The sequence below is a fragment of the Perna viridis genome, chromosome 6 (genome assembly GCF_037379345.1).
Source record: "Perna viridis isolate PV_CMFRI_1.1 ecotype Kerala chromosome 6, ASM3737934v1, whole genome shotgun sequence".
NCBI lineage: Eukaryota > Metazoa > Mollusca > Bivalvia > Mytilida > Mytilidae > Perna > Perna viridis.
The window spans coordinates 27,634,626-27,878,726 of NC_142450.1; the positions used below are offsets into that span (position 1 = coordinate 27,634,626).

The following is a 244,101-nucleotide window of genomic DNA, read 5'->3' on the forward strand; positions in this document are numbered from 1 at the left end:
AAAGTATTTTTATTCATTCAAAGAGTGTAAGGAAACGAATGAAACGATCACAAGCGGCTGATGTAATTGATGAATATTGGCTTTATCATTCGTACTGAAAATTGACCAAATCGACACCCTCATAACTGCCGCTTAGATGTGTAAATCCAGAAACATGACACATTCGTTATGGTCCAATTGTAACTTATTGAAACACTTAAATATCATGCTAAGAGCTGCCAGTTGAAATAATTAAGTAAGTATTTAGTGAGGTTCGAACTGCTCTCTTTTTTCTATGCGTAATTTTAATGTTGCTTTTTAGTGCTGTCAGATTTTACTTTATCTGATGTCTTGTAAGTTTTCAAGTGTTTTGTTGTTTTCTTGCAAGGATTTCTGCTTAATTGTTTTTATCTTCGATATTGCTTATTCTCCATGACAAATGTCCTGTTATGTTTTAATGTATTACTTATTTTAGGTTGATAAACCGGACACGCGTCCTTTTATGAACATTGTCGTACTTTGATGAACTAATATAGTCTTATCCAAAGAGGGCTTGTGTTTTTGAAGCACCAATGAACAAAAGCGAACAACAGTCGTCGACTGAACTTGGTAAGTTCTTTGTCTACTTTTGACACAAAAAATAGATTTGGATTAATTGTTATAATAACACAGTCTCAGAAATATAATTAAAAAAACAGTGATATATGAAAGATGTAGATATCAGGTAAATTAAATGTTTTGGTGTCAACATCGTTTTGTCTTGCAAAAATTAATCTGACCTCAATTTGCTGCCGTCGCCATTACAAGTCACTCCAGTTTCGTTGACGAAAATATCATAACCTTGACACATGTACTTTACAAGATAATCAAAGAAATCTGTCCAGCACTCACGTACTTCGGGTATAAATTCCTCCCCTATTGCATATTCCCAAACATCAATCAAAGATTTTGAATAAGCTTGGAAGTATTCAACCTTGAATCCTTCAAACGTAGCATGTTTGGCACCTAGCATCATAAGTGTTTGCTGAATTTGGGTTTTTGGCTGATCCATATTTTCGACAAGTTCATCTACGACGTTCATAAATTTAACAGCATGTTCCTTAAAAGACTCCGACCGCATAAGATCAACTTCCTCCATTTCTCTAAAATTATAAAAGAATATCAAAAAAATTTCCATCTGACATTGAAATAGCTAAAAAGTAACTGTTTTACAAATGTACTGAAACGTTATACACACGTCTACTAATTGACGCAAACGAATAAAACAATTTTCAAGCTTTAAAGCATCAAAAACTTAATTACAATAGCAAATAATACGGAAAGTTACACAAGCAAAACATAAATAATGTTAATATACATTAATACAAGTGACCGGTTGTACATTTTCTAGCGTTCAGGACCACTCAACCAACTAGCAATATGAAAATACAACGTTTTTTAACTTGGCTCGTAGGTTAATCTAATACATGGAAGTGCAAATTCTGATTGTTACAGATAATACAAGGGAATATTTAGCATAATACAGATACAGAAATACAAAATTGTGTACGTATTAGAATCAAACAATTCTTCCATTTGATTGCATACTTTGCATTTACAGGCAATTATGAATTTCAAATGGAAAAGTCGTATTAAATAATACAAAATACCATTCATATAAATATTGCAAATGATTGTTGTAAACCTGTTTATAGTTCATAATGTTTACGTAACACAAACCAAATTCTGTGATGTCATTGTATCGAATTTCTAATATTCAATAAATCTTATATATCTTTGAATACACCACGGTAAAACACCAAGGTTTTTTTCTTTGGTTTTTTTTCGGTGTCAACAAATACATAAACACAAGAAAGTATATTTGGGGGTTATTTCTAATCTGTATTGGTCTTTGTACAACTCAAATGAAGTCACGTAACAATCTATCTTGCCATGACAAAAAGCATAGTTATTTTGCAAATATTGAAATTTGTCCTAGAATAATCCTATTACCGATCGATTTAATCGCAAAACATGCTGTGGGCTTATGTATTTGTCAAAGGAACAGTTTTATTAATGATTTAAAAAAAAAAACCTGTCTCTTCCTCACGTTTTATAAAATAAAGTTCCCCTTTTAGCTTGATTTGTAATTTGTTGTTAGAGTAACCAAGGGAACCAAGGTTTTAGCGGTATTCAAAAGAATTTAATCCAGGCACAAAGACCAGACATGGAAAACAGACATACACAACAAAGAACATAAAGTAACTAAAATCTTACATACAAAGTAACAAAAGCAAATGAGCAACTCGGACTCCACTAAAAACTGGGAGCATGGACCAGGTACACGGGCAGGGTAAGCGTCCTTGTTAAAAATGTCAAACGAAATAAAATTATCAAACAGTGTTGTTTATATTGGTCTCTTCGTTGCATTAGTATCTATTCTCCCGTCTTTTTGGGTCATTTGTTTTCTACAAAAATGATTTTGTCGGAGGCTCATTGTGTTTTAAGTCACAATGGAATAACCCAATGCTTTATAAGTACAGCAATATTTTTGTATTCCTAACCCTTAACTTAAACATATTCCGAAAATGTTGTTTTAAGGCATATAGGTTTCAATTCGACCATCTTTTCTCGGTCCAATAGTTTGACACAAAGTTAATATTGGTTTTGTATACTTTCATACAAATAGAAAAGAATACAGGAAGTGTGTCCAACGATATTTATCCTACCAAGCAGTGAAAAAAAGCAAAACAATCTTTAGGCCTGTAAAAGAACGGCGCGAACTTTTCCACATCCGGAGTCTGCCGTCGACTGGTCCATGGAAAGGCAAATACATCGATTCAGGAAATTTGACATCACACATGACCATAATAATATAAAAATATAAAATAAAAACTATGTTAACAGAGGATATAGGTATGACTGTAGCAAAAACAAAAACAAACAAACAAACAAACAAACAAACACAAAAGAAGAGCGGCCAGAGTGAACTTTCAGTTGATGTGTAACACAATTGCCTTTTGTTTTTGCTATTACTTACTGTTATATCGATCGTTTGAAACATTACCTATTTGATTCCTCATTAAAAGAAATAATGTAATGTTACATCAATATGAACATAGCCTACATAAAAACGCATGCTACTTTATTTGATTCATATACTAAAAGATATAATAATGAGTAAAGTGGAATATCACAAAATATCAAGTCAAGATATCTAATTTCAAAATCAAAGAGCCGCGGCGATTTTGTTATAATTTTGAAATTATGAAACGCAACTCGATATTTTGAAATATTGGTATTTAACGATTTGTAAAACCTTTATGATGATTCCTCTAAAATATTTGGCTGTTTGACTTTTGGCATCTTTTGACATTTTAGAGATGTGCCGTCCTTAATGTCATCAGTTGTCATGAGCAACCAGAACAACGTCAGAAAAGTCACAACATCGCTTTCTATATGCACCAACCTAATTTTATCTCGACTATGCGTCACAGTCACACATTAATCAATAACAATGAGCTTAATTTGTAGACTATTTCTCTCTTAATTTTTCAAAAAGAGATCTTTGGCGTCATTCGACATCTGTGTCATAGCGGAATATTTAGCTACGGTCTATCTATGACGACAACTGGAGAACAACGTTAGAAAAGACACAACGTTGCTATCGATCGATCAGATTTTATCTCGATTATGCGTCACAATAACACAACAATCAACCACAACGGCGATTATCTTATGCTACTAGTCAATACATGTATATCATAGCCCCATTATATGATATTGCAAAATATCTAACCGTCCAAGAAAAAAAAACAGCAATCTAGGGAATCAAGATTCTAGCGGAAATCCATAGAATGTTATCCAAAAACAAAGACCAGACACGGAAAACAGACGCACACACCAAAGAACATAAATCAACCAAAGTAATACATACTAAGTAAAAAAAGTAAATGAGTAAACTTGGGACTCCACCAAAAACATGGAGCAGGTGCATCGGTAGGGTAAGTGTTCTCTGTTTTTCTAGAAACATCTGCCGCATTTCTAATAAAAAGTCAATTCCGGGGTAGACATCACACATGAAGAGGAAAGGAAAACTATGACACGTTGAACTAATTAGTTTTCATGGTGCAGATGGATACACCGTAATGATCCACGAGTTCAAGATTACAACCATAAAACTTCTGTAGTGATGACTTTAATCTTTAGCAACAAAACAATGTTCCAGAAGCCTAATTGTATGAAGTCTAGCGCGATACAAAAGGTCTGCGTAGTTACTGCAAGCTCTGGCATAAAGTATGATTTGTGATATGAAAACTCCATACTAGACCGCATAAGTTGCATTCTAATCCGTAGATAAAGTTTGTCGATTTGAAATTTAAGTCATCATGACTTCTTGTGTGAAAAGTTTATTAACTTTGATATGTACGTCAATTTAGAGCGCCCTGCTTGCCTAAATTACTTTGAATTTACAGGATGTCATAACACTTTTTATTGTGACGTAACAAACGTCGCGTTTTATTTCACAGTATGTGAAAGACGGAAATTTCTGATGTCCCTTTAGTGAGAAAATGATATCTCACATGGACACAAATAGGAATTTATTTGTGTCTTTAGTGAGTAAATTTTCTCACACCACTTAAGAAACGTGAAAATCGATTAAAATTAGAGAAATTAATATATACCATTTTATCTCGTTTTCAGGTTGATATGTTAGGTATGAATCAATATGTAAGAATAAGTCAGTCCGACGCAATGAAGTTCAATCAGAAATGTTTAAAAAACGATCCAAATGCATATGTTTATATATCCTGGAGTAAATAAGAGAAAATTGTGGATTTTTCTTTCTGTAGGCATGATTAAATTCATTTCCTTTTTTTTAAATCGCAATATTATCAGGCATTAATAATCCAGTTTTCTTCGAATGGAATTTAAATATTTTAAATCAAGGAGGTACTGAAGGAGGAAGGTTAAAGTTTTGTTTATATAAAAAAAACTGACACATACCCATAACGACCAAAGATAGTTTTAACTTTTGGTTCCTCGTAAAAAAGACGTAGAAACACCTTGACCCCTGTCGTTTCGATGTCGGCTGCTAACAGAGGCCACGTGCTCCGGATAGTGTCAGTTTCAAGTTCAGTAAAGTCAACGTCCGCTTCGTCACCGATTGGTTTAGTATCTATAACATCTGCTACTTTACTGCCATCACATCCCATTCCTAGTCATACTCGGCTGTATTAGGTCAGTCATAACTGAAATATAAAATATACCAAATCAATTAGAAATTAAATATCAACAAATGTGAACTGAAATGAGGCAGCTGTAACCATTTAGAGGACAAGTGAATACGTTTGTCGACAAATTTTGTTTTAAACTGACTAAATCAATGGATTGATGAGACAATGCGTCTAACTGCAACTCATCATTTCGACTATAATGACCAACAGTCACTACTGGCTGAAAAAAATGGCTGTAGTGATCATGCACAGTCATAATATAACAAATAATGGTTACTTAAACACTCATTTCGTTTTACGTAGCCATATTTTGACCATATCAACCCTTAATATGTTTATTTAAAACACAATTTGTCTAACACAACACACAAATACGTTGTCTTAAAACGTCAAAGTAAATTCAGTGTTAAGAAGAACACAAAATGTCAAACACAACGTTTTTGTGCATTTAGGTAGACACATTTTGTCAACCACAACGCAAAAGTGTTGACATAAACATTTTGTCGTCTAAACCAACCCAAAAAGCGTCGACATCGATATTTTGTGACAAACTCAACCAAAGAAGTGTTGACATAACCAAAAAATGTCCACATAAACATTTGTTGGTTAATATTGACAAAAAATGACTGAAAACATTTTTTTTTCGTTGTGGTAGACAAAATTTATTTCTAATAGACATATAATGCGTTGATTGAGACATTTTGAGTTTGTATCAGTCAACAAACTACTGGATGATCATATCAGTCATTATTTTGTATAGTAGTGAGTTATTTATGTAGGACAACATCAGTTTGGATATTTCTTTAAAGGAAAAAATTTTGCCCCCGCAAAATTGAAAAAAAAGCATAATGTTCTTTTGCATTACAATGTAATGAAGCTATCATTTAAATGCACAATGATAAATTCAAATTATTATGTTTATTAAATAAATTATTCATTTTCAGTTTAATAGTGCACGTAGAACATTTATGCCGACAAATTTGCTGACACTGTTCAACAAAATAGACTGTTATATAAATTTGAAACATGTTATGCTTAATGTTTAATTAAGTATTTTCCAAATACTCTCTGTTGTTATTAATAAAATTGAAGAATAAACGCACATTACGATTTATTGTACATATGATGGATACATGTAAACATTTTAACGTTTTTGTGGTAAAATTAAATAAAATAATTGATATTAACGTAACTGAACGCAACGTTCGGTCATATGACTACTTTTTACGTAGCAATCACATGAAAAACAATTCCGTTTTAATATGGTTCAAATGACTATTAAATAAATACATAAAAAAGAGAATCCGAATAGGTATGTCTTGGTGGATTGTAGAATCGTTTATCGTTCAACACACACACACACACACACACACACACACACACACACACACACACACACACACACACACACACACACACACACACACACACACACACACACACACACACACACACACACAGAGGTTTTCAACTTAATTAAAGAGTAAGTTTCAAATCAATGATCCATAAAACGTAGAATACTTACAATGAACTAGTCAATTAGTTCAGACTAGCGTTTTTTCTCAACTAACGTGTTTCAAAATCACTAGCATCGCTTTCTGTCTTGAATATCGGATAGAAAGGTACTAATTTAAACTTATTTTTTATGTCAGAAATGCTTTGTAGATCAGACATGACGTGTATAGGTAATATTTAAAAACATTTTGTCAGGTGTCATTTACAGTATTTTACGTTGCACTTTGCACGTCTTAAATACCGTCATCATGCACTTCTACAACTGTTTTGAAGTCTTTCTAGAGGTTTTATTTAAGTTTGTAATGCATTATGACATCGTTTCTCATTTAAAAGAAATATTGCCAGGCGTTTTTGTTTACTAATTTTCCTGGAAAGATATTATCTTTTATCTTAAACAAATTTATAAGCAAAGATAAGCATCATTTTGATTTTTTTCCTAAAGCAAGGTCGCAACCTTTTTTTCTTATCTATATCATTACAATTGATTTTTTCCCTAAAGATTGAAATTGTAAAATTAGTCCTCTTTATCAATCAAATAAAAAGGAGTTTCAATTCGTAAAACTTTTATCAGAATGTGAAGAACTTTCTTCAGCAACTGACACCACTGATGTCTTCACAAATGTCAGTTAAACACGCATCAGCAGAAAAGAAAAAAGAAGATGATATTATCTCGATTACCTAGATCAGTGTAGATCAAACTAGCTTCGACATTGCCGTAAAGATACAAGAAAGCCAACATTAAAGCAAGCTTATATTTAAGTAGCAATATTTCAACAACAACAAAAAAAAAAAAAAAACAAAAAAAAAAAAAAAAAAAAAAAAACAACAACAACAACAACAACAACAACAACAACAGACAGATGGTGATTTATGTATGTTAAAAACCCAACGAATTCAGTTTTACCCCTTGTTCAGAAACATTTATTGATCGCATAACCATTCTCAGTTTGTCATTTGGTTGTTGTGCCTTTGAGATAAAATATATAGATTTTACATGCAATTGATACTTTGAAAGAGTTGTCGTTCTTTTATTAATTTTGTTTCATTTGGTTGATTTTTAAGGGCGTATGTATGATTTTCCAAAAAGTACATATCTGAATGCAGAAATGAATGTTGTTTTGTGACGACAACAAAAAACATCGTTTTGTGGATTTTTCTACAACATATATCACTTTACCATTGGCATTCTCTGAATTTTATATGGACTGATACTTAAAACTTTTGTTTGGCGATGCGTAATATACGAAAATATAATACAAGGCCTGGTTAGTAAGCCATACTTTTAATGTGCGTGATTTTTTTTACGTAAGTAAATGTATATTATCTGATCAGTGGTTTTTGTTCCCATTTATTTCATCTTTTAACCATAAAGTCTGAAATAATTTTGTTTACGTTATTAGTTCTAGAAACATTAAGTTTAAAAGTGATCCGGGAGACAGAATCCTCCCACTCAAAAAGCAAAAAAAAAAACGTATTTATCAACAACTCAACAACTTTAACAATGAACAAGCATTGAGTTTTCATTGTTTTTTTTTATCGTGGTTGAAAACCTGAAGTTATTGTTTTTAACGTTTATTTATCGTTCATCTAATAACTCTCCTTACAATGACATAATGTACTTTCACTTAATGTTCATTTATATTACATATAAACGTGCAGAAGTGCAAGGCTAATACATTGTTATTGTCAAAAAAAATATAATATATATAAACAGCACAAAAAAGTTCTTCCATTTCGTATAGAGGTTTGTTATACTACGACCCGATGCCTCAAGAGCCTAGTCACAGAGGAGTGCGCTCCTTGTGGCAAAATGTATAAATATAGTGTAAAATAAATGCTGGTAATAGCAATTTCCTTTTGAAAAAAAGTTGTTTCAAAAAGAATTGCCGGAAGTACGGTTTCAGTTCTAGGGGGTAGTTAATACTTCTTGCGTATGCTTGAGCAATGCACTTAAGAATAACTCCTATCAAATATCCAACAGAACAAAAACGTTTGCATGGGGTTTGTGTACAAATCGGTAATAGATATAATACTTATAAAACCCTATCGTTATTTCATCGTGCTGTTAAATAAACAAAGCTTATAATGATTTTCACTTTATTTTGTTTGTTTTCTTACTTGAAAGGAGTTCAAGTGATCTGAATTTAACAACTGAAACACAGGTTTGAGCATAAATAAACATTTTGAATTTAATAATGCTTTATCTGAAGTGGCTGATTCAAACGTCATTGACGTCATTATTAAAGAGAAAAAACCCACGCGTGGATGAGGATTAGAAGACAGGGTTACAAATCACTAAGTAGAAAGTAGAAAGCAAAGACAATTTTCCGATAAGATTATAGGGTGTAGAAAAATTAAATTCTCTATTTTCTGTATTTCATTTCTTGAAAACGTAAATTTCCAAATTACACCAATGATAAGAAAATCATTTTTTATCGTTTGTAATCTGTCACGATACTACAGACTCATATTTGGAAGACTAACTTTCGGGTGTTAATACCACTTTTAACAGAGAACGTTTACCCTACCCGTATACCTGGTCCATAATTCCACTTTTTAGTGGAGTCTGAGTTGCTCATTTATTTTTGTTACTTTGCATGTATTATTTTGGTTATTTGATGTTCTTGGTCTGGTTTTTGTCGTTGTATTACATCCTTTTGATTTCCGCTAGAATCTTTATTACCTTGATTACTCTTTAAGTTATTTTGTTATTGTTTTGGTGTGTTTGTTTGCTTGCTCTTTGTTTTGTTATTGTTTTGGTGTGTTTGTTTGTTTGCTCTTTGTTTTGTTATTGTTTTGGTGTGTTTGTTTGCTTGCTCTTTGTTTTGTTATTGTTTTGGTGTGTTTGTTTGCTTGCTCTTTGTTTTGTTATTGTTTTGGTGTGTTTGTTTGCTTGCTCTTTGTTTTGTTATTGTTTTGGTGTGTTTGTTTGTTTGCTCTTTGTTTTGTTTTGTCCTTTGTTGTTTTACCTGTTGTTTTCGTTGTTCTTGAAAACAAAATTAAAACCGCAGTAAATAATCAATATTTTGGTAAATTGAATGAGGAATGTTTTTTTCTGCATATAAATTGAATATATGAATTCAAAGAATTGTATAAGTTTGAATAATATCTATTTCACAACATAAGTCACTTTCTTACTGCACCTAAAATTGAAAACAAAAATGATGCAACCGGCAAAATAAACCATGATTTGTGTAACAAATTAAAACATATTTACAGTGTTTGCCATATATAGTTGAAAAAAAGTAATTGATGAGTATGGTGAGAGCTTTCATAACCTTAATGCAACAATTACAAAGAACGCGTTTACAAGCAAACTATATTGAACAAATACCTTAGCAACTCGACATTTACTTATCGAGTGAATTAGCAGGGGTAGAGTTGAAGCGGAGTTTGTATACAAAAAAAATTTTAAGAAATGTCTAAATCTTAGATACAATAGATACAATAGAATAGATACAAATAAATCAAACATGGAAACAAAAATGAAACAAACGTTAATACATAACTAAAACGAACATGCAATTATCCTTCGTGATGGCCGCCATAACAAAAATATTAGATGTGTAGTCTTTTATCAGCAATGTTATCAAAGAAATTTGAAATAATAGAATGATTAATTACATAAATTAGAAACTTGATTTGTTGTTATGTAACATATATAGGGAATACGATATTAAGAAACAGTAGCATGTATTATTTCCCTTGGAACCTTAAATGACCATTGTTCCGTAAACAACGAAAGATAACATCTCATGTTGATTTCTGCCGTGTATGTCGTAAATATAGAAACAGCTTTATGTTATTTGAATGAACGTAATGCTTCCATATTACTAGTCTACATTCAATCAGAAAGAATACAGGTGGGTAACATAGTTGAATGTGGCGTCAATGCAATGTTATGCTCGAAAATCAAAGAAATGAATGTTGGCACCTGGTTACAGGACAGTAGATTGATGTGAACTAAAACTACTTTGTTTAAAAGCCGCCAGAGTACTTAGATATCGAACACGATAACCTATTTATATATATATAGCATATGACACGTATCGATAATCCTGTATGATGCTTGTTATAGTTTTTTTTTTAATGGGGGGGGGGGCATCATATACATATTTACAATATAAAGTACTTGAAATGAAAATACAAATATACTAAATCAATAGTTTCTTTTTTCAGTTTTAGCTATTCCAATTTAGTATTACATTTTAGTCATGAAGGAGACGTGACACAAAAAATTATTTTTTTTTATTTTTGGTTTATTCGATTTATTACACCTAATATATATAATAAAGACGTCTCTTGTGGCCACTTACGTCGTTTAATTGAAGATAAATTGATTCAAATCGACGACGACCCAAGTCATACAAATTTTAATTAGCCATGTGGTCACGTGACCGTGTTACGTCATTTTATTTGATAAACCAAAAGGGTTTCGTGCTGAAGCTTCCTCGTGTTCTAAATTGTTTTTGCTAAAATTAGATATTTTAAACACCTGTAAAAACATATTGTCCGTACCAGAAAAGCTCCCTTAAACTCACCTAAGGTCACTTAATACATACTCTATATTGTGTCAAAATGTAATTATTTTTTCAAAATCCGTAAGACAAAGAAATTCAATTATATTTCAATTATTTTCAAAGTCATTTTTTTCCAGCACGTGTATTACATATTCAATGTACCCAAATGGAAATTGAGAACCAATGACGTAGCGCTTCCATATACGGTAATTGAGCGTTACTTCCGGTTTTCATTTTTGCATGTTAAAGGGAAAGACCAATTTTGCATTAAGTGAGGCTCTTATGATAAATTATACCCTCGCCTCGTAAACAAACATAAATAACCTTTAATTCAAAATGCGCTTTTATAAAATGTTCAACGCTATGCCAAATTCGAAATCTTTTAAATATATGTAGGTAGCCAACTTGCAGAACTCTCCTATCTGAATGAAGATCATAAGCAGACTTTAGGTACGAGGACACAATTAATGTCGTAGTGCCTTTCAACAGACCCATCTTGACATATAAAAAAATTCCACCGCTTCAAACCCATTTAAACTTCACCAATATGGAAACATGTATAATAGCAGATTTCTATAAGAGTGCCAGAAAAATTCACCATCATTTTTTATTTTTAGCAACTTTGCTTCGGAGCCCCCGTAGAGGTACCAGTATCGTATTGCATATCCCTGAGCGGGTGTACGTCAAAACATGGATGCCATAAAAATATAGTGCATTTTCTTTTTGCCTCTCTACAAACTAATGTTTTGTCAAAAGACATGAACAATGACTTAAAAAATAGAGCAAACATCACACTGTAAGATGAAGAACTTTTTTAAAAGAAAATCTAACATAATATCATAAAAATGTTCCACTGAAAAGGTTGGTTTGGTGAGTGCAAAACGAAAGTGAAAGTAGGGAAAATGGCTATTTATAGTTCAAGACTACTTTTCTGTCCAATCTTCGTGGACTCACCCTATTTTCTTTGCGGGAAATTATTTTTTCACATGTCCTTAGAAATGCTACATAAGTGAAAGTTTTATTGAATCAATTTACATATTTTTTAAAAAATCCTAAAAATATGCACTTCACTATAGAAGTCTATGGGAAAATTAATACGATACTGAGACCTAGACATGAAAAGTGACCACTGCCAAATGTCCTAAATTTTGACCTTTTTTCATAGGACAAAATCACAACTTCTACATAAAATCCCTTGTAAATTTGATCCGTGCCCTACATTTCTGCAGTTAATACTAAGCAATAAAGTTGATGGCAGCAAAGAAAAAAAAATCAGGAAGAGACACACTAAAAAAGGGTAACTATATTCGTATACAACGAAAAGTCAAGGGGAATTAATTGTGATCTCGTACCTTTATTGATTTTTCCGATAGCTTCCGATCGGATCGTGACGTCACTAAGTCGGTTTGGTACTGATACAAGTACTGCAAATTATATATGTAAACCTTTTTATCCTACATTTTCATATCAACAACAATCACTCTACAGGTAATCTAAAATACCTATTGATTCCGGTAATATTGCAGGACAAATACAATGTGAAATGTATTAAATTTGACAATTACATCGCTTGAGGTCCGATTGTACCACTACATTTCGATTAAAATGATTTAACTTGGCTTTAGTTGAACTATGATCATGCGCAATTACAGATGACTAAAACCCGGGTCTTCATATCTTCGGTACTGTTTTGACCTTTGATTTGACCAGTTTTGAACGTTAGAAATTCTATGCTGTCCCTTTGTATTGTTATATACCGGAAATAATCAGTCAAGGGGAATTAATTGTGATCTCGTACCTTTATTGATTTTTCCGATAGCTTCCGATCGGATCGTGACGTCACTAAGTCGGTTTGGTACTGACACAAGTACTGCAAATTATATATGTAAACAAAGCATATTCCGTAAATATATCTACGACCCCTGGCAGGGGGGGGGGGTTGAAATTATGGGAGAAAAATCCCAAAATTGCGATTTCTTCAGACATCGTAATCAAATGCCTATGTACTTTTGCCTTACAAACCGACTTCGTGACGTCACAGCTCAATCAATCATGATGGCGCCCATAGGGGCGGAAAATTCAAATTCCCTAATTATAAATCGCGGTTAATCAGAAAAGAAAATTATTTTGTTTCAATTTAATTTTCATGAACATTTAAAAGACTAGTTCCGATAATTATGACTTGCACAATAACAAAGTCTTCTCCTTTAACACAAATAAATTATTTTAACTATAGTTAGCGCTAACCTGATGAGAAAACGTTTGTGACATTCGCATCTAAACATACTATAGTTTTTTCATAAATAGAAACGTTTATAAAACGATATTTTTTTGTGTCACGTCTCCTTTAAAAGTGTGTTGATTTTTTATTTGTTATTGCTATTAAGTGATCACTTTAGATGGGTCATGTTTGACATAACTTCCAGTAGACTTTAATACGAGAAAAAATGCATTGATAATTTATTCTATAGAGTTTTCTGTCTAGAAAGAGTTAGAAAAATACATCGTAAACTGCGTATATGAATCTTATAAAGTTTTATAATCTATCGAATGTCCCCAGTGTACTAAATTTTGATATTTTACATGTGATATAAATTAAATAATTTCACTTTCGATTTTTATTGTCCGCAAAAAAAACGTTAATATACTTTCCGATTAAGGTGTTGATATATACATAAAAAAATTTCTACATATTTTACATATATAATATATTAAAATATGTAGAAATGTTTTTTATGAATAGGATAATCACTTGGTTATCGATTTGATTTAATTCTAAATGACAGTGAAATCCGACTACACCGAACATTGTTGGATTTTTAAATGTGTTTGGTTTAGAAAGGTGTTAAATTTAAGTTTACCAAAGTTCAAATTACCTTTAAATGGACGAAAAAGGACTTTAAATAATGTCATTTTTGGATTTTTTTTTTTTTGGGTGGGGGGGGGTGTATTATCACTGTTTACTACACTATTCGGTATAGACAGTTTTCAATGTATAATTGTTCGTATCTAGAAAGCTTGCTGATGTAACTCATGCAAGTTATCCGCACTCGTAAAATCTTCTTTTATCAGCACTCGTGAACATATTTTTAGTCAGTCACTCTTTCCTATTGACTATTCTTTAATGTTATAAACCTTTTCTACGACCTTATAAAATGATTTGCCCTGTAGGGTTTTGAAGATTTTTAAATATTCGATTTGCAATGATTTTAGTAGCAGTCAATGTTAGGTTTCCAGCTTGATTATGTAAATTTTCTGTATCAGTTGGATCACCAAATTAACGCTTTATATCTGATCGATCTCGTCTAACTTTCTCTGTAGACAATATTCGTCAATAAACCTATGTATGTCATCAATACTTCAGTTCTGAGATAAAAAGTAATTTTTCATACGGCGATATATCCTTTATTTTAAGATTTAAAAGCTCCCATGCTGATTTTAATTTAATTTTGCTTTTAACGATATAAAAGAAAGACTTTTTATTCTGGAGTCTACATGATCGCGAACCAAAAGAAAAGACGACAATACTTTGTGCACCTACCTTTGCAAATGCGTGTATTTTTTTCATTCGCATAATAAAGTTCATATAATATCCAAAGGGTGTAAATAACGGGCGCTATTTCAATCTAAATATGCTAAGGGTAGTAGTGATGTATCTTGATAGAAAAATGTGTTTCAATTAAAGTACGAATCCAAATTCAGACACTGCCTATGGTAAGGTGATTCATGGTGTAGAAAACCCCACCGAACAAATAACGCTTTTACAGTCTACGTATGCTATATATTTACATTACAATATATATTTCTGTATTCAGATTTGCACTTTTGTAAAAATCTTACATTTCTCTTCAACTAAAATCAACCAAATCCAACAAAATCAAAAACGGTAACCCTTTTAAAGTTCCAATTTCATGTAAAATCTATATAACTTTATCTCAAAAGAACAACCACAAAAACTATGAAAACTATGACTGTACTCGGCGTCACATAAATAATATACTGTTAAAATTTGAATAAAAATATTTTCTACCACTTTATTGACACCTACCGTCGTTTAAATTGTCTTAAATGACTTTCTCATTCGTTTAGGCAAACGGCTTCTCCCTAAACAAGTCGCTTATTAGCCTAAATCATGCGTAACAAATCCTTACGGGAAAATCCCATACTAATATCCGCCATGTTGGTTTCTACGGGACGATTTGTTTACAAACGAAGTTCGTAAGTTCCCGTCGAACTCCGGTGACAATCGTCTGATTGATCAACTTCTCGGTATTGTACGTTGTTCGCGTAAAATAAATCCGAGATATCCGAAATAACGGCGAAATGCATTCTGGGTTCTTTGGTTTTTGGACAAACCATTTAAACGTTAACAACATCTCCTAGCAACCCGATCACTGTAAACATGGCCGACTTTTTACAATGTAAATATTGGCACCGAGAATTAAAATTTGACCGGAATTTAACGATTCAATGTTTAGGGGGAAGCCGTTTGGCTAAACGAATGAGCAAGTCATTTAAGACAATTTAAACGACGGTACGTGTCAATTAAGTCTTAGAAAATATTTTTATTCAAATTTTAACAGTATGTTATTTATGTGACGCCGAGTATAGTTATGTGACCAGGAACTCCTTCCGAACAAGAAATAAAAGTGAATTCGGCGAGTTTTTGACATGCATGAATCACCTCATGTCTGGTAATTTTAAAGATTGGTAATTAAATGCAAAATATAATGACCTTGTATGCCCAAAGACTAAAGTGGCAAAATACCGTATCACACCCAATTAGTTGAAGTAATATACTTTGAAGTACGTGTATGTAGTAGTTCTAACAGATTGTAATAATTTGTTATCATATCACTGCAAATTGCAATTATCATCGTTTCAACTGGTATAATCCTTCCAGGAAGCCATCTTGAGTTTATATGAGTAATTGTGTGATGCGATATTACACTCCCCTATATCATTTTAGTAAAATTATATTTCGGCGACATATGTACTACACGGCAAATGATGACATTTCTTTTATATTTTGTATCATTTATATAGACAGTCATATAGACTCCGGGAAAGCTTATTCAACCGAAGTCAATTTTTAAGACACAATACGACATATTCAAGAACATTATTCAGGATCAATGTCAGTATAGAGAATCTGCTTTTCATATATATCACATTATCTTATTAAACAATGTTACTTAACTTCATTTGACATGAAAATTACGAATGATATTCTACTGATCGAGAATACTTCCGACAAAGTCAAGACATTAAAGCATACTATATTGTTTAATATTCTACTGAAGGAAAAATGTCAGGCCATCCTTCAATTTAATTAATAGCCCTGTCATTGGATAAAATAACGTACCCCGTGGTAGATTTTGGAATATAGTAGACGTTCGACATGTTTATTCCTTTTATATCCAATAATCTTGAAAGTCAACAACATTTTGAATGAAATTATTTTTTTAATTACGTTACTGCAACAGAAAAAAACTAAGTTGAAGACACTTCAGTAAACCATAAATAATTTTCGGAATATTCAGAAGGAAAAAGGTCTCATATCTCCTGCATACCTTTCGTCTACGGCGTAGGGTTCATAGAATGCTCACAGTGAATATTGTCGCCTAATGAAAGGTGTGCGGTTACACATTTTGAAGACTTTTTGATGATCTCTGAAAGTATTAATATTTGGATTTATGCTTGTGTATTTTGGCTCTTTTCGCCATTTTCGTTCTTTTCCCTTATTTCACTACATTATGTTATTACGTTTTTTTAAAGCCAAAATATTTTTTCGTCAGGAAATACGTGTTTGAAATTAAATAGAAACGTGAGATAAAATCATTTGATAAGAAACTAAAACTGTGAAGCTTTTCATATAAATTGATACAGTATTGTTCAAGGCGTTAAATATATGGATATATACATGTCATAGTTTTCCTTTCCTCTACCCCAGACTTGACTTTTTATGAGCAACTCCGCGGGTGTTTCTAGAAAAGCAGAGGACGCTTACCCTACCGGTGCACCCGACCCATGTTCCCAGTTTTTAGTTGAGTCCGAGTTGCTAATTTGCTTTACATTGTATGTATGATTTTAGTTACTCTATGTTCTTTGTTGTGTATGTCTGTTTTCCATGTCTGTCCCTGGATTACATTCTTTTGATCACCGCTATAACCTTGGTTTCCTTGATTACTCTTTCATCCTCGATGTGCAAAATCACAAAAAAAAAAACATGCGTATTTGACTTTGATGACGTGTAAAATCCAAAACATTACTATTATATATAAAGAAAATCTCATTTAAAGATCTCTACTAAATATAATTGTTATTTCGGGATATTGAAAGGGCATGTGCGGTCAAAATCTCTGTCATCGTTTTTCATTCTATGTGCCTGTATCCCTGTGATGATCTCGAATAACATATAATATATCGTACCGAATTAGGTCAAATAATGGACAAACCATTATCTGGATTAAAACATCAGGAAAACAGTTGATATACACATGCATTGACTTACACATTTGAAAAACAAATTGTAGATTGTGATTGGATTATATCGATGTCCGAAGGAAACATTGACAGCAAGCACGGTTAAAGCTGTATGCAAAAATAAGGGTCAAGGATGATGCAATAACAACTTAGACAGGAAGCACAAATCATTCTAGACACTATAGAATCATGGAAAGAAATAACACTGAAAATTGGATGAACATGAACAAGTCGCGCTCCAGTCCAACCCTTAATCGGAACAATAAACTTTTTTTATTTATTTTGTTTTTGTCTTAGGTTAAATGTTTGTCTATATTTGGTTTTGTTTGTATTTAATTTATTTTGTTGAAATGCATGTAAATTAAAAGCAAAAGTTTAAAACCTTTTAATGTTAAGTTCAAGTCACAATCAACGGGTATTTGTTTACGTTCATTTGAAACAAATTGTTAATGTCATTTTGAAATGAACATATCTGATCAATTCCAAATCAAGTCTGTTTATAAGTGAACGACTGGTTTCCAATTGATTGTATTCAGTAATTTATCAACTGAATTACGTTATTTTGTAGGCTCTTCATATCAATTGATTGAAATGATAACTGACGAACAAAAGTTTAACAAGGTCAATGTGTGAATAAACTTAACGCACAAAAGTCTTCGGTTCATTAAAACTAAGCAGTTTATTCTTTCGGTGCAAGTAAACTTTGTTTTTGTTCACAATATAACATTAATCTCCTATAATGTCAATGGAATGAAATAAATACTGGATGATATAGTTTTTAGCCTAAACCATTTTTGTCAGACAAAATATACAATTTATTGTTCTTTTTTTGTCCATCTTAGATTGTAATGCCCAATTAGAAGCTATTGCTATTTAGCGATTTATATTAAAAGTTCGTCACATAATGTCATCTAAGTGTTTTGATTTGCTTCTTTTCCTATTTTTGATGATTGCATTTTATAATATGTTTTCTATACAACAAAATGTATATATGTGTTTATTTGTAATGCAATAATTTCCATAACCCGGAGACAGCACACAACAGATGGAAGTCAAGGGAAAACCCAAAGTTGTTCCTAGGATGCATCCCAATTGCGATTTCAAACTGTTCTTCATTTGAGAGCTTAGCATAAAGGTATACAGACAGTATCATAGTTGCTAAATAAGGTGTAGTGAGAAAAGTTTCTCATCGATCACCTATTTCAATTTTAAATACGAAAGCAGTATTAAGCAGAATTTTAGCACGTATCTGCTTTTTCTCCGTCGTTTAGTCTTTGAAGACAACAACTTCATGCTGACTCTCTTACAACATTCAAAAACAAATTATTTACAATAAGTTCTCAAAGCCAAACATGTCAAAATAGGAAGCAGTGATTGGTTTTACTAAAGTACATCAACGGAGCTACACAATTTCAACACATTTTTAATACAAGAAATGATGCCTTAGCGGTTATGGGTATTGGAAGAGGATGTTTGTGTTACGGCAAAACCAGATATAGCGTATGATACATAGTTTGGCTCTGTCAAGTCTGACTGCTTGGTCAGTGAAAACTCTGGGAACATCTGGTCCACTATCAGAGACAAATGACCTGTGGTTTCTTAATTCAAATATACAAGTCATATAAATATTGAACATTTCGGTATATTTATAGATCTGTTTTGTCCACGAGCATTCTTTTACTTATATCCTATTAACATGTAGCAGTAATGTATCTAATCATTAAGTTTTTTTTATATTAGCAATGGAAATTCAATAAAGAGAGGAATGTTTAATATTCTGGACGATGTATGATAGTATTTCCTTGTACAATGCATTCAGTACTCTTTAAAAGACAACTGAAGTCAAGTCGAAATAAGGAATATGACATGTTTCTCAACTAACAGGTCAATCATTAATATTTACGGTTGTTAAGTCGATAAGCAAAATGTTTATTACAAATGAAACTTTTTTCTAACGCAGTCGGTATAGTTTCGTTTTTTACACTTTGACGCAAGTCACCTGATCGCATTTGCTTCCGGATTGGCCAAATACTTGTTACCGCGTTGACTATCTGTTTTTAAAGATAGTACTTGTTTTAACTCTGTTAAAACAAGTTGTTTTGAATGGCAGGCCTAGCTATAGTAAGACAGCACACAGTAACATGACGGCAACTGATACATATTTGTCGAAGTTTCCCATATGAAACTTGTTCAATGAATTTGTAAAAATCTACACATTGTCTTCTTTGTGACATTGATATATTTATGTTAATTGAAATATAATGTTTTCTTAAATTATGTACTTCTTTTTGATGGGTGTAGTTTAAAAGTTTTAAAGAATAAATTAATTTGAGATAAATGCTGTAATTGTGATTGGTTAAAATAATTTTGTTATATATCAATGGATAAAAAATATTGACACGCCCCTATTCAGTTAAATTCAGGGCTACTTTTTTCATGTTTAAAAAATGAAAAAAAAAATGTTTAAAATTAATTTATAAGAATCGGCTAGGATAAAAATGTGGTCTATTGTAAAATAAAATAAATTTTCCATGTGCATATTTTGTTTATTTCACTTCGCGCAATATACAATATGCACATGGAAAAATATGTTATTTTTCAATAGACAAAGTTTTCATCATAGCCAATTCTTAAATTAATATCTGTTTACACTCTTAAAACATGTATATGATTATTATAAATGAGTATATTAATCATGTCGTGTATGCTACTTGTGGAGCATTTTTTGGCGATTTTTTTACGATGTTTTGGAATTTGAAAACCATTGCGCACATACACATATGAAGGTCTATTGTTGGGTAAAGTTTTATTTAATCATTTCAGCCGTTTCTGAGAATATGCAAAGACAAGACGGAGGTTAGAAGAAAGACGAACTTTAAAACAGAAGTAAAAACAATATGTTTCCCAACTTCGTGGGGGATATAATAACGCTTTCGGTCTGCTTAAAGACAGACTTATCATCAAAATAAATATACATACATTGCTTGCAAGAATAAATGTCCAATGGTTCTCAAATCAAATCCTTTTTGGTCAGCAATAGCAATTTCACGCCTTCGTTTTGGTTTTTAAAAGCAATTTAATGCTTTCGATTTCAATGTCATATTGATCGACAAGATCTGATACTTTTTTACGGCATAAATTGATAATTACTTTCGTGACTAGAATATTACTGTTCTACTGTAAACGCGATACTGTTTTAACATGCAATGTGTTTCCTAATACATGTATATATAAATATATATGTCCAATAGAAAAATGTTGATGTTAATTAGTTCAATTATTTTCTACAATTAAGACGTAATTCTGTGTTACCGTAATGTATTTATATACACACGTAGTTAAAATCAATTTCTATGATATGATCTTAAATAAGTTAAAGTATATTCATTTGCTTTTTGCTCAAGGGGGTATACATGATAGTAAGGTAAACAATAAGGCAAATAAGAAAATTAGGCTAAGTAAATCTTACAAATTATGATAATTGAAAACATGAATTGTTGAAAACTTTGTGAAAAATACAATCGATCATTTTAATTAAGGTTGTCGACTTATAAAGCATTCAAATCATTAAACAAATTTCCTCCATTAAAAGCTTTAAAAGACTTGTAGAAAGTTTAATCAAAACAATTATATAAAGTTATAGTAATACTAACTAAAGAAATTTCGTGACGGTGAATACAGTATTATTTGTAATAATCAGTGTATGATACTTATGATATTGAATATCATGATCCAGACAAAACAAAGAAAAACAAGTATGAAATAAATATGGAAGAAAAACACGAATCATTGACAGGTTAGTACATCAGTACAATAGTTGGAAATTGTTATTACATATGTAATGATCTAATTGATCTGATCTTGTCAATACAATATAGTATTGGAATGTTATAGATGTGGAATATATATCTATCTACATATACATACGTGTGTGCTTGTGTGTGTGTGTGTGTGTGTGTGTGTGTGTGTGTGTGTGTGTGTGTGTGTGTGTGTGTGTGTGCTTAAATGATCAATTTTTAATAAAGGGTCTACGCAATGCCTGAACAATTATTAAGAATAATGCGAACCATGGTATAAATTATGTTACAGTCAACATCTCTCCTTAGTAACTTTGTAATCCTTTATATAGCCATTGTATTCATGAATTGGATTTGATGTACATCGAAATGAACTAATAACAAGTGTTATTATCTGTTACCAAACATTCTCAACATCATTACTTGGAGTAGTCATGTCTCTATTGTAAGCACACTTTTGAGAGTTTTGACACTCAACTATTTATTTCTCATAAAATTCTTATATGTTTTGGCAACTGAGGGTATAATTGATTCGATGCATGGCAACATCTATATCTATATTGATCTATATTAAATATGGTAGAAGTTATCTAAAGTGCAGAAGACTGCAAGCCATTTATATTCTGTCAGCTTGCTTATTTTATCGATTTGCATTTGTCCACTTGTACATGTACGTATTTATTAATTTTTCACTTGACTTTTTAAAAGTTGTATCTTTTTTATCATGTGTCACGATCATTTAATATTGTCCAAAAACCTGTAACATGGCCAAATAGTCAATACAGGAAACATGGACATTCCTAATACATATTGTGGACAACAGAATGAAATATTAAAGTAATGGACTCGTAAAATGAATCCCTACAACAAAACCTGAGTGCTCCTGTCACATTAGAAGTGAGTAAAATCCACTTAGTGGCAAGTTTAATGCGTTACCAAGACGTACTATTGACTTACGTTCGAAAATTAGCCAAAATATGATAAAAATGGAATACAATACAAAAAAAAAAAAACAAAAGTGTGCAAAAACGGGATTTAGCCGTCAAATACAGTTTTAACCCATCCAATATGTCATATTGTCCTGGCCATTATGTACTGTCCTCGACTAGGAAGAGTAATCAAGGGAACCAAAGTTATAGTGGTAATCAAAAGAATGCAATTCAGGGACAAAGACCAGACATGGAAAACAGACATACACAACAAGAACATAAAGTAACGAGAATCATATATACAAAGTAACAAAGTAACAAAAGCAAATGAGCCATTCGGACTCCACTAAAAACTGGGTGGATGGACCAGGTGCACCGGTAGGGTAAGAATCCTCTGCTTTTCTAGGAACACCCGCCGAGTTGCTCATAAAAAGTCAAGTCTGGGGTAGACAAACGAGGAAAGGAAAACCATGACCCGTTGAATAAATCAGTTTTCATGGTTCAGATGGATACACCATAACGATCCACGAGTTCATGATGACGACAATAAAACTTCTATAGTGATGACTTGCCGAAACTACGCAGACTTTTTGTCGCACTAGAGCTCGATAAAAAAAATCTGCGTAGTTTCGGCAAGCTCTGGCATAACGTATGAGTTGTAATATGAACACTCCATACGCAGGTGCTGAAGAGATGTTGCCATATTGGACTGAGGCATGGCTTCAGATCAATAACAAAGCCAGTATGGATAACATTACCCAATAATACTATAATGTCTAACTAAAGATATATTCTTTCATCTTTGAGATAGAAATTTCTTATTGGTCATTTTATTTTCAATTTTTAACAAATTATCGTCTGGTCTTATTGTTTTGGTGGAATTATGAAAAATGGACAATAGAACGGAAGAAATAAGTACAGAGTTTTCCAGTTCAAGCCGGTAGCATTCTTGATGAAAGGGTGGTATTCCAGTAAAAATCATTTGTGTAAGCCATTGAAAAGAAAGTAAATGTAAAATTCTCAATGACGACATTATCTGATCAAATTTGAAATGTGTACTACATAGACTGGAGGTGTTGGTAAATTGCCACTTGGAAAGGAAATAATCATAAATTTGAAATCAAACCTCCTCCTGCATTATCTATGTATAGGGTAAAGTCTAGGTCGTAAACTAGAACTAGTTGTGTCAGTTTATTTTGACTATTGGTTTACAGCTTGATTTTTTTTAAATCAGAATTTAAGGCCTTACATATTTTCCTTACCCATTCCAGCCATAACGTATTAATTTGATAAAGCACGTCATACGATACCGTGTTAAGTGAGCGTTTTCTCAGGAGCTAAAGTTTCAGCAGATTCATCCGTTTACCAATATGCCAGGTTACATCAGCTCATTTATCAAGAATTTTGAATGAGTGTTAGATTTATCAATTCATTAGAACGACGTAAAACAAGAACATGTACTATATCTAAGGCGACGAATATCAACAATTTAGCTTGTATTAATTGCGTGTTTGATATCAGTCCAGCATGATAAGAATCGTTTGAATCGAGGGAGTCAACAATTATTATTATTATTATTATTATTATTATTATTATTAATATAGTAATTATTATTATTACTAACAAAGAAAAGAAATGAAAACAAAAATTAAAACTCAATCATTTGATAATAAATGTGTTTAACGTTGCTTACGCTGGCGGTTTGTAAAATTCAACAACAGTGCAAATGTTTGTTTTTTGAAATTTGAATCAGTCGTGCAAAACAATGCCTTAGTAACAAATGGTTTGCAAGAGTAATCAAGGGAACCAAGGTTATGGCGGTAATCAAAAGAATTTAATCCAGGGACAAAGACCAGACAAGGAAAATAGACATATACAACAAAGAACATAAAGTAACTAAAATCATACATACAAAAGCAAATGAGCAACTCGGACTCAACTAAAAACTGTGAGCATGGACCAGGTGCACCGGTAGGGTAAGAGTCCTCTGCTTTTCTAGAAACACCCGCCAAGTTGCTGATAAAAAGCCAAGTCCGGGGTAGACGGAAGAGGAAAGAAAAACTATGACACGTTGAACAAACCAGTTTTCATGGCACAGATGGATACACCGTAGCGACCTATGAGTTCATGATGACGACCATAAAACTTCTCTGGTGATAACTTTTATCTTGTAGCAACATAACCCTGTTCCAGAAGCCTATTTGTTAGAATTCTAACGTGATACAAAACGTCTGCGTAGTTACTGCAAGCTCTGGCTTAACGTATGAGTTGTGATATGAACAGTATGTTTTGTTTGATACTATTGATGCAGGACTACAAATGCATTCAAAAGTGTGTGGGGTAAATATACATAAGAGCAACGTAGGACAAGGGCGACAAAATCTACAATTGTATATTATATGTGAAAACAACGCAGAAGAAAAAAATAATTTTAGTTACACGTTCAAATCAAGCAAAACCAGGCAAAATGTAATTCATTTTACCTTTAGCGCAGAAATAGCTGTATAACTATTCATAATGCTAAATACACTATTTTTCAAATCAAAGGGGCAGTGAATGTTTTGAAAAAAAAAATATTGTATGGCTAAATTAGTGAAATTCTACAAATTACAAGAGATTTGTCGTCAAAATTGCATTCACCTGTAACGTTTTATAAAATTTATGATTCCTACGGAAATAGACATTTTAACAAAGATTTATAATAAAGGGTCTGTGAAAGGCTGAAGAAGTTTAATTATCGAACAGATGATGCATAACTCTCTGAACTATTTTGAGACAGAACCATGCTCAAACGAATATGCCATCGCACTCTATCAAATACAGCATGAATTGATATATGATCGAAATCATAAACTATGTTTTTTTAATACTTGAAGGGTTTCTTTTCCAATTTCGATAATTCACATTTCATTTACATCACAGCTGTTATAAAACAAGATTAAAAATAAAATTACAATAAGTCTAAAAACTAGTGATAAAACTTACATTGTGTTTGTAAAGTTGCTATAAATTCCACTAATCAATTCCAACGTAAAATCTCTATTTTAACCACCAGACTATATACTCAAATGAAAATCTATATCGATTTCATCTATCGTGAAATCTTCCATGGTTTCTATATTTGAACTGAAATATTTTTTTTTTACTAGTAAACAAATTAGTTTGGTTGGCATGAACATAACTTTTTTACGTTCAATTTTCTTGAGAAATCCAACAATTTCATATTGAGTAAAATTGTGACGATACAGATTGTGCCATTAATTCTGCAGAAGGGCAATTTACTAAATAATAAACATGATGCTAACTGAATTACCAGTCTTTCTTAACACCATGCAAGAGATAGTAGTATAAATTTTAACCTCAATTACTACAACTATTCGACTGGAAGGACTTTTAATTAAAACATGAGTATTCATTAGAATGAGCGATACTCGAAATGAAATAAACTCGCGCAATAATTATATACGAATCGCAATAACAGGCATAGTGTTTTAAAAGGTAAAAGGTTGGTAAAAACATTGAATTAAATTACAGGTACATGATTAAACCATAGTTAGTTATTTTTGGGTTTTAATGGTATGAAATGTTTCTAATAAAATGTTTTATTTGTTAATTAGGAATTAGGAATAATTAACCATTGCATAATATGAATGAAAAATATGATACGATGACAAAAATGTGACAAATACTTTTACTACATCTAACTGCATTATAAATCAAATGATATCTGATAAATGTAGCTTTCAAAATGAGTGAAAGTTGAATATCTTCAAATAATAACTCAATTGTATAAGTTTAAACGCCATACCAAAAATCCACAGCGAGTGTGTCATGATGTTGTTCCAATCAAATAAAGTGATATGATATTATGTTTTATTCACCAGTTACAAAACTTGTTTTTCCATAACCTTTTGTTATATTTGGCATCTTGACAGTGCAGAAATTCTAGCAATCGTCATTTTAGGATGTAAACAGTTGTTACAAGAAAATACGTAAGAAATGTCGCAACGTCGCTTTCAACCAATCATATTCGATAGAGAATAGGTCACAAACACCGAAAAATGCATTGCTTATGCGAATGTTTTATATTACTTGTACTGATATCGTAAAATATCTAGCCGTGGAAGTATACAAAACGACCAAACATAGAGAATGTAGATCAACATTTAAGTGATGGACATAATAGAAATATTTTCCATGTTTTATCAGTTGCATTTGTTTTGTTTTGTTTTTGTTTTTTGTTTGTTTTTTTTGGTTTTTTTTTTCACATTCGGCTATGAGCAGTATCTTCCTGATGAACAAATCTATATGATAATACTTATCAAGTCATTTTTATATCTAACGCTGCATCATTTGTTGATAATTTCGAATCTAATAACTCTATCGGCGGCATCATTCAACTCAGACAGGTGCTCAAACATCTTCATCAAACCAAACGAAATACAAGAGCTCACTTTTGAATAAAAACAATTATGGTACCAATTGACGTGGTAACTAAATCCATGTTGGTCTAGTGATTCCTTTATTATCAGCGGAACTAATTCATTGATTTTGTAGTAGTTGTATTGATGTTAAAAACCATTGGACAATAAAATATCCCAAAGCAAAAAAAAATTAAAAATCGTAAACATGTATTGTCTATACGTCTGAAGATACATACTAGAACGGCTAGTGAATAAACTCATCTTTTCTGTGATAGTTTATTCATATGTGTATTAATTAGATTTGTAGAAACTTAGTAAGACCACAGGATTTATTTATTGATTCGGTTTTATATAACAACCAATATGTTGGAAACGCTGTTTGTGGGACAAAGGTCAGCAAGGAAATCAGAAATCAATGATTTACTAGTATTGTTCTGTTTCCACTGAACGTTAGAATTTCATAGAATGTTAAACACTTTTCCTCAGTTAGAACTTGTTAAATGCTACATCCATTGCATAGAAACAGCTCTTTTTAGATATTCAAGACAAACAAAAAATTTAAATTTGATTTCTTCTCATTTCGGCCCACTTCAAATATGTTGAGAAGGAAAATCAAGGGAAACACAATTCGAACGGTAACAAAACAATGATATCCAAGGGTAACGACTAAACATGGAAATTACAACAAAGAACTTAAAACATCACGTACCAGGAAAAAAAAACAATAAGAGCACGTACAAACAAATCAAAGTATATAAAGCTACCCAAACCCCACTACCAACCGGAAACAATGACGACAAGTGCATTTTCCCATTTTCCATTTGGAATAACATTTCATTTTAAAATGGTTTGTCGCTATTGATTTCGTAGATAAAAATCTGTAAAATTTATTGTAAGATATCACAAGGTATTAAGAGATTATCAACTTTAATTAAAATAAGAATGTTGTAACGACTTGCTAGTTTTGAGTACCAGTTAAGAGGGAAAGATATAGAAAAAGAGCTAGTTCAGAGTATTGGTTAAGAGGGAATAATGTTGAGAGGAAGGATGCAGACAATTTCGACTTATTTAGAATAAATCAAGAAATATGCATTGTTTTTAGAAAGACTTTGGGTTTTTCGGGAATCAGAGATTTTCAGTTTTTCTGGGATCATGGCCATCAGCTTATTTCTAGTACTGGTGACTAGGATTTCAGTTCATAATCACACAAGCAAATAAACCAATCTTAAACGTGAAGCTTTTTGTGTACTGGTTAAGAGAGAAGGACACAGACGATGACTTTTTCAGAGTAAGTACCCTTTGAGAGGAAAATATACGGAAAAAGAGCATTTTCGGAGTACCGGATAAGAGGGACGGGTGCAAATGAATTCGACTTATTCAAAATAAATCAATTAACATGTATTTTTTCATGAACATTTTGGGTTTTTCGGGGAACATGGACACCAACCTGCCGCTTTTGTTTGTGATTAGGGTTTCAGTCCAAAATCAAATAAACAGACGAACCAATATTAAAGTTACAGCTTTTTCGGTTCGGGTCCTGATTAATAGGGAAGGATACAGACGATGACCTATATCGGGGTAAGTAACGTTCGAGAGGAAAAGATAGGGAAAAGGGCTTTTTCGGAGTACCGGTTAAGAGGGAAGGGTGCAGACAAATTCGACATTCAAAATAAATCAAGAAACAAGTATGTTTTAGAAACATTTTGGGTTCTGCTTGAAACATTGACACCAACCTACTGCTTTCGCTGATGACTAGATTTCACACCATATCGCAAGAGCAGACAAACCAATATCAAACTTATGTAAAGTCACATTACATACATTTTGTGACCCCACCCACTCTCTCTGTTAATTTATATTATTAATTACCCATAGGTTCTAACATATACCACTTGGCTATAATAATAATTGTAATCCACAGATTGTTTACCGATAATGATAGAGTACCCGACCTGATTAAAAACTGAGTACTTATAATGTGTTATTTTGAGGGTTTTAGGATTTATAAAGCTATTTTTTTTTCTTTTTTAAAAACTCGTGTTCATGCAGGATAATGTTTTGTTACTTTTAAATGCAATTCACAAAATTTGAAATCGTACACAAATCTTTGCACCGGTTTAGACTACAGGAAACTGTCTTTGTTTAATTGTGTGAACTCGGAACTGTTTACTGCTTCAATGATGTTTTTTTTTTAAATTTGTTTCTATGCTCCTCTTCATCATAAGTGGTTGAATATATTAAACTATTCTTGTATATCGTAAATGATAAAAACTTAATTTCTTGTTCCTTGTTATGTGAGTCTGTTTTCCCTGCCTTATCTTTTTCCGTAGAGTATATCCTTTCGATTCCCTTTCGAATCTTAAATTCCTTGATTACTCTTTCGAATTTCGATTATATCATGCCTTACTATCAAATAAGAAATGTGGCTGACAAAATCTCTCTGAAATAGACGGTTAACAATGGTTATAATGTATCATGACTCAAACCAGTAGCATAACATATAAACCACTACGAAGGATAAATAGACGGTTAAATGGAATTTTAAACTGTACCAAGATATATTGGGGCATATGCTATTGTACTTATACATTTTGCGTAAACCACCCGACTAAGTAACTAAAATTGATATGAGGTTTCGTTCTTAAAATAAAATTACTGGAATGAAAGTATCATAAATAAAACAGAAACATTTAGATATTGAACCTTACATGAAATAGAAACATATCAAAATGGTGCACCTTCTTCAGTCTATCCTCCCAAGTCAGGGTTTTTAGTCAACTCTCGCTCTCTCAAACCCCTGACACCACTCATTCATATTTAGCGGGTATCGTCCAGCCAATTCCGATTGGTTGCTTCTCCGGTTGAGAAACACCAATGAAAATCGATTTAACATAAAATATCTGAGGTAAGGTAAACAATAATACGAGGTAATGGACGATTCAATATAGTAACTGAAAGTTGCATGATGTCACAAATGATGCAATTTGAGCAAATATGATAACTGTAGATTCTGTGTAGAGTCTTTACTGGGGAAAAATGACGTCATGTGTAGCCACTTTGTAAGTTATATCGAAGAGTTTCTATTATGAGTGATTTGATTGGATTTTGGATCCGGGTTAATGAGTGATATAAAGGGTTTGAGGGAGCGAGAGTGGACTCAAAACCCTAACTTTGGAGGATGTCTTTAGTACTTTATTGTCATTTCTAATACTGTTTGAATCTTTGTAAATACTTTTCTTCACCAAAAAGCTTCAGTCTGAAACGGGTTAAACAAGTTGAAAATTGACTATTTTATGTAGCCATTTAAGCAGATCATATATTTCAACCTTGGATTAAGTTTTAAACAAACCGTCGATTGCTCACAACAAGAACGGTGATGAAATTCATAACACCACAACAAAATAATCTTTTTTTTTCAGTGTTAAAGGTGTCATATATTGTAAATTAGAGATTTACCGAATATATTTTAAGATTAAAATCAGAGTTTACAAGAAAACAATTTTTTTTGGCACAATGGAATGCTTTGATGTACTGGGAAAGATCTTGGAAAAGACCATTGACAATGGACGACTTTTATTATATAATTTAAAGCTTATTCGTTTTGTATACCTCTTGTTTAAACCAAATTCTGGTTATAAATAGCAACTCCAGAAATTCCAAGCTAATATTGAACATTTTATTGATGCTTCTCTGAACAGACGATAATAACCTTTTATTATATTTAAAATTTCCCCCACCTCTTTAAGTAGATAAAATGCAATTTTAACATCGAATTGACCAACTTCTCAATTTAGAAATGAAAAACAATTATAAAACCTTACAGACACAGATTGATTCTAACTAAAAGCTATTTATATTTTATAAAGGTAGTTTCAATAACGCTGCATAGTTCCAAAATTATGTGCTTTTTTAAGTTGGAATGATGTTTGTGAGCTATTGAATAGCAAATGTGTTAATAAAGAAGAATTCAATATATCAGTTACAACATTGTCAAAATATAAAAACCAACAATTAAATTCGACTTTTCGTTTCTTTGTGGCAATAAATATATTTAAAGCATAATTCTAACGATTGTCAAAACAAGTATCAATTACGTAAGTTTTACAACTGTGTCAGAATTAACATAATCCAAGGATAACAACTAGACAAAAAAGTAGACACACATACATCAAAAACAACCTGAAAATACCAAAATAACACACGTATAGAAGTAAAACTAAAACGTAGTTTCGACAATCTTTAGCATATAAAGTATGAGTTATGATAGGAAAACTCCATGCGTAGGTACTGAAGTGATGTTTCCACAGATGAAGGGAAAGTTGACGACACGGAACAGAAGTCGTCGCGTTTTCCGCTTGCAGATTGGTCATGAACATTTTTGTTCCTTTCCCATTGATCTCTAAGAGTAGGTCAAGAGACTTGATCTGTGGGGTAGAACAGCCATTCGTTATAATTTAATTTAAGTACCAAAATTCAATGGTCAATGAATAAATCATTAAAATAAGTTTGACGACGCCACAGTCATTACAAAATTTGGTCTATGAGATGACAAACGAAATTATTGATCCAATTTGAAACCGTGTAACTTTTGAAATTAAATAATTGATTGATATTCAGAAATAATAACCGCAATATGCTGCTAATTAGTTCGTTAGTTTTTATATCTTGCAAATTATAACAGAGCATTAAAACACTCTTAAAAGATTCAAAACAAGAAATTTCTATCTCAAAATATTAATATCACTTATATCTGTATAATAATGTCATTTTTTGTTAAAAAAAAAGAGTGATAAATGGTCGACTTTTAAAGTGGAGTCTTTTTTCTCAGCTGTTTTTTTAACACTTATAATTAAATGTTAGAAATACTTAATAATTATACGATAGATATATAATTAAACGTTAGAAATACGTTAAGTAATCATACGATAGATTTCGAAGTGTTTTAGCACAAGAAATAGTATGTCGCGATAAAATATGGCGCATCCTATTTCCGACGCTTTTTACCCTTTTACCATACGGAAGCTCTTCTATGGTGAGGCAAGTTACCTGATTGCAATTCTGTTTCCTGATTGGCCAAATCTGTATTGAAAAGTTGAAATTGAGTGCCATGGGTTATTTTTTGAAAGAAATGTAGAAACTTAGAAATTAAAAGAACGAAATTTTACTGCGTCGGCTATCTTTTTTTAAAAGACAGTACTTGTTATTATGTCTCGCCAATGCATGCGTCTTCATTGAATGTGGATATATTGTTTTTGCTTCGATGAACGTCACAAATTAAGTTTTGCATGTTCGTAGAAACTGTTCGGAGTTATTCTTTGAACATCAATCATACATCATTCGTTCCTTCAATAATGATATTAAGAGTATGTATTCCAATTCTCAAAGAATAACACAGCAGATGATAGTAATCAACCCCTGGATTGTATTAAGACTAAGTAAAGAAAAAGCTGCATAAATAAGTGCGAGTCGTAGGAAGCATTGTAGTAGAAAATCAATTACTTGCATTCTAGTAATATAGGTTTTTCTCATAAACAAAATCGGCATATTTTCTGGTCGTTGCATTGGAATTTCGACGTGATGTCTAATATAGTAGGCATCAAAGGAGAAAAGTGAATAAAAATCTGGGTTTTTCAAGATTTGAGTTGGGAAATAATGTCAGGACAATATCAATTTGAGATTGGTTATGAAACCTTCCACTGATACTCTACAGTTCAAACATCAGAATAACTTATTTCAATAACAAAAGCTGTCTTATAGTTCAACCAAAAAAAAAACACAAATAAAACAACAAACGTCATAGACAACTGCGGCAAAAGATAAGGGAACAAAGACGGTGATACCCGCTATTTAAAAGAGCATTTCATGCTTAGAATTGGATGCAAACCTCAGCATTGATAAGCATGATTTTCTAATAATTAGAAAAAAAAGCAATTCTGTTTCAAATTGAAGTTTTCTTTTTTTTTCTTACAAATTAAGTAAATATGAGGTAGTTGTGGATACGATAAAACCTCATATTGGCCAATCACATATATAACTGAAGATCATGTTAAATATGTGTACCAATTCCGATCCCTCTTGGCCCTTTACATTTCAATACCACCTAACATTAAATGAACGAGACCAGTTCACGATGTTGCATTATTGATATCTAGTGCCACTGGATGTCAATAATAAATGGAGTGGGAGGCTGTTTGACATAAAATCGTAACTATGCCACTTAGACATGACAAATGAGATAATTGAAATGATTAGATTATTATATCTTACATGGTGAAGTCGATAAATCCAATACATATCACAATATTAAATATTCTGACTCATGGAGACACATAAATAGAATTTTAATTAAACTATCAAATACCAGAATAATTAAGTTTGTTGTCTCTTTGTAAATACTTGATAAGCCTTTCCATATAAATATTACAATTTACCCTTCATGAAAGACTTAAAATTTATAATGATCGTCACTAATTTAAAATAATGAATAAAAAAATAAAGTTAAAACATTCTGATGTACAGTGAAATCGTTGAAAACCCCGATAACATGAATTTGACAAACGAACTACAATAATAAAAAAAAAACAGACCTATTTAAACTCTGGTTTTAATGTTCTTGATAGCCATGACAACAATTTAATTTGGATGAAACTAAGTGTATTTGCCAATATATTTTTTAATTGATCTAATGTTACAGTTCAGGAAAACAATAGACCGCCAATGTCTACTGACATTTAAATCTTCAATATCCAAGGTTATGCGACATATTGATTTACACTCATTAAGATTGTGGCTTGACGTATGTTACTAACTGACCGAAACAATGTATTGATTCTTATATGGTTTTATATACATTGTTCTGTAGTAAGTGGGTAAATTAATTTAATCTTCTTTGCTAGATTTAGTGCGACCACAATGGATAAAGGAAACGAATTCAAAGGCATTAAACGTAAAAAAAAGCAATATTCATACATAAGCTGATCTGTAATCACAACAGGGTTCGGCATATCTTGTCAGTCAATATGTTCATGATTCTACTCAAACAGATGACAATTCTGATGTAATCTGACCATTTTCACTTTGTGAGTTCTCAGGTGAAGGCTCCTTGAGATGGTACTGTCATGACAATAAAATGGTTCATTTTATGTGGTCACGAAAAAAAGGAGAATAAGTGAACTGAACTAGTAAAAGACGAGGGAATACTCTAACCGCGAAATGTTTGCGTCGACTTTTTTTCTCGATTACTGCAATCAACATACTTTTGAGCAGCTTTAAATTCGCGATCGTTCCCTTAATCGTTTTAGAATGTTCTTCAAAGGAAATATTCACTACAGTATAGTTTTCGCGTAAAAATAGCAAAAATTTCACGGTTAAAAGTATATAAATTATCAAGCTTTAACGTGTTCATTGACTTCCAATGTGTACATATATTTTTAACCATTGTTTATCTTTCATCAAAAATTCAAAATTTGTACATAGTTTCCAGCAGTCGGGCACAAATACCAGATTTTTATGTTGAAATGATTGATTTTGTGCCCTAGAAAATGCATTTAAATTTATTTATAGCATGCTTTATCCATAATTCATCCATAGGGATATCATTTGTTCCATGAATGTAATATAAAAGCATTTGGTTTATACCATTAGTATTCTTTTCAGTATAATCATAAAAAGAAATCTGTTTTTGGTTTCAAAATGAATAATTTTAATGGGGTTATAAGCAATTGTGCACCTTGTAACATTGTAAACATGTGGGATGTATAAGAACTTTACAAAAAAAAACTAATTGCTTATCATAGTCAAACTTTTTAAATATTCGAGGGCCAGTAATTCGAGGAAGGCATCAAACAAACAAACATCCGATTACCACAGTGCATGCAAATAATAATGATTAGATATAGTTTTTTCTTTAAGAATATAAACCGGCATTCTATAATGTATTGGTTTTAACAGAAACAACGTAAAAAAGCTCAACTTTACCAATCAAACTGTCTTTTCCAATTGAAATAGAAGAAAATCTCCAAAGTGGGTGTACGAATATTTTTTAGAGAAACATAAAAGTTTGGCTAATTTATTTTGATTACGCTGATATCAAAAATATCTAACGTAGAGATGTTGAAAAAAGATATAAGTAACTTGATGTGACTGTTACCAACTAATAAAATAATAAATTTTAAAGATACTTCGGTGTCGGATTTTCAATGTGGATATAGAACTTTGTTGATATAAGCATTTTCTTAATTTGATAATATTGACGGGCCAGAGAGGGGGAAACCTTGGCATTTGTTAACATAAGATTTGTAAGGCATATTAATTTATGTGAAGGCCAATTTAGATTTTACACTGCATATTTACTCATAGTCTGTAAGTTTTTATTTTTACAATGATTAATTATTAAAGAGTTTTCGAGTTATCAACATCTATTTAACAGAATCAAATTTTATGTTTATTTGGTTCTTGTTTGATAATGTTGATTTTGATATCTATTTTTATTTGTTTATTTTTTTGGATGCAAATATTACCTCGATACTTTCCGTCTCGAAATGAGATGGGCAATAGTATTTTCCGAACCCTATACCGATTTAAAAAAAGCTAAATGTAAAGAAGAATGTTATGCAGTTTGTACTGGATACATTGTACTGTGGAGTAATATAGTAGTTTTGGAATAAATTGTATTAGTCTCCCGTTTGTTTACCAATCTAGACGGCATTTTCATCAGTTTTGTGAAGTGAATCTTAGATGACCTGTATTCAAATTATCTTCTCATATTAGACTAGTTATATGTCCATAAACGTGGCCTAAGCAAAACAGTAGTGACACGAGGAAGCGCCGAGGCTATTACATTCTTCCAAGGACTAACTCCTTACAGATACAGAAATAGTTTTTTTGTAGCTTTGGCGTGATTACTTGTTCATGTATTAAATTTGGTTAATAAGCCATGCAAAGCAATTTAGCTATATAGTAAAGCTATTGAGAGGTAAAATCAAGATAAAATCGAGATTATTTGCACGTAACTTGGTTTTCCTTTCCTCGTTTGTCTACCCCGGACTTGACTTTTTATGAGCAACTCGGCGGGTGTTTCTAGAAAAGCAGAGGACGCTTACCCTACCGGTGCACCTGGTCCATGCTCCCAGTTTTTAGTGGAGTCCGAGTTGCTCATTTACTTTTGTTACTTTGTATTTATGATTTTAGTTACTTTACGTTCTTTGTTGTGTATGTCTGTTTTCCATGTCTGGTCTTTGTCCCTGGATTACATTCTTTTGATTACCGCTATAACCTTGGTTCCCTTGATTACTCTTGTTAACTTTTCACCTTCAATACAACAAGCACTATACTAGTAGACAAAACTTATAATGTAATGTAAATGGTGATAGATATGGAAACCAGTAACTTAAAAGGTTTGCGTAGAGTCATCTAATGTTTTTGCTACTTTGACAATGATTGTTTGAACGGTTTATTCTTCGGCTTATTTTAAACCAAAGTGACAATTGCTCGATACGACCCTTCCTAAGATAATTTCTACTTTTCAAAATAAAAACATGCAAATATTGTCAATATGCTGTTTATGTGTTCAAGAAGACACCTCTCAGCGTCATATAAGAATAAAATACATAGGAAGGTCTTGATCCAAATATTTATTGGTACACAAGAGGTACTCAATACTTAAAATATCGAAATGGGAAACCAAACGCCAGAATCAATGAGTTCTTTCATATGCAAAATAATGATTGCCGCCTCAGTGTCACAAGAAACAGAATTCAATTCAATCAAAAAGAGTAAAAAAGAAAATACATACTCTTACTCATGCAAAATATAATGAGAATATGAATGGTCTATGTATCAAAGAGACAACAACCCATTGGTCTTCAAGGAACGACGAGGAAACCCTCATACGACAAAAGATTTCTTTCGAAAAAATATAAGGTATAAAAGATTGAAAAAAACTTATTAATTGGCGAAAATCATAACATAACATAACAACGTGATTAAAGTTTGTTTGGTCGAAAAAGAGAATTTGTTAATAATTACTTAGATAAGGAAATTACTAGCTTTATATTGTAACAAAAGAGCATTTTTATCAAAACAAATATAATGGCACTTCTATAATGCGTTTTACGGTTGCAATTAATCATATCATTTGTAAGAATAAGAAAACAAATATAATATAATATAGTATAATTGATTAATCAATTTGTATTATGCTCTATGCAGAGAGAACTTATGGATTTTCATTGTTTAGTAATATAATGAATTGCTAGTGATTAAACAAGGAGATTCAGACCATGTTACTTCGTACTCATGAAATAATTAATAAATATCAGTTTGAAAAACAAATTCATTTTCGAATCAAATATTTGCCAAGGACGTTGTTTATTATTTTCATTAGTACACAATAAAATAACAATGAATCCAATATCCAAATGTTAAACTGCTTTCATCTTGAAAACGTGACATAAATCAAATTAGTATTATTATTTTATAATTAAATAAATTTTCCATTTGGCGACGTTTATCATTAGTTATTCCAGTAGTCCTGACTATACTTTCATTTTTGCTTTACCGATCGAAAGTCGTTACTTTCCGGAACTTGCTTGTTTTATCTTGAATTAATTTGAAAATACATTCAAAGCATAAACGTGTTAATTATTAAAGCAGGTGTGAGTTTATATACCACATGAAGCAGAAGGTAAACAACGGCAATTCCACATTTTTTTCGTTAAGTCTTTCCACTAATAAAACTGTTGACTCATTTCATGTCATTTCATTTTATCATCCTTTTCATGCTCATCGTCTGAATATAGCTGAAATATTGCTGTTCGGACGTTAAACCCTAACCACAAAACATTTTGTAAAGATTGTGAATGATGCATCATATACACACCAGAGTATGAAAATAAATCTTTAGGTACATAATTTTGACAATTTAATGTAACAGATTAGTTCCTTTCCCCTATTCTTAAAGCTACTCTAGTCAATGTGTAGATCAATACATAAACAAGTTTAATTATTTAATATCACGATGGTTTATATTAAAATGATATGAATGCAATTTTTATACGAAGAAACACTGGATTATTTCAAGATCTCGAGACTATATCAAATAAGAAGACATTTTGTAACACAACTACCTAATAATATATGTTTATTTCGGATTTCACAATTGATAAGGTGTGACATCAGATGTTAAGAAATAATTAACCTTTATTGGACGTCGACAGTTTATCTACATTCAATTTTTTCATCGTTTTGGTTTATTGTATGTTTTGTTTTTGTTTTTGTTTTTGTTTTTTGTTTTTTGTTTTTGTTTTATTTTTATTGTTAAGTCTTATTCGGTGTTTATTTTTTATTCTGTTTTAAATGAAGTTATTTGTTATTTAGATTTTGTTGATAAGTTATACTCTAATAAGTATAATTAATTGTTATAATTGATTTAGTATTGAACTGGTTCGTTTTTCAAAAGTTACACTTTTTAATTTCAATTATACTCGGTCAAAATCTAAATAAATACAGGAATCATATACCAAAACTAACAACATTTCAATACATTTTACTGTTGTACACCCGTCGATCAATATACTGAAAAATCAAATTACCTTTAAATACTAAACTCACATTTACAAAATCCATTATGAGAAAAAAGACTAATTTTACTATATCTGATGCAACAGGCTTGATATTGCCCGTTTTTAAATGGAACCAAATTACTCTGTAAATATCAAACCATCCCTCTCTATAGAAAGATATGCTCTTCTTTTAAACCGGGGCTATGAAGTTTTTAATACTTATCGTGATATTTCATTTCTTTGCGTCATTCTACATAAAGGAAGATGTATCACTTCCTCTCGTTCTATAGTATGCCAGTAAATGAGAGAATACATTTCAAATTAAATAGTTTAATAAATTCAAATGCACTTATATAGGATTATTAGCTACGGTAATTTCATGTCTGGGTTGAGGAGCTTATCAACCAACATAAATAAACTTGATAGAAACGATCGATCCAGGAAAAGTGCCAAGACACTTTAAAAGTAATCATTTCCTTGTAGGATGCTTGCCTTCAATGTTAATAAAAAAGGTTCACTTTGATATATTTAAACTCTTGTTACCATGGGGTCATTGCTTTCTAATAAAAACTTAAAAACGCATGAACCTAAAACTGGATATAAATCGCATTAATCATGTCTTTTAATTCCATTTTCTATTTTATTTTGTGCTCAGCCAAATTTTACAGTATGACGACCTTGTATAAAATCCTTGATCATTGACTGATCTTCATTATATAAACATACACAAAAAATAAAAATATTTACGGTTGAGTTACCGCTCAAAGTATGCGGAAATTCAAACAAAACAACTGAATAAAGTTCCACCTTAGAATCATACAGCAGTGAAAGAGTAATCAAGAGAACCAAGGTTATAGATTAATGGACGAAAAGAAATTTTGGATAATTTGCAAAGGATGCCTTTTATGTTTCTTGTTTCTTATTTCGCCAGAACATTTTTTTTTAATTTTACCTCAAGCATCGTTATGTAAAAAAATCATTTTTTATTCCATTACTTTAAATGCCCTCAGGTAACTAAATTACTAAAAATGTGGTAATTTAATTCCGAATGCTTCTAATTTGGACTGGCTCTAACTTATGCAATAAATGTCTCATTGAGTCAGGAGAATATACATTAGAGTATTCATTTCTAGAGGACATTTTATCCCGACTGCATATAACATAGATACTATCACAGAAGAAGGCGTTTTATATTACCCTTTTACCTAAAAAATATGCTGTGCAATGATAACACGACAATTTTCAGTTATGTCTAAGCAAACAAATCGCCTTAAAAAATCCGTGATATTTCAATTATATAAATACTGTTTTTTTTTCTATACTTAAAAGATCAATTAAAATAAAAGTAGCGAAGGAAAAGAAGAATCTGATTTCAATTTCGAATGTTTGTGAAACTCCTAGAAAGGGTTTTACAAAACTAGCAAATTGTTTCTTTAGAACAAGAACCAACGACGAGTTGTTTCACTCCATCGCTTGTGTTGTATCGTACAAGTACGTACAAAAACTACCCATCTTTATCATTTATTACAATGTAGTCTTTGCTTGCAATGTTCATGAATAATACAAATGGTATGCGTTTCTAACTAAAACAAAAACTAAATATGATCACATGGAAGCCTATACTTATATATGTATAAGATCAGATACTTGAAAAATTCTGCTATATAACTATATAGACGTTCCGCTTTGTTAAATAATTCATTTTTACATCCAAAGAACTCATATTTTATGAGTAAAAGATGATGTAGTTCGCTAATGTTTTCTTTCTAAATCGAAGTCTAAGTAATCCAAAACCCTTTCTAAATCAGACCATATTGGTCAGACCTTTATATCGGTGTAAATTATTTTGAGCCTACATGGGTAACAAAACACATGTCATAACCATACAGATTGCACAAGGTTTGGTTTAGACAGGTATCAGATATACAAACAAACAGCTATTTAACGTTGACTACTATTTATGAATAAAGAGCCTTCAAATATAATTATCATTCTGAATAACCTTGGGAATTCATCTATTATAATTATCTTACAAATGTGCTTACCTTTATACCGATAGAAATGTATCAAGACAACAAGCTTTCTTTAGTCTTAAATATCCATCATCACATTTTTCTTCTAAAATAAAAACAAATTCTGCTGTATCCTACTAAGCTTTCCAACCAAGAACAATTATATCAAAGGCAACTTTTGTAACATCAGCAACACGTTTAAAAAAATCCTTGGCATTTTTCGCCTGATTGAGAATAATCAATACCTTCGTCTCATGGATAGGTCAACTTTATGCGATTTTTCAATTACCGTTTCAATCAAAATAATAAAGATTAAATCTTTACTTTTCAAATATTTTTCACGATGGCTGTCGATGTAAATGATCGAGTAACTATTGGAAAAATGATGCAGTCGTCCCCTACAAGAAACTTATCTACTTAACATGGTTAATATAATATTGTAATTATAGCGATGAACGTAAAGAATTGCCTGCTGAAAATACTTCATAAATTGTTTAATTAGACCTTACGCACAAGTCCCTAGAGTTTGTAATGTGTTAATAATTTTACAGCTTCTTTACAATACATGTTGTTGCTTGAGTTCAACAACTTTGATTTAATCATTCCTTTTCGGGAATAAACTTGATAGATACAATTTAATATTAACATTGGCTTTCTCTTCGTGTTGTTTTTTTTTTATTCAATTATACGTAAAACATAGTTATAATCTATAAACAACAATTGTAAATTATAGTTTAATATTCCTTTATACTTGTGTTTGTATTGATTTTAGGCAGTGTACATTCGTTAATGTGATTCCTACTTTTAATTAATTAATGGCATAAATCAATACACAATTTTCAAAAGAATCTGAGTCCAATTATATCTTGGTATGAGATTTCTTTTTGTTTGTAATATATTTGTACATTTGTTTTAAACATTTATCTGCCTTTGTAATTAAAACTTTAAAAAGACATTTCTTAGATGTTTTAAATAAGGGAGATTCATTGGCAAAACGGAAAAACAACAGATGAGCGATATGCACAAAGAATTTTAAGCGCGAATTTTACTGAAGCACTGTTTGTAGCATGAAGGCCTTGTAAATACCATGTAAGCATCACAATTCATGAGACGATTCATAAAAGTTCAAAATGAATGTTCTTTAGAATTTATTTGAGAACATAATGTTTTTTTGTATTGTTAGATTTTACAGATTCTGTCTTACGGGCATCACTTTCGTGGTTATAGTAAATGATAAACCCTTTAAATTGTTAAAATGGATTTTGCGGGTATTTTTACGTGCTTATCTGTCCAACGAAAAAGTACATCGCAAAGGTTAATACAATTACAGTAATAAGGGGTAATGCTTGTAATGGGACAAATATACCTATAACACACACATGTTAATCGTATTACATGTACAGATGCGGTTGTTCTGAAACATATTAGATCATAGCTATGTTAAACCACATCAAGTATATTCAATAAAGATTGAAATGTCGAATTAAAATTAAAGTGTAAATTGTGTTTTTCAGTTGCTTTAAAGTTTTCGTATATGATATAACAATGCAAAAGGAAAAGAACATTGATTATCTTTAATACATATTTGGAACGCATATGGTATTCAAACAACTGAGTGGAAAATGTTGATGTTGAAAACTTACTTGAACTGACATTTCATTTTTTCGCACTGATTCACAGAGTTTTAAAATGCTGTATAGAAATGATCTTGGAAAGTGTTAAAAATAAAACTTTCTGACAATGAACATGGTATGTATATAGATTTGTGAAAATAGGAAAATAACCATTGTATGTAGCACTTTAATAATTAATTTAAAACGGTATTTAGTACCAAGCCATGTAAAATAGCAGATACTGCCAGAGGTAGAAGTAAGCAGGAAACACCGAATCGTTATGCTTATTATATCACATGTGTACGTTGCTAAAGTCATTTCTGCAAACAGATCTGTATTTTGAGAGAACCATACATTATGTTCCCACTTAATTCAACCAAATAAAAACGACAACCTTTCGAAAGTTGTCATTTCATGTCCAATCTATTTATTTTTCTTTCAATCAAATACCGAAATAAAAACTAGAATATTTTACGTTGTCCGAATCTGCTACTGATGAACAAAGACTGCTACTTAATCGGCCGTGCTCTTCTTCCACTTAAAATACTTCCTTTTGGTTTTTGGTATAATCGAAAATTTATGTTTTATTTTATGTTGATTCTTGGGATTTGTTTTGTGATCGAAGTATCAAATATCATTTAAATGACATAGATTTTCAAGCACACTTCATGGAATAATAAATGTCAGTGATTTTTTTATATGATAATGGATATTAAATGTAATACAATTCTAATCGCCATGAATGTTTTTGTGAGGCGCCTATACGTATGTTTGTATTGTTTTATTAATTTACTTAAAGTGTGTGTGTGTGTGTGTGTGTGTGTGTGTGTGTGTGTGTGTGTGCTAAATTTCGTTGAACATATTTTTTGGGGTTCTCACAAACATTTATTCAAGCCAAACAGAGAACGCTGTACAATCTGTAGATCAGAACCTGACTATTTATTTACTCTGGCGGGTGTATGTTTGACTTAACAAGAAATGTCCACAACCTCCGATAATTAATGTCACTATAATCAAGAGATATAACCTATTTATAATGAATGGCTGCTTCTAAAATGACCTAAAACTTGTATAGTATTGTATGTCGTGATTCCACTCTGTAATAAACATGGACTTAATTGTCTAACCATAAATGAAAAAATTAAATATGTACGTGACAATTTCAACATCCTTTGCTGATTAATTTTCGTGGACGATTGTCCGCTAATCCATTTTTCCGAGTGTATTATTCAAGAATCGATTACTCTTTGGCATTGTTATGATTTCTAATATTCTCTCTCTCTCTCTCTCTCTCTCTCTCTCTCTCTCTCTCTCTCTCTCTCTCCAGTTAAAGTAATGCTTGAATTAAGATATTCGCTATGACAAAACCTTGATTTACAAGATTTAACGTTAGCTGAGTGAAGTTAAATTTCAATTAACGGTCAAGACCAAATTATCCTTCCACATACAAATCATAACAAAGCCATTTATGATTGTAGAAAATGATCTGCAATCAGCACGAATATATTAGTCAACAAATCAAACGACACACAATTTTATCAAAAACAATATTTAATCACCTTGTAAAAAACAATATAAGTGATACAGTAACAGAAAAAAACCGACAAAAACAAAAAAAGTGTCTCAGAGAGTTCCTGAAACAAATACGGACAGTTCAAACAATTATACGGAATTTCAGCATGAGGAATTCAGGAGCGAGCTCTCGATATTAATGTTTAGAACTGGCCTGAAATTATGTAGTTATGACTATTTTGTTGTATAGCCATTACTACATAAACTGCATACATCATGCACCATTGAAGTAGAAATGATATGCTTTTCTAAAATGGCCAGTAATGATGTTATTTCCGATAAGGTTTTAATGCTGCCAATTTCATCCTTTTACACAGTTCTGAACTTACGTGTGTGTTGAATCGTTTTTAGCTATGAAGTCAATAGATGTTTCCGCATCTCATGATTCATCCTTCGATACATTGGTTTCTCAATGATCACAAAATATTTCTTAGAAGTGGGCTATTTCGTCAATTCAAAACATATGGAACGCAAGCTGAAAACTACAAAATATGTGCCAAAAGTTGTAATGAATTAGACGGCTTTTTTTGTATAAATATAAACGATTTGACTCATCAGCTATTTTTTACAATTTAAAATTCGAGTACAGATTCAATTTAAGATTTATTTTTTTTAAATAAATTGTGCGTATCGTTGCACTCTTTACATATGTTGCTTATGGTTTTTCAATTTACTTTAGAATTATAAAATGAAATTAAAAGTGCACTCTGTTTGCTGCTTGTGCCAACTTATAACAAATCTACAAATAAATTCGTCGGTTTGATTTTAGGGATACCTCGACGTACCGACTAGTTGTACGTTCTATACCCGTAGCAACAATTAAACATACTGCAAAAACAATGCTTTTGTCACATTTTTCCTTTTGGCTGGAAAGCCTTTTCATTTATTTGACGTTATTACTCATTTTCATTTATAGAACATGTCGTTAATTTTTAACATGTAACACTTGACGTCATAGAGTAGACTGATGATTGGAAAATGATACGACAGAATGATGTAGTTGCAGGATATTAAAACGACACTTCCTTGTTTAGCTTGTGTTTCCATAATGGGAAGATGGTAATAAAATGACGTAAGCTGTCCAACATTGATGTCCTTAAAATTGAGTACGGTAGAATAGTCCTGGTTTCATGACATTCCAAGGATATGGCTTTAAGATATATCAATACATTTTGATCTGTAAAATTGCAAAGGTTTTGAACGAGTATTTACACTTTTTTATTTGTTGTAGATTATCTGGTCCATATGTTTCCTCCAAAGACTTAATTACCGTAATCTGTACCACATTTCACAAATAAAAGAAGGAAGAACACTTATCACGAGATATGTCCGTCATATAACAAGTGATTATAATACGGTAATAATCCAGAAATAATAATTCATGTCTGCGACACGTGTCAAACACTATTTACACTATGGCGAAATCATTCATTGCAACTAAGTATCGTGATGTATACGTAGTGAATAACTTGGAAATTGTGGAAAAACATTCGCAACTAACGTAATTATAATGAAGTTATAATAAATCACAATACAGTATACACCATTGTCATTTTTGAACTTCTTGAACTTGATAAACACAAAGCAATAAATAATGCGACAGAAAATAACAACAAGCGTGGCCACCTACATAATTTCAAATGGTATGATAGGAAATGATTTACCTACCCTCGTTTTAGTTTGTGGAAATAAAAATTAATCAACCGTTGAAGGAGGAACTTTTTAACTTAGAATAATGACATTGCAATATCCAGAACGTTGGTCAGACTGACCAGTTTCTCCATAAAGGATTTGTAAACATCTTTATTGTTTTTGGAGACCAAATAAATACAGAACTCTCAAATACCAACATTTAAATTAACACAACCACGACATAGACGTTATTCAAATTCATCTACTTGAAGTACAGAACAGACAATCTCACAAGCAGGATCAACAGCAGAGGGTAATTTCAAACTTTCATGGATAAAGAAACCCCAATCTTGACTCTTCCAAATACTTATTGTCTTGGTCTTGATGATACTTTTTGGAAAAAGGAAAGATACCGAGAACTTCAGGCATAAATGCTATAGAACTTGTTACTAAAAATTCTACGAACAAACGATCTCATGAGAAACGTATTTTAAAATTGCAACAAACGAAAATTTCACCGTCAATCAGTTACTTGTAATGACCTTGATATATTTAAGAATAACGGGCTACATACTCTTGTACGTAACTTTTCTTCTACTTCAGTAATAAAATTTCATGCATTGTTTAATGAATGCAATTATTTTTCACATTCTAGTCTTCGATATGAAATAGCTCTTACTATCATTTCTAATTGTTACTATAAATTTTTTCCTAATATTGACAAACCTGAAAATGTTTAAAGAAGTTTTCTCAAACTGCCATTTATTAACAAAGGTATTGATTTACTACATTTGGCTAACATACTAAGGGACTCTAAGGTATCTGAAGCTACCTCCGACTCTGGTTATTTTGAAAATCTATAATCCTCCATTTTATCTTATACCTATAAGACACCTACTAGAAATATAATGTTTATCACACTTCTGTCTCAACTGGTACGTACATCAATACAAATCACCCATCATTTTGATGTTGTGCCAGTTCAAGATTTTGATATGAACCCTGTGGCCATATTATTTCTAGAGACCAAAACATCACTGAAGACCGAGAATTATTGAAGGTTTAGAAAAGTATGATTGAGAAGAATGTTGCAACACCATCAAAGATGCATAATATACTATATTGTTTTCGATAATGAGTTTTGTAGTATTGTTTTAACCATTGTTTACACTTTTTTTATTGCTATTAGAGTACAAGTATTAGATACCATTCTATCACTGCAGAAGTTTTATGGTTGTCATCCATAACTCAAGGGTCATTACAGTGTATCCATCTACACAATGAAAATCGATTTATTCAACGTGTAATAGTTTTTCTTCTCTCTTTCGTCTACCCCATACTTATGCAGCTTGGGGGATGTTTCCATAAAAGCAGAGGACGCTTGCCCTACAGGGGCACCTGGTCAATGATCCCAGTATTTAGCGAAGTCCGAGTTTGTTTCTCATTTAATTTTGCTGTCTTCTACGTATTCTTTTGGTTATCTTATGTTCTCTGTTGTGAGTGTTTGTTTTCCATATCTGGTCTTTGTCGCTGGATTTCATTTGTTCGATTTCCGCTAGAATATTGGTTCAGTTGATTACTCTACTACATCAACTGTACTTGGTCATTGTGTAGTTGAGAAAACAAAGAACAAGTATGTTTTATTACGTATAAAAACGGTTTTTTTACTGATCATTTCTTGCATTGAAATTTGGTAGCAGGTAGTAAAACGTATTCAACAAAGAACACAATTGTGTTTTAGCTTGTTTGCCATCGTCCATGTGCCTTCAATAAGCAAAAGGTTCACATTTAAATAAACACTCGCAGATATTGTTAAGTCTTCAAGCTGAAGTTTTAAGTAGCTATCTTTGTAAGAATCATGCAAAATCTGAAAAATGTTATACATCCCAAAAAAGGCTGCATATTTTTATTTTTGTAATAAAGTTGTTTTATGGGTCTATACTATGAAATGTGTAATTATTCATTCAAATCGCCCTGCTCTTAGGAGATAATCAACAATTAAAATCTAATAGATTCTATTGTATTTGAGTGTTTACAGAGTTACCTCCCTTAATTTTGAAATATACAATGCATTCTATATAATTTTTTATCTCCTAAGAACATGGGTTAGATGAAAAATTGAATGTTTATTTCTGTTTACTATGGCAATTCAAACAAAATATCAAAAATAAAAATATGTAGGCTTTTAATCCATGAATCACATTTTGCATGATTCTTAGCTGGAGTGCTACTTAAAATCTATACATGTAACGTTTCAGTTTTTTAACTGAAAATTATGACACTGTGAATTTAAGATTGGAATGTCACACTGCCAGACTAGCAGGATCAACTTATACATTATTTTGACAAATTACGTTTACAAAGTGAGCAATTTGGCGAAAAGTACATAAGAACTTCAATGTAGTCTGAGTTTTCTAACGAGTGGGCTTAAATCATCAAGTCATTATATTTTAAGATACAGGATATAGAACGTATAGGTCAAATGGTTTACTTAAATAGTTAAATCATTCTCATTAACATTCACCATTTTATAGGTATCTTCTTGTTCACTTTAATCTGATATGTATCTCTCCATGATAATAATGTGAAACAAACGCAAATTTGAACTAGTGAATCTTAATGTTTTTAACGTGTGTATGCAAACGTTGATTGTTAACTAATCAAAGTAATATTTGTACATTTACAATTGTCGGGGGGGGGGGGGGTTAGGATGGGGATAACTATTGTATTTGTTTAAAATATTTGGTCCACAAATCTGTGATTCATGCTTCGAAATTTTGAAATACATCATTGCTGTTTCCAAATTCAAGGGAGAGAAAACGAGAAAAGCGTAGATGAAAGAGTAATCAAAGGAACCAAGATTCTAGCGAAAATTAAAAGAATGTTACCCGGCGACGAAGACCAGACATGGAATACAGACAAACTCAAAAAAGAACATAAAGTAACTAAAATAATACATACAAAGGAACAAAAGGAAATGAGCAAATAGGACTCCACTACAAAATAGAAGCCGACAAAAATAAAACGACAAACATACAGAATCTCATTGAAAACGTTTAAAAAAAAATAGAATAGAATGAAAACAAAGACAACCCAGCAAAAACCCTTTGTGTAAGGCAGTTGCATCAGTTCTCTACACTACTTCTGCTATTGCACACATGAGTTCAATGAAAAATGAAGAAAAATATCGACAAATTGACAAATTATGAGAATCTTTCAAAACTAGGTATTCGTCTTCAAATATAGTTTTATTCTATGTCAATACAAAATGCTTACAACCATTAACGGTCCTAGTTAAATTAAAATAAAGATTACCTCTTTACTTGTGCGAAAAGGACACCCAGGTTAGAGGCCTTTATCATATCCATCAATCATTTACAAAGTTCATTAGCGAAAAGCTTTTTCATTTCCGTTGTTTACCTAGAACATGTAAATAATCATTAGTTCTACGTTTTTTTTTGTTTTGTTTTGTTTTGTTTTTTGTTTTGTTTTTTGTTTTGTTTTTTGTTTTTTGTATTTTTTCTTTATTTTCTTCATTTACATCTTGGAAACTATGTTGTTGAAAGAAAACGGATCAAATATGGTGAAACGCAACAGATCTTACAGAGATCACCAAAAGGTCTTCATAATTGTAAACACACCTTCAAATAAGCTCTGAAAGGCCCTGACGACACAATTTATGAAATTTACGGAAACAGATCAGATACTTTAGGTAGTCTCATAGTTGACCAGAGACATTAGCAATGAGATCATACCATACATCATTAACATAGTCGTTATTGAGTACAAATATATCCTTCCCTCTTGGGCAAAGGCTTACAATATATTGGAGTTATGTACATGTTTGCTCTAATGACTGTGTAATGTGCATAAGCATGTGTGTTGTGATGTCTCGCTTTCAGCCTAATCGATGAATAACAGCTGTAATAATAATTGCTGTGAAAAGGAAGCTGATTGCGTAAGTACTCCCCGACAACTACAACCTATTATACAGTAAGATCGAAGTGGTATCCTCCCCCGAGATGTTTTGTCGTATTGTTGTTTTTGCATGTTCCGTTGTATTTCAGTACTTTTGTTTGTTTTTATCTCTACGTATTTATTTGGCTTGTTTACTGAATCAGGTATTGTTCGTGATTGGGTTTGAAAGTAATATACTTGAAGTTTAGAGGAATTTTAGCGTAATGTCAAATAGATCTGTCCTTGTACTCAAATGTTCAAACTATCCACCGGCATTAAGTTACTGGTAGAAAAGTTCAACTGTAGATTCTTAATGCATATAAAAAACATTTTTTTTCTATTATATAAAATGTCATAGTTAATTTTTCGTAATGTTCATAGGAAAATCCTATGTAAATTTTCCAATAATTGTATTTAAATGTTAATATTAATCAATGTTATTAGAGGTAAAAGCAGTTATAATGAGTATAATGGTGGCATTTGTTTTATATATTTACCTTTGAATCCCTTTACAGCGGACAAACAATGACTTTTGTAAATGTAATTAGCTCAATATAAAAGTTTTTAGCAAATAGAACTTGTCTGAGATAATGTTTATGTTATTTCCCGTTTATTTAACGCTGATCACGCAATAATAGGTTACTTACCGCACTATCATAAGGACGGAGCGTGACCGACGTCCTATATAAATATATATATATATATATGCACTAGGGATCTGGAACATAAAACCCCGAACTTTTTCTGTCAAAAATTAATGAAAAAGGTTTTTTGCACTTATAACACAGGCTTACAGCGGGTGTTATAGGAAGTCTCATATATTCCTCTATAGGCCGCATTAATATCAATCAGAAACCAGAAACGATTTTGTTATTAGAAAGAAAGGGATTTTTGCGGCAAGAAAATATGAAATGGACACTCATCCAGATCAATAAACGAGAAAAAATAGCGTTCATTTTTATTATGAAAAGTAAACACACGTCTTCAGCATTTTTGCTTTATCAAACAATGTACTTACGTCAGTTTGGTGATCATTTTTTTCTAAATCATAGTAATGTGTAATATATTCCTACATCCGTGGAGAAGTGTTATTTTTTTTTTTTATTAAATTTTACAAGTTATGAATAAAACCAGCTAAAACTAAATAGCTCTCGCTGCTTTGTTAAGGCTAAAAATGAGAGTTTCAGACTTTTGAAGCTCATGGTGTTTGCATGTACAGGAAACGCCTGCAACATAAACTTAGTATATATTATACACATAATTTCACCAGGCTGAATAGTGGTCAGTTCTGATAAGTGCCTTTGTCTTGTAATCAAGAAAGAATCAAAACGGTATGCCACTTCAGATTTTAATTTTTACAATAATCTTTCGCACCTCCAAGTTTCTTATGTTAAATTATGGTGTAATTTTAGTTTCATTTTAATTACAAATTTAATAGATTTTTTCCTGGTACTTACAAGTTACAACTAGCAAGTCATTGTATAAAGATATGAATCTCAATCAAAATTATGTTATTTGTCACTAATACATATTAGCAAGTTTTAACTTTTCTTTACCCCGCGCTTCACGGGGAGTTTAAAGTGATGATGCTTTCCATCAGTTCGTTAATTTGTCCGTCCACTATTTTATCTCGTAACCACTGAATAAAAAATGATTAACTTTTCACAAATTCCCTGATACATGATGCGGTTGTGAACCTCTTTGTTTGTTTTTTTTTTCCTCTCGATGATTTAAGAAATGGCTTGGTGTAAAACATGGACTTATTTGCCATTGGTCGAACAAGACGATTGCATCTTCTTATCCCCTTCTTCAATAAAACCACATTTTTTCTTTTCACAATTATTAATCACATGATGCCATTGTGCAACTTTAATAACATAGACTTTGTCAGCGGGCAACCAAGTCGGAGCACAATATTCTTATCCGTAACTCTTCAAAAACTGCTGGATAAAATTTGATGAACCTCTCGCAATTCTTTTAGCACATGATGCAATTTTGCATCACCAAACCTGTTTTTCTATCCGAATTAGAGAGGTTGGTGTCACCAAGTGAGCATTGCTTTCAGTTTTTCATGTTTTCCTTACTATATCGTCGTTAAATGTTGTTGAGGTTATTAGAAACATTGACTCCAAATTTACACCGATGTTTCAAAGAAAGTCCTGTGTGATTCTCTTAATTTTATAGGATTTTAATCAAGGTTATTATAGAAAGTAATTATAAAGGTATAATGGTCACTTTGTTTTGAATCTCTTCGAAACGGACAACCATAATTTCATTGAAATGATTTCAACTGAATTGACTTATTCAACTAACGTTTGTAAACTTATTTCCTGTTGACTCGATACTGTTCCCGCAAGAATCAATTATTTACTTCCTCCTCAACTTTATAGAGTTAATTACAAGTTCATCATTTCATTGGATTGGTTAAATGATTTGACTTTTGAATATAATCCTTCAAACGGTCGCAGTTTTAGTATTTATCTCTAAACAGTTTATGTATAAACATCACATTACTGTAATTTTCATATTTTGAGATAGGTAAAGGTATATTCAAAAGCTGAAAATGAAAGTCAATGTCGCAGACGACCTTATTGGGACATTATGTTGAAGAATATTTGATCCATTTGCAATACATTAGCTTGGCTAAGAATATACACACATTTATTTTTTTCGATGATGAAATGAAATGAAATGAATATTGGACATGATCTACAATGTATTTTTTTATCACGACAAGGATTTTACGTCCTTTTGATCAAGTTTAAAGCACATTATATTGCAGACCCTATAAATTATATACTTGAATAATATGAAAGTTTTTAAAAAAAAAAAACGAATTGTCATCTTAACTCTTCGAGATTTGGCACTTTACAAGGAAGCTTTTTTCGTCCAAGTACAGATTGAAGAGTATTACTTGTGATGTGTTTTTGTTTCAATTTATCAAACTTGTCAGATCAAAGCATCTTTGTATCAACAACTGGAAATATCGAATTTCATTTGCATTTTATAAAAGATATTGATGCAACATCAGGAAAATAAGAAATGAAATAAGTACAGCCTTATACAAACAATCCATATGTTTGTTCCCTTTGTCTTCTATAGTTACAATAGTATGTAAAGCGCACTACTTCGAATGCTTATTTAGAGAACAAGAAATCAAGAAAAATTCCAGTATTTCTACATAAAACGCGGTATATATCCTATCTAATCCATGTCATTTTGGAGACTGCTTTGATCATTGTCATTGTTGACTTTTGCAAAAATCTTGGTATCATCTGCAAAAAAAAATTTGTTTACGTAAATCGTAAACAGAATAGGCCCTAAAACGCTTCCTTGGCGTATTCCACTGGTAAGAATAATCAATGTCGTGTTCTTTATTTGGGACTACCATTTGTTGCCTCTCATGAAAGAAGATTTAAATCCATTTTAGCAGATTGCCTATTATTCTATAGCCTTTGGGTTCTTCTGACCATTTTTCCATATCCTCTATTTATTGTGTCGGACATAATCACCCTTTCCTGAACCCATGTTGACGCAATCTTCATAATTTGCTTCTTGGTGATCCATAATCTTATCTTTGAATTATTTTTTTCTAGAACTTTACAAATCATTGATGTGAGGCTGATAGGCCGATAGTTTGATGCTTCATGGATAGTGATAATGTTGGCTATTTTACATACTTGTGGTAATTCTTTGTTTTCCATTGATTTGTTGAATAAATGGATTATTTATTGGTTAAAAAAAAACTAGTTGACTGTCTCTTAGTTCAGTTTTGAATGGGTTGTGTCTGAGCTCTGTGGTTTTGAATCTTTTTCCATATTCAGATATTTTTTGTTTTTTTTTTTGTTTTGTTTTTTTGTTTTATTTTTGTTTTTTTGTTTTATTTTTTTTTTGTTTTTTTTGTTTTGTTTTTTTTTCTTATTTTTCTTATTTTTCTTATTTTTGGTTTTTTGTTTTTACTGAACTCATTTTCAAGCTCTTGTTCATAGCGTTGGTTAAAGTTTGGAATTTCTTTGGTTCATTATGTGAATACACGTTGGACAAAATTGTTTAGTATTTCAGCTTTTATTCTATCTTCTGTATTGAGGTTACCGTCTTCGTCAATTTGACGTTGTATGCTATTTTGTATTACTTCGGTCTTGGACTGGACACATTTCCAAAAGACTTTGGCGTCTTTTGTGCTATTTTATCTTTCGTAGAGGGCCTAAGCTTCCCTTACTATTTCTCGAGGTAGCGTTTGCTTTGTTGTATTCTCTCCCGTTTTGTGGACTTCTACAGTATTTTTCCATTTTTTATTTGCACAACGATGCATTTTTTTGCAGGCATTTGATATTTCGTTGGTCATTGACACTTCTCGTTGGCAGTAGTTTCGCCCAATAATCAATAATTTCAAATAATAGATTTGCTTTTGCATGCATTGTAAAACTTGAACATACATTATAGAACGAAACAGAAAAGTAACAAATATAACGGCGTATCACAAATGAAATATATATATGACACAACCCATGTTTGACCTATACTGCAACTCTCTCTCCAAAGAAGAGATTGTGGAAAACCATAAATCTGTGTTATCCTCTTTTGGTCTCTCTACCAAGGACGATGATTGTGATTTACCGTCTATATACTGGATTCCTAAACTTCACAAGAATCCATACAAACAACGTTTCATAGCTGGATCTGTTAAATGTACCACCAAACCTCTCAAAACTTTTAACTTTTATACTCACAACTGTCAAAGAGGGTCTGCAGTCCTACCACAACACTTGTTACTCCCGTAGTGGTATTAATTCAATGTGGATCCTGAAAAATTCGAAAGATCTTTTGGAGACAATCAGTTCAAGACTATTATCTGAATATAATAGCATTAAAACCTATGATTTTTCAACACTGTATACTTCTATTCCCCATACTCAGTTAAAATTCCGACTTAAAAACATTGTACATCGTTGTTTTTCCCAAAAAGATGGTACACCTAGATACAAATGTATAGTTCTTGGTAGAGATTCCTCATACTTTGTAAGAAATTATGCCAAATCATCTTCTAAATATACAGAGGAAGATGTTTACAAAATGCTGGAATTTTTAATTGACAACATATTTGTCCAGTGTGGTGGACGTGTTTTTCATAAACGGTCGGCATTCCTATGGGAACAAATTGTGCTTCTTTACTTGCTGACCTATTCCTTCACTCTTATGAGGCTGACTTTATAGCTGATCTGATCAGAAAGAAAGAATATCGTTTGGCTAGATCCTTCAGTCTCGGTTTCCGCTATATAGATGACGTATTATCTTCAAACAATCCTAATTTCGGGGATTTGATACATCGCATCTACCCAAAAGAACTTGAGATAAAGGATACTACAGACACTGTGAAGTCAGCCTCATATTTTGACCTACACTTAGAAATCGATGGTAGAGGAAAACTATTGACAAAACATTACGACAAACGTGATGACTTTTCAATCAGAATTGTCAACTTTCCTTTCGTATGTGGCAACATCCCTTCGGCTCTGCGTATGGAGTGTTCATATCACAACTCATACGTTATGCCAGAGCTTGCCGAAACTACGCAAACTTTTTGTATCGCGCTAGAACTCTAACAAATAGGCTTCTGAAACAGGGTTATGTTGCTACAAGATTGAAGTCATCACTACAGAAGTTTTATGGTCGTCATCATGAACTCGTGGATTGTTATGGTGTATACATCAGCACCATGAAAACTGATTTATTCAACGGGTCATAGTTTTCCTTTCCTCGTTTGTCTACCCCGGACTTGATTTTTTATGAGCAACTCGGCGGGTGTTTCTAGACAAGCAGAGGACGCTTACCCTACCGGTGCACCTGGTCCTTGCTCCCAGTTTTTAGTGGAGTCCGAGTTGCTCATTTACTTTTGTTACTTTGTATGTATGATTTTAGTTATTTTATGTTTTATGTCTGTTTTCCATGTCTGGTCTTTGTCCCTAGATTACATTCTTTTGATTACCGCTATAACCTTGGTTCCCTTGATTACTCTTTCAAAACTTTACACAAAGAAATATATTTTGTTTTTAAAACCTCAATTACCTCTATATAAAGACCCCCTGCCTATAGTGACCTTTTGAGCAATGAACTTTATTGTCACTATAGGCAGGTTAAACTGTACTTTCTTGCCTCATTTAATATCCCTCAAATATGAGAATAATCTTATTTGCTTTGGGTTGGAAAACTACATAAAAATCCATACAAGCAAAGGAACAAGGCAGGATCATCTACTTGTTCAAAGATTTGAAACAGTTTATTCGCGTAGTGGTATCAGTCATATGTGAATTCTCAAAACCCTTAAAGGTCTCTTAGATAAAATCAATTTCGCTACTTTGCTGAAGTTAATTCAATAACATATTATGACTTTTCAACACTATATACTACCAACCCCACGAAAAATTGAAAACCAGTGTAAAAGAAATAATTCGCTAAACATTTAACTGCAAGAACGCCAATTCTTATAAATGTCTCTTTTTATGTTACACAACAGGACTTGTTTTGTACTGCACAAAAAATAAAAGCTGCTTTACCGAGCACAAAGTGATCAATGTGCTAGAATTTCTTCTGGACAACATTTGAAAGGACATTTCATGTGAAATTTATCAGCATTCCGATGGCTAATAATTGTGCCACTCTTCTAGCCAATCTGTTTCTTTGATCATATTCACAGAGTGAAAAGATAGATCTTTTAGTTTTTACATATCAATATATTGACGATGTTCTCTCCTTTTATAATTTATAATTTAAAGCATGGCTTACGTTAAATTTATTCAACATAACTTGAAATTAAAGACACAGATGCTTCTAAGTCAGTTCTAGGTCACCTTCGTCTCGAATTTAACGATGGTAACCATCACAGTACAAAAATATACGAAAAACAAGTTGATTTTGATTTGAAAATTTTAAGTTCGCTTTGCGTTTTTATACCAGTTGTCCCTGTAAATAGTGTTATTCACGTCTATGTTGCTATCGTAATCGTGAGCTAGTAGCCACTTTTCTGACTTCTATATGTACCCTCGTTGTCTGGGAGTCCTTTTGGGCCAAGATCATAACAAAAACGTCTCATACACTTCATAGAAAATACTTTGTTTCCGATATCTAGATCTTGTTGAGAGATATTTTGTTCCAAACGAAAAGATTGATCATGTAAGATTTTTACTGGTTTTCATCATTTTCATCTGGGACTTAAAGCGTCTTCCCCGCAAAGTTAAAGATAAGTATTTGAATTCACCTGTCTCTTTTGTCTGCGATGCCATTGGTGTCTTCCTCTCAACTAATGCTGGTTGCCCCTAGCCAAAACCGAAAATTTAGGCTTGACACTTTGTTTTTGTGTTGTTTTTTGTTATTCTGTTACATTTACTTGTGTTGAATCCCATTTTACGTTTTAAATGTTGCTATTTTAATTATTGGATACATATATTACCAACTTAGTCCGGTAGCAGATTTCATGCTGCCTGTATATACAGTAATATACCGGAAATGATTAACGTAATAAAAGCGCGATGTACAACCTGCTATAACCCACAATTTTCACTGGAAATGCAGTCTTTATCAACTCTCCGGTTTTATCCTGATTTTGCCATTTGTTGTATGAATTTCATTCCTTTTTATCTATTTCTTTTGACTTTTGCTTAGATTTTATCAGTTCATTTTGTGATCACCCTTCGTCGCATGAGTATGATACTTTTTAACACTTAATCCTGAAATAAAGAAACTGATTGACCATATAAAGGGTACAAACGACAGCAAATCCGTGCACAAATGAATTCCATGAACACTAAATTGTGTTGGAATGGTAGTTGTATAGGTTTCCGATTATCTAACATCAATTTCTTTTTTCTCTATAATTTTGCAGTTTTGATGCCCGTTTGTAAAAGTCTTTAATAATTTGTCCGCATAAAAATGCCGAATTTTTATCACCCTAAATGCGTATCAAATATGACGACATGACAAACAGTCGCTGGGGCTCTGAACATGCATTCCTACTGGTGATTAGATGTAGAAATGTTTTGTGCAACACTTTGGTAATATGATGCTACAATGAACTTGCATTCAATGTGATTGATGTCTGTGTGCAATCAATGATAAGATATAAATGATAAGTTGCGTCGATTCATTAATTACATTCGCGATTCGCACTCTCTTAGACATGTTTCCGTGAAGGAGGAGGGCGGCTTATTCGCGGGAGATTTGCGGTTAGTTATGCATGCAAAGACAAAATAAATCGCATGACCGAAAGTAATTGGTAAGGGTACCCTTAATTTGAATACGCGATGTCATTGAGTGTATCGTTATATTTAAGTTTATTATTTATTGTATTACATATCCTATTTTACCCCATACCTTTATTAGATCCTTTTGTGTTAACTTTGGAATGGTCGATAAGCCTGCATGTACGCTGTCTTGTTTAAAAATGATCATTTGCATGCACTCCTCAATCCCAGTGATATTGGTTCTTCAAAGCAGTCGGACATCTTGAAATATCTGGAAGAAGATACCTTAGAGTGTCTACATCTACGAGTATAGAGGAGTGCAAATTGAAATACATTGACAGCTATTTAAGGTTTTTTTTTTACTTTTCATTATCTTTTTTCTATTTAAATCTGGTATACTCTGATATTTCAAATGGGATGTTTTTGTTAACTTTTATAGTAAACGATTATCTATATTTCTTCATTTCTTAATAGACCCTTTCAGTGAAGGATAGACGATGAGCATGCGTAGAGCATGCTCCATAATTCACTTCCACGAGGATATGTATTTTGTTCTACACACGCCCTTCCTCGGGGAAGTGTATATCGAGTATGCTCATCAACTTAGCACAAAAGGGTTTTAATATATTTTTCTACTGTTATTCTCGCCATTCAAATAAGAATTTCTGTATCTGATTACTTGCTTATTTTACGAGTAGTACTTGTTAAAGTACGTTGTTCATTTCATAGATGTTTCATCCAATTCCAGATAGTTTTATTATCCAATAACAGCTATCTGCTAATTAAAAGTTATATATCAATATGTACAACTGTTTATTATTACTATTTGCTCGACCGAAAATACCCACAAGCAAATTAAACTGTCAATTTCCCCAATAACATCCTAAAAATATCTCAAACGAAATTACCTTCTAGTCCTTACTTACTAATCATATCGATTACCCTCCTTGGGAAGGTCAATTACAACGTTACGCAATTTGTCCAATTACTTGAAAGTTGTCAATTATTTACGATGGGAGATTGTTCTTTGAGATTAAAAATTATCTGCGTACTTTTGATGTTGCTTCCGATGAATAATTACTGTTTTCATTAATTACACACGCACTTTAGAAGGCTCGATCTGTTTTGCGAATTGATTTATAAAACACATTTAAACTGTTGAAGGTTAAACTAGTTTCCTGTGTTCCATCAAAAACAAGCCGAAAATTAGAAACTCCGAATCATAATTATATATAAGGTGATATTAAAAAAATGCACCAATACGGTACAATTGTAAGCGTCATCGTCCACTTAATATAACAATAGGTCGAGTTGCTCTCGACTTCCAAAAACACAAGGCATATCATTTAGTTTATAGATGACAACGTCCTCATAATGGCACTGATTTAAGACTGACAGGAAGCGATCAAAAGTGCTGACCTCTTACATGTTACATGTTACATTGGCGGTCTCGTATACATTTTATATATGGTGATAGCTGTCGGATCGTTAGGTCAATAAGCAGACACTTTGTTTGAAGCGATTTGTAGTGCTTATATAATATATATGTAGTTGAAATTATCAAATAAGGCGAGAAGCACCGTATATTCATACTAATTGATATAAGTTTGATGAACAAAACAAAAAACAGATTTAGACGTAATCATCCTTTAGAATGAGGAGGTAACTTTAAAATAGTATTATCAAATCATCGATTACTTGCTAAACTAGCGAGAAATGTATTATATCTGGGTTATTCGGCAAATGGTAACGCAGTAATTTTGATAATTTCAAGTTATAACATCAAAATTGAAACTAAGGTGAACTTAGAGTTAAGAAGGCCTTAAATTTCAAAGAGAATGGGTTGAGTTGTTAGAAAAGGTTAAATCAGCGTTGTATGCCATGTCGAGATACTAGTTATTACGAATATTGATAGAAGTAAATCAATCGCCATAATAGGGGGAAGGTGAAGGCTTATATATGTTATGTATAAATTGTAGTAAAATTTGTGTGAACTTTTGTACAAATTGCAATTTGTATTTTTAATTTGCACAAATTATAGTTTGTATTTTCAATTTGTACAAATTATTATTTATATTTTCAATTTGTTTTCAATTTGTACAAATTATTATTTGTATTTTCAATTTGTACAAATTTTAATTTGTATGAATACAAATTAAAATAATTTGTATAAAATCAGCCAAAAAATCACTAATAACTTTTACAACTTTCCGTCAATTTCTAATATTTTGAAATGAAAAAAAATCTGAATATGCCAATTTTATCAATAAGGAAGAAAAATGCATTCACACAATTTCACTAAAAATGTCTCAATTCTGTTTTTGAAAAGTATTTATTGCAAAAAGTTGTCAAAGAATAATGCATGACATTTTTGTTTTTGTACTTGCATTTGGAAGTTTTACAATCACCTTTACAGTTGCAAAACAAATAATCCTATCAACCAGTTTTTAAACATTTGCAAACAGTTCCAGGGAAAGACATTTGTATAGAAAAAAAAATCAAAATCGCACCGCTACCAGGGGCGGATTCAGGCGGGGGCGTGGCAGGCGTGCGCCCCTCCCCCCCCAAAAAAAAAAGTTGTCAGGGGTAGATTTAAGCGGTTTTAGGAAAATTTCTCGCTAATTTCACCACAAAAGATATCTACATTGCACCTACTCTAGAAGAATATTTCAAGAATTTAACCCAAAAAAAATTTTTTACCTCGTTCCGCTCGCTGAAATTTTAACTGTGCGCCCCCCCCCCCAACAATCTAACATCCTGGATCCGCTCCAGGCTACAACCTGAATTTAGTTCCTGCTATGATGTAAAATTCATTAATTTCGAGAAGAAGGTGCTTAAAAGTTTTACTTCTAGACAGCTTCAACACTTAATAAAACTCATCCTGTTAACAAACCATTCATACAGTTAAATCCTCAAAACAAAATCTAAATTATAGACTTTTTCTGAGCAACTCGGCAAGTGTTTCTAGAAAAGCCGAGGACACTTACCCTACCGGTACACCTGAGTTGTTGGTGGAGTGCGAGTTGATCATTTACTTTTGTTACTTTGTATGTATTATTTTGGTTATTTAAAGTTCTTTGTTGTGCCTATCTGTTTTCCATGTCTGGTCTTTGTCCCTGGATTACATTCTTTTGATTTCCACTAAAATCTTGGTTCCCTTGATATTTAGAGACACTTGTAAGATTATCAGAAATATCAACACAAAATAAAGTTGTCAAACTTTGCTTTTTATGAATAATATCCTTTAAAAGGAGTTACTATATAATTGACTTGCAGGTCAAAACAAAAAAAAATAAATTGAATAAACAACCAAAAAACAAAAAACAAAACATCAAAATAAGGACATTATTTCGGAACCTTTAGAAGGAATTATGATGGAACTTTGACCTAGTGTATCTTTTGGGCTTTGTCATAGGGATCAGTCCAACAATAATGGTTTCAATATGCTTTACCGTTTCAGTGTATTAAATTTTGAAGCTAAATTACAACGAAAAACATTATTTTGCTTTGGCCATCTAAGTTTAAGCATTAATCATACGGCTTCAAGTTGGTTAGTTCATGATCCTGTCTTTAGAACCATACTATTATGTTTCTTTCCTTTTATCTATTGCGGGTTTCAGGACGGAATCAAAACTAAACAGCAAAACTTGTCACCAACAAATACAGCTAATAAAAAGTAATCAAAAAACGTTGACCAACTGAAGTCTTAAGCAGGTCTCATCAAACTGACGATAGAAGTGTCACATAGATTTTCTTGCACATTTTAAAGTTTGGAGAGATTAAAATAGTTTGAAATCATATACATATATGTTCTAAAGGTTTGCAAGGTTTGGAGAAACATTCTCCAAAGATGTATCTGAATACAAAAATATCAATCATATCTGACCTATGTAGTTACGGGTACTACTAAACTCGTGGACCATTGATACGATACACTGCTTCAGTTTATGATGATAATAAGATTTATATAAATCAAAAAAGTGTATTGAAAATATGATTATTTTGTAATTTTTGAAGATGCAGGAAAAACAATTATCTTTTCAATGAGATTTTCTTGAAATCTTTGCAAAATGTACAGGTTATTTAATTCACAAATAAATATTTCAATTGCATCACAATATTTCACAAATGAATAAATTGCTTCATAATTCATTCACATGTCACAGAATTTAATCAGATGCTTGTCTGCATTCAAAATTAGTGATTTTTCTTGAGATCCCATTTTTGGTATAAAAAATGGTGGCTCTGTAAATCTCCAAATTCAAAGAAATCAGAATAGCGGCTACAGGTATACTCCAGAACAACTGAGGAATATATACTTTATCTGCTGTTGAAACTGGAATAGAAGTGCACATAAAAGGGAAATTTTAAAATCAAAATGCGACGTCTCGTCAATTTGACATATGTTTGTAGTGAGATGACTACTGTCGTGGCATTCGACATTCATATCGTCCGTAATTTATATACATGGAAGTTAGGGAAACAACAAAACTAATACATTTTGTATCACTTACATTGAATGTGATTGCAGTCCATTTATCTTTTTTTTCATGACCACACTTCAAATATCCCGTGCTAATTACTGATTATAGGCTAAAAACCACTAATTCCACTTCCCATAGGCTTCTATGCTAATTTCACAATATTCAATGGCTTCTCTGGACTTTACCTTAACTTTAACCTGCAGAGGACTATATATCAGCATGATTCTACATATGTCAGCTCACAATCCTCACAATGGCATGTGGGGTTAGCAGACTTGCAGTGCAGTACTGGTCACCGGAAGTGAATTGTCTATTAATAGCATGGGAAATCTCAGTGTTTTCACAAGATAGGGGTATATTTAGAAATCATTATGGAGATTAGGCTTCACATCACAAGAAGCAAAATGCACCTATAAAATGTACAGAAATGTTTTTCCTTTCAGAAACTGTTTAAATTTTTTAAATGAGATGAGAACTTTTTTCACAGCACCATGAGGAACAGGGGTAATTTCTGCATAGGACTATTTTTGCGTACGTTCCAAATGCGCATTGGTTGAATTGGTGGTCTGTAACCTGAATTATAAAGTTATCATACTTACAGAAGCGTAGAATTAATTGCGAATGTTAAAGCGATTTGATATCCTATATATAATTATAAAAAAAGCAGATTAAAGGAATAACAGACAACATACATAAAAAACACAAAACAAACAGCACAAACCTAACTTAGTATTTGGAAACATATCCTTTTATAAGCGTAAGACACTAAACACCGTATCGAGAAAATCGACGTAATGGTCTAAAAATTTTCCAAAGCGCAAGTTTAGTCAAATTATCATACGCTGGTACAGCAGAAACGCTTAAGGACAGTTATAAATGGGGGAAATTAAACAAGTTGTGTTTGAAAGAATTTGTCAAAAAATGTTCTCTTTTGTCAATTTCGAGACTAAGTTCAAGATGTGCCTTATTGGAAGAATATTAGGTACACTTCTTTAAACATTTACAATTCCCAATTTAGCATTCGTGAATCGTTTATCATGTGGTTGCTGAGTGTTTTGCATGCCCTTATTTCTGTAAACTCATTATATTATTTGCTTTTATTCAGCTCTTGTTTTTATATTTTTTCCATAAGTTTTGTATTATTTACATAAAAATGTATTGTTTATTCTTTTTTCATTAATTGTAAGTATCAACAATTTTTATCGTTTGTTTATGGTGTGTTTAAACACTTGATAGGAGTACATACTAGTGTTCCTTTATCGTGCGTGATATGAGCGTATTGCAGGTGTTAAGGTATCGTGCGTGCGAGAAACATAAACGTCTTAAGGAATATGTAACCAGTAAAAAGAAGGGGGTCAAAATCATTGTCATTTATGGAAACTTTAAAGCAAGATAAGACTGATTTGTGATAATCTGTAATGACTGTCCAAAAGCATTTTAGGTGTGTATACAGACAGTCTTGAGTAGTTCCACTTCCAAGTTCTTTTGTCATACCATAAATGACTCATACAGATAACAATCATTTTGCTGATTAATCTGCTAGGAAAAGAAAAAAAATATGCATACAGTTTTCTGGGTGTTATGCTTTATTGTTGTGTTGTTCACCAGATCTGTTTTTTTTTTTGTCCTGTTTATGAACATTCTATTATCCACAACTCATAATATATGTACATTGATGTGTGTAAGGTCAAAATGATGTGCAAGAATTAATTTTTCAAGCACCAATATTCTCTAGATTCCATGTTTCAGTCCAACCAAGAATCTGAAATTCAGCATAAAAAGTAAAATTTCCCCATTAAAAACTGAAATTATACTGCAAAACCTACTACAATGTAGTACACATAGAAAACACAAAAAAAATGGTACACACAATTTAAGAACTTTCACAAAATGCACACAAACTCCACAAAGTGCAGTCAAAGCATTACCAACAAAAATGTGTACACACCCCTCACAAGAAACACAGTTTGCCAGGATCTATTCAGGAGATATACAATATAATAAATTCAATAATGTGTACATAAAATAGTTTATTCCTTGAGTAAATTTTATATAAAAAAAAATACCAACCTATATCTATGTAAGTGTATCCAGTACAATCTTTGTGGTAAATTACAGTAGAGTAATAAATCAGTGATGCATGAAATATCTATAATATAATTAAGGTAACTATACAAATACAAACTTAAATATTTCTCTAGTTGAGACAACCAATGAATTTCAATATTTCATCAAAATTAAATCTTTGGGATGTAATTTCAGACTGTGACACACATTTGTTTCTTACAATGTACAATTCATTCCCAATAATGTTTACATGGTAGTTCAAAATCTGTATAAATTGACAGCTGCAAGTTTGAACTTCTATATTCACTCATAAAATATTTAGAGTAACATCTGTGTTCAGAATACATTCTGTATCTAGGCCATAACCATTCTTATACAATATGAACCCAGGACACTACTGCATTTTAGAGGAAGCAATTTACAGCGAGACAATTTGTTCTGACTAGCCACTAATGCTGCATATGTTTCTACAATCAGTGATCACTGTTTGCCATTCCCATTGACAGGCATATTCTTAAAATTGTCAGTTTGCCTCCTCTTCTGAACCCCTGGTCTAGCTTTCATCCTGTCTAAGTATGCCTTTAGGTTTGGGAAGCTGTCCAAACAACCAGGAGACAGTATGGTTTGGATATCAAGGAAATCATAAAGGTTGTAATCAGCCCAAGATATCTACAAAGACAGTCATTGTCAAAATATAAGTAAATAGAAAACAATTATATTGTACAGCATATCAAATAATGTTTTTTTGCTGCAGATAAAAGGAAAATCACTAAAATATGTAGTACTTGTGAAAATCATTTCCTGTACAATAAAACATGTCATATTTCTTAAAAAACATGTAAATATATTGTCAATCGACTCAAGGAAAATTCCCAAATGTAATATGTTATTATATACCTTGCGTGTATTTCTCAAAATTTTGATTAGCTGCAGAAAACAATAATGGCTGAAATTCAGAGAAGGTTAGAATGAGATCACTTTGATATAATTCTATGTTATAAGTATAACTGTAGTATACTTCTCTTACCTTTTCTCCTAGTATGTATCCACTAGATTTTATTAGTTTCTGTTAAAAGAAATTCCAAAAAATAATAATTTTCAGAATTAGTGTAAAACAAGGATCATAAACCAAGGTCAATTTTTTTGTCATTAGTAACTCCTTAAAATATTTCATGCGATGTTCTGAATCAAATTTCTAATTCGTGTTTGACCATGATTTAGTTTGACTTTACTTTAAAACTTGGTCTCATATTCTAAAAATATTGGTATAAACAAAAGTGATATTGCTTTAAATGAACTACCCTTCAATTTTAACATACTAGGAAGATAAAAAATAGAACATTTCTGTTTCAAAGGAGAAAATGTTTTCCACAGTAATGAAATTTACCTCGAAGGGTTCTAGCTTCTTTGGAAGCTCTTGAATGTATGGTTCTTTACCTGCCTCCTTTGAAAAAAAAATAATAGTCATACAATAAATCAGATTTGCCACTCCTGCAAACATTGATAAAAATATGGCATTAATGGAACATTACATGACACCTCTCCACATAATGGGAAATAAATGGATTGACAAAAGTTCAAAATGGCCTAACTCAAATACTACATTTCGGATATTGCTGAAAATTGAATTATACTTTCATAGTTCTGAACAACTGTTCAAAGTTTCAAAAGAATTCACAGTTCTGTTCTCAAGTTATCATTTGGAAACTGGAGTGGGGTGGACAGACTTACATAATTCTGGTAGATCATACGAGTGTATTGAATTCTCACATCTTCAACACCATCATTGATCATGTCCACCAGTGAAGCTTCCTGATTGTTGCTGCCATATAAATCTGAAAATGTGAATGTAAACCAATGACCATATAGATAATCTTTTTCAAATTCATATTATCCATGCTATTTGACTGCAAAAGGATATTAATTTCAAATATAACAGCAGGGTCTGACATTAAAGGTTGTCCTTGGGCAAGTAAAATTATCATTTGAGAGATAAGATGTTACGTTCAGTTGCCCAATTGACAACTTAATTTATGTATTTTCCAAAATGCAATAATCTAAAGAAAAACTAGTTTTCAATTTGGGCAAGTTGAACTTCCATCAACTTGTACAATAGGACAAGATTAAAAAATGTTAGTCAAACCCTGAACACTCACAATAAGAAATGTTATTTCCTACTCTCTTATACTTGTTTCAAGTAAGAACCACTTTTCATGATCATATTTGTTACTCCATGTTCTTTGTAATTATCTGCTTGTCTAATGATTGTATGTTTTAGCAATATTTTAACTTCGTATCAAAGAAAAAATGACCAATTGTCTCTTTGTCACATAAAGTAGAGACCATTCAAATTAAAATTCAAAATAGAACAAAAATTTTATTCCCACATAGCAACATTTTATCTATTTAAAAGAACCAGCTCGATAGTATTATAAAACAACTTCTCAGAAAAATGTGTGTGGTTAAAATCCAATGACTTTGTACTCTAGCAGAACAATGTTAACATTTCCAAATCTGCCCGAATTCTATTACCCAAGATGATTTGACTAAATCCCTAATTTACTGCTGCATTCTTTTGCAAAGCTCAAAACTTTTTTTTTCAAATTTTCATGATATTATGTATGATTTGAATATTTAGATAATTAATATTTGCCAGCACTATAAAAGACAAAAATGACAAAATAGCAATTGACTTTTTCATCAGGATTAAAAAAAATTCTCTTTTCATTCAGCACATGAACCTTAGTATAGCAAGAAAGACAACTCTGACTCAAAAGTAGAACAGCTTGAAGGTGTAATACCACTATTTCTGGTCTCCATTACATTCTATGTTAAATTCAGCTTTTAATAAGGCTCAAATTTTTTTTTACATCAGTACAAATGGTACTAGAAAGGTATCATTATGATGGTCACCCTTTAACTTAACTCTCATAAAAATATCAACATACCTTATGTGTCTTCTAAGAAAGAACGGTAAAGTGGAAGTAGACAGGTGCAGAAATCACTACTTTCGTTTTGAAATTTAGACATATCAAGGGCCTAGAATTTTTGTTCAGAATTGTTTTACCCTTCAATGAATAAAGAAAATGAAGTTTTTTAGAGTATTGCTGATTCATTCAGCTTTCAGATGACACCAAGTTTGTATACCTCTACTAAACAAGGAGAATGATAGGGTGCAATATTGGGACTACTTCATGTCATTACGAACTACTTTCTTGTATGTGCAGGCGACTGGTTAGTGGTATTACACCTGACTATACAGGTATCAGTCTTATATTGCATATTCCTGAGCGGGTGAACGTCAAAACATGGAGGCTGAAAACTTTAGTGTGCTTTCTTGACTGCCTTTTCCTGTTTTTGTTTTTCCACAAATGGTTACCATTTTTCATCAAAAGTACAGGGTAAATATCAAGCTATGACACAAAAAACTTGTTTTTGAAGAAAAACAGTAAAAGGGTCTATTTTATAAATTCATAATAAAAATGAAAGTAGAAGAAGTCTATTTTTAGTTCGACCTGTTCTGGTGCACCAAAGTTCGTGCCTTTTTTTCTGAAATGGACCTTAAAATTCTTTTGGACATTTCCTTAATGGAAAAACATGGTCAAAAGTTAGATTGAAACTCCCTGTATATTTTTTTAAAAATCATGAAAATTTAAGGTTTACTACAGAAGCCTATGAGGCAAAGAATACAAGACTGAGACCAACAGGAAGTGCCCTCTGATCTTTTTTTTTAACTATAACAGCTTTGGTTGATGCCTCATAAACATTTCTACATATCTTTGTTCAATTTTCTTTCTACATTTAAAATGTAGAGAGAAATCAAACAGTGGATGGATAAATAACAGGACGTAAACATTTATAAAATGATTAAAAATCTACATCAAATAAATCATAATTAATATTATTAATTGGAAGATGACCCATGGTTGATCAATACAAGTGATCCCAATAGGGTTTGTAAGTCTTCAGTTTTCCTTTCCGGGAAATCAAAACGCTGCGTCACAATGCAAAATCTTTTATTGTATGTTTTTCTTATCCTTTTTATCCTGTAGAACAAGACATTTATCATTTTTTATCAGAATTTTTACACAAAAAGATATTTTGCTTTTTATATCTAACTCAAAGCTATGTTAATGACGAATCTCCATGCATTTAAATGGAGGACGAGGACCCATTCTCATGAAACCACGTGACGTCACGTGACGAGACTTACATACCCTATTTTACAGGGTACATGACCTCATATTTCTAAACACTGTACTACTGTGAAAATATTTATGTCTTGGACAATGTTGACCAAAGCTTAGATGACATCAGAGTCAACTTGTACTTTTGTAATGCAACATCACAATGACACAGTTGTGGCAAGTGATCATGTATTTTTAGCTATATGATAAAGGTAGTTTGCCTGTAAAATGTGGCCTAAGATCTTCTTATTCAAAAGAATTACCATATTTTCTGCCAAGGTATCTCAAGATAGCATTGGATTGTACCAATTGGAATCCATCATCATCTGTGTAACTGGGACATTGTCCAAATTGCTAAAAGTATGAAATAATGTCATATTCAAAATAGGTTCAGCAGTTTCAGTCTGACAGACAATACCCATATGTCTATTTTATATTTGTGATGACACAATTGATGTACATGTATGTCACATATATAAACAATAAAAGTGCACTGACTTGACACAAAATTGATATACTGATGGAAGCTGTGCTGAGGATTTTCACCTGTTCAAGTCAAATTAGTTCATCAAAGATTTTATCAAGTCCTTGCACTGTTATCATCATTAAACTGCAACAAAATATTAAACAAAATATGATGTTTTAAGCAAGAAAAACAAAGTTTTTTATTAGAAGCAGACAATTACTGGCAACTTCAAAACATTGTAACATTTGTGACAACACAACAGAAAGTTATATTCAGTCTTAGTGACCATTCATCACTTGAAAATACAGTCAATGCATTTGGTCTGCTCAAATAGAACAGTTGCAGTATAAAAACTGGTATCAAAGTACATGTACTGACAATGTTTTGTTTACTTTTGTATAGAAACTACCAGAGCTTACTAATTAGTATATGGAACTCTATATACAGTTAAATAGCACAATTGTCATGTGTTTTAAATCAATCATTTGTCATAAGATTGTAATGTCTCAATTTCTCCAAATCTTTGTCTCACTTATATGCAAAATGTTTGCCATTAAAATGAGCATGGAACTAAATTATTATTATTTGTCAGCATTTGATACATAAAATTACTCTAAATATAATGACAAGTCTAGTTCTTTATTAGTTTTGAGTTTTGAAATATGTCATTTGGGGCACTGAAGGACTGAATATCAAATTTTGCCCAACTATTATCTGACTTAAGGGCTTGCTGGAAAGATTTTCAAGAGGTCCTTACATGAACCATTCCTTACATACAGCAAATTAAAGCATATAAAGAAATCAGGTTAATTTTTCATTATAAAAATCTAAATTTAAATTGGTACACCACTTCTTAAAATTCAAGTTAGTGTAATTTTAAGATGCAACCCATAATGTAAAAATTTGAACAAAGGATTATACAGGTACATGTATATATATATCATAATCAGTTTATGAATTAATTTTAAAATGGCACTGACAATAGTTGGCTCAATACTGTAATTTTTAAGGGCAACTTTCTAAAATACATAATAGCTTTGAAATACATTTTGTGTAAACCAAGCCTTTCTAATCATGAATATACCTTACTAGTTTTTACTGAAAGACTTTTTTTGTTTAGGCCAGTGTCATATGATATTTTGACCCCACAAAATACTGACCATTGGGTTCATAGCAAAATTTTTACCCCCACAGGATAATTTGTCCTCCTACTGAAAGTTGAATAAAACAAAGGGGTTTAAAATATCATATGACATAGGTATTCACCTTACACAAGTTCAAAGTTCAACTGAATTGAAACTATTATATTAATGGTCTCCAAAAGATTTCAAATTCTGTCAGGCTTCATTATACTAAGTTTTACCATTTTGGGTTTCCAGTTATTTTCCCAGTTCTCTCTTGGCAAAACATTGACCTCTTCAAATGCAATATCATTATCTATCAGCAGAGTTCTGATGGATTCACCACGGCCTACAAATAAAAAAAAATATTAGTATTTATTTGGCAAATACAGCACATATGATAAACCCAAGAGAATCCTTTTAAAAATAAATTAAAATCATGTATTTGAACAAAGTAAAATGTAAGCTAGAAATATTCCAATCAATTCTCTTTAAATCTTTGTGAACAAAAGAAATATTACCATGGATAAAAGGAAGCTATTCAAACTCTTCGCAATAAATCACACTTCAATTATTTGCACATTGGCAGTGCAAATCAGATACAAATATTACAAAAAGTAATGCCATTTAGAAAGTTGTTTAAATGTTTCTGACCTCACCTCTTACAGGAAAGTATGCAAGGGAAGGCATCTTTAACTTCTACTTATCTGAAGAATAAGAACATAGAATAATTAAACATTACATGTAGCTACTTGTGTTATTAATTACTCTTTGATGAAAAACAAATGATTTGAAGCAAGGCTAACCCACAATTTATTGCCACCTTTTAGACTGAATGTTAGAAATTGTAAGCAACTCCTTGTGAAAATTATAGCTATTAACATAATTTGCAAGGTGCGACCTGCATATCTGTAAACCTGAGCAGTGATAAGTGGGAGTTCTCCCACACTTTTTTTTATGTGGGAGACTTTGCTTTACAGACTTCCTCATGCTGAAACTATGAGATTAAAGAAAAAAAACAGTGAATTGTTTATTGTTCTTGCTATGCAGCATTTACATTAAACCACTTTGATAAGTAAAAAATGATTGGTTTGCTTATTGCAAAACACTGCAGTAAAACAGATTTACCTCATGTATATGTAATACTTTACATCCAAAATAATTTCATCCTGAAAGAGAAGCTTCTGTTTTTACCTTTCATAAATACATGTACAAGTATGTATAAAAACAAGAGGCTCCCAGGAACCTGAATTGCCAACCTAGTCAAAGTTTGCTTTCAAGGGCAATAAATTTAACAAGAACTTTCTATCTATTATAGTTTTCAAGATATTGGCTGAAAACTAAGAAAAAAAAAAGAAAAGTCATTTTTCATCTTAATAACAATAACAAGGAGTCGCCTGACAACTTTGATCCCTGAAGACTTTTGATGGCCCTATAATCAGGATCATTTCAGCAATCAAAAGAGTTTGGCTAAATCTAACGGTTTTGGAGATATTTGTGCAAAAATACTGTCTGACCCTATGTTTTATTTTTAGTAACGGCTGCCATGTTTTTCAACAGATAAAAAATCCCCACATCAGTTCTATGCAGGATATCCTAAGGAAAATTCATACTAAGTTTTGTTCCAATTGGTCATGTAGTGTCAGAGGAGAAGAATTTTGAAAAATTGTTAAACACAATGGACAACTTTCGTGCATCATTTATCATGCGATTACACATCATATTGCATTCGTTTAAACGCACGATAGAGGCTTTCATTTAAACCCATGAAAGAAGCTTTGTTTAAACGCATGCTGGGAGTGTTCATTTAAATGCATGATAGGAGCATTTGTTTAAACCCAAGATAGCTTTGTTTAGACGCATGATACGAGCGTTCATTTAAACGCACGATAGAAGCATTCATTTTTTTTTGCACTGTGATTATTTCCTTGATTAAACTGTTATTTTTATATTTTATACTATTATTAATATATATAATTCTATTAATTTTATTTTCTATTTTTTTCTGGCTTCATTATATGTCAATATTATTTTTTGTCGTTCATCTGTAGTGCATTTAAACGCATGAAGTGAGCATTTGTCTATCGTGCAATTAAATGCATGCTAAGTGTGTTCATTTATTGTGCATTTAAATGCACACTGGTAGCGTTCATTTATCATGCATTTAAACGCACGATGGAAGCATTCGTATATCATGTGTTTGATGAGTGTTTCGTGTGGGTTTGGGTATCGTGCGTGCAGGAAACCTAAGCGTCTCATGGAGTGTACCATATATGGAATATCTAGCTCATTTGAATATGTGAGTTACCACCCCTTGAGCTGACCTTGATGATATATTATCCACACGCACAGGCACTTGTTCTAGGTTAAACCAGTATATTTGCAGCTCAGGGAACCAAAAAAATGTTCACTTATGTTAAACATTTTAAATTGATGCACCTATGCCACTTGATAATGATATATTTTATTGCCAACCAAGATCAAACCAAAGGTGTGTAATGGCATCACGAAAAACTCTCCTACACCTAAGCCTGTATATAATTTATAATACACTCCTTGCCCACACAGAAACTGAAAGCTCGAAAGCTTATCAAGTATCCATTAATAGTAAATACTGTCATATATCTTCAGCATTACTGTCATTAATGACGATTTATGCTGTGTCTACAAATCAAACATAAAAAAATCACATTACAGAAGGTAACTTATCAATATAGTACTTTTTGCATCAACGTGTACCTACCAGTGTCAATTTGTTATCGGGAAATATCTACAGGGGATAGTAACGGAAGTATTTGTCATATTAATTCGATGGGGTGCCGAAAGGGTTTTGCCAACTGATCTCAACAGGTTAATTTTATTCGAATATTGAATTTAAACACCGTGGTATGGGGTCGAGAGTGAAACCACTCAATTGACAATATTTTGATACAACAAATACGCAAAGTCTGGATATTTTTGGGGAGACTGACCTTTTTTCAGAGGCCCATAATTAATTACAGGTCTATGCCTTTTCAAACCTGTGACTCTGGTCATTGCTATGGGTGAAGGTGGAGGGGAAGGTTATGATGAGGATGAAGCCCAGAGGGATATTCTTAATTTTTATCCATACGCAGGCTAGGTCAAAGAAACCACCACCACCCTTAAAATACAATATATGCAGTATACCACATTGGTCTATGATAACAACCCCTGATAAAACAAACAAACAAAAACACACTTTGAAAAACACCTTATCTCTCCCCCATACAAAACACAAGATTTAAAATAAACCAGATAATAACTCTTGATGATTTTCAGAGACCACCAACAAATCTATCAGATCCAAAACATATCAAAATATGAAGATATACCAAAACCCTCCCCGAGACATCCTTCCGTTCGACTGAATCCCCTTAATTCGGGGCTATCTATAACCATTTTAACCACCACTTAAACTTCCTGGTCGCAGGATATTAAATAATAAATATTACACTCCCTTAACTTATATTAGTCCTGGGTCTACTTTAATTTGTGTTATAGCTGGTAATGATATTACGCACATAACAGCATCCTCTCGTGTCAAGGTCGCTCCAGATAGAGCGAAGGTGGACTCGAACCCTGACTTTGGAGGATAATATAACAGGGACTGGCCAGTCTCCAAATTAAACAAAGTCTATATAATGTACATAATGATCTAACACCAATACATCAAACAATTTTAACTGCAGATCAATCGGAATGGAAATATTTTGAATCTTTTTATATAGTGCATAAAGAGCTTTCTGAGCTTGGTCCACCAATTTTTTCCGTGCTTGGACAAAATTTTTATTGTAATTAAATAAAAGACCCAAGTAAACGTAGGAGTCTTTTATTTCTATATTTTGATTGAACAATTTAAAAGAAACATGTTGTTGTGATTTCCTTTTAGAGAAGATAACAACCTTTGTTTTTGCTACATTTACACTCAATTTCCAATCAGTACAATATTTTTCAAAGACAGAAAGTGCCTTTTGTAACTCTGGTGCCGACTCCGCAAAAGTAACAGTATCGTCGGCGTATAAAAGAATAAACAACTTTATATACATATTAAGGTTGTCCATAACCTTTTCACTCAACATTTTTAAACCATCCACAGAGTTTTCAGACAAATATTCTTCCAAGTCATTATTCAAATATAATGAAATAAAAGCATGCATGACGAACATACTATCCTGAACAGAATAATCCTTTCGAAATCCATCCTGGGCATCAATAATAATCCCAATCTCATCTGACAATTTATTAAGTCTCGAATTAAGAATAGAGGTAAACACTTTCCCCAGATTTGACGTAAGACAAATTGCACGGTAATTATCTTAATTGCTTGGGTCTCCCTATGTAGCTGTATAGCCATTGCCATTCACCAGATTTTTATCTTTCATCAAAATTTAATATCATATTGAAAAATGCAATTACATGTGCTATTTTATTAATGTGTTAAAGATTGAGTTAGTCAAATTAGGGACTTGATACAACCTATTATTATTAACCATTTGTGTAAAATATAATTATAATTTTCCATTCAATACTGAATATCCAGAATCAATAACTGGACCAATATGGAAGTACAAACCCGATACGGAGAAACGGGCCAAATACGGAGAAACGGGTCCAATACGGAGAAACAGGCCCAATATGGATAAACGTCCAATACGGACAGGCTCAATATAGATATTCTACATTCGGTAGTCAACACAATAATGTAGTAGGCATCTGTTCTAATTTAGGAATACATGTAGTTATATATGTATAAATATTTAGATTTATTAATTTATTACGAAATACATAGCAAGAAATCCTTATTTAGAGTATATGAAAGAGCAGTAATGCATTTCTTATTTTGCACAACTGATTAATAAAGGTGTCATAGAATGTTTTCATGTATGATGTCCTCGGCGTTCCATGCGAGTCAGAGTTTGGAGTTCACCTTTCCCCTGCAAGCGAAGGTACGAGGCCTCAAAACCCTGACTTCGGAGGATGCCCCCACTCAACCCGTCAAACTGTCAAGCGAGAAAAAATATAACGTGATCAGAACGATAATGTATTTCAAGTATTGCAGCTTGATCGTGAATTGAGACTGTTGAGGATCGTGAATAAAAATGAATCGATGGGTCACATGTTATATACAAGTTATACTTCACATAATCATCCGAAACAGCAGTTTTCTCAAAAAAGCATGTGACATCCCTAGCTCCGTGTTCGCACAACAAATCACGTTTGTTTTAAAAAATGCAAACAAAGTATAAGTATCATATTGGTTATCAGCACATTACATTTTTTACCTTGTCAATTCAGAATGAAGTTTTTAAAACCAATTTTCATCAGTTAGACAAAATCATACTTTTATGATCGTGAAGGAGGAGGCGAAAGAAATTGTAGATCGTGATTATGATCGTTAACAAATTTCAAAACAGTTTTTGAATGTTTACTTTCGTACTTTTTAAACAATTGTTTCTGTTTTTTTCCCATAAAATGTTAATCTCAATCAAATACGAATTGTGTCCGACAGGTTCCCATTTACAAATTGCAAGGGGAGCTCCGTAATCTGCAATTCCTAACTTAATTTCTATATACGACTCCATGACTTGAACAACAATGGTAGTTGATTTTTTTTCAAATTTCCGACCGATGGCCATCTCGAGCTCGGAATAGCGACATTTAAAAAAACTTTAATATGGCCGATCAAAAGCAATTTTGCTGGCCCATATTTAAACCGAATGTAAAATACGAATTTTCCTAATTAGTTAGATAGATGTTTATTTTAAAAAGCAGCCATGATATCATACACAAATACAAATAGCCATACAGACAATAATACAGATATATTATACGCAGCAGTATTTAAAGGCTTATAAAGCATTGGCTAATTATACATACATGATGAACATGCTCAAGAAGATATATACACATATGAATTAATATACTATAAAATCTGTGGCTATTTTCGGTGAGGAAACGTTGTCTTTAAACGACATGGTACATTATCTAGGACGAGGAAGATTATGGTCTGTATAACAATATGTGTGCTACGGGGTGGGGTGCGGACCCTTGATATCAGGATAGTAAAATGTAACATGGCGTAAATATAAAAAAAATAAGAAGAATTTTAACAATTTTAAATCCTGTGTTAAAGAATGTTTAGCAGAAAGCCTTCGTGGTCGGCATCAGGTGCTTACCTATATCATTAAAACATAGCAGACCATTGATGTATGTTGGTCTGAAATTATTTTGAATAAAATTTCTGTACGTCAAAACTACATAATGTATTTAGTTCACACGAAGGAACCCCATTGGAAGCAAGCTTTTGAGTTTATGGGTTATTTCTGATCGACTATCTTGACCATTTCTAATTATTTTCAACACTCTTAAGATGTACGAACATCGAATGATTTCTATTTTGCGCTTATATATACATTCATCCTCCCAAGTCAGGATTTTGAGTCCACCCTCGCTCCCTCAAACCCCTGACATCACTCATTCATATTTAGCGGGTATCGACCAGCGCCATCTAGTGAGTTACCTAAATTTAACCCGGATCCAAAATCCAATCAAATCACTCATTATAGAAACTCTTCGATATAACTTACAAAATGGCTACATACAAATAACGTCATTTTTTCCCCTAAAGACACTAAACAGAATCTCCAGTTGTCATTTTTGGTCATATTGAATCATTTGTGACATCTTACAACTATCAGTTACTCGTAGCATTGTTTACCTTTCCACAGACATTTTATGTCAAATCAATTTTCATTGGTGCCTCGTACAAGGAGAAGCAACCAATCGGAATTGGCTGGACGATACCCGCTAAATATGATGTCAGGGGTTTGAGGGAGCGAGGTTGGACTCAAAACCCTTACTTGGGAGGATGCTCTCCCGTTGAGGGAGTGAAGGTGGACTTTTGTGAGCCTTTGGTAAAGGTACAATCACCCACAGCGTACGCGATTCAGCTTCTGAATCTGTTTTGATTTTGAACTTTGTGAGTTTTATGCTCGTTAAGTTTTGTGAGTTTTGTGCTCATATAGTTTTATGAGTTTTGCTTAGGAAGGATATCTGTTATCCGAAATATTCAATTCAAATTTTACTATCTTCTGGTGACGTTAAACATATTTAGATGTTTATTTTATTTATTGTTATGTTTCGCATCGTTTTTAACGATCCATCACCCCGTAAGAGTGATTGTTGACTATTATTTAGACGATTAATTATATATATATATAATATTGTATAATATTGATTTGTTGTGACATGCATCATTAATTTGATCCTCTACCCTACATAATAACACCTAGATGAACTGTCCCGTACTACCATACATCGTGTACTAAGTTACAGCCCTAGATTAATCCTACGAGGAGGAATGACCCGGCCAGCGAAAGCTATATTTTTATATAGCCTAGCTGGCCGAGTGGTCTAGGGCGCTAGACTTAGTGCAGACGGAGTTGCCATAGATGTCACAGCGGTACGAGTTCGAGTCCCACGGAGGGAACGACCAAAAATTTGCGCAAATTTGACAGTTCTAACATCGTTGGGAATTTTTCAGGCCCTTCTACAAGTTTACGCTATCTTCCCTGTATCAATTTGATCCGATGGAGCAGTGTAGCGAATAGAGTCGTCACATTCTGAGACGCTGTATATATATACATATATATATATATATATTATATATTTGTATAATAAAAAAGATCTGAAATTATACTGTTTATTTTGAAAAACTGACTGAAAATGGATGAATACTGTCGAGTTAAGGAGGTAGTCCTAAGGTAACTCTTAAAAATCATTCGAACGTTTGTATTCAGCATTTAACATCAATGTCAGGTAAACATCAAAGTAAATTAAATTGATTTCATTGTGTCAATTGAAAGCTTGATAGGCTTTGGTGAAATTGAATATATGATACAAACATATCACTGACTTCGTGAGTTATGTCCCTTACCCTGGTCTACCTCCTCAATTTCAAATAAAACTGATAACGTTACAATTTTACACTATTTCTTGGACAACCAAATTCGTGACACTTTTATTTTTTTTTCAGAACTTCACTCTTTGACATTTATGTAAACGATAGTGAAAAACCCGATCGAACTAAAAAGTTTGATATCAACTTTTTTTCTTTTTAGTAGTAAAATGATCATCAAAATCAGTTGAGAAATATTCTATTGACAATTTGTTTTTAAAAAGTTTGATTTTACAAAGAAAGTAATGCATGAGAAATTTACAAGTGACCAGAGACCTATAATTGAATTAATTACAGGTCTATGAAGTGACCGAATACATTTGGCACGGCAAAGAGCTGCAGTTAGCTGTATTTCGCAATTTTAGGGGCACGTTCACGTTTCCCTAAATCAGCTGTGAGAGGTCTCAGTGCATAGTAGAATGTTCACCTTTACCTCTATAATATTGATTTTATCATATTTGTTTGAATCTTTCGCGCCAAAAATGTTTGGCTCACATGATTTAAGTCACTTCTATTTAAAGAACAGGAAGTCACTTCATTTTCCCAAATTAAATAAAAATAAACATTGCAAACTAACAGGCTGACAGGTAAACATATCTAGATGAAAGCATTGAGTTGCATTTGATAAATATTTACATGAAATCATTTTAACTGCGATGATAGACGATGATAAATTTTACGCAGCATAAAAAGCTACAATTTACATTTGAGGTTAGATTCTCGAAACCGCATTTACATGTACTTTGTACTTGAGTATATTTGTAGAGGATGGAAACCCGGAAATCACGGAAAACATACCAAATGTAACTATTTTAACTTTGCAGACTTTAACAGATACTGAAAGTGCACACATCAAGTCCTGGGGGTGTGAAGTGCTGAAGGCTCAAATTGCTGATTATCCAGAATCATACACACTTGTCTATGCCAGAAGTGATCATCTAAAGCAGCAGGACTCAGCTGGGTATTTTAGTTATCAATTGTTATGATTCTGATGTACCTTCATGTATCTTTTTTAATTAATGGCCGATTTGCTATTTGGGCAATATTCTATTGTATTAGTGATTTGGAAAGGTAGAAGAGCCATAGTCCATATATCTATTCGCTACACTGCTCCATCGGATCAAATTGATACAAGGAAGATAACGTAAATTTGTAGAAGGGTCTGAAAAAATTCCCAACGATGTTAGAACTGTCAAATTTGCAAAGCAAATTTTTGGTCGTTCCCTCCGTGGGACTTGAACTCGTACTGCTGTGACATCTATTGCAACACCGCCTGCACTAAGTCCAGTGCCCTAGACCACTCGGCCAGCTATATAGCCTAGCTGGTCGAGTAGTCTAGCCTAGCTGGCCGAGTGGTCTAGGGCGCTGGACTTAGTGCAGGCGGTGTTGCCATAGATGTCACAGCAGTATGAGTTTGAGTCCCGCTGAGGGAACGACCAAAAATTTGCTTCACAAATTTGACAGTTTTAACATCGTTCGGAATTTTTCAGACCCTTCTATAATTTGACAGTTCTAACATCGTAGTTAGTAAAATATGACAAATTATTTTTATTCAACTTACATGTTACTTTGTTTCTTCATTTTATCATATTAGTCTCAAACTCCGCCTCCTCCCTTATGCAAAACTAAGTGTTTCAGGCCACTTTGAGGCTTTCCAGACAACGTGGACAACTATAAATAAGTTAATGCATACGACAAGTCCAATATAGTTATTGCTTCCCCCTAGGGAAGTACTTTAACATACAATGCATTTAATTCTAATCCTGAAAAGAAATTTTTTTGTTCAGATTTTCAGGTTATAACTTCGGTCAGGTCAAACAATGTTCTGTTTCAAAGATTGCCAGATTGTTCTTGATCTGACTACCAGTATTAATTTTAAAAAGAAAACAGAAATTAGGAAGAAGATAACAGAAAATGGTGGAGTTATATCATATATTGTTACGAAAAAGGTAATTAAAATTTTGGTAGCATGTACAAATGTATCTTTCAGCAAGGATTTATATATAACAAGGATTGGAATCTTGTGAATTTTACATAGTATGATAATAAATGTGTTGTGCGGGGCGATATACAGCAAAATTACCCATGATGCGTTTTGTTGATGCTGAGCATGCCCTGTTAATGGCGGACGATTTCCATGGCTTCAACATTTCATCACGATAAATGTAGGTATTCTGACCCATATGGTATGAAAAACAGATTAAGGTATCCCACCCTAAGTTGCCTCCAGATTTTTTCAATTTTTTGCTTTGGTCTCACTAACCACTTCTAACATTTCCATTACTTTACATGTTAAAAAAGTAATTTTCAAAGTCTCACTGTGAATTCCCAGGACAAATGACATCTTAAAGTTGCATATTGTTGCGAGGCTTGGAAAATATGGCTTCCAAAATCATTATGCTAATGGTACGATGATAGTAGAAATTCTTCACAAAATTTACTTGAATAAATAATACTGAAAATCCACATTTTTACCTGTTCTGCTAACTGACAGCATGGAGGCAAATTACTCACACATGTAAACAATATTCATGCACTTTTGTAGTTAATTACATATATGATTTTAAAGTACACATTCTCAGCTTCATTTTGACTACTTTTAATCATAATACACACAAATAATGCACTTACAATGCATATGTCTAGGTTCAGTGTGTTTTTGTTACTACATAGGGGGGGTGGCCATTTGACCCGGAAGTGGTTAGTGAGACCTTAAAAACATTTTATGAGTTTTTATGTTTTTCTTTTTTTACATTTTATGAAAGCTTATGGTATTGTGAGTCTAATAAGACCAAAACTATCATAATCAGACATAGGACTACAAAGAAATGGTCATTTTTATATCATGCCCCTCGGTGATATTTTCCCTAAATTACTAAAAAATTACAATTTTAACTAACTTGTCACACCAAAGTGATACCTATGATAATTCAAGAAGTTGTAATAGCAAATATCATTTATCATTATGAAAAAAGAACAGATTTCAACAATTTATATCATACCTATTTTATTACTGTGTGATTCTAAGTGTGTGCTGTGTGACTATTTCAGTACTTTGAATATCCCAAGAAGTGATGTTGTGTATTTCATGGATGACGTCAAGTTTTGAGTCACTGTTACTGATAAAAATCTTATTGCTATGTTGTTTTTTAAAATACCTTGCACAATGCACCTCTTAAAATATAGCCAGATTACCAATATCACTATACTGATTTTATGGGAAAATGGAAATAATGACCAGGAGAGGCAATTTTCCTCAAATTATGCATTTCTCTGAAATATGCCATAATTTAATTTATGGTCTCACTAACCACTTCTAAAGTTTCCATTACTTTACATGTTAAAAAAGTAATTTTCAAAGTCTCACTGTGAATTCGAAGGACAAATGACTTCTTAAAGTTGCATACCGTTGCGAGGCTTGGAAAATATGGCTTCCAAAATCATTATGCAAATGGTACGATGATAGTAGAAATTCTTCACAAAATTTACTTGAATAAATAATACTGAAAATCCACATTTTTACCTGTTCTGCTAACTGACAGCATGGAGGCAAATTACTCACACATGTAAACAATATTCATGCACTTTTGTAGTTAATTACATATATGATTTTAAAGTACACATTCTCAGCTTCATTTTGACTACTTTTAATCATAATACACACAAATAATGCACTTACAATGCATATGTCTAGGTTCAGTGTGTTTTTGTTACTACATAGGGGGGGTGGCCATTTGACCCGGAAGTGGTTAGTGAGACCTTAAAAACATTTTATGAGTTTTTATGTTTTTCTTTTTTTACATTTTATGAAAGCTTATGGTATTGTGAGTCTAATAAGACCAAAACTATCATAATCAGACATAGGACTACAAAGAAATGGTCATTTTTATATCATGCCCCTCGGTGATATTTTCCCTAAATTACTAAAAAATTACAATTTTAACTAACTTGTCACACCAAAGTGATACCTATGATAATTCAAGAAGTTGTAATAGCAAATATCATTTATCATTATGAAAAAAGAACAGATTTCAACAATTTATATCATACCTATTTTATTACTGTGTGATTCTAAGTGTGTGCTGTGTGACTATTTCAGTACTTTGAATATCCCAAGAAGTGATGTTGTGTATTTCATGGATGACGTCAAGTTTTGAGTCACTGTTACTGATAAAAATCTTATTGCTATGTTGTTTTTTAAAATACCTTGCACAATGCACCTCTTAAAATATAGCCAGATTACCAATATCACTATACTGATTTTATGGGAAAATGGAAATAATGACCAGGAGAGGCAATTTTCCTCAAATTATGCATTTCTCTGAAATATGCCATAATTTAATTTATGGTCTCACTAACCACTTCTAAAGTTTCCATTACTTTACATGTTAAAAAAGTAATTTTCAAAGTCTCACTGTGAATTCGAAGGACAAATGACTTCTTAAAGTTGCATACCGTTGCGAGGCTTGGAAAATATGGCTTCCAAAATCATTATGCAAATGGTACGATGATAGTAGAAATTCTTCACAAAATTTACTTGAATAAATAATACTGAAAATCCACATTTTTACCTGTTCTGCTAATTGACAGCATGGAGGCAAATTACTCACACATGTAAACAATATTCATGCACTTTTGTAGTTAATTACATATATGATTTTAAAGTACACATTCTCAGCTTCATTTTGACTACTTTTAATCATAATACACACAAATAATGCACTTACAATGCATATGTCTAGGTTCAGTGTGTTTTTGTTACTACATAGGGGGGGTGGCCATTTGACCCGGAAGTGGTTAGTGAGACCTTAAAAACATTTTATGAGTTTTTATGTTTTTCTTTTTTTACATTTTATGAAAGCTTGTGGTATTGTGAGTCTAATAAGACCAAAACTATCATAATCAGACATAGGACTACAAAGAAATGGTCATTTTTATATCATGCCCCTCGGTGATATTTTCCCTAAATTACTAAAAACTTACAATTTTAACTAACTTGTCACACCAAAGTGATACCTATGATAATTCAAGAAGTTGTAATAGCAAATATCATTTATCATTATGAAAAAAGAACAGATTTCAACAATTTATATCATACCTGTTTTATTACTGTGTGATTCTAAGTGTGTGCTGTGTGACTATTTCAGTACTTTGAATATCCCAAGAAGTGATGTTGTGTATTTCATGGATGACGTCAAGCTTTGAGTCACTGTTACTGATAAAAATCTTGTTGCTATGTTGTTTTTTAAAATACCTTGCACAATGCACCTCTTAAAATATAGCCAGATTACCAATATCACTATACTGATTTTATGGGAAAATGGAAATAATGACCAGGAGAGGCAATTTTCCTCAAATTATGCATTTCTCTGAAATATGCCATAATTTAATTTATGGTCTCACTAACCACTTCTAAAGTTTCCATTACTTTACATGTTAAAAAAGTAATTTTCAAAGTCTCACTGTGAATTCGAAGGACAAATGACTTCTTAAAGTTGCATACCGTTGCGAGGCTTGGAAAATATGGCTTCCAAAATCATTATGCTAATGGTACGATGATAGTAGAAATTCTTCACAAAATTTACTTGAATAAATAATACTGAAAATCCACATTTTTACCTGTTCTGCTAACTGACAGCATGGAGGCAAATTATTCACACATGTAAACAATATTCATACTTTTGTAGTTAATTACATATATGATTTTAAAGTACACATTCTCAGCTTCATTTTACTACTTTTAATCATAATACACACAAATAATGTACTTACAATGCATATGTCTAGGTTCAGTGTGTTTTTGTTACTACATAGGGGGGTGGCCATTTGACCCGGAAGTGGTTGGTGAGACCTTTGATCAATACCTCGATATTCGAGACCTTAATCCCTTATCAGATTTTCAACGTGGTCCCACCTTGGAAGGAAGTACACGCTCCTCATTAAAAATTCTAACTCCTTTTTCTAAACCCGATCAGTTGTCATAAAATTTAATAAAAATTGATCAGAAATAGTATGAGGGTATATACAAGGAGTTTTATAGTTGTAGCTTTCCCTGCATTTGTGATATCAACGTTTATACAAGCCTTTGTTTTGATACCTGACTTCATAGCCACGCCTTCGAGGACGGTTATCCTCCTCATTTAAAATTTAAACTCCTTCTTCAAAACCTGATCTGTCATCATGAAATTGATTTCAAATTGATCAGAAATGGTCTGAGGGTATATATAAGTAATTTTGTAGCTGTAGCCTTCCATTCTTGTGTATATTAACATTTTTATTTGACCAACAGTTGATGTAAAAAGAAACGGCAGCCGGGGCAATGCCTTCGAGAAAGACATTTACTCCTATATTAAAGTTCTAACTCCTCCTTCAAAACCCAATCGATCATCATAAAATTTGTTTTAAATTGACAACAATGGTCTGATGGTGTGTATTTAAGGATATTATAGCTGTAGCTTTCCCTGCTTTTGTGATATCATTGTTTTAAATGACTTAATTTTAACTGTATAGGTGGCAAGTAGCTGTGGCTAGTATACTGAAATCTCGCCATGTGAGATATTGCAATAATTTACGAGATGTGAATCCTTCTATATTTAAGTCCTTTCTTTCAGATGTAAAATAAATATGTGGTCAAATTGCAAAACTGATAAAATTATTCTTCAAGCATCTGGGCCTAATTAAGACATTAATGACAAGGAGAAGTTTTAGTAAATTCTGTTTGAAAAAAAAATATTTGTCTAAGTAATTTACATTTGTATTACAATATCTCCTTGTCAAAGAGAAATGGTGAAGGGAGCACAAACAATGAGAAGTTTTTTGCTCAGTCCTCCCTCTAGATGATAGGCCCTGAACATAAACAAATGAAAACTGACTGTCATGTTTATAAAAGTGTTGCAAAAGGTGAATATGGTGAAACATTTAGTCATTAAAATGTTATAGATATTATAGTTAAATCTTGTGTATTTTTTTTCCATTTCTTATTTAAGGGGTGTGGCTTTGGCACAAATACAATAATACAGAAGTGACATAATTAAGCTATAATATATTGTTATAAAAAATAAACACCAAATATCTCATTGTAGGCACAAATATAAAAAAAAACAGAAAGTAGTACCTACATAATGTACCAATATGATTAGTCTATATCAGTATATGTGTTACATATATACATAAGCATGAATTGTATGTATATTTTAAAGTTCATCGATACATAACATGTTTTAAGATTGAATTCAATGTCACATTTTTACTTTCAGAGCACGCATGTGGTATGCAATGATGCAGAGAAAGCTGACATCAGCTATAAATGTAAAATGGCAGCCAAGTATGGTCTGCCAGTGGTGTCACTAGATTTTATCCATGATTGTGCTGAACAGGGGAGATTACTCAATACCGATGCCTACATATTGGTTGGCAAAACTAAATCCCAGGAATTTAGCTCGGGGAAAATTGCAGGTCAGTGTCTTTAGAATTATCTTAATCAGGGTTTTTTTCCACGATTTTGAAAGCTTTAGTCATTTTCATGTAAGGAAATGAGGACCATTTTAATGTTTGCTTTTTTTTTAAACAGTATTTGCATCATCTGACATAAGATATTTCAGTATCATCTGTTATTAACAGCACTGTGTAAAGACATTAAATAAAACTTTGCACATGAATAAAGCATATTTTTCACTGTTCTGTATAAATCTTTTCCAGACAATCCTAATAGCAAATATACCTGAGTTTTAATTGTAAAAAAAAATCTCTCCAGCCTTTAAGAATCATCAAAAATAGAAATCCTTTAACACTCTAAAACCTAATCAGGGACTACATATGCTATATATCCCTGGCATAATTTTAAATTCTTTAATTTAATAATGATAAAGCGATGTTTTCTGCATGGCCACCCTTTGTAGAAAGACAAAAATACATCTAGCACAGTGTAGGTATAGATATGAACTGCCTTAACATGCACCAGTTATACATTCATTGGACAGATATAAATATTCTCAAATAGGTGTATCCCCTGTGTTGCCTCATGAAATTCAGAATCTATTTTTAGCACAATTTCTACTGTGATTTTAGGACTCAAGCCAAGTTAATCACAAATTTAAGTCATCATTTCACAGTTATATTTATATAGTTTTGGTCTCTGGGGAGTTCATTGATAGCATAAACAATATTTTCAAGATTGTTAATATTGCCGAAATGCAACAAGAAAATAGAGTGACACCTGTGTATTGACCAAATTACCCACATTGATAAATAACTTTTTATGTCATTTTGATGCAAAGTTAACAAGTAAAGTAATTTCCCCCGCAGAAATTTTGTACCGGCATTTGAACTTATTGGCTTTTACCGTGTGCATTAAAGTAACTCTTAAGTGGTCAAGTGTGTGATTAGTGTAATTGGCGAATTAGGTGATTGTTTACACAAAATTTTGACACCTGTTGGGAGTTAGGGGTAATAAAATTGTCACTTTCCCCACTTGATACAGTTCGTAAAGTATTTTGTACTTTCAAAGACTTCAGGTGACGAAATTAGACCAGATTATTTTTTGTCAATGACGAAAATGACGAGCGCTAGAAAAATCACTGCTAAATTATTGAGTAATTGTTCAAATGTGTGTAAAAGTATAAACGACCAGATCATGGTTTCATGAAATAAGCTTTCAGTCAGAATAATAAGGCTACTGCATAGAAATTAGAAATTTTGAAGGACAACATTATGCTAAATGTATTGTGACACTCTTAAAAAACAAAGGGACCAAATTGTGATGATGTCATGGCATTGAATAGGTCAATGTAGGTCAATGACCTTTCAGTTCAATCATAAATGGGTCAACTAGAAAATAATGTGAATAATATGACACATTTAGAAAAATTATGTGGATTTCGTTTAGAATTATATTAGTTTTGAACAGAATATCGCAATCACACCATATTTCAAAGTATCTACATATACAGATATTGCTGATGCCCAATCTCTATACATACTGAATATTACATGTCACATTCTTTGGCACATGCGGTATCCACCTAAGACTGCTATATCTTCTCAATGGCCAAGGGCCCTCAGGGTGAAATAGGTCGAGGGTTGAAACGACATGTGATACAGATTTTGACACGTCTTGTTCATTATATCGTTTTTAAAATTTTTTAAAAATTTTTTATGAGCAATTCGGCGGGTGTTTTTAGAAAACCCAGGACGCTTACCCTACCGGTGCACCTGGTCCATGCTCCCAGTTTTTAGTGGAGTCCGAGTTGCTCATTCACTTTTGTTACTTTGTATGTATGATTTTAGTTACTTTATATTCTTTGTTGTGTATGTCTGTTTTCCATGTCTGGTCTTTGTCCCTGGATTAAATTCTTTTGATTACCGCTATAACCTTGGTTCCCTTGATTACTCTATCGTATATTTTAACTATACATTTTTACTTTAAATATGGTCCATGATGGGTTGTGATATAGGGTATGTGATATACATTGTAGGTTAGGGATCTGATATATGGTAAACAATATAGGGTTTGTACAAACACTTGTAATGGATATACAAAAAAGGAATATTTTAATCTGAATATATGATATATGTGGATTTAGTAATGATAGGCTAAGGAGTCCATCATTTTGATTACAGCTACAAAGTACCAGTTGAAAGAAACAAAAAAGAAGAAAATGAAGATTGACCCCAAAAGTGTCAAAGTTTGGAAACTTGGTGATAAAAATGCTCCAGAATACAATGAAGAAAAGTATGAAGTTGCTAAATACTCAATATTACAGGTAATGACCAATTGTTAATGTAGGTGTATTTAATACATGTGAAATTCTTTAAACTTTTTATTTATTGATTACCTCACATGTTTATCAGTAATCTGTACTTTTTCCTTTGATCTTGTGGACAGACATTTGTTCTATCTCTGGTACATGACAAGATATTCAAATAATATTCGTAAAAAATATTGGTAGTAATTTTGCAATGAAGATGATGGCGTGCATCAACAGTGTGTATTTATACTATTGTGTGACGAAGTAGTGTAAAAACTACATGTACATTAAAACTACTAAAATGCCATAATTGGATTAATGATAAACAGAATAATAGTTAGATTTGATGTTGATACTGATAGTATTATATACAATATCTTAACCTAATGCTCACTAATTACGATATTTCACATGATATTGTCAGAAAATCAAAAGTAATATATGCACAACTCCATCTGAACTATTTTATATGAAGACTGGATATGATTCAGAGATATACAAGAAGCAAGATACATATAGCTTTTTTGTGCTTGCTAAGAGAAGATAACCTCAGAATGGTTTTACATGTTTTGGGTCAGAGCTTTAATGACCATGATAACAGTTGGAAATTTACTGCATTCCTTATAGTTTTAAAGGTTTTTTTTTAAGGGTGAATGTTGTTTGGATATTCACTTTCTTAGTTTAATCTTTGTCCATTGGCTTTTAACTTTCTGCTTTGGTTTTAACCACATTATCCCTTGATCTCACATGGAATTTGTTTTGTTTCAGAAATATGATAAGCTGCAAGAGACGACATTGTTTTACAATCTGGAGGTACATGTTTCTGAACCAGTAGACACAAACAGATCAAATTTCTGTAGATACAGGGTTTGTTGCCATCAGGGATGTTCTTCAGAAGTGGAGGTATAGATATTCTGTTTCATCTACACATAGTTTATGGCATTAGAATTTGGAGACAAATTTTAAAGATAATATCTCTGTTCATAGGCCCTGAAAGAAAAGCAAACACCCTCATTGTTTATCCCCTCTTTATACATCTGCTCTGTCAGTAAGTTGTACTAAGTAATCCTGATGTCTGTTCATCTGTTAGACTTTTGGTTCTCAGATAATAATTATGAAACTGTTCAACAACAAAAAATAGGACAATGCTTTAGACAGTAAAATACATTACAAGTGTGGTTTTGGTGTTCATTGCTTACTCGGTTATCATTCATGAGTTATGGCCCTTCATGAGCAAGGGCCTATGTGTGGTAACATATTAAATTTCTCCAGTTGTTCTGGCTTTGCAAAATGTACAATGCACTGCTATTCATTTTTTAAAGGCAAAGAAATACATTGTATTAAATTATTCCTTTATTCCCTATTGATTATCTAACAAATTACATTAATATTTAAATGGCCTTAATGCTTTCTAAATGTTCATGCAGGTTTATGAAATTTTGAGAAGTTTTAAGAGATAAGCAATTCAGAATTTCGGAAAACCTTTTGATGGTGTCTTTTGTTAAACAGAAGGAGCAAACCATTCTTTTAAAGTATATAAGACATTGAGGCAGTCACAGATCCAGGGGAGGGTTCTTTCTTCTTTATTGGAAAATTAGTCATTTTCATGTGTAATATTGACAAGAGATGGCAAATAATGTCTTTGCACCCCCTTTTTAGTTCACCTGGCCGAAGGCCATGTGAGCTGTTGCCATCACTTGGCGTCTGTCGTCGTCGTTAACAATTTTTCAAAACTTTTCTCCTCTGAAACTACTTGACCAATTGGAACCAAACTTGGTATGAATGTTCCTTGGGGTATCCTGCATAAAACTGACGTGGGGATTTATGATCTGTTGAAAAACATGGCCGCTGTTACATGTACTAAAAATAGAACATAAGGGTCAGACAATAGTTTTTCACATATATCTCCAAAACGGTTAGGGTTAGCTCATTCTGAAAGGGGTAAAAGTGTTCAGCATGATGAGGTCTGTCTGCGGGCAAATTTTCATTTAATCGATTAAGCCTTGTTGGAATTATTGCCCTTTTTCAAAGTTTTTTGCTATTTTTAATGTTATTTCTATCAAAAATATTCTCCTCTTACGCTATTTTACCAATTGAAACAAAACTCGGTATAAGTGTTTTTTGGGGTATCCTGCATAGAACTGACATGGGGTTTTTTGATCTGTTGAAAAACATGGCCACTGTTACTAAAAATAGAACACAGGGATCAGACAGTAGTTTTTCGCATGTATCTCCAAAATCATTAGGTTTAGCCAAATTCTTTCAATAGCTGAACTGATCCTTATGATAAGTCCTATCAAAGTTTTTTTGAGTCAAAATTGTTGGACAACTTCATGTTTAATTTATTGCCCTTGAAAGGCAAAATTCAACAAGGTGAGCGATTCAGGCTCCTGGGAGCCTCTTGTTCCGAGGAACTCCAGCTTGCACCTCTCCTTTTCAAAGTGTCTGGATCTGCCCCTGTTGAAGGTATTGAAAACACTGTTCAAATAGATAATGTATATATATTTTTCATTTTTATTTTCTAGAGGGGAGAAGTTGAATGTCGTTATCTGTCCACATCAGATGATGCTCTACACATTTACTCGTACTTATACCAAGAACATACCAGATCTCCATATAACATGGAAGTAGTGTACCAGCCCATCTCCAGGAAAATTGGATCAAGTAAATTCCAGAAGGTAAAGGTTATTTGAATTTTTTCAGAATTCTTATCTGAATTAGAAATGGGGATAAAATACACAAATTTTTTTTTGTGGTCCTAAATTTTGCCATTTTGAGAAAGTCAACATAAACAGGAAAAGCTCCCCAGCTTTAAATCAAGTATTCCTATGTATTACCTGTGTCACCAATGGTAAAGACAAGTTTAGTAGCCATAGTCAGTTTCTACATATTGGGTACCTACTTTGTGTAATATGTTACTCAAACAGGTATTAAACCAATTTTTTGTCCAGTTAGCCCATTCAAAATGCTTGGTTGTGACTGATTGAATAAAAATCATCCAGAAAATTATGTCAGTGAAGTCGACAAGTTTTCTGGATGATTCTCAGCATATTTTATTGGAACGTTCCTACATGGCTTTGTAAACATTGTAAACTGGTTCCGTAGCCGATACCCTTATCGGATTCTGGTAATGACTGAATCATGAACCAGTCCAGACTGGTTTTAAAAAACAGAAATTGTTATCTTGGTGGGTTAGTTGTAAAATGGAACCAGTTGACATTTTTCTCTTGTGTCAACGACCTTTCTGAAAGAAAAGTTATAAGAAACGAACATTTAAAATGAAAATATTAGAGAAAAAGGACAAACTTCAAGTGAAGGAGATCGATTTTCTGTCTTGTTTCTCCAGGTTTCTTGATTTGACAATTATAAATTGTGTAAATATAAAAAAAAATCAGTAGTTTGCATTTTTTTTCAGATAAATGCAAAATACTGTAAACCATACTCAGGTCATGTCAAAAATGGGTTAAAAAACCTGAAATCTCTGGATTTTCTGTGGCTTTGCCCCCTGGGCCTTCACCAGGACTGTGCACTTGGACCCTGCTTAGGGCTTAAGACGGCGCACAAACCCCAAAAGTCACTTTCATTTCTGCTCTAAAAACTGTAAATCATAGTTTCTTTGTATTTTCAGTTTAATTTCTATTGTGAAATCAGAAATCTGTTAGTTTGATATTTTTCTATTTTTAGGATTCACAAGTTTTAATGAATAAAATAGTATGTAATATATACATTTTTTTGTTATTTTAAGATGGTAGAAGAGTATGGACTAGATAACAGACCTTTGTCAGACAGTGTGATAGAACTAATAGAACACATTTGGAGAGAGGCCATTGGTGAAATAGAGGATGTCATTGCTAGTCCGTTACAGAGTATCAAACTAGACCAGGTTTGTGATATGTATTTGATTCTTGCAAATGAAGGTTTTGGGTGAGTAAAGGGTATTTAGTGATCTTCATGTCCATTTGACTTCTCTAAGTTTTGATTTATGGATGATATTTAAGGAACCAGTAACACTGTGTTATTGTCTGTTACTTACAGTTAAGTTTGATTATGAGTTCAAACATTCATGTATGTTACTGGTAATACATTGTATGTAAATGATAAAAGCTATGTAAATGTATTAATTTTTGCGGATTCTATCAAGTAAATATATTGGCAGGTATCAATTTTCGCGCTTTCACAAAATGATTAAAGTTATAAAGTGTTAATAAGTGATATCGTTGGTACTATTTTTCACGTTTTTATGTCCACAGCGAAAATATGAATATGTTTACAGTTTGTTTCATTCTGGTACACTGCATATCTTGGCAGTCTCTCATAATTCTTCCAAGAATGGCACATTTATTTTAAATATTGTATTGTGTGTCATTGAAATATTGTATTGTGTTTATACTGGAACTGCATGTAACAAGCTTTCTGAGTGGTTGCTTCTCTTTGAGCAAACCAGGTTATTTTGTAATGACCTGGCTAAGTACTATGGTGTCATTAGCATCAATTTGTCCCCACTCCCCAATTCAAATGATTTAGAACAAAATAGTGCCTCATTTATGATTCAATTGCGTATTTTGTATAACATTTTAAAAAAATAGAAACATTCCTTAACTATTTTAGTGGGATTTAAATAAGCTATTGAAACTGAATCTAAATCTGTATTTTTACTATTTAAATACAATTCTTATTGGTCAAGATAATCTTGAAAATTATATATGATGTAACAAACATTTACCATTGACACGTGCAATAAAAAATGATGTAACAAAATATGCATGTGAAAAACATGATGCTTGTGTTTAATTTGCAGTTTATTTAACTTTTAGATAGAGAAAGCTGAAGCCATTTTGTTGAAAATAAAAGATTGTATAAATCAAAAAGATAATGACACAAAGAGTGGACCATTGATTCAGGAGTTCTATGAAGCCTTACCCCACAAAGGAAATCCAGAAGTTACAGCATTGAGGTCATGGTTGTCAAGGGAACAAGACATTTGTCAGGTAATGCTAAATAATTCTAATCTTGAGATTCTTCTTTCTTATAGCTGTTTTTGATTGGTCAAGAACGTCGTTGTCAGAAAGTCCATACATACATGAACTTCGCCAGATCGTTCATACATGTATGAACACCAGTCCACTTGAAACCAATATTGCGGCTGTATAGTTAAAAAAAGTGTGGCAATAAACTGAACGGCATAATATAGCCGGAAGAATAGTTTATTACATGCACATTGATTTTACTGGTCAAGTTTGTTTATCGAGAGTAATTTTCAGCTCAGGGAAAGAAACTTATAACTGAGTCTGACTGAACCCTTAAAAAACACCTTGTTGTAATTTTCCTTCTTCCTTGTTGTAATTCCTTAATAATTATATTCCTGTTGAATTGTTTACATCTCGTATTTTTCAATGCCAACTATCACTTCATCCATGCCGCCTTCACTGTCATTGTGCAGCCGATTATGTGTAAATATTCGTCTGCTCTCCTATACGTGTGCAAAGGAATGTATGTGTATTGAAGTGTAAACACTAACACAGTATATCGATATAAATGACTGAGGCTGTCAGAGGGTAACTTTGACTGTCGGATAGAATTATAAGGATTGAACAGTTATTTTTGATCATTCATGCATGTATGAACAGATCTCTCCACTTCCAAATATTACATGAAAGGCCTTCGGCAGTTCATTGAGTTTGGGAGCTCCGAGATCCGTTCATACTTGCATGAACGACCGAAAATAGCTGTTAAAAAAAAAACAAAAAAAAAAACACTTCCGTAAAAGAAAAAAAATCTGCTTCAGCTGAGCACAATTTAATGATACCCAGCAGTATCTCTAAATCAATCAGATATAGAATCATTCAACATGTTCATGCACTATTGATAGGGTTATAAATATTATATATCAGAAAACATATTGCAAGCTTTTCACAGAAAGAAAGATAAAAAATATTTTAAATATTATTACATGCTGATTAAAAAACAGAAAACAAATCATTTTTGGACTAAAGAGCATAAAACAGCAGAGACTGTCAACCTCATTGTGGTTAGGCCATGAAATTATACAATCATACAGAATTATAAACATTAACAATTTACATGTGTCACAATAGTTCAGACATTATTTTTTTCTGCTTTTTAGCAGAATTCCACTATATCAAATCCGGATTTTGCCATTCCGATTCTGTTTTTACTGTATATTTCTTTCCAATTTTGCCAACTTCAGCTTTGTTTGTAGACCTCGTAAAATCATATCTGATAGTTGGTGGATATTATTGTGAGATTACTCCAACTGTTCTTTATTTCTTTTCATACTATTTTTCTCTATTATTTTGACTAACAGATGATTAAAGACTTAGTGTCTGTAAGTGAAGCCACGAACTGGTCAGTAAGGAGTAATACAGAGGCTAAGTACAAAGCATTACGATGTAGGGTTGAAGGCTTACAATCAACGGAGCAGGATTACAAAATGGTTAAGGAGCATCTTATCAACTCCATGAAACAGTAAGTTATGTGTGAAAAAGACAACATCCTATCAAACTGTGAGAAAAAAAAACAGCCAAATTAGTTGAAGGATTTTCTGTGAGTACTAAAAATTTCTTATACCCAGTCTCCCTTCGACGGGCCTCTCTAATGATAAATATATCAGTTCAGTGAAGTGAACATATCAGCTAAATTTATTAAACATCAACTAAAGATTTGTGTGTACCATACTATTCCTTGTTACTTAATAGCTTCTGTGGTCAATTATATCTGATTTACATACATGCCAGTCCTACTGGTTAAAGTGGTGCACCACTGATTTTGAAGGGAATTTGCTGCCTAATGAATTCAAAAACTCTTTTAACACATTTTTCACATATATCTTTTATACATATATTTCAATAATCCAACTGTATTTATGTCCAGTAATTAGGACAATACTTATTGTCAAACATCTATTGTATCTAGGGGTTATTGTAATGGGAGAAAGGAACTATCCATTGAGATTTTCTTCCATTTATTCGTAACTATTCAGCAATTTTCTAAATAATCTCTCCTAAATAGCTGAGTATTCACGAATGCTTTTAGTTCTTTAAGCGATAAATACTACTGACATTGATTATTATTGACCAAATATCTGCTAAGTAACAGAGCTATAGATTTTGAAAAATATTGAGAATGGGTCATTATTGTAATGGTTTAAGTTTTTTAATGGACGAATGATTAATATCTTTTGTAAAAATTATTACATATAATTTAAAGTGAGACTTTTTGGGGTAGACTGAGCATGCCCCTCTCTCTTATCCCAATCTCATCAGTATGAATAGATAACAAATATTTTCAAGTATGCCTTTCTATAATTGTATTGCAGTTCATGTTAAACTACATGTAATATTGTTTTTTTTTTTTTTGCAGTGATGAACTCATCAAAATAGAAAATATATTCTCTGTTCATCGACAAGTAGAAGCAGATAACTTTAGAAGAGATTTGTACCCATCCAAACTTCTCTTCCATGCATCTAAAGTTCAGAATTTTGTTGGCATACTGTCAAGGTAAACTGTTGTAATAGTAAGATTATTCAAAACAAGTGAGGAATACAAAAGAAAACAAGATCACAGATTACTTCCAGTCTAATTCTCACAATTTTAGGTCTTATTAAGATATTGTCTGTGGTGGAGAAAAATAGACGTAAAATCCAAGACAATCCTGATTTAATTTCGAAATCAACATATCATTAGTTGTTAAAAAGTCCACTGTCAAAAGAAGATAATAGTTCTTAAATTTCATGTATATAATTTTCCAATGATATATTTTCATTGAGTGACAAAAGAAATCATAATGCCGAAGTTTTATCAATAAAGTTAAAATATACATGTTTGATGATGTTTCCCCTTATATTGCAGAGGCCTGTTACTACCTAAAGTAGTAGTTGATGATCATGGAGGAACTAGAACAGATGCAGGAATGCTGGGTAATGGAATCTACTTTGCTAGTTCAGCAAGGTAAGTCAACATATCCTTCTGCTTAGGAGATTGAACTCCCATTTGAAAATATAAATTGTGAAAAAAATAAATTCTGGTGAATGGCATATGCTGAATGACCTTGTTAATGTTTGACATTACACAAGGCAACTATGTAAATTATCTTAATTCAGGCTCATTAATGAGTTTACGACTTGAGTATGATAAAGCAATAGACAGGTGATTGGTTATGATTTTCCCAAAGTGGCTTATTAGGTATAAGACCACACTTCATTTTCAAGTACATTTCATTATGCACATTTGAACATATTAAGAAAATTCCACCTGTACAAACTGTATAAAATTTCTCTGGCCCAAAGATTCCTACAGGTGGGATTTAATATTCGAAATTCTGTAATTTTTTTTAAATTCATTGTCATTTTTTATAGTAAATTTACATGACCCAGAGATGGGTAAACATGACAAAAAAAAACTGAGTCCCAAATTGTGACCTATTTTTCACTGGACCAAATTACAACTTGGTCAGAATTGAGTAATAAAAAAATCCCTTGTAATTTTGACATATTTTAACCAATTGGTTTCAAAACTTTAGTCAGTTTCCAGACGAATATAAAAAAATGAGAAAGGTGCCCAACATTGAAGGTGGAACTATATTTTCATATACATGGAAAAATTAAGGGGAATTAATAGTGGTCTTGTACCTTCTGGTTACAATGTGTGCCACTTATGATGTGGTTGATTAAATATACTGACAAGTTCTATGTCGCTTCCAAAATATAAGTCACAGTATTTTGACCTAACACAATGCATTAACAACTTACTTCAAGTAGTCCAGACACAGGAAAAGAGTGCAACTGAAAAAAAAAAAATCTTTAAAAAATCTCCAATATGAGTTGCAGGATTTATTACAAGCAGTAGTCAAAGTAGTTTTGTATTGAAAAAAAATATTGTCATATCATTGTTTTAGTAGCAGTTGCATTATATGACTGTACAAAAGTTCCCTTTCATATTATGAAATCGTTCTAGCATACTCATAGTTGTATTTATATGACTTGCATGTAAGTATCTTGATAAGCGATACCAGGAAAAAATGTCATGGTTTCTTTATTTCTAGCACCAGCATACAATACTCAGACCAAAGTAAACACAAGGGAACCAGGATGATGTTGGTCAGTAACATTGCCCTTGGTAACTGTAAAGATTATACAGAACACCATAAAGATCTTCAAGGGCCTCCAGAGGGGTTTGACAGTTGTCATGGTGTGGCATCAACAGATGAACAGCCATCAGAATTCAAGGTGAAATTATCTATTTAAAATTTGGTGCTTTGAAACTTTACAGATATTTTTAGAATATTTTTGCTTCAGAAGTTTCGTTTCATCCTTATAACCAGATGGTAATTCATAGTAAATCTTATTTAGTTCACTTCTTTTCCCTTTATACACCTGTGTTAAATTCCAATGTTGTCTTTGTTGTGAATTGTTGGAAGGATGTGGCCAATATTTGTGGTGGTCACTATCTGTATGGCCTTACATTTAGAATGTGAATCTAACTGTGAATGATAGCTAGGGCTTGAAGGCTGCGTTTATAGATTATTTTATAACTCCATGAGATTTGTTTTCACCTCATAAGTTAGCACAACTAAATCTGCACCTTCAGTCCAAGTAACAATGACCAATAATAAGATGGCATTGATAAAAACAGAATAACAGCAGTTAAAGTCGAGAAAGAAAATATCACAGTGTTCTGTTTAGTGAAATCACAGTGGATTTGACAAAACTTAATGGCAACAATAACAATGTAAAACAATAAAATTGATAATATGAATTGTTGTTCTTTACAGGATGATGAGTATGTAGTATACAACATCAATCAACAACAGACACAATACCTGGTAGAGTTCTCATTAAAGGGAGATACACATACATTGGTGGAGGTAGAGGTATTGTCGGAGGAGGAGGTTGAAGAGGATGACACTGATATGGAAGGGAAAAGTAAAGTCTTTATTTATTTAATGTTTCTTGGGTTTTATTTATATTTGTTTTGAAACTTTTCTTGACAAAAAATCCTTTAATAGACTGAAATGAAACTTTTGTCTTATTTGGAAATATACAACCACAAATTTACAATCATCTTTTACTTATAAAATTGAATATATACTATAATTTGTATGTAGTAAAGAGAATGAAAGAAATAGGTATGGCACAATATATCTTTTCAATGAAGACTGACATTGCTCCTTTTATTAGCATTCAATTTAAAGTAATCATAAACAGTTCATTGGCGGACTGCTTAACTTATCTATAAACATGTATTTATGGTAGATACATGTATTTTTCATTTCAGTTGATTTAAAAGATGTGTCTGGTGTAAAGAATCCTATGGACAAGATAGAACCAGGTCTTGTATCGACATCTGGGGAATCATGTGTTCTAGAATCAGTTCATATAAGGGCTCAGCTCATGGATTTAGCTTCACAGGTTTGTTAGATACTTGGCTTATCATACATGTACTTTGTGAAGTTCTTGACAGACCTTGAACTCTTAAGTTGACCCATGTCAATTATACTGGTTTCTGCATTGTGTTATGGATAGGAAATCTGCATAGCATCAACATTGTTGTGTACATATATAATGACTCTTGTTTCTGCAATCTATTTCACATCAACCTTAACTGGTGCACAATCATGTAGATTTTCAGTTTGCCTGATCACAGAATCTTTATGGTAAAACTTGATGTATGCGTAAATGACAATTTGAAGTAACTTTTAAAGGAATTATATTTTTCATATATTAGTCCTTTGATATTAATGTCTTACGAACAAAATATGTATGTTCTACCAGTGGTTAGCATATCTTCCTGTTTTAATGGCCTTGACCTTCATTGCACTGCACTGTGGGTGTCTTGCAAGAAGCAGAAACTGTTCACCCTGGATCACATGAGTTCACCATCCTACCGAAGTTATTTTGCTGGGTCTATGCTGTTTGGATTTCTTGTGTATTTTTTTAGTTAATGTTTTGCTCGATGTTCTTTTGCTGCTACTTTGACCCTTAATTACCCTCATTTGAACGGATAGTATTTTTACTTTTTCTTTCATTGTATTTATCAGGTTGTTGTTCTACAAGAATACCATAACTTTAGTAGTTCTACCATAGAGGCCAAGTATGTGTTCCCATTAGATGACATGGCTGCTGTTTGTGGCTTTGAAGCTTTTATCAATGGTAAACATATTGTTGGTGAAGTCAAGGAGAAGGAGACAGCACATAAAGAGTATAAAAAGGCCATCAGTGAAGGACATGGGGCATATCTTATGGATCAAGATGAAGAGACTCCTGTAAGTGTGTGATACACATGTATTATAATCATCATTCCCCCATTGTTTTGAAACTGTCCTTTTTTGTCAGGCTACTGCCATGACTTAAAAGATTTATAATCTTCAATCCAACATGCCATTAATTGAACCAAGATGTGACAGATAAATATAGAATATTATATATATAGTTAATTTTGATGTTTACAGTGAAAGTGAGTTCAGATATTCCACATGATATTGTCAGTAACCAAATCATAAGTAACTAATATTTTGTTTATCGATAAACCAACCGTTGCATTTTTAATCATTTTAATGTAAATTTTGATTTTGGACTACTTTTGTCACACAAGAAATCATGTAGTGGGACAACAAACTGTTGTTGCATGACATCAATCACTCCCAATGTTTTGATGAATAAATATAACCCAACTCCATGTTTTAAGTGATTTTGGTTGCTTTGTTGTATTAACTTCCTGCACACATGAGGGTATGCCTCTTGTAGAGAAATAATTGTAAACAAGATCAAAGGAAAAAAGTACAGGTTACCAATAAACAAGTTACAGTCATTTTTGACTGTCTCTCCCTTGTTGGTCAGTGCCACAGTTTTGTTTTTACTTAAATGAGATTTATTTGAAATAAGAGTTTTGACATAGATATAATACTGTTGAAATTATTTAACCATGGAAAACTATTATGTAGAGAGACATGGAAATAGGTAATGTGTCTAAAAGACAACAATTAGCACTATGAGACAGTGACAATAACAGCCAAATTTTGATCAACCTGCAATTAAATTTTAAGACTGTTGAAAAGAAGGCTACTCACTGAAAACTGAATAGGCTGAAATTTTATCAGTTCACTGAGAGACTTTTAAATTGGTACAGCACAGTTATGATTAGAATAGTCAACAATGTGTTCTGACTAATATATGGCTGATGTACATCTACTTTACAGGATGTATTCACTGTGAGTGTAGGTAACCTGCCCCCTGGGTGTATAGTACTGATCAAGATAACTTATGTGGCAGAGTTACAAGTTGAGGGTGAGCTCATCAATTTCTCAATTCCAGGTTCTGTGGCACCATGGAAACGAGAGGCTACAAATACTGAGGTAAGATACTGTAGACACAAATGGGATCAGATGTTGTTTCCATGGTAATACACTTGGCCACAGAGCGTTCAATATATTTTACAGATTCCCTTGTTTTATTTGTCAATTTTTACGCATATTTCAATAATTAAATAGATTTAAACATCAATTAATTACTTTTATTTTACATTAATCTTTAACAAAATGCAATGTGTGGATTAGTATCTTAAATTTAAAGTAAATTTAATATGGTAATTAAGTGGGTTCATTCTGTTAAATTCTTAAATTTACATAAACATATCATCCATCATTTTACACTTCAAAATTTGGGTCGGTTTGGTTACCTGTCATCAGTTATCAATCTGTCAGCGATCAATCAGTCAGCGGCCATTGATGTACCTAATATGTACCTAAGGAGAGCTGTCACTGCCATGAAAATTTAAGAAAACTTGAGAAATTATTAAAGCATTAAATGGCAGGAATTTTTTTTTTGAAAACTCATTGCAATGTCCAGTCCTCTTTAACTGAAAATATGAATGATCATCAATTCACAACCAATGCAACCTGTCTTAGTGGTTGACTGCTTTCTGCAATATCCTGTCTAAAACAAGTAGGATTAAAATATTCATGTATAGTGCCTTCTATTTAAAACATCCTATCTTATATGACTATGGAAGGTCACTTCAGGCAGATTTGACTACCTGACTACCTGTCTTATACTACCATGGTTTTGCTCTCTTAGACCTCTTCAGACAAATTTGACTACCTGATTACCTGTCATATATGACCATGGTTTGGTCATTTCAGATAGATTTGACTACCTGACTACCTGTCTTATATGACCATGGTTTTGCTCTCCCTTGGAAGCTCACTTCAGACAGATATGACTACCTGTCTTATATGACCATGTTTTTGCTCTCTCTTGGAAGATCACTTCAGACAGATATGACTACCTGACTACCTGTCTTATATGACCATGGTTTTGCTCTGCCTTGGAAGGTCACTTCAAACAGATTTGACTGAATTTTTTGTTTGAATAATGTTGAATGAATTGATTTACATGTACACTACAAACCATTTAAACATTGTTTGATATTTTCCCAGATAGTGGATGATTGCAGTATACAAGTCTCTATACAGATGCCTTTTGACATTAGATCAGTAGTTTGTCCAAGTCATAAAATCAAGAAAAAGGTATTTATACTCTCTCTAAGGTTACATCAATAATAGTTACATCAATGTGTTGTATGTATACTAAACTCCATTGAAACATCTGGAATATATACTATAATCCCATAATTGTTTTCACCAAAATAGTGATGCAATAAAATTGTGTGACATGTTTCTGTAATTGTGATTTTTGTTCAGATCCCTATACAATTTATAATTTACTTAAACTTACTGGTTCTAATTTCCATTTTCTTTTTCTAAAAAATGCATTCCTTTTGAATAAACAAATCGAGTGAAATATTTGAAAGCAAAGTATATTACATCATAATAAAGCTTGTGTTGGACCAATTAGGATTTATATGAACTTGTATATGTTCCTTCCGAAGTGTTTTATGTTTTATTTATCTCATATTACAGTAAATTCTTTTCTCCAGGTATATTTTGGAATTTTTTCTTTCTTAGTTGTTTCCAATGATTTAGTTGTTTTAAAAGTGGTCATTTCTTATTTCACAATTCACATGACTTTACTATGTTTATATCTATTTGTAAATAAGATGTTGAATTGAGAAATTCTTTGTCATTCTTAGAAAGAAGGATTTCTGTCTCTAGTTCCACAAATGTGAAGTAGAGTTGTTAATAAAGAACTTTTTATCACGCATTTTGACCTTCAAAATTTCACTGCATACAATATATAAATGTGTATTGTACACACTAAAATATGGTATGAGTAATGATAAAAAATATTTATATACTTTTTTTAGTCCACTGCTACGAGCTGTGTTGTTGAGATGGCTCCAGGACAAGCTATTAAAGATGGATTCCAGCTTCTGATAGGGTTAGCAGAAATACATGTCCCAAGAATGTGGGTTGAAGTGGACAATGAGGGGAAACAGACTGAAGTAGGTGTATACTGTATTACTGAAGTCTTTTTAAGTCTCTTAATGATTATTGTATATTGTTGCCTTCAGATATTCAATAACACCAAAGGATTTCAATAATTATACCCACTCATCAATATTATACCCCCTCATTAGAGTGGGGCTATACTGCAATCACCTTGCCCATCCGTCTTCTACACTTTTCATAACAGATTTCTTATCTTCTAATTGAGGTAATGCTAAGTAAATTGGTATTCTGCTTTTGCATGATGGCTTGTACCGTGTCTCCCTTTTTAGGTTCCTCACTTATCTAATTTGTGTTTACTGATTGACTTTGTAATTTTTTATTTTTGAAGTGGTGCACAATGGAAATATTTGAAGCAGATTTCTCAGCTTCTATTACAGTTTGTTTGTTTGTTGGGGTTTAACGTCTGAGCAGCAGTATTTCAGCTATATTTAGATGGACTTCTATTACAGGGAATGCTTAGATATTTGATTATTGATTTTGCATGATGACTTGTACTGTGTCTCCCCTTTCCAGATTTCTTGCTTATCTACTTCCTGTTTACTAATCAACTTAGGTTGTGTATTATGGAAATTTTCATAACAGATTTCTCAGCTTCTATTACAGGGAATTTTTAGGTATTTAGTGTATTGCTTTTACATGATGACTTGTACCATGTCTCCCTTCCCACTAAAATGGTTGAGTGGGTATGCATAGCACGGTGTAGCAAGTAACTTCTTGTATTTGGAAGACTGTCTTCATTAATGGAATCTCTGTATTGTTATTGCTTTATTGCCTTATTTCTACTGGGGTTTAAAGGTAAAAAAAGATGACTGCATTGCAATTGCTTATCAAGTGCTTAAATACAGTATTGGTGATAAACAAAAATCACTCTATCTGTCTCTCTGTCTGTCTGAATATCTCCTCATCCCCCTCACCCTCAATAGATTTTGATTAAACTTTGTAGAAAGATTAGGAATGAAATGTAGATGTGATTGATTGTTAAAAAAATTCTATTTTGTTAAAGAATATATGTTTGCATTTGCTTGTACTCTTAAATAAGTTAAACTTCACTGAAAGAATCTTTTGTTCGGTTCATGACCTTATCTTTTGAATGGTATGTTAGTTTTAAATTTTTTCAGGCAGCCATGTTGACATTTTATCCAGAGTTTGAAGCAGCAGAAGACAATGAAATGGAAGTTATACTTGTCCTTGATCTTTCAAATTCAATGAAGGGGAAAGCTTTAACAGAAGCCAAAAAAGTTTTGATGCTGACTTTAAAATATCTCCCAGACCACAGCTTATTTAATGTTGTAGTGTTTGGTACAAGTAAGTTTATACATGTATATTGTAAATTTAGAAATTAATGTTTAATGTACATGTGATTTGTCATTTGATTAAAAAATGTGGGTTCAGAAAAATCCCACATTAGTTATTTTAAAAACTCCATAATGTAAGTTTCAGTTCCATCACATTTTTTTGCTGAAATAAAAACATTGCAATAATTTCTGAATTGACAATCATATTTAGAAGAGGTATAAATGTTTATGGTTTGGCATTATTTTGTTGAATCATAGAGTTTTGAATACATGTATATGGATTTTAACACAGCTTTTTATGCTTAGTTTGTTGAAGACAGATTTGGTTGAAAGACTGGATCTGAGTTGAAGTGGCCATAAAGAGTGCCATAAATGTAGATTGATTTTAGAAAGTGTCTAAATACCTAACCTTGGTCCTTTCCAAAAGAAAAAAAAACTTTGATATGAGGTCATCCAACAAATAGTTATCGTAACAGTAACTACTTAATTTTTCATTGAGAAATTAAAAAAAACTAATAGAATATGTCATACATGATATCTGAGTACTAACCAACATTATTATTTGTTATGATATTCAGATTATAGAGAACTCTTCCCGACAAGTCAAGCCAAGTCAAAGTCAAGCCTAAAGACAGCAGAAAATTTTATGGAGGTAATGTGAAATAATAGTGGGTATAATCTTTTAAAGTCAGAAATAAAATTTCTTTAGATCAGGCTGAATTAATATTTGAAAATACATACATGTATGAAGGGCCTATCCAATATCAATGAAAAGTGGGGAAAAACACTTCTCAATTTTTGAATTAAAAAAAATGGTAAAGAAACTTACTTTAATATATCTTTGGTTGTCATTAAAAATTGATTGCCTGGGAACCCAAAATTTGACTTTAAATGGCTAAACAAATGCATTTTGAAGGTTTTGGTCAAAGGAATTGTTTTAAATTGCTATGCATTTTATATGCATGTATCAAGTTTGCTTCAGTCCTTCATTCTTTTGATTTTTTACTGTTGTACTTTTCCGACGCTGTTGGTTTTTGTTACCCTATTTACACTGACCTTAAAGATGCTTTTCTATGGAAACACAAGTCACCTGATTGTAATTCTGTTTCCCAAATACTGATAACTTGATGGGATTTGAAAAAAGTGTATTGAAAATTGGAATTGCATGCCATGTGTTATTTCCTGAATGAAATGGAGAAAATTATAAGTAAAAATAACAAAATTTTACAGTGTCAGCTATCTTTTTTTTCAAAGATATTACTTGTGTTCTGTTCAAATGACACTAACAGATGAATGCTTTAGTGACCAGAAAAAAAAACACTTATTAGTCTGATTTGAAGGTAATTGTTACTAAAAATAGATTTTTGCAATGTACATATGTAGTGCTCTGCCCTTCTTTAGTGATGATAAATTATTTTGTTTTCACCTACTGGTTTACATAGGATATCCAAGCCAACATGGGTAATACTGAAGTATACAGACCTCTGTGTAGCCTCTTCCTCCTCAAACTAGATAGTTCACTGAGAAATGTGTTCCTGGTATCAGATGGCCACATAAACAATGAGGAGACAACTCTGAAATTTGTCCATGAAAATTGTCAACATACCAGAATATTTACATTTGGTGTCAGGTAATAAGAAGGCAAATTAATATTAATTTCTAATTAAGGTTTTGATTTTAAACCCTCTAGATCAAGTATGACTGTATCTATCATACTTCTGCAAACAATTTTTTGTGGTATAAGGAATAACCCAGTCTGTCTGTCTCTCTGTACACATATCTAGTAAGCACAAGTTCTCCTAAACTGTTCTGTTGATTTTTATGAACTTGTTTAGAAGGTTAGACATTGTGTGTAGATGTGAATAGAGGCCTTTGTAAAGGGAGATAGTACAATTTAACAATTTTACATGTTCACTTCTGATATGCCCCGTGGAGGTCTGGGTGTCAAAAGAATAGGCCTGCAGTAGCGCTAAGCTTGTTGCAAAAGGTGACTAAATAGTTCTCAGAACCCTGGCCGGGGGCATGGGCACTCTGCCCACAGAGCAACTGGATTGTGTGCCCCAGATGGTGGAATGGGGTAACCCTGGCATGTTACATGCTGTGGTCGTCAGGCCATAATGCGGAAAACCTGACCGCAAAAAAATTCTACCTACCTACCCTAATTTTGAAAAGGGTGTTACCGGAAACACATATTTTTTTTTAGGCCTTATCTGAGAAAATTTGAGTACCAGTATCTGTAATCACAAGGTTTTATTGATCAAGGAGTGCTAAGGAAAACATATCATTAAATTTGTTGTTAAGATTCTTTAAATTTCACATGCTAGTTATGTGTTGTTTTCCTATTAAAACAAACCATTTTAAAAAAAACCTTAAAAAAAACCAATTTCAATGATGGTTTAATGCAAATCAGATAAAATGCAATTAAAACATAAAGGAAATCATTAAAAAAAAAGAAAAGTATAATATAAGGTGATAAAAGGATTTTAGCTAATGTTTTTGTGAAACAATTTCGCGGTTTTCAAATGTTTCTTAATTGCTCTGATTGCAGTTCTACACCCAACAAACATGTTCTGAAGGCTGTATCTAGACTTGGAGCAGGATCTTATGAATATTTTGATTCTCATGCAAAATCTAAATGGGAAGGCAAGGTAAGTAAATGCATTGAAATTTCACTATTGGTTTATAAAACATGTAATTATTGTTGCTAGACTATTACTGGATTATACTCACTTGCAAAATGACGGGTGTTGCTGGGGGAGCAGATCATGCTTACCCTTACAGAGCACCTGTTGTCTTTCATTTTTTTTATTGGAGTTCATATTGCAAGTGCTTTGGTTTTTTGTGTGAAATCTTCTTTTCCTTATCTTCAGTTTTTATTTGTAATCTATTTTATTCGCTTCATTGTGTATGTAAATCATCTTTGTTTCCTGTTTTCATGTTCAGGCCGTGTTATTAGATTTTGATCTTTTTGAATTCAGTATATTTTTGCTGATATTAAGATCTGATTTGTTATCAAAATGTTATTGTTTGACATCTGTTGTTTTACATTTGTGATCATATCAAGCTGCAGCCTGTAAAGCATTTTATTGTTATGAATCACAGCTATTCATGTAGACAGACTCTTGACCACTGGATGTGAGCTGATGCTAATAGACATTATGCATGATTCTGTTAATATTCAGAGTAATGTCTTCCTAGTTTGATTGTATAAAATGTCTGTTTTGCACATATGATGACATATTTTACAGGTGAAATCCCAAATCCAAAAGGCATCCCAGCCAGTTCTGACCTCTGTTTCTGTTGCTTGGCAACAGTATAGTGACCCTCCACCAATACAGGCACCTCAACAGATAACAGCTTTGTTTAATGGCTCCCGACTAGTGGTGTATGGATTTATCAATAATTGTAAAATGGTAAGAATATTGACATTTGTGATGCGTGTTGTATAATTAATTACTATATTTTACATATTTTAATGTGAATTTAGTATTCTGTTTAAAGTTTTGTTGTCATGCCAATTATTAGTGCCTCATGAACTGCTCAAGATAAAATTATTTTGGAAGATTTGGCATTATCTATAAATGAAGAAATATATTAAATGTCTCCAATGGGCAATTATCCAACTTAAAAGTTTCACATGTTAAAATGGTATCACCCTGTTGTCATCATTGTCATTGGTCATAAATCTGTCATCATCAGTCATTTATTTACGAGCACTTGAGTAAAACTTATCAAATCTTTTTGAAATTTTATTTATTGTTGTTCCGAACTTTAAGTATTTTTTATCACTGGAACCCCTTTTCAGGCCACATTAAAAGCAGAGATTGGAGGACAGGAAATTTCTACAGTAGTTTCTACATCAGACCTGAGTGTTACTGAAGGAAAGGTAAAACTTTATTAAGGGAATAAACTGTTGGTCTATAGTCTTTGGCATAAAACCACTACTGGTGTTATTCTTTGAAAATAATTGAAAGCAATATGTCTTACATGTTCATCTTTTTCCAATTTTCTTTCCATAGTTTTGTTTATGAGTGAAAATTTAGCCAAATTGGTGAAAAAAGTTATTTTTATAAGACAACAAATAGTTGTGGTTGTATTATGTTATGTAATGATGTTGTAGTCGTTTACGTTGTCAGTGTTCTTAATTTTTTCATTTCCTCGTTATAACTTGAGTTGTAGCGAATCAAATGTCATGAAATTTTTATATATTGTTACCTACTGCTCAAGGAAGCTTGCAATATGAAATGGGGTCAATAAACCTTACTGTTCTTTAAAAAAAGGGACCAAAAGGGGTAAAATAGGTGTTCATAAAAGCCTAAATATTATGACAAATCTTTGCAAACTATTTGATAGTCAAAAGCATGCAAACTACTACTTGGAATGAGGATCTAACACTAGACCTCTTAGTTTATAGTTAATTGTTTCAGAACTGTATTCAGGCCATATTTTGTGATCTGATTCCACAATGCACATAATGTTTGAACCTTTGATATGGAAATGGTACCATTCAGAAGATGAGTTGAAATTTCCATAAAATCTTAGATGTTGGTGAATCTACTCTTTTCCAAACTTATTGGTGTATTTACAGCATGTATTTACAAATATTGTCTAGACATTTTGGCATCTAGTATTCATTTAGTATCTTTCTGCCTGTTTTCTTTTAATGATTTTGTTTTTATAAATTCTGACATGGTAGTGTAAAAAAGGCTTTATAAAACTTTTATGGTAATTTTATTTAAAAGTGTAATAAAAATCGCGTAAAATTTGTGTTTTTTTCTCAATAGAACCTTCATAGGCTGGCTGCAAAAGCAATCATAAGAGACTGGGAAGATGGAGTTCTCTCCCCTGACAGTGTTCAGCACCAGGTAATATATAGTAACAGTATATAAAGTAGGATTACAATGTGTCTAATCTTACATTATTTATTGACAAAAGTGTACAACTTGACTATAAATATGATGTAGGCACAGCCACCATCCCAGCATCACACCTATTTCTTGCATTAAGTCATTGAAAATATTAGGACAATACCTGAAAGGGATGAGATAAAACTGGTGAATGATTGTTCATTTAAAAAAAATCAGCATACTAGACACTGTAAATAATTCTTGTTGATATTTGCCTTTGTTTTTAAACTGCATATTTTAGTTTTAATTTCAATTTAAAGGCTACTTTTAATTTTAATATTCAGTATCCTGATCCCTTTCTGTGTGTCTGTCTGATTAGATTTTCCAATTGTGTGTTGTCTTACCATTAGTCATGCATGCGATGCTTGGTAATACCGAGAATTCATACAATTATCATAGTGATTAAGCTTTATTTATCATTTGTAACAATGTTGATAATTGTATGATATTTGTGATATGTTCATTGATCCATCCATTCCTCTTTTTGTCATGGCAACTCCTCAGAAATTCTGAACAAAATTTCACTAACTTGGTTTATAGTATTAAAGGGGTCTAATTTAGTTGAGTGTATTGCCAAGAAATTTTGTTCCCTCATATTTGTGAGAGTAGTGCTCCTTTCTAAGGACTGCTTTTATTTAGATGGATTTTTAAAAATGCTTCATGCTCATCTTTTTGCATTTAAGCTGAAGAAAATGGACATGAAAAATTACATTATTGAGCTGAGCAAGAAATATTCCATCGTAACTCAGCTGACCAGTTTTATTGCTGTGGAGAAAAGAGACAAGGTGTGATATTATATTACTTAATATAATAATGTATTAATAATGATAATTAGTAATATTGTAGATTTAAAAACTTTGAAATTAAGGCAAAAAATCTTACTACTAATGCCACTTACGCATCTGATTAGCTGAATAACATCTGTGGTTGCAAAAGTACGAGAGAGGTTGTGGTATTTATTAGGTATTTAAAATCACTTGAAACTAATGGTATTTTAGTTATAACAATTTCAGTTAGAGTGATGCCAATTTCAATTCAAAACTAGCTTTCCTTCTAAGTGATTTAAATGGCTCTCTAAGTAGAAATCTTCCCTAAATTATACTAATGTGTTCTACTTTATTACTACAGAATATCTGTGTGATTTCTGGACATTGTCTTTCAAGATTGATAGCCATCAATTACATGGGCAATCATCATAATTGACAGCTATTTAGATTTGAAAGACAGTGGCCAAAAGATCTGATCAAAATATGTGATAAAAGTACCCATAATTGTTGGTGTGAATTTTGTGGTTTGTGTATATTTGAGAGGAGTATCTATGCTTTTCTCTTGTGGTTTAACTTTATTTGAAGTCACTGATGGTTTGGAGTCAATTTGCTGATCTAGTCTTCATGGTTAATTTTTTCATGCAGAAGCCATTCAGACTTCCAAAGTAACAAAACTCGGAAGTCCAAATGACTTTTCAGCAATCTGGAAAAAATTTCCGAAATCATCTGAATCTGTGTCTAGTATTAAGAATATCCTGTTATAATGAAAGTACATAACAACAAATGCATGCTCACTCCATTCAGGCTTTTCTTAGATATGTCTAAGAACCCCAAATTAAACAGAACACTACAACAAGTCTGTTGGGCTTCCTAAGAACTTAATTTTAGGGGCCTGAGGCAGATTTTAAGGGCCTTGGCCACCAGGCCCCTGGCTAAATTAGAAGACTGCTGATCGCAAAAAATTGAAATATATTTGCAAGGAAAAAACAAATAAGTTACTGATAAAATGCATGTAATGAAGTGGATACTCAATTGGTTATCACTTGTGCCGAAAACCCTTGGAGAATTGATATGTCCTAAGAATAAGATCTGCAAGTTCATAAATATTTTTGTTTTTTGGGTCATCATATTTTGGTTATTTTCAATCATTTATCCTCTCTTACATGTACCAGACTGATCTACTGTTTCATTTGTGAAAAAAAAATTGTTCATTTCAAAAGAAATAATATGGTGTGTTTGCATGCATGAAAACCACAAAACAATTTTTGTTCATTTTATCTACTGTGAAAGTACTATTTTTCATGGGGTACCACTTTGCGAGGGTAGGCCAAACCATGAAATTTGGTTCCCAATGAATAATGAATAGGAGATTCCCATTTATGTGTATACTGTAAACTTCAGAACCACAAATTCAAGAATCCACAAACTTTGTGTTTCTTCCCCGATCCATGAAAATTGGTATCCATGAATTAAATTACTTTCACAGTATATATCTTAGAAAATGGTGCTAGTTTTGCTGAGTCTTGCTTCTTGTCTTTTATTTCTGGAAACTAAAATTAGAGAACTTACTCTATCATTAGGAACAATCCAATAATCCATGGTAGGGTTTGACACTAACAGTTGTCCGGGTAGTCCTATGCCTACCTAATTTTAGAGAGACTACTTTGAAGTTTTACTTTGTAGTCTTTTGGGCTACTAAAATTTATTCTTAAAATTTTATTAGTCCTGTGGACAGGGCCACAAAATTATTTTGAGGACTGCCTAATAAGTCTATCAAATTGTCCTGTGGGCTACCTAGTTAGAGAAGATAGTATCAAACCCTACATGATGGGTTATAGTGTACATACTTTATTTTCCAGGATGAAGAAATTTCCATGTTCAGCCCTTCAATAATGGAGCTTGTTAACAAAGAGAAAGTTGATATACTGACTTACATGGGATGGGAGGGAGACCAGAAGGTGGAAGATGATGATTATTGTGTACCCTTTAATACTATAGAGGGAGGGGGAGGTGGATGGACAGAAGATGTTGTCTGCGAATATTGTTATGACCTGTCAGACGACGATGACGGCTGGGAAGAGGATGAATTTGATTTGGATGAAGGTAAGAAGAAGAATGCACAGTCTTTAAACTGTAAATTTATTAATTCTTGCTGTTACTAAGTATCACTGATTTGGTTGAGTGAATAAATTCGCCAATTTCAATTTTGATGATGTAAAGGCTTCAAAGCCTTAAACTTAAATTATCTGTCCTTTGGGAAAATGGCAAAAATGAGTACACACCAAAAACTAATCCATTAACAGTATTTGGATTGTGAATGTGAAGACTAACTTTTATTTGTTGAAAACTTGGATCTACTTGAAAAATGAAATAGATGGTGTAAAATATACTAGTATCCATTGCTTTTGTAAAAAAATTAATAATGAGATATTTTTAAGGATATATGGTCCCCATTTAGATTGTAATGGTATTTGGTATTGTTTGACTTCACACACTATATTTGGTGTATATAATCTTGATCTACAAAATTTAAAAAAAACCAAGACATCAATAATGGTAAACTCAAATTTATTAAAATGTAAGTATATGGCAAGCCGCCCGATTGTTACAACATGAAACAAAGACATGCTGCATACTTAACGTAGTGAACCAAATAAAATAAGATTACCTAGAAAAACTGTAGTAAAGACACAAAAAGTAAAGCAATAGCCATGAAAACTTCCACAAAAAAAAAAACAGGAAAGGACATCAGGTGCTCCAAAAGGTTAAGCATTGGCAACTTCATTGTCTGTAGAGGCTTTTGTTTGTTTCTGTAACTAAGTTATATAAAGGAGGATTTTGTTAAAATGCTTCTATGACGTTTCATTCGTTATTATTGGGGTAATGGCTTTAACTGTTCAGTAGTTTAAGATTAAACAAAGGCATAAACAATCATATTATATACCATTACTATAGAACTTTTAGTATAAGTGTTTGGATCTATATGGAAATGTATCAGATGGCTTAAGACTGGAATCAATTTTAGAAGGCTGTGAATATAACCCTCTAGTGAATAAGGACTTAAAGGGACAAAAAAGCAAAAAATCTAATAGAGGAATTTTTTTCGGAAGCAACAAAAAAATATCTGTTTTTTCCAGCATTTGCTCTCTAAAGTATGTATGAGAATAATCTTTTTAACACCTTTACAAGTGAAAAATGCTGAAATAATTTTGTTTGAAATGAGTATCATGGTAAATTTTTAAATTTTGCTTTTTGATAGAGATGATATAGTATTGTTGCATGCTACTCTCAGAACTTAGTAATTGACAATTTGATTACTTTCACAGGAGAAGAAAATGATTTGGTATATGATGCAACGCCTGCTAAACTTATAGACCAGATGAGGAGTGGAGATCCAGGACCAGCACTTGATATTGATCCACTTTCTTCAGTTGTATGTGATAGACTAGATGAAGAGTTCTTACCTGTAGTATTAGATGCTGGATCTTTTATGATGAAGGCAGGATTTGCTGGAGAAGATGCTCCAAAAAGTGTTTTCCCATCAGCTGTTGGAAGACCTCGACATCAGGGAGTGATGGTTGGAATGGGACAAAAGGATGCTTATGTGGGATTTGAAGCTGCTGGAGGAAGGCGTAAGTTTTGAATAGTTAGTAAAATGCAAATATACAGTAGATTAGAATGACAGAAAATATTATAATATGAGTGATAATATGAGTGTGCTATCAAACAGAAAAAATGCAGAAGTTGGAAGAAATTTTGCTTAATCTTGCTTTTTTGCTTTTGTGTGTAGTATTATATTTGGAAAAGAAAACTTGCCTTCTTGAAGTCATATGACCCTCAGCATGTTGATATAGCTAGTCCTTTTATGTCAAATATGTTTCCAATCACTAGATGTTTATTTCATGTGCCTAGCACATTGTAGCCCAAAATTAAAAACCTTCAAACAATGTTCTTTTTGGACCACCCCCTAAGTCTGAATCTGCCACTGACAGGATATCATGGAATAGTTAATTTTATTACAAGCAGTCAAATATTGCTAAATAATAACTACACCAAATAGGTTGTAAACTCCCAACTTAATTGGCTTAGATTGAATGTTTTATGCTATTTTATGCATGTTATCTTCAATGGATTAAGTGTAATATATCAAAAGTAATGTGCTACATTGTGGCAGGAAGCTGTTAGAAGGGATAGTACTTCAGAGATAATGCAATAAATTGTTACTGACAGATCTTGTGAATCATATTTGATAAGCTGTACTCATTGTAGAAACAGTTAGTTTTTCTTTGCTTTTTGAAATTAATCCAGAAATGATTTTAATGAATGAAAGAAGGAAACATTGTGTAACAGGGATATAAAAATTTCATATGGTTTACATTAAAACTGTCATTTTCACAGCTGATTTTCTAAGGTTGAAATATTTTAAACTTTATACTGTTTGTTTCCTCTAAAGTTCCATGCTGTCATAGACTATTATATTTTTAGAGAATTCAATGATGTATCCTTTTCTGCATTATAACTTGAACACTTTATTTAAGTGTGCATGGTTTATTATTTTGATTTTAATTATTTACATATTTTAGGTGAACAAACAGTCAGTTTGTGTAAAATGGTATGTCAGCTTTAATTTATCTTCTTCTTACTGTTTGCCTCTTTGTGTATACATTAGTGATGTTCAGGGGATAGAGCTGATCTTACCTAAATTAAATGATAACCTTCCTTAGGTATTTAATTAAACAACTGGCAAACAAATTTTAGCAACTTTCTATCATACACAGATTTAAATACCTGTAGAATGATAAAAAGTTTGAATATTCTTTTCAGACGTCCAATTAACTACCGAAGAAAGTTCATTAGATCATTTGTAGACCAGTCTATCCCCAAGTATCATCATGGTATGCATTACAACTTAGCAGTTTTTAATATTAATTTTTTCAATGAGTAATTCCTGGACTATATAAATAAAGATTAATGTACATTATTAAATGCATTCTGCATTTTTGTTGAACAAAAATTCAGATAAAGAAGTTTGACTATGTTGAGTATAGTGTCCATACTTAAAAATTTAACTATTATGGTCATACCAAGCTGTTCCACATGGAGCTTTTTTAAGTTCACACAACTAAGTAGAATTCTTTTTTATAAGATAATAAAGTTTGTACTTCATTCTTTTTTTTCTTTTAGGTGTCTAGAAGGACTGCTGAATTGCTATTGAAACAACAGAGTGATGATTTATTGGTATGATGACTTGTATGATACATATCTGAGCTTTTCCAGTGTTTTATGAATCTCATTTCTCATCACACAGGGCAAATAAATAAAATTTTAACAGGGGAAGTTATTATCAATTCAGATCGAAGATCAGAATTGATATAGCAGTCACCAGAGCCTATAGATTTGTAAGCCTGTTGGCATCTGCGACTACAATGTACCTTTTATGCAGGAAAATAGTGCCATTGACATACAGTACCTGAACCGATCCGTGCAACAAAAGTTGTGATTGGTCATCGATCACCAATGAGTTTCCGATCGGTCATCAATCCGTCAAACCGATTGGTTAAACCAGTGATCGCATCATGTGACCACAGAGCGGTCAGTATATTTTACAATTTCCATTTTTTTTATTTGTCAATTTTACACATATTTACATAATGCAATAGATTTAAATATAATTTTGTTCTTTTACTTTACATAAGTTTTATTTTTAACAGACTATTCGTCATTTTACATAAATTAACTGCGATCAAATCGGTCACTGGTCATCGGTTATCGATCTGTCTGAGATCAATCAGTCAGCGGTCATCGATCCGTCAAACCGTTGCACGGATCGGTTCAAGTACTGTACCTGGTTAAGGTTTAATGACATACCCGGTTATGGTTCAATGAAATACTCGGTTAAGGTTCAATGACATTCCCGGTTAAGGTTCAGTGATGTACTTGGTTAAGGTTCAATGACATTACCCGGTTAAGGTTCAATGACATTCTCGGTTAAGGTTCAATGAAATACTTGGTTAAGATTCAGTGACATTGCCGGTTAAGGTTTGATAACATACCTGTTAAAGGTTCAAATGCAAACACTAAGGTCTCTGTTGCCGTTATTTCTAAAATATCATGATCAATTTTATGTTAGTTATGCCAATAAACAAAGCCAATACAAAAATTTTACTCTGAAATAAATATGTTGATTATTTTGGTTTGAATTAAGCTATGATCCATTTAAAAATAGTTGACCTCTAACCTTTTACCAGTACAATGTACCTGTTCCTCATTTATGCATATACCCATTGTTAGACACATAACTGTTTGTTAATTAATATAAATGATGCATTATTGTTAAGCTGGGGAGGAAATCATCAATCCTAGAAAGGAAGATATAAAGGGGAATGCTGAGAACCTATGCAGTCCTCTGTCCAAATATTGACAAAAAAAGGATGGTATTTCCAATAATGGAAGGGGTTCCAGGCTATTATTTACTCATTTGCTGCCAAATTATAAACAAAATGATGCAATGATCCAATCCCCAAAACAGACATGATGTATCGGTCTCAGTAGCATTTTTAGATAAATTTAACCTTACTTTGTATAAGACCAATATATCGAAAGAGTATGTTATATGAAGACATTCCTATCTCGTATATATCCCTCTGAATGGAAAAACAAATAACAACATAAAAATATGCCAAATCATAGGAATTAAAGTTTGACTGCTAAGTTGAAAACTAATTGTGTACCAATTTGAATTTTAAAAGATTTTAGTAAAATTATTGACTTGATCGTGAATTCAAAAAGAGATGACAAATAGTATACTTTGCTTAGAAGCTGGCATCAAATAGACAATGCAGTTTTACCAGTAATGGTCTGTGGTCTATTATGATTAATATTTGTAATAATCTATATCTGTATCTAACAGTTTGAGCTATAAATTATCAGCTGTGATTTCACTGCAGCTAGAAGAGAGGTGTCAAGGGCAGGATTTATTTCAACAATTGTGGCTCCAGGTTGGTATGATTTGACAGACAGTTTCAAACCTGGAGTTTGCTAAATTAAATTTCGACTTGAAAATTTAGAAACTTAAGTAAGCAGACTAGTGGTTTGTAGTTCAATTAAACAGGATGTCAGGAAGGTTTATGTTCTTTTATGTGTACAGACAAAGAACTTGAATTTAACGTAACTGGCACAGTACTACAATGCCATGTGAGTTGGGTAAATGGGTTGTCATTCATAATCCAAATGTCAAATTTGGATTAGAGAGTTTAATTTTAACAACAGTCTTTTGTTGAGTTGCATTTTAAGGTGGACCCTGTTCTTTTCTTGTATCATATCCATGTTTCTTGTAATTTGACAATATTTGAGGCGTAAAAATTCAAACAATCAACATAAATTGATTCAGTACATCTGTACTTTGATTTTTTTCTGCTCCATTTACCTTTTTGTACATAGAAAACTTGAACTTCTTAGGGAGGGTCTATTAAATTCAGAGACGAGACAGTATTAACTATATGTCTTTGAAACATCAATGATAGTTCATTTCCCTGCAGTGTAATAGCTGATAATACTGTTCATAGATGTCGAAAGTGATATTTTAAATTTTCTAATTTAGACATTTTCAAAAATAGAACAATTGTTGAGAGTACAATTGGGAGACAGTTATATGATGTACTAAGTTATCTTTTTCCTTTGCTCATGGTAGTCATTTTAACCCATTGGTACTAAAGGTTGGAATCCAGTTGAAAGCTATCGTTCGTTTATAATATAAAGCAATATTGTTTATACTTTCTGAAATTATCACTATACAACTGGTCTGCCAAATCACTCTTCCTTACTAATATTATCAGTTTTATTTTTATAGGCCCATGAGATCTCTGATGCCATGTCTTATCAAACAGCAATGTCGGCTGAAATTGAAGAAGAAGAGTTAGAAGAGGAATTAAGTAAGAAAAGAAAATGATATTTGAATTTTTTTTTTTTTTTGTTGGGGGGAGGGTGGTTGATTTAATAATAAGGCAAAACTCAAGAGCAAGACTGTATAGACTTCTATTGTAAAAATGCAGGAGGAACATTTATTCTTTTGCCAAAAAATATACATTTTGAAAAGATATGTCAACAAAAGAGAAATCTTTAGAAGTTTGAATAAAAATAACCCTAATCATTAAAAAAAATTCATATTTGTTCCTTTGATAAAGTTAAACTACTGATACTTGTATTTGTTAGTCTATTATTAGATATCTCATTTTAAATAGGGATTTGATTCTGTCTATATGTCTGTCTGTCTACTGGTAATTTGTTAGTCTATTATTAGATATCTCATTTTAAATAGGGATTTGATTCTGTCTATCATCTGTCTGTCTACTGGTAATTGTATTTGTTAGTCTATTATTAGATATCTCATTTTAAATAGGGATTTGATCCTGTCTATCATCTGTCTGTCTACTGCTAATTGTATTTGTTAGTCTATTATTAGATATCTCATTTTAAATAGGGATTTGATTCTGTCTATCTGTCTGTCTGTCTACTGGTAATTGTATTTGTTAGTCTATTATTAGATATCTCATTTTAAATAGGGATTTGATCCTGTCTATCTGTCTGTCTGTCTACTGGTAATTGTCATTCATTTACCATTTAATTGTCCTGATGTTATGTTTGTGTTGATAGAATGAAATTCACATGTTGATTTTTTCTTTTTTTTTTTTTTTTGTTGGGGGGGGGTGTAGGATTTGGCCGTGTTATACTGATTACCTTACAATTTCTTTACACATTATTTAACCCCCTGCTCTTATGCTGCGGGTATACAGTTTCTGTCTCTCTAAAACCACAGAATGAAATATGATCAAACTTACAATTTCTTCATTACATGATCCCATTTTGCACCTCCTATTTTTTTTTCTGTCTGAATGATTTTTTGGGTTTCCTGATAGAAAACTTTTGAAATTCTTTACTATAAGATAGCGTTGCACACCTCTTATTTTGTTTTTTCATCTGAATGACTTGGGGTTTCATAAATGGCATCTAGGGAGGAAAGTTAGGGTATCAGTCGGTGAGCTTGCATCTATTACTATATATATGGAAAGATAAGGGGTTTACCTTGCAAGACATAGTGTGCAACTTCATATTTGTGTTGTCAGTAGAAACTTGTATTCCAGATTATAGTTTCAGCATTGAAAATAAGGATCTCCTAGAAATAGCACTACAATATATAGTGATTGATTATCAAAGAAATCAGGTTGTGAACAACTAACACATCCCAGATTTCAAACTGACAATAACTTAAAGTTAAGGAGGTAGACCTAGTGGTAAGGGACATAACTGATGAAATCAGTGATATGTTTGTATTATATTTATTTTCACCTAAGTTTATCAAGCTATCATTTAAAACAGAATGAACTCAGTCCAAATTACATTGATGCTTATATGAGATTGATGTAAAATGCTGAATACAAACATTCCAATGATATGTAAGAGTTGTGTCCCTTACCCGAGGTCTACCTCCTTAAATGTTAGATTTAATAACTATATGTATAGTGTGTCTGTATATGTATGTGTATGTACAACTGAAAAGGATGGAATTTGAAACTATGACTCTGACAGTTTAGCCATTTAGGGTCATTGAAAGGCACAACACACTTCTGTTGTTTTGTAATAACTGGAATGTTAGTGCATAGATCTTTATATAGTTTTATGAAATTGTCCAATACTATTACAGAAGACTTTGGAATGTTTGTGGGATTGATCATTTCCTTTTTTTTGAAACTATATTCATTGCTCCTGTCCAGTTTAAATGGAAATTGATTAATACTAATTTTATTTTTCAGTGCATTTGGTAGCCACGGATTTAGGAACAAAAAAGGAGGAAGAGAAGGTTTACTTTTTTGTGTATAGTACTTTCACCCCATGCATGAACTTTTTAATTTATGCCCATTTATGCTGTCCCTGTCATTGTCTACAGACAGTTCTTTGTTACCTGAACAGTAACTTTAGAAGAAGTGTATAATTATAGATCTTCATAAAATTATACTACATGGTGGAATACTACAAAAAAAGCCAGATTTAATTTTGGGGTTGTTACTTGGACTGATAAAGAATGAGGGGCTAAAAAGGGGTCATAAACAATCATGGATAATAATTTTATTATGTGTAGACGGTTCTCATATTAATTATAGCACAAATTGTAATCAGGGTTGATATTCTAAAAATAGTTATGCTTTAGTTAAATAATCTAATTAGTCAGCTGCAACTATTTCTATTTTTTTTAATAAATATATTTTACTATTAAACTTTGTTTTTTGAAAAATGATGGTTAAAATAAGCTTTAATTTCATAAACTAAATTTTTAATCTACAAATAGCAAAAATTAGATATTATACTGTGTATGTACTGTTGATTGGTAAATGGTGTATTTCAGCAGTTTGTCTGAAAATGCCAAATTAAATTCCACTAAATACTTACTCTGTGCTTTAGTACTTAATGCACCTCATAGCTACTACTAAAATTTGACAAAAATTCAAATTTGTGTACACTCTATTGTCTCAAAATAATACAATTTCATGCCTGCAATACAGTGCAACAATTTAAACATTTTAATTTTTAGGCTAAACCTGCAGATCTTTTTTCACCACAACCAGTACCATTAAATGTTCAGATGTGTAAATCCCCTCCAAGACCAAGAAATGAAGGGTGGTTATTAGGCTCTGATACTGGACCACCACCGCTGCCGCCACCTGGAGGTCAGGGATTTTCATTTGGTTCATCTACAAATTTACCACCATCAGCTATTGTAAGTACTGAATTTAATAAGGAAGTATTTCTTTCAAGAGGAGCACCACCCAGAACATTTGCTTCTATTGAATACTGTGAACCATTGATCAGCTTGGGTGGACCACCCCCACCACCCCAATCCAAGGGTCAGATTTTGTTTGGCTCTCCACCTCCACCACCACCACCACCACCACCACCGTCAAGAGGAGGACATGAATATTTTGCTGAGCCTCCACCTCTACCCCCAAGAGGAGCACCACCCAGAACATTTGCTTCTACTGAATACTGTGAACCATTGATCAGCTTGGGTGGACCACCCCCACCACCCCAATCCAAGGGTCAGATTTTGTTTGGCTCTCCACCTCCACCACCACCACCACCACCACCACCACCGTCAAGAGGAGGACATGAATATTTTACTGAGCCTCCACCTCTACCCCCAAGAGGCTCTTTTGCTAGGAAACCAAAGTCTTTAGTTCAAACACCACAAGGACCCACAAGAAGAAGATTTGGTTCTTGCTCAGCAGGAGATTCACTTCAAAGAGTATTTGGCTCTACTCCCTCAGCAGGAAAGCCATCTCAAGGCAGATTTGGATCTCCTGCTCCACCACCACCACCAGTACCCTCTAGAGGAGGATTTGGTTCTCCTCGCTCAGCAGCAGCAGCAGCACCAACAGATCGAAATATGTTGTTACAGTCCATTAGAGGAAATAATGTTCAGGTATGTTTAGTTTTTTTTATTCTATCAGGAGAGCCTCAGACATCATTATGTAAGCAATTGTCAGCCTATGGAACTAGGCCTTTTATAGTTGACCAAGCTCAAATGCCAGAGAACGACACAATAGATTAACAAAACAGGTTAAAACAATGATGAAAGTGATTGTGATGATCTTTACTCTAATATGAGAAATTCAAAATCTGCATTTAGGATGTCTTAATAAGAAATTGTTAAGGCTATTCCAAAGAAAAAATCAAAGGATGAACATGTATATGATTCTTGCATTAAATCTGCTCTCATTAAGGTAGGTACTGTGAAAGTACTTTTATTTGTGGGTAACATTTTTCATTGTTTTGGGGGAAAATGACCAGTTCATAGATTCTTGAATTCATGGATTATAGAACTAAATGATATAAACAAAGTTAAATTTCCATTTTGTTGGGATCCAAATTTCGTGGTTTACCAATCCCACGAAAACTACAGAAAGTTGTATTTCACAAACAATAATATTTTCACAGTATTTGAAAATTATCCAGAAAAGTACATTGTATGAGATTTTGGTACAAGCATGATTTTGGCATTAATGGTTTCATGGCCCCTTTCTTCTAAGATAACTATTGTTTTTGTCTGATTCATTGACCCTATTAAAAGCCCCCTCTAGTAGTTTTGAGGTCTTAATTGCATATTTCCAATATATAGTCTTAGAAATTGACAAACACATTATCTTTTTTAGAGATTAAAGAATCAAATAGACATATGTTTGTCAAGAAAAAAATTGGTCCATCAGAACACACCCATACTCATAGTGTCTATGTCTAGAATACTGGTAATTAGGACCCCACCATGAGAAGTGTGGGACGTCCCATAGAGATCAGTCTGTCTGTCTTTGTGTCTGTCCATATCAAATAGTGTCCAGCCTTATTTTTTGTTGTTGTCTTTTCCTTTAGGCTTTTGATATTTAGCATAATGGTAGATCAACTCGTCTCAAGAGCACCTGTCGTGTACCATGGTTGTTGACCTTTGATCTAGAATTTTTACTTCAAGGTCTAATTTGTGATTTTTGTATGCAAATTCATGTCCAGGTTGTAACTTTTTGTCCTTGGGTGTTTGCAATTTTATATTAGGCATGAGGGTAGATGATGTGTGGCATGCCACAGTTGGTTAACAAATAAACTTGTTGTAAATTGAACTACCATAGTTGGTAAGCTTTAACCTTTAATTTTGACCTTAAGGACAAATTAATGATTTTGCATACAAGTTCATGACCCCTTCCTTTTTTTGCATTTCTTGGCACTGAATCAGATTGCAACTTAACATATATTCATATGGAATCTGTAAAAGTTACTTTTATTTTAGGTCCTGCATTAATACTTTTTTAAACACATGACTTGTTTTATACACACATTGAAGTTGGGTCATTTAATGAATGGTATACAAATGACCATTCCTTTTAACATGTCACACGAATCCTTGTTCAATTAACTGCAAAATTTACACCAGTTGTTTGTTATGATTGTTTTACAGTTTGTATACTTTATGGAGAAATACCAGTTCTAGTTTTTGAGTTATGAGACTATTTACAAAAAAGAGCTTTGCATAGCACAGCATGATATAACCACAGCATGTTGAACACTTTGGAGATTGATTGATTGGTTGATTGGTTGTAGGTGTTTAATGCCCAGGTAGCAATATTTCAGCTATAACCAGTGGTAGAACGTGAAATGGATGATAATATGATGATGAAATGATGATAAAATGAAAAATGGGATAGGATACAAGTATTATAGGGTCAAAGAATTTTGATTGTCACTGGAAATAAGGAGAGTTCGGTAGGGTCCGCCAATTTGGCCTCCTGTGGCAGAGCTTAACAGTTCCTACTTCTAATGAATACCGCAGCAGAATCCTTTAATGTGAGAGGAATGTGGCATCTTTCCCAACTAATTGCACCACTGGTTTGCAGTCAGGTTTTCTGTATTATGGCCTGATGACCCCAGCATATAGCATGCCAGGGGTACCCCATTCCACCATGTGGGGCACACAACCCAGTTGCTCTGTGGGCAGAGCATCCAAGGCTCTGAGCACTATTTTTGTAGCCTTCTACAACAATAGTAGCACTGCTGCAGACCTATTCTTTAAACACTCGGACCCTTACAGGGCCACTTTGGGGAAGTGTGGAAAATACTGGTTTTTCTCAAACTTAAGCATGGGGTCTTACTGTTCATTATAGACACAACAACTGGTTTTGACACAATATAGCACAAAATTTGAAATTCAGTTTTGGAAATTGGACCTTCTCCCTTAAAGTTGATTTGAGAGGATTGGGCCTTTTGGTGCCTTGTGACTAAAAAAACCTTGAGAGATATCTAAAATCTGATTGAAGATGGCAAAACAGGGATTTTTATTAGGAATCCAATAAAAAAAATCAGGCCAAAAATAAGTAAGTCCATTTTTTGAGTGTGGCCCTTTTGACCCCTTTTAGAGATATCTAAAGTGTGATTGAAGAATATAGGTAGTAATTCATGAAAAAAATATTCAAAATCATACCATAATTTGAAAAAAAAGATTTTTTGAAGTGTGGCCCTTTGACCTATTTTACTTTGAAAACCATAAGAGATATCTGAAATCTGATTGAAAATTCACATTGAGTCCAACAAAAAAAAGTTTCAAAAATAGAACAAAGTTGACTATCTTTCCTATCAATTCTAACAATTACACCAATTTTCCACCTTTATGCCCAATATTTCTAAGAGGGGTAGGGCAACAACCTCAAAAAACTATAGGGCCCTCTGCAATGTCCCAAGAAACAATGTGTTTAAACTTCAAAAAGATTTACTGAAGTTATTATAAATAAAGTTATTGGACACAAACTTCAATGACAGGGTGATACCATTATATGACTAGAAAATTATTTGTATGTACAGTATTGATGCCCAGTAGGATTGTATGTACAGTATTGATGCCCAGTAGGATTGTATGTACAGTATTGAAGCCCAGTAGGATTGTATGTACAGTATTATGCCCATTTGGTACAGTATTGATGCCCAGTAGGATTGTATGTACAGTATTATGCCCATTTGGTACAGTATTGATGCCCAGTAGGATTGTATGTACAGTATTGAAGCCCAGTAGAATTGTATGTACAGTATGGAAGCCCAGTAGGATTGTATGTACAGTATTGAAGCCCAGTAGGATTGTATGTACAGTATTGATGCCCATTTGGTACAGTATTGATGCCCAGTAGGATTGTATGTACAGTATTGAAGCCCAGTAGAATTGAATGTACAGTATTGAAGCCCAGTAGGATTGTTTGTATAGTATTGATGCCCAGTAGGTACAGCATTGATGCCTAGTAGGATTGTTTGTACAGTATTGACGCTTAGTAGGATTGTTTGTACAATATTGAAGCCCTGTAGGATTGTTTATACATTATTGATGCCTAGTAGGATTGTATGTACAGTATTGAAGCCCAGTAGGATTGTTTATACAGTATTGATTCCCAATAGGATTGTTTGTACAGTATTGATGCCTAGTAGGATTGTTTGTACAGTATTGAAGTCCAGTAGGATTGTTTATACAGTATTGATGCCCAGTATGATTGTTTGTACAGTATTGATGCCCAGTAGGATTGTTTATACAGTATTGATTCCCAGTAGGATTGTTTGTACAGTATTGATGCCCAGTAGGATTGTTTATACAGTATTGAAGCCTGTTCACTAAGTTTGTTTCATTCCTATCTTCACTAAATTTTTCTGTTTATTAGCCATTGAAAGCAATTGATGTTAGTAAAGGCAGTGGAAAGGAGAGAGACATAGCAGAAAAAAAAAAATGGGTAAGCTACACTAATTTTAGTTATGAACCTGCAAATGCTATACATCTTTGTAACAGTGACAAAATTTAGAAATTGTGAAATCAGTGCCCCTGGTGCAAAAGCTTTCCTGTGAAGTCTCTGTTACGTTCATTAAAATCTGACACTTCTCACAAATACAAGCAAAATCGACCAGTTGTTAAATGTGAATACCATAGGAGGGTGCTTCGGTAATATCCCATCTAGAAATGGAAAATTTACTAAAGGAAAATCAAAATCGTTTCTTTTCTCTTTAATATTTTGAATGTAGGCTGTCATTTTCTAATGGAGAAATAGTGTATGAGTACTGTTTATGTCAAAATAAGTTTATTTTGGTTGATGTCTTGAACATAGTATTCTTAGAAAGGATTATTTGTGGCCAAATATATATCATCAAGACATTAAAGAGTATTTTTTTAATTCATGCAACATGTTTTGAAGGATTTTTAAAAGACTTAAGTCATGAACTGTAATTTGTAAAAAAAATAGAGGAACAGATCAGCTATGAAAGGAGCACAGTTAGTCCCCATGTGAATCTCGATACCTTACTATGTAGAGCATAACCAAAACAAATATAAATATTGTCAATTAAAGAGTTGAATTAAATTAAATCTAAATAAGTCCAATTTTGGTAAATAAATTCAAGGAAATTTATAATACCAGTTGAATAACTCAGCATTGAGGTTTTGTTTCTGGTATATATCAGTAATTGGAAAAAAAACTGGGGGAAAAAAAACTCCATACAAATATCCTGGTTGTGATACATGATCAATGATTATAGTTTCTCTTTGTCATATTTTATTTAGAGGCTATTTTTGTATTTGGATTACTAAATAAAATATCAAGCAACCCTGTAAGTAGGACTTTCGCAATTCATTCAGTGATAATGAGTATTTCCACGAACATGCTATGCAATGCTTTAGAAACATTGATCAGTTATGTTAAACAATGACCTAATACTTCAATTTGGTAGTCATTCTGTTTAAGATTAGCAGTTCTGATACACAAGAGCCTATTCTGAATCATACAATAAAATAAAACTATTTCCTTACCTACCTACTCGCATTGGACAAAATTAGAACAAGTAAACATTATTTTATGCAGCTGCAGAAATTAACTTTAGGTGCTCTTCTGACTATATGAATGTGAGGGAAACATCTGTGTTAGTGTCCAGAACAGTTAACTGTTCCCTGCCACGAAGCAATGGAGGGAAAAGGTTTTGTGGATGCAACTTGTCTAAAACGATCTGTTGAATTCTTTTTTATATTTGGTGTAATGTATTGTTAATGAGGGCTAATGTGCATACTTTCAACCATTGTTGAAGTTATGGGATTTAGGCAATCTCATCTGAAACCACTTGAAAGCTTATTTTAGTATTTGGTATGATATACTGTTATCATGATTATAAAGTGTGAAATATACATTTTACACTGGCATTTTGTATACATGAAAATGTTTTTGTAGTAATGGAACTTGGACTATTTATTATCAGCATGTTTCAACAGTACAAATCATTATGGACACAACTTAATCGATTTTTTATACGATGGCAAAAAAAAAATTTGTGATTGTATAATGTTATGGCACAGTCATCTTTGACTGTAGAAACTTTGTTTCTTTGTTAAAACTTTGATTAGGTTGACCAATTGGTATGAAATTTCAATATGATTTTACTAACCACTAATGAAAGGTTGTTATTTAATTTTGGAGTTTTTGGCCCTTACCACTAGAGAATAAGGGGCCAAAAGGTGTGCGAATAACCCTTGTAGAATGTTTGTTTTTTCTTTTTATTTAAATTATTTTTTTTCTCACCTGGCCATAGGCCAAGTGAGCTATTGCCATCATTTGGTGTCCGTCATTGTTGTAAAGGTCTTGAACAATTTTCAAACTTTTCCTCTGAAAATGTGAATGGATTTGATGGAATATTAGCATGATTGTTCCTTAGGGTTTCCTGCATAAAATTACATTTGAATTTTTGATATGCCGAAATTAACATGGCAGCTGTTACAAAATATAAATCTGGTGGTAAGACAGCAGTTTTTCTCAAATATCTCCAAAACCATTAGATTTTACAAAATCCTGACATGAAAAAAAAAGTGTCCAGCATGATGAGATCTATCTATGGTCAAATTTTGGTGAAAATCTGTTGACTCATGTTGGAGTAATTGCCCTTTTTTGACGTTGTTATTACTTTAAAAAATCTTCTCTTCAGAAACTACTGTACAGAATTCAATGAAAGTTGGAATGATTGTTTCTTAACAGATTCTGCACAAAATGAATATTTGGATTTTTTATCTGTAAAAAGACATGACTGCTGTTACAAAAAATGCTGCAAAGGGGTCAAAATGCAGCTTTTTTGCAAATAACTAAAAAAAAAAAACATTGAATTTAGCAATGGCTCCTAAAGCAGATTTTTTTGTCATTTTTTACATGTACTACCTAGAAAATTTTCTCTTGCAACAACATTTAATGAAAGTTTGCAAAATTGTTTATTAGAGTATCCTGCCTAAAACTTTTTATTTAAAATTTTTCATTGGTCAAAAAACAGGGCGGTCCTTATATGTACTACATTTAGGACATAGGGATCAAAATGCTTTGTTTTGGTATTTTTTTCCTCAACTATAGACAAATAAGGAAGATGAGAGCTATTTACAAGATAAAAATGATATTCTGAGTTGACTGGCAGTATTGAAATTTATTTTTTGGGCGGTCATTTTGAAAATGGCTGTCATTTTGCAACCATTTTCAGCAGTTGCTCGGAATTCCAATGATTTTTGGTTTATTCAAGAAACATAATGTTTTAAGTTGAATGGTTGTGATGGAATTTGGTTCGGGACAACCATTTTCCCACTAAATTTTATACTTTGATTTCAATGATATTTGTTTAATAAGTAAACATGGTCTCCTGAGTTGAATGGTGATGATGAAAATGTTGTATAGCCATTGTTAACTTCATTTTATGTTCTTTTTCAGCAAATGTATACTGGCATGTGCCCCCTTAGACCCAGTGGAATAACAGGGTATAAGGGGATCCCTGCCAAGATTTTTTCCAGAGGTTCTAAAATACTTTTAATTCATTTCCAACTTTTTACAGTGCCTTAGGTATGCAGTTTAACTTACAGCATTCATCTTTTATACCCTTTTTCAACAATTTTTTGGTCAAAAATGGGAACTTTTTTAATTTTTAGTTTGATTTAGAAAAAGAATTTTTTTGTTGGATTCCTCATAAAAATCCCTGCCTGCATTTTTCATCAATATAATTTCAGATGTCACTTACAGGTTTCAAGTAAAAAAAGGGTCAGAGGGGCCACACCCTTAAATATAGACTTTTTCATTTTTGGTCTTTTTCAGAATTTTTATTAATGGATTCCATAAGAAAATTCTTACCTGCATTTTTTCTATCAAATTTCAGATATCGGTATTGTTTTCAAGTTGTTAGGGGTCAAAGATAACACCCAAAAGAACTTAACTTTTTTTAGTTCACCTGGCCAAAGGCCTTGTGAGTTATTGCCATTGCTTGGTGTCCGTCGTTGTCATCGTCCACCGTCGTCCTGAAAGATGAAAAAATCCTTTTTTTTTTCACAGTTTTCAGCCAATATCTTGAGAACTATGATAGATAGAAAGAAACTTTCAATCACTGAAATGATCCTTAATATAATCCTACTTGTTGAGTCAAAATTGTTGGACAACTCCTTGTTAAATTTATTGCTCTTGAAAGACAAACTTGAGCGATTCAGGCTCCTGGGAGCCTCTAGTTTAATTTTTTGTCTATTTTTTGAAATTTTTAATGGAATTTCAAATTTGTGCAATATAGGGTCCAAACCATTTGTTTTGCCCAAAATGAATAGTAAGTCCCAATGCTTAAGTGTGTCAAAAAATAATGTTGTGTCCACATTTGCCCCAACTGCTTTTCGTTTGGCAACATGGGTTATATCATGCTGCACTCTGGGATGCTTTTATCATTATTTTGTTTGATGCATTGCTATGAAGTGTAGATGTGCATTTTACACCATTACCATTTTGCTATGGCAAGGTTTTTGGAAGTTATTCGATGATGATGTTGTGTTTGAAACTTTCCTGAAACTTACATAATCATTATAATTATGTCTTAATCATTCATCTATTACCGGTACTTCTAAATTTGAGTAATTTACTCTTTCCACTTTAACAACTTCTCTAATTATGTTTATTTCACTTTATCTGCCACAGTGGGGAACATATGGCTATGCATAGCCTCATTGTTTTAAATTTGACTTGGTAATTGTCATGTTATACAAGTTCTATAAACAGTAGATAGATGTGTAGATCTTAACACTCACATGCCACATGCATAGGAAATAGCTATTATATTGTCCGTTTTATGTGTTTGAAATATATGAACAATTTGTTATCTTTGTATTTTAGACTAAAAAGAAAGCTCAAATTAGGGAGGTCCAGGCAGTAATGTCCAAAAATATTGAAGACGTTTTGGAAAGGGGCAAGAAACTTGATATACTAGTGGATAAAGCGGAAGTGCTACAAGCTAGATCAAAGGTAACCCTCCTGCAAAATAGAGCTTGTAAGTTTTGTTTTTGATCAATTTATTTTTTATCTGGAATTTTTACTGTCGGAAGGACCTATTTGCATTCAGTTATTTCTGAGTACCACAGTACTATTGCATAGTCATAAGAAGTCATCAACAGATAGTCTCAAGGAGGATTGTGTGTTCAGTTTCCCTGAGTCATACCAAGGATTTTAAACTTGAGTCTGTGACTCTCTTCCTAGCATGCAATATATTGGTGATAAATTGACAACTGGTTTGCTGAGAGTGTAAATAATGTGTACTTACAAGCTTGCTGTTGGTTCACAGTAACAAACTAAGCTTTGCATGTCAGATTAGTGCAAAGGAGAAACTGTTTAATGAATCCATCATACCCATCCTGATCTACATCAATATCTGCCATTGGATGTGAAGACCACAATCAATCAATCAATCTATTATAAAGTTATAGAATTGGTTTTTTTTTTGCCACAAGAAAATATTTTCAGTCATGTCAATGAATCATGCTTTTGTTGTCACTGTCTGTGATTTCCTTAAAATTTTGATGTTTGTATATAATTTTGAATAACAATGTAGAGATCCTTACGAAATAATATACAACAAGGTTCCATACCTCAACAGGAAGACTGGAATTTATTTTCCAGGCTATGAGTTGAATTTTTTCAGAATTTGGGGCCTAAAAGGGAAATGATATACAAGAGACAAGCATTTTCTTTATGTCCAGATCATGACTTGACTGTACGAATTATTTATAGATTCTGGTAGATAGTAAAACATTCCTTTATCTGTTCCATTTCTATAGACGGGATAGAAAATGTGATTAATGTAATTCCTAAGTTTCATTATTTACGCACATATAAGTCACTTTAAAATGAGAGAAAATTATTTGTGAAACCAAAATTTTATATTTGACTGAATATTAACAAACTAAGTGAACTTTTTAACAATTATAATTTATCAGACTTGTCAAAAGTTAGCAAATTCATTTTAATTATTAGCTTACCTGGCCATAGGTCATGTAAGCTATTGTCATCACTTGGCGTCTGTCGTGGTCATTGTAGTCATGGTTGTTAATAATTTTTCCAAAATCTTCTCCTGTAAAACTGCTTAATGGAATTTGATGAAACTGGACTATTTGGATTTTTGATTAGTTGAAAAATATGGCCGATTACTAAAAATAGAACATAGGGGTCAGATAGTAGTTTTTAGCTCACCTTGCCAAAGGCCAGGTGAGCTAAATGGATGCCATCACTTGGCGTCCATCGTCATTATCATTAACAATTATACAAAACTCTTCTCCTCTGAAACTACTTGACCAATTGAAACCAAACATGGTATGAATGTTCCTAGGGGTATCCTGCATAGAACTGAATTGAGTATTTTTGATTCATCAAAAAACATGGCCACCGTTATTATGAAAATAGAACATAGGGGTCAGACAGTAGTTTTTCACATATATCTCCTAAATCGTCAGGTTAAGTTAATTTTGACATGGGTAAAAGTGTTCAGCATGATAAGATCTATCTCTGGTCAAATTTTGATTTTAATCTGTTAAGCCATGTTGGAGTTATTGCCCTTTTTCAACGATTTTTTGTCATTTTTAATGTTATTTTCTTCCAAAATCTTCTCCTCTGACACTACTTGACTAATTGAAATTAAACATGTTATGAATGTTCCTTGGGGTATCCTGCATAGAAATGATTTGGGGATTTTTGATTCGTTGAAAAACATGGCCGCCGTTACTAAAAATAGAAAATAGGGATCAAAAGTAGTTTTTCACATATATCTCCTAAACCTTTAGGTTTAGCTAAATTTTGACATGGGGAAATGTGATCGACGTGATGAGATCTACTCTGGGCAAATTTTGGTTTTAATCCTTTATGCCATGTTGGAGTTATTGCCTTTTTTTGAACGATTTTTGCTATTATTAATGTTATTTCTTTCAAAAATCTTCTCCTCTGAAACTACTGGATCAAATGAAACCAAACTTGGTATGAATTCCCCTTAAGGTATCCTACAGAGAACTGTCGTTGGGATTTTTGATCCGTCAAAAAACATGGCAGTCATTACTAAAAATAGAACATAGGGGTCAGACAGTAGTTTTTCGCATACATAGGTTTAGCAGAATTCTTTCAATAGCTGAAATGATCCATATTATTAGAACTACAAAAGTCTTCAAGGATAAAAGTTCTAAGATGACCCCTTGTAAGAGTTACTGCCCTTGAAAGGGGAAAAATGACTCATTTTTTAACAGTGTTCAGTCAGTATCTTGAAAACTATGATTGATTAAAAGAAACTTTCAATTGTTGAGAAGATCTTATGGTAAGTCCTACCAAGGAATTGTTGAGTCAAAATTTTCGGACAACTTCTTGTTAAATTTATTGACTTTGAAAGGCAAAATTCAACAAGGTGAGCGTTTCAGGCTCCTGAGAGCCTCTTGTTCTTATATGTCTGCAAAATCTTCATATTCAACCAAATTCTGGTAAGTTAAAAGTGTTCAGCATGAAAATCTGTTGACCCATGTTTGAGTTATTGCATTTTTTTAATGTTTTTTTGCTGTTTTTAGCTCACCTGGCTGAAGAACAACTTTTTGTTAAACTTATTGCCTTTGAAATGCAAAATTCAACCAGATGAGCGATTTAGGCTCCTGCGAGCCTCTTGTTTATGTTCTTATTTTCAAAAATCTTCATCTCAAAAACTACTGTACAGAATTCAATGAAAGTTTGTATGCTGTTTTCTTATGGTATTATGCACAAAGTGATGGTTTGGATTTTTGATCAGTGAAAATATATGGCTGATGTTAATAAAAATAGTACATAGGGGTCAAAATACTTTTTTAGCTCATCTTGCCATAGGCCATATTAGCTATTTTCATCACTTGGCATTCGTTGTCGTTGTCTGTCATCACTAACAATTTCTTCAAACATCATCTCCTCTGAAACTACTGAATGGATTTGGATAAAACTTAAGATGATTGCACCTTAGAGTATCCTGCACAAAATGAATGTTTGGATTTTTGATCTGTTCAAAAACATGGCTACTGTTACTAAAAATAGAAATGCTTATTCATCTGTCGAGTCATAACTAAAAATAGAACATAGGGGTCAAAATGCTTTTTTTTTTGCTATTTTTTCCTCAACTCAGGTGGAATGTGCTTTCTATCCTTTTGAGTTCTTCTCTCATATTAATTTTTGGTATTTCCCTCCCAAGAAAGGATAACCTCAGTTGCTCATATTTTTATGATTTTAAGTTTCTTTAGGAAACATTATGTTCTAAGTTGAATGGTAAATACTAGAGTTTGTTCAGGGTGGCCATTTTCCTGCTAATGTTTATACTTGCTTTGATTTCAATGATATTTGGTTTATTTAGTAAACATGGTCTCCTGAGTTGAAGAGTGGTGATGAAAATGTTGTTTGGCCATGCAGGGATCGCCCTGGGCTTCGCCTATGTCACAATTTGTGATTTTTTATTTGTTCCGGCGACAAAAATTACCAGTTGGCGATTTTCTTGGTGCCTTATGTTTCGTATATTTTAATGACGGGGAGTTTGTCAGCAACAGGTATTCTCTCCAATTAAACAATTGTATTTACACCTGGTCAGAGTTAATTGAGCATAACGAATTTACAACTGAAACCAATCAAATGTTATTATACCAGGTGACTGTGACTCACAATACCTGTCAATTAGATATAAAGACAATATTGAGCCAATCAAAACTCCTATCATCTGGTCAAAGGTCAACACAATCATGGCCATGTCACAGCATGTGCATGTGGCTACATACAAGCTTCACAGCCCTGTTAAACCATATGATTGATTCAAAAACAGATTTACCTTATAACAATAAATTGAATCTTTTTTTGGTGGGAAAAATCAGTAAACAAATAGAATGGCGATTCCCAAAATCTAATTATGTAATCACTGAAGGCATTAAATCAGAAAATTCAGATATTCAGCATGAGTATAAAGAGAACAAGAGGTACAAAATGTAATTAAAAAGGTCCACAATAAATGGTCCATGGTAGTTTACTAGTATTTTATTACATGAAAAAAGAATCAAATCCTGCCTTATACATGCATCAAGAGTGAATCTTGGGTACATGCATGTCATGAATGAAGGGGTTATTTTGATGAATTGACAACTCGTCAGTGGACGTAATACTGTATATTTAAAAAAAAAATTAGAACAATTTTTAGCTCACCTGGCCGAAGGTCATGTGAGCTATTGCAATTACTTGGCGTTCGCCATTGTCGTATGTCGTTGATAACAATTTTTCAAAACTCTTCTCATTTTAATCTGTTAAGCCATGTTGGAGTTATTTCCCTATTTCAATGTTTTTTTTTTGTTTGCTATTTTTAATGTTATTTCTTTCAAAAAGTCTTCTCCTCAGACAGTACTTGACTAATTGGAACTAAACTTGGTGTGAATGTTCCTTGGGGTATCCTGCATAGAACTGATGTGGGGATATTTGATCTGTCGAAAAACTTGGCTGCCATTACTAAAAATAGAACATAGGGGTCAGACAGAAGTTGTTTGCATATATCTCCAAGACGGTTAAGTTTAGCCAAATTCTGACATTGATAAAAGTGTTCAGCATGATAAGATCTGTCTGTGATCAAATTTTCATTTTAATCTGTGAAGCCATGTTGGAGTTGTTGCCCTTTTGTGATTTTTTTTTTTTGCTATTTTTAATATTATTTCTTTCAAAAATCTTCTCCTCAGATGCTGCTTGACCAATTGAAACCAAATGTAATATGAATGTTCCTTGGGGTATCTTGCATAGAATTGATGTTGGGATTTTTTATCTGTGGAAAAACATGTTCACTGTTGCTAAAAATAGAACATAGGGGTCAGACAGAAGTTTTTCGCATATATCTCGAGAATAGTTAAGTTTAACCAAATTTTGACAGGATAAAAGTGTTCAACATGATGAGATCTATCTGTGAATTAATTTTCATTTTAATCTGTCAAGCCATATTGGAGTTATTACCCTTTTTTGACATCTTTTTCTATTTTTAATGTTACCTCTTTAAAAATCTTCTCCTCAGACACTACTTGACCAACTGGAACCGAATGTGGTAATTATTTTCCTTGGGGTGGGGATTTTGATCTGTCGAAAAACATGGCCGCTGTCACTTAAATAGTACATAGGGGTCAGACAGAAGTTTTTTTGCGTATAACTCGAAAATTGTTAGGTTTTGCCAAAACCTGACATAGGTAAAAGTGTTCAGCATGATAAGATCTATCTGTGATCAAATTTTTACTTTAATCTGTGAAGCTATATTGGAGTTTTTATCCAACATTTTACTGCTATTTCTTTCAAAGATCTTCTCAGAAACTACTAGACCAACTCGACCCACACTTGGTATGAATGTTCCTTGGGGAATCCTGCATAATTTGATTTTGGGATTTTTGATCTGTTGAAAAACATGGCTGCTGTTTTTAAAAATAGAACATAGGGATCAGACAGTAGTTTTTTTGCATATATCGTTAGGCTGAGCCAAGTTCTTTTTATTACTGAAATGATCCTAATTATAAGGCCTACAAAAGTCTCCAGGGACCAAAGTTGTCAGACGACTTCTTGTTATAGTTATTGCCCTTGAAAGGTGGAAGATGATATTTTTTTCACAGTTTTCAGCCTGTGTCTTGGAAACAGTGATAGATAGAATGAAACGTGTAGTTGCTGACATGATCATTATGATACGAAATACCAATGTTTGTGGGAATCAAACTTGTTGGACCACTCCTTATTAGAGTTATTGCCCTTGAAAGGCAAAAAAAATATGTTTTTAGCAGTTTTCAGCCAATATCTTGAAAACTTATAATAGATAAAATCAAACTTTCAATTGATGAAAAAGTGGTTATTAAGTCAAAATTGTCGGAAAGCGCCTTTTTAGAGTTTTTGCTTTTGAAAGACAAAAAATAAACCAGGTGAGTGAGTCAAGCTCCTGGGAGCCTCTTGTTTTTTTGGCACCCATTTTGGCTCTAATTTGTGAAAATTGGCAAAAAAAATTGGTAGCTGGCAATTTTTCTGTTGACAGAATTTTGAAAGCCAGAGCAGCTCCTGAGCCATGGTTTAACTATATTTTATGTTCTTTTTCAACAATTGTATACTAGGCCAGTGCACCCTTAGACCCAGTTAAAAAAAACAAACCCAAATTTTTTCCAGAGGTTCTAAAATACTTTGAAGGCATTTCCAATATTTTACAGTGCATTAGGTACTCAGTTGAACAGCATTCATAAATATGTGCTCTTTTGTAATTTTTTTGTCATACTAACTGTACTTACTTAGTTAATAGAGCATCATTTGCCAAGTGAACGGTTCAGTCTCTTTGAGATCCTCATGAAAATAGAAAGATTTAATAAAATTTCCTAAGTAGGTATTTTCTGTGATTGAATAATTGTATAACTAGAGTTCATTAAATTCTGTGTTTTAAGTTGTACTCTTACATATACTGTATTATATGTCTCTATATCTCTATACCTGTTCTTTGTTTTGGAGGAATGAAGATATATAGATAAACTATAAATGAACAGATCTCGTTAAAATTTAAACACATGATGCAATGCCACACAAGGAAGGCTAGAATTGATTTTAGTGGTTGTGATTTGAACCATGAGGAAATAAAGGGTCATAATGGGTCAGAAATATAACTGTGAACACACTTCTGTTTTCATTTAAATTAGTAATCTTTATTGTCCCCATGTTGCGAGGGAACATGAAAATGCTTAGCATCGAACCATCCGCCTGTGTGTCCATCAGTCCAGGTTTTGCACACTTTTTTCTGTAACATCCATATTTCTAGAAAATGTTTTGAATATAGACTGTCTATTTACATGTGTTTATGGCAAGCCGTTGTGGATATTATTACATATTTGTTAACATGTTATTAAATCATTTATTGATAAATAGATGATTGTTAATGTGTTGATAAAGAGAGTGCCACTATAGATGGTTTAATCATGGTCAGAAAAGTGTTTGTAATTGCTTATTTTAAGTTAAGTCCTCAAGTCTTCTTGACACGAGTGATCATATTTTAGTTATTCATGATAACCAATTGATTATCCTATTTATTATATAGATTTTCTTCATAATTTATTGATTCTTTGAAAATGATTTTTAAATTCCATGATTGGCAGATTGATATCAAAGTTGTGACGTTGTGGACAGGAGAGAATCTGAGATTGAATTTTCCTAATTTATTTCATAGTGTGAATTATCAAAATTTATTACATTAGGAATACTTGTTAAAATATTGCTATCTATATAATTAATGGTTTTAAGTATAATTTTTTAAGGAATTTGCTGCTGTTTCCTGGAGGATGTGCCCACCACTAACAGGTCGCCCTGAAACAGCATTACAAGTTGCCAAATCTGAAGAGGACTCAGACTCTGCCACAGATGATGATTTTTGTAATGAATCTCTCTTGGAGGATACACCTAAACAAGGTAAAAGCTTCCATACTGCAATCATTTTATCTGAGCTATCAAGATTCACTGTCTGCTTATTTGAAAGTGATGATGTATGAATTTTTGTTGTGACATCACAAATGTTAGTCATTTTTAAGTTGTTAGGGGTTTGACCACTTCTAATCAAAAACGTTTTTTGTTGCAGTGACAGATATTTTTTACTTACAAATAAGGTTTGAAATGGTATTTTATAACCAATATTCTGAGGGTTTAAGCCTCTTTAGTATATTTGTTTTAGTCAGTGGACTATTATTGTCTGTATAGTCAATGAACTTGTTCTGACCTTTATGATTTAGTTATTTTCTTGGTTTGTACAGAATGTTTGTGTTACAATTATTGAGGGAGGAAGACGTTCTGGCCACCTTATGGAAATTCATAGATTCTTAGATGGATATTTATTATTAGTGTATAGATTGCAGTGATTTATCGAATTTTCCTGTTGTAAAAAAAAATCAATAGTTCACACTCTGAAATAAATTTAGCAGTTTCACTCCTTGGACTTTCTTCTGCTAAAACATCACATCTTGAATATCAATCCACTAATCAAAAAGGTAAAAAAATGATGTTGAAAATAGTTTTTAAATTGTGGCCAAAATCTAAACAATAAATAAGAAAATCAGTTGGCTCTCTTGAATGACTAAAATGTAATCACTTGTACCAAGAATGCATTAAGATTTAATTTTTGCATATACAAGTTCTGCACACTTGATAAATCTAGGCCATTTTTTAGCACTCACAATTATATTTAGTTTCCACTTTTTTTTCCAATTGATTATCCTATAACCCATGATAAAGTTTTATAGCACATTAACTGAAGATGTCCATTTCAATGAAATCATACCTCAATGCACCAACATGATATGAAAATACTGTACCTTTTTTCTGATGGTGAAAATAGTCAAATTAAAGTATCACAATGGTGTTTTTTTATACCATGTTTCACCCACTTCCTGATTCTTACAGATACTGATACTTAACTAAACCATTGATAAAGAGATGGAAATGTTCTATTGTCTGACAGCCAGATTAAACCTAAAAGCAGTTCTTCAAGTGCTTGTTATCTCATTAAATAAGGACCAAGCCTATGCCCTGAACATCCTCATTATATGTGCTATAAACTTGTAATATTTTTCTTAACACTTTGAAATAAATTTTATTTTTAGATGACTCATCACAGACTTTTCATGATCTAACTGAATTTGGAATTGGATCTGTAGTTACACCAATCAAAATGGGAGAAAGCAAGATAAATAAGTACAACTTGGATAAACTGTTTGATCTTCAGTTACAGGTACTGAAAATGCACAATACACTCAGAAATGATTTGCTTTTTGGTACTGAATGCAACACTCTGTAAATAACAAACCTACATGCATTTTAATGATAATTAGGATCCAATCTCATGAAACCACTGATTCACATGACAGGCATTACATTCCCTATACTGGTAGCTATTAGAAAGGCCAGACAGGCTTATCATGTGGTTTATTGCAGCTGTTTATTAACAATTAACAATCAGTTTCATTTTGTTGACAATACTAATTAAAGCATTCATAATTGTTTTGGTTTGGGAAAAATCGCTAATTTAAACAAAAGAACCCAACATGTCTATTGTTTATACGTATTTGCCAAAAAATAACATTTAAGTTCATGTTGAGGCACTTTTTTCATGGGTAGGGGTGGCATTTTCCCACCTAACATGGCATGAAAATGTTCAAATATTTATTGTGTAGGCTCATGTTGAAGCTTAGACATAATATTAATGTGCTGTATCACGTAGAAGCTTGTTTAAACTATTGAATTCTGGAAAAAAGACAATAACAGGTGATATAGAAGAAAATTCTGAAATTCTGAAATTTCCCATTTTTCTGATTTCATAGTAATTGTCACCCTAAAAGCAAAAACTAAGTGCCTGAATTGATCAGATATATTTTATACATCTATATCTTAATGAATGCTTAAAATATGAATTCTACACACTCTTGGTATGATGTGAATGAGAATTCTGTTTGATACTGTGACCAGTTTTCTAGGGGTAGGGGTAATATTTTTACCTTTTTTGAAAAATCTTTCTTGAAAATTAGTTTTTTGTGGTTTATTTATGTAGAAAATAAAATTATCTATCGAATGATACCAAATTTGGGACATTCCAGTTGAGCAATAACTTGAAGAGTAGAATTTATCTGACTTTTACAGAAAATTCGAAAATCCTATTTTTTGCATTTTTGGATAAATCCTGACTATGAAAATCGGCAAAATTCATTAAAAGAACCCTGGAATTATAAATTGTGAAAATACTAAACAGAAAATACCAAATAAATCATTTTTTACTGAAGCATAAATACTCTAGGGGTTTTGACATTGAAAAATATGCCAATTTAAGTGATTTTTTAGCAGGGTAGGGGTACATTATTTTCCGTTTACCCCTAAACTCTAATTGTTACTGCAACTGTTTTGGTATCATTAAAAAGCTGAGACATTTGGCTACATGATAATACCTAAATATGATTCGTTTGTTCACACATGCTATCCCAGGAAGACTTAGACAGTCAAACAATTGAGTCACAAAAATCTTGGCTTTTTGACCCAGTGGGGTACAAATATAGGTTGATACTGAAAAAGAATCCAAGAATATTCTTTGGCAACAAATTGATTTGATAATGGGAGGTATAAAGGTATCTAAAAATCACCATGAAGCTGATGAATTGGGGTTGCACGGTGGACCCTCCCAGCCCATGGACTGTATAACATTATGTTTGTAAATTTTTTTCTAGGATGGAAGTTGGAAAATGACATCAGAGTTGTGTACCTTATTGGGTCTGGACTATAATGTTTGTGTAGATACACTGAAGGAAGCTGGCATCAAATCCCTATGTAAGAATTTAATACAGATATCTTTGTTTCTCTATAGGAAATAAAAGTGAAAATTATGGATTTTTTTACATGCATGTATTACTTGATAAAAGCTGCTGCATAAGTCAACAAACCAATGTTGTAGTGTCAATTTATATTCTAGTATAAATAATCTGAAGCATATTCTATTATGATGGTTGATATTTGATATTACTATGAAGTTATTGATTACCGTTAGAAATCATTCTGTTTGAGGAAGGTATACCAGTCAAGATAGATACAGGAATTCAAAAAGTACTAGTGAAGACGAGCTGACTGACCAAAGAGAGGGTTGTCATACTTCAGTGATTTTATTCCATTTCAACAATTTTTTTCTTCTTCTTCAAAAAAAAAAAAAAACAAGCAGGCAAGGATTATGTTTGAAACTTTGTTATAAAAAACAATCTTGATATTTTTTTTTGCAATTTTTTATATGCTCCAACTTCAGATGGTGACATCCTCTTCCCACCATCATTTACTACTTACATATCACAATTGGTTTGATTTGCTTGTATTCGTAACAGTGTTTCATATTTTAATGGAAGAAATCTTTATAAAACCAAAAGGTTTTCGATATCACAAGCTTGTTAAATCATTTACAAAATATTTCAACTAATACAAGGAACTCATTTTCAAATACCTGTAAATAGTTAATATGTGCAGGTATCTCCCACCCTATATTTTATGGTGATATTCTTCACAAAGCATAGAAGGCTCAATACTCAACCAATAAGTGGACTTAACCATTAAAATTTGTAAGGGATAAAGTTATGATATTGTTGTCAAATCATTAAAGATTGCATTTTTTGGTATTAACATTGCTTCTACAGAGAAACATATCCAGCATGACACGACTAGGTAGTGTCTTTTTGTCTTTATTTTATGACTTATGATGTACCCTGGTTTTCAGTCCTTCATGGGAAGAATTAGGATTGATATTACATGCAATGAGGACATAAATTTTGTAGGTTTAAACTGGTCTGGAGCTTGTATGTCAGATAACTTCTAGTAGTCCTTTGTTCATTTGTTTAACATATAATCAGTTTCTTATTTTTTTTAACAAGGGACTCAAACCTTATTGAACTAATATTTAAGTGTGTTTAATTGTGTAATAACTTTTTCACAGTAGCCAGATTTAAATAGGGGAGGGTTGTGATCATGCGAAAGTTCTTTAAACCAGCCACATTTGTTGAACCTGTCCGAAGTGATATTTTTGGCCTCTGTATGTTTTTGTTACGTTTTCATTTACACTTTTATGTTGCTTTTTTACTATACCTGTGTATAATGTTTTGGAGCCAGCTTCAGCCTGTGTTGTAAGGGTTTCCTGGTTTGTTCACTGAAGTATCTTTGAGCTGACATTCTTCATCTTGGTGAGTTTGTTGTCTCTTTGACGTATTCACTACATCCATTTTCATTATATTGTTGTAGTATGTATAGACATAGCTACATGTAATGCATTGAGAAAAAAAACCAAAACATTTATTATTTTTTTTCAGCTGTAAAGGTCCAAGAGGAGATAATCACGCTATTGGCCACAGCATTGACGCTGTTCTTCATTATATCACAAGTATGTCATAGTTTTTCATATAGTCACATGATCAGAGAGAAACCATTGTCGGAAGCATCACAATGGGTGAAGAACTATATCTACCAACCACTATATCAGCATTTAGTCAATAGTGGTGCCATACAATTAGTGCCCAAGATGGAAAACATGGCTGAATTTGTGGGACTAAAGGATGAAGAATATACCTGGGCTTCAGATGTTCTGGAACTAGGAAAATCTTGGACTGATGTCGCTGCTAAAATGCTTAATGTGTACTGATAGTACTGAGAATTCACCAACAACTGTAACATACTCTAGGGTGCTGTCATACTATTGTACTTAGGTGATCGAAAAATTATTTTGGGGGATTTTGTACCAAAATATAGTTATAATTTTTGTTAGGCCTGCAAAAATGGCATTCATATCCTTTTTTATTGAACCTTTAGAGCTGTTAATGTGAACAAATATTAGAACAATCTTGACCTGATATATTTGAAAATTTCAAAGTTAACTGCATGGAAAAATTCAGTTTCAAGTAAGATCTCTAGAAAAATTTATATAGCCTAATTTTTAATTGCTTAAAGATGAAATATATTCTGAATGCAAAAGTTTTAAAGGATTTATTTACTTTTAGCAACTTATGACCATGAATTTTAGTGATTAAATCAACTTACTCATTTTTAAGGTTTCTTTTAAACTTTTAGGGATTTAAGTTATTTTCTTTTTAGTTTGATATCTGAATATTACAAAAATAAAATGTTTTGTGATTTACAGGGTTATTTCACTCGGGTGTTGTGTACCCCCTTAAGGACAGGTGAGCCCTATTTTATTTTTATGAAATTTTGACACACAAGTGATGAACAATGAAACTTTTATTACTCAGACATAAGTAGGTTTGAACTGTTGATCTTGAAAATCTTATGATATTATTATTTACTCATTAATTAATTCACATATATGTACAGAACCTACATTTTTTTATTCTACATGTAAGGCAAGAAATGTTATTAGCCTTTTACCTGCTATAATGTGCGTGTTGGTTTTGAGTGTATTGTGTTTTTTTGTCTTTACAGCTGTGATATTTTTCTATTGTTGCATTTAAAGTATACCAGTCAAGCTAAGAATCAGGCAGAGGTTAAGGGGTCAAAAGTTCACATGTAATTATTTTTAATTATTGTTCAGATTGCTGGAGAATACTAATATTCACAAAAGATTAGTTATTTTTTGTTCTTCTAAAAGCAAGTAAAAAATTTATGGAGTACATCAAAATTTTCTATTGAAGGGAGAGCATTCTTATTTTGCTATCAACTTAATGAATATCTTTAAAAAGAAGATTTCAAATGAAAATTATTTGATTATTCCATGAATAAATGTTAAAACTTACCCTCATTCAAAGAATAAAACTTGACTTTTTTCAATGAATTGCTTAATTATGATTATACACGATTCTTAGATGGACAGTTGCTTAATGAGTTATGAGAGTTGTTTTACTAACCTGCATGTACCATTGCTATTTTGAGTAAATCACATATACATGATATAGTTGTAGATAGTTTTCTACATTTATACATTTGTTAAATGTTTGATTGCATATGAAACCCATTTGTTGTCTTTGTTTAATCATTGTTTTGTAAGTGAAGACATTTTTTTTTTGGAAGTGTCCAGTTTATTTATATATATTGGTTAAAGTCAGTTATAACAGTTTGAAAATGGCTTGCTTATTATTTCAAGTAAAGTCTTTTTATACTCTTCCTCAGTTAATTGGAAACTTTTGAAAACATGATTTATTAAGTCACTTTATGTCAGTTAAAGTAGCAGTCTTTATCAAAATCAGGCAGGGGATGATTGGTGCATGTCAAAAACCCACCAAATTAATTTTTCTTATTCAGAAACACAGACCACAAAACTACTCATATTTTGCCATTCTGTTGTTGGTCTTTTGACATAAAAAATGTATAGATTGTGTGTAAAATTGTTACTTTGCAAGAGTTATTGTTCTTGATTTGGTTTGATTTTAATGGGAGATGAGCATATGGTTTTCTAAGAAATGCAGATCAAAATACAGAAAGGGCTATTACATAAAAAAATATTGGATATGTATACCGAAATCATCATTTGGACAGTGGGTTTTTCTACACCATGAATCACCTCTACTATTGGCAGTGCATGAATTTTATATGGACTGGTACAGGTTTCTCTACTGTATATCACAGCCACATTATTGATAACTCTGAGTATATTTTATTGTTGGCTATAGTTGCAGTCTGAGGTGACATTGACTCCCTGTTTGTCAACTTTGTTTAGATTTTGACCATTATGTTACTCAGTTGGGGGTGGGGGTATCATTTAGTGAGCTTTGCTCACAGTTTTAATATAGTTAATAACTTGATATACACATTGTTTGTTGAGCTTGTTAACGGAATGTTATAGGACCATACATATTTCTGTCATTCGAAAGTAATGTACTAACATTGTCTTTGAGATAGCTTCTGTAAGTATTTGACTTATAGCCAATAACTTGAGTACCTGTATATAATTATGCACTTAAATCATAAGGTTTCACACCCCAAGAGTGAAACTGGAATTAATTTGGGGGTTTAACATTTTCAGGTTTTATTTTTACAATAAGTGGAGCTAAATTGTATTGATCACCATAAAATTATTTGATTTTAGGGTTTGCTCTTAATACAAAAAAAAATTCATATATTTTTCAAAACTTTATTATTGAATTAAGTTGATCATTGCACTTATTATTAAGTAGCACTCCAGCTAAGAATCATGCAAAATGTGATGGGTAAAAAGCCTACATATTTTTTTTTGATACTTTGTTTGCATTACCATTGTAAACAGAAATTAACATTCAGTTTTTCATATAACACATCTACTTTGGCAATAAAAGTTAAATAGAGTGCACTATAGATTTCAAAATTAAGGGAGATAACTCTGTAAATGACACTCGATGCAATAGAATCTAGTGGATTTTCAATGTTGATTATCTCTTAAGAGCAGGCAGATTTGAATGAATAATTACACAGTTCATAGTATAGACCCATAAAATAACTTAATTACATAAATAAAAGTATGTACATAGCCTGTTTTGGGGTGTTTCACATTTTTCTGATTTTGCATGACTCTTACAAAGACAGCTGCTTAAAAGCACACAACATCCTCCAGTTAAACTTGGGAAGTATGTTTTTATCATATTTATTGACAGGTGCAGCTTAGACTGTAGTGCTTTTGATATTTATTGGATTAAAAAGTACTGATTACACACTTGTCTTTACTGACATGCTCTGAGAGTTGTTGGATGTCCACACAGTTTTACCCAAGTTGTTTATTTTTCAAATTTCTTTTTTTGAACTACCACAAAAATGCAGTTCTATAATGAAATGGTAGTGGTGGTGTCGTCCTCATTTATTGTCAAGTCACTGAGACAATGACCAGGAGTAATCATGTGAACCAAGATTGTAGCAGACTTCAAAAGAATGTAATCAAGGAACAAAGACCAGACATTGAAAACAGACACACACAACAAAGAACATAATATAACACGTACAATAATACATACAAAGCAACAAAAGTAAATGAGCAACTTCGACTCTACTAAAAACTGGGAGCATGGACCAGGTGCAATAACTGGATTAAAAGTTACAGCACAAAAGTAGGGCTGTGATTGACTTTGGGAATGTGATTTTAACTGATTAGGAATGAGCAGCCAAAAAGGGCCAAAAACAAAATTGGTCTGATTTTTTCGCAAGTGGATGGTTTGGTTGAATTCGGGATTGTGACTTGGAACCCTTTAGGCGTCATCTTGATTTTTGTCAAATTCTTATACTGTACATGTCAAGATCACAATACAAATTATGAGCTATGATATTAAAATATGATTTACAGCTACCTCATTCATATCTAAAAATGCAAAAAATTGATTTTTTATTTTCCCGTAAAATGTCGGGAAAGACAACTAGTAAGCTAAGATGCTACATAAAATATACAAAAGCTTGTTTGAAGTAGGGCACTTAAAATACACATTATAGGTGAAATGGAAGAAAATATGAAATTCCGAAAAAACTCCTCTTTTATGAAAGACTCATTACTGTCACATTGAAACTGAAAAAAATACGCATCTGAAATGAGCAGGCATGTTAAATACATCGGATGATTAGAACACTAGTACCCTATATGTCTTTTTACATCGATTATATGCTAAAAATTGGTTCATATTGAGGTTTTTTTTATGGGTAGGGGTGGCAACTTTTCACGTAATCTACGCTAGATCTTTGGTCCATATCAAGATGTGTTTCCCCTTCCGAAACTTTATTTTATTATTTGTTTACATTCTCAGCGGGAAATAAGGTAATATTTAGTGCTGCCAGGCACCGGATCCCATTTATGGGCCAAAGATCTAACGCTGAACAGTTAGTACGCGGACTGAAATAGCCCCCGTGCATCCTCAACTCATTAACCAAAATATGATTTTCAGCTACCCTTATACCTCCCATTTACCAATCCTTTTGTCGCCAAAACATTAACTGAAGCATTGTATTTTTTGGCATCTGTTTATACCTCAATGAGAAAAAAAAAATCCATTTTTCACGTTTTTTTTATCTTCGAACTTTTACTTTCTATAAAACGAGGTAAATTGACATAAATATATAGATTTCAACATGTAACCAGTGGCTCAGCTTACAATGGTATCACGATGTTGTGGTAACGCTTAGGATTCTGGAGTAAAATGAAAAAATGTACTCTTACCCCACCGGAAATTCGCTTAAATTGACATATTGTTAAAAGCATTTATGCTTCAGTAAAATTGGCCTATTTGGTATGTTCTCTTTAGTATTATCACAATTAATATTTCCGTGTTTCTTTTGATGACCTGTGACGATTTTGGTAGTATTTTCGATTTTCCCATAATCTTTGTATCTTACCTTTCAAATGAACCCAAGTAATAAACACCTGAACTTTTTCAAAAATAAATACCTGAACATGAACCAAAATGTTAATTTTTAGCATAAAAAAGAATGTACAATGGACATGTTTGGTACTGTCGTTTTAGATATCGATGCATCCAACATATCTTCTCATTTCAGGCGCATATTTTCCAGTTTCAATGTGACAATAATTAGTTCTTCATAAAAAGAGGAATTTTCGGATTTTTTATTTTCTTCCATTTCACCGTTAATTGGCATTTTTTTCAATTACCGCACTTCAAACAAGCGTTTTTATGTTCAAACACAATTAAATAGAGTAATAGCTTTCTAGTGAGCCCAAGTTATAAATACTTGAACTTCTCCAAGTCTAATTGGATGAAAAATCGCCACCTCTATCCAACTTTTGTATATTTTATGTAGCAGCTTAGCTTATTAGTTGTCTATCCCGACTTTTTACGTGAAAATAAAAAATCAGTTTTTTTTTGCATTTTTAGATATAAATTACGTAAATGGGAGTTAGGTAGCTGTAAATCATATTTCAGTATCATAGCTCATAATTTGTATTGTGATCTTGACACAGTATAAGAATTTGACAAGAATCAAAATGACGCCAAAATTCCAAGTCACAATCCCAAATTCAAACCAAACCTTCCACTTGCGAACAAATCAGACCAATTTTGTTTCTGGCCCTTTTTGGCTGCTCATTCCTAATCAGTTAAAATCACAGTCCCAAAGTCAATCACAGCCCTACTTTCATCGCGAAGTTGAAGTCGAAGTTGCTCATTTACTTTTGTTGCTTTGTACGTATTATTTTACGTGTTAGTTTATGTTCTTTGTTGTGTGTGTCTGTTTTCAATGTCTGGTCTGTGCCTGGATTACATTCGTTTGAAGTCTGCTACAATCTTGGTTCACATGATTATTCCTTCCAGTTATTGTCTCAGTGATTTGACATTAAATGAGGAAGATAACATCACTACATTTTCATTATAGAGCTGCATTTTTGTGGTATTTTAGAACGTAAATTTGAAAATAAACAACTTGCTAAAAATGGGCGGGAGTGAAAGAAAATGGCGCAAATGAAGGAATTATTGGCGGAAGTATAATGCTTAACCAGTCAAATTAAAAACGCAGGTCAAGGGCATTATTGGCGGGAAGCGTCCTTTTGCACCAGTTAGATATATTCGAGATATCATTTGCGCCCAAAACCTTTTCTGTTTTTTTTTAATGCACCCGAGTGGGGAAATCATTTTCGCCAGTCCACCTGTACAGGTATTTTCAGTTAGTATACATGTAAATATTACATGTATGTACCCTGAGTGTATGAAACATGTATGTTAAGTGGCGGTCATAAGAAATGTTCCCTCAAACTAAAGTAATTGTTATTCAATAAAGTTAAGTGCCATAGATATGTGTCCATGCATTCCATCTTGAAATATGCATATTAGATTAGAATCGAAGAAAACCGGTTATAGCAGTCGAGGAGCATTAGTAGTGTTTCATCGGCATTACGTCACATATATGACTAGATAGTGAAGCTCCAAACCGCAACCTAAATAAAGCTCAGACCTACAAATACCGCTGCTATCAGGAGCAAACATAATTCCGAGAAGTAGAACTTTTCAGTTGATTTTATTTTCACAAGAATGCCAACTCCGACAATTGTGTTAATGGTGAACTAACATCCTTTAATTTGAAATTTCAAATGCTTGTCTATGTTTTTAGCTTGTCTGCAAACAATTTATACTTATATTGTATATTGACTTAGAAACAAGTACTATCTTTCAAAAAAAGATGGCCGACACAGTAAAATTTGTTCTTTTTACTTAAATTTTTTTACATTTTATTCAGGAAATAACATATTTATGGCACGCAACTCCAATTTTCGATAAAAAAAATTTAAGTTGTCTGTATTTGGCCAATCAGGAAACCAATTTGCGATCAGTTGACTTGCATTTCCACGGAAGAGCGTCTTCAAGGTCAAAGGGTAAAAAGCGAAACTATACCGACGACGTCGGAAAAATATTACATATAAAACAAATCAATATGAATTCAACTCTGTTAGTTCAGAAACGTCCGGTTCCCAACCCGGGTAGAAACAGAAAAAAATAGAGAAATGCAGTAATTTTGTGAATGTGGACTCACTTTTACACTGAATAATCGTACGCTATGTAAAAAATGAAAACTAATTAAATAACCATCACTAAACCTCTCCCTCTACCAACAGCTAGGGAAATGGATCAGAAGCTACATTTTTATAATAGGCAAAATTTTATTTTTTGTTCTTATCAATGCTGATAAAAAATTATGGAAGTCTTAGCGGCTAAACATGCAATGGCGATGTGTAAGTCTAAAAAAGTTACTTTGTGTAGAACATATTTAAATGATTTAAGAAATGATACAAACTTATGTACGTTGAGACAAAAAGAAATAACCTTGAAATAGTGGATAATATTTCGAAAACCTGCTTACCTGGTTTCTGGGCAAAAGGGTGGAATATTTTGAAGTCATTCAAATACAAGAACAATTTTTCAAGGTTTTTCGATCTCATTCAGAGTGTTCCGGTCTGTGTCTAACTTGTATAACATATCTACTTCACGTGTTTTTGGGAAGTAAACATTGCCCGGAAACAAAAAGGTATATACTCACAGTATTCTATGCGTATAAATAATAAAAATAAAAATATTGATAATTTATGTTGTGAAGTTAAACGTAGATAGCCCCGTGCAGGTCCGGGTGTCAAAAGAATAGGCCCGCAGCAGCGCTAAGCTTGTCATAAAAGGCGACTAAATAGTGCTCAGAACCCTAGCCGGGGGCTAGGGCGTTCTGCCCACAGAGCAACTGGGTTGTATGCCCCAGGTGGTGGAATGGGGTACCCCTGGCGTGTTACATGCTGGGGTTGTCTGGCTATAATACGGAAAACCTGACACAAACCATAGCGGTGCACCGTGTTGGCAAAGGTGCCACGTTCCTCGCACATTAAAGAACCCTACTGTGGTATTCTCCCGGAGTAGGAACCATAGGGCTTCGCCACAGGAGGCTAAATTGCCCGACCCTACCCATCCCTCCCTTTTTCTTGTGGCAATCAAAATTTGTCGTGTATTATCCGTGTGTCCCATCCCATTTTTCATTTCATCATCACTTCATGTTCATTTTATCATCCATTTCATGTTCATCGTCTGAATATAGCTGAAACATTGCTACTCGGACGTTAAACCCCAACAAACAAAATAAACGTAGATAAGAATAATTAATAAGTAAACAACAGACACGTTCAAAAGGTAAAAAGGTTACCACATACAAATAAAACACAAACAGGTAAACGATGAAGCGAATATTGATGTAACGCTGATTCCGGAGTCGTGTCCGGTTTCGACAAGCCGTTATTATGTTTACGTCATTAACCTGTTACGTCATAATCAGCGTTCATGAAATGCATGCAATTCAATATTTTCAACCTGAATAACATGGAATGCTCAAAAGGAGAGAAGTGAGGAGAACGTGCAAGATCGACTAATCCCTCAACTTGAATCAGTGTACGACGGTTCAAGCTCGAGGTAAAAAAAGGGGCATTTTGTGGACTCTGCAGTTCAGTTTATACATCTCGGTAAGTTAACTGCTTCCCTCTCCAAATTGAGTTTATTTTGTTTATGATTTGAAGATCAGAAAAATAAATATTGTTTTCTTGTAGCCGCTTTGTATGAAATAATATTCATAGTTTAAATCATCTTCAACATTTGCATGAATGTTACTGTATAGGTAAACTATGTCAAGGGCAGTGCATAGGTTTTTTTTTCTATATTAAATGAGTACGTTAATTACGCAAACGAATTATCTACATATATGAGAAGCTGGCGTTACTCTTAAAAGCAACAATTGGAATTTCTATTATTGTGCATACATGTAGATCTATGTGGCATTTACGGATTCATTGTACTACTGAAATGTTACTTTTGGGCCCGCACCAGTCCCCCTTCCTGGAGGCACTATCTAGTAGGTCATTTTTTGTCAAAATCTGTCAAATAGAAAATTCTGGTCCCCCCTTAGGTAGACATTTGTATATGATAATTCAAGAAAGTACACGCATAAAATGTTTTGTTAAATGTCGGGGAGTTGGTCGCAAGAGGCGGTATGCCAAAGTAAAAAGTAAAATCAAGTAAACATTGATTAGATCAAGGAGCTAGGTATTGACAGACCTAGAGAATACAGTGACTGCAAAATCAGAAATTGAACTAATCCTGACACTTAAGGAAAATATATATAACCGATATCCCGTTACAAGGGTTTCCGATAAATGACATGTTCCTTAAGTTAACCAGTTTATATTTAGGAGAAAGAACATTACGAAAGGGGACAGAAATATTACGAATATCTTGCCATTGAATTACAATTATTTACAATCAGAAGCATCACATCTGGCTAAATGTTAAATCGACTACTTTAAGCGTTACGCCCACAAATTTTCAGAGGGGTCAGTTATGCGTAACGTTCGGAACAGTACAAAGCCATGTTGTACTTAGGTTAGAGCGAGAGTATGTAGCTCGAAATTATCACTTGAAACCTAAATGTCTGTTGTACTTCATTTGCACGTACTTAAAGTCAGTGAGTTACTCCTTTTATCCAGAGTCAAACAGTTATAAGGTATTGATTAATTTGTTGAGTTCTTACAAGGCTAGACAGTCTATTGTTGTTCTTGTATGGTCGACCTAGATAGTCTACTGTTGTTCTTGTACGGTCGACATAGATAGTCTACTGTTGTTCTTGTATGGTCGAATCCTCTTTAAGTCGATGTAAAGTTTGACATAAGATGTAAGAAGGTGAGAAACATTATTACTGTATGATGAGTGAAGAATATTATTAATGGTTTTGCATTTTTAATTGTACACACATTTTACGAGACTGTTTATGGAGGTTATCTAATATGTACATGTATGTATGTAAGAAGAGGTGCGTAATGTAATTTATTAAAATTGATATTACTCTAGGGTTTAGCATCTGCTGATTGAAACAGACTTATGGTATTCTTGGTTAAGTCTTCATTCAAATTACCATTATAAAGTTTCTTTTATGTATCTATATATTTTTTTAATTTTGGAGCACAACAGGAACTTGGAGCGAGATACTATCCAGAAGAAATGGTAATACTGCTACTGCACAAAACATGTAGTAGAGAAAACTCGAAAATACGAGTAAACTCAGTTGTTCATGAATATCAAACATTAAAGCAGTATGAAATATGGAAACAAGCTGCTTCGAACAATCAACCTAGATTTTAATTGTACACAAAAAATATACATATTTTGTAGCAGTAAAAAAACTCGAAAAACTCATTTGCTAATGAATATTAAAACGATCGTATGACAGTAGCCTACATACATGTAATATAAACAACAACAAAAAGAAGTTTTCTTCGCAAATGGGGTATCTCGCTCTCTTTTCCCGCGCTTTTGGGGATGGACACGTTTGGACGTGACCATTTTGGCGGAATCTGGCAAGATGAGAGGGGCCCCGTGCAGGTCCGGGTATCAAAAGAATATGCCTGCAGCAGCACTAAGCTTGTGAAAGTCGACTAAATAGTGCTCAGAAATCTAACCGAGGACTAGGCGCTCTGCCCACAGAGCATCTGGGATGTGTGCCCCAGGTGGTGGAATGGGGTACCAGTCGGAAATTCTCGTCCTCTGTTACCAGAGTGACTTAATTACATGTGGCCTAGCGTATTTGAGGATCGGACTTCCTGTTCACTCAGTAATGCACGGAGGAACTTCCGTTATCGCTGTTACCAGCGAAACGCCTACCTTAGCCAATTTACTTCTCGGCATTTTGTACCATCTTGACAGATCTCGTCTTTCCGCTTTCTGCAGCCGTTTTGCCAACATAACATTTCACATTTTATTGAATCTTTTATTGAAAGTCAAAAAGTATATAGAATATAAGGCCCAAATGTTCTTCCTTACACTTCGTTATGGGCACGAAGTATTTAAGACTGACAACTGCCGACCCAAGCTACAGAGAAAAATGATTTCAAAGGGCACCTTGTCTCCGTGCTCAGGGTCGGCAGTTTTCAGTCGTAAATACCACATTAGTTCGTAAATGCTTCGCATTACAAATTGTATTCGAAATTCTGCAACCCTGGATGAGCCACTGACCATCGACTCCAAAAAATGCTGACCTAATCTAAATTATTATAATCAAGCTAACCTGATAAGTCTGTAAATGTTCCGGATCATACACATTTCGTAGTACCACTCTCTCATCTGTAACATTTGTACTGACCGATTTAATAACAGCATTGAACACGTCATTGTAGTACATTCTGTCATCTGCATAATCTATAAAAAACAGTTTTTTTCATCTTAATCTTTTAAAACGAAAATATCTGTTTTGTTTGTGGTATCTTCAATACACTTCAAATAAGCTGGTTCTCGACTGACTATTACATAACACTATATATATTCATAATATATATATTTAATATTACATGTCAAAATCTCTAACACATGCTGTATCAACTCGAGACTCCTATATTACCCAAGACCACTGGCCCGCGGGGTGATATACAATGTAAGTCAAGGGTTGCTACAGCCAGTACACCCGGTTTGATACAGGAAACTTAAAAAATTGAAGGACTGGAGAGGATTATAGTTCTGTAGTATTCTCACCACAATACTTAATTCGCTTAGGTATAACACCTGTGATCAAGTTAAACATCCGTTTTCAATTTTGAATATTTCACCAACAAAACAGAACTGATGTATGTTGTGTTTTAACCAAAGGATATTCAACACTGCAAAAACACAGAAACTTAAAACGTCTATAGATGGGTTATGCATCTGTTATTCCTTACAGTAATAGTTGATACAATCAAATAGCTAAACTGTTCATGCTGTGAAAATATGAACAACCACAAATTTTGTTTCACGAATGTGTGGTTTTGTGGAATATCCGGTGAAGGAATGTTTTTTTTTTATAAGGGGTGAACAATTAAATTTTTATGGGGTGTAGGGTTTAAAAAAGGACAGGATATGTTTTTTTATAAACATTTTAATTAATGTTACAATTATTTGTCATATTTGTATATATCATGGACAAAAATCCAGGGCAGGCTGGAATCAAAAATAAAAAGTCAGTATAATCTTAAGACCAAAAATATAACCAAGACGAAAAATGTGATCCTACACACCCCACACCCCACACACACATACCCATAAAAATCAAATAGTTGCTCCCTCGTGCAAAAAGACACTTCTTCACCGGATATTCCACAAAACCACATCCCATGGACAAACAAATTAATAAGTAATTAAAACTCAAACTTATTTTTTTTCTAAAACCTTCGACGAGACATAACAATTGACAGCATGATAATGAATAACAGATTCAGCAATGCAAAATTTGGCTGGTTCCCGAATCGCAATATTCAGTATGTTACACATATATATGAGAGTGTATGGCTACTAGCCAGTACTTGAAACGTAGTCCCGGGAACCAGGATAAGTTTTTATGAGTTTAGTTTTAAGAGTTCGGTATTGGACAGCATACATTGCCATAAAGATGCCTCATTCACGTAAATTGATGTGTGTAAGCATAAACTATGGAGGATATCCTGATGTACAATTTTAAATAATTTAAGCTATTACATATTAAAGAAGGTGAATAGAGTAATCGATCAGACACAAAAGCTTAATTGAAAATTGAGAAATATGAATAACAAGAGACAAAATGGTCATTAAACTCATTTCTATTTCGTCTTCCTTACAAAATACATACCGATCGCCAAAAACATGTTGTATAAAAATGGTGAGTGGTATTGTAATCGGAATACAGTTGTTCGACCAGTCCCACCAATCTTATTCGTTCAATACCAGTTTTCGAAAAAAAAATAAATGAACCTGTAAAAAGAAATAGGTTTTGGAAATATATTAAATTTTCATAAACCATTAAACACGTTTTTTAACTTGTTGCCGCTTTAATTCTTCACGAAACATTTATTACGTTTAAAATAACAAATGTGCAGGTAATAAAAATGATAATGAAAATTTTCAATTTTTACTGAATATAGCTGAAATATTGCTGCTCGGACGTTAAACCCCAACAAACAAACAAACAAACTTAACCGTACAAGCATATACCATGATGGTATTTGTGGGTTTAAGAGAAAATAAATATATGTTCAGTAACCAATGATATTAATCATAGACTTTATGTAGTTGTATTCTTTTCTTGAATTTAAAACATTATCTTTAAAAAAAAAGATAGCCGACGCATTTTCACGCTTTGCCAGTCTATTTGTTAAAAATAAAATTTGATCGTGCAATATTTAATAATACTACTTTTACTTTGAATTAGTAGGTTTAGATTGTGGAAACATTAACTGTCACTGAAACCCCTATTTACGAGCCGCATTGACAGAACAGGCATAAAAAGATTCTTTATTTTAGCTTTTATTTGGTAAACTTTGCTTATTGCTCCATGTTTCGTATTTTAATGGAAAATTTCATTTAATAATTTATTGGTTCATTACAATTATTCAATGTTTGAAATTCAAAGATTGTTTTTGATTGAAACTTTTCCGTACAAAAAATACCTTAACAAAGCCTTGAATTTCACAGTTACCATGAAATGAGAGGTTATAAGTTGATAAGGTGTCACGTGATACCAAAGGGTACTTTATACCAACCGCTTCCGAACTAATACATTGGTTCAATAAATAACTTCTCCAAGGTTATTAAATATGCAAAAGCGTTTGTGATTATTCCGGACACTGATGCCCCTATGGAGCCTTGAATTTTACGGCAACCAATACTTTTGTCCAATGAAATGAGAGGTTGAAAGCTTCATCGGTTGCGTTGCCTTGGTTAAGTATCATCGGTGAAACATGATGTCAAAGTGAACTCAATACCGACTGCTTCGGAATAATACTCAATAGTAAATTACAGATCATCGAAACATATTCTCGACCTTCATCTTCATTACCTAAATTGTGAGCAAAGGGAAGCAACTTCCACACCCGAAAGATTTGTTTACAAACCCATAGACGCACTGAAGAGCAGTAGACATCAAATAAAACTAAATACATTGTATTGGTGTAGTGTTTCTCCATCTAAAAATCGGACAAAATGTGTATAAGGTATGGCACATAAAGGAAAAAAAAACACAGAGATTTTATTGCATGAACCAAGTATTCATACCTGATAGCCTTCAGAAATAACCACCAAAGTGTTTGTAAAATTTCCCTTTTTAAGATATTGATGGTCAAATTGATTTGAAAAGCACTATGAAAAAAATGGCGGGGAAATTTTCCCGCACTTTTTCGTTAAATAACCAGTCAAGAACTATATATATAAGTCACAGATGCTTTAGGATAAAGTCAAATAGATTTTCAGTTGTTTTCTAGATGTATTGAATAAAGTTGAGGCAAAATAGACCAAATTGAGAATTATGAATGGTACTTAAAGTTGCGTTTATACTTTATTACTATTGAATTACATGTACTTAATTGAAACCGTTTAACTTCTTACCGAAGTGAATAGTTTCAATTTCTAAATCAACAGCAAGAAAGTTATTTAAAACAAGATTGTCTCGTGTTGACGAGTTAGTCCACACCCGTAGTAAGGTGGTTGGGTCTTGGGGTTCTTAAGATTCCACCTGAAATCGAATAAGCATTATTTAAGTCAACGTTTTATTTGATTTGTGACTTTTGAAGTCGATAGCACCTCGTGGAGTCTAAAGAATCCCCCTCTGCATATGGGGCTGTAGTCCCTTTGGGGTAAATGCCCAAATGGCTTACATTCCAATAATACGGGAAAGGACTAAAAACTATCTTATTTACAGATTTTGCACCCTGTGCACCTTGTGATTACGCTAATGAATGGATGATAAATTGATTGCTTTATTTATTAAAGTCCTATTCGGATATTTCATTTATTTCAAGACAAGAACGATTAACCAATCTTACAGACCTACTTTTGTACTAGTCTGACAGGCTTGGTTGGATTTCATTTGTGCTTGCTCACAGAAGCAATTTCCGGCATGTCAACCCACTCGCAAACATTATGCTGACTCTGAGCCAACCAGTTGTCATTCTCAGACAGACGCAGTGACTACCATTTCCCAAGAGCTTCGTGTGACTGGGCTGGATATCGATCTCGCCCACTCGAAGCGAGCACGGAAACCAACGAAGTGGATAATTATGTTAATAAATATGTTCAAGTTTTTACAACATACTCACTTATTGAAGGGGTCAAGCACAATTTGTTTCAGTAGCACATTTCATAAATCCAGGACCATCAAAGTCTTTCTGTGTTTACTTCTCAGATCCATGACAAAAAGGGTATAATTTTTATTATAATCTACCCAGTAAATTTTATCATGGATCCAGTCTATGGCCCATTGCGTGAAAAACAAAGCATCTACAGCGTTCTTTAATACAACTTCTGCATTGTTTGGTTTGTCAAACTTGTCGAACTTTATTCTAAAATGCATTTTTTTATCAGCATTGTCATTCATGCGTGTTTACGGTTGAACAATTGATGATCGTTATAGGTGTATGAAAAAAGGGCTAATTTAAAACAAGAATCACCTTTTACAATTTGTCCAGATTCTTGTATCTATAAAACAACCATTTAGATATCCTATATGGTTTAGTTATCCTATATGGTTTAGTTATCCTTATATGGTTTAGATATCCTATATGGTTTAGTTATCCTATATGGTTTAGATATCCTATATGGTTTAGTTATCCTATATGGTTTAGATATCCTATATGGTTTAGTTATCCTATATGGTTTTAAGATTTGTTACATTAAAAATATTGTTTAACAGATGGTTGGCATTGGTGTGTGTATATAACTCCAAATCCTCCCGAAATTCACTTCGAACTTCTCACAGAACAGGTACATTGTATATATCAATATTAAAAAAAAATTACCTGTATATGTCATCACCCATTTCTGAGTAGTAAACATATTTTCGTTTCCAATCATAGTCAACAGCCATATAATAACCAGTACTATCTGGTGAAATAGTATGTTTTAACCATGTTCCACCATCTAAATAGTATTTTGAGTCATATTCCAACGCTAGCAAAGGAGGTTTGTCTAAAATGTATAATTTGAAAAGGTCGTTATATCGTTTACTTACACATTCGGTCAAAGTCGAACAGCTGTCGTGCCAGACAAGCTGGGGCCAGCTTATCTGGCACATCAGCCGTTGGACGTCAGAGCAATCTCGGAATAAATCCTTTATAGTGCCACATTCTAGGAAGTTTAATTTATAATAGTAACATGCATCATTTTATTCCCGAAAGTGTCACACTTTAAATTGTGAATGGTCGTCAGACCAGTTAATAGTCCATGCAGTTGTTTTATTATTATTATTATTATTATTATTATTATTATTATTAATGAAGTTCAAACATCATCATAAAAAATGGAACTTGTTATGTTTAAGTTCATTTATACTTGTCATTAGTTTCCCGTTTTTCTTTTTGTCTATTATTTATAATTTTTTGTTACATTCATTGCATCATTGAATGGGTAGGGTTTTAAGAGGTTTTGGCAAGGAAAAAGTTATATCGATTGAACATAGATTATGAAGTTTAAAAATGTGTATCAAAATATCAGATAATATGTTTAATTTGTATTTTACAATTTTGATATAATTAGTAGTTAAAATATTTGAAAATTTGCAACTTCAAACTCATTTTACAAAGCTCATGTTGCAGATCGAATCGAGAACATTGTGTTTATTTTATTTTAATCAGTAAAATGTTATTCAGTACAGAATATTTAGATATATATTGTATTCTACGGTGCCTCTTTATCTCTTAATCATTGAAAATGAACGTAAATGCAACCATTTTAGAGGCAATTTTGTTCTCTGAATAAATAGTCAACTTTTTTCGGAAAAGTATTTTTTTTTTACATTTTAGAAATTCTGTACATGTGATCAAAACTACATTGATTTATCTTTCCATTGACATATAATATAATAAAAGCCGTATACCCTCTAGGGCCATTAACCTCGAAAACTAAATCACGTTTTGACACCTGTCCACACGATATGTATAATTAGTAGAGCGCAAAAAAAAACATGAGTTTAAAAAATATATCGAGCTAAGCTTCGGTTGTGTACAAAACGCAAGAATTTGTTTATGATATAGCATAAGTTATTCAAATGATTAATAGAATTGCTAAATAGATATCAGTTAACAAATACATTACCTGTAACTATATGTAAAATGCCCCATTATATTCCAATGTACAGTCGGATCTCAATAGAACTAAATGTTTTTTGTCATTGATGATTTTCTTTGTTTAAAGTTTCGTATACCTGGATACTGCTCATATAAACAATTTCTTGTATATTTTTTTATTGAAAAAATTATGGATAGTGTAATCAAGGGAACCAAGATTCTAGCGGAAATCAAAAGAATGTAATTAAGGGACAAAGGCCAGACATGGAAAACAGACACACAACAAAAAACAAAATAACCAAAATAAAACGTACAAAGCATAACATCAACTCGGTCTCCACGAAAAAAAAAAAAAAAGTTAACTAAGACCAGGTGCACCGGTAGAGTTAGCGTCTTCTGCTTTTCCACAAACGCCTTTTTCCCCTGACGAAGGCCGTAAGGTCGAAAATTAAGGCCCATATTATTTTTGTTACTTTTTATTTGTATTTTGTTTGTATGTAGTTCTTTTCACCTTTTAAACGTAGCTATTTTTCACGTATTTATTATTCTTTTTTTCTAGAAACACCCACCCAGTTGCTCATAAATAGTCTACTCCGGTAGAGAGGAAAATATGAAACGCTGAGCAAATCGGTTCAAAGCGGAAAGCAAAAGAATGTAATCCAGGGACAAAGACCAGAGATGGAAAACAAACAAACACGACAAAGAATATAAAGTAACTAAAATAATATAAAGTAACAAAAGTAAATGAGCAACTCAGATTCCACTAAAAAACTGGGAGCATGGGCCAGGTGCACCGGTAGGGTAAGCATCTGCTGCTTTTCTAGAAACACGCCGAGTCGCTCATAAAAAGTCAAGTCCGGGGTAGAGGAACGAGGAAAGAAAAACCATGACTCGTTGAACAAATCTGTTTTCCTGGTGCATAAGTTATCAAGTGTACCAAACAAAGAAAAAAAAAACTTGAAAAATGAAAGACAGGGAAAGAGTAATCAAGGGAACCAAGATTATAGCGGAAATCAATAGAATGTAATCAAGGGACAAAGACTAAACACGGAATACAGACAAACACAACAAAGAACATAAAGCAACTTAAATAATACATACAAAGTAACAAAGGAAAAACATCACAATGTAGATTTTACAAATGTTTAGATGACTACAGACTTATTTATCGACTTTACCTTTACGTAAGTTTCACACTCTGGTAAATAAAAAAAACGTGCGTAAGTTAATTTTGTATCATTGGATCTACTGAGAAATTTAATAATAGAATTAAGAAAAAATATGTTTTTGACAGAGTATACTGCTCTTGAAATGTTTATTTTTAGTACATTTCAATGAAATTGTAACCCAATGCTCTAGCATGATATGGAAAATCTTGTCTGTTTTCCTTGATTCTGATGGTGGAATTAAACAGCCAAGTTACACTATTAAAATGATGGTTCGTTTCATACCATGTTTCACCCTCTGCCTGATTCATACAAAGACTGACACTTAATCTTTAAATAAATAGTCTTGAGTTACAAAATGCTGCAAAAAGAGTATGCATATACTAAATGACGAATTTGATAGTTTTGGTTGTTGGTTATGACGTCATGTGCATTACATTTTTTCCTCTCACTCTTTCCTGTTTAAGAGATTTGAATAAATAATTATCATTATTGATACATATACAAATTGTATTAATCCCAAAACAATCACTGTCATATTCACGGCAAACATGTGATACATATGTACATGTAAGATATTAATTGAAACGAATGAATGAGTGAGAAGCGTAATCCAATCACGGGTAAATCTGTACATTTAATTGTTTACAATGTTTCTAACATAATGAATGTATCCGCAATAAGACGCTCCACACGTCTTATGGAGGCCAACATTGGGGTACTTGTGGCGAAAGCTGTAATCACAAAGTCATTGTCGCAGATATTGATGAATATGAATGACCACGCTTTATATGTTCAATGTAAAAGAAAAAAAAATCAAAATCAAAATACAAAATTTTTTACTAATATCAATTTAATAAATAATAGTTAGTGAAATTCAGTTACTATTTTCTTTAGACTTGCATGTTTTAATCTCAATAACTTCTATATTTATATCATAACCTAATGAGTTATGGTCTGTGCTTATCTTACACTGTTTGTGTAAGAAAATTGAGTAAAGGTATCTCTTGGGCAAACGATAGCGACAAAAATCTTTACATTGTTGTGGTACCCGCTATTTCATTTTTGTTACATTTATTTGTTACAATTATTGTTCAGAGAAATCCAAACGTATGCCTTTTTGGCGACAAAATTCAAATTGAAGCATGATCATTTTGCAAACTTCTTCTAGTTTCTATCTGAATGAGATTTAGATTTATAAAAAAACTTTTACGCAGTACACGTTTTTGTTCATGCCTTTTTTTTTTGGTCAAGTGGAGAAATGCCGTGTGAGTTTTTGTCATCACCTGGCCATAAGACCATTTTCTGAAATTAAAACTATTTTCAACTGGCAGAAATATGTTATTTGTTAAGAAATTAGTGTCCTAACCACAAACACGATACTAATATTGCCATTTTTAATATTTTAAACAATAGTTTTATTATTATTGAAATTAAAACTGTTCCAGCCATATAATGTGCAGACATTTGTTCTTTATGAGAAATTGGGCTGAAATACATGTCTCAGCCACATATATGATGTTTATTTTGACACCTTGTACATTTAAAACTATCAGACCTTTAATGAAATGTAAAGTGTTCGAACTTATTCAATTCGCAAAAATATTTAATTTTGAAGAATTTGGTCTGAAATGTATGTGTCACAGCCATCCACATAATATTAATATTGACACTTTTAACATTTTACACAATATTTTCAGACTGATATGTATATCATTGCAAACACTTTGGCAAAAACATACCATTTTGAAGAATTTTGATTAAAACTTAAGTTTTGCAACCACAAACAGGATACTTACATTTCCATTTTCAATATTTTAAACAAAAAAATGGACCATTATTGAAATTAATACTATTCACACCCAAAGAATAATTTTTTTAGAAATTTGGACTGAAATGTATGTATCCCAGTCACACATATGATGCATATTTTGAAATTTTTTTCAAACAATAATATAATTCAACTGTGCCGAAAACTTCAGAGGCTTGTGTGCATAATAGACGTGTGCCATCATGATGAATGACGAATCATATTGAAAAACCATAATTCCTTGCTTGCTTATAGTATTCTTGCATGTGTGCCAATTTTGTTTATATTGAACAATTCTTGTGTGCTTTTCAAACTTATATTGAATGATTGACTTTAATTTAATTTTAATGAATTTCTTTTTCAACAGTAACATACAGCCGCGACCAAACAATGCCATGTAAATAAGTTAATAAATATAAAACAAATGTATTTTCTATGTAACGGGAGAGTATGATTTGACTCCCAAAATTATACGCCGCAACCGAGGATCGAACCCTAGACTGACAAACCGATTCGGCTAAAGAATTAATCCTTTAGCCAAGTCAATTAACTTGCTATTTAAGTCTCACTACCTACTACAACACAGGTAGGCTGTCCTGCCACATTTCCCCCACCTTAATCTTCGTACCACGAACGACTCTAACAATAGCCAGTAGCTAACCAAACCCCGTGGGGTTTTTTTTAGTTTGGCGCCAAATGTAACGGGAGAGCTTGATTTGACTCCCAACATTATACGCCGCCACCAAGGATCGAACCCTAGACCGCTCGGTGACAAGTCAGCGACAAGCCGTTTCGGCTAAAGAATTATTCCTTTAGCCAAGTCAATTAACTGGCTATTTTAATCTCACTACCTACTACAACGCAGGTAGGCTGTCCTGTCACATCTTTATGAAAAGTGCTGTGAATTGGGGATGATGCAGTCGTCGTCTTACACCATAATTATGCTAATTGCTAAATGAGTCGTTTTCTCCGAATACCATAAATACATTATTTAGAATCATTAAAAAGAAAATCGTTCATAATTAATACATTTATCTATAGATTAAAGAATACTTTGCATAATTATTTCTTGTGCAGCTTGGAGTGGTGATTATTCTCATTGCAAGTATCGCGTGATTTTGGTAATGCCCGAACCCGTCTGCGAGATTCTAAAATCGATATTGATTGCACAGAACTTCGCGCAACTCGTAATGCATCATATGTGTACGATATATCATTTAATGTACTTTTTCTTTTCAGAATGGACATTAGACAATGGGAAATAAAGCGATGCAATGAGGTATGGACAATGGGCAATGGGGAATAGGGGTTGGGGCATTGGGGTATGGGGCAAGTAGGAAGTTTATCCCGGATAGGGACTGTATTGATATATTAATCTCATTCTGTATACCACCGCTTGAAAAGCGGGCGGTATGTTTTGTTCATGCTGTCCGTCGGCCCGTTCGTCTCAGTCCTTCTACAGGGTAACTGCAACTACTATTAAATTGATGAATAGAATTTTTTCTCATTCGTTATTCTATGTGAACAATGGTAAGGTTTCTGGTTCCTAAAATGGCATTTTTCATTGGTTAATCAGGGCGAACCGTCTTCTAACAGTGATTTTAAATCTCATCTACAAGCCATTTTTTGAAAAATTTTTGAAACAGGATACTTACATTTCCATTTTCAATATTTTAAACAAAAAAAATGGACCATTATTGAAATTAATACTATTCACACCCAAAGAATCATTTTTTAGAAATTGGACTGAAATGTATGTATTCCAGCCACACATATGATGCATATTTTGAAATTTTTTTCAAACAATAATATAATTCAACTGTGTCGAAAACCTCAGAGGCTTGTGTGCATAATGAACTCGTGTGCCATCATGATGAATGACGACCCATATTGAAAAACAATGACTCCTTGCTTGCTTATAGTATTCTTCCATGTGTGCCAATTTTGTTTATATTGAACAATTCTTGTGTGCTTTTCAAACTTATATTGATAGATTGACTTTAATTTAATTTGAATGAATTTCTTTTTCAACAGTAACATACAGCCGCGACCAAACAATGCCATGTAAATAAGTTAATAAATATAAAACAAATGTATTTTCTATGTAACGGGAGAGTATGATTTGACTCCCAAAATTATACGCCGCCACCAAGGATCGAACCCTAGACTGACAAACCGATTCGGCTAAAGAATTAATCCTTTAGCCAAGTCAATTAACTTGCTATTTAAGTCTCACTACCTACTACAACATAGGTAGGCTGTCCTGCCACATTTCCCCCACCTTAATCTTCGTACCACGAACGACTCTAACAATAGCCAGTAGCTAACCAAACCCCGTGGGTTTTTTTAGTTTGGCGCCAAATGTAACGGGAGAGCTTGATTTGACTCCCAACATTATACGCCGCCACCAAGGATCGAACCCTAGACCGCTCGGTGACAAGTCAGCGACAAGCCGTTTCGGCTAAAGAATTATTCCTTTAGCCAAGTCAATTAACTGGCTATTTTAATCTCACTACCTACTACAACGCAGGTAGGCTGTCCTGTCACATCTTTATGAAAAGTGCTGTGAATTGGGGATGATGCAGTCGTCGTCTTACACCATAATTATGCTAATTGCTAAATGAGTCGTTTTCTCCGAATACCATAAATACATTATTTAGAATCATTAAAAAGAAAATCGTTCATAATTAATACATATATCTATAGATTAAAGAATACTTTGCATAATTACTTCTTGTGCAGCTTGGAGTGGTGATTATTCTCATTGCAAGTATCGCGTGATTTTGGTAATGCCCGAACCCGTCTGCGAGATTCTAAAATCGATATTGATTGTACAGAACTTCGCGCAACTCGTAATGCATCATATGTGTACGATATATCATTTAATGTACTTTTTCTTTTCAGAATGGACATTAGACAATGGGAAATAAAGCGATGCAATGAGGTATGGACAATGGGCAATGGGGAATAGGGGTTGGGGCATTGGGGTATGGGGCAAGTAGGAAGTTTATCCCGGATAAGGACTGTATTGATATATTAATCTCATTCTATATACCCCCGCTTGAAAAGCGGGCGGTATGTTGTGTTCATGTTGTCCGTCGGCCCGTTCGTCTCAGTCCTTCTACAGGGTAACTGCAACTACTATTAAATTGATGAACATATTTTTTCACATTCGTTATTCTATGTGAATAATGGTAAGGTTTCTGGTTCCTAAAATGGCCTTTTTCATTGGTTAATCAGTGCGAACCGTCTTCTAACAGTGATTTTAAATCTCACCAACAAGTCATTTTTTGAAAATTTACATATTTTATTTCGTTTGGTATTTTTCTTATTATTTTTGTTTTTTTGTTTTTGTTTTGTTTTTGTTTTTTTTGTTTTTTGTTTTTTGTTTATTTTGCATGTATGTCGAATAGGTAATATTTGTTATTCCTCGGCAATAAGTTTGATGTTAGCTTTGGTTGTTTTTGAAAGAAATAAAGGCAATTTATCAATCTTTTTGTAAGGATATTAACATCATCAAAGATAGGATATATATCTATATATCAATGGTCGACAGGTAGAAACGTGTACAAATATTTTTTGGATCAAATAATTAAACAGAAGCAAATTTCTTACCTTCAAAACTAAAGAAGGCAAATTTCTTACCTTCAAAACTAACAGAAGCAAGAAGAAGTTTTAAGATCAAATAAGCCGCCATTCTGGGTTTAGCATGACAGGACAGTAATATCTCCATACACACTTTGGTACAAGCTTTGACATTTTTGCCATGGTAGTTAAACGGTAATTGAATTTTAACGACTTTTTTTCAGAATTTAAACTATAATTGGTCCCCCTTTCGTGATGAACTGTCAATTTTTTTTTATTAATATAAATCATCTTTATTTACTTTACAATTTGTGTGTCTAAGCGCATACGTATAAAATAGGATAAATGGTATGATTGCCAATGAGTTGGTCATCCATCAAATGCCAACGAATAATTGACATTCCTTATGTCACCACCCGGTCTTCAAAGAAAACGGTCTTTCAAATCCAAACCATAAATCAAAATGTACGCCCCAAATTTAATGATATGAAAGTATTCATTAAAGAATCAAACTTGTCTTTAAAAAACGTAAAAAAGAATAATTATGAACATAAAAAGCAACAACAACCACTTGACTGTAGGTTCCTGGAATCTGTCGAATTCGGATTTAACTTTTAATATCGATACATAATACAAACACCTTGTTAAATAGGACAAAGAATAACATACTATACCTACCTCGAAGGAGTAATCGCTGTTTCTGTTAGGTAGTTCAAAATCCAAAAGAAACTGATAAGCACACACAATTTGAATCAGACCAACGTATCAATAAAGAACACGCCCAACAAGATTAAGTGAAAACATATCATAAAACGTCAACGAAAAACAAGATCTTCGTTCAAATGCCAAGATAAAAAAAAGGTAACTGATATTTAATTTATTGACAAAAGACTCAATATTAGAACTTATAAAAACATAATTCAGAGATTAAACAATGATACTATCAATAAGTACAATATTTAATGATAAAAGATAAAAAAAGATTTACATTAGGGACCAGTGAACGTTTCCATTGATGATTCCCCATATATATTTTTGTAATTGTAAAATTCGAATACGTGACAAAGAAATAAATATTATTTTTACAAATATTAAAATCAAACACAACAATAAACCTGAATCGAAGTTTAATTAAACATAAAATAATATTTTTGTAAGAATTATGCACATTTTGTTATCTGTGATACACGCCAAAAAAGGCTACAAATTTTTATTTTTGTTATTAAGTTGCCTTATAGGTCTATATGATGAAATGTATTATTATTACTTAAAATCTGCCTGCTCTTATGCAATAATCCACATTGAAAATCTAACAGGTTCTATTGTATTTCAGTGTCATTTACAGAGTTACTTCCCTTAATTTTAAATTATACAGTACATTCTATATAACTTTTATCTCCTAATAACAAGGGTTATGTGAAAAGCTACATGCTTATTTCTGTTTACTGTAACATTTTAAACAAGGAAATCACAAATAAAAATATGTAGGCTTTACAACCATAAATCATATTTTGCATGATTCTTACCCAGAGTGCTACTTAATATCTATTAGACACTTATCAAAATATCAAAGGATACAAACTATGTTTAAATAATTAAATCTCAGATGAAATACGCTTTCTGAGTGGATAAATCAACTTGTCCATCATCTCATTGATCAAATTTCGTCATATACCTGTTTTGCTGATTTACTCTTGAAATTTGATACTAAAATCAAATTTTAAGGGATGACTTTTATATTTTTTTTCGGTCTATTCGAAGTATCATCAATGTCCGCGGTGCAGACTTGAAAAAAATAACCTGCAACGAAGGTTATTTAGTGTGCCCCAAGTGATTGGAGACCGAAAAGAAATAAACAGTCATTTCTTAATGACTTTGATATCAGGTTTAAACAATACATTAAAGCTATAACCTGTCCAGGTACGCCAGTTGCTACAGCATTTAGCGTTGTTTGTATAGATTCTAGTAGAGTTTTTGGAATCCAGTACACAGATGATAGATCGCAATCATCGTCATCGGTAGAGAGACCAAACGCGGATAACACAGATTTATTGTTTTCGACTATATCTTCTCTTTGTAGAGTGTGGCAGCAGAATAGGTCTTATTACTGCTACGTCTACCTCTGAAAATAAACATTGGATGTCATACGTTTTGCAGACAAAACAAATGTTGTTTTGGGCTTTGCCTGATGGTACGACACCATATTTGTCATGTATAGTCGAAAATGTTTTTGCTACATCGGGGTTTTTGAAAACTGATGTAGCATTGGCACTCACTGACCTTATTAAACTTTCAAACGTTTCAAAATTAAAGACCTCACCGCCTTTACCCACTCTGGCAGAGAATCAAAGTCTTCTTCCTCCACGGCATCCATGAGAACTCTCGTAATTAGAGGCAAAAGAATATATCTGAAAAAGGACAAGCTGTCATTTTAAGTTGTCATTATCCAAAATGGAGAGCAAGAAGCTAGATTGTTCACCCTGTTTACTTTCAGTCTATATGGTGTGATTGGACATGAGGAAAGAAAAATACACCACGGAAAATTTGGGAAAGTGTCGGAATTTAGAATGCAAATATTTTTGATAAATATATTTTATTCAACTAACAGTTCCATTTGTATTATCAAAACAAATTGATATTATGTGTGATACGCACTTTCTACCTATAAGGCGATATTGACTATTACATAGTGAACAAGGAATACAAATTGCTTAAAGAGCACGACGGAATGCAGAATGTGAGAAGAAAATCCGAAAACCAAAAACAGACCCAATTTCTTATTAACATTTTATAAATTCAATGATTGCAAAAATTGAATACACAAAATAAAATCACTTATTTTTTTAAATAAAATAAAACCTGTAAGTAAAGTAGAATAGTTTATGTTCTTGTTAAGTTGTTCAATTACCGCCGTGACCATTGATTAATTTACTTTTATATATTCTTATCAAATGAATCAGTTTTCATTTTGTTTTCTATTAACAACACTTGTATGCAAAAGTTTCTAAATAATTTAGTTTAAATTATAAAAAAAAACAATGTACGTTAGAAAATACATAACGTCTTCAATACAAGCAAATTCTCTTCTACACCAAGGTTTACATCAGCCACAATACCTTTCAAACCAGAGGCCTTAGCTGAAACGATAGAACAAATAAGGAAGGAACTCACTGTTGAAAAGTAACATACAAGCTCCTATAAATGGTCTCTGATATCTAACAATGGATCGAAGACCTCCAGCAACTTACATAGGAACGAGAGGTTTTTGTGACACTGTGCTCTATCTTTGTAGTTTTTACTCTTCAAGACATAACTACATTTTTTTCTGGCATTGTCAGGCTTATAGACATGTCTACATAAATCTGGATTGATACCACCGAATTTAAAAAAAATGACATAGTAAAATTTGTGTTCTTGTAATTGTGACCTATTTTACATTGTCATAATGACAGTTATGGTGAACCTTTTTCAATTCTGTTTGAGGAATATATATTGTTTTATCATTCGTAACACAACAGCTCAATCAATGTGCCATTATACAAAATCATTAATATGAATTTATGCTCACACATAGAAATGCATATCAAGCATTACATGTAAAGTGATTCTTAAAATTAACAATACACAAAGAGAACTTTCACCAATGTTGTGTGACTATGTGATAGTTATGAACATTTTGTGAAGTACAGTTGTACCAAAGTAGAACCGTTTCAGTTGTAAATCTACGACATATTTGATAATGTCTGTTCCCAACGCCGGTCTTAATGATAAAGAATCAAGAAAATGATATAAAATATCACGTAATATAAGAGTCAACATATCAATATATGTTGAACAATAGTCTTACAAACTGAATCACCAATTATTTGTTCACCCCTCTAGTCCTTTAATGCTGAATTAGATACATCATTGCATTGAAATTACAAAGGAATACGAAAAGACAAAAGTTCTTTACTACTGTATGGGCTGGTCGTAGTGAGCCGGCCATTATTGAAGGAGGTTGTAGTTTTTCATGAAAATTTAAAAAAGTTCAAAACAATATCTTCACTTCTACTACTGTCTTTAAGCAAACGACATAAAAGAAATTGAATGGTATCTGTTTGGCTTGGAGTCAGAGTGCTGGGCTCCGTTCCGTGGCATATCCACTTTCGGTAGATACTTTACGAGCATGCACATTTAAATTGCAACTCTATGATTTAAGCAGTTGGTCTGTTTGAGATGTTTTCTTCTCACTAAAGAGACAAGGCTATTCCTATTCTTAGCAATGTGAGATTCCTATATCTCACCCTTGGATGAGATAAAAAAAACTTGACTTTGTGATGTCACAATAAAACGTTGTATGACGTTTTGTAAATTCAAAGAAATTTCTGCAGGCAGGGCGTTCTGAATTGGCGTACTTAGCAAATAATCAATTTAAAAAATGAAAAAAAAAAACAAACAAAAAACACCGATATAAAATGCATGACTATGAAATATCGGACATCCCGTGGTGTTATTTTCTTGATAGCTTAAAATGCACGATGTTTCTGAACGTTGAACTAAAAAACGATCAATCAAAAAATCAATTGTGTATATTTCTCTCCTGGTAATATCTTCAACGTTTGTCATAACTAAATTTTGGCATAGCTGTGGTAGCGTTTAAAAACAAAACAAATGAATATAAAAGTAATAAAACATATATCTTTCGGCCAAATGTAGTACACTAAAGGTTCATTTTTTTTTAAAATTCAAAGATGCTTATCAACTATTAAAATAAATTTCGACGGGATTTTGCATTGCCATAGCATGAAGTTAATGCTGAACTATTGCTGTATTGAAAAGCGCAATGAAATCAATGTGTCCACAAAGTTGTTTCATTTCGGTACTTAGACATGACTAAATACAACTTATATGCGCCCACCATTGGTATTATATTGCTAAACAAAATTAAAGACCATTTCCGCGAGTATACCATTGCAGACATTTGGCTAAGTGCGGGTATTTGTTTAAAAAAAACAAGGTGTGCCTATCAGTTGCTTTTAGATTCTTAACTAGTCAACAGAAAAAAGCAAATACTCTTTGTAGATACAGCTTGTTGTCTACAGTCTGTTGTCGCATTTGTTAGAGTGTATGTATTCTGTAGCGATCTCAAGAATTAAATATCATTTCAACCATTTTTATAGTTAGTTTTATTTATGTATTTTCCCACCACTGTTCATATGGAGTGTTGAGCGCCACCAAAATTTTAAACCCCGCCACATACTGTATGTGCCTGTCCCAAACCTGGAATCTATATTTCATTGTTGTTCGTTTTACGTTTTTATGTAGATTAGATCGATTTTATCTTTGTTGACAAGATTCGTTTCATTTGTTTTTGGGTGCTTTTACTGTTTTTTTTTAAATTTCTTTATGGTATGGGTTTTGCTCATCTTTGAAGACTGTGTGGTGATCTGTAGACGTTTAATCATTCGTTGCTTGACTAATGGTAGAAGACTGTTTTATCAATCATGCCACATCTCCTATAATAAATTTTTATCAATTTCCTTAGTGTTTCTGTCCCGAAGCACCGATATGGGAATTTTTTATTCAACGACAAACATTCCCGACATAGAATTCAATCTGCAGTTTTTTCAAATAATACCTCCAAACCCGTTAGTTCAGGCAAACTCTGATTGAAGAGAAGTTGAAATCTATCCAGGGCAAAATGTTAGTATACATTTCTTGACCCTATGTTTTATAGTTCCTGACACTTTGTTTGTTTTTCTATTTTATTTGGTGACTTTTTTTCGTGTAATATTTCTTACAATCTTCTCTTACATTAATTCACTAATCGCAACAAACTAAATGTGAAAGTTTCTAAGGACGTCCTATCTATATATGAAGTAGGGTTTTTTTATCAATCAAAAAACATAACCGATGTTACTAAAATAAACTGATGGGGTCAAACAGCAGTTTTTGGAAAGTATCCAAAAATTAATTAGGTTTACGCAAATCCTAATTCAAAGTTGAAAATGTTCTATATTCTGTGAAAACTGTTCACATGTTGGAGCAATTGCTCCTTTTGACTTTGTTTTAAAATCTTGAAAATACCTAACAAATGGAATCAATTTGAGTATATCTTGTGGGTATTAAGACTATATTTAAAAACATTTTTTGACGGTATCTTTGCTAATACTTAGCTAGTGGTAATCAAATTGACAGAATAATATACAGGATAACTCCTACACGTGTAAACTTTTGATTGTGCCGATTTTGTTATATAAAGGCTATCAATAATTTTGATTAGCCATTTTTCAAAGTTCATTTCCGCTGTGTTCGTGTATTGAAACTTAATAGGCAGGTGCTTACCTGAATAACTTTAGAAACATTTTCTTTTCTGTGGCTCAAGTGGTTGAACGGGTGTTAGCAATGACAAAAGTATATATATAGAAACTTCTTCAAATAATAATTCTAATAGAAAAAATTCTACAAAATCGTGGTGTCAATTTATTTTATGAGATAGATTCGTGTTTTTACTTAAGCAAGTTAGCTAGTTTACAAATTATTCACAATTCTATTCTTTCAAACCACTATATATTTTAAAATAGTGTTGCAAATCGTTGATAATCATCTGGTTTTGATATTTCACTTTATTAAGACTTAATTTATTTAAAAAATTATAGGATATTTTGTCATATGATTACAATTAAGTTGATTTTTCATATTTTTGACCGACTAATTTCAATATATCTTTCACTTATTGATGAATCAGGAGATATGTGGCCACTTTGGTAAAAAAAAAATATTATGCAATTAAACACACATGTACTTAACTACTAGTTTACATTTAAACAAATCTTGTCATAATTGAAAAAAAAATTCAATATTTTGTTTTTCTCACTATACAATGGCGCCGAGAAAAAAAAGATATTTTTTCCCAATTTTTACTAAAGTGGTATGGCACAGGTGAACTGTTTATTTTTGTTGAGGTCAGAACCACTTTTGCTAAGGAGTAATCAAGCTAACTAAGATTCAAGCAGAAATAAAAAAAAGCAATACACGGACAAAGACCATAAAGGAAAAACAACCAGATATACAACAAAGAACATACCATAACAAAAATAGCACATACAAAGAAACAAAAGTAAATGAGCAACTCGGGCTCAACTAAAAAACTGGGAGCTTGGACCAGGGGCACCGGTAGGGTATGCATCCATTGCTAAATCATATAAAACAGCGTAACTTATATTTTGCATATTAATGTATTGTCCCTAAACAACCAAGAAATATCTGTAAGTAACTAGCACCATGAAATATACTAGTTAAAATAGACACATGCACTGACATAGTGTTTATTGAATTAAATTGTGTCTTAAAATGCATCTATTTTAATTGTGAGCGGATCTATACTCATTTATTCGTTTAATATAGTTGTGTTTTAGGACTTTCTTAATTGACCGATTGACCGAATGTCATGGATGCTATCATTTTTCAATAACAGCTTGCTTTTCCTTATACCACCATTTTCCTTTACTTGTTAACTACACTTAACAATTCCTTTGCACTAAAAGGCGTTAGTATTGACTATTTCATCTAAACACTTACTTTTTCTATAACTTTCCCGATTGACCTGGAAGGGGTGCTTGCCCAAGCTCAAAAAAGAAAAAAATAGGTAGATAGGCCTATCTAAATCCCAGAAAATTTTCTAATCAAATGTCGTTCAAAAAAACTAATCATAACGTGAAAGCTTTCTTTTTTTCCAACAATGCAAGATAATAACACCAGACGCTGCTTTGAAGCATGATGTTTATAAATATAAAACTCCGCATGTTTTTTTATTAATTATTTAATTATTAAATCTAACAGTTTAGTGGCTTTGATCAATACCTATTGTCATCAACTACTACAAAGTCTGAATAATATGGCAAGAGCAATGGAATCAACGCTTACGGACTATTTACAGAATTTTCCAATATGAGTATTGTTAGTTCAATAGAAGCAAGCAATTGGTACGATATATACAATGTTGCAAATACTGATATGTTAGTTTTGTATTATTGCTGCTATGTCTATCTCTGCTTTTAGTAACTACTTGTTTTGAAAATTATCTCATTCCAGTATATACATTAACATAGTAGTAATAAGATTAACAACCTGTTCCTTATTATAAGTCTTTTGTTGGTTGTTTTGTGATCAAACATGGCACTATCCGTTTCTGATAGTGCACGTAAGTTAGTAAATCACATACAATAAAAATAGAGACATTTGTCCGCGCAATAACTTTGGTATAAGCGTATATCTACAAACCCTTGTGTAAAGAATATGCATTATCATCTATTTGATATTATTGGACTATTATATACGCATCTGAATGTTGTGTCAATAAAAAAATAACCCGGTATAAAGCAGAGATTGAATGATAAAAGTCTTCAGCAACAATGTTAAAAAATAACTGATTCCCCAAAATTTTACAAGGAAGAAGAAGCGATTATGTAGATTATTATAAAGAAGATCTGAGAGGTCTATGTCAATTAATATGTAAAATGTAAATTAGTCACATAATTTTGCCATTGAAAAAGGCATATATTATCCATTCCTCATGAAGAAAGAAAATACTGACAATGACACACACTTCATGTTTTATTATCCAAAATTGAAAGAACAAAGATCTATTTTTAATAAGAATAATAGCAAAATAAGCGAACACTAATCCGATCAATGATCAAGTATATTCCAAAATAAATCTAATAAAATAGATATAACATAACCGGAGATTGTCCTGACTTGGTACACGCATTTCAAAAGGAATTATGGGTTGACTCTATGTTTTCCAGCGTGCCAAACCTCCCTCTTCCATTGCGACATGAATATATATGACGGTGGTGATTAAATAACAATTGCATGATATAGTTTCATAATCGATATATCAGTGGTTATATTATTACAAAGAAAAAATTACGAAATATAATCACTACTCATATTGTTTTAGGAGATACTGAGTATTTTTCAACCAAGGACCGATATCTGAAAAAAAAAACTTAGTTAACAATCCTTTTGGAACGCTCTCCAAATATAGCTGATTCAGGAGTCTGTTACGCAGATATATGATATGGCGTACAAAGAAATCAGAGTAATTAGTACTTGCTCTAGTTTAGTGAATCAATTGTGAAATAAAAACACCGTATACTGGAGATGAAGGTATATAGCTGCACATATAAAGACATTTTTAGATTTAAAACTAAAGTCGCCCCTTTTATTATAAATCTTTGTACTGAGACGACCACTGTTTTCAAATTCTAAATGTAAGTCCAAAAAGGTGCTGAACAAGCTGCTTCTATTGCCTCCTTTACATATGAAGCTCTGGTGAATATATTTAAGGTTACTATTTACAAAAAGAAGGGATCTCAATATACAATATATCATCATTACCGTAGAGCAGGGGTTTAATTTTCGCTTATTTTCGCAGATCGGCAACAACCACAAAAATAAAACCCGTGAAATTTTATGCCGATGTAACGGTCATTTCTTAATACGATACTTCGGTACTTTACCCGGAAACTTTCCTTTTAATTTTGTGATGTTTTGACTCTAATATGTTTGAAACAATGGCAACAATTACCTCTTCAGACCGCGAAAAAAAACCACGAAAATATCTTCCAGACGTTTGGCCTTCATAACCCGCTATACGGTATATCTCGAATTTTCAATAAATCCACATATAAAAAATGCCACCACGAGATAGCTGGTCAAACAACTAGTTTGTTTCCATCTTTCACAGCAGACACTATCTTTGTAAAATACAGCTAAATACTTTTCTTTCGAGTCCTCACATTTTGTTGCGATGTTTAAAGAAGGCTTGAAGGACTCATTTTTATTTAGGATTTCATCTTTGTAAAAGCAACAACGTGAGTTATTGGAAGTCTTGCATTTTCCTGGTTGGTCGGGACAACAATGGTGTTTAACAATACGATGGTGCATTGTCAACGAAATCAAACGTTTTATCAAATAAATAGCTCCGTACTTCAAGACATAGAGAAATTATGGTAATGCATGATTTGGTGTAAAGACATTACTAAAGCTGTAGCATGCTCAAACATCATTTAATTTATTTTTTTTATTCATAATTCTATATGATCTAAAGACAACAATGTATGTTTCAGAAGTAATTTCAATATTCTGCTGTTGACAAAAAACACTATGATGACAGATATATTTCACTATGATCTTAAGGTTTAAATTCATACAATAATGAGATAAACAATGGCAGAAAAAATAGACGTAGATATAAGCCTTAAATTATCTCGCTTCTACTTTTATTAAACCAAAGCAACTAATTTTGAAATACTGAAGCTTCAATTTTTCAAATTTCCCTTGATTAATCCCGGCAATATTTGTTTTGTATATAGCAACTTCCGCACAGCCAACCATTGTTTCACAGGGATCAATACGAACATGGTTGTTTAGGATTTCATCTTTATCAAAGGTAGACGTATTTGGCACTACCTGGGGTGTTACTATCAGTACCCACTTATTAGATAAGTCAATTGAGGTAATGGGCTTTACAAACAAATAAAATGTTGAAAGACAAAATCTAACTGACTGGGCGATTCAGGCTGCCTGGAGCCTCTTGGTATTTAGTCAATAAGACTTAAGATGACAAAGATAAGTACACAAAATTGACTGTTTTTTAAGATAGTCAAGAAGATACATATATATATATATGTGTGTGTGTGTGTAAGTGTATATTTTAAATATTGTTGCACATACTATTTCAATGATTCTGTAATTGACTTTTTGCGGAAAATATTTTTCGGTGGACTTTTAAAATACTATAAATTATTTTAACAATGATGTTCTATTCCTCAGATCAAAACTTTACAATAGTAAATTGTTATTTTGTTTCTATGATTATATTTTGTTTCTATGATTATTTGTGTTTTGTGACAAAAACTCTTTTTCAAACAAATGGAAATTTCAGGAGATCCACATCACGATTTTTTCCTGCAATTAAATTTAACATTTAGCAACTCAATTAGAGATGACATGACCATTGAAAACATAGTGAACTATTGCATTTTGTATCAAACACATTAACCACCTGATTATGAAATTACACTTCATAACGAGGTTAAATAGTCATATCCTGTTTTAAAGTATTATAAAAGATAAAATAGATGGATTTTCCATTTTATCAAGTTAGTTTTCCTGTGTGAATTCTGCATACTAGACGGAAACATTCATTGACTTCACAGGTAAGTACTCTGTTGATTTTCATTTGACTCGAATGATTTATTTCCTCACAAAATTAATACTTATGACAGTGTATATTTTGTTCATTTGTTCGCCTCCATTATTAAACGAAAAAACAAGTAACTATGCAACCCGTATACATGTGGTGTCAGCTCAACTACTTGCGAATGGATTTTTATGAAATTGAACATAACAAAGGCTGTTATATATATAACTTGAAACACAAAGAAATTCAGCGCTAGATGGGCCAAAAGTAAACTGGAAGTTTTTTCTTGATTCAGAAGTATAAGTGTAATTGCACAGGGTCCCTTACCAAAAAAGAAGGCCGGTTTAGATTTTGGTGTTTGTTACTGAAAGGAACAAAAACAAATGTATTCGATTTCCCAAATAATAGATTATTTATGTGTCATAATGAATGTATATCACAATATTCTATACCATAAATATAAAATGCTATTAACTTTTGGTTAATGACTTTAACCGTTTAGTTATAAGCGGCTATAAAACAGGCAACAACCAACATTTTACTGGTGTCGGATCAAAATTTGAGAATAGGTGTACGAAGATATATAGATATTATTAATTGGACAACATAATTCCATATCACCGAAAAACATCATGATTTATTTCGAGAGACATTAAATTACCGATTGGAAATACATGGCAAAATGGGGCCAAAATAAGCAGAAATAGCTTTTCTCACATTTTTTACGCTCCGTACTGGTGCACCTGGTCCATGCTCCCAGTTTTAGTGGAGTCCGAGTTGCTTATTTACTTTCGTTACTTTGTATGTATTATTTTGGTTAATTTATTTGCTTTGTTGTGTTTATCTGTTTTCCATGTCTGCCCTTTGTCCCTGGATTACATTCTTTAGGTTCCCTTGATTAATCTTTAATTTCGGCCAGAACCTTGGTTCCCTTGATTACTCTTTAATCATACTTTGTTATAAACTTCTAAGAACACATCTTACTTTACCACTTTTATCAGTTATATTATTACAGTTCCATGCAAGTCAAAACCTTATCAAAAGATCACCATTGATAGTATAACCACGTTAGAATTGCTTACTTGTACAAACGTACAATAACCATGTTTCACTTTGATGACAATGTTAATGCAGATGTATCATTATTTTCAACAATGCATCCGTGTTATAATTCGGTGATACATCTTAGTGTAATTAAAGGATGCCAACATTTTGCATACGTTATAATGCATTGTAGTTATAAAGAATAATAAAATAATAGTTCATTGGTTCGGTTTTGTTTTGACTTATTTGATGAATTCAAAAACCCACTTGTTGGGTAACACGAATCAGGATGAACAAAACACAAAGCTCACAGTATGTTCTTTTTATGATTTTGGGGTGTTAAGAAAAACATCAAATCTTAAAAGTTAAATTAAGTGTTATTTAAAAGTAAGCAAATAATTTTTCATTAAAACTGGTGTCTTTCATGATTATCCAAACTTTCTTCCATGTAGAGTTATAATATCTATGGCCATGGTTTTTTCTTTAGCCCACAAAACTGTGCTTAATTTTATAATTACATTTTTTGACAGTAAGAAGTTGCTGCGAATTAAGAAATTTTCGGCGAAAGGAAGGAATAAAGACTTTCAATTTTGTATATTAAAATTGTCAAATTGTATATATATTTTTTATTTATTGTTATAGCCTTGCACACGGTTTCTTTATCAACAATTTTGTTATAAAACGATGTCTGCCATATGCGAAACTCATTTGTTTTCATGTTGTTATTGAAAACAAATCAATTCATTTTAGAAGTCTTTTTTTATGAAGAAAGGAAGTTATTTTCTCACTAAAATAATATACGATGTGCTCATCAAATTAAATTTCATTGTCATTTGTAGGAGGGAATGGAAAGAATCGTTTTTCTGTTTTTCTTTCTGAATTTTCGAACAACGAATTCTTTTAATGTTATCAACATACTGCCATACTCAGATGGTAGACAGGTAAGAATTTTATGTGTGATTTCGTGTGAATAAATTTCTTATAAAGTAAAGATTTTAAAAGGGACCAATTACTCTAGTGCTGCTGACAGGCATTAAAAATCGCTTTAGTTTTCGACTTTAATGGGCCTAGAATGTCAATGGAAAGGTTAATCAATTTGGTTTTTGAATATCGTACTGATTAAAGTGAAAAACGGTTACGTTTTCTGCTATTTTGCATTAACTAGAGGAGGGGTAAAAGATCAATCGAACCAAATACACTTTTGCAGGTAATTTAAATAAAATCGTTTATTGTAGCTAACGGAACACAAGTAATATGTAAAGATCACATGTATAGAATTTCCAAAATGTAAAAAAAAGACTTTTTCCGACAAAAGTTGACTATTTAATTGGAGAACAAAACTGCATCCAAAAATTGTTGCATTTTACAGTTGAAGTGCCGTGTTCGGTGCAGGTAGAAACGTATTGATTTTTTGTCCACCGGAAAGATCAGTCCATCACTGAATCGTGTTCATTTGTCATGAATTATGAGAATTTAGTAAGAGATAAACCGATTTGTATAAGAAAACATATTTTCCTAAATGACTGAGACATTGTCACTAACAAATATACAGCTTTCTTTAAATAAATAGTCCATAGAAATAAAGGACAACACATTCAGTTTGTATTCATTTTATTTTGCTAATATACTTTTTGGTGTTATTGCCGTTCGATTAAAAATGTTTTATCTACATGCACATGAATTAACATACTATTAAGAATTGGCTATGATAAAAATTTTGTCTATTGAAAAATAACATAAATTTTCCATGTGCATATTGTTTATTGCGCGAAGTGCAATAAACAAAATATGCACATGGAAAATTTATTTTATTTTTCAATACTATTAGACAAAATTTTTATCATTGCCAATTCTAATAAATCAATTTTAAAAACAGGTTTATCTATAAACACGAGAAAAGTAGCTCGGAATTTAATTGAATAAGGGCGTGTCAATATTTTTTTATCCATTGAGATATAACAAAATTATTCTAACCAATCTGATTACAGTATTTATCTCAAATTGATTTATTTTAAAATAAAAGCAGATAGGAGTATTTTTTCACATGGTGGCTATGTGTTCAGGCTATAATACGGAAAACCTGACCGCAAACCATAGTGGTGCACCGTGTTGGGAAAGATGTCACGTTCCTTGCACGGTAAAGAACCCTGCTAGGAGGCTAAATTGCCCGACCTTACCAACCCCTCCCCCTTTTTTTAGTGGCAATCACAATTTGTCGACAATATTTGTCCTTGTGTTGCATCCTTTTTTTCATTTCATCTTTATTTCATGTTCATTGTATCATCTATTTTATTATAGCTGAAATATTGCTGCCATGACGTAAAATATCACAATATTTTATTAAATCATCGGTTATTTTCATTAAACAACTAGTTACAATAGAAGATCAATATCAACAGAAGCAAGCTATCAGGAAAAACATGCCTGTCAAAAAGTTGGTGATGTTTTATTTGAAGATATTTTGGACAACACTTTTGCATTTGTAATCAGTTGTTAAAACGGTGAAATTACAAATGTATTGGAGTCCAAAGTATACAAATTCAATTACTTGCCATGATGAATTTCCTCGTTTGTACCATGAATATTCAAGAACAAAATAAAATAAAAAAGTAGGTTTAAGAAGATTATTAGCATCTTCAATTTTAAATACTATTCACATGGAATTATGGGTACTTGTGTTATTTTTAGAAAGCTTTGCGTCATTCCTATAATAAAATCACATTGTTGACCAATCAGAAAACAAGAAACGTAATTGTTTCAGGTAAATATATAGACCGGGGTCATTCCTTCCTTAAACAAATACTCACGCCCCCCCCCTTTAGAAACGATCGTCCCGACATACATTTCCACATTTAGGTAAAGGTTTTTGCTCTAAAATATATCTTAAGTCTTTGAAAAACATTTATTTCAAAATATTTTAGCGATTAATTCTATGAAAAAGGTATATTTTATGCTTTTTAGAAAGCGTGTTCACTCCCGATTTCTTTACAACAAAACGCGAAACGAAAATTACATTATCTCCCCTTTTCGACGTGACGTGATTGGCTGGCCGAATACTAAAATTATGACATTGTAAATATTGGACTATTATATACGCATCTGAATGTTGTGTCAATAAAAAAATAACCCGGTATAAAGCAGAGATTGAATGATAAAAGTCTTCAGCAACAATGTTAAAAAATAACTGATTCCCCAAAATTTTACAAGGAAGAAGAAGCGATTATGTAGATTATTATAAAGAAGATCTGAGAGGTCTATGTCAATTAATATGTAAAATGTAAATTAGTCACATAATTTTGCCATTGAAAAAGGCATATATTATCCATTCCTCATGAAGAAAGAAAATACTGACAATGACACACACTTCATGTTTTATTATCCAAAATTGAAAGAACAAAGATCTATTTTTAATAAGAATAATAGCAAAATAACCGAACACTAATCCGATCAATGATCAAGTATATTCCAAAATAAATCTAATAAAATAGATATAACATAACCGGAGATTGTCCTGACTTGGTACACGCATTTCAAAAGGAATTATGGGTTGACTCTATGTTTTCCAGCGTGCCAAACCTCCCTCTTCCATTGCGACATGAATATATATGACGGTGGTGATTAAATAACATTTGCATGATATAGTTTCATAATCGATATATCAGTGGTTATATTATTACAAAGAAAAAATTACGAAATATAATCACTACTCATATTGTTTTAGGAGATACTGAGTATTTTTCAACCAAGGACCGATATCTGAAAAAAAAACTTAGTTAACAATCCTTTTGGAACGCTCTCCAAATATAGCTGATTCAGGAGTCTGTTACGCAGATATATGATATGGCGTACAAAGAAATCAGAGTAATTAGTACTTGCTCTAGTTTAGTGAATCAATTGTGAAATAAAAACACCGTATACTGGAGATGAAGGTATATAGCTGCACATATAAAGACATTTTTAGATTTAAAACTAAAGTCGCCCCTTTTATTATAAATCTTTGTACTGAGACGACCACTGTTTTCAAATTCTAAATGTAAGTCCAAAAAGGTGCTGAACAAGCTGCTTCTATTGCCTCCTTTACATATGAAGCTCTGGTGAATATATTTAAGGTTACTATTTACAAAAAGAAGGGATCTCAATATACAATATATCATCATTACCGTAGAGCAGGGGTTTAATTTTCGCTTATTTTCGCAGATCGGCAACAACCACAAAAATAAAACCCGTGAAATTTTATGCCGATGTAACGGTCATTTCTTAATACGATACTTCGGTACTTTACCCGGAAACTTTCCTTTTAATTTTGTGATGTTTTGACTCTAATATTTTTGAAACAATGGCAACAATTACCTCTTCAGACCGCGAAAAAAAACCACGAAAATATCTTCCAGACGTTTGGCCTTCATAACCCGCTATACGGTATATCTCGAATTTTCAATAAATCCACATATAAAAAATGCCACCACGAGATAGCTGGTCAAACAACTAGTTTGTTTCCATCTTTCACAGCAGACACTATCTTTGTAAAATACAGCTAAATACTTTTCTTTCGAGTCCTCACATTTTGTTGCGATGTTTAAAGAAGGCTTGAAGGACTCATTTTTATTTAGGATTTCATCTTTGTAAAAGCAACAACGTGAGTTATTGGAAGTCTTGCATTTTCCTGGTTGGTCGGGACAACAATGGTGTTTAACAATACGATGGTGCATTGTCAACGAAATCAAACGTTTTATCAAATAAATAGCTCCGTACTTCAAGACATAGAGAAATTATGGTAATGCATGATTTGGTGTAAAGACATTACTAAAGCTGTAGCATGCTCAAACATCATTTAATTTACTTTTTTTATTCATAATTCTATATGATCTAAAGACAACAATGTATGTTTCAGAAGTAATTTCAATATTCTGCTGTTGACAAAAAACACTATGATGACAGATATATTTCACTATGATCTTACGGTTTAAATTCATACAATAATGAGATAAACAATGGCAGAAAAAGTAGACGTAGATATAAGCCTTAAATTATCTCGCTTCTACTTTTATTAAACCAAAGCAACTAATTTTGAAATACTGAAGCTTCAATTTTTCAAATTTCCCTTGATTAATCCCGGCAATATTTGTTTTGTATATAGCAACTTCCGCACAGCCAACCATTGTTTCACAGGGATCAATACGAACATGGTTGTTTAGGATTTCATCTTTATCAAAGGTAGACGTATTTGGCACTACCTGGGGTGTTACTATCAGTACCCACTTATTAGATAAGTCAATTGAGGTAATGGGCTTTACAAACAAATAAAATGTTGAAAGACAAAATCTAACTGACTGGGCGATTCAGGCTGCCTGGAGCCTCTTGGTATTTAGTCAATAAGACTTAAGATGACAAAGATAAGTACACAAAATTGACTGTTTTTTAAGATAGTCAAGAAGATACATATATATATATATGTGTGTGTGTGTGTAAGTGTATATTTTAAATATTGTTGCACATACTATTTCAATGATTCTGTAATTGACTTTTTGCGGAAAATATTTTTCGGTGGACTTTTAAAATACTATAAATTATTTTAACAATGATGTTCTATTCCTCAGATCAAAACTTTACAATAGTAAATTGTTATTTTGTTTCTATGATTATATTTTGTTTCTATGATTATTTGTGTTTTGTGACAAAAACTCTTTTTCAAACAAATGGAAATTTCAGGAGATCCACATCACGATTTTTTCCTGCAATTAAATTTAACATTTAGCAACTCAATTAGAGATGACATGACCATTGAAAACATAGTGAACTATTGCATTTTGTATCAAACACATTAACCACCTGATTATGAAATTACACTTCATAACGAGGTTAAATAGTCATATCCTGTTTTAAAGTATTATAAAAGATAAAATAGATGGATTTTCCATTTTATCAAGTTAGTTTTCCTGTGTGAATTCTGCATACTAGACGGAAACATTCATTGACTTCACAGGTAAGTACTCTGTTGATTTTCATTTGACTCGAATGATTTATTTCCTCACAAAATTAATACTTATGACAGTGTATATTTTGTTCATTTGTTCGCCTCCATTATTAAACGAAAAAACAAGTAACTATGCAACCCGTATACATGTGGTGTCAGCTCAACTACTTGCGAATGGATTTTTATGAAATTGAACATAACAAAGGCTGTTATATATATAACTTGAAACACAAAGAAATTCAGCGCTAGATGGGCCAAAAGTAAACTGGAAGTTTTTTCTTGATTCAGAAGTATAAGTGTAATTGCACAGGGTCCCTTACCAAAAAAGAAGGCCGGTTTAGATTTTGGTGTTTGTTACTGAAAGGAACAAAAACAAATGTATTCGATTTCCCAAATAATAGATTATTTATGTGTCATAATGAATGTATATCACAATATTCTATACCATAAATATAAAATGCTATTAACTTTTGGTTAATGACTTTAACCGTTTAGTTATAAGCGGCTATAAAACAGGCAACAACCAACATTTTACTGGTGTCGGATCAAAATTTGAGAATAGGTGTACGAAGATATATAGATATTATTAATTGAACAACAAAATTCCATATCACCGAAAAACATCATGATTTATTTGGAGAGACATTAAATTACCGATTGGAAATACATGGCAAAAATACAGGGCCAAAATAAGCAGAAATAGCTTTTCTCACATTTTTTACGCTCTCTACTGGTGCACCTGGTCCATGCTCCCAGTTTTAGTGGAGTCCGAGTTGCTTATTTACTTTCGTTACTTTGTATGTATTATTTTGGTTAATTTATTTGCTTTGTTGTGTTTATCTGTTTTCCATGTCTGCCCTTTGTCCCTGGATTACATTCTTTAGGTTCCCTTGATTAATCTTTAATTTCGGCCAGAACCTTGGTTCCCTTGATTACTCTTTAATCATACTTTGTTATAAACTTCTAAGAACACATCTTACTTTACCACTTTTATCAGTTATATTATTACAGTTCCATGCAAGTCAAAACCTTATCAAAAGATCACCATTGATAGTATAACCACGTTAGAATTGCTTACTTGTACAAACGTACAATAACCATGTTTCACTTTGATGACAATGTTAATGCAGATGTATCATTATTTTCAACAATGCATCCGTGTTATAATTCGGTGATACATCTTAGTGTAATTAAAGGATGCCAACATTTTGCATACGTTATAATGCATTGTAGTTATAAAGAATAATAAAATAATAGTTCATTGGTTCGGTTTTGTTTTGACTTATTTGATGAATTCAAAAACCCACTCGTTGGGTAACACGAATCAGGATGAACAAAACACAAAGCTCACAGTATGTTCTTTTTATGATTTTGGGGTGTTAAGAAAAACATCAAATCTTAAAAGTTAAATTAAGTGTTATTTAAAAGTAAGCAAATAATTTTTCATTAAAACTGGTGTCTTTCATGATTATCCAAACTTTCTTCCATGTAGAGTTATAATATCTATGGCCATGTTTTTTCTTTAGCCCACAAAACTGTGCCTAATTTTATAATTACATTTTTTGACAGTAAGAAGTTGCTGCGAATTAAGAAATTTTCGGCGAACGGAAGGAATAAAGACTTTCAATTTTGTGTATTAAAATTGTCAAATTGTATATATATTTTTTATTTATTGTTATAGCCTTGCACACGGTTTCTTTATCAACAATTTTCTTATAAAACGATGTCTGCCATATGCGAAACTCACTTGTTTTCATGTTGTTATTGAAAACAAATCAATTCATTTTAGAAGTCTTTTTTTATGAAGAAAGGAAGTTATTTTCTCACTAAAATAATATACGATGTGCTCATCAAATTAAATTTCATTGTCATTTGTAGGAGGGAATGGAAAGAATCGTTTTTCTGTTTTTCTTTCTGAATTTTCGAACAACGAATTCTTTTAATGTTATCAACATACTGCCATACTCAGATGGTAGACAGGTAAGAATTTTATGTGTGATTTCGTGTGAATAAATTTCTTATAAAGTAAAGATTTTAAAAGGGACCAATTACTCTAGTGCTGCTGACAGGCATTAAAAATCGCTTTAGTTTTCGACTTTAATGGGCCTAGAATGTCAATGGAAAGGTTAATCAATTTGGTTTTTGAATATCGTACTGATTAAAGTGAAAAACGGTTACGTTTTCTGCTATTTTGCATTAACTAGAGGAGGGGTAAAAGATCAATCGAACCAAATACACTTTTGCAGGTAATTTAAATAAAATCGTTTATTGTAGCTAACGGAACACAAGTAATATGTAAAGATCACATGTATAGAATTTCCAAAATGTAAAAAAAAGACTTTTTCCGACAAAAGTTGACTATTTAATTGGAGAACAAAACTGCATCCAAAAATTGTTGCATTTTACAGTTGAAGTGCCGTGTTCGGTGCAGGTAGAAAAGTATTGATTTTTTGTCCACTGGAAAGATCAGTCCATCACTGAATCGTGTTCATTTGTCATGAATTATGAGAATTTAGTAAGAGATAAACCGATTTGTATAAGAAAACATATTTTCCTAAATGACTGAGACATTGTCACTAACAAATATACAGCTTTCTTTAAATAAATAGTCCATAGAAATAAAGGACAACACATTCAGTTTGTATTCATTTTATTTTGCTAATATACTTTTTGGTGTTATTGCCGTTCGATTAAAAATGTTTTATCTACATGCACATGAATTAACATACTATTAAGAATTGGCTATGATAAAAATTTTGTCTATTGAAAAATAACATAAATTTTCCATGTGCATATTGTTTATTGCGCGAAGTGCAATAAACAAAATATGCACATGGAAAATTTATTTTATTTTTCAATACTATTAGACAAAATTTTTATCATTGCCAATTCTAATAAATCAATTTTAAAAACAGGTTTATCTATAAACACGAGAAAAGTAGCTCGGAATTTAATTGAATAAGGGCGTGTCAATATTTTTTTATCCATTGAGATATAACAAAATTATTCTAACCAATCTGATTACAGTATTTATCTCAAATTGATTTATTTTAAAATAAAAGCAGATAGGAGTATTTTTTCACATGGTGGCTATGTGTTCAGGCTATAATACGGAAAACCTGACCGCAAACCATAGTGGTGCACCGTGTTGGGAAAGATGTCACGTTCCTTGCACGGTAAAGAACCCTGCTAGGAGGCTAAATTGCCCGACCTTACCAACCCCTCCCCCTTTTTTAGTGGCAATCACAATTTGTCGACAATATTTGTCCTTGTGTTGCATCCTTTTTTTCATTTCATCTTTATTTCATGTTCATTGTATCATCTATTTTATTATAGCTGAAATATTGCTGCCATGACGTAAAATATCAGAATATTTTATTAAATCATCGGTTATTTTCATTAAATAACTAGTTACAATAGAAGATCAATATCAACAGAAGCAAGCTATCAGGAAAAACATACCTGTCAAAAAGTTGGTGATGTTTTATTTGAGGATATTTTGGACAACACTTTTGCATGTGTAATCAGTTGTTAAAACGGTGAAATTACAAATGTATTGGAGTCCAAAGTATACAAATTCAATTACTTGCCATGATGTATTTCCTCGTTTGTACCATGAATATTCAAGAACAAAATAAAATAAAAAAGTAGGTTTAAGAAGATTATTAGCATCTTCAATTTTAAATACTATTCACATGGAATTATGGGTACTTGTGTTATTTTTAGAAAGCTTTGCGTCATTCCTATAATAAAATCACATTGTTGACCAATCAGAAAACAAGAAACGTAATTGTTTCAGGTAAATATATAGACCGGGGTCATTCCTTCCTTAAACAAATACTCACGCCCCCCTTTAGAAACGATCGTCCCGACATACATTTCCACATTTAGGTAAAGTTTTTGCTCTAAAATATATCTTAAGTCTTTGAAAAGCATTTATTTCAAAATATTTTAGCGATTAATTCTATGAAAAGGGTATATTTTATGCTTTTTAGAAAGCGTGTTCACTCCCGATTTCTTTACAACAAAACGCGAAACGAAAATTACATTATCTCCCCTTTTCGACGTGACGTGATTGGCTGACCGAAAACTAAAATTATGACATTGTAAATGTTCAAAACAGCTTTTTTACCTTGCCAAAATATGACAACAGAAGTGACTATACTTTCTTAGATCAATCAATTCAATGCACAAACCGCTTACTACAACTGCTCTATACGTGTATGTTAACGCCGCAAAAAGTCAGTTTAAAACGACTTGTAAACAGTTAGTATAGGAAATAATAGATTGTATCCCCCGTTTATAAACGTCTCGATCAAAAGCCCATCATTTATCTCATTTTCTTGATCCGTCTCTGTCGTGGACTATGATGTTTTCTTTGAACTAATATTCTATGCTATAGTTGTGTCCTATTAATACGGCTACTTTGACGTCTTTTTGAGAGGTAAACATTTTTAGAGGTTTTATTGCGTCTGAACTTCCTTAACGATAGTTTTTTTTTTTTTTTTTTTTTTTGCTTTGGAATTTTTACAAGCAATCTGGGTTTTTTTCAACTCGTTTAATATAATCCGTTCAATGCAACGTCGGACCCAGAGGGGGAGGGGAACAGGGGGTTGGCACTCCCTTTTTATAGGAAAAGTCATTTTCATTTTTAAATTGACAAAAAATAATAAATAATGTCCTAGCACACACTCCTCTTTTCTGAGGAACCCCGGCTGGCACCCCTCCTTTTCAAATTGTGGAACCGCCCCTGCAGAGGATATGGCATTACAACCATCAGCCAGACACACAGTTAGTTTAGTAAGACATGAATATGCACATTCTTCCATACAAAGTTCAAAAGTTCTCAGTTTATGTATCGTCAAATTTATTACGAAATCCAGCCTTCTTAGAACCTCTATGTCACATATTTTGTTTGAGAATCCTTGATTCATGGTTAAATCTTTAACGTTGTATTTGAAGTCCGAGATAAATAAAACAAATAAAATCAAAGACTGAAGACTTCACAGTCGCTAATCGTCAAATATTTACTGTCACTGATTTTGACAAACTTTCAACACCCGAAATGATACAAATGCGATATGCTCTAAAATCAGGTGACTTCCGCTAAAATCTTGGTTTCTTTGATTTTCGTAACTGTTATGATCTCGTTCTAATACAAGCTAAAAAACAACACGCATAGACATGTGTATGATATGTTTAAAAAAGGTACGTTGTAGCGATCTTTGGGTCGATTATGATATTGACCAGTGAACCAGATTATGAACCTGATTAAGCAGCTGGCAATAAATAGTCTTGTAACGAGCCTCAGTGCCTGAATCGGAAACTGGGTAATGTTCAAAGCTAACCGATCATTTCATGTAAAATTCCCGTTCTCGTACAAGCACGTAACACACGTAGAACGCATGTATATAAAACTTAAGAGGTACATTTTTATCTCGTATGTAGCTAGAACTATGACGCTATGGTGGTGAACACGGTGAGGATCTGCAACATTTAGTGGCGTATAACTACATATTTATGCAAATCATATGCGAATATTAAATACAAAAATACGAGTGCAAGGAGTCGCTAACAATATTAGCGACTTCAAAAAAAGTATGATTTTTTGAATGAACAACAATAAATCTCAAAATATTAAGTTTTTCTGCCAAAACGTAAGGAAGACTCGATACTTGGCATGTGTTCCTGCTCATAAAACAACCGGAAAACTAGACAAATTGTCCGGAAACGATTCCGTGTTGTAAACTTTTAGTACAATTAAAAGTATGTATGTGAAAATTTGCAACTTCAAACTCATTTTGCAAAGCTCATGTTGCAGATCGAATCGAAAACGTTGTGTTTATTTTATTTATTATGTTGTACAGAATATTTAGATTTACACATCGTAACATTCTATAGTGTCTTGTTATTTTTTATTATTGAAAATGCACTAAAATGTAACCAATTTTAGGGATTTTTGTTCAGTGATTGAATAATCGACTTGTTTCGGAAAAGTTCTTTTTACTTTTTTGAAATTCTATATATGTGATCTTTACAGGTTACTTGTTTTGCAATACCTACAATGAACGATTTCAGTGAAATTACTTTTCACTTAGGGTCAATTGATCTTTAACCTCACCTCTAATTGATGCAAAATAGCAGAACACTTTTCTTTTTTTCAGTGTTAGAAAAGAATGATATTCAGAAACTAAATTGATCTATCTTTCCATTGACATATAATATAGCCGTATACCCTCCGTCCACTGCACTACTTATTTGTTATATCAATCACTGCAAAATCATGTGTTCATCAACTTAAAGGCAGAGACAGTGACTGTTAACAACATTTTAACAACATTGCAACCTTTATTCCCCACTCTAAGATTGCTAGACATTACACAAGAGTATCTGATTATGCTTGGGATATTTGTCGACTTATAATCACTAGTACGTTTCATAAACTACATGTATAAAAATTCCTTATTTTTTCGGTTTATTCATTAACTATGTCAAATTTACAAAAAGACCTTATTTCATTGTTATTTCAAGGTTAATGATGGGCAATGTGTAATGTATGGTGAATGTGGTGATTCATATACAGGCAAACTGAACTGTCCGTATTACGGACCTCCTAAACCTTTGAAGGACCAGAAAGCTGTAGAAACTCTTAAACGCTTTTGTCCATATTTGGTTAAAGGTAGATATAATTACAATTACAAATCAAAACTTTATGCAAGTATTACTGTGAGTAAATTGAGATTTGAAACTGTAGAAGAAATACATGGCAAACACAAAGTACAGAGACCAGACAAAATTCACACACTCCGTCTAGTTAATAAACTACAGATTTGAGTTTTGTGCTCACCAAAAACTGGGCACAGTCAAATCCGTCTATTTAGAATAAATTGCTTTTTTAATAATACCGTGTATATGCATATAACGATTTGATGTTTTTATATGTTGTCTATAATCAGTCGTCATTAGTTGTTTTTATAATTATTTTAATTGGCAATAATTAACTTGAGCACCAACATATATGTTGTCATAAGAGTTATAAATGGTTACTGATAAACCACGATGAAAAATATTCAAGACAGTTCCTACGTCTTGATATTTTCTTTATTTCGTACAATCTACTTAATTTTCAGATAATCAACCGCTGACATGCTGTGACGTAAATCAGTTACGGAGTTTCGAACAAAACTTTGCCTTAGCGGAGCAGATTTTTTCGAGATGCAGATCTTGTTTTCTAAATTTTATGGCGCTTTTCTGTGAAATGACATGCAGTCCGTACCAAAATGATATACTAGCAACCAATACGTCGACTGACCAACACACTGGGCGTCAAGTCGTGACCTCGGTAGAATACGTTGTATCACGTGACTACTCAGACAGTATGTTTGCTTCTTGCTCACATGTTCAACTGCCGAGTGCAAATGAAAAGGCAATTGCTGTATTATGTGGTAGACCAGCTTGCAGTTGTACACCTCAAAACTGGTTTGATTACATGGGAGATCCAGCAAATGGACATCAACCTTATACCATATATTTCAAGATAACCAATGATGTTGTATTTGTCCAAAATAAGAAAATAGTTCCTATGAATTATACGACTATTCCATGTACTGACATGTGTGGATGTCACGATTGTATCACGACAAAGTGTCCCCCTTCTCCGAAACCACGTCCTTGTCCAAATGGGTCTTGTTTTGACGGAAAAATAAGGTATGCATACAATAAGAGACGTTTACATAATATAAATCAATATAAAATATCTTATTATTAGGAGTTATACATGGAATTTTCTACTGTAAATTAGCGATGCACAATATCTTTTCAAATTGGTAGTTGAAATATCAGTGTGTAATATTTATAAGATACGACCTCGTTCCCTTACGGTACCACCCGTCTCGTCGCCGCATCCAGCATGCTAACCAATACGCCACCGGTCATCCCATAAAAAAATGATTATTAGTTAGCGTAGTGAATCAATGGCTGTACTGCAGACGATGCAGGAAAGTGAGATACTCATTATAAAATGTTTTGTCTACTGTCAATTAGTGATGCATAACATTTATGAACTTCACAGTGAAAATAATGTTTTTTTTTTAATATATATGAGATACGAACTCAGAACGATAATCATTACGCCACCGGTCATCAAAAAAAAAAAAAAACACGATTAGTTAACGTAGTGAAACAATGGCGGTTGTACTGCAGACGACGCAGGAAAGTGAGATGCACATATTGTGGATATATCAATTCTGTCCGAAAACAAAGTAGGTGATTTGTATGCAATGGAGAAAAAACTAAATTGGAGCAACTCGGACTCCACTAAAAACAGGAAGCATGGACCAGGTGCACCGGTGTCAGTCCTAGAGGTCACTAACATTCTCTAGATTTCATTCTTTCACTTACGAGTGCATTGGGTGTCTTCAGAACTTAAGCATGCAACATGCTTAACATGCAAAATGGACAGATTACCGGCAGATGCTGCATGCTTTCATACTGCCAGTGTCATTTTAACTTGCGAAAGGATGATGGTCCATTTAAGAGAACATCTTAATACAACTATAAAAATGATAAAAACAAACAAGAAGCTGAGATTAATATAACAGAAAACAAATAACTATGGCACGCGGAATTAGCCATAACCTCGTTATCTATAGTATAACATCGTAATCTATGGGTTAACAGACCGTTATCTATGGGTTAACAGACTGTAACTCTCGATATCACCTGTGATCGATAATTAAATAACCTCTGTCACAAAATTTGGACGCATTGTAACAAAACAGCTTCATTTTTAATAAAGAATAATTTTTCTTTCGGGATTTGCAAAATTCCTTACAATAATGAAATATCTTAACTACGATTCAAACTTTTCAAATTAAAATTTCGCATGACTTATGTGGTGGCAAACGGAATTTTGCATTGTTTATAATGAATTGGATAAAAGTGCATAAAATAACATGGCTAGTCCAATTTTGGGGTAATTTCTATAAAAATGGTTAATAAATTGGGATTTTCAAAAGGAAAACCGTCCAAAGCCAGGAATCTGTGACAAAGTGTTGAATCTAACATGTCACAGAAGATTAGTATACATGGTATTTTTACTCATTTTGTATCGAATTGTAAGCGTTCTAAAGTTACACTTCTAATTCAAATTGGACTTGTTAAATGAAAATGATAAAATTGTGGAACAGTTTATCTTACAGACAGGATAAAAGACACTAAAGTCTATTCATTCTATCTATTCAGCCCTGTCGTTACGCATGTTGTACAAGTAAAATCTAATTATGAGGCAATGTCCAGTTCGTTTTTAAGACAGCCTTGTTAATTGAACTGAAGTAATTTATCATGTAATGTAAAAGATTGACTCGTAATCCAGTTTTGCTACAAGTAGTGTTGTTATTTGTTATTTTCTCTGTTTATTTAGGCCCCTGTTCAGACAAGAACAACTTGTAATCACACGACCACATAATAATACGGAAGTAAGACATCAAGTACCAGGACCAACAGTAGAGTATAAAAACTATACCTCTATATTTGATCGCGAATTTCTGCATCTTGTAAGTACCCATTCGGGGTCCTGGATAGTATTTTCTATTTTTTTTTTTTTTAAATTTCGACTTAATTTTAGATTGATAGTCATCACTATATTAGTAAAATCAAGGTCGGGTTTAAACGATTCCATAATTCGCAGGGCATTTAGGTTTATGGCTGAACTTAAAAAAGTAGACATAGAAAAACTACGATCCGAAAGAAAAGATTCAGAAATATAAAATAAAACTTGGTTTAGGTCTACGACAGACGCACGAATAAAGTACACGTTTAATTTTGATGGTTTATAAATAACCTTGCAAATTAATGGTGATTTATACACGAACTGTACATTATCATCACGATAATGATACATTATATTATTAAATATGAAATTAACATATTCACAACAGATATTTGTAAAACAACAAATTAATGAAAAACGGTCAGTAAACAAATTAATTAAAAAAAAAGCATTGGAGGAAATATATCTGATTATAAATGTTAACAGAATTAAATAAAAGGAATTACTTAGAAAGTGAATACTGGTATTGAGTATAACAATATGTATCATATGGATACACAAATTTAGTGAATATCACATTCCTCCCCAATTTGTTTAATACTTTTTTTTATATCTATAGAAGTAAATAAAAATGTTTTGATAATAGTATATTGTACTTATTTACTAAAATACATACATAAGAAAGATAAAAACAAAATAAAAACTTCCATACTGTTTCAGGTTTTAAAGCTGCAGGAAAAGATTTTTGAATTAACAACGCATTACAATGGTGAAAATATTCAGTTGCGTGACATCTGTTACACACCGGTAAATACAGTCGATACCGGGTTTCGTCATAAGAGTCGAGAATGCAGAGTGACCAGTGTACTTGGGTATTGGCAGAGTAACCACACAACTTTGGACGTCGTCGAAATGACAACCGATGGTTGGTTTGTAAAGGGAGACTACTTGGATCATCTTGATAGCTGTTCTAAGTAGGTAGTTTTTCGATTAAAGTAATAAAATATACATATGATTATCGTGACCTCCTATTAAACATGTTCATACAGTAGTCGATATCTATGTTAAGCAATGAACAAGAACGCCGGAAAATTGAATTAAGAATTTGCTTTCTTGGATTAGCTCCAAGGAATCATAGCTTTCCTTCTCGACATATTTTGAAAACATCCCAAAAGAAAACAAACAAACTATCACATCATTTCTTTACTTATACGTTTTGTTTTAATTTGCAATCATTGCAAAAAAGATCAGAAGTAACGCTCTGTTGCTTACATAACAGCCACTCAGACACGAAATTGTTGGGTATAGACTGAAGTCGTTACTTGACTTCATCTTAATTTTTTTTTCAATGAATTTATGTCCCCGAAGTTTACTCCTAAACTACCAGAAACTTCTTTACAATATCTTAATTTTACAGGGGTGATGCAGTTTTTGATGCTTATATGAATATGACCTGTGAGTCTAAGACGAAGGAAAGGATCCAACCAAATACTGTATTCGCTGGATATGGAGGTGCATATATGTTTATATAAGACCAAAAAAAAAATAAATAAATAAAATAAAATAAAACAAAACAAAAAGACAATAACAAAAAATACACCGGACATAAAAGTCAATGAATCCATACAATAGAAATATTCCATTTTTTTCAAAATAATGAGTAATTCGGTGGTTGAAAAGCAGATGACGGTCACACTCATGGTACACTTGGTCCATACTCCCAGTTTTTAATTGAGTCCTAGTTGCTTATTAATTTTTGTTTCTATGTACGTGTTATGTTCTGGTCATTCAAGTTCTTTGTAGTTTGTATCTATATTCCCAGTCTACTCCATACTTGGAATGAAGGGAACCAAGATTATAGCGGTAATCAAAGAGTAATCAAGGGAACCAAGGTTATAGCGGTAATCAAAACAATGCAATCCAGGGACAAAGACCAGACATGGAAAACAGACATACACAACAAAGAACAAAAAGTAACTAAAATCATACATACACAGTAACAAAAGTAAATGAGCAACTCGGTCTCACCTAAAAACTTGGAGCATGGACCAGGTGCACCGGTAGGGTAGGTGTCCTCTGCTTTTCTAGAAACACCCGCCGAGTTGCTCATAAAAAGTCAAGGCCGGGGTAGACAAACGAGGAAAGGAAAACTATAACCCGTTGAATAAATCAGTTTTCTTGGTGCTTATGGACACACCATAACGATCCACGAGTTTATGATGACGACCATACAACTTCTGTAGTGATGACTTCAATCTTGTAGCAACATAACCCTGTCCCAGAAGCCTATTTGTTAAAGTTCTAGCGCGATACAAACAGTCTGCGTAGTTTCGGCAAGCTCTGGCATAACATATGAGTTGTGATATGAACACTCCATACGCAGGTGCTGAAAGGATGTTGCAGATGAAAGGAAAGTGACAATTCTGAGTGAAAAATCATCACGTTTGTCGTAAAGTTGGTCAATAGTTTTCCTTTACCATCTAAATCTAAGTACAGGTCAAGATACGAGGCTGATTTCACAGTGTCTGTTGTATCCTTTATCTCTAGTTCTTTGGAGTAGATGAGATGTATCAAATCCCCGAAATTAGGATTGTTTAAAGATAATACGTCATCTACAATGTAGATAGCGGAAACTGAGATTAAAGGATCTAGCCAAACGATATTCTTTCTTTCGGATGAGATCAGCTTTAAAGTCAATGGAACATTTTGTTTTGATGAAGGCTCGAATCTTTATTTCCTATGTTTTTCTTTAAACTTCTAAAATTGACCGAAGGTCTTTAGCTTTTCCCTCAACCTTCATTGAGTAATTAATACACAATCTTTCATTTCCTTTAAAAGCCAAATGTCGCTGGTACTACACTGTACCTGTAATGAAATTGTTTTATTTGTCCATATTGTCATTTACATGTTCTAATTCTGATGTTCAACGTATCCCTTGTATTCCTTAAAAAATCAATGGTCATTGACACTGCCTTGTGAAATTATTATCGATCTTTCCACAACCAATGAAAACAATAAAGGTATTGGCATATAGCAACTGTACCTACTTTATATTAATTGGAATTCCGTTTTCAGGTAAGAATTACAACAGTGCAGTTGCTTTGATAATCACTTATTTCGTCAACAATTACCAAGATGACCGACTGAACGATATGGCAAGAGCATGGGAGTCAACGTTTACAGACTACATACGAAATTTCTCAAGTCCAAACATGACTGTCAATAGTGCAACAGCGGCTTAAGGAGCAGTACGCAACTACATCTATACTTAGATATTTTAATATTTCAATACTTTGCATGTTTCACCCTTTTACATTCAGTGAATGCTTGTTCTTAAATAAGTCTGAAAAGTATTTCTTTCTTGCTTATCCCAGCATACATTCGTGTAATAATGTATTCTTTAGTGTGGTGCAAGCTTTTCTGAAGAATCATTTGTTAATCAAAACGACACTTTGGAAATACAATGTGCTGTTGTAGTTATTTATTGCACAACGTAATATATTTACTTTGAAATACATTGATTAAATTTCATTGCACAAACTAAATCTGTTTTTTCGGCAACACTCTCGATATAGACATTCAAATCATCAAAATGGAGCGAACAAAATCACACTAAATATATTTTACACTGAAATATATGATATCTATGAAACCTCTTATGTTTTGGATGGTTTGATGAAAAACTGATTTAAGGAGGTAAACTAAGGGTAAGGGACACAACTCTTAAAATCATTGGAACGTTTGTATTCAGCATTTTACATCAATCTTATGTAAGCATTTAATTAACTGGAATTCATTTTATTCTGCTTCAAACGAAAGCTTGAGAGGCTTTGGTGAAATTGAATATGATGCAAACATATCACTGATTTCATGAGTTATGTCCCTTACCCTAAGTCTACCTCCTTCATATGAATGTTTTTTTCTTCTTTGCAAACTAAATGTATGGTCATAAATGTTCTTGTAGTTATGCACGAATACATGAATATGATTAAATGTCTTTTTCCGACGCAGTCGGTATAGTTTCGCTCTTTACCCTTTGACCTTAAAGACACTCTTCTATGGAAACGCAAGTCACCTGATCAAAATGCTGTTTCCAGACTGGTCAAATACTGATAACTTAGTGGGGGTCGAAAAAGGAAAGTGAAATTGTGTGTCATGCGTAATTTCCTGATGAAAAGTATAAGTAAAAAAAAAACCAAATTTTACTGTGTCGGCTATCTTTTTTAAAGATAGTACTTGTCTTCATATAGTGCTTGTAAATTTTGTATGCCATACGTCTTTTCAATAGTAATATTCACCACACTACAGAGAAAAGTTGAACTACACAGTGATATGTTTGACAAACTTACAAATTCAAAATAATTGTTTTCTTGATAAGACTCGACAGCGTACACACACAAACTACTATGGTTGAACCGAGGGATAAATTCACTGCTTTTTTCATTGAAATTCGATTGAGTTCGATTAGGTCGGGGCATACCTTAAACTTTAAAACAAGAAAAATAGACTACAACCACCTCATTCAAAATAATTCGAGTCAATTGAAGCAGACAATTACCTACCGCCAAGATGTTATTGCCATGTTTGGTAGAATATAAGAAAGAGACATTGACAAATGGAATGAAACTTTCCAAATAATAAAGATAAAGAAGTCCTAATAATGTTGTTATTTTTGGTTTGTAATATTGCTCATAGCAGTTAAAATATTCAACATGTTAATATGCATACATTAAGAGAATTTAATTAATGCCGTAAGAACGTGTATTGTACTAACTAAGTGTCATCAAAAGGTATTTTGTTAATATGTTAACATTTAATTGCACATGATAGTAAAAATATTCACGAACTTGGCTTACGGCTGCATTCACAAAAAATGAAAGACAGGCATTTTCTGAATGATTTGCTAAATAAAATGAAAAAAATAAATAAAAAGTCCGTTACATTATATGCGTTTGATTTCCAAAAACTCTAAAATTGCTACAAATATTTTATCGCACATATTGAATTCCTCAGCACATATGTGTTGCTGTATTACACGTAGGCAAACTGATACATGACTGTGGAACATTTTACGTGCGTAACTTAAAAAATACAAATGATATGTTTTTAAACATCGGACATGGAAAGAAAGCAATCGAACTCAAATGTCCAGTCTCTGATTCGATCAACTGTTCTCGGCGTTCAAAAAAAAAAAAAAAACAGCCATGGACCCAGTTCCTGACCTGGGACAGGTGTATGAAAATAGAGTAGAAGTTTCCTTAACATAATCTAGTAGATAAAAATCGTAGGGGTGTAATGACAAAATGGATGGAGTAGATAACGTGTCTTATCCTCAATGCAAAAATGTAAATGTGAAGTATCTCTTTATTAACATAAGAGATGTAAATGTTATGTGTGGTTTTTTTTCAAGGTTTAGTCTTTTTACCTGGTTTTTGTGTTTTTATTACCGTTCGATGGTTCCCTGGATTCTCTTGCTATGTGATGAAGAATAGGAATAAGCTGGAATAATAATGGAATACTAAGTTCTCAAATTGATAATACATTAGATCAGCTGCTTGATTTCAACTTAAATTAACTATCTGTAGCAAGTAAAAGATTGATGATATTGGAAACAGTATTAAAACATATCCAGCAAATAAAGAATAAGAATATTTGAAATTAAGTAGCTTTATAGTTACACACAAAGTACAACTAGCTTGCAAATAATTCCTCCTTGTACGAAGTTAAGTAATTTGCAAAAGGTTGATATTTACCATCCACTAGGTGGTTAGGTGAAAGGGGAAAGATAAACTATGATACGTTGAGCAAATTGGATATATCATAACGATCCATGAGTTCATAATGACGGCTATACAATTTCTGTAGTGATGTCTTTAATCTTGTAGCAACATAACATTATTCCAGTACAAAAAGTCCACGTAGTTACAAGCCCTGGCATAAAATATGGGTTCCGATATGAGACTCAATACGCAGGAAATTCAGGAATGTTGCCACATTTGAAAAGCATATTGGCAATCCATAATGAGAAGAAAACATAATTTTGAACGATAAACTCACAAACGCCTATCTTTTGTAGTAAAAAAGGTTTATCTTAAGGCATTTAGGCATAACTGTTCGCCAAAGTATATATGCTAAGCGTAAAAATACTTATTCCTCCGATTTTGGGGATCTTTACATAAATGTATTAGTTGAGATGCTCATCTCAAGGAAAGATGGTAATTAATCGATAAAATAAAGATTTGAGATTTGACATGCAGTGCGAAGCGGTTGACAAAGATGGTTGTGCAGACTTCCAATCTCCTTATGTTCTAACGGAAACCATAAATATTAGTTAAAATGTGCTATATAAGACGTCCGTATTAAGTTTTTGTACTTTTCTTTAGCTTCCTTGCATATTGCACAATTAACCTAGTAGTGACAGCAAACCCAAAATGCCTGGTTAAAAAGAGGTTGGCGAGGAAAATGTGTTTGTTTGATATAATTTGATGGCCAACTTAAACATATTTCTAGTGCCTTTTTTTCTGTTTGTTATATTATTTACTTATCTATTTTTTTTTGCATTCTGTTGTTTATAAAACAATGTTTATATTTCACTTTGGTCGAAAGTGGAAAATGAAAATACATGCTCTTAACATTAAGATATGGCTATAGTTAATTGGTTCAAATCTTTATACTAAGCATCTTCTCAGGGTGTTTAGGACAGGATATACCACACTGTTTTTTATTGCAATGTCAGTATTTTTATGAAATACGGAAAGAAAGGTGAATTGTTATGTTACATCTTATTAATATCCCATGAATGAATCCTGTTTAACAATTTTCTACATGTGTAGCACATTCAACATCAAAAGCGTTAATTTGAAATACTTCTGATTATAAATAGCCAAGTTTGTATTCAGTTTAAAGTATTTCTAGTTTGGTACTTATCATTCAAAAAGATTAAATCATTTAATTAAGTAAGTATGAAAATGTGGTGTAGAGCTATTTACTATAATTATAAAAAGACCGGTCAAAACAGAAAGAATAAATTTCATCAAATAGGCTTCTGGGACAGGGTTATGTTGCTACAAGATTGAAGTCATCACTATAGAAGTTTTATGGTCGTCAACATAAACTCGTGGATCGTTATGGTGTATCCAGCAGCACCTTGAAAACTGATTTATTCAACGGGTCATAGTTTTCCGTTTGTCGTTTGTCTACCCCGGGCTTGACTTTTTATGAGCAACTCGGCGGACGTTTCTAGAAAGCAGAGGACGCTTACCCTACCTGTGCACCTGGTCCATGCTCCCAGTTTTAGTGGAGTCCGAGTTGCTCATTAGCGAACTGTACATTTTATCTAGAGGACCTCGTCAGTCTTATTTGACAAACTATAGCAGACTTTATTCAAGGAAATATACGACCTTTCCTAAATTCGTCTTTACCCACTTTCGATAAAGAGAACGAGTTATGTCATATAGCCTTCATAGTGATCCATGACAAAAGCTTTTAAAAACGACGAATTGTGTTTGTCGTATGCCTGATCTTCATGTTCAAGAACCAACAAAAACTTATTATGACGCTCTAAGATAATCGCTCTGACTCATTTTGTATTGTTCATTTTCTATTAAGGATATTAGTTGTATTTCTAGACTTTGTGGAAGTTCAACATTCCTTCTGTACTTCGTTAACCTTATTTTAGATAAGAAAATATAGTTTGTATAAGCTTTTAGTACAGGTGTTTTTGCCACGTAATTGAAACGGTACGACTGACATTATAACCTTGTCAACCGATTCATATGTACATTTCAGTCACAAGGACAAACTCATCTAGTGAGTTATAGCTTTGCTTTTACATTTCTTCCAGAGAAACCAGTAACAAACTCTTTAATATTTGCAGAAAAGCAGTGAATGTCATCCTATATGCGCACCTGGTTTTCTCATTTAATGTATAATGAGCAGATACTGTTCTTACCCGGTTCCAAACATCAGAAATAATTCAAATCTACACACAGCTATGATAGTCTTGTAACCTGTGTACTTAAATATTGGCACGACAATACCAAAAAAAAATAGAACATTTTTGTTACATTAAAATCAACGAACATGGCCGGTACAAAGACGGTATATATATATATATATCTAAACAATATAGGCAACAAAATTAAATATAGTTATTAGAAATAAAAACATCACAAACTAAAGCACTGGCAATATAAACTCCAACAAAAGAACGGGAGTGGCACCAGAGGCACTCGTCACACTGCAAGTGAGGTCAGTAAAACCGGTAAAATATAAATACAATCATAGAGGTACATGTATAATGAAAGCTAAATCATATTTTTATATATAGATTTTCACCATCACTGTACAAAACTAAATAGGTTTGATAAAAAAAAAATAATGATAAAAACAAGAGTAAAATAAACAAAGTTTAATTTACAACAATAATAAAATACGAGCGAAAAATGAAAAAGTTAAAAACAGATTTTCACCGAGGAATATAAATCAAAAATCGAATATTACGTAACCAGACCAAAAGGTATCATTTGTTCTTCGGGTTTTTCGATACCATGTATACACTACAAACACTACTATATTTCGAAAAAGAACGTGATAAAAATAAATACTTTTAACACAATACAAAATAAACGTTTATTAAAATTTAAAAAATAGATAACCGTTATTCAAAAGATACTTCATACTTAAACTTGATTACACAAAGCCCTATTGAAAATGTAGAATTCTTTTGTTATGCAGCATTTCGTTTATTATCATCCACTTGAGAGGAGATGATTACATATGGATGGACGGAAATTTTTTGTAAAGGTATTTGCTTCCTGAGACAGTAAAACGCTTATTACACAATAAATGAAAACCAAGGATTCCAAACACCGTCGTTGTTTTTTTTATCTAGTCAATGGAACAAAATCAGTGTCGCTACTGCAGCGTAGCATTTTGTTCCTACAAAGATATTCCAGGATAAGAAGTTCATACACAGCCACAGAATCATAACTGGTTATCTGTTAATTCTTATCAATTTGTAACGAAGAGTTTAACAAGCTGATCGAAAGCGATTTTTTTCCAACATTTAATCAGGAATTATATAGAATAAGACATGGAATCAGACATGGAAAAGAGACATACACAACAATGAACATAACAAAAGCAAATGAGCAACTTGGACTCCACTAACAACTGGGAGCTGGACCAGAGTAAGCGACCTCTGCTTTTCTAGAAACACCCACCGAGCTGTTCATAAAAAGTCCAGGGAAGATGAAAGAGGAAAGGAAAACTATGACACGTTGAGTAAATCAGTTTTCATGGCGCAGTTCGATACACCATGATATCAATAACTCAAAATTGGCGAATAATAAATTTTACAGAAAATAATTTGTTTCCTCACATCACTGGTCAGTCATGGTTGAGAATATTTGATGTCATATCCAGACTCTATGTAAAATGTCCCGTCCTTTGATTTGTCAGTCGGTCTTACAGTCTCTTTTTTAAAAAATAAATCACATACATTTAACGCATTACAGATATATACATAGCAGTTTCATAGTTTTCTATATAAAAAAATATTACTAAGTATTCATTATTGATAATATCGATACCCGTTATATTGTGGAAAATTTGACACTTTGTTTGTATATCCCACACACAAGGAATCAGCTAACGCATATAGATTAGTATGTATTTTGATACTGCCCTGATCGTTTTAATGCAGTTGCTCATTGAGTATTTGTTTCCAAAATGTAGCAACACGAGCATTTTCATAAAATCGTTTAAAACAGTATACGATCTCCAACTATACATTTCTCAAGACAGGAAAGTCGTCTGCATTGTATACATAATTTTTGCTTCCGTAACCAGCTATTAACTCTTTCCATACTGGACCACACTTTAAAAGACTTTTGTTGCCTACATGTAAATAAAATTGATACAATTAAGGTCACTTCGAGAATATAATATAGTCGAAATGGAATTTAACATGAGTATGCAAATTTTCAACTCTAAACACTATTGTTTAAGGAAGGATATTGTAAATCAAATTCATAAATTGTTGGCAATATTTTCATTTTATGTTTTTATAGAATTTAGGAAATATATCGCAAAATTAAAATTTTATTCAAAGGTTCAAAGTTGATTTTCCACAAAATAAGCCATTTTGTATTTTAAAATTATAAAATGTGCCATTATGTTCTTAAGTGAAACATACATATATGCAATTACTCATTAAAATGAGTCCTCTCTTCTAAGAGCAACGATTTTGGTCGGTGATAAATCCTAGTGCTTGATTTGTCCATCCTGCAGTTGGCTTTTCTGGTATTTCATAATCAGGAAGAGATCTTACTAAGCTGAATATCACATAGTCCCATTCACCATCTAGGTGTATATGTTTAAACAAGTTATGGAACAATTCAGATATGTACCCTATGTCCTCGTAAAAATGTTGGGCCGTCGCAGCTTACTTATAAAAATACGTATTTACCAATCAGAATGTAATGAAAAATAACAATCCCAGAATGCCATACAGTTTTTGAATCGGTCCATTCTTATTGTGCACGGTTTACTTCTATGAATATAAGTATTGTTTTGCTACTAGTCGGAAATAAACGACAATAGGATGATTCATTCAATAATATATCATTTATTTTGAAATAAATTGATAACTCTATATAATATGATATAATCTTACTTAATTTCATAATATCAAGGATAATAGGGTTTTGTTATTCATCTTCGTTAACTTGATGTAATTTCAAAATCTAAAATAGATCGATTTTTAGGTGTATCTATCATGGTGGTTGAATGAAAATGAAACTGACCTTGACACTGTACAACTGTAGAAACATTTTCGTTGGGTAGAACCTGGTAAAGTTGTGTACACTGAGCATTATACTGTGACATTAATTTGATATTATCTTTCGGTACACGTTCTTTTGTTCTAAGGCGCTCAAACAATCGAACCTACAAAAAAACCCTGGTTAAATCATTGCCCATATAACACATCAAAAAGAAAATGTAGAACTTGCAATGGCATCATAATTTCAACAGCCATGAACAAGTCTTTACTGCAATCAACGCGTGCTCGAAGATGGCACCTAACTGGCGGCTGCTGCAACAATTATGAAACAGACCACTACTGATGGCTGAAAGTTAAAAATGTGGGCCGATCTGTGTTTCGATATCGAAATTGTATTTATTCGTTATAAATCTTTCCTTCAGTGACCAAAGCAGATTTCATTTTAAATTTTAATTGCCTCGCATTTTTTTAAAAGCACGTCAGACCATTCTTCAAATGTATATTTTATATCCCTGTTGCTCATATACATTTATTTTTGTATGATTAATTCGCTGTGCATTTTCTTTGAAATATAATTTTTAGGTTTTTTTTCCACATTACTTAACCTCATTCTAATTTTAGATTTTTCTCTTTTTACATGATACTTTGCCCAAAGTTTGATACTCTTAATCATATATCAATCGTCATTCTCTTTCATCGAAAAATTGTTTTAAGCTAGAAGTATAAGCACGTACTACATGGCGTAATTCATCTCAGTTGTATCTTTATTGTTCGTTTCTCGAGTATTATCGACACTCCGAGCTCATGAGAAATAATCATGCAAAATATTCTTAAGACTATAGATATATGTATAAATTGTGAATGAATTTAATTATAAAATTATTATTAAAAATGTTAAAATTGTCCAGATAAGATTTTTGATGATTGTTGTTATACATATATTTCAAGCCAAATTCTTAAAAATGAGATATTTTTGCAAATTAAATGAGTGCGAACACTTAAAATTACCTTAATGGTCTAATGTAATTGTTTAAAATGTTAAAATTATCAAAATAAGCATCATATGTGTTGCTATCATACATTTATTTCAATCAAATTTCTCAAAAATGACGCATATCTTCAGATTGTAATGGTGTAAACAAAAATTTCAATTTCAATAATGGTCCCACATCATTGTAAAAGTATTAAAACTGGTAATATTAGTATCCTGTTGGTGGTTGCGACACTCATATTTCAGTCAAAAATCTTTAAAATGACAGATTTTTGCAAAGTGTATGTGTGCGAACACTTAATATCCTTATTAGTCTAAAATTAATGTAAAAACTGTTAAAATTGTCTATATCATTATTATGTTGATGGTTGTGATGCATATATTTCACATCAAATTCTTGAAAATGAGTTAAGTTTGCAAATTGAATGATTGCATACACTTGGAATTACCTTTATGGTCTTATATTATTGTTTAAAACATTAAAATTGTCAAAATAAGCATTACATGTTTGGTTGTGACATTGATTTCAGTCATATTATTAAAAAATGACATATTTCTGCAGATTGTAAGGATGCGACAGTTTTAATTTCAAAAATGGTCTAAAATTCTTGTATAAACTATTTAAGGTAGCAAAATTATTATCCTTTTCGAGGTTGCGATAATTGACATATTTCTGCCAATTGAACGGGAATCAGCATTTTTTTAAAAGATCTTGTTATTATTGCTAAATGTGTTTAATTTGTCAATATTTAATTATATCGAGTGCCTCCGACACCAAATTATTTCAGTATAAATTTTCCAAAATGATTTACGTTTAGAAATCGTGTGAGCGCGACCATTTTTAATCGATAACGACCAGACATTACATATTGTACAAATGTACTTCCGGTTAACATTAAACAAAAATGTCAATGAATAATGAACTGCGATACCTGTAATAATTAAAACTTACTCTAAAACAAGCTTGTTTAAAAATTATTTTAATTGCTGTCATAGAAATATGATACATGTAGGTACGTTGCTAGCGGAAAAAGGCAGAACAATTTGTTTGATTGACCAATCAAAATAATTCCCTCGCCCCATTCCCATTGCCCTATTCATTTACCCCATTCCCAATGCCACATTCACCATTCCCCATTGCCCCATACCCCATAAAATGGGAAGTTTATCCCATACAGGTACTGTAATGGTATTTGCAGCTTATATAAGAAACAAGTATGCATTTTACTTTACTAATTCTATTCTTTTTTTTACACCAAATAATTCTCGTGCATTAATGTTGATGTGACGTGAATAACGATAACGAGAAGCCAGTTACTGATCAGTATTTGTTTCCGAAATCCCGAACAATTCATTTTCATTTCTCAACGTAATGTATAGTTATGAAGTTACAAATGGGTTTTAGGGTCATACGTTCTAATACAAAACTGTATATATCAAGAATAGTAGCCATCTAATTGTTTTTACGGAAATCGAATGACCTTTCTGACATTTATGCTACTGTTTCTTATTGATGTCATGTTCATCTTTTTTTCATAACAAAAGATTAACGTATTCTTATCGTAATTTGCTATATATTCGACGACAAATAGGTATTAAAAATTAAAGTAATTACATATTCATTATCAATGGTTTATACGGAAATCTTTAAATAATATTTTGTTTTTTTTTATCTTAAATAAGCAGGAAACAGTGTGTATTACTCACTTTACATTAAAATAGTAAGGCCAATTCCTAAACTGCTTTTAATACATCGATTTTGCTGAACAAAAATGTAATATTTCGTACAAAACCTGAACTGTTAATATAGAATTGGTTGCTTCCTGCTATTTATCCCATTTTTTTTTACATCTTTATATCATTACATCTAGTGCGTTGTGTTTACATAATATCAAAGCTAACATACCATCCTATATTGTACTGTTAACATTGTCCTATACATATGGTCATTTGAGTATCTCTCGAATAACGACGCCGCTTCCTTACATTTTACGATATGACTGAGTTGTTTATGATCCCCTATTAATACTACCTGCTTTGCTGTACTAGCAATGATTGGAACAATAGTTGATGGTTCTGAACACATACCGCTCTCGTCTATAATCAACTGGTACACATTGTTCTTAAGGACTTCTACAACTTTAGGATTTGCAACCATAGATGTTGTACAGAATATTACGTCATAATGAAGCAATTCTTCCTTCGTTGCCTTACTCTGGATGTCCATGTACTCTTTTACATGGTCAACTGTTGTTACCGTATGCTCCCTATTTCCTAATTGATCAACATCATTTTGAAAAAGTTGATTTAGTTCATTTAACCTATTCGCATATTTTTCCCTTCCTGTCGGATGATGCGATGCAGGACTACTCCATGCTGTTCAAGAAATGGATCTGGTTTTGAGTCGTGCAAATTTCACTGTCCATCCAATGCTTTGCCCGGAACATGGTGATCCTTTTGTTCAAGGACACTACCATAAATTCGAATAAGTTTAGGAGCTCTATGCCTTAATTTTTGTAGAACCATTCCTTCAAAATTATGTTTATATCATCACAATGTTTGACCCACATTGCAACTTTTTTTATCTTATTTATTGGAAATGTGACATATAAGTATATTTTGAAGTTTTTAGTAATTTTGTTGTAAGATTACATCATAAACTTTTGTTTTCTTTTATTTTCTGTTAAGAACTTATTTGTTAACAAAAATATAACTTATTTACGCTGTAAATCAACTAATGTTATTAAAGTATAATTTAATTTCAGAGGTTACACCTTTCTGGTTGGATAAAAAATTTTGTTCACAATCTCATGTACCAAATGTTGTATATGACTGTGACGTCATCAATATTTTTCAATGATTCATTCGTTGAACTTTGATACTAAAATTGAATTATAAGGACTGACTGTTATATTTTTCAGTCTATTTGAAATAACCTCAATGCACGTGGTTCACACTTTAAAGTAACCTGCTACGTAGCTTATTTAGTGTGCACCACGTGATTGAGGTTATTTCTTCATAGACCGATCTTTTCTAATGAACTCTTTTATTGTATCAATTTTGTAATACAGCCACAACAATATTTCTCTTGATATTTGAATAAGTTTAAACCACAATGTACTTTTATTTAATCGTTTAACGACAGGTGATTTTTTCTTACGATAAGGTAACTGTGTATCTTAGTAATGTAGCAATAAAATCATTACAACGTTTTTTTTTATATATGTTTTCCTTCATTTTCTTTATTAGTACTTACTTGCGACTAAATATACGGCTTTGTTCGATGGTCCACAAAATACTAATTTGTACTTCCGTTTACCTCTTTCCTGCATGATGTTGTTAAATTTGTTAAACAAATGAATGAGTTTCACGCCAATGTACGTCTTACAAGTACCTTCAATAGTTACATATTAAATTTGAAAACCTCTTCAAACCTCTAAGAAAGTGCTATCAAGGAAACCAAGATAGAGCGGAAATCAAAAGAATCCAACCTAAGGACGGCAACCAGACAAGCAAAACAAACATACAACAAGGAACATGAAATACCCAAAATAACACCACTAATTGAGGCACTCGGGCTCCAATAAAAACTGCGAGCATGAACCAAATGCACCGGCAGAGTGATCGTCCTCTGTTTTTCAAAAAAATAAGTTGCTCATAACATGTCAAATCCAGGGTAGATGAAAGAGGAGAAGAAAACTTTGACACGGTGAAACAACTAGTTCTCATGGCACAGATAAATAAATCGTAATGATCCAGTAGTTCATTATGACGATCATCAACCTTCTACTTTGATGACTTCAATCTTGTAGCAATATTATTTCAATATCATTTAATAAAAACAACATGGCCCTCCTGATCAATTCATTCAAGAAGATAACCAAAGTACACTTATCCATATACTATTCCACAAAAATTGTTAAAAACAGTTGCCATCTACAAAAATGTAAGTTAAGACGATGCAATTAAGGCATTAACAACAAAGCATAGATGAAAGTTATGACGTTTTTAGTTAGTTATACGATAAAATAAGTAGAAGTAAAGTTCTTCAATTCTTTACGAAATACTTACCAGATCCACCTTGAATTAATTTGAATTTTCGTTTTAATGCAGTTCTTATAGCCCAGTTTTGTTCTAAATTATTATCCTTCAATCCTGCGTTTAAGTCACCTTCAACCACCTCATCAGCTATTGTAAAATGTGTGCTATCTAAAAGAGGATGACTGTCTATAATTTGATTGCAATTAAAAAAACGTAATGACAAAATGCAGAATTGTATTAATTATCTTGAAAGAAGTACAATGTAATTTAGCACAGATATCCTCAACGCATCGTTTGTTTTCATGTTCCTTTCAGGGACTGTCATTTATAACTAGATGAGGAGTCTTCGAATAAGTAAGCAACAAATAAAAAAAAAAGATAGATATAGGACGAAAATGTCAGCATAAGGCAACCCATTGGTCCTAAATGAACGACGTATCTCAGGGCAGGCTGCAGCAGACCCAAAACATCATTATATACAGGTACAGCGAAAGAGTTGCCGCCATTTACTCAAGTAACACAAAAGAAAACTAAACATAGTCTGTTTTACAACATAGATATTTCTTTCAACCTCCTGTGTGAACTGCAAAATTAGCATCGTTTCATCGACAATATTCTGCCAACAATGTCCGCTGTGATATCTATGGCAACACCACCTGCACTGGACTTAGTGCAGAAGGTGTTGCCATAGATGTCACAGCGGTACAAGTTCGAGTTCCGCGGAGGGAACGACCAAACATTTGCTTCGCAAATTTGACAGTTCTAACATCGTTGGGAATTTTTCAGACCCTTCTATAAGTTTACGTTATCTTCCCTGTATCAACTTGATCCGATGAAGCAGTGTAGTTCATAGAGTCGTCACATTCCGAGACGTTGTCTATATATATATAGCAATGGCCAAAGGAAAGTGATAGAACGATAATAGGGATTGTTAGATCAAAAATAAATATCTTTATTTAACATAAAGTAAAAAGGATTGGGCAGCAGTCAAAGCACTTATAAGCCCCTCCTAATAACACGAGTATACAATATATTTACTTTTATGCATATATGGAACATGATAAATTACTTCTGCAACATAAAACAAGAATACATGTTATGACAAAAGTTAATCAAATGTATCACAAAATGAAGAATAAACTAGCTAAACTGTCCACTCGGTGGGCGTTTCTAGAAAAGCAGAGGACGCTTACCCTACCGGTGCACCTGGTCCATGCTCCCAGTTTTTAGTGCAGTCCGAGTTGCTCATTTACTTTTGTTACTTTGTATGTATGATTTTAGTTAATTTATGTTCTTTGTTGTGTATGTCTGTTTTCCATGTCTGGTCTTTGTCCCTGGATTACATTCTTTTGATTACCGCTATAACATTGGTTCCCTTGATTGCTCTTTGACGAATGCAATCATGAACTACATCGATGAATTTTACATTCCCACCATAAGTAAACATGTTATCACAAAGTATCAGTTTTGATGACAGAAAAAATGGCAATCCAGAGAGTTTCTCAAATAACACCATTCTAATAATTCAATAAGCAGGCCAATTGCAAAGATGTTGATTATCTTTACATTTACCAAACATCTTGGACATTTGGGACAAGAGGGGTCACCCATACTAAATTCATGAAATAAATGTGAATTTTAGTTGCTGGCTTCGTTAGTCAATTTCTCAAACGACAAAGATAAATATTACTTTTCCTTGTACCATAATTTAAATATTCAGGTTCACGTTGTCTACAAACATATCTTCACGCCATTTTAGAAATTACATAAAACAAAACCTTGTATGAAAATATCGGTATTTATTACCAAATTTTTAGTCTAAAATGACTCTATTTAATATATGCTAGTAGTTTTTGCTTCCCTTTTTTAAAGCAGCGTGTTTACAAACACGCTATTATATTTTCAGATCAACCAATGGGTTATGTTCACATTTTAATTTTGTTTTTTATTGATCACACGATGTATGTGTCAATCGATTATCTACGGTGGAAGTAATCCAGTCTTAAAGGAATCCTTTATAGGCTTATAACGTTTTCTGTATATAAACACTTTTTCCAAATACTTAATTGATGATTAATTTACTTTGTTTTATCTCATTGGCAATTTGTTTAATTTATGAATTCAATGTTGTGCAATTTACCAAGAATTCGTTGCAATAGTACTCAATAACACATGTCATTTACCACCTAAGCTCCAGCAAGTCATTGATCATTTTTTTTCTCTGTTAGACTCTGTTTCCCTTTCGGGTCAAGGGCGGTTCTTGTACAGTATTCCATGTAAACCTGACTTACCTAAATTAAATGTGATCAAAAATACCTGGAACGTTAATGTTGCGTCCTAAAGCAATGTTTTGAGCCAGAACAAATTCACAGTACTTTCAGACTAAATTGAAGTCGTCTATGAAATAAGATAAAAAAAATTTCAATAAACTAAAGTACTTTTAAAAAGTCATCAAGTAAAACTGTTCCGTTAGAAATTTTCCTAGAAAAACTAGATCCATTGTAGCTCGTTTAACTTAAATTTCTTGGACGATACATTCATGCAAATCATAAAACTACCTCCGTTTTGTACTTATTTAGAATTATTTTGCACTTCTACATTGTAATTTGCAATTGATAAAATGTAACAAAATTCATCCTAGTGAAATTACTGAAAGTAAATTAGCTCTGATATTTAGTATAAACATTAACAAAATGTGATATTCGTGCTTAAGTTGAAAATTTGAACTTCCTTAATTGTATATGTAAATAATGCAACACAAACCTTTCACGTTACACAAAACCCGTTTCAGCACAGTGTTTTTACAAAATTTATATTCATATTTTTGATTATCAATTTCACAATAATCAGTGCAAATTGTGGAGTTCAAATGCGTTTCTGTCAACGGATGATTTGTGTATAACTTCAAGTCTACAATTATCAACATTATCTTCTGTGGGCCAGGAACTTTTCTCGTGAAATTTAAATACAACACGGACAATATTTCGGTGTCTTTGTCGACCATTTTGAAGCTTCTCAGTCTTGACTTTTTTCCGAATTTTTGTAGTTTCTGCGTGACCGCTCCAGATATCTATTTCTTCGTACATAAACTTACTGCCAATTTTGTTTTTTGATTCTTCATTAAGGTCTTGAGGAAACATGATACAGAGATAACTACCACTCAGAAGACGGCAATACTTCCCCTTGTGTTCCTCAGTAATGTACCCAAAATCGAGGTCTCGTTTGTCACAAAAATCTTGATAGAGTTCAAACATGCCTTGCCTGTGTCCAAACTTAATAGAGATGTTGTTAATCACTATAGGGATTATATCTCTTACTGCGTTAAACGTAGATTCCATTTCTATTATAGGAATCCATATTTGTTGGTATTCTTTTATCGTTTTATATCTCCTCTTTGTATCTCGTATTGAGCTCTTCTCTGCATATCTTAAAAATACCTTTATTGGATCTTGAACATGTGGTAGGCACATTTTAATATTATTTGTCAAATTCATTATCTGTGGTACTGGAATGAGTCGTCAAGCTTCCTCTTCAGATGTTAATTGGACTGAAATTATTTGACCATGATGAAAGCACACTCCAAAATGCGAGGCATGTTCAACAATTATGTCACTGTCTCTTTCTGAACTAACATCCTTAACACTGTTGTGGAAACATTCTAAATTCTCTCGATCTTCCCTTATTTGATCTTGAACCTCGTCTGTTGCAATTCAGAGTACTTTGTCCCTAAGCTCTTGGTTACTTTTTGATATGACCAAACTAATTAAGTCTTTCCAAAAACTATATCTAAAGAAAACAGTGTGTTGATGGGGATATATCATTGGTAAGTACGTTACATCAGGTACCGGGCATACAGTTTCCTTATAACTGTACAGACGTAGTCGCCATTCAGCAATTAACCTTGTATACTTTTGATCCCGTGTTTCATTATTATCTTCCTCAAAATAATTTTCAATGCCATTATACTCAGGAAAGATTGCCATGCTTTCTAAATGTATTGCACAGTATGTGTCGTCATCAGGAGGATAAGAGTAATCAAGGGAACCAAGGTTATAGCGGCAATCAAAAGAATGTATTCCAGGATCTGATTTTTTAATGTATGCATGTACTAGTCTTTGTACAATAATGTCACAGTCCGGTCAAAAGGTTGAGTAATCTGAACAGTTGGTTTGTCCCTGTTTGCAGGTATCATCGAGTACTGAGGAAGGGGATTAAGGTTTATCATTTCACTTAAAGCAATGGCCTGTTTTGGAAACAAGCTGTCACATGAATAAAGAAAAACAGCTTCACTGTAACGCTCAGATATTAACATGGCATGAATATCGTATAATACTCGTTCTGTCACTAAAACAAGCAGACGTTAATCACAAAAATGTGTCTCTAGATTCCCTATTGAAAAAGGTGGTAAACCAAAAATCATTTGACCTTGACATTTCATAGCCAAATTCAAAATGTTCCTCTTATTTCTATAACATTCATTCCTTTTGATTTCCTTTTCAGCATCTAATAGTGGGACTGTATAAACTGGAATGTTCGTGGGGAATTTCTCCTGTAAGAGTTTTCCAACTGTTTGATTGGCAAGTGTTAAATTTCATCGATCATCTTTCTCGATTTTATGCTGGTCATAAAACAATCAACGGTAGAAAAATCAATCTTTGCATCTATAGACAAAGCAGCAGATCCTATTCTTTTATTCCACAATTTTTCTGTTTTTGAATGTAATATCCGAATATCAGCATCATCAAAGTCGTATTTGTCCATATTTTCAATAATATGTTCAGCTTCGGAATACGTATAGTGTTTTGTTGACTGAGAAACGGTTTTACTAAGTGTTTCGTGAACAATATCTCCATTATTATTTACAACAACGAAAACTAATAACGTTTGCCTTTTCTGTCCTTCAACCAGATTGCACATAGTTTTTATTTGCTCAGGAAACATTGAGTGATTTTCATCTGAACTATACGAATGGAATGAAAATCCCCTAGCCTTCGCTTCATCATCCATGATGTGATCTTTTTGAACTTCTCTACTGATATCAGTCACGTGAACACCTATACGTGTGCTTCCATTCGAATATCTTTGTGAAATATTTATCCCGAAGTTGAAATATGTCTCTTCAGGCTCTCCAATAGTAAAGACTACTTGTGGACTAGTTTTAAATACTCGTTGACTCTGTGGTAAATTAGTTTCATCCAACGGACATGCAGACCATTTGGGAAGATGGTATTGTAACCTCAATAAAACCATGGCCTCCTCGATACTATCGGAACATTTTACTGCTAGAACAGCACCAAGTGGGTAAAAATTGTTTATGCTCCACTTGATCAAAACAACAATGAAAACACATTTTTGTCTATTGTCCTCTTTTATGGTAAAAATTCTATCAAATTTAAGATGACGTGTTTCTGGAATATCTTTATGAATCTCAACACTTGTTCTTAACCTGTTTTCTGTTATTCTGCCATGAAGCACATGGATTTTAGGAACCGTTGAACATTATGGTACCATAAGATGACCTTGATTTTTGTCCCTTGTACAAATAAGAACTGGATGTTTTATATTTTTAAATCTTCTCCTGTCAACAAATGAAATTATTTTCCCGTAGAAATTACCATCTCACTGGGGATCACCATTGTTATCTATCTGTTCATAAACGATGTCATCCGAATACGCTTGTCCACAGTTTATCCGTCCTTTTATAAGTACTTGCTTCTTTTTGAATTGTGGTGCAGATGTTTCTAATGTAGTGCAGATTGCCTCTTCAGGAGAATTTATCAGTAGTTTCGATTTCTGAAATATTTTTGGTTGACTCAGATATGCAAGTTCATCAACAGGGGCAAATATGTCATGATAATGTATATAATTTGTATTATTATTTCCTGCCTGATGAAGCCGTCTTTGAGGGTATTCATAGCCTTCAATTTCTAATCCCTCGCTGAACCAGCCTTCAAGTCTGTCGATAAATGATTGAACGGTTTCTGTTTGATCTCGTTTTCCTGTGTGTCCCTGTCTCTCAGTATCCCACCTTTCATCACCAGAATCAATTCTTTTCTTCTTTTAAAGGTCTGTTTAAAATATGCAATTGGACAGGCCATTAACTGTAATGGAACTATTTATTAGCAAAACCTTTTACGACTGAATGAAGTATAAAATATAAAAGGCTTTTCTTGAATTGGAAAGCTTTGTCTTTGCAACATTGAAGGCGATTGATTGAACTGTATATAATGAAAATCGCATCTCGAACTGTAAAGCTTTATTCAAATGTTTAACAACCTCATTTTAAACGCGTATCTTTCATTGCGATGAAATTATCATTAGTTTTCCTCAATCAAGTGAAAGAACTTAACTCCCCTGTCGAATAAAATAAGTTTTCCCAGTCGAGTAAAATCACAAACTTTTTTTCTTTCTCCGAAGTTTACATTCCTTATATTCACCTTCTAGTCACAGTGACATTTCCTGAGTTTGTAATGTCCTAATCTAAATTTAGATAACTAAATTAGAGTGACCTCTATACATACATCATTCCGGCTACCCGCTGAACCATTATAGCAACAAAAACATTGGACTGTTCAACATCCCTGTTAGGTTTCTCAACAATAGTACATTAAGTTACAGAGCAATTAAATAATTGTAAAACAGTGATGTTCCCTACTGTAAATTTTTAGCAATGGCAGCCATGTTTGTCAACGCATAAAAAATCCATTTCTGTCCACAACACACTATGAAACATGTTTACAAAGTTTGATGGGAATATGTTTTATAGATTCATAGTAATAGAATTTAGAAACAAACGCATTATAATAGCAAACCAAATTTCAAAATATTGCAATAACTTCAAAATGAGTCAACGGACCTCCAGCAATCTTTCACCAAGGGTAGACTTCATCTGGCTGCGAACATTTGATCAATGTCAGATATTGTCTTTAACCTAATGGTTTCAGAAATGTACAACTGTTGTTCACACCCGATTCAGTCTATCTAATAGCAGTGACCATGTTTGTCGACAGAACTAAACATTCCGGATTCACTCTAGGCAGGATACCCTAGAGAATAGTAATACGAAGGTTGGTTCCAATTAGTCAGGCAGATTATGAAAAGAATTTTCTTTAGAAATGATATCACGAAAAGACCGAAAATTGTCAAACATTGCTATTTCTGCCATTTGATATTCCTTAAAGTGATGTTCCTACAACCATGTCACTGTTTTGTTATCAATCTGCTGAAAGGATTGAAAAAGTTTGGAAATTTAAACTGAGAGCAGAAAAAAATTATTTCATACACATGTAGTATTTGTCAAATGTTGTCTTCATTTTAAATAGCCACTACATTTTATATTAATGTTAATGGCATGCGAGATGTTAAAAAAACTTACAAACATTTGGTTGATAAATAAATGAATTGGCTTCATTTGTCTACAAGAAACACATGGGGTAGAAATTGATATAAGCTCGTAGTCTTCGGAATGGAGAAATACGAAAGCTGGGAAAGTTTTTGAAACTGTGGAACCAACGACGTCTGAAGTGTTTCAGTTTTGCGGAGTAAAGGTATATCAAATGATGTGTCTTTAATTTATGTAATTATTTGTTTGTTTTTTTTTTTTTGTTTTTTGTTTTTTTGTTTTTTGTTTTCTATTTTAAAATGTAAAGTATTAAGTTCATATATCAATTATTTTCCATTTAGCAATCATGATATATGTATGAAAGTAAGAATGGAGAAAATACAGAGAGGCTCCGATATAAATTGTTCTCTTGTTCAAGTCGGCGGTAAGAATCAACTAAAATTCAGCTAAAATCCCTAACAATATATAAATATTGATATAAATAAAAGACAGAATCGCTTAAACAAAAATTAATCGGAGAGAAAAATAATAGCAAACCTGTTACAATCTTTAAACGTAATTATTCTAACTCAGATAGTGAAAATGGGAAAATTATTCCTTTGGAAAAGTGCATTAAAAAGTATTACATAAAGCAGCATGAAGCTGCAAAAGTCCGTTCAATGGCAAAGTTGGTTGAAGAGGGTGAAAGGCCTACTCGATTCTTTTCGGTTTAGAAAAGTAATGGGGACAAGAAAAGTTATGGAGTAGAGTCAGGTGTTTAGAATAATCAAGGGAACCAAGGTTATAGCGGTAATCAAAATAATGTAATCCAGGGACAAAGATCAGACATGGAAAACAGACACACACAACAAAGAACATAAAGCAACTAAAATCATAGATACACAGTCTATTAATAAATAATAAATAGATAATACATATGAATATGACATTGATTCTATTCTAAGGGAAAATGTTTAATTTTATTCAGATTTATTTCAAGCGGAAAGGTGGAAAGAAAACCATGGTAATATGCTTACGCGTCTTTTGAAAAGAGACTTAATGAAGATAATAAGATTTATTTATATGAAGCCCTCTCTTTTGATGAGGTTGAAAAAAGTTTTAAAATCGTTAAAAACCCAATAAATCGCCCGGGGAAGACGTAATAATCTCAGAAATCTATGTTATATACTTCAATGTTATACAACATGAATTAATGCTAGTAATGTAATGCAAGAAATATTCGACAATATGTTATTCCCAATACAAAAGAATAACTTTTCTTTCTAGATATGGTAAAAGGGACGAAATTTGTAATCAGTGCCCTTTAACTCTACTAATTAGTGATTATAAGATTATCACAGAATTACTTACAGAAAGACTCAAATATGTTATTCCTTTGCTAATTCACACTGACCAAAACGGCTTGCCAGAGCTTGCCGAAACTACGCAGACTTTTTGTATCACGCTAGAACTCTAACAAATAGGCTTCTGGAATAGGGTTATGTTGCTACAAGATTGAAGTCATCACTACAGAAATTTTATGGTCGTCATCATGAACTCGTGGATCGTTATGGTGTATCCATCAACACCATGAAAACTGATTTATTCAACGGGTCATAGTTTTCCTTTCCTCGTTTGTCTACCCCGGACTTGACCTTTTATGAGCAACTGGGCGGGTGTTTCTAGAAAAGGACACTTACCCTACCGGTGCACCTGGTCCATGCTCCCAGTTTTTAGTGGAGTCCGAGTTGTTCATTTACTTTTGTTACTTTGTATGTATGATTTTAGTTACTTTATGTTCTTTGTTGTGTATATCTGTTTTCCATATCTTGTCTTTGGATTACATTCTTTTGATTACGCTATAACCTTGGTTCCCTTGATTACTCTTAAAGGGATAAAATAATAATTGACTTGGTTGGTAAGAAAACAACAGGTTTGTTTTTTTGTAAACAGGGCCCATATATGTGTTCACTTGGGCCGTATAAGGGAATTGCTAATGCAAGTGATAATGAAATAACTTTAACAAAACAAAAACAAAACATTCAAAAAAAAAAAAAAAAAAAAAAAAATGACCAGTTCCTATTGATAGAGTTGGGGAATAGGTAGCCACTCACCCATGAAAATTTAACTGGACAAGTATCAAGTGACAGTTCCACATCATATGGAATTTTCTCAGCTTATGAATATTACTCAAAGTATGTTTTAGGGGAATGCTGCACTGTGTTTTTTTTATTTATTTTGTTTTGTTCTTTCTAACATAAGAAAAATGCTAAAAATCAAGCATGCAACGACCGGAATTCTCATAATAGTTGCCGATTTCAAAATGGCCGTCAAAACAAAGCCTGGAGAAATTTACAATTAGTGAAACCATTCAATTGTATGAAAATAAATCAAACAGCTGTCCTTGACTTGCTTACATTACAGGTGTATTTTTTTTAAACCGACATTTTTTTCAAAATGGCCGCCAAAATCGGCAAAAATTTAACATTGTTCGATTTCAATGAAAATTGATTTCTTGGGTGAAGATGGCATGGAAAATTCAATGGTGATTTCAGATTTTTTGACTGAATCTGGCCATTTGCCGGTTTTGGCGGTTTTTGTGTTTTGCTCGCAAACACAGTATCACTTGTTTAATTTATTTTTAGAATTATTGATGTAGACGTTCAAATGAACAAATTGATAAGAAAATTATCCTATTTAACTATAAAACAGTCTGTTTGTTCTTACTACATCCTACATGTAGTATGCTACAAAAAAAAAAATCAAAAGACTTACAATTCTTTTTAGATAGATTTTTGGCTGTTTTCTAAATGAACGGAAAATATTTTAGGTAAAAAAGGCTAATATAAAAAGACTAAAAGATAAAACATTTTTTTGCACTATTAAGTATTTCTCTGTCAGGTAAAGTATGTATAAGATCTGCATAAGATATGGCACATAAAAAACGCAGAGATTTTCGAGCATTATCTACCTTGTAGATTTTACCTTTCAACTTTCATACACGTTGAAATTGTATTGCACCTGATTGCAAAAACTTTACGCTATAAAGGAATATTTTAAATACTGAGCAGTTTCAGTTGTGGAATGTAAAGCTTGTTATTCAATGTCATTGATGTTCTTTCTATGAAATCTGTAAATTGCTGTAGGAAATTTAAGTTCTTAATAAATATTAGATTCATAACATACCTGTCTTTTTGCATACATACAAATGGATTCCCGATATTATCAAACTCTGACCAAGAGCACAAAGTAATGGAAAAAAAAACTTTATCCATTGGTTTTATGTAGTATCTACCTTTTAGATTTTATCTTTCAACGTTTATACATGTTGATATTGTATTGCACCTGGATGCAATGATAACCTACGTTATCTCATACAACTGGACACAACTTCATTTTGTTTCAAATTTAATACAAAGTGTCAGTTCGTGGAAGTCACACCTCGAATTATTTCTTTTTTTCCTTTTTTAATATTTGACCAAAGAATAGTAAATATTGTATTTAGATGTTTTTATTTTACTATTGAATTTTTTTTTATTACTTTAAACAAATGTCTGAAAAAGCTTTGAAAAACGGGGCTGGGGTAGAGGGGGGGAGTATTAGGCAGGTTGTTCGTGAAGGACTACGGGCAAATTTCAACTTGTATTTCTTATTTTAGCTTTCATTTCATTATTCGCCATTTAAGTTTGCACTACAGTTGCGATCACTTCTAACCTCTCTTCGATCCTGTCAGGATTCGCTGTCATAGAACAGTTCTAAACTGTCAGAAACTGTTCTGACCCGCGACACACCTTGTCAGGGTCTATCAGGACTTCGGACAAGCGCTGTCATAATTTGTCATGGGGCCTGACACCTTCCTGTCAGGAACTGTTCTAAGTAGAACAGATGCGTGGATTAGAAGAGTTCCCGACAGATTCTGGCAGTCATTAGCTCGAGAATACTTCTCTGTCTGAATTACATACAGTATATGTACGTGATTACGAAAAAATGCGTAGCACCCGAATCCCGATTCGTATGACGGGAAGGAAGCCTTGCTATGTTAAACTGGATGTTTTCAGTTGGACTGAATTATTTTTGGTTGCAGAACTAGACACCGGTATGATACAGATTACCTATGCATATTGACATATTTAAACAGTTTATACAGAAATCTTATACCTTTATGGAACTTGAAAGTGTTCACACTCATACAGTTTGAAAGAATAGGACATTTTGAAGAAGTTTGACCGAAATATATTAGTCGCATTCACCCTCATGGTAGTTATGTTACCAAACAAATAGCATTCTAGTCAATAATTTTAGGCTGTCATGGAAATCAAAAGTACTCGCACTCATACATTTTGCAAGAATAAGATTTTTTAAAAGAAACTTGACTCAAACAAATGTGTCACAGCCACAAACATGATAATTATATTGATAAATTCAGCACATCAGTCATTATTTTTAGCAGAGGACGCTTACCCTACCGGTGCACCTGGTCCATGCTACCAGTTTTTAGTGGAGTCCGAGTTGCTCATTTACTTTTGTTACTTTGCATGTATGATTTTAGTTACTTTATGTTCTTTTTTTGTGTATGTCTATTTTCCATGTCTGGTCTTTGTCCCTTGATTACATTCTTTTGATTACCGCTATAAGCTTGGTTCCCTTGATTACTCTTTTAGACCTCAAGCAAATTAAAAGTGTGCGCACTCATACATTTTGCAAGAATATAACATTTCTAAAGAATTTTGACTCAAACTAATGTGTCGCAGCCACCACATGATATTTATATTGAAAAATTTACCATTTTTCAGTCGATTGTTTTAGACACTCATGAAAAATAAAACTGCCTGCACTCATACATTTTGCAGAATTTTTACCGGAATAATGGTGCCACAGTCACTAATATGAAACTAACATTTTTAGTTTCTACATTTTCTACATATAAGACTATGTTGGGAAATTGGAAGTGTTATCACCCTTATTCGTTGCTAAAAGTGAGACTTTGTAGAATTTTGACCGAAATATTTAGGTATCAGTCACCCATTTAATGCAAAATTGTCAAATTTAGCATTTTTCAGATTTGTGACCCTTATGTTATTAAAAGCAGCTTACACTCAAAAAGTACTTTGTCAATCTTGAACTTCGCGAGAATTACCAAACATCTGAAAGATATCTGTTACGAGTTTTACACTTAGAACAGAAACGTAGACCTTTACTTTTATAGTTAAATAATTTGATTTAATTAATATCACAGGTATATGACAGAATGTAAAAAAAATATACATGTAAACAAAAATAGTTTTTGAACGATGAGTGACTGAACCTAATCGACGAAAATTAGAACATGAACAACGATCGAGTGATTGTGGGATGATGATCACGACGAGCTCTCTATGTATAATTGGAAATTTAATGTAAATTTTTAAAATCAAAATTAGTTTCCTTATCGGGTTAGCTAATTTACATTAGTCACACAGTTTCATTTATTAATCGGGGACTTCCTGTTCTAAGTTACGTCACACAGAATAGAAAGATTTAGTGTCAGGAACTGTCCAAGGGTATGACAGTTTAGAACAGCTTTTCGTATTTTCTTCGTCACGACCCAGGACAGTTTCTGTCAGGATCTGTCAGGGAATAGAGCAAAATGTGTCCTGACCCAGGACAGCCTCTGTCAGAACCTGTCAGTATCTGTCAAGATTTCTATTCTATCTGCTGTCGTAGGACAGAAATCCTGACAGATTCTGACAGAATTTAAGAGAGGTTAGAAGTGATCGCAACTGTAAGTTAGCCATGGTCGTGATCGGTTCGAGAGGGTTATTTTTTAAAGATTCATTTCAATGTTCGTCATTCTAAATCATTTAAATTTTATTTTTTATATTCTCCATTCTAGGTTGCACTAAGTTGGGAATTTTCGTAATGGTTATGGAAATGTCAGAGGTCACATTGCATTATTAATTTTCTAGGGAGATCTACACGAGCGGGACCAGCGAGCGGGACCAGGTTCTCATTGAAAACGGTTTGAAATTGATTTTATCTTTTCAAAATTGAATGAGTTAAAAAAAAAATTTTTTTTGCATGTCAAAACTATAGAGGCTATTCCAGAATTTTGACATTGACAAAACCCCGATTTCTACAAAACATTCTGTTTTACTTTAATCAAGATTGGAGTTACATGCAATATACAGATAAGTATTGACGCAAAAAGTAGAATTATATGAAATAATGCATCATAATCTTCATTCTTTCACTTTCAATATAAACCAAAACAATATGTTTTGACATGCAATTAGGGAAGTATTCGATCATTATACGCTCGACTAATTCCGACAATTGATCTCGTGTTCAAAAGAGGTTGGCTCATCAGCTGCAGTTTTGCCACATTTCATCATTCTAAATTGAAATTGGTGTGTTAATCAAAGGACATGAGTGAGATCAATTAAATGGATCTAACTCATGACCTCCAGTCCCTGTGGTTTTAATGACTCCCCAAACCCAAAGACGTGTTATGACTTCTGATATATCTTTAATTCAAATTCTTTAAAGTCTGAGTTTTCATATCCGCATACCTGACAACTCTGTATATATTATAATATTATTGCTTAAGGTTTCCCATGTTGGCTGGGTTATAGGTCCAGGGCTAGCCAAAATGGACTGAGGCGTAGCCGAAATCCAATATTACTGGCCGAGGACCAATAACGTATTGGACGGCTAAATCCCGTACTGGACGGGTTAAAGTCGTATTGGACGGATAAAAGTCGTATTGGACGGCTAAATCCCATATTGGCACACTTTTGTATTTGTATTGTATTTGCAGTTTTGATTATATTTAGGCTAATATTCGAACGTTGGTCAATAAAACTTTAATATCACTTTAAAAAAATCATTTTTTTTAACTATTTACAATTGATATGTTACCTTTTTTCATTTATGTTTTTGTTCACTGGGTAATAAAAGTCATGGCTTGCAGCTTGGTCACAGCAATACTGGCTACGCGGTATCATTTCCTGCTAAGTTTTAGTTTAAGTACAATATTGGTCGCCAGGCAGTATCAGTAAATTCACACACAACCACTGGAACGTATGAAACTTTCTTTTAAGTATGAGTTTTAATTAAGGAAAACTGAATGTTAACACCCAGGTAGCAGAAAACGTATCGAAATATTTCATTTAAAGTTTATTGATAGTTTGCTAAAACATTTTCAACAGAACATTTTAAATTGTTTTTAAAACATTTTGATTTTTGTCAAAATGTTTTGATAACGTTTTTCAAACGTTTTACCGTTTAAGTTTGAAAAAGGTTTTCAGAATTGTTTATTGAAATGTTTTTGAAATGTTTAAATAACATGTCACTGTCATGTTTTTGGATCTATTTTTAAACATTATTTGGATATGTTATAAAGGTGTTTCTTATATGTTACGAAAAAATAATAATGATAATGATAATGTTTTCATTACATTCCTTTGACACAGGTTAAAAACATTTCCAGGTTTTAATACGGTTTTCTGAAATGTTCAATAAATAGTTGTAGAAGTTGTAGTTGTAAGAAAAACATTTTAATATATCATTTTTTTTAAATCGTTTTAAAACTAATTCAGAAGATTTTTCTAAACTATTTTAATTACATATTTAAAAAACAATTTTCTCATAAATATTTAATATAGAATAAAAAATAAATAGACCATGAAATTAAAATTCTGAGGATCTAGCATTATAAGACAATAGAGGCTATATATAATATTTCATCATTGTTTAATTATTTTTTTTAAATGACCGGGCAAGGATGCATGCATTATACACATGTATTATACATGTACATGTAATATTAGTTTTCTTAATTCGTCATACATATTTGATTTACAATTAATTCATCCCAATTTACTGTTCCTTGTCTTTTAATTAACCAACATCGATGATATAATAGATGATGGCATCTCCATAGAAATAATATGATAATAGTGTAAATGGTGTGCCACATGCTGCTATTGAAACAGTTTAGAGCAAATCTTGTGTGCATATTATCATACAATATGTGTGCAAGGAACACAATCTATTTTGACGACGATTTAAAGAACTGGATCTGTCCAACAAGATGTAATTTGTACAATTGTTTGTACAAAACCGTGTTTTATAAACATAACTGGTCAATTAGTCATTTTACAAATTTCCAGTCGCTAGACAACATCACACTGTGAAGACAAACCCTCAAGTGATTTCTGATTCTGTTTTAATTTTGTTTTTGTAATGCCCCAAAAATTTTTATTGCTACGGAAAGTTTACGTTTTTCTCCGTTTCCGACTTTGTATAATATTGATTCAATTGCATGTCCGGAATGACAAAGTTAACATGTCAAAATTTATATCAAACAATTAGATGTGGACCCCGCACGGAGCAAGTTTTTAATTTTTTATTATTTTCTTATGATAAATAAGTGTCTCAGTGAATTAATTGATATGTTTCTACTGCAGAACTTTGTATGAATAGGTGTTTTTTGAGCGTCACAAAGGACGTCCTATTTCATGGTATCATCGTTCTCGATAGCATATCAATGTTGTTTACCTCTTTGTTGAACGACTTATTGAATAGCTACAATTTTAAAGTCATTATAAAACGAACTGATCTTTGTTTTTGTTTTCTCAGAAGATTTGCGAGATTGCATGTTTACATTGTGAGAAAAACACATTTTAGTTAGGTGACCTTTTAATGACTTCATGGGTACTGGGTCATCAGTTCTCGATAGGAATATGACTTACCATGAGAGACATAATTGGAAAGTGAAAATAAAGAAAATAAATAATTCAATATATTTTTATCGATATTTCATATTTTAGGGTCCATATATTACTTCCAGTGAATGTTATAATTAATTAACTTTGATATGGCTAAAACTTTTAATCACAGCTTATATTTTTTAATTTGCTGTGATATGGTGTTCCAAGCACGGAAACAAAGATATAAAACGTTATTTGTATTATAATTCGCCTAAAATTAATAGGCTTTTCATATTATTGCCCTTCTATATCTCTTAAAACATTGATAACGTCATGATGTTTTCAACGTTTTCTGGTAAGAAATATTAAGATATGACCAGTACTGCGCACCATACATTTTTTTACTGACAAAGCCATGCATATATCCTGACTGCGCACGACCGCTGAATATATGCACACTTGTAATAACATTTGTTTACATTCAAAATGCGTGATAGGAGAGGTGGGCGCTTAAAATATGAGCTTTGTGGGGTTTAAGAGAAAGGTAAAATAAAGGGGTACTAAAGTTTATTGGTATTATACATACCTTTGTACGCAACATAGCGAAATCAAAGCCCAATAGAATCAAGGAAGTGTTCAGTTGGTTAATTCTTTGTGAATAGACCACACATGCAATTTTGCGTTTAATGACGTATTGCCTATGCGCATCGTTACCGAGAACTCGTGACTATCGAGAACAGATGAATGCACGATATAGATAATAGTGTAACTGATGTGCCGCATGCTGCTATTGAAAAATGTCAGAGCAAAACTTCATCAGTGTGCGTATTATCTTACAAAAGAACGTCCTAGATATTAACCAGGTCACTAGTTTTGTCTATGTTTACATTCAAACTTTACGTTAATTCCTGACCTAACTTGGTACTTTTAAGGTGTGTGTCAAAGAGAACAACTATCATCAGAATGAATATAGACGTTTGTTGTAAACAGTTTACAATCATTTTGAAGTATGTATTTTCCAAAAGTTTTGCATTATAGATGTATGTTTAAACCATTTTGCATCGTCATGATAGTTGTATAAATATTGTGATTATGTTTATGAGTACTCCGGCTGATATGTTGCATTGAATCTGACCAGGACATTTATTTTGAAACTTTACACGGTATTTTTAGAATTTATAACATTACTTCATGTCCTGCATGTATGGAAAGCCAAATGGACAGAAACATTGGAACATTTACACTACACATATTGTCAAAATTGTTTTTTTTTAATAAGAAATACACATGATCTCTCTCTTTTGCAGGGAATAAAGATTACAAAAGAAGTTCATACCTAATGATTTAATGTTCCCAATAAACCAAGATGATTAATGTTTTTTCAAGGTAAGTTTTATATAGTGATGATAATCTGATTGGACCAGGGATCATGGCATTTGTTAGCCTTTTAGTCTATCTGTTCATTCATTTGACCCCAATATGCAATCACTGTTTCACGTAAATTAGTAGCAGATTCAGAAACTCCGAAAAGGTGGGGAAATATGGCCTTTGAGGGGCTCACTACTGGTAGTATCATTAATTTTCTATAAAATCAAATTATGTTTTTTAATATGAGGGGGCCCTGGGCCCCTTTTGGATCCTCCTCTGTTTTTGCTGAACTTCAATAAAGTTTTAATTATAGAACACATGTATGAAGTTTGGTCCCATGGATATCCACTTCCTGTTTGAAGAAGGCATACATTTTAAAGGTGAACATAGCTCTTCTCACCACCATTTTAGCTTAAAAACTCAATTCATGGTTTTTCAAAGTGCACATAAAATCTTGATACAAAACAGCATGTTTTAATGAGACTAACAGACAATGATATTTCCACGATTGACACATACACCTGTTGTAAGAATAAAACAAGTAATTTTCTTTGAAAATTCGTTTAGTTTGTTGCTACATCTACAAAATATAGAGAAATCTACAAATTTTTATATTACACCTGTTGTATGTGTATGCAATAAAATATTCATAATTTATATTGTTTTGAAAAAATCTAATTGAAGAAACATAATAACATTATAGTGAATGGTTGTTGAAAACGTTCTTACAACATTTCTGCAACCATACATTTTTACGTTTTAAAAACATTTCTAAAAAAATGTTTTCAGTCTTTTTAAAGAAATGTTATAATAACATTATAGTGAATGGTTATTGAAAACGTTATTATAATTTTTCTGCAACCATACATTTTTACGTTTAAAAAACATTTCTTAAAAAATGTTTCAATCTTTTTAAAGGAAACGTTCAAAACATTTTCATTACGTGTTTGTGCCAGCTGGGCAGTGCATACTATCCGTACCATTGCGCAATACGTACAGCATGCTTTTACGGTTATTTTAAGGGCTTTAAAAAAAACGTAAACATTAACACGAGTTATACTAGTGATAAATATATACGTTTGTCATTTTTACATCTAGATCAAATAATCATCAGTTCTATCTGCTCACACACAAAAAAAAACGATGTTTATGAGTGGCGATTCATGTCACAATATTTCTATAATGATGCTTTTCTCTATCATTATAGTTTTAGCTTGTATCATGATAGTAGTAAAGAGTATTATTGAAATTGTCATGATAATTTTTAGTATTTCAAATTTTCAAAACATTTAAGGATATTTTTGATAAAAAATCATTAAACATTCAACATATATCATTATGCTTCTTGGAAGTATCATTATTCTTACAAGAAGTATCATAATACTTTCAACAATTATCACTACACTGATGACAGGTATCATGATACATGTACTTGCGAGAAATATCATTTCACTTATTAGAATAACATCATTATACAATTCAAATATCCTTATTGTGACATGAATCGCCACTCATATAGATGTCACAGTGACGTAAGTTGAGTTTCGTATATGTTCCAATAAAAGCAATAATAATGCAGTTTTTATAAGTCGATATATTGACTTGAATTTATATTGTCTATAAATTTGCGTTTAAAAATAACCTTAGAATAAATAAAGCAATCAATTAAGGCGACCAAAAGTGTTTACATTTTGTATCCGACCGGTATCCAGATCCATGCTTATGCAACACCGACCATGTCAAGGTAAATGCCGGGAAAAAATAAATAAAAACGATAAACATAATAAAAACAATTAGACCTTTTCCATGTAGGGAAAGACCTTAAAATTGTTTATACACGGAGTGTACATCGTGACCTTATGAGTTATTTCACAACAAACAGACACGGGTCGATAATTGATCATTCTAAAAATAAATTTAAAGCTTCTGAAATAGTATGCAAGTAAAAGGCATCATGTTTATATAAAGATTGAAACGTCAATAACCATACATTTAATTGGATGTGCTGACTTGACTTTTTTCAGTGTTTATATTGAATTGAATAGAATTGCAAAGCCAGAACCATCCAAGATTTAGAAGTGAATGGAGTACCAAAATGGACAGGTATATTTTTTGATGAATAGCTTTGTTGATTTGTTATGCGATTTGTATAGCTGTGACTCTATTAATTGTCCGATCACTATGACAGCACTTGGCTGAATGCTTTCGAATCTGAAGACTGGCCATAGAATTTAATGAGAGCGAAAATTCCCTTTGCCTCTAACATAGTTTATTCAGAGAGACTAACATTGACATGTATATGTTTGTACACTACGTTAAACACGCACAAAACAAGGACGAGGAAAGAAACAGATGCCAAAGAAGAAAAGAAAGTATAAGATGGCAGAGAATAAATAACAAATTAAAATATACAAAATTAGGATATATCATACTATTGGAAGACACTACAATATTATTTGGGATATTCAAAGGGGATCTTATGTGTGTCACATCTTTCTTGCGTTCCGCCTTGATTGACAGGGAATATGAACACTGAAGGTCCCGAATAAAATGTCATTATTTCGTAGGAAGAAACCTTAGCGTATATGAAAAAAATGAGAGTTGCAAGGGAATATATTCAAACATGAGTATCCTATTTCATCTATAGACAGGCTATTCTTAAAGAACTAGATGCATTTGGTTATTGTGTAGTGCCTAATGTCATACCAACGAACAGTTGTGATGAGTATTTGGCAGATTTCCAGAAGTGGCATGCCAAGTTCGAAGAAAATGGCGACGTCCTTAAAATACGGAGATCTGTAATTCAGACTTACAGGATCGGTCACTTTGAGGCGTCCTGGAAGGCGCGACTACAGTGCAAACCTATTTTTGCGAAAGTGTGGGGAACAGATAAACTCCTGACTAGTGTTGATGGCTGTGCCGTCGGTTGTCCACCAAAAGGTATATGATTATCACCCGAGTGGGTCAAATAGGTCAAGGTACATTCTTTTGAGAAAAATAAAAGTACATAAATGTTTCTTTGAAATATTAACAGAACCCATGAGAAAACACGTAAACACGCGCTTGATCAAAAACTCTGTATAAACTTTAATGATTTGCGTAAAGAAAATCGTATTCTCTACGCGTCTTTTTACGGAGTCATTTATTATACTAACAAAAAAAAAAGAACCAGACTAACTTTCTTCATTTCGCTATGCATCATGGATATTAGTTTTTTTTTAATTAAGAAATGCATATTAAAGAATAACCGTTTTGACGAGTCACTTTTCAGGACCAGAAGATTACAGGGGCCCTAATGAGATCTGGTCACATCTAGACCAGGGCGTCAAACGACAGGGACGTCATGCAGTTCAAGGCGCCGTTTACCTTGAGGAAACAACAAAGCAAGACTATTGTTTCCGTGTCCTTAAAAACTCTCACAAGTTTCACGAAACGTTTTTTCAACAGTTTCCTAAAGCTGCTGTGCGAACGAGACGGTCTGAGTTTTTTAAACTTAGTAAAGCTCAGAGAAAATGGTATATAGACCAAGGATGTCCGTTGACCTATGTGCCTGTACCAAAAGGTGGAATGGTTCTCTGGGATTCTAGAACTGTTCATGACAGTGACAAACCGGATGTCAACCGTCCAAATAAAGATAGGTGGCGTTGTGTTGTTTTCGTCAGTATGGCCCCCGCTATCTGGGCAGACGACGAAAATCTCAAATTTAGGGAAAAGGCCTATTATAATCTAGATCTTACATCTCATTGGGCTTCACAAGGACAGAAAACTTTTAAAAGCTATCGTCCAAAAAAGCGAAAAGTTGATGGGAAGTTCGTGGAATCTGAAACAGATAACCACACTATTTTGGGACTTCCGGACGTAGCAAAAACCCAAGAAGTCAAGCTGCTGATGGGAGCCGAAAAATACGATTATAGTGATGGAAAACCAAACGGTCCACAAGCTCCCGTCTGGATTGATTAGATTTTTTACAACCATCTTTTTTTCAAGTAATGTATTGATGAAATTAGAACAAAAAAGATATATATTTCCGTCTCTTTATTGACATTCTACAGCTAGTTCATTGTAATTTCAACCATCGGACCAATAGATATATTTATATCTATAATGTACGCACTTTCTATTTTCATTTAAATATCAGATGAGTTTTTGCTTTATATTTTAACTATTGGCACATGTGCATGTGATATTGTATTGATGATTTATTGTTATATATCTCATTTTTGGTTATTTCATGTTTTTGTTGTGTTTACCTGTTTTCCATGTCTGGTCTTTGTCCCTAGATTAGCAAAGAAAAAATAAAAATGAAGATAAAACAGATTTATTAATTAAATTTTAAGCCTGGCAGTCCAATGACACATGTAAAACTAGTAGTCCTTTGGTACATTTAAGCCTGGCAGTCCTTTAGTACATGTAAGACGGACAGTTCTTTGGTATATGTAAGACTGGCAGTCCTTTGGTAAATGTAACACTGGTAGTTCTTTGGTATTTGTAAAACTGGCAGTCCTGTGGGACATGTTAGACTGGCAGTCTGTTGGTACATGAAAGCCTGACAGTTCTTTGGTACATGTAAACCTGGCAGTCCGTTTGTACATGTAAGCCTGACAATTCTTTGGTACACGTAAGACTAGCAGTCCTCTGGTAGATGTAAGACTGGCAGTCCTTTGATACATGTAAGCCTGGCAGTCCCATGCATGGCACATGTTAGATTAGCAGTTCTTTGGTAAATATAAGACTAGCAGTTCTTTGGTAAATATAAGACTAGCAGTCCAGAGTTCCTCGTTATTACGCGAAATAACTCGAAATATTTTATTCATATTATGAAAACACGCATTCCGAGACCCGTGATTTTATTGTATTTTTCTATAAAATACGTTTTTTTTATACTTTTGTATATACAAACAAGACAAACGTTTCGCGTCTATTCACGTAAACTTCAAGTAACTCAGATTAGAGACCGATTAAAGCGGGTGTTACACAAGGCTCCATTCAGGGACCTTAATTGTTTATATTGTTTATCTACGATATAGTATCTGCCATTGGTGCGTCGATCAAGTTCTTCGCAGATGACAGTAGTGTATACGTAAATATAGATATTCCTGAAAATGTTGCGGGAATCTGGAACAGTCACATAGAAAAGATACAATTAGTCTTGTCAATTGCTGGTAAAATTCAACTCATAAGCCATTAATAGTACATCCAACTTTGGTGGTGAATGGCCAGGATTTCCAGGAAATGAATCCCATACACAATTTGGTATTCTTGTTTCCAATGAAGGTTCTTGGGATAACCACATTAATTATATAGCAAAAATGCATATTGTAGGATTAATATCTTACGAAAGAAATAATTCATTCTTATTAAGAGCATACTTGCAATAAAGCCTTTTCCTTAATGCAGTAATGATGATACACATATGAATATGATACATACAGATTAAGTTACAAAATAATTGTTTTCGTTTATACAAAAACGTTTGCAAACAAATTTACAAAGAAAAATACAAATGAAACGAGCGTTTAAAGGGAGGCAATGTCATAATTTACAGATGATGTGTAACGGTATTTTGAAAGAACATTTATTTTGAAAGTATTATTTTCGATTTCATTACGAATAAAAGAATACATTCAGATGTATTCATGTTTGTACATAGAAAAATGTCATATTTGCAGGTACAAATGTTATTTTTTTTATCCGGTAGCCACTGAATATTATCGAAAATACAGCTACGTTCATCAGTGTCCGCTTGGCAATGCTATTACATGTAAACAAAGCATTCAAAATTAAACAAGTTAGCAACACGATCTTTGACAAGATTCACTTTACAGCAAAATATTTATAGGTTCATCCTGAAAACTCTCTCGGTAAGTTTACTACTTCTATGGCAAAACCATTTAACTTGCAATCATCACCATCCGATTTTCTTCCTTTGCTATATGTCATGAAGGAAATATTAGCAGCAACAAGAATGAAAAGAATAATACTACCAACAACTACTCCGATTGAATGCGAGCCTGAAAAACAAATTGAAAAAATTATCAATTTAAAATAGATTGCAACATAGGTTATGATTACTTATAAAACAATAGCAGATATATCATAACAGAACTGCGGAACGTTATACTTGTTGTGTACTAAACACATGTATTTTTAAAAAGGGAAATTTACTTCCGCTGAAAAAAAAGGTTAATTAGGGATTTATTAAACCGGTAATATGTGAAAGTCCACCACTGTTGTCCTTCAGATTTCTTGGTTATAAGATTTAAGGCCACGCGAAATGTCTTTTTTTCCATAAACATTGACATCAACGTAAATAAATGATATCACAGTACTACAAGAAAGTTCATATTTAAGAATCTAAAGAGTTAAAAACGATCATCTAGAAAATGTGAAATCTGGTAGTCATATCAAACTAAAGCCTGAATCGCTCACCTGGCTTGATTAGCAACATTTTATTTTTGTAAAAGTAGCTATGTGTTTTTTTTAATAAAGATTGCTAACGCTAATACCTAAGGAAAAAGTACATCAAATTTCATTGAATTCTTTGCAGTAGTTTCTGAGAAGTAATTTGATTAAAATAGCAAAAAATGTCGAAAAAGGGCAATAACTACAACATGGCTTAGCAGATTTACATACATATATGTAATAAATGACGATAGATAGGTTTTTACTCCCCTGTTTCAGAATACAACGTTTTATAGAGATATGTGTGAACAGCTTTTGTCTGACCCCTATGCTCCAATTCAGTAACAGCGGTCGTATTTTTCTACGGATCAAAAATCTCCACATAAATTCTATGCAGAATACCTTAACAAACATTTATATCAAGGTTGCTTCTAAGTGGTCTGGTATGGTCAGATGAGAAGAGTTTTGATATAAATATCAAAAACAGTGAACAAAATGTCAAAGTCAATAACTCAAACATGTCTAAACAGAAGCACGAAAATTTGACCACAGATAGATATAATAATGCCGGACACTTCTACTTATGTCAGAACTTGACTAAACCTAAGGGTTTTGGATATATATACGTAGAATTAGAGGAGATGAGTTTTGAAAAACTGTTGAGGACGACAACGGACGCCAAGTGATGGTAAGAGCTCACATGGCAATTTGGGCCAGGTGAGTTAATAAAACTAAGGTGTTTTGCCCTATCAAGTCTTAAAACATTCATAGGCATTTGTGGTTGCAGAGCAGGTTATTGGTCACAATTGGCAATACTGGTCGTTTGAAAGAGATTCACCATGCAACATCCACGCCTTTTAGTTTCACCAGTAGTATCTAAAATATGTTTCTGAATAGAGTTTCAATGGCAACTTCGTTGGAGCTGCAGTCACTATGGGCCATCATAGCTACACAAGATGTTTTTCTGTAGAGGACATTCAGGTTAATAATCTAATCAGATTTCAAAACATCGGCACAAATTTCAGATTTGTTCATCTTGGGAAATTGACCAATAATAATCCACCATAGCCTCAAGCAGCCCTCTAATTAAAAGTATATCATTTTAATGAATCCTAATTTTTGTCAATTTGGTTAGAATTTTTGCAGTTTTGGCAAAAATTAAGAAATTAAGATCAAAGAGTGTTCAATTGTAAATATAGTCATCTGAATCCACCCGATGAGCCACATAATCACACAAAAAAAATGGGTCCCTTGTAACAAGGAGTTGATTTTTACAAACTATATGATCAGATAGTGTCTGACGATTCTCTCTCTTGATCAACAGGAACCAGTGGATATTAGTAAAGGGTCTTCTTTCATCATTTCTGTCAAGTAGATTTAAAATCGGTAAAGGTGTTTCCGTGTAATTGAGCAAGATAAAAAAAAACGCCTGTGGACGACGGATGTTACAAAGCTTACTAAGACTGTTGATCAAGGCGATCAAATAAACTAACGATTGTGAAGATACAACAAAAATACATTGATTCTACAAAGATAAAACAAACAAAAAAAAGTTTGTTTAAAAAGTTTAATAGAACACTAAAGGTATCAATTAATCACCATTCAACTTTCATACAAATAACATCAATAGCAAGTTGGCACAAGCAGTGCTCACTTCTGAAGAGCTCTGTTGGGCTTGAATGCATTGATAATTCCTATTGTATAAGCCCACACTGCGGAAGTAACTTTCTCCCTACCTATCTGAGTGATAAACTGCTATGGATAGGTACATGTAAACAAGTGCGATCGTTATCAATTTTGAGAGAAAAGGGGATATAATCCAGGCAATACTACTAAAGCTCGACTTTAGTATTAAATTTACCATTGGAGAGGCAGCTAGTATCCATGGCAGTAATTTAAAGTTTCACAACGTTTCGGAAATTATAGTTATTGAAATTTACTTTGTTACATTATAATTGTAAATCGTTCATTGTTTACTGGGTTAACTCAATTCCACGAAATATAAAGAAATATGCTAGTATTTGATTTAATGATGATAATTAAGTATTGAACAAAAATGACTATATTGAATGTATTTTCTAAAATAGACATATTTATATGTTGGAATTTAAACACTGCTTTTAATTGCAAATTATTTCAAAATGATGTTTCCTATTCAAATAATTACTTGAATGAAATTGATTCATGATTCAAATCATTTAGACATTTTTTCACTTAAAATTGATACACTGTAAGGTGGTCTCTTTCATTATATTATAAAAACTTGCTAGTTTTAAAATGATAAATTTTCAAATATTTTTTAAAATGATTTTACAGGATCCATATTGAATAAATACCACTACAGGAGTAACAAGTGTCATGGTAGGACTGGAGATCCTCTTTGACAGCTATGAGTATAGAGGTGATGGCCACAAGGCTGTATACTGACGAGGTAGGTCCAGAAAAAAGAGCGTCAAGACTTGTTATGTAAAGGGGTAGAGTAAGAGGTATATAATAGTTTAGTTCGAATGTGATGAAGTCAGAGTTTTTTGTATGAAAAGAAGATTAAGAAAAGGGATTAAATAATATGGCATTCAGATGTTTTGAAATAATTGGAAATATTCTATGCTGAGCTTAAAATTTAAAAATTATATGAAATGCCGATAGCTTAACCTTTGTAATTGTAATCGATGTGGAAACAGTCATGTAACTGTGTCGGCAACACCTGACCCCTGTCCAAAGCATGTGCAATCATTTCAGTATAAAACGGGATATAAAAAATATAACGGAACCAGTTATACTCAAGAAATAGGTTAAAGCAGTATACGCATATAATATATCTAAAGAAAAGACTTTCCTTAAGTTAAAAAAACAGGGGTCCAAACCAGTTGAGGAACAATAAAAAATGTTTTAGTTAAACTAAAGCTTTTACAATTTTAAACAATATATCGGTCATTTTTTTCTCTTTGTATGTTTCACCATTTTTACCATTTCAGTCATGAACCAGAAAAAAAAACAATTTAATAGACTGAAGGCATTACTTCTTCTTTTTTCGGATCTGCAAAAAGAACTGTAACCCTTTTTTACACTATGCTTTATATTGCAATTGGAATATAGATTCAGATAATATCTACTTATTCATATTTTCATATATAACTTGGATAAGGGAAATCGTCCCCATACTTTTCTTAACTAATTCGGATCTTTTGTTTCAATCATGCGAATGTCGGATAGAATTCAAATAATTTGAATAAGGAACTTCAAGTCAAAAAGAAAGGAAAAAAAATGTGGAAAAAAATATACGGTTTTAGACGAAAGGATATTTGTTTCGTGATAACAGACATACATATTCATAATCATAAACTTCCGTCAACATCAAACATGATAGAAAGTGATAATTTTGATCATCTTTCGTTTAAACTTTGACTTAATTAATCTATCAATAAGATTGAAAAAATGTTATTCTTGGACATAACAAAATATTACATAAAGACAAGAATTTATGTTAGCGGGAAACAGCTCACCCGTGAGACGGATACTGCATCTTGTCTTAAGTACAACTGATGACTACAGGCTAAGGTAAAATATATTACGACTAAGCACAAAGGGATGCCACATATGAACGGAAATGTGTGACGGAAGAAATTATATACTTAGAATAATACAAAAAAAAACCCTCACTATTTAAGCCTATACACGTCTACATTTAGGCCTTGTTCAGTAATACACATATAAAAGAATGGACAAGACACACACACATAATTATGTGAACATTGAAAACCGTTGATAATGGAATCCATAAACAGAACTTTGACAATCTTCATGCGTTGAGATCAATTTAAATCAGAAGTGTTTCCATACTCTACAGAATATATACAAAGGGTTAGGCTATTAAAAAAATACAGTGTAACAAAAATCTACCTTATATTAAGATCCAACGGGGAAACAGTCTGGTTGTATTGAACAGTCATTCCACCCGATGCTTTGATAGTTGTAATTTCATTATCATAGGTAAGCAATGCTTTTGAGATCGATTTTGCTGAAAATCATTCATTATTGTAGAATGTTGATGAGCAGTTTCCTTCCGAGTATACCAAAGTACATGAAGGAGGAACATCAACGGAAACCTTAAAGGTCACAATATTATTGTTGAGTGTGAAATGTACAATATCGCACTTTGTATTTGTTAAGAATTCAAGTGAGAAGTATAATGATATACCTAATTTTTATGCTGCCTGTTTTTATTACATTAAACCAGAAACAACTAAATGGTCGCGGGAGGTCAAGTACGTTTTCAAGCCTGGTTTGAAGAAATGCCCATACCATATCAGGATCATTGCGTTTTTTTTCAGCTTTCAAGTCTTTTGTCTTGCTGTTGTCTATTAACTATCGGCTACTGTTTGTAAGTTCAATAATTGTGGGTTTTTTTCCATTATTACTTGATTTTGATTCCAAAACTACATGCTGAGACTCCTTATAAACACAGGTACATCGCAATCTGTTCAACAAAAGAAATCTGTACAGTAGTATATTTTCTTCCACAGTGAAGCTGTTAACTCACAGTATTGCTCAAATGTGGATTCTAAAAAAACCTTAAAGATATTTTGGATAACTTTGGAAATATCTACTTAACTGAAGTTAAAACAATTAAGAATGGACATTTCAAAATTTCACACAACCATACCGCAGGACAAATTGAAACACGTCAAAAGAAATCCTCCAAAACGCAAAAAAAAAATGGTCGTCAAAATCCCACATACTTTAACGCTGTAGAATAAAAAGATAATAGCTGTTATACCGAGCCTCAGGTGAACAATGCTAGATTGTCTCCGTGATATCATATTTGTCCCTTTTTAGCGACATGTTTTTAGCAAATTATCGACATTCAAATGGGCATTAATTGAGTCCTTCTCTGTTTATTCATTTATTAAATAGGAGTTTATTTTAAATCTTGTGAAAGACAACAAATTCAGAGAAGAAAAATTCATTTTGATATATTGATGATATTCTCTCTAATACTAAATGGCTTCCGTAAAATTATGCAAGAAAATATAAGTTTAATGTTACTTAACGAAGCGATATAAACATTTTTAGACATTATTGTAGTGAAAAACTCAAAGTTTCTTTAATTGGTTCCTACCTGTAATTTGTACTTAACACTTACTATTACAGTTTTAATTTCCTGCTGCAAATGGTACTTGAATCTTCTGTTTGGACGGACACTGAGTATGTTCTATAGAATTTGAAGACAAAATTGGATTAGCGTACATTCATCAATAGCATATACAACAGACAAAAATGACACTACATCTGCTTTTCAACTGGTTCATGATATTCTTTTTCCAATATATAAAATGGAAACTTCGTCGATCGGTTCGTTTATCTGCGTAGCTCAATTTCAATCTTTTTCTTTAAAAAATCATTATAACGTTTTGAATATTTAGATTACTTCATTATGTTCTGTTCAATATGTAAACCAAGTTAGTAAGTCCACGTTACACACCTGTTGATTAGAGTTAGGGGTGCTTCTTAAATCTAGTTTATTTCATCCGACATATATGATAGAAAAGAATCGTTATCACACACAGCAAAAATATTTTCTCCACGAATAATTGTTTATATACATTAAATAAAAGCTCAGTAAAAATAGTTTGACTATTTTCTTTGAAATTGTGGCCAGCAATTGTTGCGATGGTCACAAAAACTCAATTGTATATGTTTATACGGACATTAATTCACAGACTAATAATGCATTTCCTTTACAATAGAAATGATATTCTGTATATAATACAATTTTGAATGGACGTATTAATGCATATACATCATTACATATACTGCCTGTCGCATTCTCTTCTATAGATGAATGGTTTGAATTATTTTTCCTATGGCAATTGTAATTTTGAAGATTTTTATACGAACGTTAGCGGTCATGTTAAAATCTTAATGTTTTGAAAGAGATTGGAGAAATGCTTTAAATCAAGATTAGGCTGAATGAGAATAAGTTGCACTCATGAAATCTTCAGAAAACTTAGAAAATGTAAAATTGCGGGAAAACTCTCCAAGAAATTTATTCACTATCCGATGGTTGAAAAATTAGGTGCATATTTAATCATCGGTTTAGAATGGGAGAACAAAAATGTATACATACTTACACAGTTTAAGAAGCTGAAGACACGTTTAAACCAAAACTGCCTGTACCTGATCCTCCTGGTGAAATATCAATTTTTGTAGTAGAGTTCCTTATAATTCCGTCACTACTTGAAACGCTTACAATTAATACTTTTGCTTGCAAATCAAAATTTGTTACAGAAAATGAAACTAATGCTTGTACATCTTTTGTTATCTCTGAAAAATTAATTTTTAAATTTTGCATTGAAGAATTCAAAACAGGTTAAATATTCTTTGAATACTATATGTGTTTGATCGAGCATTTAGATATCGAAGGGTATAGCCATACTTCATCATACAGCATTACTCTGTGATCTATGTAATCTTTGAACAACACAACATTGTTACGTCTTCCAATTATCTACTAGATAAACTAGTATCACGAATGCTTTATATTTGCCTCCTATCTTAATTCTGTTTTATTAACGTCCACGTACATACAACTAGTATAGTCTGGTTCAGTGCATATTACTCTATAAATCTAAAGCTATAAGATCAAGCTATGCCAATCATTGTTACATTCAGTGGATTAAGTTTGTCCATAACAAATCTAGTTTTAATTTGGTACGCTGTTTTTTTGTAAATGTTACAAAAAATCGAAATACTTTACATTTGGTACAGAAAATTTAATACTGACTTCTAAGATTTAAAAAAAATTGTACATGCATAGCCAACAACAAGTCATTAACTTGCAATTGTAAACTCTTTTAGGTGTGTGAGAGAAACAATGTAAGAGTAATCAAGGAAAGCACGGTTATAGCGGTAATCAAAGGAATGAATTGCAGGGAAAAAGACTAGACATTCAAAACAGACATACACAACAAAGAAAATAGAGTAACTAAAATCATACATATAAAGTAACAAAAGCAAATGGGCAACTCGGACTCCACTAAAAACTTGGAGCATGGACCAGGTGCACCGGTAGGTTAAGCGTCCTCTGCTTTTCTAGAAACACCCGATATGATAAAACAGCAAAAGCTTATTTGTTCTATATTTGTTTTACCTGGGATATTTCTTTTAACCGATCACTTCTACATTAAATTTGGCAATATGAAGTTTATAGCATTTCACAAAATGGAAAGGATGCTGTTTGGTTTATGATATTTCAGTAAATAGTTTCTGGCAGTCTTAATGATGTAAGAAATAGGCAGACCAAAACTGTACTGAATTTTGTTGATTTGGTAAACATTGAATCATGGAATCAAATGAACTATTAACCTTTTAAAATATTTCGGTCGCGTTCATACAGTAAAAATGTTAATGAATTAGCTGTTACCTCAATAACTTTTTGCATTATACTTCCAATCTCCGAACTTGTAATCGTATACACACCTCTCCCAGTTGCCTCTGTGACTCTGTAGTACGAAATGGAATACACATTTGATCTCTTAAATCGTCCTGAAAATTTCATAATTGTCTATTTTATTCATTATTTGTACTTCAGACCTAAAGGTTCATTTTTTATCTTTATTCCTGAATAATTGAATCCAAATGCATTTGTCTGAGTATCACCTTTCAAAACGTGATTTTCAATAACAACTGAAAATTTGAAGAAAAAAAAAACATAAGTAAGAGTATAATATCCGTCGATGAAAGGTATTCGTCGCTTTATTTCGTGATTCGAGTTCTTTTTTTATTTTAATGTTTGGAGCCTTTATTATCTAAACAGGACACTTCATTTTTTTAAACTACAGGTTTATAATATTATAACTGTGATATTTATGTAAACTGAAAACTAATAAATAAATCGTTACTGTTTAATTGTGAAAAGACTTCTGATAGTAAGGTTGGGTCTCTTTGGCTTTGATGAAGCGTAAACTACCCCAAATTTGGCCATATCGCACAACTTTAAAACAATAAATACAATCCTTTAAAAGTTCATTTTTACTGCATTTGACCAGAGTACCACATTTGCCTGTCAGTAAAACTTGTATCGTTATTCCTTATCATTAACAGGTCTGTCACATCCTGATAGTTTGTGTCATCTTTGGCATCAGCGTCAGTAAACGGAAATATTGTAGAGTATCTTTCGCATTCTTGGACGGCTTTAAATATGTAGAAAATCAATTAGAAATGAGAAACTTAATTTATCATAAAAAAGTCAAGATAAACTGAAATACTGCAATCATTTTGAGCTAGGTAATCGTTATGTAGTAGCTGATAACATTAACAACAGTTTTGTACTTACGGATAAGAAACGTGAACAACTTAGTCAAATATTTGTTCTGCATACAAAAAGTGTAAATCTTGAAGTTTCAAACGATACTTATGACTCGATAGCATTACAAAAGACAATAGACTAACAAAAACAACAACAACAACAAAAACCAGAATCGAGCAGAACGAACCGCTATAAAAACCAAAGGTAACTAAGACTTTCAAATGGTTATCATGTGCCTTATTATTGCAAAGCAAACGCCATGGAGCCCGTTCAATGTCATTTATGTAAAAAGAAAGAAAATATCGTTAACCGACATTTTTGATAATGATGAAGCGCTACTCCACATAATTAGTTCATCAGGTTTCAGTGACGATTGTCGAACTATAACTCTGCTGCAGTAACATTTTAGTAAGCCATTACATAAGTCTTGCTGAAAAGTCTATATAATTGGTTTTCTATAAAGCTGTGGTAGTTATAAGATAAAACATCCATGCAAACTTTGAAGCAAGTAGAATGTTATTGAATAGGAATTCATAGTTTAAAAATGGGAAAATCAAAGTCGGACTTGTTATAAATTTAATTGAAGTATTTCTCCGTTTATCAATTTCGGAATGATGGTAAATATGACAGACTTCTGCCTTTCTGTAGTGTTAAAAATTCTAAGCTCTCTGTGATAGATGAAATAAAATTAGTCACGATAAAAATTAAATGATAATGCGGGTGAAATGAAAGGGAGGTGCCAACTTACATGCTATTTAATGGAGTAAATGTGGGTGTTGTCTGTCTTATAGTTATCTAGAAAGGGGTCGGCAGGTAAATATCAACTGGCGCATATCGTGTCGACTGTTGAAACACTTATTCATCTTTAGACAAATATTAAGTCTTATTTCAAAGATCGCATATTTATAATGACTTCATGAATCTGCAATATCATTTTTTTAAATTTATTTGTCTCTGGTTAGAACGAAGAACTCAAAAATAGTTACGGGTGTCCAACTTTTGCAAAAAAAAAAGCTGTCGATCTTTCATCTGCAGATGTGCAATAAAATATACAGAGTAGAAAGTCTGGATCTAAATTCTTAAAAGCCACATCTATTTTATTGTATATCAACTAACAGAAATCATGTGACTGGGCAACAGAGCGTACATAATTCACTCACTAAGAGCTCTTATTAGTCTAAAATACCATTGAAAATTAATCATCTAGAGTTGAAAGTTTTTAGATTTTGAGATTTGAATTCATAATAACAGAGAAATTTATTTCTTCACCATTACAATGGATGTAAAATTCGTCTGATTTCTCTTATTCCTTCAAGCTTCCAAAAATGTCTTCGACAACCTTGTAATACTGCTCCTTCCGATCAGTATCTAAAAAAATAAATATACCGTTTCGGGAAACTAAACGGCGAATTTATAAGTATTCAGATGCTTCAATCTGGTGTGGTAGTATTTAATAATTTATCAATTTCATATTCTGTTTCTTTTTTTTTTAATTGTTTTTAATATTGATATTTTTGTCTGTAAACATTGTTATATAATTTCAAGAAGTACAAGAAATGATTTCTTAAATTATAGTAAGAAGAAATTTAGTAATCTGGACATTAAAAAATAAACTGCTTTTTCATTTCAATTCTTTTGTTTTCGGAAAATCATCCTCACTTGGAACTTGCCATTTCCAAAAAATATTGTTAATTGTTGACACCGGCCCGACGCTTGCCGTACCATTTTTAATATAATCATTTTCCTCAAGAAATGTTGCAGCTGCTTGATGAACACCAATTGAAATATCCCGATGACTCTTCGTGTAAACATTTGTCCATCCTGTTAGTGCATCTGTTGGAAATCCGTGTCCAGTTCTTAAAAATAATAAACTAATGATAATATAAATCATCTTTCAAAATGTTCTGATATACAGCTTAATTATATGTCTACATATTTCCGTTCAATGTTGTATTCTTATAATACGATCTCAATGGAGAATATTTTGGATGAATTGTAATGTGATACTTTTGTTCTAAAAGTATACTTCTCGGTTCGTCAAGAACACTTTTATTGTCTAATTGTAATAATTCAGAATATCTACAATATGGGTCGCTTGTTTTGAATCTAACGACACCGCGATTAGACCTCCTTTTAAACTATCTATAAAAAAAAGTTGAATATGTTCCATACACATTTGTAGTTTCTAATTCCAACATATTGTAAACATTGTATCCGGTATCATACAAACTAGAAGAAATGGGATGTAACTGCATTGTAATACACGTTGCTTTTAACCCTTCCTACATAATCAAGTGATTTTAAAACACTTAAATTCCTGAATGAATGCTGGAATCTCACTTCTAATTGAAATTGAACACATGGTTATTTTTTTCTCTTTTTTATATTTCTATCATACATAAATACTACAGTCACAACATGGTGATAAAAGTAGATTGTTACTTATTTTAACTGATCTTTAACATTGTATTGTTTGAATTCATGTCATAACAATTTATTGTAATTAATATTGTTTAACGTTTTTTATCTACTATGCTGCATACAAGCTGTAGTTCTGTGCATGTGATGAATATATATGCAATGGTAGACAATGTGGCCAGTGTATCCATGGACGTATATATAAACGTTGTTACACGTACAACGTCTCCGTACATGGACTACTGGCGTACCAGGTATTCATCATATCTGTCTTGCCTCTTTCAGAGTCGCATTCATTTTGAGAAGACTATCAGATCTTCGTGGCAAATCCGTCGTCGTACAAACAGAAAAAGGTCCTAACAAACGTAAATTAAGGTGCTAAACACAAATTAAGGAAACGGATCTTGACAACACATTTAGTTAAAATACCAACTTAAAAACATTATACATCGTTGTTTTTCCAAAAAAGATGGTACACCTAGATACAAATATATAGTTTTTTGTAAGAAATAATTCCAAATCATCTTCCAAATATACAGAAGAAAATGTTTACAAAATGCTGGAATTTTTAATCGACAACACATTTGTCCAGTGTGGTGGACGTGTTTTTCAACAATCGGTCGGCATTGCAATGGGAACAAGTTATGCCCCTCTATTTGCTGACCTATTCCTTCACTCGTATGAGGCTAACTTTATAGCTGATCTGATCCGAAAGAAGGAATGTCGTTTAGCTAGATCCTTTCATCTCAGTTTCCGCAATATAGATGACGTGTTATCTTTAAACAATCCTAATATTGGGAACTTGATACATCGCATCTACCCCATAGTACTTGAGATATAGGATACTACAGACATTGTGAAGTCAGCCATATATCTTGACCTACACTTAGAAATCGATAGTAAAGGAAAACTATTGACCAAACTTTACGACAAACGTGATGACTTTTCATTCAGAATTGTCAACTTTCCTTTCATATGTGGCAACATTCCTTCATCATCTGCTTATGGAGTGTTCATATCACAACTCATACGTTATGCCAGAGCGACTTTTTGTATCGCGCTAGAATTCTTACAAATAGGCTTCCTGGAAAGAGATCATGTTGCTACAACATTGAAGTCATCACTACAAAAGTTTTATGGTCGTCATCATGAACTCGTGGATCGTTATGGTGTATCCATCTGCACCATGAAAACTGATTTATTCAACGGGTCTTAGTTTTCCTTTCCTCGTTTGTCTACCCCGGACTTGACTTTTTATGAGCAACTCCGCGGGTGTTTCTAGAAAAGCAGAGGACGTTTACCCTACCGGTGCACCTGGTCCATGCTCCCAGTTTTTAGTGGAGTCAGAGTTGCTCATTTGCTTTTGTTACTTTGTATATATGATTTTAGTTACTTTATGTTCTTTGTTGTGTTTGTCTGTTTTCCATGTCTGGTCTTTGTCCATGGATTGCATTCTTTTGATTGCCGCTATAACCTTGGTTCCCTTGATTACTCTTTCCATGTCTGGTCTTTGTCCCTGGATTACATTCTTTTGATTACCGCTATAACCTTGGTTCCCTTGATTACTCTTTCACACTTATCTCAAGTCTTCTATAAAGTTTATTACCCGTGCAGGTCCGGGTGTTAAAAGAATAGGCCTGCAGCAGCGCTAAGCTTGTCGTAAAAAGCGACT

The 244,101-nt window shown here is 32.5% G+C and overlaps 6 protein-coding genes, 1 long non-coding RNA gene and 1 pseudogene across 22 annotated transcripts; 3 read left to right on the top strand and 5 right to left on the bottom strand.

Annotated features, from left to right (window-relative positions):
- Window positions 1–575: 575 nt before the first annotated feature.
- On the bottom strand, window positions 576–40,867 carry LOC148614341 (neuroglobin-like). Of its 5 annotated transcripts, XM_088588427.1 has the most exons (4): window positions 40,764–40,867; window positions 40,473–40,545; window positions 4,966–5,210; window positions 576–1,121 (listed from the first exon to the last, which is right to left on the bottom strand). In XM_088588427.1, the coding sequence occupies exons 3-4, from the start codon at window positions 5,172–5,174 to the stop codon at window positions 749–751; spliced, it is 582 nt and encodes a 193-aa protein (XP_088444553.1). In that variant the 5' UTR covers window positions 5,175–5,210; window positions 40,473–40,545; window positions 40,764–40,867; the 3' UTR covers window positions 576–748. The 5 variants fall into 5 exon arrangements, with proteins under 5 accessions (XP_088444553.1, XP_088444551.1, XP_088444554.1 ...); XM_088588425.1 differs by lacking the exon at window positions 40,764–40,867 and having other exon boundaries at window positions 40,473–40,750; XM_088588428.1 differs by lacking the exons at window positions 40,473–40,545; window positions 40,764–40,867 and adding an exon at window positions 25,428–25,560.
- A 23,079-nt stretch (window positions 40,868–63,946) lies between these two features.
- On the bottom strand, window positions 63,947–72,583 carry LOC148614342 (glutathione S-transferase P-like). Of its 2 annotated transcripts, none has more exons than XM_088588431.1 (8): window positions 72,519–72,583; window positions 70,435–70,482; window positions 70,018–70,124; window positions 68,452–68,542; window positions 65,733–65,836; window positions 65,389–65,445; window positions 65,029–65,067; window positions 63,947–64,670 (listed from the first exon to the last, which is right to left on the bottom strand). In XM_088588431.1, the coding sequence occupies exons 2-8, from the start codon at window positions 70,463–70,465 to the stop codon at window positions 64,482–64,484; spliced, it is 618 nt and encodes a 205-aa protein (XP_088444557.1). In that variant the 5' UTR covers window positions 70,466–70,482; window positions 72,519–72,583; the 3' UTR covers window positions 63,947–64,481. The 2 variants fall into 2 exon arrangements, with proteins under 2 accessions (XP_088444557.1, XP_088444558.1); XM_088588432.1 differs by having other exon boundaries at window positions 64,346–64,670; window positions 72,496–72,520.
- A 5,695-nt stretch (window positions 72,584–78,278) lies between these two features.
- On the top strand, window positions 78,279–143,926 carry LOC148614343 (protein mono-ADP-ribosyltransferase PARP4-like). Of its 6 annotated transcripts, none has more exons than XM_088588438.1 (41): window positions 78,279–78,340; window positions 78,578–78,714; window positions 79,541–79,702; window positions 85,010–85,208; window positions 87,372–87,514; window positions 88,268–88,402; window positions 90,025–90,177; window positions 91,245–91,382; window positions 92,314–92,487; window positions 93,825–93,985; window positions 94,880–95,017; window positions 95,369–95,467; window positions 96,561–96,744; window positions 97,290–97,440; window positions 97,793–97,926; window positions 98,556–98,780; window positions 99,714–99,869; window positions 100,953–101,042; window positions 101,780–101,917; window positions 103,043–103,229; window positions 103,798–103,871; window positions 104,662–104,849; window positions 105,768–105,867; window positions 106,468–106,632; window positions 107,025–107,105; window positions 108,004–108,084; window positions 108,810–108,911; window positions 110,753–110,996; window positions 112,220–112,525; window positions 113,477–113,505; window positions 114,078–114,131; window positions 115,841–115,891; window positions 116,743–116,824; window positions 118,703–118,749; window positions 119,479–120,366; window positions 120,398–120,415; window positions 128,612–128,740; window positions 136,048–136,198; window positions 137,383–137,510; window positions 138,994–139,093; window positions 140,608–143,926. In XM_088588438.1, exons 3-41 carry the CDS (start codon window positions 79,574–79,576, stop codon window positions 140,934–140,936), a joined length of 6,081 nt encoding a protein of 2,026 aa, XP_088444564.1. In that variant the 5' UTR covers window positions 78,279–78,340; window positions 78,578–78,714; window positions 79,541–79,573; the 3' UTR covers window positions 140,937–143,926. The 6 variants fall into 6 exon arrangements, with proteins under 6 accessions (XP_088444564.1, XP_088444561.1, XP_088444565.1 ...); XM_088588435.1 differs by lacking the exon at window positions 120,398–120,415 and adding an exon at window positions 124,124–124,192; XM_088588436.1 differs by lacking the exons at window positions 78,279–78,340; window positions 120,398–120,415 and adding exons at window positions 78,358–78,464; window positions 124,124–124,192.
- Window positions 132,756–165,156, bottom strand: LOC148614344 (uncharacterized). 2 transcript variants are annotated; one of them, XR_015923644.1, is made up of 7 exons: window positions 165,021–165,156; window positions 156,516–156,684; window positions 153,356–153,477; window positions 151,787–151,917; window positions 135,037–135,088; window positions 133,774–133,858; window positions 132,756–133,246 (listed from the first exon to the last, which is right to left on the bottom strand). XR_015923644.1 is itself a non-coding variant. In XM_088588445.1 (6 exons), exons 2-5 carry the CDS (start codon window positions 156,568–156,570, stop codon window positions 135,052–135,054), a joined length of 345 nt encoding a protein of 114 aa, XP_088444571.1. In that variant the 5' UTR covers window positions 156,571–156,684; window positions 165,021–165,156; the 3' UTR covers window positions 132,756–133,246; window positions 135,037–135,051. The 2 variants fall into 2 exon arrangements, 1 of the variants encoding a protein (XP_088444571.1); XM_088588445.1 differs by lacking the exon at window positions 133,774–133,858.
- On the top strand, window positions 162,017–196,114 carry LOC148614345 (NPC intracellular cholesterol transporter 1-like). 3 transcript variants are annotated; one of them, XM_088588442.1, is made up of 10 exons: window positions 162,017–162,036; window positions 163,662–163,701; window positions 177,420–177,521; window positions 184,433–184,534; window positions 189,086–189,233; window positions 189,685–190,261; window positions 191,976–192,108; window positions 192,825–193,078; window positions 193,522–193,616; window positions 195,180–196,114. In XM_088588442.1, exons 1-10 carry the CDS (start codon window positions 162,032–162,034, stop codon window positions 195,344–195,346), a joined length of 1,623 nt encoding a protein of 540 aa, XP_088444568.1. In that variant the 5' UTR covers window positions 162,017–162,031; the 3' UTR covers window positions 195,347–196,114. The 3 variants fall into 3 exon arrangements, with proteins under 3 accessions (XP_088444568.1, XP_088444569.1, XP_088444570.1); XM_088588443.1 differs by lacking the exons at window positions 162,017–162,036; window positions 163,662–163,701 and adding an exon at window positions 175,405–175,552; XM_088588444.1 differs by lacking the exons at window positions 162,017–162,036; window positions 163,662–163,701; window positions 177,420–177,521 and adding an exon at window positions 182,415–182,563.
- Window positions 196,115–199,360: 3,246 nt separating this feature from the next.
- Window positions 199,361–214,603, bottom strand: LOC148614346 (3'-5' exoribonuclease HELZ2-like; annotated as a pseudogene). Its single transcript, XR_015923918.1, has 9 exons — window positions 214,578–214,603; window positions 212,510–213,500; window positions 210,775–211,632; window positions 207,953–208,163; window positions 207,138–207,275; window positions 205,788–206,409; window positions 202,913–203,054; window positions 202,303–202,469; window positions 199,361–202,004 (listed from the first exon to the last, which is right to left on the bottom strand). The product of XR_015923918.1 is annotated as a 3'-5' exoribonuclease HELZ2-like (transcript).
- A 10,637-nt stretch (window positions 214,604–225,240) lies between these two features.
- Window positions 225,241–229,325, top strand: LOC148614347 (uncharacterized). 2 transcript variants are annotated; one of them, XM_088588433.1, is made up of 4 exons: window positions 225,241–225,319; window positions 227,326–227,404; window positions 227,949–228,241; window positions 228,573–229,325. In XM_088588433.1, the coding sequence occupies exons 2-4, from the start codon at window positions 227,397–227,399 to the stop codon at window positions 229,259–229,261; spliced, it is 990 nt and encodes a 329-aa protein (XP_088444559.1). In that variant the 5' UTR covers window positions 225,241–225,319; window positions 227,326–227,396; the 3' UTR covers window positions 229,262–229,325. The 2 variants fall into 2 exon arrangements, with proteins under 2 accessions (XP_088444559.1, XP_088444560.1); XM_088588434.1 differs by lacking the exon at window positions 225,241–225,319 and adding an exon at window positions 227,027–227,045.
- Window positions 229,326–230,817: 1,492 nt separating this feature from the next.
- Window positions 230,818–239,368, bottom strand: LOC148614348 (uncharacterized). The gene is made up of 5 exons (XR_015923191.1): window positions 239,127–239,368; window positions 237,835–238,027; window positions 236,847–236,915; window positions 235,604–236,180; window positions 230,818–231,312 (listed from the first exon to the last, which is right to left on the bottom strand). It is a non-coding gene; the product is annotated as an uncharacterized LOC148614348 (long non-coding RNA).
- Window positions 239,369–244,101: the final 4,733 nt, after the last annotated feature.

What these genes read in the sequence shown, in the direction of transcription:
- LOC148614341 (XM_088588427.1), bottom strand. Translation starts at nt 5,174, where the DNA reads ATGGGATGTGATGGCAGTAAAGTAGCAGATGTTATAGATACTAAACCA. An exon ending in ACTATCTTTGGTCGTTATGG is followed by an intron (nt 1,122 to 4,965) that starts GTATGTGTCAGT and finishes TTATAATTTTAG; the next exon opens with AGAAATGGAGGAAGTTGATC.
- LOC148614342 (XM_088588431.1), bottom strand. Translation starts at nt 70,465, where the DNA reads ATGCCTTCCCTTGCATACTTTCCTGTAAGAG. An exon ending in ATACCTTGGCAGAAAATATG is followed by an intron (nt 65,837 to 68,451) that starts GTAATTCTTTTG and finishes TCACATTTTCAG; the next exon opens with ATTTATATGGCAGCAACAAT. An exon ending in GTATGATCTACCAGAATTAT is followed by an intron (nt 65,446 to 65,732) that starts GTAAGTCTGTCC and finishes TTTTTTTCAAAG; the next exon opens with GAGGCAGGTAAAGAACCATA.
- LOC148614343 (XM_088588435.1), top strand. Translation starts at nt 79,574, where the DNA reads ATGTTCTGTTTCAAAGATTGCCAGATTGTTCTTGATCTGACTACCAGT. An exon ending in GAGAGGCTACAAATACTGAG is followed by an intron (nt 99,870 to 100,952) that starts GTAAGATACTGT and finishes ATATTTTCCCAG; the next exon opens with ATAGTGGATGATTGCAGTAT. An exon ending in GGAGGATACACCTAAACAAG is followed by an intron (nt 136,199 to 137,382) that starts GTAAAAGCTTCC and finishes TTTTATTTTTAG; the next exon opens with ATGACTCATCACAGACTTTT.
- LOC148614344 (XM_088588445.1), bottom strand. Translation starts at nt 156,570, where the DNA reads ATGATTGGAAACGAAAATATGTTTACTACTCAGAAATGGGTGATGACA. An exon ending in ATGGGTGATGACATATACAG is followed by an intron (nt 153,478 to 156,515) that starts GTAATTTTTTTT and finishes TTCTTTTTACAG; the next exon opens with GTTCATTTATTTTTTTTTCG. An exon ending in CAACATGTTTTTGGCGATCG is followed by an intron (nt 151,918 to 153,355) that starts GTATGTATTTTG and finishes TGTTTTTTATAG; the next exon opens with ATTATGCAGATGACAGAATG.
- LOC148614345 (XM_088588442.1), top strand. An exon ending in CATACTCAGATGGTAGACAG is followed by an intron (nt 177,522 to 184,432) that starts GTAAGAATTTTA and finishes TGTCATTTGTAG; the next exon opens with GAGGGAATGGAAAGAATCGT. An exon ending in TGTTTTGACGGAAAAATAAG is followed by an intron (nt 190,262 to 191,975) that starts GTATGCATACAA and finishes CTGTTTATTTAG; the next exon opens with GCCCCTGTTCAGACAAGAAC.
- LOC148614347 (XM_088588433.1), top strand. An exon ending in CGTCGGTTGTCCACCAAAAG is followed by an intron (nt 228,242 to 228,572) that starts GTATATGATTAT and finishes GTCACTTTTCAG; the next exon opens with GACCAGAAGATTACAGGGGC.